Source organism: Taurulus bubalis, assembly GCF_910589615.1.
Source record: "Taurulus bubalis genome assembly, chromosome: 9".
Classification (NCBI taxonomy): domain Eukaryota; kingdom Metazoa; phylum Chordata; class Actinopteri; order Perciformes; family Cottidae; genus Taurulus; species Taurulus bubalis.
Window position 1 is genome coordinate 21,537,510 of NC_136597.1, and position 288,358 is coordinate 21,825,867.

The 288,358-nt window shown below is 41.9% G+C and overlaps 8 protein-coding genes across 8 annotated transcripts in view; 4 read left to right on the forward strand and 4 right to left on the reverse strand.

Moving 5' to 3' along the window:
- Nucleotides 1-53,664: 53,664 nt before the first annotated feature.
- Nucleotides 53,665-82,170, reverse strand: fbln1 (fibulin 1; the record flags this gene model as incomplete). The annotated part of the gene is made up of 17 exons (XM_079224000.1): nt 53,665-54,251; nt 62,890-63,030; nt 64,333-64,478; nt 69,674-69,797; nt 69,896-70,027; nt 70,731-70,850; nt 71,067-71,192; nt 71,314-71,439; nt 71,544-71,687; nt 72,015-72,152; nt 72,255-72,392; nt 72,560-72,646; nt 72,733-72,795; nt 73,326-73,485; nt 75,806-75,935; nt 77,511-77,619; nt 82,116-82,170. The coding sequence occupies 17 exons, from the start codon at nt 82,168-82,170 to the stop codon at nt 54,112-54,114; spliced, it is 2,079 nt and encodes a 692-aa protein (XP_079080126.1). The 3' UTR covers nt 53,665-54,111.
- Nucleotides 82,171-86,274: 4,104 nt separating this feature from the next.
- On the reverse strand, nt 86,275-96,340 carry LOC306741127 (transcription intermediary factor 1-alpha-like; the record flags this gene model as incomplete). The annotated part of the gene is made up of 18 exons (XM_079223380.1): nt 86,275-86,505; nt 86,603-86,758; nt 87,168-87,242; nt 88,073-88,208; nt 88,455-88,792; nt 89,960-90,092; nt 90,190-90,247; nt 90,336-90,441; nt 90,529-90,663; nt 91,638-92,020; nt 92,877-92,991; nt 93,126-93,272; nt 93,378-93,492; nt 93,999-94,115; nt 94,335-94,467; nt 95,395-95,542; nt 95,722-95,840; nt 96,064-96,340. 18 exons carry the CDS (start codon nt 96,338-96,340, stop codon nt 86,275-86,277), a joined length of 2,922 nt encoding a protein of 973 aa, XP_079079506.1.
- Nucleotides 96,341-98,053: 1,713 nt separating this feature from the next.
- On the forward strand, nt 98,054-102,127 carry LOC306741903 (aldo-keto reductase family 1 member D1-like; the record flags this gene model as incomplete). The annotated part of the gene is made up of 9 exons (XM_079224236.1): nt 98,054-98,146; nt 98,300-98,467; nt 98,555-98,671; nt 99,255-99,332; nt 99,882-100,004; nt 100,279-100,388; nt 100,953-101,118; nt 101,728-101,810; nt 101,926-102,127. The coding sequence occupies 9 exons, from the start codon at nt 98,054-98,056 to the stop codon at nt 101,966-101,968; spliced, it is 981 nt and encodes a 326-aa protein (XP_079080362.1). The 3' UTR covers nt 101,969-102,127.
- An 11,167-nt stretch (nt 102,128-113,294) lies between these two features.
- slc6a13 (solute carrier family 6 member 13) lies at nt 113,295-124,722 on the forward strand (the record flags this gene model as incomplete). Its single annotated transcript, XM_079223381.1, has 15 exons — nt 113,295-113,367; nt 114,188-114,388; nt 115,088-115,222; nt 116,170-116,310; nt 117,125-117,206; nt 117,440-117,572; nt 118,197-118,331; nt 120,411-120,514; nt 120,666-120,790; nt 121,340-121,452; nt 121,645-121,782; nt 122,776-122,878; nt 123,260-123,360; nt 123,529-123,699; nt 124,558-124,722. 15 exons carry the CDS (start codon nt 113,295-113,297, stop codon nt 124,720-124,722), a joined length of 1,920 nt encoding a protein of 639 aa, XP_079079507.1.
- A 10,713-nt stretch (nt 124,723-135,435) lies between these two features.
- Nucleotides 135,436-161,160, forward strand: mon2 (MON2 homolog, regulator of endosome-to-Golgi trafficking). Its single transcript, XM_079223291.1, is given in 33 exon segments — nt 135,436-135,537; nt 138,068-138,199; nt 138,458-138,587; nt 138,854-138,951; nt 139,401-139,526; nt 139,717-139,911; nt 140,345-140,469; nt 141,216-141,355; nt 141,773-141,917; nt 142,707-142,920; nt 143,181-143,260; nt 143,400-143,581; nt 144,267-144,379; nt 145,193-145,297; nt 145,583-145,663; nt 145,779-145,852; nt 146,255-146,345; nt 146,566-146,667; nt 148,575-148,685; nt 150,205-150,380; nt 150,514-150,676; nt 151,236-151,529; nt 151,654-151,852; nt 152,849-153,492; nt 154,264-154,407; nt 155,264-155,281; nt 155,875-156,003; nt 157,287-157,477; nt 157,571-157,631; nt 157,722-157,845; nt 158,089-158,296; nt 159,712-159,794; nt 160,250-161,160. Coding segments are annotated over 33 exon segments (4,929 nt in total). The 5' UTR covers nt 135,436-135,450; the 3' UTR covers nt 160,414-161,160.
- Nucleotides 161,161-169,121: 7,961 nt separating this feature from the next.
- ppm1h (protein phosphatase, Mg2+/Mn2+ dependent, 1H) lies at nt 169,122-197,194 on the reverse strand (the record flags this gene model as incomplete). Its single annotated transcript, XM_079223873.1, has 10 exons — nt 169,122-169,669; nt 169,988-170,139; nt 172,032-172,139; nt 173,593-173,656; nt 178,229-178,347; nt 178,543-178,627; nt 178,731-178,843; nt 185,139-185,495; nt 188,369-188,534; nt 196,962-197,194. 10 exons carry the CDS (start codon nt 197,192-197,194, stop codon nt 169,522-169,524), a joined length of 1,545 nt encoding a protein of 514 aa, XP_079079999.1. The 3' UTR covers nt 169,122-169,521.
- Nucleotides 197,195-212,074: 14,880 nt separating this feature from the next.
- Nucleotides 212,075-213,946, reverse strand: avpr1aa (arginine vasopressin receptor 1Aa; the record flags this gene model as incomplete). The annotated part of the gene is made up of 2 exons (XM_079224331.1): nt 212,075-212,358; nt 213,076-213,946. The coding sequence occupies 2 exons, from the start codon at nt 213,944-213,946 to the stop codon at nt 212,075-212,077; spliced, it is 1,155 nt and encodes a 384-aa protein (XP_079080457.1).
- A 68,533-nt stretch (nt 213,947-282,479) lies between these two features.
- ankrd26 (ankyrin repeat domain containing 26) overlaps nt 282,480-288,358 on the forward strand; it is a gene marked incomplete at its 5' end in the record, with an annotated part of 24,086 nt that continues 18,207 nt past the window's right edge. Inside the window, 12 exons of the mRNA XM_079223382.1 lie at nt 282,480-282,679; nt 283,352-283,466; nt 283,610-283,783; nt 284,267-284,373; nt 284,454-284,591; nt 284,740-284,900; nt 285,303-285,339; nt 285,420-285,489; nt 285,564-285,615; nt 285,711-285,907; nt 286,693-286,797; nt 287,659-288,189. Of these exons, the coding sequence (XP_079079508.1) occupies nt 282,480-282,679; nt 283,352-283,466; nt 283,610-283,783; nt 284,267-284,373; nt 284,454-284,591; nt 284,740-284,900; nt 285,303-285,339; nt 285,420-285,489; nt 285,564-285,615; nt 285,711-285,907; nt 286,693-286,797; nt 287,659-288,189 (1,887 nt within the window). The remainder of the gene's footprint in view (nt 282,680-283,351; nt 283,467-283,609; nt 283,784-284,266; nt 284,374-284,453; nt 284,592-284,739; nt 284,901-285,302; nt 285,340-285,419; nt 285,490-285,563; nt 285,616-285,710; nt 285,908-286,692; nt 286,798-287,658; nt 288,190-288,358) is intronic.

A 288,358-nucleotide genomic window follows, 5' to 3' on the forward strand; every position in this document is an offset into this window, starting at 1 on the left:
CAACAGACTAAAACAGACTCTTTGAATAACATTTGAGGGTTTATTGGCACAGAAAACAATATGTTGTACATCATATGTGGTCAACACTCTATTTAGAAGTCTACAGCTATTATCTCTATAAAGCCTCGTACTGTTCACTGCCCTGTGTAATGCACATTTGATTCCCAGTCTTTTGTTTCCTGTCGGACTTTCCGGAATAAGAGCTCTTCCATATAGTTTACAATACAGACGTTAAAGACCCGTGCGGCTTGCGAACTCAAGCATGGAGGACTGTTTTCTGGAGATGTTGACTCACCCTAAATATACTCCCCTCTATTTTGGTTGAAGCGCTTAACATGTCACGGCCGCTCTCCCCTATAGAGGAAAACACGGCTATGCTTCGTTTTTGTCCCGGGGTCAGGATCTCCCCGAGGGAGCGAGCGGACGGCTTTCTCAACCCTCCGTATCAGCAGGGCCATCCCGACATGTATAATCTGAAATGCACAGCTGCCTTTTTACTACATACTACTGTTCTACCACTGAGGCCTGACCGTGCCAAGCGCTGCGGTGGCTCGGGCGGTGCAGGCCTCAGAAGTTTGTTTTTGTCTTGAAGGCTCCAAAATCATATCTCACCACCTGAGAGCCTGGCTCAGTCATTCGCTGGTGTGCGGTGGGAGAGTTGAGGAAAGATGGTGGTTCACTTCACTTTGGATTACATGGATGTTTCTCCATTTATTGTGTCACGGGACGATATGATGGGTTTTGAGCACAATCTCAACTCTGCTGTAATGTATTCCCATCCAATATGATCAAATGCCCTTTTACAGTTTACTGAACAGTCAAAGCCAAAACCAGGCAATCTTATACCTCAAACCGATTGAGAAAAACAAAGAAAGCAAGCAGATGTTCAAGCCATAACAACACACATGAAGTAAAAACATCATTCAAACACAGTTAAGCCTCAGAACTGGCAACAAAAGCACAATATCCAGACTCAGCAATAGAATCTGTCATCCATGTCCAATCTGTTGAGGCATTGGAGCATCCAACACTGTGTTTGTGGATTTATTTGCTCAATTGAAGTCTACTTTGAGCCAGGATTGGACCTTTGTCTTGATAGACTGATTCTTTATTGACACGTAGTGAGAGACAGAGCCTGGAAACCAATCAGGTCTGCTCAGACCAGAACAGGGGAAACTGGGCCGAGGGTAGACCAGGCTGGATCCAATCTAAGATGAAACAACAAACAAACAGTAGTGCAAATTGTTGGCCCAAAGGCGAAGCTTCAACAACTGTATGGTAAAAAAAAACAAAAAAAAACGTTCTGCCCTGTTTCATCAACATGCGCACGCATTCTTTAAGAAACTATAATAATCATATTGAAATGAAGCCATAAAGCGTCACTATGTTGACGGGACAATAAAGCAGTTTTTATTTGCATGAGGAGGAAAGTGCCTCTTTCATCACTCCTTCCACAGTGCCCAAGGCTGCTTCCTTCTCCGTGGTGCGGCCAGCATACATCCAGCCACACAGGAAGCATCTTCCACTACTCCCCGCTCTCCCTCCTCTGCTCCTCCTTTCTCTCTCCAACTCCTCCTTACTCGCCCATGGTGGAAACTATTAACAGGGCAGGGTTCCATGGAGCAGTGTGGCGAGGTTATCGTTCACACAGCTTTCCCTCTCCCTCTGTCTCTCTCTCTCTCTCAGAACAGCAATCCTCAACACAGAGCCCAATATAGCGGGGGAGACTCGCTGCCCACTGTTTCTAAACCTCCACCGCCGCAGGGTAACGATTTTTCCTGATACGCGCGTGGTGAAAATGCGTAAGACTTGACCTTTTTTTCATGGGCTTCAATGTGTCACAGGCAGGGGTGACATGGGAAGGAAAATGTGATGGCCGGCCGACTGCGAAACAGTTTGGTGAAGTGTCAACAGAAGAGTAACGTAAAGATGTGAACAGGCAGCTCAATTTAAAAGGAATAGTTCAACATTTTGGGAAATAGGCTTGTTTCTTTTACTTTTTGACCATTAGTTTTCTTGTGCATGTTGAGTGCATGCAGAAAAATGGCAGAAGAAGAAAATGATGCTGGGGTGAAAATGACAAATCAAGTCATGGGCTTGGTACCTGACATCTCCTTATCCACCATAGCAACTGATAAAAACACCCCACAGGGCACACATGTATCGGTATATAGATTGAGTGTGCGTGTTGTGTTCATGCATACACATGTGTGCATGAGGCTGTATTCATCCGTGTACATGTCCATCCCTCACACACAATTCAGTCTCCCTGACTGTAATGTACCTTTTCACATACTGCGTACTGCAGAGCTATCTGTCCTCTCACTTCTAATCTCTCATCCAGCCTCATCATCCTCCTTTTTTCCTCCTCCTCCTCCTCCTCATCCCAGACTGCTGAAAAGATGTCATTGATGAGAACACTGTGAAGGGGTGAGAGGTGCTTGGGCCCCATGGGCTCGCGTAGCAGCTCCACTGAAAGACTCCCATTTAAACACACACACCTGTTAACAAACAGCAACAATGGGCTGTATGGCTGCCAGCTCAGTGAGTTCCATACCCTGACCTCACTCCCACCCCTCGGCCTCCTGGCGGATATTAAAGAGCCTCTATTTACCCATACTGGCACACAGCTCGCAGGCCCCACAGAGGCTGGCCTGCCCGGGGTGTCCTCAATCCACCATTGTCCAGTGATGGAGAACTAGGCGGATGGATAGCAAGGAATGCTGAGGTGATATAGAGTGCTGGATGTTTTGTTCTAGATCTGTCAGAAATGTTGACGGTCTGAGTCCAACGAGTTCCAACGATTGTGTTAGACTTCCAACGATTTTGAAGGATGCATGTGTGTATTTTGCCGCGATCGTAAAACACCCACAATCTTATGAGCAAGATGCATTTCTCGCCCCCTGATTTGGAATGAGGGGCAATATAGCACTGAGGCCAACAACCACAGAGAGAGACAGTGGAGCAGACAAAGTGTATTATTGCATTTAAATCTGAATTAAGGCTTTATTTATACCAAACCAGAGTTGGTTTAAGAGGTAGCCTTGCGCAATCTCAATGCTGCGGTGTAGCCGCGGTGGCTACGGTTAGCAGAAGGCTATTAGCAACATTTCTCTCCATTTCTAAAAAACATCTGAAATGCCTCTGCTTGTTTGGTGGGAGGGGCTTAGGACAGGTAGGGGAGAGCTGCAGGTGAGGTGGGGTGATGGGCAGGGAAGCCCCGGTGAGGGGAATGAGGGGATTGCAGGACAGGGGGGAGTTAGTGATGGCAGGTAAACACGTAGAAAAAAACATGAAAGATGGTCTATAACAGTTTTGTTGTATTATTTTTGTGCTATTTGCAACAAGTCCTTACTATTGTAATCACAACTTGCTGAAGCTTATTCATAATTCTTCATGGGCTGAAACAAATTATTTCCTTAATTTCCTTATTGAGTAAATCCCACTACGATAATTGAAGAGCGGTTTGTGTGCGTATCTCTGTTGTGTTTTACCCACTACTTCTGCTCACCTATTCCTCCAGCCCCTTCCAAACTTGCCCCAAATAAAGGTTCAGGAGGGCATTTTTGTTGCATACTTTCTTATCTGCGTTTTTATCATTTCATAATTTTTTATGTGAAATACAAATTTAAAGGGGAACTCCTGTAACTCGAAACTGAAGCTTTCCACCATGCTACGTAAAAGCGGCTATTCTCCAGGTATCTACGGAAATAGAGATAGAAATAGAAAAATACAAATATAACAAAATCTCGTTCCCGCAAAGCCTGTGACGCCTTCGTGCTGTCCCAGCGTCAAATCGTCACATGCTTGAGGTCGCTCTCGTAGACATTTTCAGCCCTTCATGCACACTTTCCGTAAGTCTGCATTTCTGCCACACCTACCCACAATTCATAGCTTTGTGAAGTTAAACACAGGGTTGTTCCCCCTTAGGCAAACACTGTTAGTTCTGTCAGCGCTGCTGCCATTCTTTGCACCGTTAGTGCTGTTGGGACTATTAGCGGCTCAGCCTCAATCAGAAGAATGCATGTTGGGAATTGTTTGTTCATTTTAACCCTTTTTTATAGGTTACTGCTGTAATGTGTGAGCATGAGAGTTATCACTCTTTATATGGAGTTTTTAAGTATTTTTCTCTGCGTGAACAGGTGACAGTGTCTCTTATTTCATAAGAAAAAAAGCAACAAAGGCTTAACAGAAATATTTTTCCTCCTTTCTATACCTTTGATTCATTTTGTGGCTCCTTAGATTTACCTTGGGACCCATTGGATGGTCTCAAGCCTCAGGTTGAGAACCACTGGTTTAGTCTGATACAACCTGTTTTGTCCCATTTTACGGAGATCTGAAACAGATAAGGGAGAGTGATAATTTAATTAAACAATTATCTGATTATCTCAATTTGCCAACTATTCCACAATAGTGATAATCAAATCAGTTGATCCCATCCATAAAAACTCAACTGACCTTTTCTAATACGTCTTTTAATATCTATTTGAGGATAAAGAAATATGTCACTATTGAGACCATAAGGGTTTGCGGTGTGAACATCCTTAGACGTAAAGCCAGCAGGGACCAGCCACCATTCTTCAGATGGGGCCGCTCTCCAGTTCGACTGTGACCACTCCTTTTGTGTTCGCTGAGGGGGGCCAGCCATTCAACCCCACGGGACGGATAATAGCCTCGCCGGCCTGCTCCCCCTCCACTCCCCACCGCTGCTCCATCGGCCCATAAAGTTCCCCAATTTAATTGCATCTCTGGAAGCCAGTGGTAGAAGAGGAGGAAGAACTTAGAGGGAGGAGGGAAAAGAAAGAACTCTATAGTGGGGAACCTGTATTCATCCCTGGCCTATGCATTGCAAACAACAAACTGCGAACCACAGTCTCGGAAGAAAGAGGCACAACGGTCAAAAGCAGTGGAGGACTGGCCCACCAGTCTCCAATGGAGCGGGCCCTGGCTTCTTTAATAACTGATCGAGTTCACAATTAAACCCCGCTCGCTGGTAATACAAGTCTCCTTAGAGGCTCAATTGCCATTGGTGGGAGACAGGGCCACTGTTGTGTCCCGGGGATTAAAGCAGGCAGGGGGAATCAAAAGCCATTTTACAATACAGTAATCAGCATGTTTTCCCTCTGAAAGGGCCTCTGCTCCCCCATTTAGAAAACACAGAGCATTACCTCCTTTCTGCTCACTACAAAACCCATTCAGCCACCCGCTTTATTACATGGATTAATCCTATGTGTTGTCGGGGAGCCCTAGGGCTTCGTGAAGCAGGGGGGTGGAGGTGAAGGAGTGTCCACTCCAGGCAGGTTGGTGAGCAAACCCATGACCTGGCCAAGGACACATTTCCCAGCTTTCTCCTTTTTCACCCCACCTGTTTTCCTCCCGAGTGCAGATGAACCATGGGAAGTGAAACACATTTAAGGGAGGCCACTGCGATGTATGATACAGTAAACACGTCGATGCATTGATTTAAATCAACACATTTTACATGAAAGAGAGACATTGTCCCAATAATTCCCAAGCAGAGAGAACATGGGCACACAATGAGCTGCCATAGACTTGCACACAAATACACAAGTACTTCAGAAAGAGACATTTGTGATATTGGTTTGCTGTTGATAACTACCGCTTTGTAAGACCTACCTGTTTACACTGCCGTTTGGTTAAACACATGCTCTATCAATGGCCTGCTTTTTATCTGTTTTTATGCATTTATTTTACTTTTTTCATTGTGTTTTTTACTGCTCCATCTTTTAATGTGTATTGTACTATGCTCTCTTAACTGTTGAAATGTTTTGGCAATCTGGTTTAATCACTTTGTGACCTTTGTCTGTGAAAAGTGTGATATAAATAAACTTTACTTACTTACTTTCGTACTTACGCACTTACTTACTTAATTCATATGCTTTGAGGCACAACGCTAGTGTTGTGTGATAATTGAGTTACTAAGTAAATGCTGCAGGTCACAGGTGATTTTAACTATTGACTGATGAGAAATGGGCATTTAAAAAAATCTGTGGTTTTCCACGTTATCATTGACTGTGAAATTTGATAAAACCTTTTTAATTCTGCAACCAAGTTTTAACGCTCTCTCAATATGTTTTTTTGCCTTTGTCAAAAAATAGTAGATGAGTTCAGTGGGATATGGGAACGCCTTTGTCCAATAAATTCTGACATAGATGGGCGTGGCAACTTGTTTTGTTTCTGGATATGCAGCGGATGAAGTGTAGCCTATAGCGCCAACTTCTGATGAAACTACACTGTGGAAGAATGTATTGGCTGAAACACTCCTATTTAAAAACTTTTCTCTTTTTTTTGTACAAAATTCCAAACTTTTCTTGATATTTGAATATATCGAAACCACAATAAATACTGGAACTCTAGACAAAATTATAATATGGGCGTCAAAATGAACACTGCAGTTGAATGACAAGTCACGATACTCAAGGGACATGTATTTACGAGCCTCGGTCAGGACAATTGATTTAGTGGAGTATGAAATTCATCATCATTGCATGTTGTGAGAACAAAGTCTCAACATCCCAAACAATTATTTGTATGGTCAAAAATATTGACTGATATATTGACTGATGTATAAACTCCATGCAGTCTCAAACAAGTAACATCTGGGGGACAAGGGAAGTAGACAGATGTGTTGCAGCATTGAAACAACAATGCTGTTTTTCCTTGATAATGGTATCAAAGGATGAATTATTTGGCCTGATTCCATTGTGTCTTAGTGCTTTGTATTGTGAAAAGTGAGATCCATGCATTACAATGCGGCCAGGAAGTATTCAACGTCGCAAAACCACATACATCTGATTCAGTTTATCCTGCGTCATCCACAACCATTCACTTCATTGATCCTGCTGCAAGTCAAGAACGTCATATCCTCGACTGAAATGCAAATCAAGAAACACAAGCGCTGATTGTTAGAGATGGGGTATTTGGGGTAAGTGCACATGGAAAAATCTTTAAGTGACATACAAGCTCACGTCTGTCAGCTGAAACGCTGCTCTTCTCAATTACTAATGCAATGTTATGGCCCTGAACTTTTGTCAGCATATTGGTCCTTAACCTAATAGTCAAAATCTGCAAAGTACTGGACAGCTTCCATGTACAGTATGAGTGTAGCGCTGGGATGTGCAAACATTTTCAAGAATCATTATAGTAACTTCATCAAACTCAGTCTCCAACATTACATGCACAACTAGTATGTTGCTTTGCCATGGTCTGATTGGTAATTCAATATTTCAGATTTTTATTGGTTTAGTGGCTCCACAACAAACAAAAAAAGAAGACACAAAACTGGATACTGCCATCATTTTAACCGCTTTGCCACACAATAAAGTCAATATTAGATGATTCAGACATTTCAATTCTTATATTCAATAACAATATTTTTTTCTTTTCTCTTTCTACAATATTGACTTGCGGCAACGACAACATGGTTAAGGTTAGAGAAAAACTTCTTGGTTATGGCAAGTAACTTATGCTTGAGGTTAGGTCACTAAAACACTCAAAAGGGAACGCTTTTGGTTGTGGTTAATTAAAAGGTCAACATTGCAGTATTTGAGGGATACATACAAGTTGGATGTGGTACACATGTCAAATATTGACGTTTCTAACTGTGACACTCGTGGTAGAGTGTCATTTCTTTGGACGCCGTATGAGTTTCTGCTCATTAAACACAAAGTGTCTTTTCAAAAGAAACTTCCATCATTTTTTGGATTACTTCCGCAACAATATATTTGGTTAGGTTTGAAAAATAAATTCATGAATTTCTCCTTTTTCAATCCATCTCCCGAAATCAACGTAAAAGCTATGGAACACATTAAAAAAAGAGCTCTTACGAGTGTTTACATTTTAGCTAACATTAACATCTTAATACATGCATTCAACCGCACAGGTTAATTATGTACAGGTTAACTAAAACAAAGTCACAAAACGTATAATCAAAACACAATAAAACGCGAAGGACCTTGTTCCCGTTCCAGCTAGGTGCTTGGCCGTTCCTTCAGTGACTCTTGTACTTCAGAGAACACCGTTATTCAACCTGCGTCTAATGCAAAGTCATGTTACTAAAATTGCATATACTTCCGGTCTTGCCGCAAAGACTTCAAAATAAAAGGACCCGGAAAATACAAAGACACGTACAAAATAAAAGCTTGCAGGAAATAGTCACTCTATCAACAAAACCTCTTCAGAGTCATATACAAGGTTTAGGAAAAGACAGGGGTTTGGGTTAAAATAACTGTGTTTGTTCCGCAAGGTAAGTATGCTTGTTGCATACATTTTTTTGTTTTTTGTTATGTAAATTATAAAAAAGTAAGAAAAAATAGGTCAACGTTGACTTGATGTCACGCAGGACATGAACATAAATCTCCGAGGTGAATGTCCATTGCTTGTTTGACCCTTCTATCTTTACAGATGACTCTAATAATGATGCAGATGGGTTTGCTTTGGAGTGAACTGAAAGATACAGAGGGCAAAGCCTCTGTTTATGACTCGCTGGGAGTCAGAACAGATTGACCCCTCTGACTTTTAGCGAAAGGCAGATGATCTCTTGACACAACTATTGTGCTGATAATATTACATCAAACTAAGTTTGTTGCATAAATGTTCAATCTTCTGCAATTGCTTCTGGTCGGCATCTATTTTGTCATGTTGTGTTAAAGCACTGACCAAGGACACTGATGGAGTAAAGCTATAGGCACTGATATAACCTAATGCTTTACACACTAATCTGCACCATTGGAGGCCATTACCAGTGTGTTGAAACAGTGCATTAAAGGCATTGCGATGACATCAGTCCCACCCACACACCCACATCTCTGGGTGCTATCGTCTGCATCTTAAAACATCACTTTGCAGAAAATAGATTGTTGCACAGTGAAGTACAAATCCATCTGACATGTAGGCAGACACACTTTTATCAATTTGAAGACGCTCCCCCACATTCCTGACCCCTCCACAGCTTTCTGTGTAGGCCTGTTGCAAGAACCTTAGTCATGACATCTGTTTAAATCAGAAATGAAAAAGTCCATAAATAAGATGGAGGTGCTTTTAGTCAATGGGGAAGATGACATAAGATGGCACTGTGTCTCCAGGGCTGTTCTGCGTTGGCACTCTGTGCGTCATGGGAGATTGTTCTCATGTTTTCTCTTTATTCTATGTCTGGTTGTGTGTTTCATAAGGAAGGTAGTGGTAAACGATTGTGGACGGGAGGTTTCAGAGAATGAGGGATGGAGAGAGACGATCAGAGGAGAGAGGGAAGCAGTCGAGAAAATGGGAGGGATCTCCAGTGAGTTTGGCAGCTTTCCACAGAAACCATTAAACACGATGTGCATGATCATGTTTGTATGTGTGTGTGTGTGTGTGTGTGTGTGCGTGTGTGTGTGTACGCACGCGTCTGCAGGTGTATTTGTTTATGTGTGTGTGCCCTGCTCCTCTCTCTCCCAGGTAACCACTCAGTCCGTCTGGCTGGAGGTGCAACACACTAAAAGTGGAGTCTCGTAAGTCTGAACTCGCTCGGGGCGATTTTGCATCCCCAAAGACGTCAACACTGACGTCAATACCGGATTTTAACGGTGATACAACAGACTTGTCCACCATTGATATTTCTTTCTTTAGTTTTTTTTATGCAACAGCCTTAATGAGAAAGTTGAGGAAATCCTAATATGATGCCGACAGCGTGTACATTTCTGTAAGTAGGCGTTATGACAGGAGAGGACAGTAATACCTGTGAAGATCCATTTAGCTGGCAACTTTTATTGCCTTTCTGAAAATAAACTGAATTTTTAATGGAAAAGAAAATAAGTTTTTAATTTCCCCTTATCCTGTAAATCATATTGTGACCCTCAAATTCATCTCTTGACTCCTTTTGGAGGTCCCATCCTCCTCCGGGTTAGAACGAATGATTCAGAGATTTAGGAAATGCAGACGCTATCAGGACCAGTGTCAGGAAACACAAGCACCTACATCCAAAACCATGAAAACATCCCAGTAACTGGTTAAGAGAAAATTGCCCCAAACTGGTCTCTCTCTTGTATACAGTGGATGAAAACTGCATGGTGTGTAACTGTGTTGGATGCTTGGAAACCAGCAGTCATCTTCTCACGTTCGCTCCTACTTCTCTCCAAAGCTACATTGAAGGCAATAAGCTGCTCCACTTGAAAAGGGCTTATACTTAACCTTTTAGTCCACCTTTCTCAAATCTCTACAACGGTGGAGAGTATGACCAACACACATAATGGACAACCATGAGAATAAGATGCAAATTGATGAAAACTTGAATTTCCCTTATAAGAAAACAAATCTAAGACAAAATACCTTTTAACATTTGTTTGCATACTTTATTGATGAATATGCACAATATGACATACAAGTGTCAGATAACAAATCATGTATTGTTTTGTGTATGTGTTAATCAGTTTACAATAGTAAGGAAGAAAATAACAGGAAAGTAAACACAAACACAAAATAAAGTAAAAAAGAATGAATCAAAAAACACCCACCCACACACATGGCCTTTATGTTCGTTCACATAGAGTTTGTGTAATACAGTATTGCCAAATTACAGTTGGTTTGGTTACAGTTATACAGACAGATAACTGTGGGCAACATTGACATATTTTGAAAATATGAAATGAAAGGCTGCCACTTCTTAGTGAAATTGTCATTACAGCCTCTAAGTGCACATTTAATTTGTTCGAGACTCAAGAAAACCACTACATCCTTAAGCCAGGCAGACTGAGATGGTGCATTTAGAGACTTCCAATCAAGACGGATAGTATTCTCAGCTCGAAAAACATACGGACATACTAATTTCATTATGAATGAGTTAAGGTAGCTGGTTGTGTGTTGCTGTTCAAGTGTAGACATGTCGTGAATGCTGATACTGTCCTCAGCCAAAGAACTGGTGAGACTGAGGACTCTTGCTTGTGCTTAATATTCTGTGGCTTCACTTGTTAGCATGCATCATCTGGTCCTCACACACACACACACACACACACACACACACACACACACACACACACACACACACACACACACACACACACACACACACACACACAGAAACTATCCTCCCACTCTGCTGCATGGCCTCAAGTGCTGAAGGGAGATTAGATGCTGGGAGAGGCAACGCTCCCCATTACTCTCTTGTTCAGCGGCCCAAAGGTGAAATGAAAAATAGCCCTGTGGTCTTAATCCTGAAGACACTCAACACACTCATATTGTCCCTCCAGGGTGCACTTCTTATGGCTTCCAGCGCTGCCATGGTGACTGGCGACTATAAAACCATTAGTGGATTTGTTGTGAAAGCAGCATGGACGCACGCATCAGAAATACAGAACGCGCAATTTATAACCACAACTAGACAACCGTGTGGTCCCCTCTTGAACTCCTCTTGTGTTTTACCCTGATTGCAACGATCACTCCTCTTTTAACATGCACTGTCAAGGTGAAAACATATGAGTTTAGCGCAAGAAAAACAGTGTGAGGTGAAGTGAAAATCCCCTCGATATGGGATCCCAACGATGAGTGTTGCTAGAAACCCGGCTCATTGCCAAGAAACCATTACTAATCCCTCAGGCTGTTAGAGTAAGGTGTGTGTGTGTGTGTGTGTGTGTGTGTGTGTGTGTGTGTGTGTGTGTGTGTGTGTGTGTGTGTATGTTATATGAGTGCGAGCATCATCCGAGCATGCATGTGACTATGTCAATGCGTGTGTGTGTGTGTGCTTCCCAGCTCATGAATTCCCAACCCACTCTCACACACACACACACACACACACACACACACACACACACACACACACACACACACACACACACACACACACACACACACACACTCATGACCACCCTCACATCCAAAAGAGTCACAACATCTAGTTAAACATTACAAAAGGGCTGAAGGAGCTTCAAACACCTGGCAGGGGTGAAGCAAAATGCTATGTCCTTATTTCCACATAGATATCAACGAGTGTGTGTGTGTGTGTGTGTGTGTGTGTGTGTGTGTGTGTGTGTGTGTGTGTGTGTGTGTGTGTGTGTGTGTGTGTGTCTGTGAGGAACTCAGTTGGAGGTTTCAAAACCATATGATTTAAAGGAACAATCTAAAGGATCCAAATCCAAAGGAAAGTCCATTTAAAGTGTGAGTAAACGCTCATTTAGAGCATGAGTAACTAATCAAAATAGTTTTTAATATCATTTATGAGTTCCTCAACAACCGCTGGCACATTTATAGCGAGCGAGTAATGTGCCGTGACAGCTAATGTGCGAATAAATACGTATCTTTCCATCTCTTTTCCCCTCACAGCCATAAAATGTGTTTTTCGAAAAACCCCGATTGTGTTTACCAATTAAACGCTGGCTGCAGGTCCATGAACTCTGTCCTGGGACGAAGCGAACCCAAATAAGAACAGCGCAAGCCTGCGCTGCCAAATGCACAAGGCCACGACAAGCCTTTCCCAGGCATGTCTGCATGACAGCCTCCAATATCCTCACCGAAAACCACAGGAAGATGAATGGACACCCACCAGAGTGCACACACACACACGCGTGCCCACGGCACGGCACAGAGGAAAAGGGAGTGACAACATCAAGCTGGTGGGCAAGTTCAAAGGTCAACACCAAACTGGCTTGTGGTTCAATTTGGCATTCGGGCACTAATTCACAACATGTTTAGTTGTTACAGTTGAAAGGCTTCATTGGTCTCTTAAGAAGTGCACAAGTCCATTTTGAGTTGAAGTTTTTAACAAAATACAGATTGCACATTAAGATCATCTGTCCCTGATTAGCAAACCATGTTTTGATCCTATTCCAGTAAAATTAAGAGCAGGTGGTTTGGTTGTCTTTTGTCTTTTTATTTCCTGAAATGTATCTTCGCCATCGTGTTTTTTCTTTCTTCCCCTGAAATAAATCTGCCTTCTACAGAGAGCTAGATGCTGCTTTGCTGTGTGCCAAGAGCATAACATTTGCTTAATTTGCTAATTACATGTTCAAAACAAAGTACAGAGTGCATGCTGAGCTCACAGGCTTCGCCGCAGGCATGATAGAGACATGAACTCACCCAACATTGTAAAAAGCGCCTCACAAGAAGCAAAGGCAAAAGCAAACACAAATAAAATGGCGTGCAAGTCTCCCCCCCCTCCCCTCCCCTCACTCCCCGTGTTTGGTAGGAAGCACAACCCAATGCTCTGTGAATGAACCCGCTATAAAAACATCCTCATCTGCCAATCGAAGCATTAAAGAGCAAAAATTACAAGGACACCTCTCGCATCCGTCTGGCCCAGCTTAAACTCAGACTTTAACACATGTAGATCGACTTGAACGAGCTGGACTGAAATACTCTCCTGGCATCGGTTCACTTTGCAGCCTAATGTCTCCTAATTGATTACCACAGATCCATGGAGCCAATTTCACACACACACACACACACACACACACACACACACACACACACACACACACACACACACACACACACACACACTCGACCACCTCCAAAGCTACAGAGCGTATCTCATTAAGCATTCCACTAAGTGTACACTTAACTGTCCAAAACCTTTTAGATCTGCCTATTTGTCACAGTGTCCTAATGTTCCAGTCACGGCGCTGAGTGATTAATCAGAGCAGGTAGACACAGGTCGGAGAGGACCGTGTGGTCCAGAGCTGTAGTGTCTGAGACCTTAAACTGAGCCGTACTTTTCTCACAAAATCTGTGCAGTTTTTATCAATCAATCAGATGTATTTTTGAGACAATTGTTATAAAGGCCTGTTTCAAAGAGTTGTTTAAAAGTTAATACAGTACAGAGACAGTCACAGTGGACTGAAAAGTATGATCTCTTTTTCTTTATTTTGGTTATATACATAATATATTCACATTAACAGTAAAGAAAATGGCATTTAATACAGTCACAACGGAGTGTCTCAATTTGGAGCTAGCAGCACAATTAGATCAACAAAACCAAAAGATGAATTCTGAAGCTATAGCAGGTAAGAGTCAACAAACTAAATATTATAAGGAAACAAAAATTAATGACTGAGGCAAATAGTTTCTTTAGGTCACAAAAGGGACAAATCAAACAGACTCATTTTGTAGTCATTTTGTGTTTATGAAACAAACTCACACTTGGAGAACGGCAAACGAGAACCAAATCTTTACTCAACCTGTGGCTACATGTGCATAGATGAGACACACACACACACACACACACACACACACACACACACACACACACAGCATCTGAGTGTGTGAGAAGAGTATGTTTGTCCTTGTGAGTGACACTGTGAAAGTGATGAGAGAGAAATATGGCACGACTGCAGGTGTGTCTCCTTCTCATCCAGTGAGAGTGGATTCGCCCGACTGCCATCCATTCCAACAACACTCCTGCCAGGGACACACACTGGAGCTCTCATCAGTCATGTACACACTCTGTTGATGGATCTATATTGTTGCAATATAGCGTCCTCTTATTGCTTACACTGTGAGTGAGTGAGTTAGTGCTGCAGGTCGAGTGAATTATTGATGTCAGTCGACGTACTGCATTACTAAAATGGACATGATGAGCATTTTGTTTGTTTTATGGTTAAAAAATAATATATTAAAGTATTTTTTATGACGGGTGCAGTGTTTGTATGCATCGTACATTGGCAACATTTAACAGAATATCAAGCAGAGAGCATTTTGTCACATGTTAACAATGAGCATGTATTGGTAAACTGTATTCAACCCTTTATTGTATTGGGCAATGAAAATTGTTTTATTCACACTTTTATTCTACCAAACGTGTCATTCAAAGTGACTGAAGGCTCATTACAGTGGGTTTCTAATCCGTCTTCAGCGGTAACGGGTGGTCCACTATTTGCATAAGCCAACTGGCCTCACAGGGAATTACAAACTGGAGCCGGCAGCCCTTTATTGCTGGATTCATGTCAATACCTCCATCTTGTCAGCTTAGCTTCAGACATGCAGACCATTTAAGTGGAAGAGTGAGCCAGTATTAAGAAAGGATTAGAGAATCTCCGAGGTTAAACATTGCCTGACCCGGACTGCTTTACCGCCAAGGGTTGGACGGATGGGATGTTTTCCTTTCATGGTGAACAGTGTTGATTCCAGAGATCTTTACGTGTAAGTCTTGACGAAGAAATTCTTAAGTAAGCCGCATATCTTTGTAGCCTTAGTTAATTATACAGTGAAACATGTGTCTCACAAGATACTTATGTCACTGAAACAATGCTGACTTAACATAACTTAACACCTTAAACATTTCAACCATAGGGCATCAAATAGCATAATTCTCGCAAGCCAATCAGAGCAGGAGAGGCTTTTTTCGAGCAAGGCTTAAAGAGACAGGCGCTAAAACAGACAGAGAGAGTGTTTCAGACAGAGATTGAGATATGAGAATACTAATGTGTTGTTTTAGCTTTAAATGCATGTACACATGTTTTAGTAGAAACCTGAAAATGAGCACAATAGGTGCCGTTCAACTAGATACTAATACATATTTTGTGGCAGTAAATGCCTGCAGTTTTGCCTGTATTAATGTACCATAAATATGTAAATATTGAAGAGAAAAAGTGAAGACAAAGAAAGATGAGGAGGCACAAAAACACTTTAAACTGATTTGCCTCGTGCCTGCTTTAGTCAATATTGTATACATGTAAAGATCATTTTAAATATTGTTGGCATGCTGTTAGCATAGTATTCATTAACAAATTGAAACCCTTCCAGTTCCCTGCCCCCCTATCTCATTCCCTTTCACATTCAAAGAACAGCTGTACTCTATCTCACCCTAAATTCCACCTTTTCTCTCAAACCACACTCTCCCTTCATTCGTCTCTGTGTCAATCAGTCAGTCAGGCGGGCAGGCCTGTGCACTGTCTCCCAGCATGCATGGAGCCAAGGTCTGGGCCAAGCAGGGGTGAGTCATGCTGCAGGAGCATGCTACTGGATGTAAAACAGAACAGTTGTATCCTGCTGAGTCAAACCCGCAGCTCTCATTAAGTCATTATGCGGTAATTAGACTGCGTGTTAGCGGATAGGTAGCGTAGCAAGAGAGCAGGAGTAGATGTGAAGTTGGGTCACTCAACAAAAGTTCATTGGCTGGTGATTGTTATTTGATCAGGTTACTGATCCAATTCGTGCCGTCTTTGACGGGATGCACCCACACTGGCTGCGCTGCTTGTGCTTTCTTAGCCTGGCAGGTTAGGTTACAGTTACTGCAGGTCATTTTGAGCTTGCATTAGTGCTTGGCTCCGAGTCCAGACCAGGTTCTGGCAGCGCCTCTCGTCCACTCAGAGCGATGAAGAACCACTGTGCGTGTCCGTGTCCTAGCAACAGACAAGCCCATAAATCAGCACCAATGGAAGAGAATCACGGGACAGACTAGAGACACAGAGAGAAGGTCTTTTGAAAGAACGTGCATTTCTCAAACAAAACACTCCCCTCACCTCTCTTGTATTACTCTTGTCCTCTCCTCTCCTTTCCATCACGGGCAAACACTGCAGCCATTCTATTTCCCACGTTGAAATAAACAAGGGCCATGAAGTATATGACATACAACTGGTAATATCAATGAATACAAGTAACACAGTTTTAGGAAAAGCTAACTTTATGCTTAAGGTTTGTCTTAAGCAACAATACAAACATTGGAATAAATTAAAGTAACCATGAGGAGTTGATTTTGGTAGTATTTTGTGTTGATTTTGGTAGCACCTGTGGACAAACGCAGTAGTATTTCTGAATTGGTCACCTTTCATGGCAGCGGAATTCTGTTGAGATCTCAGGATTCCTGAGAAAATAGCCAATCTTCTCGATGATAGTCTTGTTTGCTTGTATACGTTAATCAAATAAAGGCATCGTGTTTCAATTGAGACCGTTTCATAACGAGGTAAAAGTCCCTTCTTGTAACTTAACATTTTCAACCTGCAATCATCTGTTTGAAATCAATATTAATTGTTAAAGCGCATCAGGCTGAGCCTTGTAATCCAGCAGCGATGGGCCTGTTGGTACACGAGACTATTGTTCTTTTGGCCGACACAAAATGGAGAAAACTAGCGACCTGTGCCGAACTAATTATCATGATACCAACCCATCTGAGAAGTTATGTGTGAAATCATTTTGGATTCGACACCATGGAACATTTGCAGATAAAGGCAATGTGCAAACTGCCTCACAGTAACAACTCCAGTGTAATGTCGATTAGGATCGCAGAGTGCTAATCCAGGATGTACTGTATCTGGTCAGTTTAAAGGGTGCTTGAAGGTTTTCAGATCACAGCTTTCTGCAAATTATGTATGCTTTCTATTGAAGTGCATCATAAAAATGACCAAAAAATAATGAACATTTTAGGTGGCGTCTTTTATATAGGCCTTTCGGTGCTTTAATGTGTTTGAATGGGTTGTTATTGACTTAAAGATAAGGGAGGCAATTTATTTTCAAAGCTTCTTTTGTTATATTTCTTGAAATTCTGACAGCAATCAATCAAATGCTCTTGCTGGTTTCTCCAAAGTTACCTATCCAGACACATCTTCGTTGCAACTCAAAATCAGGCAGGTGTCAGACCCCAAAACTATATCCATTCATCCTCTTCCTGTAAATTCTCCATTGTTTTCACCTAATGACTTCACCTGGGAAATCCCTAATTGCAACAGCAGATATATCCAACACTCAGCATCAAAGGCTGGAAACAAGATGTTCTGAGGTGCCGTGAGCTGTCATGCGCTTCTGTGAGGTGTTATGATGAGCCATGACCTCAGGGTTCATTTGTCACCAACCTTAATGCGGTAGCTCTGAGTGAGTGTTGATGGTACAGGGCTTCAGGGCCTGGACCTGAACCAGCGATGGGCCGGCCAAGAAAGCAGCTGCACGCAGCACATGAGGAGCTGATGGCAGGTAGAGCAGGTGCTCTCTTCCAAACGAGGGCTTTTATCAAGCCTTAATGACACAAAGATGATGATTGGCTGGTAAATATAACTTCAGTACTCATTAATCATTTCTGAGAAACTTTAATCCTCTTGTGGAGGAAAGGCGACGAAAGCCAGACAAACTAAGAGCCAAGAAAAACTGAAGAGTAATCAAACGTGTGCCAGTGATCTTATGAGAACAAAGGTAGGACTTTGAAAAAGGGGGTTTTATTGTCCTGCGGCTAAGGATGAACCGCTTGATTTTGTTTTGTATACGTTCGGAGTTACTTGTGTGTGTGTGTAGTTTTATAGCTGACGCCCCATTTCACTTCCAATAGTTGATGGATGATTATCAAAATGTCATTTCTGCAGAGATGTTATTTGTTTTTTAATTAGTAAATCACCGGGTCTTTCACAAGCCTCAAAATAAACTGTATTATAGAGAATCAGCTCGTCCTTTCATTCTGCAACCACAGTAACTCTCTTTTTATCATACCATATTTCAGATAAAAATGATTTTGATCTTAAAGGTGAGGTGTGAAGTGCCTATAATACTCATGGGACTGGCCACAAACCTTTATAGAAGAGTAGACAAATATGTGCAACAATACAATCCCGGCCTCCACACAATCACAGTAATACTCACACACATCACAGACCAACCACAGATTATAGGCCACTTCTTCAGTAATTACTACTGGCCAGGCCTAAGGCATAATCTTGCAATTTCCTCTCTGACGCGCAAAGCATGTAACTCCATATAGGCACCCAACTCCACATGGATCCCCACGTTTTATTTAAACTTGGAACACATACTTGTGATTCTTCAGATAAGAGATTAGCCATTACATGAAGTGTGCGTGTGCGTCAAAAACAAACACTGTTTACGCGGGTTCATTTCCTCGTGGCCATGACTACCGAGCATTAGCCTTCTTCCTCAGCAGATGTCATACACCACCTCGCTGCATCACCATGGAGCGCCTGCTGAACCACATGATCTCACGGTGAGGGATGTACCTACCACAGGTCTCTTCATCTCTCTGACTAACATGGAGATGATTTTTTTTCCTTCCATATTCTCCTCAGACAGGCAACTTCATATGAAGGCTGAACACTCTGCTGCTGACTGGACTCACCAGATTGAACGTGGCATTTCACGATCCTCCAAACACTCGCTTCACCGGGAGGAAGTCTTGCATCATGCGCTCCTTCTGCACCAGCGGCGCACCGGCAGACGGTTCTCTGACCCGTAGAGGTCACAGACGCTCCGATGCCTCCAGCTTTCAGATTTTTCTGTCATTGTTAAATGTCAATGATGGAATATATTTGGAAGCATGGCCTCACCTGAACCCCAATGAGTTTGGCTCTTGCTGGGTGGTAGAGCTGGGCTCACAGTTCAGTGTTGGTATCAGTTCATTGAAGTTAACATACAGCAGAAACACAGACAGAAACTAAACCACAACCCCTTATGATTAAGGGTTATTATGCATTTTCCATCTCAACAAAGAAGTCTTTTGCTATGCTGCAGCATGCTAACTTTTTTTGCGTTCCCATTTTCTCTCCCTTTCCCCCCTCACAAGCCCACATTTGGCAACCAATCCATCAGACAAACACCTACCTGTGAACCAAGACAATTGCAAATGCATTTTAATGGGACGGTTTGAAACACAATGACATTCTTCAAAGTGCATTACGTTGGAGGAGAGAGAAGATATCGCTTTGTCATCTCCACCAAGCATCTGTGCTTTCAGTACGGGGCCAGAGGTGCAGGGAGAGACGCCTTGTTAGTGGACTGCCAACAATGGCATGCTCAAGGCAGCGCAGGATGAAAGGGGTGAACAGTGCCTTTTAACAGGGGCAGCTCCTGTTTGGCTGAATTACACACAGACTATGGAGCAACACACAACAAACCTCCAACAACAACAGAACAGCAGCTCAGCAACTCTTTCATAGACAAATGAAAGTGCTACAAGTCGTAGCTGTGAGGCGGCTGCAAAGCCTTGAGGCGGGTTTGTTTAACATCCAGGAGCATCAATCCTCTTCACTGTTCCAGTAATAACACCTTGTCATCCAAAAAGAACAGATCTGCATAATAACCATAAATGTAGCTATTGGCAGCTGCTGAAACATCTTTTCAGTGATTCAAAACAGAAAAATGATGAAGACAGAGAAGAGAAGAAAGAGATGGCTCTAATCACTGGTTGACTTATAGAACGCGCAAACGTGTCCTACTCTGAGATGTCCTTCCAGTGGAGAAAATATGCTCTCATGGAGGCCCCTATAGTAGACATAGCATAACAAAGTGCCTTCTGGGGGTCAAGAAAACATGATAAAGTGCCTTCTTGGATACCCTCCCAGTAGAAAAAACATGAAGAAATCCCAATAGGGCGCCCTTCCAGTGGAGGAAACATGAAGAAGTGCCCTCTAAGGTGCCCTTCCAGTGGAGAAAACATGAAGAAGTGCCCTCTAAGGTGCCCTTCCAGTGGAGAAAACATGAAGAAGTGCCCTCTTGGATGCCTTCCCAGTGGAGAAAACATGAAGAAGTGCCCTCTTGGATGCCTTCCCAGTGGAGAGAACATGATAAAGTGCCCTTTAGGGTGCCCTTCCTGTGGAGGAGACATGATAAAGTGCCCTATTGGATGCCCTTCTAGAAGTAAAAACATGATAGCGTGCCCCATAGGATGCCCCTAAGTTAGATAAAACATAATAAAGTGCCCACTGGGATGCCCTTCCAGTGGAGAACACGTTATATATTGCCTTTTTTGATATCCCTTCAGTGGAGAAAAAATGTGCCCTCTAGGGTGCCCTTTCAGTGTATAATGTGAGAGGCAGTGCACTAATGAGTGCCCTTAAATATAGAAAATGTGATGCAGTTTCATATAGGCTGCCCTACGTGCTAGAAAACTGTCTGCATGCTGGTGCCCAACCGCATGCATCTGGTGCCCTTTGTATCTTCTTTCCGCTCCTCAGAGTCTACTGGCAGCAATTAGATGAGGGGAAAGAAGACGAGATCAGACAGGAAAGAAAGCAAAAGGTGGGTCAGATATGGAAGGTCAGACATATTATCCCTTGGTGGTGCAGGACCCGGTTGCTCCTGCAGATCACCATTATATTGCTGACATTCTGCAGACTCTGAATCTTCCTCTGCGTTCTGCCCTGCAACGAAGATGTAATGGAGTCTGTTCTCCTCAGTCCTTATCAGCACACAGAGGTCTTTATTAAGAGGCCCTAGAAGAGGTTGAGGTGCTAACTTTGCCCATTCAACAAAACAGTGTTTAAAAATAGCACATTCAACAGGTCATGCACTTGCCTGCTTAATGATTTACTTTTTTTAACGGTACAATACCAAATAGGCCATGATCTGTGGTTCTATTTTATGGACTTTGAAAGGAATGCGAAGCAGTTGTATTAAACACGTTTTAATAGAGGAATTCTGTTTTAAAGACGTGTTTGGCTTTTTTATAGGGTGTTTCATAAAACTTGAGACAGAGAAGAGTACAGGCTTAATTAATAAATTAATCAGAACGAACCAAACTTCAAACGCTTTATTACCAGACACACATATATCCCTTTATTGCATGGTCTTTGTTGTATGAGGGACTTTCAAAATTGTGGAATGAATACCCATAACGCTGCCATGTCACTGCCTATTTTTCCCCTAACAAGATCTGCAAAAGTGAAATTTGAAACGGAGCATCTATAACTATTATCCTGTCTCTGTCATCTGTGGAGTCGTCCCAGTGAGAGAATTTTAAAGTCAGTAATAAAGTTGGATGGAAAGTCTGTTAGCAGCCCAAAGAGACCTAGACTCGACACTGACACCTAGTGTTAGAGCAAGCAACTTAGAGAGCACCTCACAGGCTGCTCACATCAGGTTCATTAGCGGTGTTTTACAGCAACACAAGATAGTGCTTGTCAGTGATACCTCAGAATACAAGAAGATTTATGTCGGTATGAAAAACACAAACAGAGAGGTTTGTGTTTCCCACGCTGAAATGTCAAAACAAACAGAAGGTTGGCCTGAACCAAAATATGAATTAGGGAAGAGGTGAGTGATGCTGCTACAATTGAACGTGACATTGTTTCCAAAACCACACAAAGACAAATACACATGCCATCATATGGGCTCACGCACACACACACAGACACAGAGTGAGCCTCTTAAAGCCACAGTGCAGGGAGTGATAATTATGCGTGTAAATTCCAAGACCCCTCTGAGCAGCTCTGCGTGCTGGTGTTGAGAGCTGCGTCCTACCGGCCCTGCTGGTGATGGTAACCCACATAAAGCTGGCTGTCGCTGCTTTGAGCCCCCCTATCATACACTTTCACTGCAGCGCCGAAGTGTTGGCATAATCCCGTATCGGAAAACTTGAAGAATAACGTGTGCATTTGGGTTGATGTGTGTGTTCTTGTGCTGAACAGATGCAGTACCGATGACACACACTGGCGAGGAAGCACACAGGCATGACAGTCATGTCGATGCCTCTTTTTTTTTTAAACAAAGTAATTAATACAAAATGGAATGTGCAGGAAGAGAAAAAAAAAGGCCCAAAGGGCTTATTCATGATCTCAATTCAAGGACTTTTTTCTGGTGCCGCACAAACAACAACAACACACACACAAAACGTTGTTGTGCCGGTGAGATTTAAAAAACTCAAGAGGGTTTATAAAGACATCTCATCAAGAAATAAAATAGAAAACCCACAGGGCTTTGACCCAGGATAATTAATGTTGGTGTACCGTGTGACCCAAAGGCTTTTGTTGCCTAAAGTAGTAGTTTTGTTGCAGAAATGAACATAACCAAGTAGTTTTATTGCCCTTTTGTTTGTTTCAATTTAGTCAACATTTTAAGCCAAATCATGGTGATTCATATCTAAACCTAACCAGGTGTTGCTTAAACCTACTAAACCTGTAGTTTTTTTTGTTTGTTACGTCAACCACGTGTTTAAACTGCAACCATAATCTAGGAGAAAATAGATTGAGCGCATCTGAGAGTGAGTTTAGTTGCATGGTAATGTATTTTGTAGGAGACAGGGTTGTTCCTTCAGTCTTCTTTGGTGGTAGAGATCTCTCAGAACTCACTTTCCTGCTAAGGACCATGTGGTATGGTTGAAAGCTCGAAAAACTAAGCATATTACGAGGATCTTCAATTTTGAAATAATAAGTTAGTGTGTTAGTTATGACATTGAGTAAACAACTTTATGAAACAGAGTGGTTGTTGGAAGGAATATATTATTTTAAGACATCTGTACGTTAGGACCTCTATCTTACTCAAAATTGACCTGCAGCTTGTAAGACTGTTGAGGGGATGAAAAGGTACTTCAGACTAACAAGGTACCGTACATTTTAAGGATACGAAGACACAATTATTTACTTTTTTGGACCTATAGATTATCTTGCTAAGTAATGTTAGATAAAAAATGTCCACTTGGGGATTTAGTTACTTTGTTGTGTTAGTTGAACACACACCATTATCTTTGTTCTACCCTTGACCAAGTAGTTTTATTACCTAAACCAAAGCAATCATTTCACAATGTGAACATGGAGGCAAAGTGTGGTTCTTACAAACCCTAATGAGAGGCTGATATGAAACATATTCAAACACATCTTTGGCTCAGAAGCGTCGACATTCAACATATCACATGGTCTGCAGAAACGAATGATGCCAAGCTTTTCCTTTATTTCTGATTGGGGTAAAACTGTACAAAAGCACAACAATGACCCAACACAAGCAGCAGGTGTTTGATGTAGGTTTGTGCTTTTCAAAACTTTTGACAAGTTTGCCCACGGTGCAACGACAGATTTGGCAAATATCGGACACGTTTTGGCTGTTTGCCTACTTCGATATATATAACATCTGATTTGCTTATTGAACTATCCTGAAAAAAAATATCTGTGAAACTTGCCAGTCAAGCTTATTGCATTTAGAAGGTAAAGTATTGTCCCATGTAATATAAGTCGGTGTCTTTTCTACTATAGGTTCCCCTCTCATGCCCGACCATTCTAAAGGTTGTGCAGTTAAACACCTCATGAAAAATGAAAATGGATGACTTACACTATATAGCCGGTGGTAAGCAGGCAATGCACATCCGTCCATGCGTTCATTTATATCAATATACACCAACAATAATGAGGTGCCATAAAATGACCAGGCTGACCTCCTCCTTCCTTCAATGATGATCCCATAAAGTCCTCCATGAGGTCAGCACGACCACCACAACCACAGGAGGAGGTTTTCCCCTCCTTCATTTTTATCCCATGGGAATTACAGCAGCGTGTTTCTTTTCCTGCTGGGTGTTTATTCTGGTAGGCATAGTGGTGGTGTGATATCTGAGGTGCAATGAGCCAAGACTGCCGTGAACACATTCCTCCCTGTACCTGACGGGTGAACGTTAAGCATGTAGGAAATCTGAGTGCCGCTGAACCCCACCTCCGGGCTACTGTGCATCTCACTTAGCAGTTTCCTAAATACATGGGGGGGGAAGAAAGAAAAAGAAGAGTGCGTGACAGGCTGGATTCACATCTGCATCTTAAAGCAGGGTGTCTGGGATGTGAAAAGAAGAACGCAATTTATTGAACGCAGCTCATGTCTGGCTGGGCAGATGGCAATCACATAATGCAACTATTTTAGCATCAGAGTGGCAAGCAGGAATCAGCTGGTTTAGTCTGGGAGGTGACTGAGAGGCACGGAGAAGAGGGATTGGAGAGCTCTGTGGCGTCGGGCCTGGTCTAATCTGGCCTGTGCCGAGCTGTCAGCAAAGACGCAGATGACAAACACAGCAGAGTGAAGGGAAGGACGGTGGTGGTGGTGGTGGTGGTGGTGTGGGGAGGGGGCTCTGATTCCTGTTACATCATCTGTGGCTGACAGACAGCGCGGCAGACTTATCTGTCTGTATTCTCGGGTGACATTCGTCTGGGCTAGCAGTGAGTCACACTTTCTGTTTACCTCAAAATGAACCCATCCCTGAAGCTCTTCACTCGCCGTCCAACATCCTCCATCCACCAGCCGCATGAGGGCCGGTAGCAGGGTGGCTTCCACCCGCGGGTTCGCATGGGATGCCAGGAATGTGCTGTGCCCACACCTTGCTTAACCATGACACCTTTCCTGTGGTGTAAGGGCTGGTTCCTTTCAAAAAGCTCTCAACCAGGAGAGTAAATATAGCCCTCCTACTGTAGCCGCTCTTCCTCTGGAGCAGACGCGGGTCAAGCGGTGTTGAAAATACTGTTCTACTGTTTGTTTTTAGGCCTGCTGGGGTGTCAGATTGGTCGGACAATAAATTGAGTCCAAGGATGTTTAGACAAGCGCAGGGAAAGTGCTTGGAAGAAAGTTTATTCAACTTTTCTACAACAACTTAACAGATCTGAACTGACCTGATGTGGCAAACCCCAGCCACCTGGTTCTCTATGATCGTTCAAATAAACAAGTCTAATATCAGGTCTCCTCTGTAGAGCAGTGTTCCAATGTTGGCACTAAGAGACGCAATGGAAGAGGAACGCCTCCGCACATCCACTCATGTATTATTACTAGTGCAGGTTGTTGGAGACCTATCACCTGAGATCTGTGATTTGTCCTTGAGTAGAGACAAGCCACTTGCCCCCACGCAGGTCAATTCTACTATCTAGGAACTGATAATAGGAATGTAAAAGACTGCATGAAATGAAATAAAAGCGATTTAACAAAAATGTAAACGGTACATTATAACTATACCAACTTGAGAGTGACGATCTTCTCATCAAACTCTCGGCAAGAGAGTGAATAAGTATATTTCCCCTCAAAAAAGTTATTGATGCAGCACAAATAGAACTGAATGTATTTAAAGATGAAATTAAGAGTATTCTGTACAACATAAATGGGGCCTGAGAATGGAAAAGGGCAGTGCCCAGACCACACACCTCTGTCCATCGCATCACCAACACATCACCAGTTCTCCCCTCCTCCCTCGCACCGCCTGCAGCCTGACCCCCCCCATGAGCAAGTTCAACATTAACCAATGATGACAACATCCTCAACTGGTCAGGAAGCCCCATCAGTGGCACACAAACTCAGATTAGTGGCTCATCCCCGGTGAAAAGAGCCCCTGGCACTTTGCCCCGGCATCCAAATGTAAACCAGCAGCACTCTCGTGAGAATGACTGCCCACGCCCCCCTCCCTCCCCTTCTCTACCTCTGCCAGGCAACTGCCTCACCCATGTAAATAAAATATCTGAATCATGAAAACTTATGTCGGAGAACAGTATCACATATGTTTTATCAGAGCTGGTGTTTGGAAAAAGTCCAAGAATACTCAACTCTTGTCTTGGTTCACTGGAAGCTCATGTTTTGTCACCAAAATATGTGCAACTATATCCCCTCACCTATCCATACATATCTTCTTCCCCATCTGTCTATCTCGGCCTGGAGAGGCAGAGTAGCAGCCTCCGCATCTCTGTTTCCAAGTCTAAACTGAGCAAATCACCGAGCACCTAACGAGACAATGATAGAGCCAATCAAGAAAGCCAGGATTTGCATTTATTATAAGAAGCCCAACAAAAGGCCCTGGACTCATGCCGTGGGGATGAGGCCACAATTCCAGCAGAGCAAGACTAATCATGAATGCAAATAAGCACGATGAAAGCGAGAGCGAGAGAGGTGCTGCAACGTCCTTTGCTAAACTTCTGGGAAACAGCACTTGGCACGTCTCAGGGGTTCTACTTATCACTCAAAGAGAGACTGAAACACACAAGCTGCTGAGACAATGATGTATTCCCCACCAAGGAGACAGAGAGGGTAAATGAAACCGAGAGAACAAGAGATTAGCAGATAAAAAGTTTGCACGGGAAAAAAAGGCAGCGTAATCATCGGCCGCTAATTTGTCCGCTGCAGTTCGGGGCAACCAGATAGTCTCATTAGCGAAGGAACAGAACGTGCCGTAAAGTTGTATACATCACAAGGAGAGATGTCATTGATCTTTGACAAAATGTTTTGGAGAGATGAGCAGGCTGTTAGGAAGAAATCTTCATGCGCTATGTGACAGCTTTATTGGGATTGATCATGTTTGAGTTGTGTGGTGAAACCTCCAGAGGGGTATCACTAACTCGAGTCTGGCAGCGCAACTGATATTGCTTCATCTCATGCAAAGCTCCGAGCTCTGAGCCTGGCATTCCTCATTATTACTGGAGATTGTTGTACATGCAATCACATGCAATGAGATACATTATTAATAAAAGCCTGCAAATGGCACGCGTCTCCCACAGACACAACAGAACACCATGTAGACACAATAGGCAGTGTAAGCAAACCGCTCAAATACACAGCGAGTTCATCCGGATGCAAAACAGAGCTCACACACACTGAGCAAAAATGTGTAATCTACATCCATAAACCAAACTTTTCTCTGCTATTATGCTTTATTCTGGGATTTAGAATTTGGTTTATGTTCAATGAGACCAGATACAGGTTTAAGAGGCTGTTAAAGTGGCTGTGCTGTACGTAGTTGATATTGTAAATCAATAGCTGGAGGTTTAGAGAAGAACACTATGGCTCCTGGTCCCGAGCTGGACCATTCAGAGCGGAGGCTATCTGAAAGAGTGTGCCAGTTCACACTGGAACATAAGCAAATACTCAATGAGCGAGCGAGCTTCCAGGAAAAGCCAGAGCCCAGAGGAGATAGCTGCTAATCTGAGCATGAAGCAGAAACCCAAACAAAGGGCGACCGCAGGGCAGGCCACCCCGAGCACGGCGGCCAAATGCATCAGACACCTTTGGGCGATACCAAACCACAGGACGCGCAAGAAGCCTGGGAGTCATGGAGAAAGCAGAGCAGCTGTAACCCACTGTTGAAATAACTGACCACACGGAGAACGTAAGTGAAGAACAACGGTCCCACCGCTGACTTTAAGGAGCATGGAACTCTATACATTACACTTTCAACACGCAAGAGAGGATGGAGCGAGGACTCAGCGACTGCCATTGCGGAGCCTTTCACAACTGGTTGACATTCAGGCAGTCCTTCAGCATAAAAAGAATAATTAGTGGTATTAAAATTGTCATGCAAATTGAGGGGAAAACAGACGTTATTAAGTCGGGGGGGTTTTAGCTAAATGAGACAGCGCATTCAGAAAGAAAAACCGCATCGTATTGTGTAAGAATCTGCGGCGCTCCAGTTCACCATTAAGATTTTGTCATTGGGTAAAACATGTGCTGTTGGGGTTTGCTGTTTAAGGCAAATCTGAGCCTGAAAATGTCAATGAAAATGTGCACTCACGTTCGCTACACTTTGGATTGCCACGCAGTCGACCGGTTAAAAAAAAGAAGCTACCGTTAAGACCCACAGACGTGTATCTGGCACTTGCCACTTGTCGTTGTTGTCCTGTCACCTGTAATCTTGGAGATGTGGTTCACACAAAAGAAGAATCACAGAAACCTCCATTGACATTTTTCCACATCCAGGACTGGCGCATGCGCTTCTGCCTCTTTAAGCGGAAAACAACTATGTGGCCCCCTCTATTTGCAATGTGTCATACCAGCAATAACGACGCCAATATTCCATACATATAACGGAAACATAAAAGCTAGTGTGCTCAGTGTCAACAATATTAAAACACTAAACAAACACTTCTGTATATAGTCCGATAATCTGGTTCCAAATTATTTACAGCACAGCATGTAGCATCAGGTATAGCTATCTTCCAAATAATCCAATTTCAGATCCTCAAACAAAATCAGTGCTAATCTTTCCTATTCACCCCTTTCTCAAGTGTGTCAAACACACACACACACACACAAAATGTGCAAAACGTTTTATCAGCAATTTAAACAACGACTTGAGAGAAAATACAGATTACCTTTTCACATCTTACATCTGAGGGTAAGAACCTGCTGCCTCTTTTCTTTCGGAGCAACAACGGTAACGCTAGCTGCGCTAGCTGTGCTAGCGGTCCTTTTGTTTTGTTGGTACTAGACTTGAAGCCCATCATCGGTATGCGCAACCTAGCCAGACTTCAGTTACTGCTATTGGTTAATCATAATGAATAGTTATTGCCAAAGTGCCTCCCTTGGCAATTGCCTAGTTCGCCCAATTGGACGCGCCGGCGCTGTCCACTTCGTGCGAAGACAAAACCTTCCGGCCACCCACTGCATCCCTTTGTTGGCAAATCACTACAGATCTTACAAGATAATTTTCCCTTATTGCATAAAGTTGAATCTTTTATGCGAGCATCTTTTACAGATTTTTTTTACAAGTCTCAAGGTGGCCTCGGCATGGGATGCAATTAACTTTTATGTGACTACAATGTGGTGCAATGAAGAATTTATGAAACATAGCAATATGCATCCCAGAGGAAATTTCCTTGCCTTGTTAGAGAAATTGCAGATAATTAGAAGGTGTCCGAGGTATATTTAATCAAAACACTATTGTATTTCATGTTAGATTGATACTTACAACTATTTGCACTACCCTAGAGTGCCATTTATTATAATGCTGTAATGTTGAATACACAATTAAGAAATGGCTTAAACTGCAAAAAATAGACTGTGCTTTGGAAACCAAAATGATTATGGAAATTAATATATCATGCATTGAACTTTTTCCTCAGCAAAGCCAGACAATATATTCCTTTCACAGAGAAATGAACATTTTTAGAGAAGGGCAAAAAAGTCCTCACACACTACTGTAATTCATATTGACAGGAAAACAATAACAGCCGGGTTGTTTCACAAACAAGTGGAAAACACGAATGCGGGCTTTCCCCATATTTTTGTTTGTGGAAAAGCCTGTTTGTCCTCAATATGTCACATTCTTCCCCATCAGTGGCACAACACACCACATGGCCTCGACCTAATGTTGTGGGTTTCCGCATAGGAGCAGCCAAGCATATTTCACAAACACACATTTCACACCAACATGTGTTGCTCTCATAAGTCTCTGTGAGCAATTTTTATCATAAAATGGTGAACAGAGTTATTGGAAATAGTGTCTATCGAGCGTGAGGAATAATCCTTTAAGATGATGCTTTGTAGCGAGCACACACGCTCACCCAAATGCCCACTGAAATGCATCCAAAGACAGTACCGCCCACCCATAAGGAAGTAAGCACCACATAAGAAAATAATATGGTAAACAGGAAACATGGGCGTAAGAATGCCAAATGCATTCTGCAGTTTCAGCTCGAGTCAGTCCTCAGCACTGCGGCATCTATTTCTGGGAAAGATTGTGAAAACAGCCAGCAGGCTATCACTGCAGGAATAAAAAAAGAAAAGAAAGAATATGTATTGGAGTAAAATAACATTATATCATATAGTCAAATAAATGACAAGTCTAATCAGTGACAGTATATATGTAAATGTGATGTTTATGAGCTCAGTTAAAACCATAAAGGAGACCAGTTTTCCACTTTATTGTGCGCAGCTGTCTGGTTGAGTCACTGGCACTGTATATTGGCAAGCGGGCAGCGTTTTTAGCAGACCTGGCGCTCCGCCAGCTTTTGGTTCCTGTCATTATCTGTGCTTTGTGTCTCAGTGATGGCCACATGCACATAATGAATAGGCCACTCTTTTCCATTAAAATAATACCCTCATCAAGTGGGCTCCTGTCAGCAAAGTTGCATCTGTGCCCGACCGAGCTCCGTGCTTCAAGACAGCTCACGGAGCGAGGACCAAAGGCTGGAATTTTAATTGTTTCACGGGAATCAACTAGTTAGCCATTCAAACAGGCTGGCACAGGACATATTTCCATGACAGATGATGAGCAGATAGAAGGAAGGGATTTAGGAAATGTTGCTGTAAATTAATCCTGGACAAATCGCGGCTTTGGAACGTTTTGTCTTGTTGAAATGGACTACAAAGGGTGGACTACAAAGAGAAGTGGACTTGAAAGAAGAGGTTAGATGTAAAATGAGGAGGGGGGTAGGCGGCTACTTGTTAAGTTTGCCAAAGGAAAGATGCATCCTTTTGAGTCTCAGGGAGATTAGACATTTCTTCAAGTGACAAAACACCTTATTAACCTCCGCCTGACCCTTAAGGATTGACCTTTGACTTGTGACCTGACACCGCTGCGCCTTACTCCTGTTGGGAGTCATCAGCATGAGCCTTTTCATTACAAGCAACGGTTGTGCCAAAATGCCAAAAGAAAGAGAGAATGCGAGGATTGTCTGGGTGCATGTGGGACAGAAGATGGAGGGATAGAAGTAAGGGGGGGTGTGCAACAGAGAGAAGAGTTTAATTAGAGACACAGCACCGCTGGTAATCCACTCTCACCCTATTCACAAAAAGAACAAGGGTGGGAGGGATGGGCAGGGAAAGATGAGAAGTTTTTAACAAGAGGTCAGAGAAACTTTGGCTTAGAACATGGGCCTTTATCAAATCCACTGACAAATCCACAGATTAGTCCATTCCATTGTTTTCAGGAAGTCCACTCCCACCGACCTCGAATGCAGGAGGCGGATTTAGGAACTTTGCAAGAGCTCCAAGCCACTGAGCTGGATGGCAGATATGTGAGTGTGTGGTGTGTGTGCGTGTATTCACGTGTAACTGTGTGTGCAACTGTGCATACACGTGTGCATGTGTCTGTGTCAGTGTGTGCATGGAGTGGGGGTGGGGGGGATGACACAGTGAGGAAGGGGTTGTCAGGAAGGCTTGGGCTCAAACACAAAGCTCTGACCAAAAGATTCCATTGATCGCTCATGACTTTCTGGCCACCGAAAGCAATGCAGACGGATGGCGGGCCGGTTTCCCACTGTGACCTCTCCATAGATAATATGTACTTTGGAAACTGTCATCCCTCTTGGTTTCATTAAACTTTTTTTGATATTTACATGGCCTGCCGAGCTGTTCTCTATACAGAGTCAATTTGGTCAAAATGTGAAATTCTCCACCTTGAATAAACACCATGCTTTCTTCCCTGCGGAGTCACTTTACCACAACCGAAGTCACTGGCATTTGATATAAAGCTATGGTCAAAACACTTGTGGACAGCAACAAAAGTCAACAGAGGACGATGAATCAAATGTTCTGTTACTAGATTTTGACAAAAGCCTATTCTTGTTCTCCTCCTCTTCCTCTGTCTTACCTGTTACTTGTCACAGTGTGTCTGCAGCACTATGCTTCCTGGGCTATTCAGTCTGGGGAAATGGGGCATTGGAGTGATGACAAGGAGAGAGAATCACTTGCACGCCCTGAGTCTGTCTTAGCGCACTCCTGCACCTATTTAAGGTAGGCCTCTTTCAACTCCGAAATCAGGATGGAAGAGAGAAAACACATTAGCAAAATAGCCAGAAAGCTGAGACACAAAAGGCAAATGATTTATTATAGCTTTCAGCAGAAATACCTGCGGAGGAGAGCAGGCCCTCAGGTGCTTTTCTGGCAGAGTGTAGAGAAGAATAAGAGAGTCGGTGCTGAGAGATGCGCTGGAATTAGGAGCCAGGGAGTCTTTGGCAGGAGGGAGGCAGAGGAGATGTTGGTACCTTTCCTCGCTGGTGGAGATTTCAGGGAGAGCTGAGGGAAGGATGATTCAGCCAATGAAAGGTAGCTGCAAGGTATTCTTGCCAAAGGCATCTCAGTTGTTTTCTTAAAAATCGCATATTCATGAGCCACGGGCTAGTTTTTCTTTTGCCTGTCTGCTTCCACTGATTATTGTCTTGGAAATACAAAAATAAAACTTGAAACCTTGATAAAGTGCATGATAATAAAAGAGGGAGTTTCCAATTGGAGACAGCTTTATGGACAAATAAAAAGGAAAAACACAATGTTAGTGAGTAGTTACTAAGAAGTTATTCAAGAAGAATTCAAGAGCTAACTGCAAACAAACTTAAATGGAGTTCAGTTTCATCAAGATGAGCGTTTAAATGCAATAGTTTACCATTACAGAAATGTGTTTGAGTAGATTCAGCTCAGTTTTGAGTTTAGCAATGGCCATTGCCTCTGTATTGAAAATGTTGATTCACTTTTATCCATGTAATTGTAATTGCCAATGCAATAAATGATGCAGTTTGATGTATGGGAACGGAATTTGGCTGGTATTTTAAGCTAATACAAAATATTGTGAATATTCCTGTAAATATACTGTCATTACTTTCAACTAACTGGCATGAGGCTGTAATGTAAGCTGTAGTGGTAAGTTATTGGTCAATTGACATTTAGGGCAGGAATGATTGATTAAGAAAGTGCAGTCTGTTCTCATATCAGGATTTGACATTCTTGTCTCGAAATTTCAATCAAATTCCTGCTCATTGCGTTCCTTTTGTGGTCTCTTTTTAAAATATTATTTAACGCAGCAATCCAACCCGCCACCACTCTTATTGACTGTATGAACCAGTGGTACTGGCTGAACAGCACACATTCCTCACCATGTGACAGCGCCAAGACTGTTGAGCAGCTTGAAACGGGGAATAACTGTGGAAACAAACTGTTGATCAACAATCCTACGTCGTTAGAAACAAACATTTCAAACTCTTTTGCTAAATTCCAAACCGCATCTTTTTGTACAGTTCCTAAAAAATGAACAACTCAGATGCCATATTGAAAAAGTTTTGTTCTAGGATTTATTTTACTGCAAATTACATTATTTTCCTGGCCAAGGGTTTCCGTTTAGAGAGTATTCACAAATTTACTGAGAGTACCTTTCAAAACTAACTAAACTAAGTCTTGGCTGTCCTTGCCCACTGATTGGTTAATGCATTTACAGATTATAGACTCATAAAAATCACATCTGCTGAGGATTCTTGGGCGTCTCATAGTAAAAGCAGCTGTGATTCCTGTTTTCAATGTATTCTTTGCATTTCTACTTCTGACAAAAGCACATTTTTGAGAGAGGACACGTTCTTGTATTTCACACACACCACTGTCAAAGAAACACTGCCGCCACTGTTTGACAAGTCCATATTTGATTCGTAGCACAGGTCTGAGATTTTGAGTAATCTGGATATTAATTAATGTCAAACTGTTTTTTAACCTACATGCATCAGGGTTGTAAGCTAAGCCTACACCAGGCAGCGATAGCCATGAAGATAGTTTCACTTTTTTTGAGCCAGCCAAGTCTAGAGTAAACATTTGTAATCATATTGTTCAGTGGAGCCTACACTCTGAACAATTTCACTGTAAAATAACGGTAAAATATTGGCAGCAGTGACACCAGTAATTTACTGTTATTTTACGAGCAACTACTGAAATGTATTTTAACAGTATTTTACCGTGTATTGGCTTAGAGTATGTGATAGTAGAATAACTGGACTTTACGCTAATTTTACGGTATATACCAGCATGTTACCCTTTATTTACAAAGGGTTATAAAATCGGCTACTTTTGCATTTAATTCCCCACAACAACAAAAGTAGAAAACACAAGAATTCATATACAAACAATATTACTGAAGTGTATTACTTGTCCTGACTTTGTAAGACAGAAACAATTAGGAACATTTGTATAACAAAACTACACATTTTACACATGTAAATGTGAATTGGATGAGCTACAACAGTGTAAAAAAGACAGAAGATAACTCCCTTTTGAACATCATCTTCCTTCTTGTTTGCAGTTCTGCAGTCAACTCTATAATCGCACAAATTAACACAGTTATGCTGCGTTCACACCAAACACGTTACAAATTTGACCCGCGAGTAGTTTACATGCAAAGTCAATGCACAGACGCAAATGACGCAAATTTCCACCAGGCGGCGCGAATAACGCAACGCGAATGTCGCGGCCGTCATTCAGACGCTGTTATTATTGTAATATTATGAACCCAGACACGATGGAGTTTGATGTTCTGACGTATGTGGAATTTACACAACAAGTATAAAGCAGAACTATTTCCATGGTGGATGGCGGAAACGGTAACTGTTTTGAAGGAGATAAGCCACGCCCCCTTTCAGGCGCGAGTAACATTCGTGACACGTTATTGTCGAGCGAGTAAACTGATACGTTTGGTGTGAACGCAGCATTAGGGAACTAACGTTACATTACAATTGGAATGAACTTCACAAAAGTTAACTTTGCTGGCTCTGCTATTAGCTAGCTAGCGTTACTACAGCTACTTGTGCTTGAGCTAGCTAATGTTTCAGATCATCATAGCAGAAGCAAGCAGTACGATGTCGATGGATAGTGACTCACTGCACTGCACTCACAGAAAATACTGTATCATGCTGATAAATTACGGTTATCTGCCCATATGTGAAGGAAGAATATTTAATTGTATGTTACAGTTATTATGAAAAGCTGTAAGATGTTGTTGTGAATCCACTGTTAATTTACAGTAATGCATCACAGTTTTCCCAGTTCTTCAGTGCATTTTCCTGTAGTGGCCAGGTGACAGAGATCTTACATGTTACTCGATTGCCTCTGTAGACATGGGTGCAGACTCTATTCCAATCAAAATGCTGCTGTCACAATGCATGTAAAACGTTCCAATCTGGCCAAGTGAGAAAGTTATAACTGAGGAATATTCATTCATTCATTCATTTCCAGGGTAAGGATGGTTTTCATTCATGCTTTTACACAGCAGCTCTCAAAATGTTTGTTAATTTATCTGACGAGTTGCCCGACTACGTGAGAAGGCAAAAGTGTTTGCTCCATTTGGACACACTCAAAGGAGTCTGAAGAGACAAACTTTATAGACAGGGGAGAGTTGCATTAATCATTTAAATATGGGCATAATGGCGGGCACTTTCAGACAGTCTATCTTGGGAGGCATTCATAGGGCTGCACTCCATTGTAGACACGACAAATGCCAGAACTATTTGTGTAAAGAAGGAAAAACACCTCTTCATGGCTGGCCAATCACAAGGCCCAGCTGAAGTTTTAAAGTGGTGACAGATCACTCCCCTCTTTTACTGCAGAGTTTAGACACATTGTTGCCCTTGTGCCCTACCTAGTCTTGCTCAGTTTGACCAGTTTGTCAACAAGGGTCTTTTTTTTTACCCCAAACCCCTTTTTTTCACAATTTTCTGGCCAATCCATAAGTGAGCATGCTAGTTTTATCGGTGGTTCTGTTTTGGTTCAGGTACATGTTAGTATTCATGCCTTCGGGGCTTTGCCTTGTCAGCGTTTCCCTGGAAAACCTGGAACATTTGACCAATTTTCCAGTCCTTTACAGAATACATAGAAAATGAAAGAAAAAGAAAGAAAGTACAAGCTACAATATATTTGTGTGCAGGTATACAGTTTGACCAGAAGCAGAGCAAATCCAAGCACATTCGAATGCGAGGAGAGGTTTTTCAAGGAAAGCGTGATCAAATCGGAACGTGAAATCAATATTCTCAAATTGAAAGACTATACGCTCTTGAATAAAGGTAAGAAAGAGATTCATACGACTTGCAGAACATGGCAGCACACGCATAACGTTACATTAACGTTGCAAAACGTGTGAAGCAGAGGTACCGCAGGTCCTTCCTGCTGCTGTCAGGCTGCACAACCAGCTCTGCTCCCAGTAGACTTGCAACCTTTGCAGTATAAATACACTGTGCAATAATAGTTATTCTGTCTGCATATACTGTATATATTATTTCAGTTATTGTGGATTCTTTACTGTTTTTATAACTTTTTGGATTGCTTATTTGCTTATTTATCAATTGTTTTGATCTTATTTCTTATGTATAACTTATGCTGCTGTAAATCCTGTAAATATTCCTGCTGCGGGGCTAATAAAGGATTATCTTATCTTGTTTTATCTTTCTTCCCAATTTGTTTTAAACGATTGTTCAATGTGAAATTGGTTAGCACGTTTGGTTCACTTGCTAAAGTTGACATGCTCGCTAGCTGTTTTTCCCTGCAAAGGTTAAGGTCTGTGCTTCAACTCTGGCTTTGAGCAATAGTTTCAAATGTGTGTTGGGCATTTGCTTGAGAGAATCGGATAATAATGAATGGGAACAACAACAAATGGAATCTTACGTGAGTCAAACAGCAGCTAAGTACTCACTAACGTTTTCTTTTTTACTTAAGTTAAGTTAATGCACCTTAGCATGACATGCAATGTTTGACTTCTGTAGCAGTAGCTCACAGTGGGTGTAATGAGCCTAGTAAAAGACTCATTAATTAATATTAAGTAAGGACCTAACGTATTGTGTGATAGAGTCAGTAGCAGTTATTAATAATAGCAATAATAATAATAATAATAGCAAATTTGTCTCTGACTTTGAATTGTACATTAGGTAGCTATAGTTCTGTCTATAGTTGTCCGTATTTTGGGTGTTCAGGCTATTTAGTTATTGGTGTTTAGGCAGCAATCAATGGTTACAATAATTCATGAAAAAGGGATTAATTGGTGTATCACCCGATTGTTGTCGGTCATACCAGCTAGATCATCACTGAAAATGTACTGGAAAAATCCTGGCAAATGATCTCTAGAAATGAGTAGGAACCCTGCTTGTTACACGACTCCAAAGGCTAAATATTTCTGTTGGTCCCTATATTTTTTTAAATAAAAGTCTTGCTTCTTTTTAATTCCTAAAGCCTTTAATCACCCACACAGGTGTTTTCAGTTATTTGGGATGATTACCTCTGCTATGTTAAAGATGGGCCAGAGCTTTGAAGGGAATTAATTAGAGCACAAATCTACCAATACGCTTGACACGCCCACACGGTCCTGAGCGGAGGTCTAATCAGCCAGAGTAATTGAAAACACCTGGGTGGGTGTTCAGAAGCTTAGCGACACCAAAAGACTTGGGCAATATTCACACGAGTAGATTACATGTAAAGTCAATGCACAGACGCTTTTAATGGTTGCGAAAAAGCGTTGCAAAAATGTTCTTTTCCGCTTTTTCGCCTGACGCTGAGTTGCAAAAGCCAATCAGCGTTGAGAAGCTCCGCTCGTCGTCACCGCTGTCCTGCTGTTGCTGAATCAAACTACTGCTCGTCCGCCTAAAGGAGCACTGGAAGCGGCTTCATTCAGACACTCGTCCTGGAGGAGTCGGAGCTGTGTACGACTACGGATAATATTATGAACCCAGACACGGGGGCGTTTGATGCTCCGACGTTTGTGGGACTCCCACAAGAAGTATAACGCAGAACTAGTGGGTATTTCAATGGTGAATGGCGGAAATGATAACTGTTTTCACGGAGTAAAGCCACGGAGATAAGCCGCGCCCCTTTTTTCTGCAGCGAAAAAGCGAATTAACCACATAAAGTCGAGCGACTAAAGTCAGGCGAAATTACGCTTTTGGTGTGAACGCAGCATAAGACATGGTGAACATGAATGATTTGTGGAGGATTTTTAGGTTTTACGGATCTTTATTTTGTACTTTTTACACTTAATGTTTCATAAAGAAAAGCTCCAATGCATTGTGGAATCACCATGACTGATTTCCTACCAGGCTGGAAGACTACCTTCAACCGTCTTCGTATTGTAGTTTAACCCAGCTAAACAGAGTTGCCCACAATCCAAAGTATTGGTCGGGTTGACTAAACAAACCTGGGTTCTTGCTTGGGTTTTGCCATAGTGTCACGGATGCCAAGTAACTCATTTGTAATGTCTGCAGTTGTGTCTGTGTATTTTCTCAATGTAAATCCTAGACAGGGAAAGGTTCAAACACTGAGGGGAAAAAAACACGACTTTAATCGCTTGCAATTTGCTGTCCTCTCGTGTAGTAAATAAGCCTCAGGATGTCCCCTCCTTTTGTGTCATGCCTTTGCTTATTCATCGGATCCCACACTCACATCTACTCTCAGTATACACGTCTCACTAGCGTCAAGTTCTGCTTTCATTCTAAAAACGTCATTGGCAGCTTGAAACAAAAGCAAATATTGAACTACTTCTTAAAAATAATTTTCCACCTCACTAAAAGGACCACACACACATGCACGCAGACACACACTCACACAAACACATATTAATGCAGGCATGTTGAGTGCAGATCTCTCCTCTCTCCCTGGCACTCTCTCTCTAACACACACAGTTCTGCTTTCCTTCGAAGCCACATCCTGAATCTCCTTCCTCAGGGGAGAGGATTTACACTGTGGTTGTCCTTCAGGTACACCATAAGAGTTCTGCACTAAAGCCTCTGCGCTTGCAAACCCTAGATGTCCTGACTTGAAATGGATTGAGTGGAAAGAAAGGAAAGACGGTCGGTATGAAATCATATTAGTAGCATTACAGACATTTCAAAATTGCACCTATTAACCAGTGACTCTCTTCTCACACATGAAAAACATAACGGTTCATACTGGGTCCTATTTTATTTAAAATTTATACCAATAATCTATGCTGCAATGTTGTTAATCGAAAAAACATTATATTTTTTTGCGCAAAACGTCATTATGTTCTTCATCAGAGACGCTGCAAACTGCTTTTTAAGTTCAGAGGAATGTCTGTTTGTCTCAGGGTCAAAGAAGACAGCTGATGGTGTAAACCAGCTTAATCGTCATTACTTTAAAAGGTGTTTGAAAGAGTCTTAATTTATAAATACCTGGATTTGTTCCTAGAAGACAGTGGACCTCATGCAACAGGATTTTGTTATTTTGTTATTTTAACTTTCTCTTACTTTCTTTAAGGTATGGTTGGCTGGTATGAGTGTGCCACGTCAGAAAGAATTATATAAAATGTAAATTTGCTCAATTAACGCCCCACTAATATAACGTTACATCTCCGGCCAAATATCTATTATTGAAGTCCAGCTATCGGAGACCACTAACGGACCTGCTAAAACCAAGGAATGGGTAAAAACAAGGAGTGCTGTTAATCCTGTGTCACCTGAGGGTCCTTCTGTCACTGAAATGAAGTAGAAGCGGTTCAGTATGAAAAACCTCGTCTCTGTACTGTGTGAAACTTTTATGTAGCCATCTTGGCCAGGACTCCCTCGGAAAAGAGATCAAAAATGTCAATGAAACTATCCCCGATACATGACGGTTAAATTAAATACATTACTTATAGGCTGTGATTTACTAGCCACATTGCTACAATGCAGAATATACGAGAATGAAGGGATACAGTTATATTGTGCAAGCAGCAACAGAACTCAACGTGTCTCAGCTTCACAAGGCATCGCATAAAGGAGTAAATGACTGTTGATGCTTTGACCTGCGGTTTGTGGTACAAGCAAATGTCTGCATGTAGGTTCGACCTTAGGGCTACACCAAACTGCCAAACGCTTCATATTTTTGAAACGTTGCAATTTGGAAGGCGGTATTGTTTGACATTTTACCATCTTTTATGCAAAATGCGTCATGGTTTCAAAAAGTATTGTAATCTGAACCCGACCTGTCTTTGTAACATAACAAATCTCATATTGAATCATAAATACATATGATTGAAGAACGCCTTGGAGGAAATAATAATACTGGATTCAGGGGGCAGCTATTTTGAACACTGCACTGTGCATATTTTCAATTCTAAACTGGTCATTATGTTCAATTCATGCCAGCACTGATACCGTTTTACCAATCATTATGTGACAGCCTATGCAGACGATTGGCTAGTATTAAACACCACCCACCTATCACAAGGGCCACCAATCTACAATAAATGATGCGTCAGCTTCCTGCAGCCAGCATAGTGTCAGCTAACACATCATCAGCATTCTTGAAGTTTTGCCCAGTGCAAAGGTCTATTTACACTGCCATAATAACACAATTGTTTAAATGGGCTGTACGAAATGCAAAATGAAACCGGAGACGAGTGGAATCCAGCCGGATATGCTTGGTTTCAGAGAGGAAGGAATTGCCTGTCTCGCCTTGTTTACCGTACTCAGGCAAAATAAATCATAATGCTGACAAACGTACATTTCGTTCCGATCTACGACTATATAATGTCTTTGTGCGGTTTCTTGTCACAGGGAATCCTGTCAGATGCAATTACATACAGCAAACATTCTTCTTAGAAATAAACAATTCGCAATAGAGGTAGCGATACACCCCAGGGTTAATTTAATGCTGTTTACTTTGTGTGTGTACAGTATGTTACAATTATATGTTTGAGATTTGCCAATTTCACTGACCTTGGCTATACACATGGCCTGACCAACCAGATACCAACATGTCTGATGTGTGTGATTGCATAACATGAGAGCACAGAAAAGCCCTTTGCAGTGCATTTCAGTTTTGATTGCCAAGCTCCCCATGGTGGTATCTTGCAGGTCTGCTATGGACTCATTGCTGCATATGCTTTAATACCGATCTTAATAAAACATGACAAGATTAGACTTGCCAGTGGTCTCAAAACATAAACATTTACTATGAAAGCAGTAGACACCAAGGCTTCCAGATGTTGTCTTCCTACAAAGGAGGTTTCCAAGGAACTCGATCCAAAAGCACAAAGCAGACAAAAAAAGAGATTTTAGTCTGTGGCATTTCTGTCAAGCATGAGGGAAAATCAGAACATTGTCTGATGGAGAGGTATGCTTGGCTTTTCTTGAAACAGAATAATGGATAGTTCAACAAAACTGTTGCTAATATAAAAAAAAAAAAAACTATGAAAACAGATATGTGATACCAGTTTGATTCTGAGGAAGTACTTACTTTGACATGATGTTCTCTTTAAAGGTGCAATGTTTAATGCCTGGACATTACCCTAACGGACATATAGGGTCATCATTGCCCTATTTTACAGTTAGTTGTGTACAGTTAGACATGTGCAATAAACCTTGCAATGTCCTCAAAAACATTCAACAAGCATTTAGCAATTTCCAATCTTGCCTCATCTCATAACACTAATGCTGATTCTCTGAGAATCTCTGATTACAATGATTGAAGGAGCTGTATTTAGTATTCAGAGAACTAATATAACAACAAATAACTTTGCAAGTGAAGTTATAGTGGACTCAAGTCTAAAGTCACTCTCCATCTGTGTGTGTTGTTATCCGAGCTTCTCTTTGATTCGTTGACATAGCTGGGCCGAGAGCTAGCTTGCGTTTAGTGCATTTTAGTTGATGTGAGTGCGCTTTGCACCGCTCTAATATGGTGGTTACAGCTAATAATGCGAGAGGCAATCAAAATGCTCCCAAGCTTGGATCTTGCACCATTACCTTAAATCGGTATAACAACACAGCAGCTATGCCACGAGGGATAATAATAATTTTAGATCTATTTTTATTTCAGATGGTGCAGTTCCATGTATTTTCTTGCAATATTATTCCATTGTATTACCCTGAACCACTGAAATAAATGTCACTCCTAATGTAAATCTGTACACCGCCTGCCATTACTCAACATCTCCCCATGACTTTGAATGATTACGGATAGTATTACAATCGGTAATTTTCAAAACTAGACTGTGCGCCAAGCCGTGTTATTGTCCATCTGTGGTCAGAACGTCGGCTTCCCACGAAACAAGGCTCCAGAGGCCAAATGTTGCTGGATTTGTGGCCCGGGCCACACTGCAGTTTGACCATCATATTTGTCATAGATCTGTCCGGTCCCTGGATGGTGGAGCAGTGTGTCCAGAGCTGGACTGAAAAGGGAAGCTTCCTGAGGTCAGGGGAGTACAATGCTCTAGCTGGCTCTCAAATAAAACTGGTTTGTTTTTCCTAAAAGGAGGTTGAGGTTTTGGGGTTTCAATCCGTCACCCCCACACCACCTCCACTCCTCTCCATTTGCTACAATGGAAGCCTTATGGTGTGTGCTTTTTGACCTTTTTGATTTTAACACAAGGTGGTGCTTGGCAGAAAACGTGTTTCATTGTGACTCGAGCTCTGGTTTGGCCCACCTAAATGTCGGCTGTGTATACATTGGTTGGAGAGTGGACTGTGTTCATAGTGCCATTGTTGGAAGGGCTTTTGACATTAAGGATATTACCCAGAATATACAACATATTGTACTTTTCTCTGTTGAAAATGCAATTTGCCAAGATGGACAATTTCTGAACAGCCATTAAAAAAGTTTAACTCCAGAGTCCTGGGGGCCCCCATTTTATATTTCACAAAAATGGTTAATTTAACTTAGACAAACTCAAATGTCTCAACATCCACTGAGACAAAATGAGACAGAAAAGACACTTTTTCATAAACAGTATGGTCAAAAAAAGAAAGAAAATTGAGTCATCTCATTTTATAAGGTCATCCATGAGAAGACGTTTGTTTTGTTTTCCTAGGCTATATTAAAGTCAGTGGCTGGCAAAGCAAGACGTCTATGTGGAAGAAGTTTTAAGTTGCACTAAGTCACATTATGTGTGAATGTACTGTGTTAACCTGGAGATAGCACACATCCAAAATAGTTAAAGCCCTATTGGGTGTAATGGTCAGTAATGGCCGGTGGTTTGGCGTGATCTCCTCCTTGTTAAACAGCTCTTCCTGTCCACACACATACTGTATAATAAAGACTTCCTCAACAGATTGGAAACCACTCCGCTCTCACAAGCACTGTTGAGTTCCTCTTTCTCTCTCTACCCCCTCTCTCATTCTTCCTTTCATCCAGTCTTTCCCATTCTGTATCTCGCTCCTTCCATCTACGTATTGACCTTCCCAGGCTGGCCTGGGTCTTTATATTTCAGGCTTTGAGGCTACATCTGAAACAAAAGCAAAATTATGGGTCTGGTTTGGCTTGAGGAGAGCGCAGTGACCCCGGCATGTGGTTTTCTTAGGCCAGACCAGAGAGAGGTGAGGTGGGGAGAAGTATTTGTGTGGATCTAGCTGTGTATTTGAAGAAAACCCTAACCACAGCTAATTTGAATGTGTCATTAACAGGAGGGGGTGATCTAAACTTGGGCTGGCCAGTGATGGAGTGAAGTTCACATACTACTGAAGACACCACTTTTTGGAGATGCTTGGTGGAAGATAGGGGCCATAGCCTAAGCACATCACCTCATAAATCTTCTCAATTCATCAGAACTTGTCCAAGTCATGAAACTGTTTGTTTGAAGCTTCTATGTCAATCAGTTGTTGCTCTTGGGCATCAAGTCAAAGTGTGAAAGAGTGCAGGTGTTTTTAGGAAAAAGAAAAAATCATGGTCGCAGGTCCATACTCAGAATTGTGTGGTATGATGTCCAATTGTTGGTATACAGGAAACAGAGGTGTAACAGACGACGCGGATATAAATGGAGAACGGTGTATTTTGAGACCTTACGCAGATGGATCTCCCTAAAGTAAAACAATCAGTGAAGAAAGCTCACCGTTTCTTCCTGTGTCTCTTAGACTTTCCAGCAGTGGGCCTGCATCGTACTGTGTGGTCTTGCACCCTATTTAGACCTAGTGGGTGACCACTGTACAATTAGGTATGCCATGTTTCACAGCAGCAGCAGAAAGTGGAATTCCTGTCAATGGAGCAGACCTTCTCATGTTTACTGCTCACATATTCTTCCTACCATTCATGGCACTGCACCCAACCTGGCTTATGGTTGATTGTATCATGCAGTATGAATAACACAATTATAAAACCCCATAAGACACTCCATGTTTATGTAACTGCAGATCCTCCAAAGGGAAGGACTTACTACATGCAAGGATGAAAGTTGATGCCCCAGATGGCAGTTTTAGAGCTAACAGAGATGTATGTTTCTTGGCTTAAAGGTGTTTGACACAGCTAATTTAAATATGACACAGTTTCCTCCAGAGGGAGAAATATGTCAGCTCCAAGTAGAATGCCCTGATATAATAGTCACTTAGATTTAATAATCAATGTTGGGGGTTAGACCTTACAAATTATGTGCTAGAGTACTCTGATTACTTTTTTGTTGGAGCAACTAACAAATGCGTTATTCAAGTACTCAGCTACATAGTTATGTTTACAAAAGATTTTAATAAGAATCTGCATATCCACAGATGTCACTTTGAGGAAAATTAATAAGCCTGTTACGTGCTGAAGGAACTGAATTAATATCAATTTTAGAGTCTCCGTTGGTCCCAAAGTTCATTATTAACATCATCATGATGCGTAACATGAAGGGAACAGTGCCTGACAGAAAAAAAGATTTTTTTACAATCAAAACTTCTGTTTAGGATTTCAAAGGAAGATTTGAATGTCTGTCGTCATATTTTATAATGTAATTAATCTAAAAATGAGAAACTGTATGATGTTGTGTTATTGTGGTTGTGTAGATGTAATTCACTGTAGCAAATAGTTTATAATAGGTGCCTTCTGGATAATATAGGCGTATTAACATGAACAAGGAATCCCACAGAGGATGTTCTTTCTTGGTAACCCAATAGTACACCTACAAGTTACTTTTCTCATGAGGCAAAGCTGTCAAGAAACAAGTTACCTATTAATGCCTTTGCTAAACATTTCATATGAACTACATTAACAACACATCACACAATCTTTAACACATTATTTACATACAAATATATAAAAACTCTTCCTCATCTATCTAGATTTCAAGAAACAACATTAATGGCAGAACGCCTGTTATACATTGGGCCATCCAGGGAGGACTTGAGAGGACAGTGTTAGCACCATTACACAGACTTGAAGTATTCTGGTTTGCGCCTTTGTGGAGGAGTTGATTGCCAAGTATTCAGCGTGTTTATAGATGTCAGTGACTGCTGATAGATGACAGCTGAGGATATCCCCAAAGACAGACTAGACTATCGTGTTTTAAATGGGTGGGTGTGCAATTTGATGAAAAAAGAACAACAATGGTGAGGAATCACATTCTGCTGAACATCTGAGCCAAATGGTGCCATGCTTCATTCATAATGGCGGAAAGGAGAGTTGAAGCATCGAAGTGTAGAGAGGTCGTCTACCCATGACTGTCTTGAGAAACCCCAGCATAAAGCCACAGCTCTGAATCACATGTTATAATCATTACAGTGTAAGACCCTTTACCGCTGCAAATGAGAAATCTATCCGTGCTGCTGCTCGCTGAGTGCTGTTGGTGGGAGGTTTGGTGACAGACCCTTGTGGGAACTACTATTGCTTCATCACCCTGCAGCCCAATTGTACATCCTTGAGATCAAGCTACAGAGGCCTCCATTGTCACTTCGCAAAAGCCAACCAAACGCGATGGCTTCTCAGAAATCCACCATGCGTTCAAACTGGGCGTTCTCGCTTTCCTCTTCGATCATCATATCCCACACACACACAGTCCATTTCAAAACACAGCCGACATCCATAAATCGTAGAAACCATTGACAGATTGGCAATGAGCTCTTTTTCAAATAAAGAGCTCTCTTAAATCTATCTGCTTTTGCTCGATGTGGGAACCTTGACAGTCTGATGAGATCGCAATATATTTTACAGCTGATTCCTCTCTTGAAACATGCACTCTTTAGTCCTTGACCCATTATCAGCAAGCAATTCATTCTCATGGCTATCCTTTTCTTCGTAACAAATGGATGGCTTCCTGGCAGGTCCATCTGTTGGACGGTACTGATCCAAAGAGTGACCGGTGGTCACAGTCGGTACCACCCACTTCCCACACTTGGGTGTCTAGGCAAGTGGGCACTGGCCAGAGTGTGCTCTGGGTAAAGATCTGTGTGTGGTCCGTGGTGCTCCCACAACACTCCAGTGTTGTCCAAAAGACAGCCAATGCCAAATACACAATGTAGGTGAAAATGCAATTAGATTTCATCGAATTCGATAAATCAAATTTTAAAGAATATACAAACGGACATCTACTAGTATTGTGCATGTTTTAGTGTCAAAGTTTGTTGTCGACACTTTTGTGCCACCAAAAGAGAAACAATTTGAAAAATGTAGAAAACATTTGTGACTTTAGTCCTCGTAGATTCACATTCTAAAGTAACTCACAAAGAAAATTCCTTGAACATTATGATGATTATTAACTTAGTAACTGGTATGATAAGACAGAACAATGGAGCAGACTATTATGATGACATTTTCCGGGCAGAAATACTTGTCCCCCTAGTCATGTCTCAGAGGAGAAGGCAAAAGGCTGCTTCTTCATCTTGTGCGTTCCCCAACACACAACGGGTCTGCTCCTAATTGTGGCATGGAGAACATCGGCAAGACTCATTCTATTCTTCATTTCATCCCACAGACACACCAGAAAACAGCTAGTAGTTTCTGCAAGCTACATTTTCCACGGGAGACAGCCACAAGTCCAAAAAAGCAAAGCGCAATGTCATCACCCAGGAATCCGAGAAATACCAGAACGTCTGAGTTTTATTACAAAAATCATCTGTGAGCACAAACAAATGTGAAGCACAAACATGCCTTTTAATTGAGAAGGCAGATGGTCCCATCTCGGGCGGGACAGCAGTGAGAAGCAACTGTGGAAAACAAAGCATCCGCGGCGACCACGACCCTCCATTTCTGCTGCTCTAAACTGGGAGATGGGGTCTGGGGTTGGAACCCACAAGACTCAACAGAAATCCCCATAGTTGCCTCGACGAGACACACAGACAGACCGATTCACAGGAACAAGTTGTATTGGGTTTCCGGGGGAATGTTGTGTTTGTCTTTTGCCGATTTATTTGATAGCTTTGGGAATGAAGCCACTTCCATCCCGACCTGAAATCCCAATTGCAAAGATATGCAATGCATGGATATACTGGGGGACATTGCATTTGCATTGACATAAACAAAGTGATCTACAGAGTGATCATCATGTATGAACTTATTCCTTGGTAGTCGCCGTAATTGGAGGAATTACACTGGTCGAATCGTTTTAGCGATTCAAATCACATGTATGACAATGTTTTTTTGTTGGCCGGGATTATAGTGAAGTATTCTGAGGAACTAAATCTCCCCGAAAGATGCCTTCCCTCCCAGACTGATCATAGTAACTGGATCCTCTGTTTAATAGTTTGCTCTAGCAGGGGACTGACTGAGTGGTTTCCATTCCGCTGGGCTGTAACCGATTGCCCCAGTGACCACAACAAAGGGTAAAAAAGGAAGGAGGGTGAGTGGATAGAGAATAACTCGGGGCTCAGTATGGATTGGAGTACCCTGAGATCAATGACTCAATGGCTTCCAGAGTCTCCTCTGGCTTAACTACATTTTAACCCTAGCCTTATCTGTAGCATCTGCTTTGTCTTTACCACACAACAAGCCAAGGCTGTGTGATACATAGTTTGTATAACATCATCATACACACAGGATATGGTGTCTAACAACCAGTCTGGTTTCTCTGAACTCTACACTAATAGGTCGGAATCAAGAATGCTTGATCTATTTAATTCACCCAGACATGAGAGGAAGCAGAGAAAGACATCATCACAGCGGTCTACCAACAATGTAGGCCATATGTCCATTAAGTAGGCATTTTCCTCTGTTTTGTGAAGTGTATGTGGGTGTTCACAAGGGTGACGGCTGTGTCAACAGACGTATAGAGTACAGACTGTGATGAAGTGGCGTCGCGTTCACAGAGCTGCTCTCCAGGCGTCCATACTGTAGTGGGTAACCATTAACCAAACCTACTTTGTGTGTATGACTTAGTACCGAGGCGAGAAACATTTTTGACGGATCTCTCCAACGCTCTGAAGTTACAAAAGGCAGAAAACACCCTGTTGGAAAACAAAATATGACATATTAATTATCATTGGCAATTGTAAGCTACATTTAGTCATGCAGAGATGCTACATGCCAGCGTGTCAGATTCAAAGGCCTTCCACGCATTAATATCACAGATGACCTTTGTCTCATGGTAGTTCCTGGAAACCTAAACCACTCCATGGTCGTGCAGTCAAATGGAGTCCTGAGCAGGCAGAGATACAAAGATGTTAATGGGAAAGAAGGCAAACGCATTGTGGCTGTCACCAAATAAAAAATGTGCCTTTTGACGCCTTAAGTCCTTTTCCCCATGATGAGGCCTCCGAAACAATTGGATAATTAATTCTCTGAATGTTTTTTCTTACAATCTGAGTGTGCGCAGAGACAGTGGTTTAGGAACAATGACATACAGATGTGCTCTGGAAGATCGAGTTTTACCATTACAATCCCATAAATAGTATTTCTATCAACAAAAAAATTCCCATTGAGCTCAGGCAGAAACAATTATAACTTTTACATTGTCTCATTAATTCCTTTGTTCAGACTGAGTATGTTAGCAGGCTCCTTTTTGTCTTTTTTTCGAATCTGCGTCACACATTTGTGTTATGATTGTGGCAAATCCAAAGCCAGACGTTTTCTTAGATTTTGTATGTATAGTGTTGCCTCAGATCTCTCACTCAGCTTATAGGAACTAAGCAGTCAAAGCGTGGTTTATTACACATTCTGTTGAGTGATTAGGTGATGAATTGCTGGGTGTGATTATGACCACTGCAAGTGATGATTTCAAGTGTCAAACTCAAAGGGCAAGTGCAAAGTAACTTCCCCACTATTACATACTCGTCGCCTCAGATCAAAACATGGAGCGTATAATAGTTTCCCTCGCATCGAAAATGCCAAAATCCACTGACAACTCCCTGTTGTGTTTACAGAGAAAATCTCCTTTCTCCTGATGTGTTGCCTGCCCGGTCAGTGCTCCGAGACCTGGAGACATACGACACGGTGCAAGGTGTCCACCGAGGGGTGACAGTTGGGTGTGTGTAGTCAGTCACAGACAAAACAACACTTTGGCAGACACAGCAAACTCCCAGCTCATTTTCACATACAATGAAAGCTCCAACATTTGAGGTCTGAAGGCCACTTATGTCAGTGGAGCCTTGCGCAAAAAGTCTACTGTGAAATCATGGTCAGTGTCAGCATATGTAGCTGAAGTCCTCAAGGGCCAAGCCTCACCGCTGGACCAGTGTTTCAAAGTGCAGACGACTATGACGTAGGTTCAATATGGGACTAGAACCCCCTTAAATTTTTTCGATTTGATCTCAAACTGACATGGCCGAGCTGGAAAGTGGCATATGAGCCGTATCATAGCAATACAATGCATTTACTTCTCTAAAATATTATGGCTTGAAGCCTTTTTAAACAAGCATTTCAGACGAGCTCTTATAGGACTTTTCTTTTTTTTGAGAAACCACTTTTTAAAGCGAAAAAAAGATATTTAAATCTCACAGCTAGTGTCTCATGGAGTAGCAGTAGTTTCCACAATAAACAATGTGCTTTCTTTTTATTCATAATTAAGAACACATTTGTTTTAACTCTTTCAACAGGCAATAAAAGTTCACCAAATATGAAACAGATAAATGTCACGTTAAAATCAACCATTTCATTTCAGAAAAGATGACTTAACAGTTTAAGGTCAGAGACTTCTTTAGGGGGCCATCACACTATGTTTATATGTGGTTGGATGTGTTTCCTGTCCTTCCCTATGATATGCATCCATTTGAGCACCATGGACGTCACCGTGTGTTCTGAGCGGCTTGTAACAACAGAGACGCTGCACGCTGAATTTTCATGAGGGCAGCCTCGGCCTATATTCCCAAATGTGATTGATCCACTGTGTACTCTGGCAGCAGGTCGAGGTTCGGTAGTGGTTGTAAATGGTTACGTTTAAAATCTGTAAGTTATGGAGGGGCACACTTGTGTGCTTTGTGTTTTTCTTTGGGTCAAGGTGGAGCCCCCGTATAATTGGTGGACTGTCTATCAACTGAAACCTCAAAGGATTTAATCGATTTAAGGGGCGGCAATAATAAGAGTCACATATCACAAAGGCTGTGCAGAACTTGTCATGAAATACAGAGTTGTGGAGCCAATCCTTTATGATCCCATTTTGGGTGAGTGTCCCAGTAGACTTTTCTGTAACATTGACATCAGATTCCCACATTGTTTTTTAAGCAATTCAACACTTTGTCAGGCTTAACTCTGAATCTTATATACTTTTAATGCTGTTCTATTTAGGTCCCAGTGGAACATATTTAAAAAAAAGACGGGCATACATTTCAGTGAGAGTCAGATTTTATTGCAAAATCTGTCCTACTGGATAGAAGGCTAGATTCATGAGGGGATTTTTTTTATATACATTGGTCTTAGGTTGGCTGTTTCTGCCATTGTAATGTAAGGTGGTGACAGTTGTCCAGGGAAATATATTGTTGAAACTCTCCGGCTGTGGAGTGTTGTGTTGTATGTGTCTGCCATCTATTGGACTCCTATGAAACACCACTCTACAAATCCCTTTAAAAGCACAGGAAGTGAGCACTTTCTGATGCAGGTGAAATGTGTTTAATAAGTGCTCATCAGTGGATATAATGATAGTATAGTCATTTTCTTTTACGGTTTATTCAAATTTATAGCATGCCATGAGCCAAGTTTGCAATGAACAGGCATCTAGCAAATCACCTTCTCTCATTTCAAAGATGTAAATCAACCCATTATGTCGGTGCACATGGAACAGAGAGGAGATTCTCACGGAGACAGATGCAAAACCACTGCAAGTTGGTAGTGCCCATCTACAAGAAACATTTTTGTGTTTATGGTAATGAGTAGCAGTGGTTTGTAAAATAGAGGAAAAAAAATAAATACCCCCAAATTTATTAAAAGAACTCACTTATATCCTATAACATGTGTTGCGGTGGGAGCCGGTGAAGTACGCCAGGAAAAAGAGGGAGTGGGTGAGTGCAGGAGTCGGCCGAGCACGTGCCTCCTGAGGTCCTCTGGTCTCTGTCTGGGATCAGACTCCCATCAGCCCCATACCCTTGTCTCCTCTGGGCCAGACACCACCGTGACCACTTGTATTGAGAGGCCTGACCACGATTGTGCCACAGCAGAGTACACAAACAAACAGTGCAGACACACACAGGTCTGCTCCCCTGCCATTACGGAGACTCATCAAGCCCACTGGGCTTAGTCATACCATAGGCTTCCAGTGCGAGCAGTTCCCTCCTGGCTTCGGATGGAGGATCTGGCAGAAGATATTTGCTCATTTGTCCCCACACATGTATGTGGTTTGGTAACGCTGCTAGGGACTGCTGCCCCAGCCTTTCTTACTGTCCAGATTCAGAGCCCGCCAGGCCGTTCCTAGGTAATGTCCTCCCACGCAGTCTGGCTGTATGGCTTTCTGTACTTCACATTCAGCTGTTTATGTCCTTACAATGGGTTGTCTGTGGGTTTGGTGTGCAGCGTGCACATAGGCATTGTTTTCTCCCTGCAAACTTCTCAGAGCCAATTTAAAGTGTTTCTCCTAATACGATTGAAATTGAAAGTTTCTCATCTACCACACTGATGAAATAGACTTGTTTTTTGGAGAGTACAGACAATGTATACATTTTTATTCTTCTTTTAACTTTCGCGAAAAAAAGGCCTTAATGATGCTACAGATATCTCCAGAAATTGTGCTCGTGCTTTCTCCAACTTCAAGAGAAACAAGATGTTCCACCTATTCTCCAAAACACGTCATTTGGAATAGAATCTTTAATTTCACATACATGAGGTTACTCAGTCTTATATTTGTATAGTAGGTAAGACAATTATATTAGCAGTATTAGAAAACATCTATTAAACATTGGATGTGAGTGTGACTTAACATACTGACACACACAGCATTTCTTCCTTCTTTTCATGTCGACCACAAGGCTGACCCGCTGGCCTCTATTTCCTCTGAAGAGGATATCCCCCTTCAGTAGAGTCTTAATACCCATCATGGCAGACGACGAGATCCTGATGTATGTGCCTCCTCCCCTATTGTCTTTGAAGCATTGGGAGGCTTTGGCTGTGCCCGGCCATAGTGATGATTACAGTCTCATAGTTAGGCCGTTACTGACATGTGCTCAGCTCACGCTTTGTCTGATGTCCCCTCATGTTTGATGGGGAGAGGAGTTCTGGTTCACTGATCAATGTAATTAGGAATGTGGTTGCATGGTATCCATGCCCATGGTCTAAAACTAGTGCTGCCACCTTGTTCCCCTCCTCAGCTACTCTCCCAAAGAGGATTTTCTGAAAATCCTACATCCCCCAGCTCCCACAAAGACAAAAAAATACCATAAGTGAAACCCTCAGTCAGCATGTTTAAATGAATGCACAGAGTATATTGAGTAGGAGCTTATGTAGCCTACAAGTAACTCAACTGAGGGCATTTTGAGGACAAGCTGTGAATGTATGTCTTCACTGTCCTTCAGATATCATTGGGCGCAAAGTAAACAGAATATTAATGCCGCCATGGAAACAAACCGCGATGAATAAAAGAAAACTGGCGAAGATAGTTTTATTGGCACGTCTGGGTTTGTTAGCTAATATTGACATGTCAGAATTATCATAATACAGTTTCCAGTCATTGGGTTATGGTTTAATTCAGGGTATTGCACAAAGTCATGAGTTTGGGTTTACCAACTCAAAATGTGCTGAATTATGAAAACACGTTTTACATGTTAAATTTTTTAGCATATTGGCAAAACATTGTTTTAACTTGGTCATTATTTCCCATATAACAGCCACTCTTCAGTATTATATGTAGTGAGCAGTTGAAATTGAAGCACTGTTAATCGTCATTATGTAAGAATTAGGGAATTTAACTACACTGTATATACTGACATTAGGACCTTTTTTGTAAAATACATTCTCAAGCAAAGGCATGTGCAACAATTATAATGACTGATCCCAATGCAGCCAGATGAGATTTAAAATACTAAGTAAGTACATATATAAATGTTTTAACTGCATTCTTCTCATTTTGAGCCTGCCAAAGGACCATCAACAGGCCAGGACAAAGGTAAATAATGGGGCACAACGAGGAACTTGTTGTGGTCGGAGAATAATCTGTGGAAAACCTGACCGCTGTCTTGGTGAGTGAGTAGCGCGAGCTAACGTTACCTTCTCTATGGCGATAGTGGAAGTGATGGGGCCACACCAGTGCAGTTATATAATTGTCCTGATTTCGATGTTCCATCCTGAACTTTTTCATGTTTGGAGAACTATAGATCTCCTTTTTCTCTCCGTCTTTCTGTTCTTATGGCGTGTAAAACATATGCATACAGATGTTCCCGCTGTTTTATTACCTTCCTGAACACAGAAATGTAAATTCCGTAAGAAATGTCACGGCTGCTAAATGTTACTTTGAGGAAATACAATAAACAAATACTGTAACTAAAATAGTGTTTATTCCATAGAAAAAATACCTCATCCTATGCATACAGTAATGGAGGAAAAGTGAATGCTACAAAAACAAAAGACTTATAATGTCATGAAAAGCATATTGTGGAATTTAATCATTGTATCCTTCAATGACCTTTCTAAATGCATGCACTTTCAATTAAGAAAAAAAAAAAACTTTGTTCTTAATAGATTTTCAATAACATAAAGTTTCTCCATATTTCGCTCCACTGTGCCAGTTGCAATGCAGAAGTGAGCTTGTCATCAAAGTGTAGCGCTCTCATCAGAAGCAGCTAGCATAGCCTTTCATCTCAGAAACTGTCACAAGTAATCACACATAACATTACTGCCTCAACACTGATCTATCCATTGATATAGCCAAACCAATGTGTACAGTGTCGACAATGGATGTCTTCATACAATGCGGTAAAACGTGGCATCCGCCTCTCAGAACCAGAACTCTGAGACAAAGACATGAACGTTGATGATGTTCTGGCTGGAGTCACCTTGAGTTGTCAGGTTGCGCATGGACAGTTTCAGTGTTAGCACTTGTGGACCCACCAGAGGCTTCACCTGGCGAACAACACCTGGAGGAAAGAAAGAAGAAGACAATAAGGACACTATGAGGGTTGCCTTTACTGACGGCAATATATCATTGTTGATTTTGTCATTTCTTCAGAAACGCAATTAGTAAATATACAAATGTCTTTGTGCTTGTTCCTTTTGATTTGATTTTAAATGTGTTTATTTCTGTATCGCTATTAGGTTTAAAGGGCCACACTAAAACTGTTTCCTCACTTGCCCTTTGTGGTATCTAGCAAAGCAGATAGTTTTGGTTTTAAGGGCCGCTGCCACCCCGAGACAATTGAGGATAATGGATTGGTGTTTGTGGTGCTCAGCATACTGAACAAATTACATTTGTTTTTCAACAGCAAAGTTTCAGAATTGTTCTTTAGCCTTCCGTCTCATAGATGTCTGACAGCTCTGTCAAATTGATTTATTCTTCAATTTTAATCAATACAGCTAACTACAGTTGTTGCCTAACGGCTTTGCGCTCATAGACCCAAAGCATATGTTCATGTTTAGATTGTATCGGACTGTTAATGCTGCCACACCAAGCTGCTTCAATGATGTGCTTCTTGTGCGAGCTGGTCTCGACAAAATGTTAGGTTTTGCGGAGAATCCACATACATAATTGTCAGCAGTTTTCATGGAGACCATTGCTTTGGTAGAAAATGATTCAAATGAATACTGACCCAAACACCAATCCATCCCCATAAACATATGAAAATCGCACTTTTCCAGTGCTTGTGCACACACATTTGGGTAGCTGGATTCCCGACCAACCCACAAACTGTGAAATAAGACAACCCAGTCAGTAATTTGTGGGCTCCCCAGATCAGAAAACATGTGAGTCAACAAGCCATTCACACTTGGCTCCTCTTTCTATGTCACATGCAGGCTCATATACCACCTTTGCATCTGACTATCCCAGCCACAGCTTGAGAACTATACCTTTGCAGAAGTTCACCATATTTTTCTCACAAGAGCATGAAAGCAGACAGGGCTTTTTTGGGGGGGAGGGGGATTGGGTCTTAAAGAGACAGGCACTTAAACAGAGCGTTTGAAACACAAGTTTAATCAGATAGAGTGTATGAGAGTGTAATCATGTTCTACTAGAAGCCTAAAATACAAGTATGAACCTGACATTAGCAGGATATGTCCCCTTTTTTTGACCACATTCCTGCCTTGAGGTGTGCCGTGGTATCAGCTGGTATTTCTGGTGAGCGTTCATAAGAAGAGGGATGTTAACAAGCCAAACAAAGTCCACCGATGTCCCGGCTTCCCATGACAATCTGAATTGCATTCCTCCCTCCCACCTTCCACCCTCTCCATGCACAAGAGACACCCTCTATCATGGTAAAACAGATGGGAGAATAAACATACTGCAACCGAGCATTACTGAATGCCCATGGAATTCATCGGGTGCTCTTTCTAAGTGAACATGCGATTACACAGGGGAAAAAATGCCAGTGTTTATACAGGCTGTCAGCAGGCCTTTTCTCCGCAGAGGGTTGGTGACATTTCAGCTCTGGGCTGTTTGAACAACAGCCATCACCAGAGTGCAGTCGGGCAGCACAATCACCACACTGTCCTCCTATCGCACCTTCAAAACATCCTCGGCCTTTGTCTCGTTTCCTCTCTCATTCATAAGTGAGTCAGTAACGCTTTTAGTATGATGACTCATCGCATGGATCAAAATGACGACAGATCGCCACCTCAATCGGTCGGATTTATGAGGTTTCTTTCCGTGCTACTTGTAACAAAGCGGTAAAACCCATTGGGTCGTTGATGATGAGGCATTTTTGCGCCATCCGCCGCGTCCTTTTGGACTCTGGCATTGTACGACGGCAGATCCCCCTCCACCCACTCATTCTCCTCCTTCTCTTCCTCCCCTCTCTTCCCTTCCTGAGGGGGCCTGGTGTTTGTGGCACCATCACTGTGGCCCACAAGGGTAAATGAGTCCCATGTGTTTGATGGAGGGGAGCAGTCGCAGTCACGCGATACAGCCATGGAGGCATTCCTCCGGGAATCCATCTTTAACTCTGGAAGGGGCAAGCAATAGGAGCTTGAACTCTCTCTCTCTCGCTCTGTCACTTTATTTTGCTCTCTCGTCCCTCTCTAAGTCGGATCTGTGGGCACACTACAGATTCCAGCAGATTCCGGCGATAAGCACATGGAGGAGTGTGGAATCGACCGGGGTTGCCCTCTTGTTTTGGTGTTTTGGGACTCTGTTGCGTAGTGACATTAGACACTAGGAGAGCGGGACTGGGATTTAATTGTTTCCAAAGCCTCACCGCCACCAGAAAGAGCTAACCTTTGTTTTAACCTAACAGCAGCCACAACATTAAGAGAATCACTGACATGGAAAAATAGATTGAATGAAATTACTTTGAGCCTGAACATTGTTTTAAGACATAAGGCGACGCAAACTCACAGTGAGTTCAGTCGGTTTATGATTCGTCCATGTACTCAATTCAAACAAATTCGGTTCAAAAGCTTCAGTGGTCAGTTGAGCAAGCACACAAGGAAGATGAGTAAGATGTTATGAGCCCGATATGGACCCCCGCAAAGAAAGACGGAATCAAATCCACATTAAGGCTTTCTTTTAATTGCAGTAAGTGTAGCCGCTATCTAACGAGGCCTTAAATCTCTGTATTGAGGGTCAACTGCGGTTGAGTTTTCCTGTGAAAATCCTCAAAATTCCAACAAAAGGAAGTTCAACAATCTTACCGCATGAATAAACAACGAAAACAGAGACACAAACTGAAAATGTATTCAGGATATCTAAATAGTGCAAGATGTGGAATGTGTTTGTTTGTTTTTTTAATTTGTTTGTGGTCTAATTAGTAAATGTTGAGGGCTCAACTGTGAAATTCTGGTCTAAAGTCCAACAGCTACTCCAAATCCCCAAATTCCCACCAAGCGCACTGTTGGTGATTTGAAACGCAACTGAAAACTCACAGTTCAGATTTCCTCACCTCAAATTTTGAAATCATCCTATTGGGCGTGATATCAAAGTAAGGAATGTATGTAAACATGTGAGATGTATCACGGTTACTGCAGCGATTTGTGGAGACCATTCGATTGTCGAAAGATGTTTTACACAAAGTCGAGCCTTTGTTTAACTTTTTGCACAGCCTTGAGGGCGAGAAAAAGGCAATTATGTCCATGATGACTCTTTGTTTCCGTGAGCTTCCCATCAAAAGCACAGTGGTATCCTAAATGAGGGGAAAGCTTCAGCTAACAGCTGGGCCTCAACATACTCACAGTGAACCTGAGGTGAAGCCACAACTGCATACTCGTCTTTAGCATTTCATCCGGCCTGTAAGACAAAAAGCCGGTAGCCGCAAAACAGGTTGACTTTGATTGGCTACCATACCACCTGAGATTCATATAAATAAACACAGCGAGGTTTTCAAAACCCTACAGCTGACAATTTACCCTGTGACTGGGTTGCAAGGTCATGTAATCTGAGGGCTGAAGTTCCCGAGCGGGAGATCCAGTTGTAGTGCCGGAGAGGTTTGTGGTATCTTTCCATCTCGCTGAGGTATCTGCCGCAGGGTGCAAAGGTGACTCGAAAAGCCACCATCAAACAAACAGCTGTACAATCTGTCCGCTCTCCAAAAACATTCCGCCACACCATAAAGTAGCCCCCTCAGTAAAAAATAGCCTTAAAAAAATGCATAATAGTAGCAGAGACACTGCCACAAAACAAAGTGAAGCAAACGCCAAGAGGCATTTGTCATCCTTCACGGCCACGAGCGCTGCGATATTGAAGGGTTACATGTAAACAGTACAATTTCTTGGTTTTCTGGTTTCTACAACTCGGCGAGGACGTGTATGACAAAATCCAAAATGAACGGGTTTAACACCATAGACAAATGAAAAATATGCATTGGCCTCACCACAGTATTGTATAATGACACACTGGTTGTGGCGCTATGCATGCTCACTGCAGTGAAAGCATTGGAGAGTATCCAGGTGGTGTAGAAAGTTCCAGTATGCAAAGAGGGTACTGAAAGGCATTCTTCAGCATCATTATGGCTATAACTGTGATGGGTTTTTTAATCGAACCGTATCGCTGAGGTACAGCGGAGCGCTGTTGGCATACACGTAAACACAGCGGGTTCTTGTTCAATCATTCTTTTTTTTACTGCCCGGAACTTTTTCTCCAAAACGTCCATAAAAGCGAGGAGACGTGCCAAATAAATTGCTAGCTACCTCCTTTTTCTATTAGCAAAACAACCAATTTCAGTGGTGATAACCCGTCAGCATGGCTGAAATATAACCCTTTCAAATTGCAGCGGTCCCTTGGGTGCCTGATCTGCTTACAGCCTGGTCACTGGTCACTGGTGCAAGGACGGCCAGTCAGGTCAGGCTGTCCAAACACAACTCTGACCACTCCAAAGAGGAAAGGCCGGCGCATGTGGCTTGATATTTTAAGGTCAATTAACAGCGAGTCATACTTACAGATCTCTCAAATGGCCCGTGGGTCATTATTGGACCGTGTCGCAAGCTGGTTAGTGACATCATTGAGACGTAGCCGTGAGGAATCGGTTGGTTCTTTTCTTGGACTTTCTGTTTTAAGCAGTTGCGGGTCCAGAGCAGCTGAGACGACATAACATGCGCCATTATCTTTACCACAACCTTTGCACTATATTACAAGTGACCTTTCAAAGCTAAGACCCATAAGTAAGGAGCAGAAAATAGATTTGACATTGTAGGACACGCAAAGTCTGCTTTGTTTGCATTTTAAATCAGGATTTTATATTATGTTCTCCATCTACGTTATAAATGGAAGAAAGTGCTTGATAAGCTGTTTGAGTACTTTGCTGTGGATGAAAACAGTATTCATTACCTAAACAAAGTTACATTTTCCGAAAATCCGAAAATCACAGTGCCAGACCGGCAAAGAGTGATGGCGAGCGTAAATTGAATAGATCACCACCCCAAGGGAGATAAGTGTATCTGGTAAATTTTGAAGACAGTTTTATTGCAAGCAATATGTCCTCTAATGTGTGCATACCGGTATATTTTTGAGCGTGACATATCTGCATTGCTATCTCTTCATCGGCACGCTGGTGGTGGAGGACCACCCGAGGGGAGCGCTGTGTGTTTGACTGTGGGGTTGTTGAGAGGAGAAGACCAGGTTTTGATTAGCTGGACTAATCTCTTGCGGGGCAGAGACGAGGATTCCTCATGGGCTTGGCGCGCTCTAGTGGGCTCGCTGCTGCCGTCTCGTGATTCATCCAAACGACAGCCTAGTCGTCTTGCTTATCTCCAACTGCTGTCCTCAGCTCCTCACACAGCACGGCCACAAAGCCAGAGCCGCGAGCTCCACTGGCTCTGAAGCAGTCGTCGTCTCACACAGTGGGCTCACATTCCACCAGCCACTGTGGGCGGCCGCGCTGACGACCATGGCTATACCTGCGCGGAGACAAACTGTCCACTTCCTCTTCCATTCATCCTCCTGGCTGCCTCTCTGGCGGCCGTTCCGAGGGCCAACGGTAATGCGAAAGGCATTTATTCTCTGCTCAGGGTATGAACCGCAAAGGCACATTTCCACCTGCATTTCAAATATGAAAGGAATTTAGCTGCGACCTCTTAGACGTCCAGCTTCTCAAGAGGGTGGTTGTGATTCATGAAGAGAAGGTACTATATTATCTATTGCCGTCCAAACATAAATATGACATCAGTCGGTTTTTCCTGCTCACAGGAGTTAGACAGCAGTGATTAATGGTAGAGCAGAATCCTTCCATGACAAATGATTACTCATGAAGAAGAGTCATTTGGACACACATGTGCTGACTGCTTGATTCCATGTTTGTCTACTCATTTTACAGTATTTTACATTTGATTTTTACACTTCTTTGCGGGTTGTCACATTGTTTCCCCGTATAAAAGAAGCATAATTAATAAATAATAATTATAGATCATTTCAACAACTATCGGCGAAAGCCAAACAAAAATAATCCATGCATACCCAGCAAGCCGACCTTGATGCATCAAGGGGAAAAAAGCAACACTAGCCTTTGATCCCCTCAATGGGAGTGGTCAAAGACAATATTGATCCCCACGATGATGTATGTCACTGAGAGGTAATACATCAAGGGGACCACCAGCATTTGATCAGAGGTCATAGACTCAGCCCGTGATTCCAGCAGAGACGAAAGCCAGTGTTTTCAAAGGGAGGATCATGCACCTGCTGACTGCCAAAGTCAATCACCCCCTTTATCAACCCTATTCAAACAGCCTGTCCCTCGTCAAAAACGGATGACAGTTATGCATTCCTTGTGTTTCCAAATATGTGCATGAAGCCTCACATATGATGTCTCTTTTATATCACTTCCGCTTCTGCATACCTGCAGGGATTTTGTGTGGTCGGCCTCCGCCACCGCCACCGCCACCGCCGCTGCCGCCGCCAATGTGCTGCTGTGCTCGTCAATCTGTAAGCGTTTGATTGGATCTGATCATATTTTCCGAACGCCGAGGGCCTGTTGTGTTTGCACAGATGCGTAAAGGCTGTCAGGGTTGTCTTCCAGATGTGACAGCGCTGGGAAAGCCTGTGATGGATGACCAGGAGCTCGGAAAGAGTGGTTCAATTCTGACAATATCAGCCTCTAAATATTCATGTGTGTATGCACATATGCAAACTCTACATGCCCGCGTGTGCAGTCGACTGGTTTTAAAAGAACATCACGTAAAAGAGCGTCAGACAATCAAGAATCACGTTTTCAAGCTAGCAACGGATTCTGAGGATTCCAAATTGCCTCTTTTGTCCCTTTTTGTTCATTAGTGGAGCCTCAGTGTCTGCTACTCTTCACATCCCAGCAAGCTGTAACGCCACCGCTGGAGACACTGGAGATACTGGAAACTAAGCTTCTTTAAATGACACGTCAGCGAGCCTCGTACAATGGTTGCGCAACAGCAGCGTATGTGGGCCAAAGCACCAGCAGCACAGCCCACAAAATAAAACCAAGAGGGGCCTTCATCGCACCGTGGATGCCACACTTCACAGCGAGCAGCTAGTGACCAAAAGGCTCCACTGCACAGGGCCGCAATTTGGAAATGTGACGGGGCAACTGGTGCTAACATGCAAGAGCTGCATCCAACGAGCATCCAATGGGTTTGGGAGAGAAGTGGCTCCTCACAAACAGCCCTTTCATGTGGTGGTCGGTTTAAGTGCTCTAATGCTCGGCGAGACACGGAGGCCTAAGCGTGGGGAAATGGAACAATACATTCAACCACATGAAGCAAAGCGCCCGGGATTACTTCAGCACATATTCTCTCTCTCGCTCTCTCTTTCCTCGTTCGTTGAATCACAGTCCCTCACTTTGTCTTTCACTCTCTGCAATTTAATTCTCCCTGCCTCCCTTGCAAACAGACACAGATACGTGGCCTTGCAAATGAGCGCCACCATAAACAGGGAATTTCGCTCTAAAGCCTTTACACACACACACAGACACACACAGTAGACGTTATATTACAAAATAAGGCTTATCACTCATGCGGAGTCACATCATTGCGCATTCCAACGGAGACATACCATTATAAGACAGTACAATTTAATTATAACTGCTCTCACGGTGACTTATGTGAATTATTGCTGGTTATAAACGTTTTGCCCTCATTATGTTTGTGTGCGAATTTGGGTACTTTTGATAAGCACACATCTCGTGTACAAGAGAGGAACACTTGCATACGCCCACAATCCCGCCTTAACAAATGGCGGCCGCTCCCTCTATCCTCCTCCCTGTCTCCCTTGCAGTCTGTTAAGACACTTGTGCATCGGGACGGGCCATCCCTTCGTCCATCAGCGTGCACTACCCCCCCCCCGTCTGCATCTCAGCACCAAACCAAAACACTTACACTGGCCATACATTGTGTCATCACTGGGCTCACAACCCCCTTATCCTCAAAGTGCAGCTCTCCTGCAGGCGTGCAGCAACTTTGGGTAGCAACCAGACGGAAGGATGGGAATGATTTCTCCCAAAAAACATGTTGTTGTTACACCCCACTGGTGATGGTATCTGCTGCTCCTATTTCAGGCTCTTTTGGCATGCTGCCGTTCGCTTAACAGGTAGTTTATAATGAACTGCTTGTCAACTGCAATCACACGTGCATAAAAGATAAGTAAGTATAGATTCAATGCAACTCTATTCCAGTACATTCAGACCACCGTAACTTATTGTGGAAAGTAATGACCTGCTGGGGGTTCAGCGCAGCCGTAGATAAGTGAATTAAATGGTACTTTGTTAAACCACAAGACTGTGGAAATTGATGCCAAATATTTGGTGGGACAGAAACAGGCCTTCGTCTGTCTCAAAGAGCCACTCGGAGGACAACGCTCCAAAGACACAGACACCAAGAGCCCCCATGAAGATGATGACAGCTATGTGATGCCACAACATTGCAGTGACCATAACGGACTGTGTTAGATGTACTTATGTCAAGGCCTCCAGACGGTCCTAATGGGAGATTTCTGTGCTCTGTGTTTTCTCAATGTGCACATGTGAGTTTGATTTGTAAAAGAAAGAAAAGAAAAGAAATCACACTGTTGGGAGAGGCTGAATGTTAAAGCTGCTGTTGTCAGATGTGTGAGCTAGTTCGATGCATTCAGACTTCACGACACGCTAAACAAGGTAAAAGCTCCGTACTCACCCACATACATTCCGTTCTCCACCCGCTTGATGATGTCGAAGGCGTTCTCCACGTCGCCCTCCAGGATGTCAAACTTGACGTCGTAACTGCCTAAGTGATAGGACCCGAAAGCCGGCACTGTGGTTCTCAGGAAAACAATCTCTGTTGGAAGATAACAATTAGACACAAAAAGCTTTTGGAGCCTAAACCCTCGTAATCACACTGGGATTGCACCGCCGAGGCAGCGCCAACTCTTGCTTTTCTTTCTTTCTTTTTTCCTTTCCAAGTGAAAGACAATAAAATTGGAGATGGAAACGTCTGTGTTTATCGTACACTGAGAGGGTCACAGGAAGGTTGAGGCTTTTCAATGCTGTTGGGCTGAAGGGCCTCAAGTCCTTTACACCCCAACTCCCAGCTTATGAGAAATGACAAGAGCTTAACTCCCCGTGACGTTGAGCATGAGTGTGTCTGAAACATGCATTGCATGTCAGCCAATGGATGCTTGTGAACTGTCACTGTCTGCGAGTGATTACCGTGGTTACTCATATCCAACCAGCATGGCACTTACTCTCTGGTGTGGGCCAGCCAAGCCCGGACTGCATGGAGAACATCATGGAATAACTAATTTGGGGGTCAGAGGTAGTGATATGGATTCTGACAGCAGCAGGGAAATGCATTTGATGGGAGCTCAGAGATTATGGGAGATAAAGTGGAGCAAAAGAGAAAAAAAGGCCGTGAACCACATTGACATACAAAAAAAAAAAAAACACACCGACGCTGTCTTCAAATTCATTGCTTCCAACGATTTTAAAAGGACGTTCTGGAACAAAATGAAGCGTCACTTATAGGTCTTTGTGTTTAGGGAAAATGTAGAATACAGTCAGTCATTTTGAAGCGTAGCGTTGAAGCAACAGGTCAACACTTTGGGAAATACATACATTTTCTTTCTTGTAAATACTTTTGAGAGATGATCGATATACTCTTATAGCCCCACAGTTATTATGGACATAGAGCCCTCAGCTGGTTAGCTTAGTTTAGCATAAAGGCTGGAAACAGGGAGAAATAGCTAGCATGTCCAAAAGTGAAAAAGCTCAAATATACACACAGTTCCCACTTTGGGTTTGTATTAACCAATACACATGTTTAGTACTGAACTCTAGAGCTGCTGGCACTGTAGGTTTTATTACCTTTGGACAGAGCATGCTCGCTGTTTCCCTTTTCTAATCTTTACGCGAAGATAAATTCACCCTACAAATATGAAAGTGGTATCATCCAATCTAGCGCTTACCAAAAAAAAGGGGAATAAGCATTTCCCAAAATGTTGAACTATTCTTTTCTTGATTTATTTTCCAACAAACTTAACGTTTTGTCTCTTTTTCACACTTCTGCGGCACGTTCGCCCATCTGGATTACTCCAAAATGTCCATCATAAGCAAACACATCAAAAGGTTGACCTGTACCTACCCTCTGGCCTTGTGAACTCTCTGAAGGTGGGCAAGGAGATGAAGCTGTGGGACACTGAGTGCATGGGGTCCAGGACACAGGCGACGTCATTGGGCTGACAGGACTTTATACAGCGAATGGTGTCAGAGCGTTGAAGCGTCGCCACTCTAAGGGGGGAACAGACATTGAAGAAACACACACACATGGCCTCCGACCTTTAGATAATGTCTATATAAAGACTTCAGAGTCAACCGCCTTTGGTTTCCCAAAGCTCACAATAACAGGGCATCCTTAGGGGTAAGCAAGATCTCAGTGGGACAACTCCAATGGCCGCTACGCAAACAATATCTGAACAAGACAGCAGGGATGCTGAATATAACAGTCAACATCTATGTGGTTTGGAAGAATAATAAACCAACAATGGCGAAAGCTCATGCCGAAGCCAACCTTAGCTTGTGGAGTCTAGCGCTGCCATTGATGCTTTTCTGATACACTATTTCAAGCCGTGTGGGAAATGAATTACTACACCCACAGGGAATGATCCACAACCTGCTCAGGAAAATATTTGGATTTGCTGAGCATCCCCGGCTTCACATCAGATAATCTCTTGAGGAGGATTTATGGGGCAAGGGAGTGTTCTAAAAGACTCCTAAATTGTGAGCAACATGACTCGACAACTCCCCAGCCTCTCCCTAGGGCAGCTCTCATCCTATTATTTAGGGCTTTGTTTATTCCACAGACTAATCAGTGACAGGTCGGAGGGAATGGAGGGCCTCTGCTGGATCCTGAGGCTAACGCCACCTGAAGTATCCCTATTCACTACCTGTCTGCTCCATAAGACTTTGAGAGAGGCTTCTAAGGCACTAACAACCTCATAAATCAAGAGTGTGTCTTTGAAACAATGAGAAACTTGTGATCGCGAGAAAGCTATTGAAATAAAAGCCTTGACTTCGACATCCAAGATGTTAAATTTAAACTCGGTTTTCACAATGGAGACAAGTCAATACACGGTTATATTGAGTTATGAAAACAGCCAAGTTGCTATGTATAAGTCCAGTTAATGTGCATGGCAGCCATATAGCCGCATTGTGAGTCATGGGCCGTGGATCTCTGGCGCTCCTCGGGGGACCTATAGGCTGCAGCTCAAAGCACAGGCCCGGCTTGGGTTGCATGGCTCCTTCCACGGATGGTGAGGAGAGAAGCCCCTGACAAAAAGTCAAGCCACCACTGGGTAGGGGCTTGTAATTAGCAATTAGCGGGTGGGTCCAAGTTTTGCTTTGGCCCGCGCCAAACCCACAAAATGTTCTCCTAGTTTATAATACCGCGGCCTGAGCTGCAGAAAGACCCGAGCGGGGCTCGAGAGGACAAGGTGAACGCTCTGTTGGGGTAGAGAGTAAATTTACGAGAAGATAATGACCCAGATGGAGCTGCCCCCTTCAAAGCAAAGGCAGCAAGTGGAGCTAATTACAGCTTTGTGTGTTAATACATGTATATCTCTGCACCCAAAATACCTTCATGGGTGTGTAATGTTTACTTGTGCATGTGTGCCTTTGGGCATGCAAACGTGTGTGTGTGTGTGTGTGTGTGTGTGTGTGTGTGTGTGTGTGTGTGTGTGTGTGTGTGTGTGTGTGTGCACATGCACAAATGTACGTCTTCTTCATTTCATCTCCCCCATGCGTCACGTGTCCCAGCCCAGGAGAAAAACCCCAATACTTTCAGACCAGAAAGAAAAACAGACTGTTTGGATGAAAGTCCTCTGGTCAAGCGTTGGGCCTTTTATTTTTTTTGGTAATTATTATTTATAGTCGGCACATTGATAACGACCCAACACAAACACTGCAGGGCATCATTCATTCTGTGCGCGGTGATGTTGCTGTACCACAAATTGTTCAGACCACCGGCCAGAGCCCAGAGCCCCATAACTCAATGTCAAAGGGGAGGAAAAAACCTTCTGCGCACCACTATGTTCTTATTTTAAGGATATCCCCACTAGGGACCAAGTGCATCCTTACTGGCCTGACAGCTCAGGACAGGAGGAACCTAGGACATCTGAATTTACAGTTATTATAAGCCACAGCCCTCGGGCAGCAGCCTCACAGCATGTCAAACTATTTATACTCGCTCCTGCCGGTGCACATTTCCCTCTCCTTTGCCACTGTGTCCCATCGCGTGTCACTTACTCAGCCTTCATTTGGATTATCTGTCTGCTTTGGGGTTTACACCCGCAGTATGCAGTGGAAATCTGTGCATTTCACATTAAGCCTGAAATGTAGTGGGAGCTAAAGAGATGTGCATGAAAATAACTGCCACAGAAAGACATATTTGCGGTGCAAGGTAACTGATGTTTGGGAAGTGGGAGTAACAATGCATTAAAAGGGAAAAAGTCTGGCTCGTTTTTGATAGGAATTTGGAGGTGAGGAATTGCATAATGGACTTAATAAATAGTGAAGTTTGACATATATGCTCATATAACTGACGTGTTTGACTTATCGATGAGAAATTTGACTTGTAGTGCGTACTCATGTTGATTTAAAATGCAGGCATTTTGCTTCTGTGTTTACAAGCGTTGCTGATGTGAGAAAGCTTTAAAATCATCCGGAGACAATTATGACTAATAATTGTGTCAATAAAATGTTGCTTCATAGCGTTAGTATTGAAATACCTTGTGCATAGATACATTATGTATGTTTCACTTTAAATACATGCACTAGATATTTGCATGTATCAATGGATTTCCTCTTCACTGAAGATGCTGGAATAATAGTAATATGTAACTATGTGAGGAAGTCACATTGCCTACATCTGTGATTTGGCCTCACATTCCAGCTGCTCCCTTTGCTGCATTTGATTAAACCCCACAATAGACCATTATCAAGAACTGGATTTGACTTGCACATGTGTTATTTCTATTTCAATTTTAATAGAAAAATGTTCATCCAACACATAAACCATAAAATACTGCAAAATGTCAGACTTTATCATGCAACCATCATCAAATTACGAGTTAAAGGCGGACTTGGGTCGTTACCATTTAATGATTTACCCTGACCTAGATCGCCACCTAGAGGCTATCACTATGCCTTACCTCCAAGGAGAAAGATTCAGTTAGACCTATGCATAATGCAGAATAATGCTCCTTAAATCTAGTGTTATAAAGTTGATTGTGTAAAATGCTACATAATATACGATCAAACTTTGCTTCTTTCTTGTCACTGTGTGTTGTCTTGTTTAGTTTTTTCACATCCACCCTTAAAAAAAAGGATGTGCCATTTTAACGCGTGCTCAGTGTCGAGCAGTCATTTTTGTGGTAATGTATTACCAAAAACAGGGAAATAGAAAATGCTGGATGATTGACCGCACAACCAGAAGTGACACGAAAAGGTCGAGCTGCAACCGAACGCTGATATTTGTAGACGACCAAAATGTTACAATTAACTTCCATGGACTTAAAACACAGGTCAAAAGCTCGGACACCAAAAAAAGCCTTGACTGAACATTTCCAGGCCAGACAACGACCTCTGAATCACAAGCTATCCACGCCCTGAAGCATATCCTGCTTATCATCTATTTTAAATGGGACCATAATTTACTAAATCAACATCATGCAGTATTGAAGAATACTTAAAACTAGCGATTGAGACCATAAACTCATGTTAACAAAGTTTACTGAGGTAATAAATCAAGTGAGATTTACTACTGTACAATCAAACGCCCCCGGCTGGCTTTTTTGGAAAGAATGCAATTTTATGACATTTCCACAAAGGCTTCACTTTTCAGAACTGGAGGTTGACGCCTGGGTATCATTCTTCTCATTTAGTCCCCAAAATATCTAACTATTTCTTTAAGAATATTTACTACTTGTCTCAAGTTAAATTGGCTTTTTTGGGGCCAAAGTCCACATTTTAAATACATGTGTATATTTTAAGAAGATGGGATGATGCACAGATACTGTAGGAAGGGCTACATGTCATTAGGGGCCCTCGGCTCATTTTCGGCTCAGGGCCCCAAAACTGGTTCATTTGGCCACAAGTCAATACAGGACAGCAATATTTGTAGACAGGCTTAAACCTATTACATCAATGAAGGACAGAAACATAAATTATCTTTAGTCGTAAATATCAATATTGGATGATCATCAATTGGAAATCATGGTATATATATTTGTATATTCATCCCGATTACATCTATGCAGTATGCCACATAAAGTTGCACTGCATCAAAATGCTGTCTGATCATCTCACATGCATTTTGTGTTGTGGATGAACTTCACGGGGACAACGCATTTAAAATGACACATCGTTATTTTTCAGAGTGCAGTAACTTGTGCCGCCCTGCGTGACCCCCGTGTTTATTCTAGTAGGGGATTATAAAGTACTCTGGGCTCGTCCTGGGTCACGAACACCAGCACTTTAGCCAGGTATGTGCTGAGCGTGCCGTAGCGACGCAGCCTGAGCTCCAGGGACAGCTCAAAGTCCCGCGGCTCGTCGATGAGCTTTGCCACCGACATCACGCCGCCGGTGGGCACCCGCTCCGTCTTGAAGAAAGCGCCCTCGTTGCCAGCGGTGATAACAATCTGGATGTCATCGCCGGCCACGGTGTGGGTGGGGCCCATGCGGAAGATGTTGGTGAAGACGGGGATGTTGGTGGGGAAGGTGAGGTAGTAGTAGGTTATTCTCATGGGCATGGTCAGGCACTCGACAGACTCATTGCAAAGCAAGCGTTCGCATCGACTGCAAAAGAGAGAAAGGGGGAGAGGAAGGGGAGGGGAGCAGGGCAGGGGGCGGGACCAGACAAAATGAACAAGGCACAGAGAGAAGGAGAGAGAGACAGAGAGAGACCAGGTGTAAATAAAATGTGCCGTGCATGGCATGCAGTGGGAGGAACATCAGTCTCTGCGGCATAATACTTCACAGGCCGGTCATGGTGCCCTCTGTGGGGATCATGCAAGAAGTTCTTCACTGGCGCCTGCAGAGAACAGACACAGCCTCTACTGGAACTGAGCCAATGAGAGAGCATCCTGATGCATTTCGTCTCACAAAAACAAGAGAACATGCTGTACAGCCGTATCTTTTTCTGAAGTCATTCCAGCATTGAGCACACTGGACATGCAGAGCCTTGAGTAAAATATGAATAGGGGTCAGTATGAGAGGCTTGACGGTGTTTATTCTTGCACTCGGGAGCTCTTGGTGGGATTATCAATCAAACTTGACCGTGAGGAACATGGACCTCGCTCCGTGAGTGATTATTTGTCTGCGTTTTTTGTGTCTTTTAATTCTCCGAAATTCCATGAGCACAGAGGACGTATTTGAGGTTGTTTGTGTTGACAAATGTGTCCTGTTCGGCAACAGTGTGTGTTACTCACGTCTCTCCAACACGCCGGTAGTTGTTTGGACACTCGAAGGCCAAGCATCTGAATTCTCCCTGCGTATTGAAGCAGCTCTGATTCACTGTGCACGTGTGTGTTCCTGTCACGCATTCATCAATATCTAGGAGCAAAGAGACAAAAATAGTTGAAAATAAAATGTCAAAAGACTCACAAAAATAAAAATAGTAAATTGACATGTGCATGTGTGGGGTAGTTTACCCTGGCAGCTGCGCCCGTTGGGTGACAGGGTGTAGCCAGTGACGGGGCAGGAACAGTGGAAGCTGCCGGGGGTGTTTTGACAGCGGTAGGAGCAAATATGACCTCCAGTGGGCAGGGCACACTCATCGATGTCTAAAAGGGTGGCAGAGACAGATAAACACAAGTCAAACCAAACAGTACATTTAAAATATATATAATGCTTTTTTTATTTTTTTATTCTCACACACAGGCCGACTCTTCATGTTAACACAATGTCGACTCATGCTTAACCCTAGGAAAGCTATTGTCGGGTGATTTTCCCCCGAGCAATTGTGGTTATTTTATTTTCATTGTGTTGCTTTTGTCTGAGTTGCGTGTCCTTGTGTAGCTTCATGCTGCCCAAGGGTCACACGTCCCAGGAACGTGTGGACCAAATAACAAGTTCATAGTTTCATTATTTATATTTTGAATTGACGATTCCCTAATTTTGCACCCGATTTTTTGCCTTTTTTTAGGGTCCTCCCATGATAGCTGTTTTGCGTTTTATGAGAAGTTCTATAGGGTAAAATAAAAGATGAGTACTTCAATTTGCCTTGTATTGCTGTATTTTAAATATAAGTATTCCATCACTAACATATTTTGACGTTAGTGATGGTGTTACTATTTTTAATGTTAGTGTTCTAGGTTTAAAATGACAATTATTAGTATTACCCTATTAGCAAATTAACTTACTGAATAGACATTACCTTCATCTTTTGGAACACAGAGAAGAAACTTTTTTTTTCTTCGTTTTTTTTCAAAATATTCATGTGTTTTCCAAAAGATCTGTTCAAAAGTATCAAAAGTAGTATTTTACCTTCACAAGTCATGCCATCTATATCGCTGAGCTGGTAGCCACGGCGACAGTAACACTGGTAGGAGCCGTACACGTTGGCACACTCTTGACTGCACGGGTTGCTCTCGCACTCGTTCAGATCTATGCAGAGAAAATATTATTACAGAGCATTGTGAACTCTATCCTAATACTACAGCATAGGAGCCATGCACCTGCAGAGAGGTGGATCCTCGCCTGTCCATCTCAATATGTAGCCTGCTACATAAACAGCTGCTTGCATAGTTACATACTTGATTAGCATGGGAACAGAATACGCACAAAGAGTTGCAATTCTCCTGATTTACGTATTTGTCTCACCGTCACAGTTCCTGCCATCAGCGGCGAGCTTGAAGCCGGTGGTGCAGCTACACTTGTAGGATCCCAGATTGTTTTCACACTTGTGAGCACACAGGCGGCCAGGGTAGTGCCTGCATTCATTAATATCTACAACACAAAGTCCAAATAGGCCACATGTGAAAATTCTCTGATACACATTTTGACCAGCACTGACTCGATATGTATGTTTTTTTGTTAGAGCATCAAGCGAGATGGACCAGCTGCTCACCCTCACAAACACGACTGATGCTGTTGAAGATGTAGCCGGCCTCACACTCGCAGCGGTAGGAGCCGATCAGGTTGATGCAACTATGACCTGCACACATCCTTTCAGGGCCCTTACACTCATCGATATCTGTGGATGGGGATGCAAATAAAGGAACACCATGATATGCACCTCGGGCAGGTTAGTGAGATACTTTGTTATCTAGGAATGGGGAGTTTTTCTTCCCGCCGTACCGACACAGCGCGTGCTTTCTTCATTGAGGTGGTATCCTCGACCACAGTTGACGGAGTTCCTCTGGCAGGTGTAGGAGCCGACTGTGTTGAGGCAGAGCTGCCCGCGTTGGCAGGGGCCCGTGTGGCTGACACATTCATTGATATCTGACGACACAAAAGGACATTTTTAAATCTTGAAAACATTGTCGTGGTCCATCGTATATAATATAAATGACTACACAGCTCTTTAAATGCTCTGTGTAACACTCTCTGTCATTACAGATCCAGCCACTTCCCTTCACACCACCTACTCCCCATTTCCCTGATTAGTCCCACAGGATTTACCGGCCCATCGGCTCTCGGTCTTTGCCTGCATATCTAGTGTGCATCCCTCCAGCTTACCGATGTTATTCTGCCTATATTCCTTCACCTAAAATATACATGTAATATATTCTCCTGCAGTTGTTGTTGTTGTAGGTGTGTGGCGCTCACCAATGCAGTGGCCGAGGGCATCCTGGATGAAGCCGGGACCACACTTGACCTTAGGGTGGCAACGGAACGACCCCTGGCTGTTTTGGCACTCAAACTCTGGGCCGCAGTTGTGCATGCTAGTCTCACACTCGTTAATGTCTGGATGAAGAAATCGCAGCAAAATTGCCATTGAACACACTGACAATACCTTTTAAAAGGACAAACATGACACAGTAACGGAGGCCCACTGAGTGCCCGGACCTTTGCAGTTGTTGTCGTCAGTGAGTTCATAGCCCGTCCCGCAGCTGACCTCTCTCTGGCAACGGAACGAGCCCTCTGTGTTGATGCAACGCTCTCCTACGCGACAGTTGCTGGCTCCCAACAAACACTCGTTGATATCTGAGAGTGTTTAAAAGCAGAAGGTTTGTCTTACTGTGTTGACATGTCCAATAGTGATGCACATTATTACAGTTTTTGGAGGAAACAAAGCCGTTCTCTGTGCTCTGATTTCTTTGTCACGCAGATTGGAATATTCAAAATGAAAGAGGGGGAGGAGCGCCGCCTACCCTCACAGCTCTTTCCATCTGGCTTGAGTTTGTAGCCTTTGAAGCAGGTACAAGTGTCATTGCCCACACATTCATGAGCACATTTTCCTAGAAAAGAAACACAAACATGTTGATCAGTGTGATTGAATTAATGAGTTGTAGAAAAGCTTGGTTATCGACGTATTTGACCATACCGTTGCACTGATCACTTAATACGGAATTATCTCCATTATCAGTGGTTTCATCCTTGTTTGGGACTGCATGGGGAAAACAAAAGATGTTTATACGTCTCACATCTTAACAACGTATGCCTCTATCTAAAGAAGCAGCACTAAACCATAAACAAATGCATCGATTTATTGAACTGCAACGATTATTTTAATTATCAATTAAACTGATGTTACTTTTCTCTATAGCTGACTATATTTTTGTAATAGAGAAAAAAAATGCCCATTTCAATTCCCTGTAAGCCAAGGTGACATCTTAAAATGTATTGTTTTGTCTGCCATTCACGGCAAAACAAAAAAACAAAATCCTTCACAACTGATAAATCTCTAATCAGCGTTTACCTCCACATCCAACAGGGGGCAGTGTGGCCTTATGTTTGACAACACCAGTGGCGCCTTAAATATTATGCTCATCCTACAATATTTTGAGATATTTTATGTGTTTGGACACAGGTTTCCCCGTGGAGCTTTCTGTTTTTCAACCCAAATGTAAGTTGCCTGCTTTGCTGCAAAAAATAAATAATATTAGGTCTGCTTTATGCTTGATTTGTATCACCCACATTCAATGTTGGCTGTGGATGTGGTCTGGTTATCTGGGGCTACATCCACGCAGCAGGCCCGGGACACCAGGCCGCACAGGTAGCCCACCGACAGGTTGTGGTCACAGGGTAGATCCTTCGCCTGCGTCGCCTTCCCCAGGACGCAACAGTCGCAGCACATCTACAGAACACGGAGAAGGAGACAATAGTATAAGCTTTGGTGCATAATGCAGACTTAAAAAAAACAAGATTACCCCACCTACTCAGCTCTCTAATGCACCAGGGGAAGTGAAACCAAAACTGCCGGCAAGAAAAAGGAGACTGTAGGATGTTGTAGACAAAACAGGGCTTCGCACTGACGAATGCGGGGGATGTGATTCAGACAGACAGCCAAGCGCTCAATCAACCTGACAGACAGAAAGGAGGCTGATTGAGAAGACATGCCAAGTGACTGGCTTCAGACAGACAGATGGAAAGCCGCAAAGACGGACAGAAAGACAGTGATGAGATGACATCATCCCCTCTGGCTTAAGCACGCTCAATCAATCATTATGGCAGCCCGGTAATGTCGGTCGGGGGAGGGGCATGAAAGGTGCAGAAGGTGGGGGATGGGTGTTTGTGCTTCACTTTGGGCAATAAGAGTAGGCTGTAGTGTAGAGGTGGTGATAGCGCGACTGGACACGTGCCATTTTTCTTTCCGCAGCCCCCAGGAAGCCAAAATCTAATTTAAGTTGTGTCATAACGCGCATTGACCTGGGCTCACCGTTGAGGAAATTCTTAGACACTTTGAGAAATGTACTTTTTTGGCTTCCTTGACAAGGTCAGCAGCTTGATACACTCATACTTAGCATCAAGCTGCAGACAGATAGCTTAGCTTCGTGTTAACCTGCCTCTGTCAAAAAGGAAACAAAAACCAGCACACCAGCAGCTCTAAAGCCAGGTACAGGTTGTGGTTTTATGGTAAAATATGTGCTTTACTATTTCTTGCAGGGACCATTTTATTTGTATTTATTTAATTAAATACCAGACAAAGTGCAGGACAGTGCTCTCTCTTAACTCAGTAGGAAGACTGTTCCAGTAGCGGGTGGCTCTGACTGATAAGACTGTTTTCCCAAACTTGCTACGTCTGTGTTGTACAACAAAGTATTGTGTGAGGTATTTTCCTTTGATACCCTGCTGATAGTGTTCTTTCCACACTAAGAACTGATTCTTTTTGGTAGGTGCAAGCCCATGTAGAACCTTAAAGATGAGGCAAGCATCTGATAAAATGTTTAAAACTATTGAAATGCAACAGAAGATTTTCTCCGCTGGTTCCATGAAGTCAAGATTTCAGGAAGTTAGCCTGTTTTGCCCGGCCAAGAAATAGCCATGCAAACATAAGCAAACTATAAAATCCCAAAGTAACATTTGTACGATTCAGTCTCTCTAGACAAAAGACACATAATGTGACGTATTAGCACACTTTTAAGATGCTGTCCGGCTAGCTGCTTCCCTCTGTTTCCAGTCTTTATGCTAAGCTAAGCATCGCCTAGCTGAGATACTACAAGTTCTACTATGAACCTCTACCTAAACCTATAACCAATCCAATCAACGGAGGCAACAAGTACTATCCAATCAGACGCAGAGTAGGGCGGGTCATGCTTCCGACATAGCAGCATTCATACTTCAGCCCCCTGTTAGCTTCATAGGTATTGCACATATATAACTCTTTTTTATGGTTTAAAATATTCTTTCTCAGCTATTGTCCTAATGTTACAGAAATATAGAGTTTTTTTAGATGGGAACAGATTTTCATTTTGTGTTTCACAATGTAACGAAACCTTGTAGTGACTTGACCATTATTTTACCCTGTTAAGAGAAGGTAAAACTACCTCCAACTAATATATTTTGTCTCATTCAGCTTAGCTGTGCACATTTAAGTATGAGACGCCACCTGCATTTAGCAGTTGATCAAATAAAGACAAGCAGTCCCACTGACAATTATCTCATCATTTTAAGAAAATGCACCAACTTGCATGCCCTCCTTTATCTTTCCAGGGTGTGTTGACCTGAAGTACATCTTGAAAGTATCGGGGGGGGCTCTGAGGGCTTGAAGGACTAAAAATGTAAAAAGGCTGAAAAGTGCTTGGATGCGAGCCTGCAGAAGATTCTAGAGACGTAGTTGAATTTATAATCTATCTGACAGCAACAAGCTCCATTCCTCCCTAGAGTGACATGCCTCATCCTGCTCACAGAAAACACACACAAACACGCACACACACACACACACACACAAACACACACAAATACACGTCATCGCTCTCATCAATCATTTGCCTCCAATCTGGCTGTCCGGCAGATGGAAGTACTGTAAATTGATTGAGTGTAGGAAGATTTTTTTGAGGGGCACACTATGAGTTCATTCCATGTTTTTTATATGTTTTGTCTCTATTCAACAAGAAAGACACACATACACCTAAACGTATGCGTGTGTGTGTGTGCACAAGCAAGTACAAACACACCTTTGTAGTCTTGGTCTCGCAGGTGTTGGTGAATAAGGAATCGCAGACTCCTTGGTCTTTGGCCATGTTGATACCGTTGGTGCACATGGTATCCTCAAGCACTGTTACACAGCACTGCTCCTGCACTATCCTGTCAGCAAGAAAAAAACACAAAACACAGGTGGTGCATTTATAATCTGCTCGGTGCGATGCGACTCTGCCTTAAAGCGTAGCTCATTAAAATCAGCCTGAGGCATGCCTGATGGGGATCTCAGAGTTGTCGAACTAAAAATATGTGGATGAGTGGGTTGAGCAAGTCCTGCGTGGATTCCAAGGAGGGGACTGGACATCACTGGGATTAAACTGGGTTGAACCGTGGAGTTAAACCAACATTTCCGTCCCAAAATGAACATTTGTCCACCTCCACATGTCCGGACTCGGGGTTGGGATTGTGATCTTTGAAAGAACAAATCTTATTATAATATCACTCAAACAAACCACTTCCTTTACGTAAGCAAGCTGTGTCCTGTGAGAATGGAGAAAAGTTTGCCAGTAATTGGGTTACTAACAGTTGCCAGTACGACCAGAATCTACTTTCAAAGAAATCAGAGATGATATGTTACAGATTTAAAACAAGAAGTGAGAAACACGTAGTTACTGGAAGGGCTCCAGGTGACCTTGACCTCTGACGCTGAGGATCATAACATGTTTATCTCTACAAGGGTCAATAAAATGCTACAATTATCAAAATATCAGTTACTTAATGTTTCTGTTTGAATGCATTGTGTTGTCTAACATTAGCTATTTGCGCAGTCCAATCAGTTCAGAGTAGGTGTTTCTGTCTGGTCTGTATTTTACGAGACAGAAAGCATAAAACGCCGCCCCCTCACCTCTCCTCGCTCATTTCCAACCAGCCTTTTTTATCAACTCTTACCAGAAACCTCTTTCCAAATAAACTACTGTCGATCTCAAATTCAGTCCAAGGCGTACACAGCTCTTCTGCAGAACCTTTTAAGGGCACAGTCGCCCTCATGTTTTTATTTTCTCTTGTCTTCTCCTCAGTCCTTTTTCTTTCGTACTTTTATTTTTTCTTTCTTTGGTGTCTGAAGTAATCGTTCAGATTTCCTGTTATTGCCTCTATCCATTCTCCCTCTCTGTCGCGTTTCACCTCTAAGGTATTTCCTGGGTTCTGAAACAGCCCCCTTTTTCTGACTCCCCCTTCACCCCTTTTCCACCCTGCTCCCACACAAACCTCTGCCCTTTCCCTCTCTTCCCCATACACTATAATTTAGACAAATTTGGGATCACTCGGGTGGCTACGGTAAATGTGTTTGCCATCAGCAGCAGATCTCCGTGGCTTATGGGACCCTGAACCTGTGGCAGCACACCCTCTAAGGTTACCAGCAGACCTGTTATTACCCCATCACTATTAGTGTTTCCTGCTTTCACGTGAAGTGAATAATGTGCATGGAGATTTACGGGAGTAAGGTAAAGCGATCTCTTATTAAGGGCCTGCAGACATCCCATACATGGTACAGGCCAAATCCCTTGGTGGCAATAATGCAGGAGCTTCTGTGGCGCAGAAAGAAAATGTAAGATTGTGACACAGTGTGCAGCAGTTAATGACTTGTAATTCCGAATGAGCCCCAGGCATGTCACACTCTTTAACTCATGGTGTATAAATGTGCAATCTTTGACAGGAAAGTAGCAGAAAGCGCCTGCTCACCTGCACGGGATGGACTCAGAGATGAGAGGGAGGGACGTACAATCTTCGTTGTCATTTCCACGCTTCTGGCCATCTTTACAGCAGTCTTCGATGGTGATCTGCCCGGCTCCTACAAAACGTTTAAAACAGCACAAGGTGTGTTTGTGTGAACAGGTGGTTAATTTGTTCTCATTGCATTCATTCACTGCGGAGTCAAGGAGTCGTTTTCATATCTCGTGTTGCCCGGTTTGTCGCAGTGAGAGGAGCCCCACCGACATAATCACAGCAGGAAGATAAGACTCGGCGCTGCTGCATCTGCACTTATCACACCGGCCTGCAAACTCATAAAGTGGTTAACACTCACGCTTTAAGACTAGTTTCGTGCCCTTCAAGATGCTCACGACAAAGAAAGATATATCAAATGGCATAGACATAAGCATCGCTTTATGACACGAAAGGTGTAATGCGTAAGATATGGCCAGAATTTGTGTTTAAAACATTCAATAAAGATTATTAATAGAGGACAAAGAGGCTACAGTGGCAAAGACGTGTATGTATTACAGAGATATGTACTGAAATGTCCTGTAACCACAAGGTAGCAGGTTCGGTCCCTGGCCTCCCCACAGTTCGCTGTCTAGGAGCAGTTCTCAGCAGCTAACGTTAGCCTAACATGGAGAAACAAGTACATTTAGCTAAGTTAACACTGCTGAGCAAGTGCAGCTAACGTTAGCCTAACATGGGGAAACAAGTACATTTAGCTAAGTTAACACTGCTTAGTGAGCGCAGCTAACGTTAGCCTAACATGGAGAAACAAGTACATTTAGCTAAGTTAACACTGCTTAGTGAGCGCAGCTAACGTTAGCCTAACATGGAGAAACAAGTACATTTAGCTAAGTTAACACTGCTGAGCAAGTGCAGCTAACGTTAGCCTAACATGGGGAAACAAGTACATTTAGCTAAGTTAACACTGCTTAGTGAGCGCAGCTAACGTCAGTTACAAACAGAATATGTAGTTGTTCACGTAAAGCCTGACATTTTACTTGGATCAACTTTAAATACCCATCTGTGTTTGGTATCGCCGACAAACATTTCTGTAAGTTATCAGGAGCAATCACGGACGGAATCGGCTAAAAGTCACAAGTTAACACAGTAAGCAGGCCTTGAGTCAGTACAATGTACAATGTGACCTCAGATTGATTAAATTCACGGTGGCAGGGTTGACGAAGTTGTTGTGTACTTTCCGCTTCCGGGAGGCTGATTAACCACGAGTTAGTTCAAATTCAGCAAGTGCAAACCTCAGCAATGGCGGTCTGACCCCGGACCACCCAGACTTTGAACTAAAATTCTATCCATACCTTAGATATTGCCCCTTTAGGCATTATTTATTTGACAAACACATTTTCATTCAAGCATGCTTATTAACTACATGTATATTGATCGAATTTAGAGATGTAACCTAAACAAAAATATATATTACCATTGTCCTATATGGCAAGTAGCGTTCTCCAAGAGATGGAAAAACTAAATTCAAAATCTGTTTGCCAATTTAAATAGCCTTTAGACCTTTTTTTGCCAAAGACAATGAATGATAGATATGTTGTTGCAGATTTTTTTGCTGGAGCCAAATCAACTCTGTGGTGAAGTGGTTGTTTATTCATCTGGATTAGAGAGTGTGGAATGCCTCCACTCTGTAAACAACCAAACGTCCCAATCACATCAAATACATTCATTCGCCTGTGGTTTGTGTGGTATGCCAAACGTGAAATAGCTTTGGCAGATTGCTCCTTGGACTTTTTTTTTGTTGGCTTCGGCTCACACCAGGATAAGTGTGCCAAATTGTTCTGAACAAAACAAAACAAAAGAGACAACAAACTCACCGTGAAATTGATTCATGGACCCATTATAATAGAATACGAGGTGTTGCTGGTTAGTGACTGAATGCTCTGAATTTTTGGAAATAGTGATTGTGAAATGCACTGAACAAATCCATCTGTTTGAGATGCAGCGTCTGACGTTCACAGTCTGGCAAGATTCAACAAATTCAGATAATAAGTTAGATTACGTTGGGAGGACAAGTGTCTGGAATAGTGGCTCTCAGTTTTATAGATTTGCTGCTTTCTCCCAGGGGGACAGGAGGAATTTTATTATAAGCAGTAAATCAAAGACACAGCACAAGCAGGAATAGTCATCATCAAAAACCGTATTCTGCATTGATCAACTTTGTAACAACACAATGTAAGCATTGCAATAAAACCGTCAGTTTCTCTCAATAGTTTGCAGGTTTCTATAAACCCACTTCTGCAGATGAGAACGAAGTAGAGGAAAGATATAGCAATGACGAAGACATTATTAAAAGCAACATGTGGGAAGGGATTTTTTCTAAAGAAGAACGCAAGTCATTTCTCCAGCGCAGGCTAAAGGAAAACAAAGCACAGACTTAAAACATTGTGACCATTGCTGCAACACAAAGGATGATTAATCTGGCAGAAAGGCGTGAATATGGATAGAGGATTTATTACTCGGCAGCCACATTAGCTGACTCACTACTGACTTCTGGAAGTCTGGCAGATCCCAGAATCCTCCGGCCAATAACCCTTGTAGCAGCTGGATGAAATGAGATGGCATTTTAAAAGCTTTTCTCATGGACCTACCAAGTGGGCCCTCTCAAAGTCTCTCTCTCTCTCTCTCTCTCTCTCTCTCTCTCTCTCTCTCTCTCTCTCTCTCTCTCTATCTCTCTCTATCTCTCTCTCTCTCTCTCTCTATCTGTCTCTGAATGTTAAAGGCCTCTGTCTGTTGGCAAAGTCACAGCAGTCTGTCCCAATGAGACTAAAATAAACCATATAGCTTACAAAAGTGTAATAATATGGATATAAATGTCTACTGAGTGACATTCATGCCTCACACAAAGGCATTTATTGAATAGTTTGAATGACAGTTGGTCTCACTGCTCTGTCCTCGAGTGTTTCTCCCCACAGTAGCCCTCTGCTGATAACTAACTGTAACCCACAAGGCATCACAGAGTCATTCCGACGCCACCACTGTCTGCTGCTCTCAAACCTAAATTGAAAGACCAGAAGTGCCTTAAAAACTGTGTGGGGCTGTTTTATCAAAAGAAGCAAACCGGGCACGGCGACCTAGACGCAGTCGGCCACGGTTCCCTGTCTCCGTGATGCATTGTCTGTCTGGAGAGTGCTGATTTCCATCTTGGATGGCGGTGCTGGTTGTGAGGGCCGTTCTGGCAGAGCGGCACATGGCTTGAGTGCGTCTAGACGCCTCATGTAAACAAGGCTTAATGAGCCCACTGAGGCTCCGCCCCGGCAGCATCTCTTTCGCAGGCTGCAATCCAGGTTTCTGTTTACAAGTTTCTGGCAATCTTGGTGCCATAAAAAGGCTCTTACACTCTATCAACCTATCTTTCTATGGCTATGTTAATTTTGTGTGGGGGACTTTTGGTTATGTAACTGGTCGAGCTGATAGCTTGATGGATTCACTCCAAACTGACCCGTGACACGACCCCCTACGAAGAAGACCGCTTTGAGGAAAAGTTGTCTGCTGACTGTGAAAGTTGCCCCATGTGTGACAGGGGAAACGTGAGCTTTTGGATGTGCATAAATCACACTCCTCTGTCCAGACCACCAGGTCCTGGTGAGACTCTTGGTCGTTCTGACATATAACATCACAGCATACCAGGGCACTTGGCCTTTGACTTGCAGGGCAGAAAGTACAGACAACAGGGCAGGCAGACTTGGTTATGTGAAACTGCATTTTTAAGTGCACACTCTTCATGTCATGCGACATCTTCTTTTATCACTTTTTAAATATTCTATAGCATTAGTAATATGAAATGAATATTATTTTTCTTATCACTTTTTGATATGACATTTTCAAATAATATTTATTGTGCAGCATCTGGATTTTGTCCTACACAATGTAAGATATTACTTTATACAACACTCAATATCAATAACGACATTGTAGGTTAGAAGGGGAAACAATGTTTGTGGGTGGGTGTGTTTGGATTCATTATTTAATAAAAAAATAAAAAATAAAGTACTTGTAGCATTTGCATTTCCTCTTATTTTGTTACTGTATTTTTTGTTTGTTTGCGTTACTTTCCCGTTATTTTCTTCCTTACTATTGTAAACTGATTAACACATACACAAAACAAGAAAATACTTGTTCTCTGATCCTTGTATGCCCTATGTTGCATAATATTCATCAATAAAGTATATTCAAAAACTTACAAAAAAGAAGAACAAAAAACTTCTCCAGCAATAATGATGACGTTTGGTAACATTTGATGTGATGAAATAATGGGGTTAATACGAACCCTACTTCCTTTCAATACAACCCTGTAACACTTTGAAGCACCCACCTTTGTGAGCAGTGCTTTCATCACATGCCTCAACTAGTCCTGTGACAAATTCATCACCTCCCCGTGTCTCACTCTTTGTCTATTATCACTTCCATTCTCACTGTGAATACCCTCACAAATACATGTGAAAAAGTTGCCTCACACTACAACACCCACCACACAAATCTGCATACATTCTTTGGCTCACTTTTGGACGATCTTATAATTACAAGTCGCAGTGATGTTTTTTTTCCTCCAGAAAGGTAACTTACCTTGGCCAAGGAGAACTCCGAACAGAGAGCAGAGCAGCGCTGCGCACGGACCCATTGAAGGAAAAGAGATTCAACTGAGAGGAGAAGAAGAAGAAGAAGAAAAAAGGTGTCCGAGAGCTCTGAGCTTGGTTATTCTGCAGGATGTGTAAATAAACAGGAGTGAGAGACGTTGTCCACGGTGGAGGAGTGGATGTGATGGAGCTGAGTGAGTCGCAGTTGCAGCGTGACTGGAGGAATGAGCCTCCAATTATGACCATGCGAGGGGCGGGCAGAAAGGGCTCATTGCTAATCAAATGCGTGTTTGTTTTTTCTTTCTTTCTTTCTTTCTTTCTTTCTTTCTTTCTTTCTTTCTTCCTGAACAAACTCCAAATTAAAGCCATTAAACCGTGAGATCATTGTATTACTATTCAAAGATATTGGGATTCACAGATCGGTAATAAAACTCAGGAGTGAGCTTATATTGTAATTTATAACTATATTCTGACAGGTCTGTTTATCCACAAAAAAAAGGCCTGTCCTTCTGAAATGTTTTATATAACTGACACATTTATACACATTGGAAAGTACAAGACCTGAAATATACTACCTAGGGAGATGTGGGCCGGGGTGACACGTTTTTATTGGCTTCAGGAGGAATTGCAAGTGACTTCAGGCTACTGTGCTGAGAGGGACGCATGCTCACATGGAAATTGTCTTCCCATCAATGGCAAAGTAGACTTTTTCAGCCTGTGACTGATGGTTGTACTGATTACTCAACATCTGGAGCCGGTTTTGGGGTATTTCGAAAATGTATTGTGGCTGTGTCCAGACTGTAAGCCTTGAAACCTTTTGGATATCTCAGTTCGAGGAAATAGGGTGAATGAAAAAATTAATATTGTTACTGCCATTGCTGCACCTTATGGAAAATAATCGATCAACCTGGCTCTGTGCTGTTGCGTATCCGTTGATAGCGCCTCTGCAAAGGGGTTGAAATGTCCCTGCAGGCCTGTACTTCTGTGCCTATTTTTCCCTCCAGTTACTAAAGTTCACAGCTGTACCAAAGAAAATGAGGCAGTTTCCCCTCAAATTTAATGAATTAAAGCTTTTGTAACTGTGCCACAGATGTGGGCACACCATCAGCCAAAGTGATCATGAACTGTGAGGAGTTGGGTATAAACAAGCCACACACACACACACGAGTCTACCGGAATTGGCAAGGAGCGGAGAAATAATTGCTAGACTGCATTATAAACATTTTTGTACCAACTAAAGCCCTCTGCGAATTCAATCAGTCTACTGACTCTGGGCATGGTGACAGAGAGAGGTTAAATGATCTTCTAATCAGAGCCACATGTCTCCAGCACCAGTCTAGCCAGTTTAGAAACATCCCCAAGGACTTGGTATCAGGACACCACAGGCATACAGGAAAGCCCACAAGTATTATGGCAGATATATATATATATATATTAGAAAGTGTGCTGTTTAAGTGTGGTGTGTGACAAGTCGTGTCTCAATCTCTGAGCTCTACAGTCCAACACAGTCCATGTTTTCTGTTGTGCTCTGTTAACAATCTGCATTTTAATAGACAGCACCAGTGTTTTGAATGATGCGTCATAAACATTCATTAATGGTATTTCAGTCCCCAAGTATTGTGGAGCTGCTTTAGATTATTCAAGTGAAGATTTAAGTTCAACTTGTATGTTATTTATTTTCCTTATTTAGAAAATACAACTGCCTTTTTGCAATATTGGTATCCCGGGTTCATTTTTCCCCAATAAAACCTTCATGAAAAACATCCCAACACGGTGTAGAAATGAGCTTGCAGAGAACTTGCTTGAGGAGGTAATCCATCACAGTGAGCAACACGTCTGCTTTTATTGTTGTGTTTAATGTTACAGTTGCACAGTTAAGCAAAGCGTATATATATTTTTAATCAATCTGCACTTACGTTGTCCCACTAACCCCTACAACAACCAAAGCAGACATGGTGTGTATTGTAATGGATGAGCAGGCTTTCTGAAAATCCATGTTGCAGTAATATCCTATAGCAAAATGAAAAAAGGTAGGACAAACACTATTCACAAATCAAACACTACAGCAAAGAAAGTAGGAAATTAAGTTAAATAATGCAGAAACACTCCTGAAAACATCATCAAAGGGTGCAATGGGACCTCGAGGTTAAACATAGACTGTTGCTATAGCAGCACAGATATAGCTCCTGCGGATGTTTATCAGTCGAGGATGTGGCAACCCCCTTCGTGATGCTACAGTTACTACAACAACACAGAGCACCCCTTTACTGCCGTCCTTAATCCTATCTTGGCCTGAGTGTGACGTAGTAAATTGCTCATAGGCCTTTAGAGGCCAAATAACTCAATGAACAATGCCCACAATGGGCTGAAGTCAACATATGAGGGCAACTTCTCAGACTTTGTAATGGTAAAATATGTATAACCATATTATGTATAACTGTGTCCTTATGTTGACCCGAAACTTACGTGTGATTCACTAAGAAATGGCTACTGGGCCTACACTTCCTCCCTTGACCTTATATGGAGTAAAGAAAGTGTAAACTGCAGCTAAGAGACACTTATGGATGGTACTGCCTGTCTCATCCGGGTTGTTATCGAAACTGTCCAAGGCCACTCATGGACGCGAGCAGGTAGAAGTTAACTTGTTGCTGTGTGTATAAAGAGTGAGAAACGATACTTTGAAGTGTTTATCACGGACTGCAGAAGCATGCAGCTGCTGTAACTCTTCCCTTCAAAGAAATGAACAAAGACAACTCTGATTCCAACGGGATTTTATTCATTTTCATTATTTACGTTCAAGTTCGGCTTCCTCTCCGGATGAGAGAAGAGATTTTCCAAAACAACTTCCATCAACAACATTCTGCATTTTGGGTTTTAACAAGAAACAGCAGCGTGAGCTCCCAGGTGGAGGAAGTCGGAGCGGCCGAGGTCGCATTCAAACAGTGTTAATCCTGTTGTGGGCGGGTGGAGTACAGTTCCTTTGAAGCTCAACAAAGGGTGTCCTGCCACGTCTGTGTCAATCAGCAGAGGGCCACTAACACAGCCGGGCAGTCAGAGGCCGGCCCTATGGGGCCCGGAGGACGCGTTCACTGCGGGTCACAGTAATGTTAGTTCTAAGTTGCAACAAGGGAAATAATGCGTTTCTCATTTTCCGATCGGAAGTTAATAGACTGCATTAACGTGCATTTATAGGGTGATATAGATGGTTTATGACATTCATCTTTACCCAGAATCCTTACACAAGAGACGTAGGCGATTGTATTTTATTGTACCCTGTAAACATCTGAAAGTTGACTTGTATGAAAATAGGTTTATGGCTCAACGTTCTGGCTCTTGGATGTTATAGGAAAACAGTTCACAACGGTGAGTGGAAGAGTTATGACATGAATATAAAAATGATCTAAAAAAAAAAGGAAAGTGTAACTTAACATTTGAACTGGTCTTAAGTCTTTACAATAAAATATTATAATAAACTTAAATAGGCAAATAAAATAACACATAACAAGAACCTTTCAGTTAACCAAACATAAATACTGTTTAATGATGTGTGACAATGTAACATCTTAACCTGTTTTGGTTTTTATCAAACGGCTTGGACTCCTTTGATGCTTTCCCTACACGTAACGTAGACCACAACATCATCAAAGCTGACGATTCACATCCTTCCCAATCGCGCTGAAGAGGAGAAAACACGGCAGACCCGACCACAGCATCGATTAGCCGTGTTGCAATGAATGCATCTCCTGTGGGCGGAGCTGTCGTTTGTGAGAGCAAATTAACAACTTGAATTGATGATTTAACAAAAACAGACTGCTGACCATAAAGGCCGGTCAGCTCCACCCTGTTAACATCTAAGTTTGCTGCAGGTGTGCACTTAATCTTCAAGATTTAATCCAAGACAGAAGCTATTTCTTCAGTCAGTAAATGCAACAGTTGTAATGCATGCTCCGTCAAGACAATATCAATAATTTGTCGCCCTGTTTCACAGTTGTTTGCTTGCAATTTATTGGAATCAGTAAACATACAACACATTTTTGGTGACCTGGTGATTGTGTATAATACATTTCTGTCAGAAAAGTGTAACGCACCACATGTTAGCTGGCGCTGGCAGTGTCAAATATCCAAACGATTTAAGAAGATCTGTGCTTTCACGCTACTCCCCCACCTCCCCCGGGACGGCTCGCCGTATCCTGGGAGGCTGAACATGTGCGCTGGCGCTTTGCATGCTGGGATGAATTGTCAAGAGACGAGAGCTGAGAGGCAGGAGGTTTCATCTCCAGTTTGACTTCTGGAAAGGTCTGTTCAGGGAACATGATCCCCAGGTGCTCTTCAAACAGCTCTCGAAGCGCCCGGCATGCCGTGGTGACCTCCGTGTCAACCTGTGAGTGAGGATGAGGAAAAAGATATTTCATGACAAAGTGTCAAAAACTGGGGGGAAAAATGGAAAAAAAAAATGTGCAGTTCTTTCTACAGTACCTCACTGAGGACTGTGTAGCTCGCAAAGAGGAGCCTGATGTCTGATACAAAGTCTGCAGGGCTTTGGTAGCACAGACTCTGCTTAACCTCCAGTCGCTTTTTCACAGCGAAAAGATTCATTGGTCCCTTTATAGCCAGCCTGGTATTAGCACATACCTACAGTATTTAGAAAGGGAGAGATAATAATAAAAGGATAAAATTCCACGGGGGAGGTGAAGTCAAACCGTTATTAATCTCGCGACATGTGTTTTGTTATGTGAGGGTTTTTAACAAAGAGAGATATTTCAAGATAAAATGCACACTGTAGTTAAGCGCTGCACACACATATAGTGTTGTGCGCTCACTGTAATGCACAGCTTATAGTCTAATTGTTCATATTGCCCAAACACTGACAGCAGGACAAATGCCTGTATATTTACAATACCTGATTAAAGTTGCATAACGTCTCTGTATTTACTGATAAATACTGCATATTACGCATCATTAAAACAACAGTTACAGTAACTCCATGTGACGTTAATCCCGTGAACTTTTCGCCTGCAGTCAGCCAAGCTGCCAGACTCACCGAGGGGGACGCGGGCCCCGGGGAGGCTGAACTCAGCGCGCTGCAAAACAAGTGCAGCAACAGCTTCTCGCACTTCTGCAGCGGTAGAAAAAGACAAAAGGACTTCTTAATACATGCCAACTGACAGCCAGATACAGTTCTGCAATCTCTGCGGTATTGCATGTGTTTACTTAATCATTTCAACCTGACACAAGTGACACATTGGTGAGGTTTGCCTCTCACGTCTGACACTGATCTGAATCTGATTCTTAGCGGTTGTTAAAATCACGACGAAACCCTGCATCAAGCTTTTATACTTTTTATACAACTACTATCATTAAATGCTATTCTTGTAGTACATAATATAGATGCAGGACAATAGGTTGATAGGGAAACTATTATTTAGCTTGATTTATTAAATCTGTGGTTAGCCGTATTTCAGTGGCTTCCAATGCTTTCTAACAGTAACAGTGAGCTCAAGGTGAGGAAAAATACAAAATTGTGTATAGCGATGTATAAAATCACTTGTTTGCCGTCTATCCACATGCCACGAGTAGCCTACAATACTCTGTGCTCTCTTTAGCGATCACTTCCTGGTCCTGGTCAGGAGAAGTGAAGGTCTTGTGCCTGGCGTTAAAAATCACGCCAGCAAACGAGGAAGGTGTGAGTTGCTTCATCAGGCTAGCCAATGAGTGAGCTAGGATTCTGAGGGGGTCCGTCCAATGAAGTAGCAGGAGGAGGGCGCTGTGACACGTGCAAACTATCATATGCACCGAGCAAGGTAAGGAAAGAGACACCATATGTAGCCATATTTGTGGAAATATGAGATTCTCATTGTAATTAGTCTAACTCTATTATCTTTATTGTAACCGACATTACTGTCACCATTGTAAAAATGTTTAAAGAGTATGTTTAAGAGTACTGACTCGTTTGTCCACAGGGGAAAATCCTCCCTCCGAATCTGGCTCCTTCTTTACTGTTTTGGCTTCAGCTTTGCTTTCGCAGTCATACTCCATCTCAGGCACTAACGGGTCGCGGCAGAGAGAGCAAAACCATTCGCCACTGAAAAGACACAGTGCAGAACCTCAGTACGAAAGCCAGTAAACAGGAACATGCGAGAGCGTAATGCCACTGCCAGATGAAAACCTCACACCAAAATGTGAAAACCACTCGTCTTTGCCTCTTTATTAACAGCCGAACAGGCTTCATTCCAATAATAAGTATGAACATGAAAATCAAAAAGAAACAGGAGTTGTGGGGTTTTCATCTGAGAGCATGAATTAATAAATGTTCCATGTCACAGCTTGCCTGGGAGGAGATTTGAGGAGAGTTGGAACATGGCACGAGAGGTGAAAAACCTTGGGACACTTATCGCAGCACAGCAGCTCCCCTCCGGTCTGACACGCAGCACACACGCCTAAATCGGGGTCTTCCAGCAGAGCCGGGTGCTGGTCTACCTGCTGGTCTCCTCCCAGTGGGCGGACGGGATCTGGACCGGTAGTCTTGCTCTGGTCCCGTGGGTTGCTTGGAGGCTGGAGATGGCTGTGGGGTTTGTCGTCTGTGCTTTGAAGAGGAGTCCGGGCTTTGCTCCCCTCGCCTTGGTCGCCTGTGCTGTCGGGGAGGCTGGCGCTTTGGTTGGCTTGTACCTGAGATACAGGGAGGAAAACCAGCTCTGAATTAAGAGTGACCAATGTGCAATAAATGGACTCAGCTTTGATCCGCCACAGTTGTGTCTGCAAATGTGCCAGTTTTCTGTTTTGTCCAATAAGAGATTTTTTACTGACATTTCATGTGTCATTTTTGTTTTGTTTTTTTTACCTCCAAATAGAGGTTTAGAAAATCTTGCTCCGTCACTGCGAGCAAAAAGTCACGACTATTAGCTGTCCTGGCTCCTCAATGGTGGAATGAGCTCCTCATTGACATCAGGACAGCAGAAAGTCTCTACACCTTCCGTCGCAAACTAAAAACACATATTTTTCGACTATATCATGAATAAGGAAAGTAGCACAGTAGTACAGGGTTCATACACATTTTGAAAAAAGGATTTCCATGACTTTAAACCAAATTTCCATGACCAAACATTTTGTGAAATCTGGTTGCAAACATGAAAAAGGGAGAAAATGAACTAACAATGAGAATTCCAAAGCATACAGTAAACCTTAAATGACCCAAATGAATGAGAGACAATAGTTTGATTAAAAGAATAAACATTTATATAGATGCCTTGAAAAAAGTAAAATCCCAAATGTTCTGAAAAAGTCATGGAAATGTGTTATATTCATATGTTCATTTACGCTGAGTTTAAATAATTAATATGCTTTTAAAAGAAAGACGCTCAAAATATAAGCAGGCTTTTCCAGGCCTGGAAATAACCATTTTAAAATTCCATGACTTTTCCAGGTTTTCCATGACTGTAAGAATCCTGTTAGTAGCACTTAAATGTCACTTACTGATAGCACTTTGTAGTTTAACTTTATTGAAGAAATTGTACTTTCTTGATTCTTGTTGTTCTGAGTTTGTACTCATGGTTGAATGCACTTATTGTTAAGTCGCTTTGGATAAAAGCGTCAGCTAAATGAAATGTAATGTTATCAATTAGTGTGGTGAGTATAGTGCTATGGTAACCAATTTCTAGTCACGCATAAATGATAGTCTATTGTAATAAACTAAGATTTTTCCTTTAAATTCATACTCTGTGTTTGCCCAGTCTTGGTATAGTAGCACACTTTGGATAAAATAATCTACCAAATATCGAATATACCCTATATATGGAATAGTGATTGGACTATAATAATAATCTATCGTCTCCTTACGTAGCTACTGTCATCATCGGGCTCATCTTTGATGACGATGATGGGCCCTGGTGACAATCTTCGTCTTTTCTTGACAGCCGAGCCCACTGCTCCGCCGGCCGGCTGTGTTTCTGGGGGTTTCCAGGTAACAGTCCTTGGGAGCAGAGCATGGACCAATTAGAGTGATGCAAAACTCACCAGACACACCAGTGGCACAAAAGGAATTAGGGCGCATGCAGCTGGCTCCCTACCCCGGTTTCTCCTCCTGGGACACAGCAGCGTACCCTAGTGAATTCTGCTGTCCTTGCACTTAATAAAAAAAAAAAATCTGTTTTTCTTTATCGAGAATACAGAAATGCATTCGGCCTTCCAAACGACACCGATGGTTCAGACATACCGTTTCTGTGCAGCAGAGCAGGCTGCAGGCCGTGGGGATAGTTGGGTTTCAGGACATAGATCGGACCGCCTGGATCATTCCTCCCTCTCAGATATGTCGGCTCCATCTAAAACCAGCGTAGCGTGTTGTTAACTACATTGTAAATACAACGTGCATCTGCATAGTTTACATTAATGGATTTTGTGTCACTCGCCGTCTGTCGCGATTGAGGTGAACTGACGCCACCGTTGGCGGGCGGCGGTGCTACGTGGGCGTACAGAGGTGAGGAGGAAAACACTTCCACGGCTTTGGGTTGGTGGCTGGAGCTGCCGCCCATCCCCCTCAGCGGCTGCAAGACGGAGAAAGATCAAGATGGATTGAAAAGGCTGCAATCATTTTCATCCCGGCATTCCTGTTGGCGTCTGTAAACATGTGATGATGGAGGTGAACGCCAAAGAGGGCGCTTTCATTACCCGGTCGTTGGCCGACGCCCCATGGCAACAAAGAAGCACAGAAGACTAAACCCATAAATAAAACACAAGTAGAGATGCCAGGCTGATCTGCCCGATTTTGGTTGATTTGAACTTTAAACTTGCAGGTGCAGTTAAGGTTTCTCCAAAAAATATAGATGCATGTGTCAAATTGAGTTTAGTTCTGATACATCCGTGTTTTCGCAAACCTTTCAGGTTTTCCTTTTTTTATTTCGCAACCGTATGAAGATCAAAAGCAGACACATTGTACACTTAAAACTAGAGACTTTTCAATTATCCTCCAATCTCTTGAAGTTGATTTCATCATCGTGACGTATGGAGATAAACAACAGCTGCAGTTCGCGGAAATCAATTTGAAGATGAGTCATTAAGTACCAATGATTTATAGTAAAGCACGCAAAACACTGGTATAAGAGTTACACTGAGAGTTGATGATGCAGCTATAACAGCTTGTTCACATCCATATGACTCAACCTTTGTGTGCACTTCACACACCGAGTGTTGTCCTGTGAATGAGTCTATACTTCAGAACTGGAACCAAAACACCCTGCGGACTGGACTAAACAACTAAGATGAAGAGGTACGATCAACCCGTCCTTATGGAAATCGCGGTTCCGCCCTCCGTCACATTGCGCTGCAGATTTAACCGTGTTTTTTTTATTTATGCTTTTGATTCACAAACTTGTCCAAGATTAAAATCCGTCTTGACAAGGAAAGACATAAATTGCCCGGGATGTGAAGGCTGTCAGCTCTATTTAGGACAATGTCTTCCACTGTCGGAGCTCGTTAAGAGTGCTTGTCTGTCAAACAGGAGACACACGCGCGTGCTAACCTGTGGCGGGAACCCAGGGCTCGGTAAGCTGCTAGTTGGGCTGACGTGGTTGGTGGGAAGAGGCGCCATAAACCTGCGACCAGGTTGGGGAAGCATACTCTGGGAGGGAGAGCCTCCTCCTTGCAGGGACCCCGGGACGGTTCGCTGCAGTCGGACGCTCTGGTACCACGTCCATGGCGGTGGAGGCGGTTGGGGCTGCCAGTTGGCCTGCGGGTTTAGCTTGTCCACCTGCATCTGGAGCTGAGCCAGAGTGTTACGGGGCGCTCCCAGGGCAAAGCCGTGGGGCGAGCCTGAGGAGGCGGGCCCCGGGTGGGAAAGCTGATGTGGGATACCCTGAAAACCACCCAGCTGATGGCCCGGTACACTCTCTACCACCAAAGAGCCTGAGGGGAACATACACGGAGAGACAGGATGAGCATAACAAGTAGCGATGAAAAATATACAATGCAGACACAACTTCTGCTGAGTACTGTGGGAAAGAGAAGGTTTGGCCAGCTACCACATTGGTAGAAAGTTTGCAAATCTTGTGGGGTTATTAAGGGGAAACATGTCAAGTAGGTTTGTTACTAATAATTTGTATCTGTTGGAAGTGTTTTACATTAAGCGTTACAATGAAATATTCCTCACAAGGTCAGAGACAAATGATGTTTTCAAATGGCTTGTTTTGACGTTCCAAAACCCAGTAATATTACACACAAGCAATACCTCACAATAATCAAAAATCTGACTTCAACAATTAATTGCCAGTCGAAATGTTTGCTGTTATTTTTCTGTTGGCTGACTCTTGGGAACATATCTCAGTAAGCTGAGATCTTTACGCACTCTCTCCCTGATTCGGCATCCTTCATGCAAATGACAAAAAGGAGCCAACAAATCTCTGGTAAGTGGTGTGATTTGCATGAAGAGATGACAAGTTCCATACCCTGTATGCAAGCCACAAAATAATAAAAAGGATTTTTGCCAAGCAGGGAAATAATAAAGGGGCTACTTTGTGGTGGAAACTGTTCATTGTTCCATTTTGATATTCTAGAGAGGATAACAATTGAAACATTGAGTTTTTAAAGTGAAACAGGGGTCTTTTGAGAGACAGATAATCCTGAAAACGGCCACTATTGTCAGTAATAAACTTTCATACATTTTGGTATGACTTAAAAAGACATATAAAAACATTGTCCAGACTAAATTAATCTCAGCGTTACTGATTAGTTTCTATAAGAGAAACATTTGTTCATGTCTTACCCAGATCAATATTTGAGGCCCAGTAAGAGGATCGATTCTGAAAACGCACAGTGCTCTGTGGTATAAACGAGGTACTGCATTTTGCCCGCAGGAGGTTTCCAATCTGAAACAGAATCTGCAACAGAAGGGATGCGATTAATAATTTTCAGAGGGGGACACTTGTGTGTTACGAAAGGCATATGTTCCCACAATAAGGACCGGGTGGGAAAAACAAGACAGTGATGAGATAAGTGTTCAGACGAGCCTTACCAGGCGTTTACAGTACAAGAGGGCCGTGCCTCCGTTCCTGGCTGTGGCCCATTTGGTGAAGCTGATGACGTGGTTCAGGTGTCTGGATAGATAGCCGATGTCCTCCTGTTGTTTTCGCAGGACACTCTCATGATCCTTCGTTACAGCCTGGAAGACATGGCATAGTGAGCATCTGCGGTGTGGAAACAGCTTCAGGGTATGTGGGATCATGCCACTGATATACAACATTATATTCAAAAGCCTTTGTCGTACCTCAAGTTGATTAACCAGCATCTTGCCCTTCTTGTTTATCTCGATAATCAAACTGCAGATGGATTTCTTTATTTCACTATGAACAGACGTACGGTTCTGATCCACCTGATGAAGTCTGAAAAGTATTCAAATTTGACACAATATGTCCCAAATCAACAGGCACATGTTTCATTCTTCTCATTATTACTTATTATGCATGCTTTTAGGGTAACTTTGGTATTTTTCAACCCGGACGCTATTTTCCCATGTTTTTCTGTCCACAATTTCTGAAACTGTTCCAGTATTGAGCGGACGTGGACGCAAAATCAAACAGACTGGATCAGGCGAAAAGGTGAAAGAAATGCGTTTTATTTCTCCGCAGGCTCCTTTTCCTCCCGTGATGTTTTTCGGACACTTATAATGACAACCTGGACCCGTCAGTGGCAGAAACATGCATTTGGCGCCGTGCAATTTTAGAAAAAACGATGCGTTGTGTCACTTACACACATCAACACGGGGAAACAGAGTCCAGGTTGACGAATAACGGCGTTATCCTTCAGCAACAGTTGTTCTAAAAATGGCTTTTTGCATATACTTTGCACACTTGACAATTGAAATATTGCGGTTTGTGGAAGTACATACCCTCTGTTTATGGCGTTTGATACCTCGTCAATCTGTTTAATTTTCTCCTGCAGCTGATGGGTCATGTTCTCCATGTGCTGCTTGTGGCTTTTATAAGCATCTTCGAGGAACTGGTAACTGCTCCAAAGAGAACGCTGAGTCAGTGGATGCAATATGAAAAGGAAACGTTGTCATTTGGGTGACATCAATGACAGGATGTGGAGCAACACTCCTAAAACTAATGGGTGCAGGGACATGTTTAAATACATGTCAAGCCAAATTGAAATGTATCCACAGGTGTATAAACCTTCTATGTGACATAATTATATGAAGTAATATTGCAGCTTGTGACTGTACTTGTGGTCCTTGTGCTTTACGAGTTGGCAGTCCCGGCAGGTCAGCAGGTCACAGGTCTCACAGAACAGCTTCAGCGGCTCCTGTTTGTGGATGTCGCAGAACACCGGCCTCTGAGCCGACGCGCCGGGGGCCTCTGGGAAACGACAGAAGGTTCATCAGTATGAGTAATCAGCATGCAAATCTGAATTGGAAAAACTCCAAGTCAAAATGGTTGCATTTGAATTAGGATCCTGCTGAAGTGAGGAGGTTAAACTTGCTCCCAGTATACACAAAATGGCATTAAAACAGGGGCAAGATGAGAGATGTCGACGTATAATTGTGTGTTTATAATTTGGACCATTATTAATACTTTCTTTAACCTGTTGAGCAAAACATGGGGACCCTTTTATATCAGGTCACAAGGTACAAATCAAGTAAAAAACATGTTAGGTATCAAATTAAACATAAAAATCAGGGCTACAATAATATAGACTCCCCATGTACAACCTCTAAACACAACTCAAACAATAAATAGGATTAGGGTTAGGGTTAGGGTGAGGCCTTAACCCTTCAGACTCTGAGGTCATTTTCTCGATTTTACATAATTTCTTAAATTCACCTGTTAAAGGCACTTGCATATAAGATATATACCCATGTTTTACATCAAAAAATGCAGAACAATCTCAGCTCTCTATATAATGAGGCACAATTGTCATAAGGAAAAAGTGTAAAGAGAAAATATGACTGAAGCTGAAAAATAGAATCTCGATTTTTGGAAATTCTTCATATCTCTTGTGAAAACATAACTTTACTCATGTGGATGAACGGTTTTGGTGCTTGGAATTGGTTTACAAAAGCAGTGAAATATATGAATAAAATGGTAGATGCATGTAAATGAATGGAAAGGACCTTTGATTGTGACTATTACGAGCTCGACACTAAACCCCAAAACAAAGTGAGATCTGCAGCCCTGATCCCACAATAGCTCTCTTCCCTTCGTCAAGGAAACACCACCAAGTATATCACAGAAGAGAAAAATGGAATAAATTAAAAAGAGGGATGAGGACATCGGTCAGAATACTTCGCGAGACTTCTGCCTTCTGCCTGATGGTGTGGTCTTTGGTAAATTTGACTCTCTGGTGGGCCTCCACGCAGGCGGCACAGAGGTACTCCACACAGTCCACGCAGAACCCGAACGCTTCCACGTTGTCGTCACAGGTCATACAGAGCTGCAGGCGGATGAGACAAACAAGAAGAGTTTGATCAAGCAAATTAGATCAGACGTCATGTGCAAACACCATGTCGGATCAGAGAAAAGACACATCCAAGTCACGCCTAGATCAAACCCCTCAGGGGGCAAACTGATGCTCATCGAGATCATCGCCCACGGGGGGCAAAGGTCACCGACCTGGACTGTCCTCTCCACCGTGCTGCTGGGAGCCTCCACGGAGTCCTTCACAAAGACGTTCTCCATCACGTCCACCTCCATGCACTCCTGCCTGCACACCGGACAGCGCATCACATTCACTGGAAACCAAACACATGTCACACATGTTAATCTAAAAACCGGTACAGTTGGAAATCCATGATGTGGTTTTTGTTCAAATAAACTGACACGTGAAGGACGATGTTCCACGTGTACTTAGCACACCTGCCTTACATGCCACAATGAGGGCTTTTTTAATGTATTATTGTATTGCATGAGGAGGTGGGATTGGACCCCACATTGTTTGTAAACAAAGGGACTCACGTGGTTTGGTCGCGCTGTCAACCTGGGAGTTTGGAGGCTCTGCCATGGCCAGGTTCCTCGAGGGCGAAGGCAGACATTTCTTGCAAAAGGAGTGCAGGCACGGCAGAAGTTGGGGCTCTCGGCTGTGAAAGTTCAGGTGGCAAACGGGGCACGTGTCCAGGTGACTCGCAGCGCTCGCGCCGGACTTTTCCCGCCGCACCTGCGTGCTCTCAGCCTCGTTCTCGGCGGCGCAGGCTGCGGCGTCGCCGGGCTCCCGTTTGTCCACGCGTCCATCCATTTGCTGCACTTTTAGCCTTCGAGGATAGATAACCCCCCCTCTCTCTCTATGCGTGTGGCCTGTACGAGGTGCACGCGCACGCGGGCAGAGTCAGTTCCCCTCTTTTCCTACATACGAGCGTGTATGCGCAAAGAGCATCTCCTCTCACCTGCATTTCCCCTCCTCACTCTCCTCCTTTTTTTTTCCTCAAACACGGCGCGCGGAGAGAGAGAGAGAGAGAGAGAAAGAGAGAGAGAGAGCGCGCGCGAGAGAGAGATGAACGGTTCCGCTAACACGTCACCTTTTCGTAAAGCGGCAACACGTCGACCGGAGAAAAAGAGACAACAGCAACAGCTCCGCGTTGAGCGTGTCGTGTCGCAGATGTTGTGAGACGGAGATGTTGCTCACATTGCGTACCGCACGCGCTCGTTGCGGCACGAGAGGGGCGGGGTCAAAACAGCGCGCGAGCGCGGCGATGGAGGAGTCACGTTTGTCCCTGCTGAAAGTTACACGTTTGAATTGTCGTCTTTGTGGTTCGTTGGATCGGTGCTACCGGGACTGGGGACGTTACTCTTCTCTTGAAGTTACATTTGACGCCTTACCTGAACACTGGAGGTGGAGCCTTCGTCAGTTTAAAACTGTTCCATTATTTAAAACTGTTCCATTATTTTAGGGCATTAATGATTAGTTTCACCATTTCTTGAAAAAGACCGGATTTTGGGTAATCTCTTTCACTGCAGAAATCTACTTAAATTCCATTTATTTCAAATATATTGGCACAATTCGCCACTTTTTTCACATTTTTTAAAATTATTTTTGGTGTAATGCAATAATGCCTTACTATCACATCCATTGTGGTCATCACTCAGCTTGTTACAATACCTGATTGATCTATTACTCGTAAAACTATTACATTAAATAATGTTGGGATATCTTTAAAGTATATTTAAACTGCTATAATAACAACAATAACGCCATACACTAAAAGGTAATATTATATCCAGATAAGACATTGAGAAGTGGATAAACATGTCAGATCACTGGTGGAATTAACCCTCTGACTTCCTTTAAGTTGATCTGAACTTCAGTGAAACATCAGGGTCCAAGGTCCCCTGCATGTTATTAATAAATTACCTATTATGCATGCTGTAGAGGGCAGGTTAAGACAGTGCACAATAACATGAACGCCTCCAACTTGTCCTGCCTCAATGAGCTTCGTAGCATATTCTTCACAAATGTTAAGGTTGAGAAGCTTCTCTAATATTTGCAAAGTCTATGGATCGCCATATTTTGGGTGATATAAAAAGGCTAATATTTTAATTAAATGTAATATTTTGCTTGGGAATAGGTTGACAACGCTACAACGATATTAATCAAGGCTACAAAGTTAGCCAATGCCTTTCTTTTTCTCAACCTGGCTTTTTCAGCCCCTCCTGCCCTCTTCCCCCGTTCATCCTCCCTGACGCTTATCGCTGCGGTCGGGCTGACCCAGCTATCGGTAGCCTATCTGAGAAAACTTTTTGGAAAAGACCGGCTACGGACCGAACCAACTCTATTTGGGAGGGGTGAACTTCCTCGCATGGTACAACCCATGCGGAGGCTGCGGTGTCAGAATGCGGAAGGTGTGTAGCCCACTTTAAGAGAAGATGGACTAACGTGACAAATATCAACAAATAAAAGTCTCGACCGGCCCAGAAGTGAAGCAGCACACCTGGAAAACTCCCGGTACTCCCTATGGCCAATCCACCGCTGAGCCACAGTATCCCTCTCAGCGACGGGAACCATATTCCGCTGCTGGGATTGGGCACCTATGGGGACCCTCGAACGGTGAGAAGAATACCATATGTGTGCGTGTGCGCGTGTGTGTGTGTGTGCGTGTGTGTGTGTGTGTGTGTGTGTGTGTGTGCGTGTGTGTGTGTGTGTGTGTGTGTGTGTGTGAGTTGGTCTTGTAACATATTTTTCTCCCAATTTATTATCTAGACACCCAAAGGCACAGCACTGGAATGTGTCAAGCTGGCCATAGATGTGGGTTACAGGCACATTGATGGGGCATTGGTGTATTTCAATGAGCACGAAGTGGGTCAAGCCATTCGAGAGAAGATTGCTGATGGAACCGTTCATAGACAGGACATCTTTTACTGCGGAAAGGTGATACCTTATGTCATAAGTCAGGAGTTTAATACGTTTTGATTTCATTTTAATGTTTTCTGATTAGGTCCATGTTGTCTTCCTCAGCTCTGGAATACCTTTCATCCGCCAAAGTTGGTGCGGCCGGCCTTGGAGAAGACACTAAAAACCTTACAACTGGACTATGTGGATCTCTACATTGTCGAGCTTCCCATGGCCTTCAAGGTTTCTTGATAGCGCACAAATAGATTGCAGTTCACTTATCAGTTAGTGTTTGAACATTGCCCTTAGATATGTCACACTGTGGTGTTTGGATTGGATCACGTATGATATATACCCTGTCAAACAGGGTGGTTTGAAGTAAGAAGATGTTTTAAAATAAAAGTGTGCTGATTGAAAACTATTTGTTATAAAAGAAAGAACAGCGTTAAAAAAATACTAACAACACATCTAAATGACCCAATCTAATATTTAGATATAAAATATGCACTAGATAAGATACCAAGACAATTTTTTATTAAAATGCATATATTAATGTAAGGCAGTTGCATAACACGTGTGACATGTGGCTTTAGTTTAAGGTTTCAGAAAAGATTAGACATGTTTGTTTACGATTGGGCAACTGGAACCATTTGGCCGTGTTTACAATTGGCATACATGTCTTGGTCCAAGTCAAATATTTTTACGAGTATTGTGTATTGATTTTTTCAAAATAGTCAAATTGAAGCCAACTTCAAATTTTAGCATTATCTCATGCCAACACCATTGAAGTGTTAATGGAAATGCTTGAATCGTGCTTACATTTTAGCCAGGAGATGGGTTCTATCCAAAAGACCAGGATGGAAACTACATCTACCACGACACAGACCTCTGTGCAACATGGGAGGTGAGTTCTACCGGGTTCATAAAATAAATGGTCCTGCTATTTCACGACTTTACTCTTCTCCTCTTTGTTGTCTCCGGTCTGGATGCGGTATGAGATATTGTTTTCTCACTTTTTCATTTTTCATTTCACTTTTGCTCTCTTACTAAAGTATAATTATAAAGCATGCAAGTTTAACTAAGTGTCTAATAACATGTCAAGTGAGTGTTCTGCAACATAGAATGGGTGACATCTTTTACAACTTGAAGGAAATGCTGTTTTTCTTTCTGTGCATTTTAGAAAATGTCTCATGTGGAAACAGAAACAAAGAATGAATCAAGAGAAACCGCATATATTCCGCATAAGATATTCCTTTTATACTTGAAAGTAGATCCCAGAACAGTTTTCTGCTGCAGCATCAGAAACTATCAATCAGTGTCGTAAACAGCCAAGCTCTATTGAAAGATTAGTTTTTTTCACTTCTTCTTCTATTTCTTTCTCAATGTCTCTCAAAGTCTGTAAAGACTTTCACTGTCAGTCTTTGGGAGGATGTCAATCTTTTCCTCTCAACAGGCTTTAGAGGCTTGCAAAGACGCAGGGCTGGTGAAGTCTCTGGGAGTCTCCAACTTCAACCGCAGACAGCTGGAGCTGCTGCTGAACAAGCCCGGCCTCAAGCACAAACCTGTATCCAACCAGGTGACCCCTCCAACATACATGAATGCTACATTGGAGCAAGTTTCCGTAGATGGTGCCATATTGATTTTATGTGCTTGATACTCAACAGACTTAGATGAAAATCATTGTCATAAAAGCAGTTTTTGTTTAGCTGTAATGGTATTAAAGGAGTGCATCTTTCCTCTCCATTCCAAGCTGGTTAGATTAAGGACTACACAGGGTGCTAATGTAAAGTCAGACCACTTTTGGGCCAGTGTTCTTTGAAATAATTGATTTTCTCCTTGCTTACCTTCAGGTTGAATGCCATCCATATTTCACACAACCCAAGCTTCTGGAGTACTGTCGTCAGAATGACATTGTGATTGTTGGCTACTGCCCAATTGGCTCCTCCAGAGACACATCCTGGTATGTAGATTTTAGGATAGACGCACTTTTTACCGATGGCTGGTATTTTTGAACGTGTCGCTGGTATTGTAGTCATGGAAGGGTGAAAAAGCTCAAGCAATTTTAGACGTCACGTGACAAGCAAGAAGGAAAACCATCCTGGTGAGTCGCTATAGGCTTTGAGATGAAGACCTGAACAACTATATAAGTGAATAGACTCAATTTCCAGTGACGCATTACTTTTTTCATGGAAATAATCTATTCTAGATCCTTGTCATTTGTCAGTAACTCAAATTATATTGATGGCAAGAGCAATAACACTTTCTTGCAGAATGCTTTTTGCTAAGGATACCCAATACAAAAGAAAAAAATAAGAAAAATACACAAAGTGAAGATGAGGTTTCCCCCACTTTTCCTGGATCATTTTGCAGGTTTTGCACTTTGGCCATTGATGTTCAACATGTCAGCCTTGAATTTGATAAAAGAAGATTATTATTGTCACCAAACCCTCAACGCTAAACTTAGAAACTCACAAAAAAGTCTCTATTCTGGCATCATTTGTATTTTCTTCGGTCGCTGGTTTAGGGTGAATGTGAAATGTCCCCCCCTGCTGGAGGACGAGCTGCTTGTATCTATTGGGGAAAAGTACAACAAGAGCACTGCCCAGGTGGCTCTGCGCTTCAATGCCCAGAGAGGAGTCGCCGTGATCCCCAAGAGCTTCAGCCCCGAGAGGATCAAGCACAATTTCCAGGTGGGTTTGCCTTTTATATGTATATATATATACATTTGTGATCTGCTGCTACCTTATGAACCACCCCGACCCCTCAGGTCGTCTGGGACGGGTCTACTTTCTGTTCCAAGAGTCAGAACTAAACACTAAGCTTTCCTGCTCCACATATCTGGAACAAGGTCCCTGAAAGCTGAAGGTCTGCTGAGACCCTCAGCTCCTTTAAATCCAGATTGAAGACTTTTCTGTTTGCTGCTGCCTCTAATTGAACCAGATTCAAGGATATCAATACATTTCTGCATTTCACTACTGCATTTTATTTCTTAAACTGTTCTGCAACTTGTATTCTATTGTTTGCTTCTTGATTGTTTTTAAGGAATGTTCTTGATTGTTTTTAAATCTTATTTTTTTCTGGATTATGTTTTGATGCTTTTAATTGTTTTATGTGAAGCACTTTGAATCGCCTTGTTGTTGAAATGTGCTATACAAATATACTTGCCTTGCCTGGCCTGGCCTTGCCTTGCCTTTATCATGACGTGTATGTTCTTGCTTTGGTGCCGAGATCTGTATTTCATACAGTATTCATGACTCAGTTCAATCGTTTTAATAACAACAAATCATATGTTGTTCCAGATATTTGATTTTTCCCTCACCGAGGAAGAAATGAGAGCCATCGAGGCCCTGAACAAAAACATTCGCTTTGTGGAGCTGCTGATGTGAGTATATGCTTTGATAGGAAAATATATGAGGATATATCTTCATGTAGATTTGTAGGTTGTAGTTTGCGTTATAAGGCTTTGTGTAACATCTGTTTCTGTTGTTTCAACACAGGTGGAGTGACCATCCAGAGTACCCATTCCATGATGAATATTAATGTTTTGACTGATTTCACCAAAAGAAGTTTAAACCGGCACATGTAGTGAACACTAGAGGGCTCTAGCTCACAGTAAATGAAAAGCATGAAGACATAAATGGTTTTAAGGGTCAGGCACAGCTCAGACCAATGATGACAAAGTTGTTGCATGTGAGTTCTTATGTACTACTCAATTAGAGGCAATTGTTCACAACAACAGTTTTGACATGAATTGCTGCCACTGCTGCTATAAATAAAGTTTGGCTTGAAAATACGACTCATTGAATTGAACGTGGCAAAATGCATCATGTAGAGCAGGGGTTCTTAACCTTTTTGACCTCGGGGCCCAACTTTTCAAGAACCCCCGGGGCCCATTCAAATATTAACACTGCATTGGTTTATTAACTAATTGATCTCACTCTTGGTTTAACTTGTATTCAATAACTAACTCAAATCTACCTACTAGTTCAACAAGCAAAAACCTTGTCAAATAAATGACATGATGCAATGTGATCATCAAAAAGACATTTATTGCTCATGTGTATGTAAACCTGCACAGACAACAAGTCATGGAACCAATCAAGCTAATACATGACTCATTTAAAGGCTCAAGTCAGGCGTATTAACACAAAAATAACCAATAACTTGATTTTTCAACAAAAACAAGGGAGACTCAAAAAAACGGATAAAAAAAATTGAAATTTGATAAATAATATAACAATTATTTGATAAATACACTGCACAATTATTAGGAAAGTAGTTTTTTGAGGATTAATTGTATTATTGAACTACTACAGTGCTCTCGGCTAATCCAACATGTTAATAAACCTCAAACCTGAATAGTTAAGACAGTAAAAGTGAGGTTTTTACTTTAAGAGAATGTGTGCAGGCAAGTGTGCACACAATTCAAAATAATAATTTTCAAATTATTGTAATGTTATTTACAGTTTAATTAAAGTGCAAATTAAAATATAGCCTTATGATGTGAATGATATGCTTCAGCAGTCTTCATGTTTGCAGAACCAGAAGTTGCTCTTCATATCTGTGACAGCTGGCTTTACAGCACATTTGGAGTTGCCAGTCAGTGACACGACAGACCTTTTCTGCATCTGTAGTACACTGTCCTTTCTCCTCGCGGCCCACAGGTAAAAACGGAAAGTTTTTGGCGGCCCTCTAGGTGGCGCTCGCGGCCCAATGTGGGGCCGCGGCCCTATGGTTAAGAATCACTGAGAGAAATACATGTGTTATTCAGATACAGATATTCAGGTCCTAATGACCACGTGATTAGCATAAGGGAAATTTAAAAACAACCAAAGTTTACAAAAGTCCTGAACTTTGTTCAAGGTAAGGTTATAAAATGATCAGCTACGTTAGAGCAAACAACAGAGATATAGATCAGGTAGTTATGTAAGTCCAAGAGCCCAACAAATATGAAAAATGTAATTTTAGGGAAGCATAAAGGTTTCAGTTTTGGCGGATTTGTTTGGAGATGAGGTTAAGCATTTTAGCTGTAACTGGAAATGCGTATTGCAACAGTCCAGAGTCCTCAGTCATGTTGTAAACACTGCCTGGCATTGTTATCTTTTTACGGCCTTTATTGGTTTATCATAAAACAGTTATCCAGTGGGTTTTGTTTCCTGGGTTTGGGCTTTTCTGCTTGTTGTGTTTTTCCACGTCTCATTTATGTTTAGTCTGTTTCCAGCAGGCTTGTGGGAGTCCTTATAAAAAATAATCCTACTAGTACCTGTAAAGTCACAAAGCGGCCGGTGCTTTTTTCTCTTTTTCTTTTCTCTTTCCGGACACATTTGCGGACGAGTCATGAAGCCTTTCTGATCCACCCACAATTCTAAAACCGCAACATAGAGCAAGTTCGGAAGCTGATGATCATTTCGGTACCCAGCATGCTCAAATCGGCCACTGTTTTGCCATAAAATAAGTAATTTATCCATTTTTGAACCGAACAACACAGTTGTTTGATCGAGGCAGTCCACAAAAAAACTGATTGTGTTGGTAGACACTCCAGATTCCTTGAATGTATGTGCAAAAGCACTAAAAAAGGGTACTTTTCACAATATTTTCCCTTCAATAGAATTGGTTTGGATTTGGCCTGCACACTGAGGGATATTTACTGCCATAGAACCAAATGTTGAAATCTCTTAAGCTTTTGCTAACCACATAACTTAATAAATAATGATACATTTCAAGTTTCGAAACAAAAACCCATTAGCCGAGGGAACCTAAGGTGAAAAAATGCGAACTCATTTCCAGATTTTAGGGCTCTAGTTTTTGCTTTTCTGGTGGTGCACAATTGAAACTGAAGGTGACGTTCACCTTTAAAAGCATGACATGGATGAGAAAACAGCTGAAAACTGCCCGGTCAGGCTTTGGTTAACTCTGAGCTCTCTCAGTCTTGTTTGTTTAGGGAGGGTATGAGTTTGATCATACTGTTTGATCTTTGTGTACACACCTCTTACCTTTAACCGTCATGGCCACTTTTCTCCTTGGCTGTCTGTCAAAGAGAAGTTTACAGCCACAGAAGCAGCATTTTACAAAGGTGGGTATTTTGTAATTAGTGGCTTAGTGTCTGTTCAGATCTCTTTAAAAGCATCCATATTTCATGAGCGGTGATGTCGGAAACATTTTTGAAGGATACCCCTTGCTGCAAAAGCCCCCCCCCCCCTTGAAAAACGTTTAAGTAAATATTTGTATGTGCACAGTTGATCATTTGATTTCGCAGAAACCTAAAAGTGGGGGAAAGAGAGGCAGTATATTAATCTGGTCATCCATCCAAATGCTGTTTACATCAAAGGAACAGTGTTTAACATTCAAGGGGATTAACTGGCAGCAATGGGATATAATATTCATAACTAGGTTTTTTTAAGTGTATAATCACCTAAAACTAGGAATCATAGTGTTTTCCATTCCATTCTCCGAACCGTTTATCGTATTTAGGGTTGCGGGGCGCCGATCCCAGGTGACAATGCGATGGGCAAAGAAAGGGTTCACCCTGGACAGGTCGCCAGTCCATCTCAGGGCACATATATAGACAGACATTCACGGCCAATTTAGAGCCTTCAATTAACCTAAGCTGCATGTCTTTGGACTGTGGGAAGAGGCCGGGGAGCCCACGCTGACGCGGAGAGAGCATGCAGGCTCCACACAGGGGGACCACCAAGACCGGGAGCCGAACCCCGGGCCCCCCCCCCCCGCCAGCCACCACACCACCGCGCAGCCCCCATAGTGCCCTCGTTAGCTTAAAAAAATATGTTCATATCTACAAAGGGAACGGGTCGTCTACCACGGAGTCCGCCATCTTGCACCGCCATATTTCTACAGCAGCCCAGAATGCACACTGGCTCTAGCCTTTCACGTTTGACATCATCTGAAGGTAGTGATGCGTTATTAAACGGCCCGGTGCTTTATGCCAAAAGTGTTGATTAGCATCTATGTTACTGGTGTTCCATTAGTACTTTTTAATGTTTTGAAGTCATTTCTTTTCACGCTGCAGTGGGCATTTGCGGCCGGGCTGAGCTCCTCAAACGAAACACACAAAAAGCGCGAGCAGATCGCTCGCTGTGGTGAAGTGAAGGATCGTCGAGTTGACTGCAACTACGCTTGTTACTCTATGTGCAAAATAATATTTGCGAGTAAAAAGTGCTTTTTCAATCTGTGCGACAAGAACGGACACGCAAACGAAAGTGAACCCTAATTCAATCAGTCACCACCACTTCATTTACTCAAGCAGAGCAGGCATGATCGACCATAAGACTTTTTTTTTTTTTTTACTTCTTTACTGGGTGATAAAAACAGCCAGGTGGACAGAAGATAGGAGGAGTGACTGATACTGACGGATGTCTGTGTTCTTCATGTTTTATAAACTTAATTCAGAAGTGTTATTTATTTGTTTCTTTACATCTTTGACTTTAAATAGGGACTTTACTGTTGTAAAATAGATATATTTGAAATATATATTATAATCCTGTTCTGAATGTATTTGTTTTAAAAATTCTCTATATGTTGTTAAAAGCAGTTAATTCATCATATAGAAAAGCAGAGTATTGATAAGAGTAGCTTCCAGTTGTGTTAAATTCCTAAAGATAACTTTCCCTACTTGGAGGGTTGCAATCTGCAACCCACCACTAGATGCCGCTACATCTTACACACTGCGCCTTTAAGTGTATTTTTCCCAATAGAAATATCTAGTGCAGTTTTCTTCCACTGATTTCAAGTTAGACAATGTAATGTAATGTACCGGCCGTCTGTTCTAACATTAATCGTTGACAAGCCCTGTGAGTGAGCCCCCAAAATGTCTGCACGGTGGTTGACGGCATTTCAATTTGGAAGTAGACCTCAAACCAGAGGCTTTCACATATTTAAATCCATTCATTGGAGTTTGATCTAAAGAGACAGGATGGACCCTTTGGAGTAACAATCTGAGCAGTGACCTGTAGCCATGCGGTCAGAGAACAGCAGGAAGCTGCAGAGAGAGTGAAGAAATACAGGTCATTAATGAGCCCCATTGTCATAATCTGCCTTGCTCCATGTTTTACCATATTTCATTTATTTATGTCTTGTGTTTCCTATTTTATGTGGTCACTCACTTCTCCGCCCTCTCGTTTCAGATCACTTCACTTCACTGCCTTTGTGGGTTTGCACAGTTCATAGTTGTAGTTTTGTGGTGATCAGTTACCTTTTTGCCTGGAACCTAACAACCCAGTAGTAGTAGTAAGGTATGGCCGGCCCCAGTGCATATATATGATGCACCCTGGTGCACAGTAGTTACTAACTATAAAGAGCAGACACACACACACACACACACACACACACACACACACACACACACACACACACACACACACATCATTACCCGTAGGCCCGAGTATCCATACTCGATACCTTTTAAAGTATCACCCGGAAAAAAACAGTACCAAGTTGTATCAAAACTGCTCCAGTCAAACATTTTTTTAAACGTGTTGTATGGTTTTGCTCTCAGCCAATCAACGCAAATGTTCTTCTATTTAATGCAAAGTGTGATCACACACTTGTGAGGGCGTGAATGTATGCGCCATGCTGAACAGTCCATTGTTGGGGATGGGGATGCCGCCATCTCATTGCAGTGATATTATCCTGCATATGATAATTTTATGATCTTTTTGATTAGCATCAATGAAGTCATGCCATTTACATTTAATTAGTCTATTTGGGGTGTATGGTTGCAGCATCATATATGCGACCAAGAACTTTAAAATTGAACAAGTTACTGTAGATGAGTAAATGGGTCTAAAATGAACAGTTTGAAAAGTTTGTTGACTTTTTTTGAGGTTTTTAAATAATTTTTGAACTGATTAAACAGGTTTTTCACACAACTGCCACAAAAGTCAGACAGACTGCTTCGTTTTCATAGGAAGCTAACGTGTCTGTGTCTTGAATTATAAGTTGACTTGAGGTGGGGGTGGGGAGTTTACAAAAAAAGACCTCACCCTGAAAGATTTCAGACAGGAAAAGCAGAAGCACATCACTCCCCTCCGTCCCCGTCCCCACCTCCATTAAGACCCTCTGGATCGTGACCTTCTAACAAATGCCTTGAACCGGGCCACTCTGGACCCCTGCGGTGGGAAAATGTTCTGAATGGGCTACTGGGTCTGTGGGGGGAATAAAGACTCTTTTCCGGGGGCTGGATTAAGGATGTGTTTTGGAGAAGGGGCTTCGTGAAGCAAGAGAGATGTTTTAATTACACTCAGTCAGAGAAGACCATTGAAATATTGTAAATAAGGTGCACAGATTATTTTAAATAAACAGGGTTTGTGGTTGATGCATTTCTTTTTCTTTAAGAGGAGACATTCAGGTGAATGTAGTAAAACTAATAGATGTCACCATTGAACTTCCTCAGTTGATTTTTCTAGAAAGTAATGTTTAAATATGCAAATGTTGCATTGTCTAATCAAGTATGTGCTCATTTCCATACATTTCCAGATCAGAAATCAAACAGGTTTGAGAGTTTGAGAAAAAAAAAATGTATATATTAAAATAAAATGATTGTCAAGATCTATTCATTTTGCAAGAAATGTTAACTCCTAATAATCTCCAAGAAACTACCCCAGTTGATTACTTACTTTTAGTCTGTTTAGATATGTAAATGAGGCATTATCTAATACTACTTTTGGTGAATTAAGAAGCAATCTGCAGAATCAAAGTGTGGTAAAATAAACATCTAAATGTGTATTTTGGGCTGTTTTCTCTCCCCTAGTCTGAAAGAACACAGCAAAATAACTAAAAAAATGATCAGTGCATGAAAAAGCAATGTTTTTGTCTGCGGTGGTTTCCCCTTACATCTTTTGCAAACCTACCTCAGACATATTTGATCTTTGCACATTATGCACACACACACACACATGTGTGCATAAGATAAGATAAGATATTCCTTTATTATCCATGTCTGTGATATATGCAGTCTGATGGGTTACCTACATACAAGTGTGACCAGCCTCTCCCTCATGCTCCCTGGTTGCTCTCTGGACAGAAAGGCCCTGGGAGAATGTGTGTGTCAAAAGGTTACGCAATCAGCCCACCACACTGAGACAGCACAGACCTCTAGTGTGCTGTGGCGAGTGAGTGTGTGAGTGTGTGTGTTTGTGTGTGGGGTGTCTGAATGGAATTGGATAAAGGGGGGTCTCCAAAGAGGGGCAACTCAGAGGGAAAATCTCATTGCGGGCTGCTCCAAAGATTTCAGTCTGTCAGATCTTTGACCATCCATGAATGTTATATAGTGAAACCTGAACCGGCGGCAGCCCCCTATTTGGTGGCCCTCTCAACATTATGAAAGGTGAGTGCCTTTGGTTGTTGATCATGTGAATAGATTGTCTTTTTCCCTGTTTGGGGTTGCTGTTTATGAGATATAATGTATATATTAATTGACATCTTACATTTGTCTTGTCTAGTTATTTTCAGTAGAGCTCAGTGAAGGCTGTTATTTTAAATTAGTTCCGTCTTTAATAGTTTCTTTGCGAAATAAACCATGCATGGTTTTGTCCAGTGCATGTTTTATGCAGCACACTTCATTCCATGCTGAGATCATGCTGTCATCAGAAAGCAGATCAAACGGGACATAATGTGTTCTGAGACATTGGTTGCTTGTATGGAAAGTAATTCATCCTCTGTACATAACTTAATGAGCAGCTGGTGGGGATGATGATGACAGAGGAACGTGCCTCTTCATGTTCCGGTATCAGTCCCGGGACACCTGTAGCTTGCTACTTTCTCCCACTGGCTGGCTACTTTATCCTTGTAGAAAGCCGTGATCATCACAGTGGAGTACACCATTTGTACCACTTTTGAAAGGTATTCAGCATGTTTCCTCTTTTTATATCTTCCTTGATTCACTCTTACTCGTTACACGGCTTTAGCGAGTGGCACAGTTGCTGTTGCCCACATAGGGGAGCGCAAAGCTGGGCCTGTGGTTGATGTGGTGGGCCATCAGAAAAGGTGTTTTTTTGCCATCAAAAAGATCCGATCATACTATCTACTTGAGACATGTGACACTTAAAATATTATTATTGGAAAAAATAAAAAAGATAAGGCTCATAATCAAACTAATTGTTTTAGTCATAGTTAAAACATATTTGCCGTTTTTATTCAGAGCTTATGTATTGCTTTTGTTTTGTGTTATTTTGCAACAAAAAGATGCATCTCTCCTAACTTCCACTAATCCAGTTATGCATTATGCAATCATGTTTAGAAGAGGAACCAATATTTCATATCCTCTGACTTTTGTGCCCCCCGTATAATGATGTTAAAATGAAAGTTTAGTACCATGCTATTGTCTGACTGATCTATCAGGGCACTCTTTGGTGATTTTCCACTATCACCTCAACAACAGTGTGGACTCTACTTATCTCAGTTGAGGTCACTCACACTGGCTTCTGATTTGTATAAATTCTGTACAAGAAACGATTCATGTAAACAACCACAACAATTACATGACTCCTATGTGAAAGGGGTCGCTCTTAATGACGAACCCACATCACCCGACTTTGCATTTTCCAGCAGCTCTGCATTGTGTTTGAGCGTCTTTCAGCACATTGTTTTGGTTTTGCGGCCCTCAGTTGTCCTGAGATCAATCTCAACGCTGCCATCTACCTTCTATCCAGCCACAGCAAAAAGTTAATATTCAACCATCTTATTTGATGACAGCAAGGAACTGGCTCGGGTCAGGTAAAAACAACCAGATGTCTGATGCATTCATCAGATGTATTTTTTGGCATCTTAATCCCTGAGTGCCACAAGACTTAAAATGCTCAACAGGAAGCCAGTAAAAGCTGGAGGCATAGCTTTTTTGAAGTTGGCAGTTAGGGGGCAAAATAAATATCTTATTGAGTTGCATTATTAGCCAGCTGGAGACTGTGGGTCAGTGGTAGAGCAGGTTGTCCTTCACTCAGAGGATCAGCAGTTCAATCCCAGGCTGTGCCTGTGGTGTGTGAATAGGAATAAATGATTAGTTAGAGTTTTGATGGGCAGGTGGCACCTTGCATGGCCGCCCCTGCCATCTACATCAATGTGTGAATGGGTGAATGCTGACATGAAATACAAGTACAAGTCCATTTACCATTATGCGAAATGTAGGCTCCATTGAGCTTGATAAACTATAGACTAAAGGTCAGGATGTCTTGGTCTCTGCTGCTTTGATCTAGACATTGTAAAACACATTTATCCTTTCTGTTCCCTGGAAGTGTAATGCTAAACCACTGCAGTTACCCTTTAGAGCAATGTCCCAAATGTCCCGTGTTTACACTAGTGTTTAACCTAAAGGCAAGGCAGTAGTGCAACATTAACATCTTTGATGTCATGTTGATGCTTCAAGAGGAAAACTTTACAGGTCTTGGGGAGAACTACGTATATGATTTGTAGTCTATAAAGCTGTGTGTGGCTCCACCAGGTGGCAAAGTGAAGCCAAAGAGGAAGTGCCTTTAACTTGTATTCTTTCTTAGAGCCAGCAGGGGGCTCAAAAATAAGTTTGATTATATAGAAGTCTACGATAAAATGACCTTACTTCTCAGTAAACATTTTACCGATTGTTTAAATATGTGTTAAACAATCGGTTATTTCACGTTTTCTTGAATACAGCATGATGTTGATTTGCATAAATTACGGTCCCATTTCGAGTAAAATAGATGAGAAAGCACTGTATGCTAAAGGGTATGACAAACTTTAACGTTTTCAGTGTGTTTTCAGTTCCTGAAAGTTAACGGTGATCGTTTTGGTCGCCTAAAAATATCTTATTCAACGCTAACGACTAAGTTTGAAAATAAAAAAATAGTTAGTTAGTGGATTACCAGTAGTCTGTGAGGCTCAACGTGGCTTGAGGCTGCTCGCAGGATAACGCATCGAATTTCGTAAAAAAAAAGCCGACTTGCATTGTGGACAATGTGGGCACCCATTTTTTTTAAAAGACAATGTTGCCGTTTTATTCTATATCCATCTTTATACTATATTTAAAACTGTCCATTGTGCGTCCGACAAGTTCAATGCCAAACCGGCGGAGTAGCCTTCTGTTACGAGCACAAAACAGAGGACCCAGTCGCCTGTAAGTGAGCCACGCATTCATCCAGTCATTCAATGGGTCAGTCTGTCAGTCACTTGCTCAGTCAGGCCACAGCTTTTCAGAGAGAGGTGAAGTTGGAGCGGTTTCCTGGGATAAAGCTCCACAGTGGCTCGATCAGGCAATTCACGGTCTTGGCATATTTTCTCACCACAGTGTGCCTCTTCTCTCACGTTTCTATGAGCATGTATGTATGAAACCTATTTCAGCCTCGACTAAGCGACTATAAATAAGGCCCATATTTAGTCTCACCTATTAAAAGAACTGTGTTCAAAGTGAGCTATTTGGCTCGCGCGTTCCGCTTCCCAGCATCCACAAAGAAACTGTGAAAAAGTGAGGTAAACTGTGATCTGGCTGCAAAGCCAGTGAGGATTCTCATTTGCCAGCGCGGAGCTGTGGGGGCTCCTCGGCTTTTGTTGCACCGAGCCTTCATTCCCACCGAGTACCTTCTGAAAACAAGGGGCTCTATTTTTACCTCAGGCCACAATTTGGCACCATTGCTGGAGATTTTGGCTCCTAAAACGGATCCAGCCTCCAACCCCATGCGCACAACACACACAGGAGTCACAGTTGTGCTTCACCTCTGCCCTTTTCTTCTTTCTTTTTTTTGCCAGTGGGAGCACATTCCAAAAGGTGTCTTCACACAGGGCTTCTGGCTAAAAGTGATTTCCATCCCCTGTGTGGTTGTCCGAACTCCCGTGGGACCGGGGGCCACACAGCATGTCACACGTGTTCTCTTTGTGTTTGACATGTGAAAGATAAATGAAAGGAAGGAGGTTTGATGACATGTATTCTTGTCAGTGAATTAGCTTGAGCATGTCTCCTGCAGACTGATGACCATTCTGTCTGAATTTGGACTGCAACAGCGATCGTGATGTGCCTGAGAGAGAGAGAGAGGGGAAAGGGGTAACAGAGGGGCTGGTGAGGGGCCTGTTAATGCAACCTGACAGGAGTGAGCACAGTCAGTGAGTTGTCTGTTTCCTCCACAGAGAGGGATTCTTTCAGCGGCACTGGCCCCTAAACAGGGTCTGGCCAAGGGCTTGACTAACTTCTAGCGTGGTCGCGTAACATCAAGCCATTACTGACCTCCTCCAACACAGGAAGAGTAGTGACATACGTTATGTAGTAGCTCAGGTTAACAAAAACATCACTTGCACGGTGGGAATTCTCCTTGAGAATTCAGCAAGGTTCCTTCTTCTCCCTCCAAGCACACTTAATCTTCCTAAGATCCCCTTTACACTTGGCCCAATTAAAGCAAACTGTGAAGTCCCTGCAGGACTACTGAGAGCAATTTTAAGTTGGTTCTGTTTTTCACTGGGATCCAATGAGGGGGTTTAAGCACTGGAGTAATGTGTTTGGCTTTGAGAGTACACATCAAGACTGTCTGCTGCATTTTGAATTTGCTGGCCCTTTTTTAATGGTTGTACTTATAGGGTTACTGGGCAAATTGTGCTAATTTAAATAATTTTGAATGTTAAAGTCTAGAAACATAAACACCTGTCATCGAAATCTGTTTCCATAACCCATTTTCTTCCAGATTTGTTTAGTTTGACTTTTTTGACTGTGAACAAGGCAAGGGATTCAGTATAATCATGTTGTGATGGTATATTTGTCACAGTGATTCAGATCAAAAGAGATTAGACTTTGACCCTAGTGTGACACTAAATAAAAAAAGGGTATTTTATTGCCACAGGGATGAGAATATGAGACTAATGGCTGCTGAGAATGGGAATCCAGGATCCACAGGGAAGAATGGAGATGACAGAGACGAAGCTGATAGGGAAGCATGGAGAGCAGGCGTATAAAGCGGACAGGCAGGCGAATAGTGAACATGAGGCACATCAAGTTAAAACACCATGAGACAAACACTATACAAACAATACTGAATATGGCCTTTCATGTGCATACGACTGGTGTGGAGACAACAGCCTGGAGATATATATATATATATATATATATATATATATATATATATATATATATATATATATATATATATATATATATATATATATACATATATATATATTTATACTGCATGTCGGAGAGCTGATGAGAAGCAGGTGTGGGGAGTGTGATGAGCACACCAGCACAACGAGAAAGGGAAAACCATAACCATGTATACTTGTAATGCATACTGCAGCTGCTCGTGCAAAGTACAAACTGTTGCATGCATTATGTATTTAATATAGAGATACTACTTTGTCAGAAAATTCTACCTTGAACTTGAGGGAAAAAAGCATGCTGGGAAATGCTACCGAGTAAGACATCCTGGTATCTCTATCATACTGCATTTATCACATTATGAATTGAGACATACTACATATTTTTCTGGGGAACATGGGGGAACTCAAGGAAATACTGTGGAAAATAAATACACCGTATAACAGTTTCCTTACGTTTGCCATATTGTGAAAAAACTCTCCGTGTGACATCATCATCAGTGATTTCATTTGTTTCTTTGCTTTCCAGATAAAGAAGAGTCTGGTTGAAGTTAACTAATTAAAACTGAGCTGTGGAGCATGTACTACGCTTGTGTCTTTAATTCTTTGTCAAAGGACTTGCCTTTGAAACACAATGCAATCAGATCTAGCTTGCTCTTCTTTGAAATGTGTGTTTATTTCTCAACCTCTTTGATCCAACAGAGGATACGGAGAACATGTCCAAAAGGGAGCCCTCCAACGGGCACAGCAGGCCCCTGGACATCGTGCCCAGTACAGAGCAGAAGCTGACAGAGCGGGGTCAGTGGGGCAACAAGATCGAGTTCGTTCTGTCAGTGGCTGGAGAAATTATTGGCCTGGGAAATGTCTGGCGTTTCCCCTACCTGTGTTATAAGAACGGAGGAGGTGAGTGCTGGAGTTACTTATCTCTGGCCTGTATATATAATATTCAGTTATTGTGGATTCTTTACCGTTTTTATTACTGTTTATTATTTACATTACTTTGTTTTTTTAATTTTTTACTATGTCTCTTGCACCTCTACTGCTGTAATGCTGCAAATGTCCCCACTGCAGGACTAATAAAGTAATATCTTATCTTCAGCACACAAGCTTGTGCATTTAGTCATCAAGGTTATTCCACCACAGAAGCACAAGGCCTCTAGAAATTCCATCTTTGTATTTGCCGCTTGTTCAGCAAAATGTAGCTTCAGAGAGCAGACATGGTTGGAATTGGTTCAGCAGGAGATAATACACGGGGTTAATATGTAATCTATTTCAAGGTGATCCATTGATCGAAGAGGGGTCATGGTTCACTGAAAATAGGAAAAGAGCCAGGGTCATTAGCTGCTGTCTGAGAGATCAGTGAAAAAGAAAAATAATGGTAAACAATGCATACTTGAATCTTTAATGTCCCATAGGAAGTCAAATTGTTTGATTCTCTTTGCAACTAGATGGACAATTTCTGAGTTATTCTGCATAATATCTGCATGACTTTGTATCATGACCATAGAATGCTTTAAATTCCAACAATTTGCAGCGACCCGATACGTTGCTTGGGAGCACAGTGGTGGGTTGACTGCTCCTTTTCTCTGTGCGCTTAAACAGGTGCCTTCTTCATACCATACCTCATCTTCCTGTTTGCTTGTGGGATCCCCGTCTTCTTCCTGGAGACGTCTCTGGGTCAATTCACCAGTGAGGGAGGCGTTACCTGCTGGAGGAAAATCTGCCCCTTGTTTGAAGGTAATCCAACTATTTTCTTAAGAAATATAAGTTAATGGATATTTGAAAACACTTTACAGCACCAAGAGTGGATCAAACTCTTCAGCCTAGAACTTTAAGTGTCATGTACGCCCTTATTATGAAACGATGAAAAACAATGAGTTGGTTGTGCTCCACATGGGATACGTACAAAGAGCTATGTGAGCAGTGACATATTCTAAATAGGTGCAACCATGTGTCTCCTTTTCGTTCACATTACGTGCATTTGCACAGTGTGTGTGTGACTTTGTGTGCGTCTGTGTGAACATGTGGGATGGGGATGAATGTAGATTTTAAGGCTGGCAAGCTACCAACACAGGCTAATGTTCCATTATGTTTCTGCTTTCCACTAAGTCTGCAATCAGCCATAATCATAACCCACACAGAACGACAGCCATGTGTTGGAACAAGAGTTTTACCCCAAAAATGGTGCCTGGTACAGTTTAAGCTGCATCTCATTTATCATATTCTGATAGGCCGCAGTGGTGACCTAAATAAAGATGGCTGTAATCAAGTTGTTTCCAAGGTTAAACTGTGCCTCTGTCTCTAGTAAATGGATCGGTCTGGGAGTTCTTATTCTTTGAGATAGACTACAGTCATTGATATACTGAATTGTATGAATATGATTGCCTCAAAGTGTTGGAATTTTTTTTTGCATTGAATCATACTGGGGTATGTTTGCTGAAATTGATTAGATGGCCCTACCAAGAAAAAAAAAATCCACCAGCCGCCACTGGTCATTACGTTCACGTGGAGCGACCAGTACAATTTTAATTAGTGGTGTTCTCTGACTACTGTCGAATGCAACATTGCACTCACAGTGAGTCCAGGTTGGCTCATTTTAAATGGCTTTAAATTCCCCCTTTTTTCTCCCAAAAAAAGCATTTACAGTTCAGTCATAAACTTGATGTTTTTTCTGTTTGTTCCAGGAGTGGGTTATGCCACCCAGGTGATCGCTGGCCTGCTTAACATCTACTACATCGTCGTGTTAGCCTGGGCCCTCTTCTATCTGTCCAACTCCTTCACCTGGGATCTGCCCTGGGCCTCCTGCAACAACACCTGGAACACAGGTGAGCCGCAGGACCATATGCCAGAAAAAACGAAATGTGTGCTTCTGCCAGACACCTATACTCATGTGTGTGTGATGATTAATCAGGTGTAGCCAGGTCTCCATCATGCCATACTTGTGGAGATCTGATGAAAACATTTTAGAGTGGAAGGCAACAGGAGTCGGTCCAACACATCTGGCTCCACTAAAATATCTCAACTCCTCAAATTGGATGAATTGCCATGAGATTGAGGAAAAGAGGATGAAGCATTGTGACTTTGGTGATTTATTGTCTTTTCCTGTTGCGTCATTATGAACTTGATATTTTGGAGTTTGACTGAAATGTTGCTTGCTGGGACGTTTAATTCCTCCTCAGGATGAATTTAAATATACTTGGTGATTGCCTGACTTTTCCTTTATCACTATCAACAGGTTCAAATTTTAATTTGTCCAATAATTTACTGGTTTATGATGAAATACCGTTAAAAAAAAAGACTCCCATTGACTCCAGCTGAACTTTGTGCAGTGCTAATAAGGACACGTCAGACACCCCACACTTAGATGATAAACATTTGCATGTTTGCATTAAACAACTGGCGTGGCTCTAGACTTTTAGTTTTGTTTATGTTAAAACAATTAAAACAATACATTTTTTTTCCCCCTTCAACATTTCTAGTTGCATTTTATCCGAAGGGAGTGAATGTCCCTGCAGCGTTTCACTTCTCCGCCTCAGTGGTGGCATTGTTTCACTGGCCTGTGTGTAACTTGGAAACCTCAGAGAAAGCTTGGATTTCTTCACAGGATTGAATGTCTTTCTGTCTTTTCTTTCATTCAAGATTCTTGTATGGCATTTCAGAGAGGGAATAGCTCCATCAATCACCATGAGAACACCACCTCTCCTGTCATTGAGTTCTGGGAGTAAGTGACTTTTTGTTTGCCCATGTCCTCAAATGGCCTTATAGGTGCCAACAAGCTCACCAAATATTCAACTTGAATCTTGTTTTCCATCCTGTTGTTTGATGATTGTCAGACCGGATGCAACTTTTGTTACTGGTTCTGGAACTTCATAGTTTTGCTACAAGCCCTTTTTTATTTCTTAGACCCATAGCTTCTTATTTCTAAGGTTTGTCTTATTTGTGTGCGTGCTCCAGGCGAAGAGTCCTCAGAATTTCCTCAGGTATTCATCACATCGGCACTCTGAATGGGGACCTGGTTATCTGCCTGGCCGTGGCGTGGGTCATTTGCTACTTCTGCATCTGGAAGGGCATCAAGTCGACTGGCAAGGTGAAACCTCTCTTCCCCCCTCACGACAGACAAATATCCACCAAACAGTAGAAAAAGAGAGTATTGGAGTATTTATTTAAAACACTTTTTTTTGCCTCTGATTTCCTTCGATATGCACTCACTGTGTGGTGAGGCCTTTCCCAACACTCGCAGGAATTGTTCACACATTGTTTACAGTAGCAGAAGGAGTAAAACTTGCAGGAACTGGACAGCAAGTGCAAGATTTGTAAAAAAAAAAATAAAAATTAGCATCCATTCAAAAACCCTTTCAAAAATAATTATTTAATACATATTCGAAAAAATATAAGTGTAAGTTCATAAACTGAATTGTATATATTCTATATTAAGTTAGACACTGGTGGCACTGATGGCCAAAAATGCTTTGCGCTGGTTAGGGGGAAATTGGCTGAAAAAGAAATTCCACAGTGATGAAAATTCCATCACTGAAAAAAGGTTGAGAACCACTGACACCAAACATACATATGTTGTGCAGAATCCTTTCAAGACATTGTCACCGATTTGAACCCAATATAACATTTCACATTTTATCCTCAACACTATTGGAGAAGGAAGAATGTCTCATTGCAATAAGTCTGATGAAGAATTGCTGCTCTTCCCCTGCAGGTGGTTTACTTCACAGCCACCTTCCCTTACGCTATGCTGGTGGTCCTGCTGATCCGAGGGGTCACCTTGCCCGGAGCCTCCACTGGGATCCACTTCTACCTCTACCCCGACCTGGAGCGCCTGTCCGACCCACAGGTACGCTGCGAATGCGCTCGCTTTTCAGACGTGAGACACCGAAAGCTCGTTGTTGTTTGTTAAATTGGGACGTTACTATGAATTTGAATGATGGTGATTGGTTGTGTTTAGGAATTGGAAGTTTTTTATTGATAACATATTTCCCAGCATTTCAGCTGGTATTTATTTGCTTCAAAGTTTATTTACATCTTGTCTGGATGGGATTGCTCAGAAAAGTGACACTGTCAATAAATAGGTTGGAGGCGAATCCTGTCTTCTTTGGTGTTCAGCATCCATCCACCCGGAGGACAGTCTGTGGCAATGATGTCACATTACTTCCTGCTTTTTGTTTCTTCTTCAAACGTGGCTTTAAAGGAGACATTGTGTGCTCATTTCCAGTTTGATATTTGTATTGTAGGTTTCTATTAGAACATGTTTACATGCTTTAGTGTTAAAAAAAAAAGTCTTTATTTTTCTCACACTGTCTGTCTGAATATGCCTGTTTTCACCTTCGGCCTAAAATGCACCGTTTACGAGCATTTCAATGGAATTGTATTGCGACCGCTTGTTTACTTCCTGTCGGCTGCTGTTATTCACATACACTGCAACCCAAAATAAACATTTGCAGTTATACGTTTAAAATAGTTTAAAAACTTGCTGCGTTCAAGGGTCATTTATATATTTATTGTTTTCTTTTTTGCATTGTTTAATTGTGACATCACAACCGTACGGAAATCCTGACGTCTCGTGTATCCCTTTAAGCCATAAACCTAAACCCTAATCCTCTTTATTGTTTGAGTTGTGTTTAGTGCTTGTACATGGGGATTATAATTGTAGCCCTGATTTTTATGTTTAATTTAATACCTAACTTGTTTTTTTCTTGATTTGTACCTTGTGACCTATATCAAAGGGGACTCTAGGACTGTGTATACATTATATATTGTGTGTTTATATATTAGGGGACCCTATGGCTCAAAGAGTTTAAAGGCACAGTTTCTGAATACGGGGAATATAGTATGTATTTCCCCGTGGATTGAACACTTCGATGATTTCACACTATTTATATATCACCAAGAAATGCTTTATAATAAAAAAAAAGACTTGCATCTCACTTTTTACAATATGGGACCTTTTAGCAGTTTGCAATGCTGCCACACATTTGTCTAGAGGGGACAGTGTCATCTAATAATGGTTCTAGCAGAATGGCAAAGACGTATATTCACTGCTGAGGGAAATTGGGATTGGTGCAGGCTGGGACTCTACAAATTGCAACCAGTGTGAAAACCTAAAAAAAAAAAAGGGCCCCCCTCTTAAATCCCTCTCAGGGCTCTGGGGATGAATACGAGCCCAGTGAGTGCAGAGCAAGACAAGCTGGGCTGGTGGGATCGGTGCCTTGGGAACACCTGCCTTTGTGTAATGTTGTGTCCAGAGCTTGTGTTGTTGGTTTGATCCCCAGTCAATCAGATCTTCAGCGCTGGCTGCCAGCTATCTGAAAACATGCCCCAGTGCTCTGGAAGCACTTTACCAGAATGGCGAGCATAAAGACGAACCTCATTTGAATGTTGAAGTGCGAGTGAGTGTACAAAGAGAGGGTGGAAAAGTGCTGCACTTTATGCCTCGGAGAGACAGGGGTGCATAAATAGGCTTCGCTGAGTGGGTGATGTCAGGATGGAGCAGTTGAATGCCGGAGTTTCACGGATTTAATGGATGCATCGGGTGTTATATTGTTGTTAAAAAGAGATCAGATGGCGTAGGCGAAGATTACTATTCATAACATACTCGTTATGATGAGTCCATAGGCTGTGTGAGGGGAGCCGACGCAGACATTTGACGCAGTATTATTTTAGTGCTTAATACCTTTTTTCATATTGCCGATGAAATGCTTTTTGTCAACACGCAGTCTGGTGAGATACATCTTCCGAAGTGACACTTTGTGTTGCTAATCGGATGCAGGCTAGAATGATTATGGAAAATAAACAATGTGGTAACTGGTTATACTTTGTGTTTGTTGATGTGATACAGCCGACGGTTCTGTTTGAACTCCATACTGTGATAATTCTGCATGTATATAGGCATTGATCGGTCCTATTGTGTCCAAAGGTTTGGATGGATGCTGGGACTCAGATCTTCTTCTCCTATGCCATCTGCCTGGGTTGCCTCACCGCCCTGGGAAGCTACAACAAATACAACAACAACTGCTACAAGTGAGGACGGACATGATGATGCACACCACCTTTATGTCTAAAAAATTTCAGTAAATTCACTCTTCCATAATGTTAATATTTTACCATGTTGGGTTTCTCAACACGCACAGTTCCTAATCACTACATTCCCTGTGTTTTCTTCTTCTTCCAGGGATTGCATGTACCTGTGTTTCCTGAACAGTGGTACCAGTTTTATTGCAGGATTTGCCATCTTCTCCATCCTGGGCTTCATGTCCTACGAGCAGAACGTGCCCATCTCAGAAGTGGCGGAATCTGGTTGGTTTTCCTCGTATTACATTTTTAAATGTACTTTTTTGTGTCAATACGTTGCTACGCCCCTTTCTCTTCTGCCATTTAAACATCTAGACACATTTTTTATCTATCCCATTTTTAGGCCCTTTCTTCAAAAATTGCATACCCAAACTACTGTTTCCAGACACTTTCAAGTGCTCCACCCTCTTGTTATGTGCTTAAGTTGTCATTCTATATATCAGTTATAGTGTATCTCTTATGAATATATATTATGTAGTATCTGACCAGTGGGTTTGTATGTTACACATGAAGAAATATGTTCTGTTTTTAACAGTGTTGTTAGGTATGCTATCCTTAGGAAGACTACTGGAGACATGTCCTTCTATTTCTGATGATTTACTCTTTATTATTTTTGAAATTCTTAATATGAATCAGATGTATGCTAAAGTTCCCGTTGGAATGAATTCATTGATTTCTGCCCTATCAATGGCCTCTATGGTTTTAATGATACTGACGTAGACCAAAAAGGGTGACTTTGATGAGAAAATGACATTCAAATTCTGTCTGACTCAGGTCCAGGTTTGGCCTTCATAGCTTATCCTCGTGCTGTGTCCATGATGCCTTTCTCCCCTCTGTGGGCCTGCTGCTTCTTCATCATGATTGTCTTTCTGGGGCTGGACAGTCAAGTGAGACCACACACACACACACACACACACACACACACACACACACACACACACACACACACACAGAGATCCGCTTCAAATGTGTCGTTTGCTTGGTAGTTTATTTGGGATAGCTCAGCAGCACACATGCACTCACATGCAGAAACAAACATGCATGCACTCATGTATACAAATATGTCTTTCTTTGATCAGTTTGTGTGTGTGGAGAGCCTGGTGACGGCCATGGTGGACATGTATCCCGCCACCTTCCGGCGCAAAAACCGCAGGGAGCTCTTCATCCTGGCAGTGGCTGTGGTGTCCTTCCTCTTGGGGCTCATCATGCTGACAGAGGTTGGTCTCAGTGGCCTCACTTCATAATGTTTTTACTGAATAAGAGTGCAGAATAAGCATGTCATCTTGCCCAAAGGAGGGTATCCAAACCCCAGGTGTATGTGCAAAATCTTTTCACTCCTTTTTTTTACATCATTTTGAGCTTGGCTTTGCTGGTGGTTGCTGAACAGCCAATGGGTTGATGTAGCTTCTTTTTGGGGTTTGTCTTCTCTTTGTTGGCAGTTATTTGTGATTAATTATGTTTTTGTTTTATTTCTTTTCTAGTTCATGGGACGCGGCCTTTGTCTTTTGTTTATTTGTTTTTTTACGTTGTTTGTGGTGCCTATCATGGCCTACCGTCTGGGTACTGCCCACAAAAACTGTCACTGGTTAAACCAAATATCTGGTTGCTTCTTGCATGTACTTGCCTTTACGGTGTTTGAGCAACGGGGTGCTACAATACCAAACCCATATTTTAATTGAGACTTTTTTCATTTTTATTGTAAGACAAAAGACAATACATAGACATAGACATGAGAACGGTGTGTGTGTGTGTGTGTGTGTGTGTGTGTGTGTGTGTGTGTGTGTGTGTGTGTGTGTGTGTGTGTGTGTGTGTGTGTTTGCATGAGCCTTTTTGAGATGAAAGAAAGAAAACAAAGTACATAATTGAGGGCAGACGTATATGTACAGGTATGTGCGTATGCGCGTATGCATGTACATGGGTTTCAATTGTTTTCAGACCCAACATTTTTTTATTTTAATATTAATAGGATGGGTGGTGTCATGTTTGTAAAAACATAGTGAAGACCATTAGTCTTTGATTGAGACTTCTACCTACAGCATCCTGTTAACATCCCTCAGTTCACATGAACAGCATTTCCTTGTTCCTGTGCAGTTCTTTCTGTAACGCTCTGCAGAAGTGTCTTCAAGTACAAAATTGATGAATGGCCTCAACAATATGTGGAATCTGAGTTTTTTTCCTCGTAATTAATAATCCCATGTCTGTCTCCACAGGGCGGCATGTACGTCTTCCAGCTCTTTGACTACTACGCGGCCAGCGGGATGTGCCTGCTCTTCGTGGCAGTTTTTGAGACTGTTTGCATCGCTTGGGTTTATGGTGAGTTGTGTTGGGCAGGCTATTTGGGAAGGCATAAATGGGGTATTTAAGAGACAAAAGCTTTATTCTCACAAGGCACTATTCATCCCAGTGCACACTGCCCTCTGCATTCAGCCAATCGCTAAGAATTAACACATTCCAGCCAAAGAGTGTTCTGAGTGTTGTTTAAGTCAGTTGGTTTATTTGGGGAATAAAGTCAATAATAAGAATATTAATTAAAATCCCAATAAACTAGCCTATTGTATGAAAACAAATCTCCTCTTTTTGTTAATCATGGCTGTTATTAATGTTTCTTTTGTCAACAGTCTTGGCACTCAAATGATTGTTCAATATTGATGTAATGTTTCCACTCCATTTTCCCTCTTCTCTCCCCGATGACAGGTGCCGACCGTTTCTATGACAACATAGAGGACATGATTGGTTATCGCCCCAGCCCTGTCATCAAGTACTGCTGGCTGTTCTTCACCCCTGCAACATGCATGGTGGGTCTCACGTTCGTTGTCATTATACTCTCCTGAAACAAGAGCAGCCTCTGCTGGCCAACAGTGGAAATACAAGGAAGTCAATGGAGTTAAGGTTCAGGGGTTTCATCCGCTTTTGACTTCAAGTATCCATCCATACAGAATCATGACATATCTGTCTGTTTTCAGGGAACGTTTGCGTTTGCCTTGATCAAGTACTCGCCTCTGAAGTACAACAATGAATACGTATACCCATGGTGGGCCAATGGGATAGGCTGGATCCTGGCCCTGTCCTCCATGCTGTGTATTCCTCTCTGGATAGCAGTGAAACTGTACTCCACCCCGGGAACATTGAGAGAGGTAAGTTTCACATAAAAAAAATTACTGGGTGAGAGGGAAGCCTGGGTCAGCCTGCTGCCACCGCGACCCGACCCCGGATGAAAATGGATGGATGGAAAAGCACAATATTTTTATAGATGCTGGGTCTGCCGAAAAGATGGCAGTCCACAGGATTACAGAAACTTGGAAAATGAATTGTGTTAAAGCTCATTGACCTTGTTCTCAAAGCTCTGATGAACCCACCGACCTGCCTTCATAAGGCCATACTGTGTCCATATTGTGTTTCGAGCAAACTACTCCAAAGGGTTGAAAAAAATAGTATGCTGACAAGTTGTTAAAGTTATGTATTGTTTTTTATTAACGTCTAAATATAGCAGTTATCTTAGATTGTTTAAAAAACCATAATCGTAAGGGACATTATTGTGATCTAGTCAAGTGGTTCTCGAATGGAGATACTAGTACCCCTTTAATAGCATAAATTCAAAAATCCTTTACAAATAGTTATTTAATAAATATTCAAAAATATAAGTGTAAGTTCTTTAATCAGACACTGATGGCACAGCGCTTTGTATTACATAGTTTTTTCAACCAAAAATACTTTGCGCTGATTAGCGGTAGTACTTGGCTGAAAAGAAAATTCCACAGAGGGTCCATCACTGAAAAAAGGTTGAGAACCACTGATCTAGTAGGTAAGGCGTTATATAACCTCAATGTTTTGTTTTTTCTGATGCCATGTGTTGCATTACTGATCTTGAATAATGTCTTGAAAAATGTCACAGATTACGATCTTGATTAGATGACTGATGTAGCTTTCCTAAAACATCTGGTTTGAAAATAGTCATCGTCACTCCATTGAATACATTATTCTGTTTTCCCCAGCGCCTCGTTCTCCTGACCACTCCTTCCCCCAAGTTGCCGAAGACGAAGCAGGAACAGGAGAAGCTGATGGCCCTCTTCGCGGCCGAAGGCGAAAGCCTCCACCAGGAGTCCGCTCCCACGAAGGACGGCTACTTCCCCGTTGATGACAAGGAGTCTCACTGCTAGAGACTGGAGGGTTGGAATCAGAGCCTTGGGGTCAAAAGGTCACTCCTCAGCTTTCACACTCTGTCCGGCCCCATCCCAACTCTCTCCGCAATACCTCACCAGACAAGTTATCATCTCAGGATGTAAGATTTTCTAATGAAAACAAATCCAACAAAACCATACTAATAACCAATGCTTCACAATTCAATAATTGATTTTAAATGTATATTTAGCTGAACTGACCACAACTCAACTCAATGAAGCTTTGTTCTTCTTGTTTTTGTTTTCAGATTAATGTTATAATGCTCATTTATTCAATGTGTTTATTTATTTTGCTGAACATTGCAGAGTTGCATGAATATGTTTCGTGCTTTTTTTTCTTCTATGTTCTGACTATTGACATGATTTTTAATTTAGTCTCTTTTGTCTTATCTCTAATGTATTGAATTGTATGGAATTAAAATGTAAAGTGCCTGAAGGAGACAGTTGTGTCATTTAGATAATATGAGCAGGGCCGGCTGGTTGATCTCTCTTTCTGCTTTATATTAATGAACTTCAGCATGAATTTCTTTAGATGTTTGAATGTGTTTATGGTCCTGTATTGCTGATAGGGAATACTTTTACAACTTTAACTTTTTTATGCTAAAATTATTTTTTATGGCTGAATAAAAAATACATTTATTTGAAATTTGAATGTGTGTTTATATTGTTTACGGGTTATGTTTATAATTGTGGGACATCAAACACTAATGTAAAATACTATATATATTTATATATATATATATATATATATATATATATATAAATATTTTTGGTAGTCGCTGTGTTATTGATTAACAAATACTAGTCTGTTTCTTCAAGCCTTAAGTGATCTTTGTAAAAATATGTGTAACTGTAATATAGACAATACAATGTAGTAGATGTCTAGACAATAACATGTAGTATATGTCTAGACTCTCCCAATCCAATAACATACTCTATATGTATTGCATTGCTTTTTTATTCCCTTATTATCTAAACATGTTAGTTATGATATACCCTTATTAGTAATCTCTCTCACAAAATGCCACCTATTATGCAGCTTTAATATATTTGCCATGCAGTTCTATGGATATAATCCTTCAAGGTCCAACAAACTAGTTAGGGCCCGAGCACCGACAACATCCGGCCAGCGAGGTACACCCAAACATTTGGGTGTACTTACTGTATGTGAATAATTCTCTTCCCTGTCCCTCACGCCTTCAATAAAGTGACTCCACTTCCTCTTTATGGTATGACAAGTGTTGCTACTCTATTGTCGCTACTCTCAGTGCTGTTGTTTTCCCTTTTATCCCAATTTAAAAGGATTTAAGGAGGCGTGAAAGTCTCTATACAGCAACTTTCTGAAGACGAGGGCTGATTCTTCAGCAAGACAACACATAACAAGAAGCAATGGGTGGAACGCTTCTTGTTAAATGAGCAGCTCCTACAAGACTGTTAACAGACTGAATTGGTTTTAGATTACAAAGAAAAAGAATGATTAACAATTTTTTCGAAAGCTATGCAGTGAAAATAGCACAGAAATCTGAGCCACGACAAAAAGAGAATCAGGAACGTGTTGCCGTCTGTCAACTGATATGAAACGTTAGAGACGTGCCTCTCCACAGAGGCAGCATCGCTGTGCAGCCTCAGGGACTGGATGCTCCTCTTTACCATATTTGCACATACAGTTGTTTTTTTTTTCACATAATATCCACGTTGACTATTGCTCTTAGTTTACTTTAATTCACCTTAACTCTTCAAATGTGTTCTCCTAATGATTAAACTTGAGATTAATACCTACTGGCAACTAAATGCATGTCTAGAAATGGGATTTTTTTCTTACATTTTATACTGCTGGGAAGTTTAACCTTAATGATTAATCATATTTTTTAAAAACCAGTATTGTGTTTTGGATGCCACATTGTAATCTGCACCAAAAACCAGTAACTACAGCAGCTGACAGATAGATGTAGTGGAGGAAAACCCAATATGTCCTCTTAAATATAAAGAGTAAAGAATCAGAAAATGTAAATGCTACAGTAGCAGGCCTACCCACACATACATCAATATGATGCTTATGTAACACAATATTTTTTTTAAAGCAGCTGTGTCTAAAAAGTATGGCCTTTAGGCGGTGCATGCGGACGTGTAACTCGCAGAAGTGCCCAGACGTGGCTCGCCGTCGTCTGTCTGCATCACGCTCTGCCAGCAGGGGTCGCTGTAGTCATTTCTCTGAATCGGTCACTGTTTACGGAAGTCCAAGTGACGTGTCACTGTCCACTGAAGCATTGTGGGAAGGAAAGTGGAGCTGGCGGCCGTTGATGGCAGACTGCTCAATTTGACGAATAGATTCGATAAATGAGCAGCCTTAAGAAACGGAAACAAGCGGGGAGCGAGGCTACTTCACGGAGCTAATGTCTCCGGGCCGCGAAGAAGAGGAACATATGCCGGTGTCATCGCTGCTCTTCTGCGCACGAGCGCTCAAAGCAGAGACGTGGTTATCCTGTGTCAATGGACCGCGGCGTTTTTTTATTTCCTTTTCCAAGACAGCCGAATAAAGTAGCGACGGATCATAATCCCCCTCCCGCTGTGGACGGGTGGGGGGCGACTGCGAGCCCGCATTCCTCAATCGTTTGAAGTTTCGTGAGATTTTCGGTTCGAAGACGCCGTCGAAGATGTCGACCAGCAGTCCCGAGGCAGTGAAGAAGCTGCTGGAGAACATGCAGACGGACCTGCGGTCCCTGTCCATGGAGTGCAAGAAGAAATTCCCCCCAGTCAAAGAGGTTAGCCGGGCTAGCTAGCTCAACTGGGCCGTTACCAATAGTGTGGCGGTTTCTCTCGTTTTGTGTGTCTCGTTTTGTGGTCGTTAAACTGTAGCTTTGGACACATTTTTGTTTGATTGAGCCCGCCCCCTCTCCCTCCCGTCAATCACCGGGCCCCTACTCACATTTGTCGTGGGACGTGGACACTTGGATTGTCCTCTCTCGCTGTCCGGGTTAATTAAAAGTTGTGTCAGCTGCTGGGCCTTCATGCCAATCAGGCGTTCAATTTAAAGCACTGTACAGGTGTTGCATACCTGTTTTGGTTCGTGCGGCTAAAATGTAGTATTCACAGAGGGGATATTGTTGAATGTCGGCCCTTTTTTTTGGAGGTTGTAGTTCATACAGTCAAGTCCCATTATTGTTCCGCCATTAAAACATGTATATATCCCACATATATGATCTAGAAATGCTTATCTCAGAATGTCCACAACTACAACCAAAAACAAGCAGCTTGGCTAGATGAATGCAACTAATGAGGAGCTGTTTTTTGGGGGTGATTTGTGAAAACCAGGCTTTTATTTTGAAAGCAGGGCATTCATAAGTGGACAGTCATCAGGTGAGCTATTTTTAGAGACTTGTTTTTGACATGTGTCATAGACAACTTTTGTTTAATTTGAGTAGGTTGGTCGAGGATCTCACATTGCAAGTTGGTTTCACAACACGCCTGGCAGTGTTGACACAGCAGAGAGCAATTTCATAGAAGTGTTTTTAAATATATATTTCTTTCTGGGAATGAATTACTGTTTGCGGCTGCTGACAAGGCTTCGTTGTGTCTTTGGTTGGCTTAGTTTCAGAACAGAATAGTACAAGGAGGCGTGATGTCAGGGCCTTTTTTTTTTTTTACAGAGTCTGTGCATTGTTGGATTTACATTGAGAAGGACAACAGTCCAACCGGCTTTCATGACTTCATTTTGCCACAAACAACACAGCCCTCTTCATAATGCGATCTGCATTCAGCAGTCCACAGGGCTGGGGTCAGAGTTCATTTACGTCCGGAAAGTATTGCATTTTCTTTTGGACCTTAATTTAGTGGCTTAAAGATAAACACAGAATCATCCGTTCACTCTGTTATGATTTGGACGAGCTGTATTTCCTAACTATGTGGACATATAGATGCTTTTTTTTCCCCTTCTTTTTCTCATTTACTTGGCACTGAAATGTGCACAGAGAGCACCTAGTGTTTGCTTATGTTATGTGGTTTTGCTGACACCCTCCCAGTCAGATCCTCTTTACCTTCATTCCCAGGTATAGCACGCTCACTGTTTGCTTGCATACAGTCACACAAGTCATTAGATGAAGTGCTACACTGTAGGCCATGTGGGGCTTTTGAGGCCATGGAAATATTTGCTATCAGCTCAGCGGGGCAATACATATCAGGCTACACTTACACTGGCTTAGTGTGTTTTCCCTTCAGTCCTCACCTTGGTTATTAGACAACATCACAATGGCAAAGATAACAAGTTGTGCTTCCAGTTCATTTATGTGCTTCTGTCGCCGCCTACACCTGGTCTCACACCTCAAGGCGCTTTTTTAACCTTGCCGAGAGGCCCTCATGAAATATTTCCTTCGGTATTGATTTATCACCGCCCATGTTTCCTGGTCCCTATCAACATCTCCCCCTCAGGGATCACAGCAGCGCAGGGAGCCACTTTGATGTTCCCCCACTACCTGAGCTCACTCGCGCTCCGGGTTGATGGAGTTGTGATTGAAACCACCCCAATTTGAGCCGTCATGGTTCTATTTGATGGGGTGTGTTGTTGTGTGACAAACGAGCCGCGTACCGGTGGCATTTGTTGTGAATTCAAATAATTTGTGTGCCTGTGATCCTCAAACTATCCATTCTCAGAATGGGATTTCTTTTGAAGATTTGTCAGTTTATTTTACAGATGGTGGTCGACACTTTCCACACGTACCGCTTTAAAATGAATTGGCTGCTCTGACATGTTAAATGAATTACTGTCTTGTTTGTGCGTACATTTTCAAAATGTACTACCACAGCATTGTATCAAAGAAGCCCTGTCCTCATTTCCCAGCCCATCTACATTCCAGTTCCTCCCCCATTTCCCAATCCATCTCCCACAGAGACATTGCTCCACAGCCAGTGGTTTTCTGGGTTAAGAGGAGTCAAGACGAGTTTCATTGATTTTATTTTTTCTTTTCTTCCTGCATCATAGCATCACACTCTGAACCTCTTTTTCATTGCGTAGCAGTCGTTGAAAGTAAACCACCAAGGCTTTGCTGTTTGTTGTGTTCTGATTGCTTTCGCCTGTAGGTAAAAAATTAATAAATAAATACAAGCCTCGAGCAGCCAGTACTCTCTCTGTGGATGAGTCAGGTGCTGTCAACTGCATGTGGCTCACAGTGAAGTGTGCCCGCTTATCTTGGGTGGAAACCTGCAATATTAAGGAAAGCATTGTGGGCAATTTTATCTCGCTAATTTGCTCGAGGGTTTCATGTAGAATGCACAGAGACAAAGTAACAGGGGATTTGGCAAACTGACACTGTCCTTTTTCTTTCATATGAGTAGTTGGTTCCAAAAAAACTGCTGAGTTTATAGACTCTCAGCATGTTTCTAAGGAAGTAAATCTGTGATGAGCTTCACTAATGTTGCTTTTCAAAAGGAAGAGCTGGCACTCAAGATGCCAGCCAGTTCCGCTTTGAGGATCTCCACATAAAAAAATGCCCCCCGGAGAAGATCTGAAAGCACTGAGCACTTTCTAAATTGTACAGCAGAAACCAGTAATACTGTACACAAAAATACTATATTGGTTCATTTGCAGTCACAGTATTTTTGCTTGATTGTTTGAATCCATTGAATTCTGTAATATTAACATGGAAGACATACAGGATTAATATACTGTACAGCAACAATGTACTCACGACACCCAGACTAACTAAGCATAAAGATGACAACTCCATGAACCAGGCGTTAGCCGTTCAGAAAGACTGATGAAAGAAAGCATCCATACCATGACCAATTAACTGGTTTTGGGTGGTTTTCTGTTACAATGACAAAATCAGGTCAGTGGCATTTCCCTGTGTTTGAGGTGTGCTGAAACGCAGTGGATAGATGAGATTATTCATGATTGTTTTCCTCCCTGACAGCCACTATTATCATTTAACAACATCATGGGGCCAAATATCTGGATTTAAACCTGCAATACCCCCTTAATTTCATCAGCACCGTCGTCATCAACATCCCATTACTGTGGTCTCTCCTTTTGATCAGGGACTTTACATCCTATTTATAACTTGGCGATTGGAGGAAACATGCTCGTGTCTCTCACTGGCCTCGGGGCCACAGGCTGCAGAATTTCTTGTTGAAGCAGATCAGTTGACTAGATCGATAGCTGTAGCATAATGTGTCGTTCGGTTAATGCTGTGGTTTATTCTGTGGTTTATTGGCGTCGATGGAGGACTGCGAGTTTGCGGGTGTGAATGGTCTGAAAACCAGCGGCTTCTGAAGCACAACTCCTCTTAGACTGCTGCTAACGGTTGTTTTCAATATCAAGGAATCTCACTTTTGTTTATGATTGATTGATTCATTGCTTTGTTTGAGACAAATGCTCATCACAACTTCCCACAGCCCAAAACAATGTATTTAAAGATATTTTTCTATAATACATTCAGTTGACCCAAATATTTAAATATTTTAAAAAAGAATAAAAAAACTCATATTTTGTGATGCTGGCAAAATAGCAGGTAATGTTGAGCACAGCTATTTAGAATTAATTAACAATTACTTTAAAATAGTTGAGTCTAAATTTTCAGTCAATCAACTAATTGTTGCCGCCCTATAATCATCAGATCACAGCTGTAACTTATAGCTTTAAACTAAAATGAAATGACCAATGCAAAGCCAGAGAAAATATCGACGGGCTGTTATTATAAAGCATGAAATATTGTCTGAGCTGTTCATTGCGCTACCACTACCCCAGACGTTGCAGTTCTTGCACCTTTTTTTTTTTTGTAATCCTTCATAGCTCCAGTGTGTTATCTCCTCCTCCTCCGGGAATAGAGTTCTGCAGGGACGACTGGTTTTTGTAGGCGTCAAACTGGTTCCTTCGACTAAATGGGATCTTTTCCATTGCATTTTGGATTTCTTGCAGAAAAAAAGGGTTATGTAAGATAATCTTCACAAATGAACATACCTTGAGTGAGTGGAGGGAACCAGAAGTGCCTCATTGTGACTCATTTCTGCAAAAAAATACAAAAATACCTCTGTGTTCTCCTCACTCTCCTGTAAAGACGTCCGGCTTTGTTTGAGAAACAAAGGACAAGCTGGAGACTAGCAAGATTGAACTTATTAAGGAGCTGTACGCTAACTAGCGGTAGCGTTGGAAACCGACAGCTGTAGATTATGACTTGTTGACTTCCACGGTGGCTCGACCTTGTGGCTGCCTCAAACGACACGTGGAAGTGATACCATTATGTTGTTGGCCAACGACTGTATTTCAGCCATCCTGGCGTAAAGAGCAGTTGCATTATTGTTCCCCATCGATGGTGTCTCATCCAAAGTAGAACGGCTTGCTCAGCATTACATTGTGCTTGAACGTCACAGAGGCAAAGAGACCGTCGGTTTCTCGGTTTGATTCCTCAGTGGTCACTGAGATAAGGTGTCTTGTTTTCTAAATGTATTCCTGTGGCTGCGGAGAGCTTATAGGGTGATGGGGCTCCAATCATTTGTGAAAACATGCACGCTCGGCATGTAGTCGGATCATGATCTTGAAAAATGCATCCCGGTAATGTCGGCCCACTGGCTGTTTGTTCAGTTGAGAGCGCTTGCTGCCACCACTGATATCAGGGATAAGGCAGATGTTGGGATTAAAAGCTGTAACATGCAAGTTTCTCTCCAGAATAAAATAACACGGTGGAAATTGCTCATAGCAATCACAGTTACAGTGATCAAAAGCGTATATGGATCAAAAGACTTGGGACCGAATTATTTGTATATAGATGCTGTTAGATAATTCACTTTAGTAATCAAGTAGACCACTCGTTTCATACATGACAACATGCGTGGGAGAAAAGAACTGGCAATTTTCTTTTATAATGTTTTTCCGTTACTGTATTTCATGAATATATTTGTTTTCAAACTGTCAGTATCAGTTCATAATTGGTATTTTCAGGCCTGTTAAAAAGTTAGAAATGCACTGAAATCCCCGCCAAGCTCTGGGTAACTAGCTTATCTGCACTACTGAGGTGACTGTATTTGTAAACCGCACAATACTGATTTAGGCTATAGCCTTCTAATAATTTGAACCACAGTAAGCTATATTTTACATCATATAATGATGTATTTGAATTATGCACAATGCGGTAATTTAATTTGTACAGTAAGCTGACAAGCTGAAGCTGTCCGGTTCATTACTTTGTATTCATGTAATATATAAATTTAAATTAGATGTAATCTGCATGAGAAATAAGGAAACAATGAATATTTATGATAATTACCTGCTTCAGGTGTTCAATTTGACCCAGACAGACGTGATCACCATTAAAGGTTTCCACCGAAAATGCATTCAATGCTACATTTTCTGTCATACCAAGAGTGATAAAAATAGAAGGGATGGCAGGACAGACTGCCTTTGTTCACCATGTGAGCCTTTCTTGATATATGTGGGCTTTGCAGATGCTCGTTGCCTCAGCATCAGGTTGCCAAATAAAAGAAAAAAAGCTAATCTAAGAGACAGATGAAGGACATAAATAATGTATTTATGGTCTGTCAAACTGCAGACTTGCAGTACTGATGATGTCTCAAGGTTTCACATTTGCAGAGTGTATCCTTCTGACAGTTTGCAGTATGAAAAGTGGCATTTTCTTTTGTTAATGACACAAATGTCACAATAGGAGACCACGATTTGAGTTAAACCGAGAACAGGGTAGAAGAATGCTAGAGAGAGGGAGGGAGGGAGCAGCGATGGGAGAGAATGAGAGATGATCTTGAAAGGCTTGTGGTTGTTTTAAAACGTTAAAAATGACCTCTGTTTTGACCGGTAAATGATTAGCATCTCTGTTTCTGTCACACAGGCCGACTCGCATTTAGTCCGTCTCCATATTATCCTCTCTCTCATTCCCTCACTCACGGCATTCCTCCTTTCTACTCACACACCCCTCTCAGGTTGAAGCTCATTTCAACAGATTGACAAGCCTTTCCCCACAAAGAGCTGTGTCTACCACAGGTAGCACAGCTGCGCTGCACCGTCTGATGCATGTAACGTTGACCTAAATGTCTCCTCTCTTTCTCTTTTACCCTCCAGGCCGCAGAGTCGGGCATTGTGAAGATTAAGACCATTGCTGCCAGGAACACGGGCATACTGGCAGGTGAGTGAGAAACTGTGAAGGCTGGTGGTTAACCACAACTGAGATATCTAGCTAGTTACCGCTGCAAAGTCAGCCTGTGGCAAGTCATTTGCATGTTGATGTAATCACGTTATAAAAAAAGACTAAAAGAAAGTGACATCACCCAGTGCACTATAAGATCACGGAGACCTGCATATTGATTTCTATCAGTGCTCATCCCTCATCTTTTGTTTTGTAAATTGATTCCTGACGAGACATCTGCATGCTCTGAATTCACTACAAAGCAGAGATCGACCGCCCGTAAGACAAACTGTTGTCATCGGTGGAACCGGGCTGCGTTAATGGCCGCGTCGAGGCCCCAGACACATGAGGGCCACCGTGGCTGAGTGTCCGCGTGCATGTGATTAACTCCTGATGATAATCTAAAGACCCCCTGAAATGGCACTTTGTGAGCGGGGAGGGTGGCAGAGCGCTGGCAGCCCAGAGAGTCGTGAATGCGCGGCGGACTTTAAATTACTTTTTAGATATTTATTATTTCGAATTGTTTGAGGGATATTTCCTTTTCATTCGGAAAACCAATTCTCCACTTCATGAGAAAACATTCAGCGCATTATTTTGCCGATACATTTAGGAAATAAGGGCTAAAACTTTGCATGCTGGGAACAGCTGATCGCACAGCAAGCTGATGAGTCATATCTGACTCGTTTTCAGTCCATTTCTCCCAATAATAGGCCAATCAATCGTCTTTTTCCTGCTCCAAAATATCGTTAATAAATCGGCCTTTGAATGCTACTATCCGCCGACCTCTATTTCAAAGCTCTTTCAAATGTGGCTGGTCTCTTGAACGCTCGAATGGGGAACTGTTTCTCCGCTGCCTTGATAAACAAAGTCCAGCTTTGAGTAACATTTGCAGAGTTGACACATAGTCGACATTTTCCGAGTTCCGCTGTCGACGGTCTGACTCCGACTGCAAACTGCACAGCGACTCGCCGCAGAGCAGCTCATTTATCTTTGTATCCAGAATGGATTTGTCAAAGCGGCGTAATGAGGTGTAACACCAAAAGATGGAGCGGTGAAACCGGTTGTGTGGGTATAAATTATGGCCGAAGCTAAATGTGATGAAGGGGAAAATGATCCAGGTGGATGAAAGAGAAACAACCGGCTCACTGTTGTGATTAGACAGCAGGAATGCATGAAGGCCGCTTTTTGTCGTTGTTAAATAACAATTTAACATGAAGACAAAGTTCAAAAACATCCTGTGAGATATGTTTCTGCCGTACTAGTATGTGTTACTGATATTGATAATTAAAAAGGCGAAGCGTTTCAGATTATATTGATGAACTGTATTTTTGATTCATTAAACAATATGCTGTGATTTATGCAGTAAGGTTTTGTACGTGATAATAATTTCAGGGCATTGTGAATCCTTTATGTGATTTTAATGTTGGCACATTTGTACTTTTCCTTTCCTCCCTGAATTTGAAGCATCTGCACAGGTATAAAATAACAAAACAAGCCAACCGCCAGTGACATTTATCTTTATCTCTGTCCGTTGCCTGCAGCTCTGAAGGAGAACAGCTTAGAGGTCGTGCAGCCGTTTCTGATGGGCTGTGGCACCAAAGAGCCAAAGATCACCCAGCTGTGTCTGGCAGCCATCCAGAGACTCATGTCCCATGAGGTGGTATCTGAGGTGAGCACCTTGAGCTTGATATTTGAAATGCTGGCATATGAATACGGTACACTGAGGCTTTTGTTTAAAATTGAGATATGCACTGACACGAAATGCAATATTATAAGCCGAATCAAATGGGAATATGATCTAATACGTTATGCTAATTAATAAGATGCATTAGTGTAATTGGAAATATGAAACAATTTGTTTGCCTTTTTAGACCCTTTATACTCAAAGTGAATACTAGGCCAGGAAAATATCATGAAAATATTTATTTTTTTGTCCGATTAACACCCAGCCTCAAACATTGAGAACATCCAGCTGACATTCGATTGAGCCGGATTTGAGCCAGATTTCTTCCATCTTCCCCTTTTTTGGGGGTTAAAGAAAAAAGGGACCTCAATAAAAGCCCCTCCTTGAGGAGAAAATTATTATATTATATATTCATTAAGAAGACAAATATCCAAAGAATAAGAACGGGTCTTCTCCCATAAAGAGAGGCGGGGGAAAAAACTGTATAATAAGTAAGTAATCATTCATTGAATATATATCCTCAATGTTCTTTTAAGATTGTGTAAATTCAGTGTCCACACTCTTGCAGATTGAAGTTCACCTACCACCTTCGGCACAGCCTTTCTAATATCCTAAGATCAATACAGGAAATAATGCCTCTCATCAAGACCCAATTAGACAATGTAAATATTTGAACAGTTAATCTAAATGTATTCTCACTGGTGAAAGGTGCCACCCCCCTACTCCTTCTGTCCTGCAGAATCTTTCAGGCTTTGTGCGACTCGCCTGTATTCGAGGAAACCGCCGGCCTAGAAAAAGCACGGGTATATAACCGGATTGCGCCAGTAGTTTGATATGATCTATGTGGCCGATGGCAGTTTGAAACAGGGCTGAATGATTAAATGGTATATGGTTTCCAGCGCAGGAAATGGGGGTGCTGGATTCATTTCTTCGACACAAATGTATTTTAACATCAGCTTATGTGATGAGTGACGAGGTTTTGAACCTTTTTAAATAACCCAGCTGGAGTCAGACCTGAGATTAGAGCCGTTTCAAAGCCGTCACCCTGGAGCTGCTGCACAACTGCCTTGTTAATACACCGTAAAAAGGCTGTTATTAAAAGCTTATAAAGCCATCCCGCTTTCCCTACATTTTGATATCAGGCGTTTATTTAATTACGCTGACATTGGTTTCAAAGCTTCTGCCTGTGGAAGGAGGGTCTGAGTGCTCGCCGCTCCCAGAATAATGCCGTAAGATAAATGTGACATGACAGGGGATCCGGTGTAATTTTGACCAACTCTTGAATTACTACTTTTTCATTCCATATTATTCACATTAGTGTTCCAACTAATTCATCTGTTGGGTATTTCAATAAACCATGACGTATCAGAAAATAATATTTAAAAAAATAAATAATAAAAAGGCTTTAATGTCACAACTTCACATTGCTTGCTTTGTCTTAACAACAGTCCAAAACCTTACAATATAACATTTCCAGTTATATAAAACTGAAAAAATAATCATTAAACCCTCACATTTAAGAAGGTGGGACCAGCTGTTGTTTGTCCTTTTTGCTTCACTATAAATAAGCATGTCAACTAATCGTTTCAACACACAACAACATTGACGTCGGCCCATAACTCACCTAAAAGACACTAACGGAAACAAACCCAGTTTTACTGTGGTCTCCTTGGTGGTGGTTGAGTTGCTTGGTGTGTGACGGCAGGCAGGTTTTCTGAGTCAGATAAAAACACACACGCGTCACATATTCTACAACACAACATACATGTTTGGGAGTTGCAATGTAGCGTAGACTCTGAACAGAGTAGTGGATTTAGAGCTGAAACAAATAGTATTAGACAGAAAGTAATAAGACCACAAATTGATAATCGATCATATTGAGTCATTAATCAAGCTAAAATACCAAACAGTCGCTGGTTGCAGCTTCTCATATGTGAAGATTTGTTGATTTTCTTTGTTTGATATCGATGTCTTGGATTTTTGGTATTGACATAAGCAATTCTGTGATATTTCATAGACTAAATGACTCATTTTTTTAAATCTAAAAAGCAGAAACTGTTTTTTTTTGTGTGGATTTTCCATTTTTTTAAGTATTGAGTCCTCCTGTGACTCCAGCTCTGAGTACTTGCGTGAAGACGAGCTGTGATTTTGGATAGTTTGACCTAAGAAAGGACACGCGGTGTCACTTTCTGTGAGCATCAAGTGATATTAACTGGTAACAAGCGTCATTGTCTACTCAATGATGCTGTGACCCCGAAGCAGGCAGCACCAGCTGGTCCCACACGTGTTTGTTTGTGTGCATGTTGTGTGTCCTCAGGCGTTGCTCTCAGTTTACTTTGTTGTTCTGTCACAATCTAGCAGCTCTTGATACTGCCCCGTGAGTTGGCAAGAGCGCGTGTGTGTGTGTGTGTGTGTGTGTGTGTGTGTGTGGGTTGTGTGTGGGCAGACTGGTGGATGATCAAGGTTTTCAAAAAGATCACCTGTAAACAATGTAAGGTGCTTGTGCATGTCACAGGCAGCGGCGGGGAACATCATCAACATGCTGTGGCAGCTGATGGAAAACGGTTTGGAGGAGCTGAAACTTTTACAGACGGTCCTGGTCCTGCTGACGACAAACACGGTCGTACACGATGAAGTACTTTCCAAGGTACACGAGCGACACACTCACATACGCCTTTCAATATCTATATGTGGACCCTACAGGTATCCATTTATCTACTAATTCTGTTAATTATTAACTATTAATTATTTTCTATAAATGTCACAGGGTGCCTTTTAAGTCTTTACCTGTAATTGTTTTGACCCCTTCTGGAGATGGACTACAAATGCAGCAGAAGTTAATTTAGGTTCAGTTTACACCGGATGCATGTGCTGCATAATAATTTTACGTTTCCCCCCCGCCCAGGCCATTGTGCTGTGTTTCCGACTTCACTTCACCAAGGACAACATAACCAACAACACAGCGGCCGCCACCGTCAGACAGGTCGTCACTGTGGTCTTCGAGAGGATGGTGGCTGAGGACGAGCGATTCAAAGGTCAGAGGGCGCTGGTTTCTGTTTCAGGAAACTGGAGATGGGTGCATATAGGGATACAAGTATATAGGGAAGTAGGGGATGCAAAATGTACACAGATTTACAGCAAATTGAAGCAGTTGTGAAACATGGTGCGCTGTTGGAGAGATGTCTCAGTAGAGAGTGCAGTTATATACATGATTCATTAGAAGTCCTTGAATATTAATCTGTAAGATCCCTACTCTGAAGTGCAAAACCATATCTAAAAGAACAATTTTATACCTCCCCAGGCATTGTTGAACACCCTCCTCCTGTCCAGGGAAACACCAACAGGCGGTCTGTCAGTACGCTGAGGCCCAGTGCTAAAGATGCATACATGCTGTTCCAGGTATGTCCACCAGGGGGCGGCAGCCTTCTACAAAGTGTCATGATCTCTTCTCAGGTTGCAAGTAACCTTTTAGAACAGGTTGCTTTTGAAATGATCGGTCATTAATGGACTAGAGACGATTCATCTTAATGGTCCGTACATCTGGGATATACTGGTATTTCCAAACTCACGAGCTAGAGAAGTTAGAGAAATGGCTTTCATCTCTGCGATGACGTGACATTTGCAGGAAGAAGTGACAAGGTCCTTTTTGTCTCGAAGTGATTTCTCAACCAGGCGTCACCTTTTGTGTGATTGTTCTTATGATTCCAGCGAAGCCCTGTGTGTGTGTGTGTGTGTGTGTGTGTGTGTGTGTGTGTGTGTGTGTGTGTGTGTGTGTGTGTGTGTGTGTGTGTGTGTGTGTCACGTATCGCTCCATTGTTTTGAATTGCTGTTGTGGTTCTTCTCTGCAGGACTTGTGCCAGCTTGTGAATGCTGATGCCCCCTACTGGCTGGTGGGAATGACGGAGATGACCCGGACATTTGGTCTTGAGCTGCTGGAGTCTGTTCTTAATGACTTTCCCGGGGTGTTCCTACAGGTACAAGCACAGATGTATACCATGCTCTGACCACTAGTCTTCCTAGATGATTTATGTTTTGTCAGGTATTTCTGTAATTTCGTCCACCTCCAGTATATACTTAATTATCTTAAAGTCAGAGATTGTACAGCTCACTGCAGTAAAACCAATTCTCTTTAACAGCAGCGTGTCTTCTCTGTTTCACACCCAGCACCAAGAGTTCAGCTTCCTGCTGAAGGAACGGGTTTGCCCCCTCGTCATCAAGCTCTTCTCCCCCAACATCAAGTTCCGGCAGGGCAGCAGCTGCTCCGCCTCACCAGCGCCCGTGGAGAAACCGTACTTCCCCATCTGCATGAGGCTGCTGCGCGTGGTCTCGGTCCTCATCAAGCACTTCTACACCTTACTGGTAAGGAGCCGATCTGCAGCGATGCTCGGCCGGCCAGAACTGTTGCCTGATTGCTGCTTTACGAGTCAGGGATTTTCTCCACCGCAGAGCTGATACTCTTAATTGATCTGGTCTGATTAGCATTGGATTAGTTTTGTTTTAGTTCGGCTCCAGGCGCTTTAATGAGCTTAGCTACATCTAAGTAATTAACCATTGCAGCTGTTTTTATATGGTGATATTGCATCAATCTTCGAAAATGTAAATTTGTCTGTTTGCCCATTTGTCAAGAAGTGTGTTAAGCCGCAGAATAACTTCATCAAAGCCCGCAAGGGAATAGGGGATTTAGCCGGAGGCCAGCTTCCAGTTACGGGACAAAGCTGTTATCTGGTCAGAGCTGGTCTGTTCCAATCGGGGTGTGTGTGTGTGTGTGTGTGTGTGTGTGTTTGTCTTACAGGTGACTGAGTGTGAGATCTTCTTGTCCCTGCTGGTGAAGTTTCTGGATGGGGAGAAGCCACAGTGGCTGAGGGCGGTGGCTGTGGAATCAGTCCATAGGCTGTGTGTGCAGCCACATTTATTACGGTAAACAATGTTAAGCTCTACGAAACCAACCGCACATTTTCATTATCGAGTCTCGAAACTTAAAATGTCTTCTAGAAATTTGAGCTTTTATTGTGTGAAAAAAATAGTTTTGTGCATCCCACTTCTTGAGTGTGGGTAATCACTCCTTAATGCCTCTTTAGTTGGCAGCCACACTGTGTACTGTATCTGGTCATTAAAGCTAATTGTTTCTATAATTGCTGATTTATTATAATTATTTATTTTACTGCTCTTGATACAACAACAGAGGTTGAGCAAAGCATCAAAAGAAACCTAAAACGCAACCCTGCCGGATTACCATATAATCAACATAAGCATATGAGTTTGTTAGTCATCTCGTAATTTATGACTTATAGTGTCCGCGTTGTCAACAGGGATACTAAATAGTTCAAGTGGTGTGAAAGATATTTAAACTCGTTCCATCTGTTGATCTCTGTGGCCGTGTTTCGTGGTTCCATAAGTCGAGGATGATATTTGCAGGTTAACGTGCCAACATTCATTTGAGCTGCTATGTACAGCCGAGGCTGACGAAGCACAGCTGAAGCTTTTTCTGAAAGTTGAGCAAAGTTGGACAACATAGAGCTGAGCCAAGCCGAGTCTGAGATGTCCTGACGGGTTATTTTCACAGTATCGTTCTGCACCATGTCGGCTCCCAACTGGACACCGTCTTGCTGTTTCTGTCTCGCTAACCTCTCATCACAAAGTTCTGTGTTCTTTTGCTGTTTCAGTTCGTTCTGCCAGTCATACGACATGAAGCAGCACTCCACCAAGGTCTTCAGAGATATTGTCAACGCCCTGGGCTCCTTCATCCAGTCCCTCTTCATCATCCCAAATGCGGGCAACAGTACTGCTCTCAGTGCACCTGCTGGTCAGTTCACTGATTTATTTTAAAAAAAAAAGAGTGACCAAATCCTCATTTTGAGCTCCATGAGACTGTGGTACTAATACATTTGAAAGTCTTTTCTTTTAATTCAAATTACTTTACCTGGATACGTAGGAAAGTTGATGCATTTCAGTTTGTGTCCATGAAGTTCTTTAGAAGGAAATGTGTTCAAATGCACCTGACAGATGAAAGTTGAGATACATTTGAAAAATAAGATCTCAAACAAATATCCTGATTTGGAAAAGAACAAATTAAAAATTTGAAAATCAAATCATAGGTTGTCATAGAATGAGTTGCATAAAGGCGTGATTTTTTTATTTTTTTTATCTTGTGATTCATGCCACTCTGTCTATCTTCTCAGTTTATCCATCTTCCACCATAACACTCTGACGCTCTGTCCAGGTTCAGGGGCCCAGGGCGCCGCACAGGGCGGCCCAGGGACGGGAGGGATCAGCGGCAACCTGACCGCCCAGGCTGCGTTTGAATACCGCGGTACCTGGATCCCCCTCATGACTGTTAGTGTGCAGGGCAGCGCCAAGGCCACCTAGTAAGTACCGTGACTTACTTCTGTATCCCTAACACGCACATGCACAGAACAAGTGAACAGTTGTAGGGATTACCATCTCTGTGCTGCTAAATGGGATACATATGAGCTCGTAGCATAGCTATTTATGTTAGCTACATCCTGCAAGCAGTAATTAACAATTTAGCATTAAATAACAGGGGATCATAACACAGCAGAGATCAAAGGCTGAACCCTGACGGAGGTGAAAAAATGCTTTGTCATTCCTCTTTGGAGTCTCACAGGAAGGCAATGTTTGAAACATAGAGAATTACATCAGCCAGAGGCCTTCCCGTCACAAAGACAAGCGTGTCTAAATCTCCCTTTCTGATGGTAATTGAATGTATTTGCTGTAATTAGGATTCTTGTTGGTGGTTTGGGAGGCTGATGTTCCTCAGTATGAAGGCGAGTTAGGCACACACCTTTTGATGCTGCGGAGAAGGCTTCTGCTGGTCGCAGGTGTAAACGCACTCCAGAGCCTGCAGTTCAGTGTGCCCGCCCACGGCAAACCCCACCCGCAAGCAAAGATTTCCTCGGGCCTGGCTGGGGAAAGTCCCTGTGGTCGAAAAGGGGCTTTAAATACAATATGAATACTGTACTGCAGTAATTTGGGTCGAGGGAGGCCGTTTTAGATGTTATAATGGAACTTATACAACCAGGAACACACACACACACTTAAATTAATGTACTTTTTATTTATTCATAAACACACAACACAACACACACACTCCCTCACACTTTGTCCTCCAGCTGTCCCTCTCTTTCATCCCCTAGTCTAGAGATGCTGGACAAGGTGGAGCCCCCGTCCATCCCGGAGGGCTATGCCATGTCTGTGGCCTTCAGTGCCCTACTGGACCTGGTGCGGGGCATCACCTCTATGATCGAAAGGGAGTTGGCCGTGGAGGAGGAGGCGGCTGCCGAGTTCAGGGAGACTCATCCTAATCAGTCGTGGCAGCCACAACCTGGTGAGCATGAACAAGATGGGCAGTGTGTGGAGGAAGACAAGCATGTGCTGATAATGCAGGGAAATATTTGATATAAACCAATCAAATTAAATATGAAGGTATTTGTAAGCTTGAGCAACATGTGACGGGGATACCGGTTAGCAATGTGGGTGTTAGCACTTCTACGACCCCTGGTGGCCAATATTGTGCCTGTGTCTCTTCATGTTTTGTTTCTTTTTTCCAATTGATACTGAAGTGAATTAAACCCTGAATGAACTTGTGAATGCATTGTGTTGTCTCAGGAGTGCACCTGGTGTGGGAGGAGATGGTCAGCGCCTGCTGGTGTGGTCTTCTGGCGGCTCTGTCTCTGCTGCTCGACGCCAGGTAAATGGACATTTTTCCGAGTTGCACGTACAAGCCGGAGAGAATGAATTGTCTCATAGGAAATCCCCAAATTACAAGTTAACTGCCACAGACGGACGACACGCTTCACTCTCTTCTGCCTCTCGTCCCTTCACTTCAGTACCGATGAGACGGCCACAGAGAACATCCTAAAGGCGGAGCTGACCATGGCCTCGCTGTGTGGTCGCCTGGGCCTGGTGACGCCTCGTGACGCCTTCATCACGGCCATCTGCAAGGCCTCCCTGCCGCCGCACTATGCCCTGACCGTATTGAGCAGCAACGCCGCCCACTTCTCCAGCAAAGGTGCAGCTCCTCAGTTGAGAACGCCACTTAATACTGCATAGCAAACGCAGTATGAGCACTACCTCAGGGGTCCTGTTGCCTCTCTTTATTTGGACAAGATGTCCCCCAAATTCTTAATTGCCAGTGTACACACACGCATAACTGAAATGCCTACTGCACACCAGCTTTAATATTGGCATTACAAAATCCAATACATAACTGTTCCACGCACAGCTAATAGTCCACCTTTCCTACCCCGAGGATGGCCTCAGGTCATGTGTGTGTATGCTAAACTAACAAGCACCTCATCTCCCATATGGTGAGACGTGAATGCAGCTAAACTCGGCTTAACATGTAAAATGTTGGCACGCTGCCTCTCCCTCTTATTGCATTAATCCATAACTTTTCACCGTGGCTTCTAATTAGGAACACCACGGAGAATGTGTCTGGGGAATTTAAACGCACACACGCGCACACACACACACACAGCTGCTCTCGAACCAACCACTCAGACATCTGTTATTTGCATATTAGCTTTTAGAGATAAAGCCAGCAAATTGGGTCTCAACTCGCGATGGATGTTTTGCCTTTGGAGTTAATTAAGAAAGCTTTTCTTGCATGTCGTAAGCTTTTTTTTTTTTTTTTTTTTTTAACAAAACCTGTGCGGGTGTGTGTTCACACATGTCTTCGTGTGTGTTCTCCACAGCCTACTCCATCCAGGGCCAGACTGTGCAGATTATCAGCCCCTCCAGTGAATCTCATCAGCAGGTGGTGGCTGTGGGGCAGCCGCTCACCTCGCAGCCCCAGGGCACTGTGGTGGTAAGGACACACACACACACACACACACACACACAGTTATGAAGAGGCTGTCACTACACTTGACATTTTGATAATTAATTCATGTTGCAGTTTTCCCCCAAAACAAAGCCTACAAACATGTTGTAATCAAGAGAAATCCTATAACACAATTTAACAGCTGCGAAAAGAAAGCAAAACCGTTGCCGTTCGGGATGATGAGTGCCTTGAATTCTGTAATAGAGCGCCGCGGTACTGGCCACCAAAGTCTAGGGCAAGAAGGAGCACAGTTAAGTGCAACTTGTGACCAGACACCCACATGTGCTCTCCAATAGAATGAAATCCAAAGCAATCTGTTTACCATGTTTTTTTAAATTTGTATTATATGCACTTACAAACACACACACTTTGTCTCTCTAGGCGCCATTTTTGTAGGGGACAACTGTTATGAACATAGGCAGGTCAGGCGAGCTTGTGCATCTAAATTTCCCTTGAGGGCGATAACGTTTCAAAATACACCGGCTGTAACCTTAACCCTAAACCTGGAATCATTATCCTATAATTAGAAATCTCCCCATAGAAATAATAATGTGAACATGATATTTTTTTTACTGGTCTCAGCTCTTACCACTGTGCTTATATTTCCTCACCTTCTTTTTGTTACCATGTCCGCGTGGTTGTGACTGCTGTGCCTCACGGTACTAACATCTTATAATTTGAGTATTTTTTTTTTTGGTCCCCTTTTCACTCATTGTAATTTTTCCCCAGAGAGGCGCAACAGCCAAATCCTTGATGATGCCTATTAAAATGTCCTATAATTCTTTGTTCCTCTGTCAGCTAACTGCCAAGAACATCCAGTGCATGCGGACCCTGTTGAACCTGGCCCACTGCCATGGGGCCGTGCTGGGCACCTCCTGGCAGCTGGTACTGGCTACACTGCAGGTACTACACACACACACCCACACACACACACACGTATGCACACACACTGTTCGATTAAACCATACACATTCTCTCTTACACACAAACATATACATATACACTTCCTTCTCTAATAAGGCAAAATTACTTTTATACATTCATAAATGTATATGTTAAGTCAATGGCTTGCTAAGAATAACTATCAACATGTGTTAATTCACCGGTTTTTAGTGCTGTTTAAAACTCACACAAACTGGTGATTTACAGTACTGTGAAACATTCAGGCGTCTCACTTTTGTCTCCCAGCACTTGGTGTGGATCCTGGGGCTCAAGCCGGGGATGGGTGGCGCCCTGAAGCCTGGCCGAGCCGTGGAGGGACCCAGCACGGTGAGTTCTTTTCTTCTTTTTTTGTTTTAGCTAAGAACTAAGATGGTGCTTTGTCTGTTTCCCACCTCGAGGTTGAAGGCGATGAGCTAACTGGTTGTGTCTTTAACCTAAACAGGTGCTGACCACAGCCGTGATGACGGACCTCCCCGTCATTTCCAACATCCTGTCCAGACTATTTGAGAGTTCCCAGTAAGGACTAATCCTTTTCTGTGAAAATATCGCTCATTTCAAAACTCCAGTTACTTACTCCTTATGCTCTTAAATAGCACAGCAATTTATTTATTTTCTTTCCCAGAAATATACTTCTTCTAAAGGTTAATACATGTCATGCTCAGAACCAGTAAATAACAATAGGGGCATAAATAGCTATTTTTGTGTGTCTCCAAATTCTGTAAACCTTTGTTTTTCGGAGTAGTTTTAGACACACAAATAAAATCTTTCTGCTGTGGTATTGTTCATCCTCATAAATAATTATTGGAATGACCTGAAGAATAACATACTGAATATTCTCTCTTGATACTTGGAAGAATAGTGGGTCCGGTATATGTGCAAAATATGCACATATAATATGCAATGTGTTTTGTGATCCAGGTACCTGGATGATGTGTCCCTGCATCACCTGATCAACGCTCTCTGTTCCCTCTCCCTGGAAGCCATGGAAATGGCTTCTGGAAACAACAAGGTAGAGACTTCCTGTATTTTAGTGCGCGGTGAAACTTGGTCCACAAGCCTTTTGGATGCGTCGTTATTTGGCTTTTGGTTCAAATTATAATATAATTTACAGGATTTGGGTGTTCTATTGCTTGTCTGTCAAAGATAACTATACTGCTATGATCAGAAAGGCCTGGGTGTACAGTAAGGTGTCCCGTTTGTATTCATAGTTTATTTTTTTCTTCTTTCAGGAGCCATCTCTGTTTGCCGTCGCCAAGCTGCTGGAGACTGGCCTTGTCAACATGGATCGTATAGAGATCCTGTGGAGACCCCTCACCGGCCACTTGTTGGAGGTAACCTATATTTAAAGCTACATCCCACAAGGTGCAGTGTCCACTCTCCCAACATTTAATTCAAACTCTGTGAGTGTGATGTTTTTTTTTTTGTCGACCAAGGTCATAGAGTAATATCCTTGCAGTTATTTTCGGATTGCAATTTATTTTACTAGTTACATTTTGATCATAGACTTTATTCCACTCGGTACAATAAGCGTCTAAAGATTTTAACCTGTTGAGCGTTTCTCTTGAGCTCCAGTTGGTCTAAACTTGGTAACGGTAATTGTCATTTTTTTCCAAGGCTGATGAACTCATTGAAGATGTCATTGGCATATTTGGAACCAAACTCTATAATAATAATAATAATAATAATAATGAAACCGAAAAGAATGTCAAAATTGCCCCCTTGTAGTCTTTTGGTTACGTTACTCAGTCCCAAAGCTCTATTAATGACATTTTTCCATGGAGTCTGGAGCACACATGTGGTTTAGTGATGAAGGAGGAAAGTACTTGAACGAGCTATAGCGGGGTCGAACCTTTTCAATTATTATTACAGGCTTTTAGAGTTGAGGTCCAGTAGGTTGTAGTGTATGCGAGATTAGTGAAAGGTTCAAATCTATAACATGTTCAACTGATTTTATTCTAATTAATTTCCACATTTTGGAATTTTAGACAATGTTATATGGAACCCGGACAGTTTTTGTTTCATGGTTTAGCCCACCCTTTCCAAAAATACTTTTATTTATGCTATTTTAAAAGAAAGACGACAGTGTCCAAACATAAGGTAGAGCCCTGGCACATTTATGAGCACTGTTGCAAACTGATATAGGTGTTTGGGTTTAAAGCACTTTGGATCAACTGTGCTGTGTGTAAATGCTATAAACTGTAGTGTGTAGTTGGTACTTCACCCTCTGTAGGTATTGGCTACCATGTTGTCATATCTGTAAAAGGATTCTCCTTTTTCAATGTGTGTAAAGAAGTGTGTTTAGAGGTTTTCTTTACATTTTTTCTCCTCTTTCTTTTTTGCACTCCTGTCTGTTTTGCAGAAGGTAAGCTGAGATTCCCTCCTCTATAATCGTTTGCTTTCCTCTCTTTTCCCCCGATCTGTTCTCTCTCTCTCTCTGTCTGCTTTCAACATGTTGGACTTAAGAGGTCGCTGTGTCAAAATGTGCATTTCTCCGCTACACGTGTTTTACTTTGCATTCTTGTGCGCAATTTGCAATGCGAAGCTCTGATTTGTCACAGAAGCCGAATCTGAAGCTACGCCTGCAAAGTATCCTTCACGCTGAGATACAATGCCGCTTCTCTCTCTTTGCAGACTTCAAATTCGAATTTAACGCTTTTGGAATGTAAAGGAAATGCGACAACGGTGTCACATTCATGATATCTTTATTCGCAGATGTACAATATGATAAACATTAAGATTACACATTATTGATCATGCAGGGCTTTGGAAGCCAAATGATTAAATGGATACACATGGACCATCTGGGCTCTGAAGGGAAGCAGTATCTCCTTAGCAGTTTCTCTTTATGCCTTTAAGCCTCTTAGGACAACAGTGGAAATGTGTTTGGCATATTTCCCTAAAGACCAAAGATGATTTTAATTTGGCACACAAATGCACTCAAGATCTTAAGAGCAGACGACAGGTTTTGCATCACACCAGTGTACTCGTCTCTGTCGAGCTTGGCCTCTTCATGTGTATCGATTCTAGCTTTGATGATTACACCGCAACCGTCACGGCACATCTTGTGATCACAGGGGATCCCGGTCTTTATCCTACAGACCGAGGTGCATTTCACCCACTTGTTTGACACCTACACACTGTGAACACTGCTGGGAAACACTGCTCTGAACAGCCTCTGCATCAGATCCGTCATCGTGTGCATGTGTCTGCATTTGTGCGTCTGTGATGTGTCCTGCAGGTCTGCCAGCACCCAAACTCCAGGATGAGAGAGTGGGGTGCTGAGGCGCTGACGGCACTCATCAAGGCTAGCCTGGCCTACAAACACGACCCTCCGCTGGCGCAAAACCAGGTAGGTAACACGACAGGAAAGCAAACATCTGCATGTATAAAACGACGTGGACCACCATTCTCTATCATATGACCACTGCAGGGAGTATTTAATTAGATGGATGTGTTATTCGTCCTCCCTGGGTTTCGCTCCTTAACATCGTTTTGTTTGTAACGCTGACATTTGAGAAAGCTGCTCCACTGTTGCAGTGTATGCCACGAGAGATAAAAGTGTGTGTGCGCCTAATGCTTAAAATGAGGAAAACAGAAATGTCACAGTCGCTCTCTCTTGCCACTCACAAGCACAGTGTCTGTGACCTTCAACTTAGTGCGACAGATAAAGGGAATGGCACACGGCTTATCTGAAAGAGCCGTGTGGAGGTTTATAGAAACAGCACGAAGCCATACGAATGATGGTTGTCCTGCAGAAATACACAATACGATCGCTTCTTCAAGGCCTTTTTTTTCTTTCTTTTTTTTGCAGCGTGGGCAAGCGTTTACCATTGTATGTTGTCGTATTACAATATTGAAAATACAACATAACGGTGTGAAGGAAAAAAAAAAGTATTCGCGCACGCAAATCTGTGCAAAATTCTTTGTAACAGGCGACCAAGCAAGTGAATGCAGCCGTACGCGGTTCAAGGAACATCACTTGATTAGCTTTAATGCAGAACACTTGTGTCAATCAGTTTAACGTTTGTGACTAAAGATCAAAGGAGTTTTAGTCCTGGGTTTGATGGATGACGAGCTAGAGACACAGAGAGAGGGAGTCACGAAACGCTAAGCAGCACATTGAATAGACAAAATAAACATTATGCACCCCGATAAACGATAGAATACACAATAATTCTGTGTAAACGTCAGGAGTTTTTGCAGAAGCAATGTTTTTTTCTTTATGATATACATAATAGAAAAGGAATAAAAACAGGGACATTTGATTCAAACTCACCGCCTTAAATATACTGAAAGTGTTGTAAAAAAGAAAATAATAAAATTGGGGTTAAATCAGCCATTTAAATGGTTTATTTTCTACCGTATACCCAAATGTTTTAAACAAAATATATGAAAAGACCTTTTTTGAGCTGCGTTCCTCGGGCCCCTAATGGCTACTATATAAAAGACATTTAGTGTGCTACACTTACACATGTTTACAATCATAACAGTGATCCATCAAGTATCTACATTCTGTTTCTCCACGGATTTATTCAGGCATGTCTTTTATTTTGTACATGTCTGTATGTCATCATGCTAATCAGGGAACTTGGGTTTTTGGGAGTAATCCATTGTGTTTGAACGCATAAAAAAGAAAAGGCAATTATGATGACTCACATTTAACAACTCTGTCAGCAGGAGCGCAAACATATATGGCCTGACTGGGAAATGAGCTAACTCTTGCGAAACAAGAGACATCTGTCTATGTAATAAATGAGTTTATTGAAGATGCAACTGTTACAAAGTTTGAATATATTAATTGTGTATGTGTACGATGCGGTGTTGTAGCATATCTTACCAAGTTAATTTAATTAAAATGTGTCCCCAAGCGGCTGCAGCTTCTGTTGCTGAACCCCCTGAAGGAGTTGTCCAACGTGCTGCATGCAGACATCCGGCAGAAACAGCTGGAGAGTGTCCTGCAGATCCTCCAGAGCCAGGGAGACAGCCTGGGGCCCGGGTGGCCGCTCGTCTTAGGGGTCATAGGAGCCATCCGCAATGATCAAGGGTAAGCGCACAAAGGAGACAGGGCAACTTATTTAGCTGTGGCTGAAATAGTTCTTGTTTTTATGCTAAAAGCAAATATTTTATATTCGCGGGAGCCGTCCTAAACCAACCAAATGTGTCTTGTTTCCCTTCAGCGAGTCATTGATCCGAACAGCCTTCCAGTGCCTGCAGTTGGTGGTGACGGACTTCCTACCCACCATGCCTTGCACGTGCCTCCAGATCGTAGTAGATGTAGCCGGCAGCTTCGGCCTGCAGAACCAGGAGCTCAACATCAGCCTCACCTCCATTGGCCTGCTGGTGAGAGAACTTGTTTTGGGGTCTCTGTTTAGCGTTCTGCTTCGACACACAATCCTGCAAGTATTTCCCTCTCTACTCTGGTGTCGTGTTCTGCCGAGAGGCTCGGAGAACCCGTTTGAACAACCGGCCTGCTGAGCTTTTCGAAGCCATCAGTAGAACGATGCGTGTAAATGAGGATAAAAGAAACGTTCTGCTTATTATTGAAATTTGACTCTGACAGGTTGGACATGTTTTCTTTTCCAGTCATTTTAAAGCTTAAACATAGTATGTTTAATATGATTTACATTGACAATGTCACATAATTCCTTGTTTTTGCATCGTTTAATCTAATTTAACAGCCCTTTAGCACTCTGCTGACATTTCATTGATACTTTGCACAGTATTCAGGACATGCAAAACTCGATATTGATCTGTGGTTTTGCGGGATTATTTCTCTTGGAGCGTAGCTGTTCCTGCGAGATTACTTTATGGTAATATGATAACAAAACTGCCACAAGCATTTTACCGACCTTCCCCTTCAATTTGTGCCTGCACCTCCCCCTCCCCTTTTTACCCACAGTGGAACATTTCGGACTACTTCTTCCAAAGGGGCGAAGCTATCATACAGGAATTGGAGAGGGAGGAGGAGGCCCTGCAGAAGCAGGCCCAGGAGAAAGGAGAGACCCTGAACAGGCCATTCCACCCCGCCCCTCCCTTTGATTGCCTGTGGCTGTGCCTGTATGCCAAGCTGGGCGAGATGTGTGTGGACCCACGGCCCGCTGTGCGTAAGAGCGCCGGGCAGACGTTGTTCTCCACCATAGCAGCCCACGGGACGCTGCTGCAGCAGCCAACATGGCACATCGTGGTCTGGAAGGTAACATTGAAGAATTTGTCATTTGATTTAGTTAAACTAGAAAGGGCTGTCACCCATATTTTTGTTTTATCCATTTATTTCTGAGCTTTTTCTGCTGGTTGAACTACCTTGGTGTCACCACTAGGTGCTGTTCCCGCTGCTCAACTGCGTGAGGAAGTCGTCCACCACGGCCGACAAGGAGAAGATTGAGTCCGGCGGCGGGAACATCCTCATCCACCACTCGCGCGACACAGCCGAGAAACAGTGGGCGGAGACGTGGGTGCTGACGCTAGCCGGAGTGGCGCGTATTTTCAACACTAGGAGGTATCTCCTCCAGCAGTTAGGTGAGCCAGGCATGATCTACTCAGATAGTTGATGCTGTTGTACATAAGGTAGTTGTACATAGGTTGGCCGCAGCGCCACATAATTATGTCAATTACATATTGAAATGTGTATATATAAGTCTGAAGTGAGCAAAAGTTCAGTAACAGCCCTGATGTTTTTACTGCTATATTTCGACACATTTAGTCATGCTAAGCCCCATGTGGACAGGATTAACATTTCAGGGAGATATGAATGATAAAACATGAGCTCCTCATTAACTGCACTCATCCCTCTTAACATTTTACCTAGTGCCAAATTACTAAAGAGGTGACTCATAATATACAACACATTCCCAGCTTACTACACATTAGCTCACGAAGAGAACGGCTGCTCTTCCTACAGACAGCCTTGATCAAATAAATAACTGTTTCTGGCAATATAATATTACAGTACAGTCCTCAGAGGGTGAACGTATTTCATGTTAATATTGACAATTTGTGAACAGGAAACAGATAACGCATGCAGCTAATTGACCCTCTGTGAAGTCCCGCCTCTCAAATGTAGACTGGCCATTCACAGCATAGCAGCGTCCAGCTCCGGCCAGGGGTCCAAAAACTAGACTCTCATGCGATCGTTTCAGATTTGTGTTGATTCTGCGCTAGTCCTGGTTAAATGTTGTGTAATAGTGATACTCGGTACACATGCTGCTTTCGCTTTTTATTGATGGGAACAGTGAATAAAGATACCTTAGCTTTACAGGAACGGTGTTGTTCCTTAATATCATTGCCAGGTGATGTGGTGATTCACTTTCACGCTGTGATCTGGAGGCTTTCGCTTCTATCTTTATCTTACCAACCATGTTTTGGCTGCTGACTCAGTTTGACATACCCTTCTGTCTGCTTCTCTCTAAAAATCGCTTTTTTGGTTTTTCAAAAAAATTCAGTTAATGTTTTTTCAGTGAGTTGCAGTTAGTGACAGTGTGGTGCTGATCCCATCATTGCGCTGTGTGTCTGCAGGTGATTTCTTCGAGGCCTGGGAGGTGCTGCTTAACCACATTCAGTCAGCCTCTCTCAGCAAAAACAACGAGGTCTCCCTGGCTGCCCTCAAGAGCTTTCAGGAGATCCTACAGATTGTTACACCCGTTAGAGACTCGGACAGAGCAGTTGACGCGTTCGCTGCTATGGGCGTCCCTCCAGTGCTCATTGACCCCCTCTCGGCGTCCGGCCCTGGCAGACCCCTGGTGCGCTCGGATTCGCTAGTTGAGAGGCTGACTCGGTACAACGGCGCTGAGCTGCAGGCCCCGCCCCCAGGGGAGGAGTCCGCCTTGGAAGATGCCGCGTTATGGTGGTCGGCGTGGAACACGTGGTATCGAACAGGAACGGACAGCACAAGACCCCCTAGTGGCCCGACGGAGAAGTTCTCCTTCATCCCCAGCCAGCCCTTCCTCACCGCATTGATCCAGATTTTCCCCGCACTCTACCAGCACATAAAAGCCAACTTCAGTATGGAGGATCTGAAGAAGCTGGGGGTCATCCTCCATGGGGCCGTGTCCGTGCCCATCAGCAGTGACGCCTCGCCCTTTATCCTCCCCTCCTACACTGAGGCGGTGCTCACCAGCCTGCAGGAAGCTGTGCTCACCGCTCTGGATGTTTTGCAGAAGGTGGGCAAAGCAAAATGTGCTGTCAGAAAACCAAAATGATGGGTACCAAAGAGAACATGTCTTATACATTATGCACCATAGAACATAGCTTAGAGCCAAGTGGGGTGCCATGTTGGGTGATGTCCCCACTTTGAGTCCAGCAGGAAGTCTTCCAAATTCACAGCGTATCTCTTGACTTCACACTCTGAACAAAAAAATGGCAAAAACAATCTTAAAAGAGCCAAATGGATAAATGAAAAGAAGAAAACATAGTTATCCTCTAGAGGAGCCCTAATGCTTTATTCCAGTGTTAAGCCTATACATAGTATAGCATTAATATTTTTGTCATTGATTGTTCTGATAGTCTTCAAATTGCTTGTTTTGTTTCATCAAACAGTCCAACATTGTTTTTACAAATGAAATACAAAAAGTAGCAAATTCTCCCATTTGAGAAAGTGGAACCAGCAAATGTGACAGTCAATCATTTCAGCAATGTTTGCATTGGATTAATATACCTAATTTAATTTGGACAAAACATTTCCATGTACCTTTTTTTTTTTTTTTTAATTATTGAAGCCTTGACTTGATATCGCAACTCCAGACCTCTCTGCTATGAGAACCATGTCTTTGAGAAGAGCAGAGCCTTACTCTCCCTGTCAACTAAAAGTAATTCCTACCCATTTTGTGTCAACTCAGTCCAGGAAACAATGTGTCAGCCTGCTAAATTATGCAATGTGCAGTCCCGTGGTGGATGACAGCAGTGTTTGTTCCTCCCTTCCCTCCCTGCTGCAGGCCATCTGTGTGGGCCCGGAGAACCTGCAGGTCATGTACCCGGCCATCTTTGAACAGCTGCTACTCTTCGTGGAGTTCTCCTGCAAGCCTCCTCAGTACGGCAGGATGGAAACCAAACACGTGGCCAATGCCAAATACAACCAGGTAGGGGGAAATGGAATTGGCCGCGGAACTGCTCGGTTTTCATTTTCAATTTCCGTCTTTTTACAGTTTGTTTCATTAAAGCGTTGAACGGTGTACACTGTTATTCGTCCCTCAGCCATTTCCAACAAGCTCATGAAGCCCCGCCCCCTCGCTCCTTCAGTCTAGTCCTTGTGAAGCCCCGATCGTGGCCCTTCACGAGATTGACAGGTTCTTCTGGACCCCCATTAGTAGCCCCAAGCCAGTTTCACTCCAAATATTCCCTCCCTCACACTTCATCCTGCTGGCAGCTCGCCAGAGAAACTTCACTTCTCTTCAGTTCAAACACAGTTCAGATTCCCAGTGCACATAGTTCCCAGTGACCTTTTTTTTATAACGATTTCTTCAGTTATAAACCCACAAACAGGGGAGTCGTTTCACAACATTGTTCAGTGTCTTTCTTACTCGTACATCTCACGACTTACAGCTTACAAAAGAACAATCCTAGCAGGTGTCTCGAGAGTTTGCCGACAGCGGTCTCGATCTGGCAGGCTGGCAAGAAATGTTAGCTCGGCACGTTTCACGTCTCGAATCCTCGAGTCCTGCATGTGGGGTCCAGACTATCGGAAACTTTAAATTGTTTAAGTGCGAATGTCAAAACAAAATTCACAAATCCAAACAGATCCTAAGGGTGGTCTTTATTTCCCTGTTTGACTTCTGGTGCTAGGAGTGTCACGTTCCACCGCAAAATCAGTCCCGGTTGTAGGAATCTCATTCAGCCAACGAGCCACTGAAAAATCGGATACAACTCAAACACCAGTTTAATTGCGATCTTCTCTCATTCTGTTTCTTGGGACTACTCACTGGATTACCATTTTAGATCCAGCTCTTTGCACCGGTGAGTTCCGTCATCTCCTTCAGCCCCCCCACCCCCCTCTCTAGTTTTACTAAGCTGTGCTGAATGGTGACGGCCTACCCTCTGCGGTAGATCACGCCGCATGGCAGGCTCTCACATCTCATCTGCGTCTCCTCACTCCATGCTCCCCCTTCTTCTCTGCCTGCCACTAACTGGTGGTTATGCCTTCTGTGTGCACAGTCCCTGTGCAGTTCCATTATATCAGTTGATTTTGTGTTTTTGGTGACGTTCATATGCACCGTGTGGTTCTGTGTATATTTCTTAAAGACACACTTTGTAGCATCAAGTCATTTGTTTGGCTATAACATCTCAGCTGTGGTACTCATACAAGCCTAACAAAACTTGAAGCCGACTAATATTCACTGTACTTTTTTTATTTATTTTTTATTTTAATTTTAAATAAGTGTGCGTGTTACTTTTACACGCACACTTATACAAAGTGTGCCTTTTTTAAAAACTGCTTTCAATGTGGCTCTGCCAAAAAGTACAGATAATGCTTCTAAGATTTGTTTGACTAATATCTGCTCCTGTTTCTCTTTTCTCTCGTTAAATCCTGTCTCCCCCCTCCCCCGCAGGCGGAGTGGGTTGCCTTAAACTACGTGCCCTTTGCTGAGCGCTCCTTGGAGGTGGTGGTGGACCTGTACCATAAAACGGCGTGCCACAAAGCTGTCATCAATGAGAAAGTTCTGCAGAACATAATCAAGGTATTTTCACCAGGGCTGGCACTGATTTTCCCAAGACTGTAATTAAAATGTAATAGAGTCAAAAGCAACGGAAATAAATTTATGGATATAGCCAGTCTTCATTTATTACTTTTTTCTTTTTTTTACCAATATGAAATCCCATCTAAAGTTTGGTCCACATGTGCATTCTACTGGCCGCCTGTTGAGCGCCAGTTATTGCTGAACCATATGCGGTCATAAAGTGTGATGTCATGAGAAGGTTTTTAAATTTAAAGAGTGTAAACGCAGAATCGTGCGGGCTAATTGCTGCTGTCTGTGTGAGTTGAACCTCTGTCATACGTACCCGATCAATGATGTCACGCCAGGTGTTTTCCATTAGCGGACGAAGGCTGAGCTCCAACTTTGGCATCACAGTTGATTTTCCTCCTTAAGCTGCGATAATCAATATGTTTATATTAACAGTGGATGAACATCTTTAAAGGGAGAGTATTGCAAGTTCCGACACTCAATAGAGGAGTGTGTGTGTGTGTGTGTGTGTGTGTGTGTGTGTGTGTGTGTGTGTGTGTGTGTGTGTGTGTGTGTGTGTGTGTGTGTGTGTGTGTGTGTGTGTGTGTGAGAGTTACTTTCCAAGAGATGTTTTTATATAAAAAAAGGCCAGGAGATGCTTTGTATATCATAAGTGTGGTATATTCTGTTTGCTGTCTGAAGAGTCTAACATCCTCTAAGCAATTTTCCCTTCACTTGTCACCCTGGTCTGATAGTATTGACTTCAATTTACAGTGCACATTATATCAGCAGCCTTTTCTGAAAGCACAACAATATGTCAGTGCAGCTCCACAGAAAACCTTAACTTCTTAAAGGCCTTAAAGCCACAGAATCTGCCATTTTTTATCTAGTCTCTGCTCTTTTCCGTAGTCTGTTTTAATAAGAAACCACAAACTAAGGAATTATTATGAAGGTTCCCTTTGGAGAAATCTAAATCTGACCCCCAACCTTTTTTTTGTCTCCAAAACAAGAAGGCAGCCCAGCTGTCTTTGTCAAAAAAGACAGTGTTTTACTTTCACTGGTTTTGTAGGATGAATAGGATCTCTGCCTGGTGCAAACACGTCTTGACATTTGATGTTGCTTTGATGATGACTCTCAGATTTAAAGTCTCTCCACATTTTGGTGTAAAAGAGATGAAGGGGATTCAGGCTACTGCAGTTAGTTTAATAGATTTGACCTTGAAGTCTGTCTCTGTATTTCCGCCTCATGATGTATTGTTGTTGCCATCTCCTCCGTTTGTTTTCCCCTTCACCCTCAAGACTTTACGGATGCCCTTGGGTTTGAAGTACTCCTGTCCATCTGAGAGCACCTGGAAGCTGGCGGTTTCGTCTCTGCTCAAGGTGCTGTCCATCGGGCTGCCGGTGGCGCGCCAGCACGCCTCGTCTGGAAAGTTCGACACTATGTGGCCGGAGCTGGCCAATGCCTTTCAAGACTTTCTTTTTACCAAAAGGTACAGATTTTAGACCAGCGTAGAATTCAGTGCGCACAATTTGGAAAGCTCTGAGTACTAAACTCACTTATCTCTGTGGTTCTCCTTTCATAGCACACCTCCAGATAACCTGTCCATCCAAGAATTTCAGAAGAATGAAGCCGTTGATGTTGAGGTAGATACTTGTTTCCAGTCCATCAGTTTGATTGATTTATTCATTTTTATGCGGAATCCCGATATCAGCATTGTGTCCTCTTTATTTTAGGTGGTCCAGCTGATCAGCACAGAGATCTTACCGTTTGCCAATTTCATCCCCAAAGACTTTGTTGGCCAGATCATGACGATGCTCAATAGAGGTTCCATTCACTCACAGTCTCCCTCGTTCACAGGTAAGATGTACTTTTGGCAGGTAAAATGTTTTTTGATGGGACATCAGTGTGGCCAAGTGCTGGAATCCCACTGTAAACCATTCGGTAATTGTTGCCAACGCCCTCCTGTGTCTCGGCACCAACCATGTCTCCTGTCCACCGCTTCAAGACAGTAAATCCCTGTCTGTCCACTCATTTGTAAATCACTCTGCAGAGCGGTCGTCAGCAGAATGTCTAACATGTAAAGGGATTTCCTCTCGACAGAGGCAGAGATCGACGTGCGGATGAGGGAGGAGTTTTCTAAGGTGTGCTTTGAGACGCTGCTGCAGTTTTCCTTCAGCAACAAGGTGTCCACCCCGCAGGAGGGCTACATCTCTCGCATGGCGCTCTCTGTGCTCCTCAAGAGATCCCAGGATGTTCTCCGGCGCTACGTAGAGGATGAGAGGTTGAGCGGACGCTGCCCCCTGCCCAGGTACGCCCTGCTGTACACCTCCTAAAAAAATGGTGCCCTTGCTTTGGCCACAGACAGCTGGTTTTGAATGTTTTTAGGCGTATGGCCCTAATCAGAAATTCAGCGCCAAACCCCTGGTGTTTGTTAGTGCCATCATTTTACCACTCAGATATTTAGCAACGCAAAGCCAAGACCGCTTCAGCTCCAGCTGTGCGTCCATCATTTCTCCTTTTTTATTTATTTGTAATCAACACAAAACCAGTGTACTTACTCAGTTTTACACACTGGCACCACATTTTAGGCTTGGCTGTAACACTTCATTCTGCAGTGCGTTCTTTTCCTCCCCCTAAGACACGGTGGAAGTTAAATGATACCCCGAGGGGATATTGCCCCATTAGCACATAAAATGGCAAAAGGATGGGGGCAAGGGGGAAGTTCAGAGAAAAACGATAATTAGAAAATACATGAAAAGCAAATGCAAGGTGGCTTAATTTCAAACAAAGCCATACACATTAAAAACTAAGGAATAAGAAGATCATGGATTGCATTATAAGAACATGTTAAAAAAAACAGCAGAACTTAAAGAGCTAAATATATATATGAAGATTCAAAAAGTAAGAAATGGTTTCACAGTCATTGTACAAATCTGTGTTGGATGTAAAGAGGAGCTCCACAAATGTCTACAAGCAATGTCCCTCTGCCGTTATTGGCGGCTTTAGACGACATTAGCTGCTACTAGCACACCTGATTCTTTGACCGAAACAGTCCGAGGCAGAGTTGCATTGTGGGTAATGGTTACCGGGAAAATCTATTGTTTAGAATGGAAAAAATACGATACCTCAGATTCTACTGCATCCATTTGATCTTTGACCACTGAGGCAGTGTTATTGGGGTGCAATGTGAAAAATATAGTGTTCTTTTATGAGGATTTGTGAATGTGGGAGAAAACTACAAAATAACAAACAAATAATACTAATTGCATACACTAAATTGATTTGTAAGATGCAAACAATAACAAAGTGGTCTTTCCTGTGGCTGTAATGCAACACCACAACCCCAATTTTTTTTAATCTGACAACATGAACACACTTTAATCAAACTGCTCTCTGTACACCTATTCATATTAATTAAATGCATTTTGAGTATTGCTGTTCTTGCCGGAGATAAATATCTTGCTTCATCATGTACAAAATATAAGAGCTTGCTTCCTCTCTTCTGTATAGAGGAGATCAAATGTCTCTTGGTTGCTCACTTTTTCTGAATAACTGTTGATTTCTGCCGGTTAGCTTTTTTGTTGTTTGAATGTCATTTATTCAGCAAACACCTTTCATTCAAAGCCTCTCATCTCCTTCTTTGTTTTATCTTGTTTTTTTTCTAAAAACCCATCCTTGAACTGTACAAGTCTTTGTAGTCAAATACGGTATTTTTCGTTTCAGGCAACAAGTGACTGAGATCATCTTTGTCTTGAAAGCTATCAGCACTTTGATGGACTCGCTTAAAAAGACGCAGCCAGAAAATGGTGAGTACCAAGCTGTGTCAAGGATTAATTAAATAGATCTTGAAAAGAGGTGGCACGGTGGCAAAACTTGACAAATACAACAATGCCACCGTGCAGCGATCTATTCATTTCAGATAAATGTGTCAGAGTACAGTTGGGACCGTTTTTCAAATGAGTTTAATCTCCAATCAGGGCGGAACTGTTTACGTTTCCAGCAAGGTCAATTACAAGAAAAGTGTTTTTTAACCGCAGTAGATTGAAGTGAGACGTTCTAAAATTATGTTTCGGAAGTGCCCTTCAGGATGTTTGCATTACGTCGTCGGAGCAAAACTCATTTCCATACGCCTGTGGGGATTTTATGGAGGCAGTGATTGCTCTGATGGCGTTCTATCACAATTCACATTCTCCTCTCCCTCTCCCTCCAATCCCCAATCCTCCTCTGTGTTTTATCCTCCTCTTTTGTTTACCGTCTGCAGTGGACGGCAACACCTGGGCTCAAGTGATCGCCCTGTACCCCACGCTGGTGGAGTGCGTCACGTGCTCCTCGTCTGAGGTGAGCTCGGCCCTGAAGGAGGCCCTGGGGCCCTTTAAAGACTTTATGCAGCCGCCCGTCTCCAGAGTCCAGAACGGGGAGTCCTGACCAGGCTCACTCAAATTTGTTTGTTTTTTATAATGAAGAAATCTTGAATGTGTCTTTTCGGACCCACGTGCTTCACAAGTGCACGGACATGAACTCTCCCCTCCCCCATCCCCTCTACGGTGACATGAAGCAACCCGCGACGAACGGAGATCCGAGGGGCCCGCTGGGACACGCCGATGACCCCGCCCCCGACCTTCATACGCATCATCGTATGCTTCTCATGTGAGCTGATTACGCATCTGCCCCCTTTGCATTCTCATACTGACTGACTGCACTCTTGTGTTAAACTTCAAAGATTTAAAAAAAAAAAAAAAAAAAATTGCAGTATTGCCTCTGGGTTTAGTTTGTTTCTCTCTCCTGATGAGGCCGAGTCGATGTACAGTGTGTGGTGATAGTGTTGATGTAATTAACGAAAAGAAGAAGAAAAAAAAACGGCGAAAAAAAAAAAAACGGGGCTTTATTGATCTTAAAAATGAACACTTAGACTTTTGCAACATTTTCCACGGTGAGGATTTTATGCAAGAAAACAAATCTCGCTGTAACATTCCATGTCATCTTTAGCCAGCCATGTGACAAGGGATGTACTTGTCTGTATAAAATAAATGGGACACTTCTATGATCTGTGCTCTGAGTGTTCTCAGTTACAATGCATGGCAATGGGGACAATTGACAACCTTTTTTTTTTGTTTTTATGTGGATGTCCAATCAGTGCTGATGGTAAATGTAGTCCGCTGAAGAAATAAATTCCCCCGGTGCGTGCTTTATTGACTGATCCTTCCTGCTGTGGAGATGTGCAGGCAGTGCCTACAGGTACCAGGATGCATTGCGCCATCAATGAAGGAAATATTCTTACACCTAAACCTAAAAAATACGACCTTACACCTTTTTTATTTATTCAAGTTTCTCTTTTCCAGCAAACTAAGACCGCGTTGATCGCCTTGTTGACTCGTCATTAAAGACGCGGCATTCAAACTGGACCGAAGCAAAACGAAACTCGCCAAAGACAACTTCTTTCCACTTTTCCAACAATCAGCAACTCTGGTTTGGTTGAAATAAATCCTTAGTTCACAGAGTAAGATGAGAAAATATGGATTATTCCCCGCTGTTTTTCTCTGCAGCGGCTCGTTGGAGGCTCTCACTTCTTCTTAGACCATTAAATTAGAAAAGGAAAGTAACAAAAACCGCCTCGTCTTTTCCTGTTTTATCTTTGGGATCCTGAGTGAGGTTTCCAACACACCTCTGTCCAAGTGAGGAGGAAAACTTTCATGCATAGGAACCACAACGATAAGCTCTATCTGGATCGTCGTTGGCAACAGCATCCCACAAAAACTGCCCATGCTTACATTCGCTACAGCGGAACGATTCTGCAGCTGCAGCCTCAAGCAGAAAACAAATGTTGCTACAACCGCTGTTGCTTGCAGGTGGAAATTGCAGCCGCTTTATTGCTTTCCCGTATCTGCTGTACCGAATTGCTGCCTACTTGTCCTATGTGTCGCTTGGCATGTGTAGCACTGGTCTGACGCTAACGAAACAGCTCCCCCTTGTGGAGACTGTGCAACCTGCCAAGTTTGAATTGGTGAGTTTGCGACGAAGGCCTTTACGCACCAGTGTGACGAATAAATTACACGAGAATGCGGAAAATTCGCCACTGAATATTTTATGGCTAGGGCTTTTATTGTGAAAGGTGAGAACAGAAGGAGTGGATCTGGTTTGCTTGGGTTGGAAGGCATAATAAAGTTAGCCTTATTGGTTGGGACTATAAGGCTTCCCTGTTTTAATTAATAAAGGTAATCGTTCCGCACAATGTGATTGGTTGATGACTATTTGCTGCAGCGAAAAGCTCGGAAAAAAATCAATCTCGCTCTGAAAATAATTGTGACGGTTTTTCCCCAAATAATGTGTTGAGTGGAAAAAATGCTACTCGTGACAAAGTACAGTTTAAAAAGATATTGTGACATGCAAATTAATCGCACCACAAAAACAAAAACACATTTTACAATTTGATTACCATATCGTCACCAGGCCCACACTTTGGATTTAAGCCTCAAGTGCGTAACACAAAGCTATTGTCATCCATCGTTATTTAATGAACACACTGATATAATTCCCCAAATTGCCACCACATGATATGAATACTATGTAGTGTTAAGATGTGGTATCACAGAAGGATGCCGTTTATTTGTATTTCCAGGTGTTAAGATTTTATCCAATTTTAAAGTCGAGGGTCATTTTTAAAGAGCCCATTTTGAACAATGAAGGTCATGAGTTCCTTGATACTTTACAGGGAATTCTCAGTAATAGAAAACACCTTTTTTATTAAAGATTTTTGGTGAAATATGAACTGCTGGGGACCCCTCGGCTCCCTCTCAAATGTCCCCTGGAGGTCTCCGAGCCCCGAGTTTTGGATCATCCAGTGGGTCATATGAGGGGAATGGACCGTTTTGTGGTTTTTAGAAAAAAAGAGGAGGACGAGGAAGAGGAAGAGGAGGGAGCAGGTCTGCTTGGGCGGGGTTTCCCTTCTTATTTCAAGTCTGCACAGATCGAGGAGCGGCGCGGAAGAGGACGGACCGTCTCCGGCTGCGTGGGAATGGCGCTGCACGGTCGAGACGGCGCATTTCTTCAGCTTCAAGATATTATCACCATCTTTTTGTGCCTATTTTTTTGTCGTCTCCGCCTGTCTTTTCGACCACGTACTGGCTGAGGTAGTAGTTTGTGCTGTTGGTTGGGTTGTGACACTGCCCGCTATGGAGATGACTGCGCAAGCTACTGCCTTGCTAGTGCTGGTTGCCTCCACTTCGGCCGAGGAGAGAGAGGAGGGAAAGAAAAGAAAAAAGCCCGCTGTTGTTCGGTTTTAACAGGTAATGCACGTCGCTGCTGCTGCACGTAGCCACCGTGTTGTATTTAAAAGCTACAATGTCCTGCTTTTAAACCGGGAAACGGCTCGTCTGGTTTGCATTGTTGCATTTTTTTTTTGCCGTTTGAGATATGTATCGTGTTTCATCCAATAAAATAGTGGTCGTGGAAAAAAGAAAAAAAAGCACTTTTGTATTCATTTTTTTAATTTTTACGACGTGAGATTTGACTCGTTGACATGCATGTGAATTTAATTGGTACCATTATGCCCCCCCGTCTTTTTTTTTTTATCTTTATTTTTTCTTCTCTCAGGATGGAGCAGAAAGCTTGCACGTATTAGCAGGATATCCGACATGCAAGTTTATGTAATCTGTATGCACATTTTAGAAATGCACGAGGAAGTCGACATCTTGTCTGGCTTTGCTTAGTTTTTCACCACCCCGGGGCGGAGTGGGCTGTGGAGAGGGAGAACAGAAAAAAAAGCATGTAGGTCAACAGTACTGTCGCTATGAGGAGTGACGTGGCTCCTGCTGCCCACAGAGGTATCCGACAATACATCTGCTCTGACACACACACACACATCGCTCTTCCCCCGTCGTCCTTTGTTGATAATGGCTGCATACCACCAGACACCGGAGCCGACATCGTGCGCTCCGCCTGCACCTGAACGCCTCATCTGTGCAGGGCAAAGCTCAGACATAAATCTGCGCAGCGCTGTTGGCGCTGTCCTAGTAATAATCTGATTATGCTAAATCTGGATGTGCGTGCGTGTATTTGAACTCGTATGGCGTGCGCAGACAGACGCGCCACATGACCTAACCCCCACGGGCGCCTCAGCAGCGGTCTGGGAGTGCAGCGCCGATGTGGGTCACGCTTTGAGGGTTAACCTTTTGAAATCCTCCCTCTGCGGCCCAGCAGCATCTGGTTGCTCTGAATGGCATGGCCAGCCAGGGGTCTCGTGATGAGGGGAGGGGGGGGTATGAGCTTTAATTGGCTGCAGGAGCCAGGCAACCTGGGTTGATGAAACCTTTGGGGGGGGATGCCTGCAGTCTTGAGTTCAGAGTCAGACCCCCACGGCCCAGAAGAGAGCTCGCTGGTCACCGACTGAAGAGTGAGTCCTGCGTTTGACCTCCCAGAGAAGATGCGCACAAATTATTAAAAGTTAACACTTTATAGTGTGTGTGTTTTAAGGCAGAGTTCTGAATCTTGAGGCCTCAGCTCTGCCCACGAGCATCTGCGCTGATATCAAACAATACATTTGACTCCAGAGATGCACATAGGTTGCCTTTTTCTTTTGCAGAAGAAGCACACAAGCTAAACTCACACACGCACAAACACAGACTTGTGGTTATTGTCAACTCCGTTGAGTAGCAGTCCTGCATGTCCGCATCACGCATATACTCAAATAAGAGCCTGCCTCATTTTTTAAGAAATGCAAGTAATCCAGCCTCCAAAACATCGTTCATCAAAACCCTGACTGTGAAGAGAGCCGAGGCCAGTGAGCAGCTCAGAGGCAGGGCTCCCTTGTCCTCATCCATCTTGTGTCAGAGCTCTCGTTTGAGCCGGGGCCGCAGATAAATCAAACTTCAGGCAGCTGAAAAGCCCCAAAGCAGTTAATTCGAGCCCCCTGTGGAAAATGCCCGCCTGATGGTTATCACAGCTGCACCGCTGAAGCAGCCGCACCCTTCGTCCGTCGACCCTCGCATACCTTCACACGTGCTGCCTCTGTCATCCAACGAGTTCACATGGAACTGCTTCTAAAACATTAAGTTAGTTAATCGGTAATAGTCATGCCATTTACTAAATATTTTCCGGTTTTCAAATGAGTTTGCTGGTTTCCTTTTTGTTTTAATAGGATTTCAAATTGGGTTATATCTAATAACTATTTTAATTATTGTATAATTTGTCAAATTCTTTTTCTTCAATTCATTAATAGTTTGGTCTATAAAACACAAGAAAACTGAAAATTGCTCATTTTAAATATCCTAGACTAGAGAACTTGGTGGGTCAAACATTACATGTCGTCTTTTATCTGAGCAGCGGTCAGAAACCCAAAACATATTTCAAGTAATTATAATATATAAGATCAAGAAAAGCAGTGAAATATTACAAACTGCCAGTTTGATTTAAAACTAATTTACTTTTCAATCAACTGATCTTTGCAGCCTTACTTGTACATTGTGAAAGAGTCTGAAGTCGTCACCTCCGGCTCGGACAAATTGGGATGGTTGTTTTTCACAAGCCCAAGTGATTAATCAAATTGTAAACAATCACCAACAAATCAAACTGAAACAGTTGTCAAAAATACCAAACATTTGAGGTGAGGATTTGCTTTATCTTTTTTTTCTCTACATATCTTTAGTTTCTGAACAGTCAGTCAGACCAATACAAATAAATGTTGAGAGGAAGATTAGCAGAAAAATCCATCAAGAAAAAAAAAAACCTGGTCTAAAGAATAGTATATTTTCTATGAAAGGAGGCTTGAAGACTGTGGCCCACAGCTGCACTTCACCTTTCCAGCACAAGAGATGAGTATCTCTCTGCAAGCCCACTCAGCATCCTCCTCAGATCTATCCACGGGAGGGGTGGGAGTGCTGTAACCTTGGGAGAAAAACAGCCGCCCACAGGAATGACTGTGTCATCATTGCCGTCATGCAATCTGGACCACACACACACGTGTGGCGAGTAGGAGTGGGGTGCCTGATCAGAGCTGGCCCGACTGGAGGAGGATGCGGCGCTGGCCTGTGGGGACCAGATGGCCCTTCGGCTCCTGCGGAGGACCCAGGAGTGGGAGACTCCCACGACGGCACTTTGTGGCCATCTTTAGTGTGTAAATGCTTCCATTAGTGTATCTTTGTGTGATGCACTCATACTCTGTTCCTGTGCGGATATAGGAGATCGAGCACATTATTAAAAGGGATTGTTTGTTGTGATATACATGTGTGGTCCATAAACCTTTCATTGGCTCTCTGCTCTGTTATCCCTCAGAGAATTAACTTCTTCCATCTTTTTTTTGCCAACTAATTTCATTAAAAAGGCAAAATGTGAACAAGGAAAATCAATAAATGGAAGATAAAAACATAATTGATAAACTAAAGGGGTGAAAATATAACAAAGCATTTTGAAATATGAATGGTAAAGGTTTATTATTTAAAAATTCAGTAACACCTGCGCATAATTAGTTGTACTGTGCAGGGTGCCTCTTAATTGGTCTCAGGTGCAAACAGTTTGACTGATTAGGCTCACTGCTGTGTGGACTACTTGAAAGGTAATCTTCCCCAGCATAAAAAAATAATGTTTTTTTTAAATATCTCTGCTCGGAGTAAAACAAACAAAGGGCTCTTCCATACACATCTTTTATAACAGAAGACATGTTGAGGTATCAAAGCAGGGGTGTGAATGTTTAAATGAGTGCCAGCTGAACTCCATGTAGCTGCTTCATTGAGGGGATCCTGGTATTGTGCATGCTGGGTCACCGTCACACCGCCACAGCTCACTGGGACACTCGGCAGTACCGGAGCCATCGTTAATGTGCAACACCTCCGCTTCCCCCACGAGTCAAAATGTCTGCTGTGAAGAAGGCCCACTTCTACCAGCTACTGCCACAATCAGCACATGAATCCTGCTGTCTCACACAAAACCTTTGTTTTCAATCATGAAAATAGTCTGCTGCCCACCCCCCAAAAAAAGAAAAATCTTGTTTCCTTTTACTACTCAAAACCCATAGACATAGTTTTTCATGATACCTCCGCCGTGTCATGAACTCTGAAAGCTTTAGCCAGCAATTTCATTCACTTCTTTGATCTCGGGTATTTGGTATCACGAAAGTATTGCACCTAAAGTTTCACCAACAAATGAGGAAGTTGCCACGCATTTTTACTTATTTAAAAAAGGTGTTAAATTTGATTTTCAGAGCATTCTGTCAGCACTGTTAGCACCGTTAGCTGCCGGCCGCTAGCTCAGCCGTTCGCTAGCTCAGCCGTTCGCTAGCTCAGCCGTGTCTAGACATGCTCTGATATTCTATTCTGTACAGAACCTTCAAGTGAGACGTTGAGGGGAAAGGCCAGTTGAAATAGGGACGCACGCTTGTGCACTTTTCATGTTGTCTTTCACCACAGAGTGTGTGTGTGTGTGTGTGTGTGTGTGTGTGTGTGTGTGTGTGTGTGTGTGTGTACGCGCGCTTCAGTGTCCAATTCCGCCCCTCGCAGCAGCTTCCACAGTGAAATCCTCTGTCGGGCTATTCTGCAAACTGATACCCTTCATCATGTTGCGCTGGGGCTCAGTTTGTCTGTGTGATGGTCTTATTCTATAGTTACTTAAGTGTGTGTGATAGTCTTATTCTATAGTTACTTAAGTCTGAGTGATGGTCTTATTCTTTAGTTACTTAAGTTTAAGTCTAAGCCGAGCACTCGCAAGTCCGGCTTTCTCTTTTAAGCCTTTTGCCGCCTTTTAGAATTGACCGTCAAATCTGATTTATACTGGATTTGAATAAATCTACCGTAAATCGCAGTTTATCACAGTGCTGGCAGGCCTTGACTTTAGGAATTTAGAAAAATTGTATTCATGGAAGCTTTAAAATAGTATTAAGTCCAATTGCTGTTGTTGGGCCAGGACACTGAATTGTTAAATAAAATACATTTCCCCATTTGTCTGTCTTTCTCTGAGTGCATCCTGGAGCCAGAATCAATCATGTATCAGTTTGTTTCTGTCTACTATACAATGAATACACCAAGTATTTATCAATAACACAGCATAGTAATATGACAAAAAAAGGGACTTTTTTTTTTTAATAGAGCAGAAAACATTTAGGCCTTTTTTACACTGTTTCCTGGTTTCCAAAACAGTGCAATTTACATCTTTTGTTTCAGCAAAAGAAAGGAGAGAAGTATCCACTGAAAACATTATTTACATTTTTACATTTAAATTAAGTCACTCGGTTCCATGTGTCACCAGCTTCAGCCACTCGCACAGCAGTTAAGTTAGAATATTTGCCACAATTAGTAGAAGCTGAAATCTAAAACTAAACAAACCTAAAATGTGGAAAACCAATGAATCAGGGAACAATATTGATTGTAGACACATAGCATAAGCGTTGTATATTTAATTCTCTGAAGTGGTCGTGTTATTCATAAGAATGGGCTTATAGTAATAGGGACGACATATCCAACTGTTACTGAAAAAGGTAAGCACGAGTGCATGACAAAGGGGTTTTTGAGCATATGTATACAAATATAAATATATTTCGTACACTATCACCACACAGCCCCTTGTGAGGCTTTTTTATTCTCCCTTCAGTGCTTTTCTGAAAACATGTCGACAAATCGTGCAGGGACAGCAAATCATGACTGAATAATGGCACACTGATGTAGCATAAAAACAGCCACTCAGAGAGTACAACGTGTAATGCGTAGTACATTAAAAAGGAAGTAACTGATGAGGTAGATGGCTGACGGGGAATGAGTGCAACAGCAAGACTTCTTTGTTTCCACCTTTAAAACGGAATGACTGTAGAAGCTACAGGCTACATGTAATGCTATGATGAGAGCAGGGTCTCGTAGCTTTTCTTCATAAATGTGTTTCTTCATTTTCAAAAAAGGAATTTTCTTCAGTAGTGAGTACCGTACTGCAAATACGAGGCGTGCAAATGAATACAGCATCGGGAAAAACAGCTGACACACCATCTATGGGCTTTCACATTTTTTGTTTTTTTTCCTTTCTTTTGGACGACACAACTGCAGACGACTGAACGCGGCTAATTTAAAAGCTCTACATGGAACAGAGGAGGTATGATTCATATATGCAGGGCATCCGTCTTCAGATTAGTGTTTTTGTTTTGTTTACACTGTACAGGTGTTTAAACAAACACACTTATCAAATGTCGTACCTTGGAGTATTTACATTTTCACATTTATAAATAGTGTGCATTACTTAGAAACTGCAATCCTGAGATGCCCATCACCATCTCATCCATGAGAGTCTACGCTCTCAACCTGTAACAAGGTTCATGATGGTTTCCTCTGGATTGGGGGAGGGGAAATCAGACAAAAAGAGATCACACTGATTGAGGATGATCAACGGGAGAACATAAAAAAAAATCCCATTTCTGACCAGAGACATCTAGGATCCGTCAGCAGAGGGAGGAGGAAGTCCACACTAGAGCACTTAAAAAAAAAAAAAGAGCACGAGGGGTGAGGGGAACTGCGGAGGTCGAGGTCGGGGTTACGTTTCGGTGGTGGTCGTGTTTTCGTAGCTCCGCTAGTTCTGCTTGTTGCCGTACGTGAGGGGAATGATGTAGACGGAGATGTCGTCTCCGGAGCCCAGTCTGTCGTTGGATATCCTCCAGCCCCGATCCTTCAGCACCCCCCGCGCTCTCATCACGAGGTCCTGGGCCGCCATTGTGTACCTGCCATAACAAAAGTGATGAACGATTAAGGCGTAGTCACAGCAGGGTGATGAACAATAAGATAAATGGTCAAATCGGATTATAATTAAGCACAATATTTAACTAAGTACATCTGAGATCAGACAGCTAGGGGGAAAAAATAAAACCTAATGGTCAACTTTGGAGTCAGAGCGCCTCCTTAACAGGCTTATAAGCTTTTCCTCGACATTAGAGAAATTGCGTAGGACATTTGCATAATTACAACAAGATAATAGCGTTCGTTCTCTCAGAGTGAGCGCGGGGTGAGAGGAAGTTCAGCTGTGTGATGAGCGAACGTGCCTGTGCTGGTCGTCGGGGTCGCAGTTCGCCAGGAAAGAAGTGACCGCTTCAGCCACTTCCTGGTTAGAGAGCACATCCCACAGACCGTCGGTTCCCAGCACCAGAACGTCATCAGCTCCGTGCTCGCACTCCGCCAGAGGGTAAACTTTGACCTGCGGGTGAAGGGGGGAGGCAAGGGATGCTTGCTTGCTTTCTAGGAATCATTTAGGCCCATTATATGAATTTTCTATGAAGTTGACGCATAGGAGACTATTGTTGGTTCCACTTTGGTTTCACGTGTTAGCATTCTGGCATTTGCTAATTATCACTAAACATCAAGTACAGCTAGAGGGGGTTTAAAGTTTTGCATGGAGTATTCGACGGATTAAAATCACCAAAAGCATAATGATTCATCACCTGGGGAACTTGAACGCTCACATATGTTATATTTCCGTCTGGACCAAGGTCCTTTACCTTGAGTCTCAAAATTAGACCGCAATATCAATCAGGGTTCCTGGTATCTGGGATAATCCAGACTGCACTGTCACTGTTTTATTGGGGATTAATTATTTGAGAAAGTAGTTTGAATAATCCACACATTTTACTGTGGACAGTTTTCATTCAAAATATATATATATATTTTTTTTTTTATAGAAGTGAGCACCATAAATAATACAACAAAAGGGGGGAAAACTGTTTTTTGACACGTCTGTCTCAATTACATTCTCTGGAAGTCATTGATGCCCTCAATCAAAAAACCCAAAAGAGATATGTCACCGTGGTGAATTTTCTTTTCTGGCACAATCTCTCGCTTGTCCATGCTTGAGCAGAAGCATACCCCGAGATAGCAAGCTAAATAATTGACCTTGGCTTTTGAAAAATAAATAAAAAAAGCCTTAGTTTGGTCGCTTCGAGTAATTCCTCGGCCACGGGGCGGGATTACCGTGCGCCTATTCACGGAAAGCCATTGCAAAGGAATCAGAATGACCTCCGCGTGGATCATGAGCCTCCACGTTGTGGAAAACCTAGTGATTTCAGTTGATTTTCAGAGGGAGAAGAACTGATGCAGCTCCCGAGAAACGATTTCAAAAGCAATACATTATCTCCGTCATGACCGCTCCTTCCATTTGATCTCCGACGCTGAATGAGAATATTTGATCCCACGCTCTGACGACCTCGAGTGTCAAGGTCGGCTTGTTTTCTGAGACTTTTCTTTATAACCCGAGAGCAATCAGTAGTTCTAACTTGACATGTTTGCAGGGAGGAGTTTTCCACAATCGCTCTCCCTCAAATCATTTTATATAATAATTGTCTTTTTTTGTCCTCCTGTATTTAACATCCAGCAGGACTGAATGCTCAGGTTTGACTTGTTTTACATATACTCTGAAACTATCTGAAACAATAGTGACTACAAGTATCAAAACAACATAAAAAAAAAGGAGGCTGAACTATGACTGAACTCACAGGGCAATGAATTAAAGATCAAGAGAATTCATGCGCTGCGTGACCGACTCCTGCGATCGTGTGTGTCGGACGCTGTGGAGCAAAGGAGTCATTTGAGAGCGGCGGCTGGTGGGGAATGTTAATGTGCATGTTGCCCACGTCGCTCACAGCGTGGACTGTTAATGGCCAACGGCGTTCTACATCGTAACCTCTGCGCTCTCAAACTATCAGGAGGCCGAGGTAATGAGCTGAAATAAAAAGAACGATCCACCGCACCGCCATTGATGATGTCAATTGTTGTAATTTTCATTTGCTCAAATGTGCGTGTGTTTTTTGCTGTTGTTTAGTAGCATAAATGTTAATATAATAATTATATAATAATTATACATCCTTACTTTACTTTACTTTAAAAAACAACTTTGAAACTTTGCTTTATGGACATATGTTTCTGATATTTGTCCATCCATTTTGTCTCGATAGAAGATCGATACAGTTGATTTCAAACAGTGGAAATGAAGTAAAATCTCTCACTGAAGAACTAAGAATTTGCTAGTTTTGACAAGCGAACACACTCCCCCGTTATGAAGAAAGGATCATGCGAATAAGTGGAGTTCCCTCCTACCTCCGGGCAGCAGGACAGGAAGGGCTTGATGTAGATGTTAGAGTCGTGCACTTTGAGATTGTGATCCCCGAGACCTCTGGTGACCCCGATGGTGGCCAACACACGAGCCTGCAAAAGATCAGAGGCATGTCAACGTTTTTCATGATGTGTCCCTTTTGAAAATCTGCTCATCTGATTGCCCTGCCTGACTTCTTTTGAGTGATATTTTTAACTAAGAGCATATATACTGCACCTGGGATGAAGTCAAGACATGGTTCATTAAAATACAATATGGCTTCAGTGAACCTTCTGTGAGCCCATTGCATTCATCCCTGATAATTGTAAAGAAGAACCTGCGTGACACATCCCTAGCGGCATCACACGGACAGATACCGGCTGCTCCCAGCGGGAACCGTTACCTGGATGGATGAGCAGCATTAAGGCAGATAAACACAAGCTCATCGTCAGCATCTTCCAGTTTTGTGAGCGATTGTTCCCCAGGCGCCATCAAACTCATTTGTAAGCTGTGCGAAACTCCTTTTTCTTTTTTTTGATTCCTACTGCCGGCACAGGTCGCCACCGCCGCCTCTATTAAAGGCTTCTGGCGAAGGGCTAGGGAAGTGGGCTAATTGAATCCACTGTACAGCTCATGAGACAGGGCAGCACATAAGGCCGGGGGATAGGAATTTGAGGGCGAGTCAAGCCTGGTCCTGGATCAGTGGAGAGGGAGAGAGAGAAGGAGACAGAGTGAAGGGAGAGCGTTTCAAAAAAAAAAAGGGAAACATCCTGGGATTAATTGTTGAGCGCTGGGGCCCAGCGGGCTGCACGCCGGGCTTTGAAGTGCTCTGGCGTTCTTCTGCCTCGCACAAAGCCCCCTCACTCCATCTAGCCATCCATCTCCGTGTCTCACTTCAAAAAAAAGGGGAGAGGAGCACGACGTGGGCACGGCCAACCGTGCGGGGGTTAAACCCCAATGCGGTTGCATTGCGGCGCGACATCTGCCCCCGTCATCAGTCAAGCATAAATCTACTGTCGGCCTCTGTTAAATAGAACAACTGCAGAAGGCCACGGCGAGAACACATTCAGATCCATCACGGCTCCTCCCTGACCTTTTCAACGCAACAAGGACATGATGTGCACACCGCATCACCGAGGGAAATGTCACGAGCCGTGTGCCGAGCTCGACCTTTTCCTTTGCGGCATACGAGACTAACGAGATTGTCGTGCAAGTCAGCGCTTCAGCCACGTTATATTTCAATTAACACATGTCACTTTTCATCTTCCTTTCATCCCATCGAACGGGCGGCTCCAGCAGGAGTCCAATCTTTTTTGACTCCTAGCTGCGTTAGTGCTTCGTTTTACCTGCTGTGGCACATGAAAGCCCAAAGTCCATTCGAGTGGAGGTATTTTTTTGTGCCGTATTGGTGCAGGATGAAAAAGAGGCCGGGAAGGCCTTCCACTGGCTGGCTCCTCTACACAGTGAGAGAGGGGTGGGCTGACTAATGGTGCCCCAGTGAGCTTTGATTACAGGCACAAGTCTGTGGGAATAACTGTCAGCAAGCGGCCGCCGAGCACTTCTTACCTTCTTCCCTTCGCCGTAGATCAGGGGAAACTTTAGGTCATCGTCCTCGATGGTTTTATACGCCCTGCGCAGAGAGGAGAGAGGACACTTTAATGGATTTTTGGTTTATGGCAGGCAGCGTACGCATGCCCCGGAGATACACTCCCCCCCCACCCCCCCGTAAGCCCCGCTGCCGAGCCGACTGGCACAGAGAGAAAGAGTATGCTGGGAGGGAGAAGAGAAAAAGAAAAAAAAAATCCACCCAGACATCACACAGAGAACGGCGCGGAGCCGTAGCATAACTTTTTTCGTTCAAACCGATCTTGTAAAAGTCTCCCCAGCGACAAATAGAGACGTCTATGCATGTATGAGACGCTCTTGGTTTACGGTTGGATTTTTTTAAGACCGTGTGTGTGTGTGTGTGTGTGCCTGAAGGTCTGTGTGTGTCTGTGTGTGTGTCTGAAGGTCTGGATGTAAAGCAGCTAAATGATGCAAGAGTATCCACGTTTACATTCCCCTGCTCTCAGAACAGTGTTTAAACTTCCCCAACTGATGAATAATTTACAGTCTTTTACAGATTGGGTCCAGACAGAGCTGCAGTAGAGGGAAAAAGTCTGTATAATGCTGTAAGTATTCATGCCAGGTCTTAATTAAGATACACTTCCACTTCTATGACTGTAGCTCAGAAACCCTGCACTCTCGCTCACACAGCTAGAGTACAGTGTTACTTCAGAGGAGCAGCTGTGTTACTGTAAAGCACCAGAAACTTTACACATTTGAGCCAATTTCCAGAAGAGCTGCCAGCACAACGTTTTCCTCACACTCGAAAAATCTGGCCTCCTTACCTGGATCAAATGACATTTAGAAATGCAGGTTATGCTTTATTTTAGACTGGAGGAAATGAAAGAAGAAATGGCTTGCACGTGTTTTGAAGTATGCTTTTGATGTTAAAAGGAACAACAGCTATCTATTCTCAGAAGCTGATTCAAATAAAGAGTCATTTGCAAATGTCATGTGACCCAGACTCACCCCACACACACACCTTATCCAATGCATTTCAGCTGCTGCAAAGCAGATTAACAGGGACCTGGATGCTTTTTACATTACTGCTGGTTCCACCCAGAGAGACCATATGTTTCCACCTTAGGCGAGCACTATACTGCTGCACTCAGCACTTTTTTTAACAGTGTGCAGAGCGAGGACTAGTGCAGCGAGCGCAGCCCAAACACAGAAATACAGTTTGCAGGCCTGAGACTCTTCAGAGCGCTGAGAGTTTCCTCACTAATGCTTGCAATATTCATGGTGTGGAAAAACCTCTCAAAACAGCAGTTTGATGATCAACACTTGAACTAAGCATTAAAAGGAGGATCTAATTAATCTGGTGCAGGTCTCGCCCTCTATTGAAAAAAAATAAAACACCTTTTCTCCTGCCACATCACTTCAAAACTTCTTTCATTTGAGTATTTCACCTTCAAGAAGTGAAGTCTCCGGGAAAAAAAAAAAAATACAACTAGACACTCTCTTTATGTCATTATTTCAAAGCGGTATTGGATGAAATCCCCAGAGCCTGCTGTCGGAGACAGACTCCCTCTGGAGACTTGTGTTTACAGCCAATCCATCCCATCAGACCTGAGATAACGAGTGTGTGACAGAAAGAGAGGCATACACATTAATCCTGTTATGATACCTGCTTCCCGCTCTAGGACACGGAGTCCAAAAAACAGCAAGGAGAGTTGCTCAAGGGGCCGAACTGTTTGACCACAACACTGAGCGCTTTCACATCCAAGGGATGATACGTTGCAGAGTGTGACCGAGTGAGAGAGAGAGGGGGATGGGAGAGGAGAGGAAGAGGAAGAGAGGGATGCAAGGGAGGGGGAGAGGGATGTATCAGTCTCTCTGCAGGTGACAAGAGACAGACAGACAGGCAGGAGCGAAGAGTGATGTCACCTCCGCTCGGTGCAAAGAGGGGTGCCAGAGAAACATTAGCAGCTTGTGCTCGCCAACCTGATCTGCACACACACACACACACACACACACACACTTTGAGGTGACATTGTGGCGGGCCCGCGTCAGCGACGGATGAGTCGTACAGATCGACGCGATTGACAGCTGGGTTCAGAGGAACTTTTTTGGCTAACCGTGATGGGCTTTTTTTTTTTGCAGATTGAGTGGTGCTTTCAGGAGCAAAGCGAGGCCAGAGTTAATGACAGCGATCCAACGACTCTCCAAATCGCATCGGTCATATCGGTACCAAAGCATAATGGGGGAAGAAGGGAAGAAGAGAGGGAGGAGCAGGAGACCTTCATTGTCCACAGGATCAGGAGGAGAACAGACGCCCAAAGAGAGACAGCTTGAGCGCCGTTCACTGCCGTTTCACTGTCATTTTCCTCTCCTTCTTTATCGCCATCGTTGCAGCTTACACATTTCTCTCCGTCTCTGAAGCAATTTTCCTCTCCAAGCCCACCCCTCTCTATCCCTCTCCTCCTCTTTGGATCACGTCGAACACGGCCGACCGCTCACCATCCATCACTCCCTACAACACCGCCCGCCATCCTGGACGGCGACCACCATTACGGTTCGCAACGCGGAAGCGGCCAAGTGGCCGAGGGAGGATGAGGCAAAGGAAGCGAGGGAGGAAGACAGAGAGAGGTGGGCTGCAGGCCTGTATGCCTTCATTAGAGCGTGGCCTTGATCATCGATGCCTTTGAGGGAATTGGATGTACACCCACACACACACACGCACACACACACGCAGCATGTCGGCTGCACACACACTGACAGGAGAGTGTACCAGAAAGCTGCAGAGACATGAAAAAATAAAAAAAGATCCTTTGTACCTATAGAGCGTCTGAACTGCACCTATAGAAGATGACACAATTATGTCTCACCCACGCACCATCAGAGCAATCCGCCCCGCTGGCTGACAGGGCGCTAATTTAAGACCCAGACTTAGTCCGGGTGATGCGAACAGAGCTGGGTTATGGGTAGAACCTGATTAAAAATACATCACAGGCCGTCTACGCTGCTGCGAGAGCGAGAGAGAGCGAGAGAGAGAGTTCTGGGCCCGATAAGGAGCACCGCCACTGACTGACCTACATCTGCTGAACCGAGCACAGCCTGTTCCTCTCTCCTCAGTGGCCTGCGCCTACCACTCATAAGCATAAGTGTGTGTGTAACACTAGTTCTACATGAGGTAGACGAAAGTAAAACGCATTAAAACGTCTAGACTAAAGAACTTCAATATTTAAATAACTTCATAACCAGAGCAAAAACGTGCAGTAAGTGCAGGTACTAAAGTACTGTGCTTAAAGCTAGGGTCGGTAATGTATTATAGTATCCTCTTTTTTTAGATATTTTTTTAATTCTGCCGACAGCAATCAATAAGTAAAATGCTTCCGACAAAGAAAGAAAAGATGAAAACAAACACAGGACTTACTTACGCTTGTGACATGTTTACATATTTTGCTTTGTGTACAGACCTTTTTTTTTGTTTTTAAGCCTAACCATGATGTTTTTCCTCAACCTAACTCAGCGGTTTTGTTGCTTGAACCTAATGTTTAATAGTTTTTGTGGTGGTTGTGGTCATTTCACATATTTCTGTGAGATCCCGTTGAACAATAGCCATGTGTGTGTGTGTGTGTGTGTTCAAGTTATTATATGTTTACGTACATAATGATCATTTTGGGAGAGTGGCTTTGGAAGAAGGCCTCAAGGATCGGGCTGTCAAATAAATGCAGTGGAGTAAAAAGTACGATATTTCATTGTGATATGTAGTAGAAGTAGCAGGAAATCTACATATCGAGTGTCCGATCTGTCTGCAAACATATTACTTGAATATATACACTTACTTTTTACAACTGTCTCTTAGTATTTCTTATGCGGTAGAGCACCAAGTCGAATGTGTGAATAGACGGAGTGCTGAATGCTAAACATCTTTGCTTGCTGAGAATGCGGCCAATAATCATTTAACCTTGAATGACCTCAGTATAGCAGCATGTCTAACTTACTTTAAAGATTAAAGTCCTTAAAGTCCAATTTTCTACTTGAAAGGGAAACAGTTTACACTTAAAGCTGCATATGCGCTCCTTCCCTTCCTCACTTCAATTCCCTCGTCTCTTTTCCTTTTTTCCCTTCTCTTTTATCTCCCCTCCACATTTCCATTTGTACTTCGGTCCATATGTACACACTCTTTTCTTCCTTCTCACACTATTTTACTCAACCTCTTTGACTAGTTTCCACCTCTCTCTCCCCAGTAAGATAAAGAGCTGTCCTTAATGTGCCCACACATTCCTTCTTACCTCCCTCTCACGCACAGAAGGAGACATGTCAAGGCCACGGCTTGGAGCTCCTTCTGACAGTGAAGCTTTGAATGGCTTTTATACACTGCTGCACACTCAATAGGATGGAGATGGGCTTTTTACATGAAGGGCACATTAATGGAAATCACTCAAACACAGATAATACTAAACAATGTGATCTTTTGAATATAATAACTATGGTTACTTTGAAGTTGAAGGATGTAAAACAAATGCAACCATATTTTTAACAAATGTGTTTTAGTGTGGTATCCTCCCTTGTGCATTGTATTTGACGTTACAAGATGTATTAAAATTGGTAAATCAGCCCAAAAAAAATAATCAACAAATCAGTCACGCACCATCCGGACATGGTGAAGTCCCGGTACAGCATCCTCTTCCCGACCTCCTTTCTCTGGACTCTCCTCGGGAATTCCAGATGTGTAAACTCGTTCCCTAATAAGTGGGGCTGCATGTAGGCCTTAGAAATAGAAGAAAGAAGAAGAAAATTGACATACCCAGGGGATAGGAAAAACAATTCCACAGTCTATTAAGCTGGCGATGGGAGGAGGCAGTGTAAGAGAGACGGAGCGAAGCATCGCTGGTGTATCTCGACGGGAGGGGAGGTCAGCTCCGCTAATATCTGGCAGCTGTGCCGAAAACGGTTCTTTCTTACCAGGAACTGCAGTCGCTGTCTCTCTGACTCTGGCGTGAACTCTGCTGACATGGGGATGACTTCCCCGGCCCGGATAATGATAGCTCTGAGGGACAGGACACATCTCTGTTTATTCAAACTGGGACACTGGGTTCATGCAGGTGCGTCATTGCAAAGGTGCACTTGTTTCGTCCACGCCAGCGTCTCACCTGCTGTCTCCGGCGTTCCCAACGTAGAGCTTCCCGAGCAAGAAGACGACCGCCAGAGCAGTGCAGCCACCTGAGACGTTGTAGACGGCCTTATCCTTCTCTATCTGCACATCCTAAATACAAATACACACACAAATTAATACAGACAGCACATAATTCAAACCCATCCTCTGCACATAAGCATGTTTCTAATCATCACAGCCTTTAAAAACTTTTTCCCTGTCACGCAGCGCCACAAAGCATTTCAGCAAGAACCTGATACCGAGTAAAATATTACTGGTACTTAAAACCCACCGTGATGCTATTATTAATTATAGCAGCATAATTAATTAATTCATCAACGGCGTCATAAGTCAAGGAGCAATAAAGCGGAATGCAAACCAAAAGGGATTGGCGAGAAAGTTTGGAGCGGCCGCTGGTTATTACACCGGTTAATTAGCCCAGATTAATTTGTTGCTAATTAAACCCCCCCAAAAAAAAGATTAGAAAAAAAAGCCATGCTACTGTATCAATTCATTAATTAGATGAATAATCAACCTGTCAGAAAATTAATCAAAAAGGCAAACTTCAATTTTAACCAAGCTGCTCACACGTGGTTTAACCCGTTGATGCTCTGCGTGGCTACTGTTGATGCTAACGGCTCCCGAGGGGCCTATAATGGCAAAACAGAAGCAGGAAGTAGTCCCGGAAAAAATGCACGACCCCGCTGGCGCCTCCTTCGCATCCCTCCGTCACTATCAAGCATCAACAAATTGAGTGGGAAGGAAAATGCTTGCGAACACATTTGCAGCAAGGCCATCCTGCAAACCTGCTTTCCCAAGAGGGACGTCACCCCCAACGAGAGCATGTCGCCTCTGTCAGATTACAACTCTGTGTGTGTGTGTGTGTGTGTGTGTGTGTGTGTGTGTGTGTGTGTGTGTGTGTGTGTACATATATATATATATTTTTGTTTGTGTCTGGGCAGAAAAGACATATGTGTGTGAGTTCAAGTGTGTGTAGACAGTTCTGCATGTGTGTGCATAGAAAGCAATCATTTGTGCGACCTGATGCGTGTGTGTGACTTCATACGCTTGTGTGCATTTTTGTGCAGAGCGTTTTGTACAAGACAGAATTGCCGTGTGTGTTTGGATGCATATGCGTGTTCCTGAATGCCTGCACTCCTTCTTCCTGTCCAGTTCCAGAACAAAACACACACTTGTACATACAAACCACTAGTGCTGCTGCACACATTTCTCAAGAGTGAGGGAGTATGGTATGTGTGTGTGTGTGTGTGTGTGCGTGTGAGAGAATGTGTCCTTCACCACAAATTGAATTATGAATCCATACATATTTATACTAGCTGTGTGCAATACCTGTGCAAAGTCTTTAATAATGAAAATGTCTGCATAAACAGCTCCACCGTTCTGCTCCACACTTCCGCCAAGAGGAGTCGAGTAACGCCTGAGCAAAATAACCCGCAGGTGGAGACAAAAAGGTTTCTGCACAAAAAACGCCATGAGATAGGACTGACAATCTGATCAGGAATGACCAAGTCCCACATGACATCATATGACCAATGATAACTAGTCTTGTAACTAGTCTTGATTTATAACTGAAATAAAAAGTCAGGGACATGTTCAAAAAACACCATAGACACACAAAAAAAAGCAGAGTTACGCACTAAAACAGCACACATCTCATCCAAATATCTTATTAGAGTAATTTTTTACTTTTAAATACCAGTGAAAGACAACCAATAAAAAAATGGAAATAATAAGGTAAGCTCATAGAAGATGTGAGTGAATGCTTAATAGCTTGTATCAACTATTTTATTCAACATATTGTTTTGAAGGCCACCACTTTCCAAAAGGTTTGACTGCAGCTTGAGTCGGCGTACGACCTTTGAGCTACAGGTCAGGCCGAACGCCTCCTCCACGCTGTCTGCTGTGTTATGTGTTAGCAGAATAGAAGCCTAAAGCTATTGGGCCTGAAAACAGAGAAAGAAAAACTGAGAGCAACAGCAGAAAAACAGGTCGAACGTCAGAAAAGATGGAAAACTCTAATTAGCCGACGGTAATTAACCGAATCCATCATTTTAACTGATGACCAAAATCAGTGGCACGTCACCTGTTTTTGAGGGCCAGGAGGACCATGGGGCAAATTTCTTCAGCTAATGCTCCTTTAATACAGAGCGTAATGAACACACATATTTCCTGCAATAGTTCAAAATCCAATGGTAAAAATCCCATTCACTTTTCGTCAAGGGTAACAAGAGCGATGTCAACTTCCGGCAAAAAAAATGCATCATCCCTGCAGCACTCTATATCTTCACACAGCAAATAGTTGTTTGTAATGCTCTGAATATGAAATAAAGCACCTTTAAGATATTGCATAACGCAAATAGGTGAGTAAACAGTTCTAAACAACATTGAAGGTGTGAAGTGTGGTAAACAAAACCTTCAGTATCTGCAAGTATCGGTCAGTGTGATCTGTGTTAATTGGTCAAAAGGTCAGGAAAAGGGGCGGGACAAATGAAAAACACGAGAAACAAGACAGAAAACTCCAGAAAATGGAGGAAAAACGTTAATAGACAATAAGACACCGACACGTAGCATCAGCTCGTAGCCGTTTCTTTAAGTTAACTTGTGTTACTAGTGGACAAACCCAGTGTGAGCCTGGGACCGGCGCTGGATTCAAGGTCCTGTGATGAAGACAGACACCTGTTGGGCTGCTCAGACGCCACGAGGGCTTTCTGGGGCGTCTGGTTTCTCCAGACTGACGCTGAACTGCGAGTTGGACTCGAGTGTTTTCGCTCTATTGAGGTTAGGTCGTCTGTCGGCCGCACCCGAGCAACGCCCTGCGACTTTTCTTATTTTAGTGCGTGCGAGTCGTGAGTTTGGGTTCGGGCCCTCTGGGAGGTTAAGAGTCTCGTTGGGTGTTTAAGCTCAGTTTGCTGAAGGGGAAAAGTGGTGAGAGGGGAGATTACTAGAGAGACACGAGTGGTTAAGTTGTGTGTGTGTGGTTATTATTTAGGGGTAAGCCAATTCAGTTGGCTTTTACAGAAATTCATTGATTTGCTAATTTGAATAGAGGCATATGATTGTTTGAAATTTATTTGTTTGTCATTTAATATTTCAAAGGTGCTTCATCTGTGTTATTTGTGTTTTTGATTTCTTTCAACTGAAAGGGTATCTGTTATGTGTACATAAGGAACTCATTCCAAATAATTATGTGTTTGTTATTAAAAAAATAAGAAGTGCGTAGCCAACTTGCATAGATCAACTGACAGGTTTGACGTTTTCTGTGTTTAGTCGTAGGCAGTTACAATTAGTAGTTAATTAAATAGTAATTACGGACTATAAACGGACGTTAAACAAGTCATAATTCCCTTCAAAATATCAATTTTTACATTGCTGTGAAAGCATATTCTTCAAACTATTGTATTTATTTCAGTTTCTCTCCACAAATTGAATCTGACGAGATTACAACTGGGCTACGACTGTGGCTCACTGGTAGAGCAGGATCGGCGGTTCGATCCTCGGCTCCGCTAGTCCACGTCAACGTGTCCTTGACAAGACGCTAACAGCACCCGCATGCTGTGCATGGCCCTCACCATGAGGATAAGACTTGAGTTTTAGTGCAGATTATTTTAACAAGGCACGGCAAGACACGAGCTGTTTCCCAGTTCCCAGTCTGTGTGCTAAGCTAAGCTAAGCTAACGGTCTGCTGAATACAAGCCAATAAGCACATTTCCCCAAATGTTGAACTAATGCTGATAACCCACATCATAAAGTGAGGCGTAGCATATTTACATGGTGGTAAAATGTCAACAAGTGGCAGTCCACACACACACACACACACACACACACACACACACACACACACACACACACACACACACACACACATAAATGTGTTATACTAAAGACGATCACACAGTGAAGTCCTCTCCCCTCGTCTGAAACGGGCCCACCAACCGCCTTTGTTTCTGAGCTACATGTTGTTTCTGATGTTTACACACCCTCCGAGTGTTTGTCGGGCTTCAGTAGCCGCCTCACACACACACACTCACACACACACACACACACCGGCCACTTCCACAGGAATGCAGCGAGTCGTGTCAGAGGAAGAATTAAAGGCGGATCCTGCTGATAAGATACAGAGAGACTCGGTGAACTCTCAGACAAAGATTCAGAGAGTTCCCTTCCCAGGATTCTCTTGACACTTCCCATTTTCCTAAAGAATGAGCTTCATTAAAAAAATAAGACGAGGGGGCTTTTAGTGGGGGGGGATGCTGCCAAGATCGACTTTTGGGTAGTTACTCAGCAAAAGTGACAGTTTTTTGGGTTTCTAGTGGAGATGTGTATCATGTGCACCAGTTTGCAGTTTTTACAAAAATGACTGAAATAAAAATAAATGGCAGCTGTGGAGGAAAGTAGACGCTGTTTTTCCAGGTGGTTAAAGCATTTTATCTCGCCTGTGGGCTCTAATTACAATTAGTGAGACACTGAGCAATGAACTGGAAAGTGAAGCTCTCTGAAGAACAACTGGAGACCCCCATTAGAGAGCTTCGTAGCCGCGAGGACTGAGGTACACTGTGACTGCAACGTTTGGAATGGTGGACTTCAGTGCAATTCCCCTTTAAGACCGAGAGAGAGAGAGGACACAGAGGGTAAAGAGTGCGAGTGAAGAGACGGGAAGCAGAGCGAGTGAGAGCTTTGCTGATAGCTAGGAGTCGTGGAAGGAGAGGTTTCTGTCGAGAGAAAAACACAGACGCAGCAAAGAAACTATTTACTATTGAAAGTAGATCCTAATTTCAGTAACCTATGAATCCAGATGCTGAATCAGGTTTTACAAAGCCATGCTATTTCTGCAAGTAACAGAAAAGGTAGTTCACAACACATAATCCTCATGGCTCTGAAGCAAAATCCCATCATCATTAACCATAAACTCACAATAGACCTATCAATTAATTAACTGATCCGTATACACTCATTAATTACACCTACACACGCTGTAAGTGCCCCAATACTCTTATTTCCTTTTTTTTTATGGCCATGGAGTTTGGTAAGAATATAATCGCACACTACCATCTAGTGGTGAAGAGGTGGAAACACAGAGATGCACTGTGGAATTGTATTTTCTCTAAATTGAGCTGCACTTCCCTCTATCGAGATCTAACCTCCTCAAGCGATCTCACTCACAACACGGACGCTGTGCGTTGACCTCGGTTACTGGAAGACGACGCCGAGTGTCTGGTGGAGGCCGGGAGGCTCACAGCTGCAGGACATCACAGCTTACATTCTTGTCAAACACAAAAGTATCCATCTAATAGATATTCATTCTTTTAATAGTTTTTAAAATAGTTTTATTTTATGCCGTACCCATGGGGGCCTCTGTATATAGCTTTATTGTATATGTTTGTATTTTAGTTAACTAATCAATTGAAATAAATATATACATTTTTTGTTTTACCGAAACAAAAAGTTCACAGAGGCCACCGTGGCCTCTGTGAACTTGAGATGGGCAAGTTATAGTAAAGGCTTACAAGACATAATCAGTGGATTACTCTACAATAAAAACAATTGTGAGGTGCGGCTGGAATCATAATTATTATCCTTTGTTTAGTTGATTTGTAGGTGGAGCTACACTCTCTGCACTCTTTGTGCAAACTCTCATCTGTTTTATTGACGTTCACTCAGGACTTTGTGAGACTGAAAAAAAGTTGTGTACATTTCTAAAGCTAAATGCATTAATCTGATGCACTTTCAGAGCAAAATTAAGAAGTTAGATCGAGAAAAAACTTTGCACTTTTGTAAACCATATTGTGCATGCTCATATCTTTAAAGATTTGCCACCGTGTGCTTCCAGGCTGAGAGGAACAGTCATACATCATCAGTAGAAAGCAGCATGGTGCGTCAGTGTACACGCGTGTGTCTGTACCATGTGTAATCTCACTGTAATCATATCACAGATCTCACACACTGGTCAGAGCTGATAATGCCGTCCTGGATTTAGTTTGTCGTGTCATTTTACTGAGTCTAAGGGTTAAAGAATTCTGTGCACAATTTGTTGCGACAGTCTATACAATTGTGCAGTTATTACCAAGTTATGTTATAATGTGGGTGTCAAGGAAATGGCAAAAAGATTAATACTCAGTTTTGATTGTAGGCTTGCAGTTAACAGACATTTCTGTGTCTTTCATTTTTCCAGTATACCGTTTGCTTCCAAGCAAGGCAGCCGGAAAAGTTTTTTTTTTATTTTGAGAAAAGGGCATGCCTGGCCTTTTTCTGGGCAATATAACAGCGGGATGTCCAGTGTTATTCTGGGAATTATAGGACATCACTAACTGAAGTAGCACTCGGGAACATTAAGAGGAACATGTTTTCTGTGGTGCGCACGGTATTTCCATGGCAAACGTCCCCTTACCATGTCTTTGAAAGCGTTCTCGATGGCCCCCACCACCAGGCTCTCGTGCGAAACCTTCTTCTCGGTGAAGAAGCGCGTGGGCGGGGTGCTGGGCGAGCCGGGGGCCCCCGCGGCGCCGCGGAGGGACGCGGCCCTGGTGAGGGCGCGCTGGGACGTCGGGGTCAGGTGGTGGTTGATCGGCTCCTCCCCGAAACACGTCGGGGGCGGCAGGTTTGGACTGCAGACGATCTCCATCACCTCCTGGAGGTGCAGGGCGATGTGGTGGTGCAGAAGGCGGGCAGCCACGACCGCCGCCCCGGAGCCGGCGTGGCCATCGAACAACGCCCAGTAGTGGAAGGTCAGGCTCTCAGAGCTCTCCTGGATACAGATAGGAATCAAACACACGTCAGACTACGACACATTTAATCCATTGTGTCAAGATTTGCATCCGCGGGGATGGGTCACGGAAGCAGAGGAGTTTTATCAGACCTTCCATTCTCACTTCTCAACCAACTAGTGACTGAAAATATGTTGATTTTCTACAGAGAAACATCATGTAGTGTGTGAGTGATCAATACATTTGACAGCTGAGAACACTAGCTATGGATTTATTGTCACCTGGATTCCACAAAAAAAGTGAAATAACCAGTGTCTACATGTCTCCATATTGATAATGACTGTGTCTGCAACAGTTTCTCTAACAATCAGACAGAAGCAGATATGAGCCAATCAAATATTTTTAAGATTTAATCAGGATCTCAATCTAAACGGATGCTTGCAACAACAGCTGCATCCAACTCCAAGAGTTCGGTTTCAATCAATCAATGAAACTTTTATTACAGACTCAAGGTCCAGATAATACAAAAGACATAAATAGAATAAAATACATAAAAGCACAATTACAATACATAGACCTGTCAACGCTTTATAAATAGATAGCTGTACCAATGTCTGATAGCGTGTGGTACTATACTTTATGTTTGATAAAACCAAGATGATCTCATTTTCAGAGTCACTAACTCGACAGATACATTTATACATAAAACAGCTTTGAAAGTATTAACTCCTGCAGCCACAAACATTTCACTGGCACTACACCATCTCGGTCTCTTCAGTAGTATTCTCATGGCGTCATTGTTTGTGTGAGTATTTTTCATTATAATAAAAATGAATGCAACATAAGGACTCATCATCCAAAATGTCTGCCGTGGTTCCTTACCTGGAGGGATCCACCAACCTCAAGAAACTGTACATTTCAGAAATAGGAAATAAGAAAAAAGAAAAAAAAAGTGTCAGCTCGTTGTGGCTTTTCTCTTATCCATGTTTTGTGATATACTGGATAGTTTGACTTCTTAAGCACTCTACAAGGTAGGGGAACAACACACGACATTTAGTATGCAACATGTGGCAGCGGGTAATGAATAGATGCTGTGTAGAGGGTCACGAGCAAAAGAAGGTTGGGAACCACTGATGTATATTGTCACGGTGACCAGAAGAATAGAAACCCTTGTTCAATACCCGGTTGGACCAACTTTAGCCCGAGTGCAGGGAGACTGCATGCTCCAGGTGTTGAAGCTGACTCATACAGACATCAGTTATTCACACATCATGGGCAAAAGCTCCATTCTATTGCCACTGCATCTAAATTCATCCCTACTGTAGGTGTTCAGAGGGAACGCTTTCCTTTCAGGCTCTCATTCAATGGCGTCTTCTGATCTGAAAGTGCCCTTCATCCAGCGGAGGCCCAACCTGGTCCACTGTGATGCTAATGTGTGCGCTGGGATCAATGCCTCAGTGTGGAGGTGTGTGTTCCAGAGCTGGATACGGTCTTCTGTGTCCGTCTACAAAGTGCTACCTCCCACATATTGTTTAGACAAAGTGGCCTGTAATCCAGTTCAATCATTGTACATCTTTGAGTTTGCCGCTCCTTCAAAAAGTGCAGCAATTCTGTGATTTTCTATTCTGTTAAAATGTACGTTTTAACTCCCTTCTATGTCAAGTATGGACATTGAGTTGCTATTGTACATTGCATCATGCTGTAAACAAGTATGTAAAGTGAAAAATGGAGGGCTGCTTTGTTCTGCAGGGCTTTTACTGCATTTGTTTTTGTGACTGGGTGTAGATTATTGCTGGCATATATTTCTGCACACACTAAAGCACTAATTTTCTAAATATAGTGCAGGCAGGTTCTACCACATGAGCCTATGAAGCGAGCAGAGAAGCACTACAAAGGCTCTACACTACTCGTATCGCTCTAGTATCACTGCAGCAGTGAGTCACGAGGTACTTGCATGAGCTTGCTGTAGGCTCTGGCTGGGCCTGAGCAAAGTGCTGGTGGGCTGAGGAGAAATGTTTGCAGCAGTATTACTTTATTGTACACAACATACTGTACTTGCAGAAGGACACGTGGTTAACTTTGCGTGTGTGTGTGTGTGTGTGTGTGTGTGTGTGTGTGTTTCTGGGAGTGTTCCCCCGCCCATGTTAGTGGCTGTCGAGAGCTGCTGGAGGCCGAGGCTGTGATGGGTGAAGGACGCTGCGCCGCACGTATCAGTGAACTGCTGATGGGACTGGACGAGGGGACGGAGGGGCCCAACAGCAGGCCCCCAGGGGCATTCAAGGACTACATTTACTCTGACCATTACCTGGACTTCATCTGTGAAGAAATGCTAAAAATGTGGAAGCTTCCAGTCTGTGGCACGTTAGCAAAAAGATGGCTCAGGATTAGCATTTGTTTTGCAATGTGAAATATTTTTTTCTTATGAACTTGTAATCATCAAACATCTTTTAATAACTTATTAGTAGCAGTATTCATCATTCAAATTGGACAACTTCTTTTTTCCTCAAAATATAAATGTATACAGAAAGATATTATGGTGGCGTTTCCTGTTAAATTGCCATTGAATAATACCGGGTTGGTTCTGGTAAGGCCTAAAATCAGTGGATTTCCCCCACGGTAAAATATGATGTTTTACGACATGTTTGCTGAGACTGAATTGTGAGAGAGTGAGGTGCGTGTGCCGTGTGGATTCTGTGTAGTTGGTTAATTAGTTAGCGATTGTGCGAGTGGCCATATTGTGAACGATAATAGCATCGGTGATGTGTGTGTAAAGGTTGGTTTATTGCGTTGACGTGCATCACAGTTCTATCTCATCGCCCTGCCGTGGTCATAACATGTGTCTGCAGAATGACAGAGATGGTGGAAAGGCGGATGGATATTTCCTGATGGAGCCGGACCCATGTGTGTGACTCACCGGGCTCTCCCGGGGTCCCAGGCCCTCTCCGTTGGGAAGGGAAGACCTCCTGCGGGTCGTCGGGGTCCGGTTTGGCGTGGAGTTTCCTGCTGGTCTCCTTTTGACCACCAGCACCTCACAGCAGGCCTGGTCCTCATTTAACGTGCTTTTCCCTGCATTGATCACCCTGAATGTAGAAAAGGACACAAAACAAGGAGTTTTAACATTACTTTAACAGGACGCCTAGGATAAAAGATAGAGCGATAATAACTTATTTTTTTAATTATTAATTATGAAACAATATATGAAGATAATAAAGAAATTGAAGATATGGCATTAACAAGCCTCATATTGTACTGCATACATTACAAAACCTTAGATCAGTGGTTCTCAACCATTTCTCAGTGATGTAACCAGCGCAAAGCATTTTTGGTTGAACGTTTTTTTATACACAGCATTGTGCCATCAGTGTCTAATTTAACATAGAATATATACAATTCAGTTCATGAATTTACACTTATATTTGATCGAATATTGTTACATAATAATTTTCAAAGGGTTTTTGAATGGATGCTAATTTTAAACGTATGTCACGTACCCCCTGGAGTGCCTGTGCGTACCCTCATTTGAGACCCACTGCCTTAGACCATATACATGAACTGTGCTAATATTTGTTTGAAAGAAATCCCTAAATCTAGTAGTGCTTTGTGGAATGATGAGAGCACTACACAGATGTTTGAATAACAAATACAATGCACACTGACGTTCAACGGTTTAGAATTGTCTGCCACAAAAGTCAGATGGCTGAGAAGACTACTCAATACTTCTGAAGGGTCTTCAACGCGTCTAGGTTGTAGAAAGTCGTCTTTACCAAAAGCTAAGAAAGAGACAAAGCCCTCTGAGCAACAGTTAAATAAGAAAAGAAGAAACCACCAGCCACTTAAGACTTCAAAAAGGAAAATAAATATATTTTAGTTTAGAGTTAGCACTATTGGATATGGATCATGGAATATCAGCTGCACATACTGGACTGACAAATCACAGTTTAAACCTATTCAACCGTATAACAAATAAACAGGTCCTCACTATATTTTAGAGTCCAATTGTGGTTCGATAATACTTATGCTTTTCTGGACTTGAAAACAAATTAAAAATCGAAAGGGTATTTAGAGGAAGAAATGGTTATAACAGTATTCTCCCCTGGCATGCAACACTGCATCACATCCCCTAATTGGACGTTTGAATTATTTATTTCTTCCTCTGTTGGGACCAAATCTATTTCAATTTGGTGTCAGAATTATACAGTTTTCTTAAAAAAAAAATCTCTGTTAAAATCGCCATTATCGAAGGAAAGAAGAAAACCATCAATATAACAAGGTGATCCCCAACTTTTGAACAGCAGTGTACATGAAAAAAAGACATTAATAGTATCAGAGAGGACGGTAGATGAAGCCTCAGAGAGGGAGGAGGTCTAATGGATGAACTATTGAAGAGATCTGTTGTCATCTCCACATCATTCCAAGCACTCCCTTCCATCAGAAACAAAAAAACAGTTGTGTGCCAGCTGCCTTAGATTAAACCTTTGCTTTAATAATCACTAAACGAATATATCAAATTCCCTGAATGTTGGCGGTGAAAGGTGATACACATCTGCAGGTAACTCAAGAGCTTGAATAGCCTTCTTAGCTGTGACCTTTAACCCATAATACGTTGAGAATATAAACCCTTTTCCAAACTCAATTTCTGTGGAAGAGTTTCCCCTTCATGGCAGCATATCTTTTTCTTTTTTTTGTAAAATCAAAGTGAGACAAAGTCAGCAAATACACACTCTTTGAATACACATTTCCATTGGAGACCCACGCATGTAGGTGAGAGGACAGAAAGATACAGAAATACTGCGTTACACAACACCTGGCAGATGGTGAACTGCTGCTGCTGCAGTCGTGGACACGCACAATACTCCATTCTTGATTTAGCCACACCGCAGGAGATAAGTCTACTGTGGCTTTATTAAAACTGTGCACATAGTATCTTATCAAAATTAGAGCTCAAGAGGTTAGATGGGGATGTATGTATTTTTGTTTCAACAGACATTCGTCATGAAAATAGTTATTCTGCTTTAAAAAGACTGAGACACTGGTAGCGTGTCTCTTTAAGCGATGTCTCAAGTGAGAGTCGTATCAAATAATTGAGACATTACAGTCGCTACATGTTGATATGAGAGCCAGTCGTGAAGACTTCCCCGTGGAGGATCTTATGTAAGTAATCCTAATTGGTCCCGGGGATGAACATGGCGAGCACAGACCCTCCGTCTCCAGCTAAGAAAACACTGTGGGTTGTAAAAGCGACAGGATATTGACTGGGCAGACCTTCACTCAGTGAGATTGATTTTAATTGGAGTCTTACACAACGGGCTAGTCGCCCCCTTCCCTGTCCTGAAGACTAATAATAGCACACTCCCTGCGGTGAGGCCATCAGACAGGTTGACATGAAAACACCTGATTTTGCCGACTCGGCGGTGGTGTAACGGACCGCAGTGGATCGGTGAGCCGCATGGATCCGCACTCACGGTTTTTACAGTTTAACCGCCATAGTGGGAAACTAAGCTTTACTGACGATCAGCATCGGTAGATTGTCAGTCAAAAAAAATATGTGATTAAGAGCTTTAATGCTTTATAGTCACAGACAGACAAAATTATAACATTAGCATGATGTTTTCTTGTAAAATGTGGTTTTAGGCGAGACACGTGAATACAGTTGTTTGAAGGAAATGTTTTCACGGCATTATGAAATAGATATGAGAGGGAATTATGACTTCTTTAACTTCCTAATAATAGTTCTAGATTGTTTAAAACAGATTTTTTTTAATTCCAAGATCTTATTCTTATAAAAAAAAAATATAATAATAATTTCCATACCATTGTATGATTGTTTGTATGCAAATAACCCCTATAGATGACTAAAGCAAAGTAAAAGGACAACATTTAGGACATCTGATGAAACTATTTTTTGTGATGGTGGTGAAAAATAAATGTATGATGATCTACAATTGGTATCAGAGGCAAAACAAAACTTGACACAGGCATCTCTAAAAGTTATATTTGCTCCCTTTTTTTCTTTTGTCCTAATAATCCGGTAATCCTCTCACATCTATCCGTAATCCGGTTCCTTGTCGTCTTCATGGGGATGAATGGATCAGTAAACCAGACCTCACACCGACGATGGACGCCATCCCATCTGGGAATGACTGCTTTTTAGTTGCACACTAAAAAGCGACCCCCGACGACCTCAAACATGTACAATATGTTCCCCCTTCTTGACGCCTGAGCTGTCGGTAGCTGCTGTTCTTGAACTGGTATTTTGTATTATTTTATAGTTATTTTAATAGCAACTTGACACAGCTCTGTTAGTCCTTGATCCTTTGTCTGTTAGTCCTGGTGACTTTATTAAGGACGTCTTGTTCTTTATTTGTTTTCCCTTTTCTCCTGTTTTGTGGCTAGTAGGGTCTTTTTGATTCATTCAGTAGAATCATTTATTTTCATAATTTATTTTCTAGTTAGTGTGGGTCATTATATTTTCTTATACTATTAATTATGTGTGGAAGGAGGCACTAACAAAGCAAGATTTTCATTGTACGGAGTAACTGTCTGCTAACTGTGACAATAAAAATATCTTTAATTTTGTGTATTTTGTCCTCGGAGACCCTAATGCCTTATTAGTTTCTGTAATATTAGTTATTTCCTCGCTCGTTTTCTTGCTTTGTTGGTCCCATTTTATTTGCAAAGGTCGGGAAAACTGTGTTACTCCTTGTTACGGTTGTAGCACGACCATCGTTAATGTTATTGGTTCCACCTGCTGTCACAAGTCAAGCAGTGAAATCTCTGAGTGCAAAAGGTGATGAAATAACTTTTATACTTAAGCTGTTGCTTACTGTGGCAACTTTAGTCGTAAATATACAAATTCTGGATTCTTACATTGTACAGAGAAACACCTTTATCGGTTTTATTTTTAATTACTAAAAACAGCATACCCAGTCCACTTCCAGACAGCAGTTAGAAGTTGATGCCACAGTTTGAGTTTTCACACAAGCTTTTTAAAATCAATCCATGAAATGATGGTATGGTCCGGGAAAAAAAAAGTCCCGTTATGTTAGTGTACAGTATGCGATGTGTACTTAATGTGTTCAACTCTTTCCCCTGAACTTCATCTGATGAATGGAGGCCACAAACCTCAGACGCCATCATGCGTGTCTGAGACCAAAGCACCGCAGGGAGCGGCGGTCACTTGACCCCGAGCGGTCACGAGACTAAAGGCTCCTGATGTGAGACGAGGCGCCCTCCAGCCCCCGAGGCACGCGCTGTGTACGAGAGCAGGGCTGTCATGTCTGGTTACCCAATGTCACTTCTTCCCATCGGAGACAATGGCGTGACCTTAATTACTCCGTCAGAGCTGTGAACTATACCGTGTGCCTTCTTTTTCATTTTCGGGGAAAACACTTGACCTCACGTTTTGCTCCAAAAAAATACACCATTTTGTATCTATATTAGCCATTTTTAATGTTTAGATAATCCCTGTTTGCTACATTCCTTTGTATCCATTTTGCGACTGTACTTTCTGCCGCAGCATCTCAGTTTTCACGAACATGTCCTTTTAGATAAGGATAACGATGACCTGATGCGTAACAAGTCTTGTTCGAGGGTGACTCATAGCTACAAGTTAAGTAAAGCTGGCACTGAACTGCAGCCGCATTACGTTGTTTCTGCCTCAGAGCGATGTGGCGTGTTGATGCGGCAGAAACAAGAACATGTGATGTAAGCAGTGGCGAGCTTTGTCATGTGCTCCCTCTCCACAGCTGAGTGGGAACCATGACGTAATAGTGAAAAATATCAGAAAAGACTGGGAAAAAGTGCTATTATGGATAAACCTACATACAAATAGAAGGATAAACACATTCATTAAGTTTATTGAACAATGCAAGCTTCACACCGTTTCACGTCTACTTCCTTATCTCTGTTCTTTTATGCTCAATGATGAGGAAGTCAACCTAAGGCTTTCCACACGGAAGCCAAAGCCCAGAATGCCCTCTTGCACACGCTAGTCTGCAGACAAAGACACACGCTGTGCAGCGGCGGTGCTGGTGTTCAGTTTACAGACGCGTATCGATTCAGTATTGAGCCGACCGTGTTGGTCCTGGGTCAGTAGAGTGAGAGGTTTGTCACAACTCGTTCACCCGCTCAGGGCCACCCGCTCTCCCATTACAGCATGCAGGCGGTGATGAGAGGAAACACGTGAAGCGAAAGGCAAAGCGTGTTTTTGCTGCATTCAGTGGCTCTTAACGTTTCTCAATGAAACTCTAAAAGAATTGGCTTTGGCATCATCTTTTCCACCACTGGAGAGTTTTCCGTCGACTATGTTTTTATGCTCATTGCCGGCCTTGATGCATTCTTGTTGAAGCTCACTTTTATCAAAACTAAAAAGCGACACATCAGGTGAAGGTCATCGCTCTCGTCGCATCACTGGTCTCCCTCTTGGAAAGTAACGAAAAAAGGTTGAAGAGGCTGGAACCAAGTTGTCCCAAACAGATGTCAAAGGAAACATGCAGAAATTATGAGCATATACAGGAACTTAGACCAAGTTTACTCAGGCTGGCAGTATAAGGATCATCATCTATTTACCGCTCAGTTACTTCAGTGATTAATCGATCACTTCTTCATTTGAAGGGCCCCGGAGTAAGGTCACGTTTAAAGTGGGAGGGGCTTACTTAGAGTGCACAAAATGCTGTCTGTGTACACGAACTGGAAATATTATTACCTTATTAAAAAGGTATGTTAACCGTGACTTGGCATTTTTGTGAAAGGACATGGTCACAGCGAGGTCGGCCCCTCCCAGGGTGCACAAGGGGGAGCTGATGATGATGATGATGGGTGGAAAACAAGTCGGGAGGAAGGCAGCGGGAAACGCAGCATGCAGAAGTGCGCCGGTGAAGAGAGAGCGGTGAGCAATACTCACTGATCCAGTCAGATGATTATGCTCACTGGACCTGACAGTGCACCCACTCAGAATCTAGAACTTCTCTTCCCGTCGCCACAGGGAGCAGCTCTGTAAGCCAGGAGAACCTCAGCAGTCGGGATGTGGAAATGTCCCGGAGACATCTGACCCGTTAACCCTTTCATCATCTCATATGGACTCAGGTTGTACCCACTGGCAGGAAAATTTCACAACAACAAAACCCACAGGTCAGCCAGCTGCTGACAAAATCGCCAGTAGGGCTCAGCCCTGTGCGCGCACACACACACACACACACACACACACACACACACACACACACACACACACACACACACACACACACACACACACACACACACACACACACGGTCCTGTAGAATTATATATTCTGTTTAAGTATGGCAATTTTACTAAGAAACCAAAACCCCGGTTCAATAATTGAGTTTTAATCATAAATTAGCAATCCGTGTGAATTAATAATGAAATGCACAATTAGCTATATATAGATATGGATTATCATTTTCACTAAAATTATGCAACCTACTTTAGAACATAGAAGTGGGTGATGGGTTTCCTTTCTTTTCCGTCTTGAGATTTAAAATTATTCATGGCAGATTAGCACGAGGAAGCATAGCGGAGGACGCGTCTGAGAATCAAACCATTTCAGCGGCATTCTTCAGCAGAGACCATATAGATCCATCATGCACTGAAACAGTCAATTAGCCAAAAAGGTCAACAACAACAATGTTAAGGACTGAATCTATCAAAATGTATGAATACTTGTTGTGTTCCACTCTATGAAATGTGAGGACTTGCTGCTTTTTTGTGTGTGTTTTACATTCACACAGACTTAATAACTTTGATGTTCCGGACTGTTGATCAGACAAAAACAAGCAATTTGATGACATCACCTTTTGAGCTCGGCGAGAAAACATGTTTCCCTCTATAAACGTAATTGAGAGTGCAGTTTTGTTGAATGGGAACGTCATTTTATATGAGACAGGATTGGCTTCAAGCGATTGTGTCGACCCGTCCAGTTCACTCCTTGTAAACACAGACAGTTGCCCGAGGGAGCGAGACCCACGGGGTCAGTTGTGCCGAAGCCCGATGACCGAGACTTTGCACACAGTCGGGTTCACAGCAGGCCGGCTGAAGTTGAAACATTAGATGCAAAGCGATTCGGGGAGTGTCAGCACGCACTCTCACTTAATGTCTCTCATCATCGATTAAGCTCCAGGAAGCAGGCGCTCTATCACAACAGCGTGACGATGAGGCTTCATGTCCTGGGAATGAAAACAGAGCAATTTCTGTGTGGATGGATCTCACACACACACACACACACACACACACACACACACACACACACAGTGCTAATGGGATCGCCTCAAGGACTGAACTGTGACCCACAGCCTCGCTAACCACCAGGCCACCGAGACACTTCGATGTGGGAATGCATGAGTAGAAGTAATTGTGACTCCGTGCTCTCGGATCGTCAGACGACGATGAGGGCAAGTGTTTGTCCTACTTTTGAAGTGAAAAAAAAGGGTTTTGTTTGTATAGTGCAGGTCTGGTTCAGGCCTGACGAGGTGTACGGCACGCTGCTCTCACCGGCATGCAAACAAAGTCGTTCCTGCTCAGTCTCCTGTTTTTTTTGCCGTTGGGAAAGTCTGCATTTTCTCACGTTCTGCAGCGGCCCTCCCGTGCTGTCGACACAGTTTACAGAAGCAAAAAGAAACAACTTTGCTTTTCATGAGTCAAGCTGAGTGCGCTGGATGCCGTTTATAAGATGTCCTCATTAGAGCCTCAGGCAGAAAGCTGCCATGGAGCCAAATGGATTGTGAAACACCCAAAACATAAGCTGTGATATCAATAATACATCAGATGAACTCAGGTCCGGTTGTGATTCTGGTCTCAGTTGTCAAGAAGAAGGACGAGGATGACTTTTAGTGTCTGACAAGGAAAACCGGATCTCCACAAGTGAGTGTGTGTCTCCTGTAATGCACATCTAAAGTACACAGTCAAGTTTTACCGGCTTTACTGAAACTGTAGCTGTAGGCTATTGATACTATGCACACAATGTAGCAATAAAACAAACGCAGGGACTATTCTCTCTATATTCGTGAGAGCTTTCCTGTCCAGCCTCACACAAGTCAGGTCATTGCTATTCAAAATAAAACCTTGGATCTGAGGGTGCAGTTTGTTGATCTCATTATGTTAATTAAATAAATTTAAAAAAAACACACACACACAATGAGTCTGCAACTATAATAAGCTGACGATATTGTTTGCATCATTACTACTCTATCACAATAATAAAACACTCCCTTGTGACCTACATTGTAGCGACCTTACCTCTTTGAAGGAGGTATGTTTACGTCCCATGTTTATCACTGAAGGAAGACATCAGCTGCTTCACCTTGGCCTATTTATCATTTTGCCTCCATAAGAACCCTCCATAATCCTAATAATCATAACTAAAGCGGCTGGATGCTCATGTTTACGCCTTGATGAGCGCATGATCTCAGGGGTCCGCACTTTAAAAAAAGGATGCTCTTGTCTTGTGTGTTGGTGCCAAGCAAAGATGGACGCGTACAGGTTTACTCACTCTGCGTAGCCGGTGGACCACGGCAGCCGCTTGGTCTCCTTCAGGATGAGGATCGGTCTCGCGATGTGATCCGCCGAGCACTCGATCTCGTCCGGCGACAGTCCCAGGAACTCCGGTCTGCTGTACGGGTACTTCAGCGGCAGATCCGAGCCGCCGGAGTGATCCCCGTTAGAGCCGCCAGCCATCATGCCTCCCATAAAATTGGCCACCGCCGATTTCACCCGCGTGAGCATGGTCCGTGCTGCGGCGTGGCTCCGGGGCGATGCGATTGCGCGAGTCTCTCTCTCTCTCTCTCTCTCTCTTCTCCACGCCCGAGCGACGCAGTTTACGCGGCGTGAAAGGTGGACACAGAGCGGCCGCGAACACGCATTCAGCCCCAGCGCTCCACCTCGGTTGAACGCGGAAATAGAAGACACTATACTCGCTCTGTCTCTCTCTCTCTCTCTTGGGGCAAAAGCGGGGAGCTGCACGCTAGTCACGTGACGAACCGGTTGCTTGCTGGTGGATTTGGTCGCACTGGCATCTCACAGTGAGCAGCTTACTTGTTGACAATGCTGGAGGTCAAAGGTGCGTAATCCCGGAGTGACGAATTACCTCCTTTGGACAAGGTGCAGCAGCGCAGATGGGTGCTGCCGTCGGACCCGCCCACCCCCTTGCTCGTTTCATGAAGGTCACGGAATCATAAAAAAAAAAAATCATGTTGCATATCTCAGTGATATGCAGGAATATTTTCTTTGGTTTGACAAAATGTCATTCACTCAGATATGTAGGCTGCAGGATGGCGATGATACAGGAATCCTGCAGAGAGATGCTACTTATGTTTGAGGTCAGTTATAGAACCGAGGGGTCTAAATCCCCTTTGCAATAGAAAGCGAGGCATCCATCTCGACACACATTACGATCAACACAGACAACAAGACAAACACGATGATAAAAGCACACAAAGCTTTGTTCTACACCGTGGTACCAAATACCTCCATCTAATAATATGTCAATGTATTTAGCCATGTCTTACAGCTGGGGTCCCTGAGCGCCCAAACCAGCAAAGCATTTTTTTTTAAAGCAGATTTCTGAGACATGTTATCAGTTTAAAATCATGTTTGTAGGCAATTTTCAAAATTCAACAATGTTGAGAAGCTATGTTTCTTTTTTTTTGTGGTCTTTTCTTTTAAACATACTTTGAATAGTCATACCTTGTATATAGTCCTATCCTGTTATGTCTTTCCCCATTTATTTTCCTTTTTCCTTTTTTAGTTTTTGACACTAAATGCAGTGAGCAGCTGAGACCGCTGTTCAGTCCCAGGATGTGGCGTCTAGCTTCAACCAGGGGAAATGGAAGGAATAAAGTAAAACTACAGGGCTTCAGTGCAAAAGGGAGATGCTCTTATTATTAACATTATTATTATTATTATTATTATTATTATTATTATAAAGGCTGAACTGCGGTGAGCTTTCCGACCTATGCACACAGGGGATGTGACCCCTCCCCAACCAGTAATACCTGTTTTATTGCGGATATGATTTCTGAAGTGAAGCCATGCAGTTGTCTTTGTATGTTTATATGTTCAGTTCAGTTAACTTTTCCAGTTTCATTTCTATTGATATCGCCAAGCCCAATGAGACACAGTTAACACACGACCACTTCGCAATAGGACACCTTTATTCATGCTTTATAGATGTGTAATAAGTCATTAGTAGCAATGTGTGTGTTGTCCACTTCATTCACATACAAAATAACACACCTCAGAGGACTGTAAAACATCGCCAACTCTTTATAATAATACCTTTATAATAACCACAGGCAGATCGGCGGGTGTCCCATCCAATCATTGCATTTTGCTGGAATGCAATGATTGGATGGGACACCTGCCGATCAGAGCATGTAGTGAGAATTTCAACAGAAATATAAATTTAAAAAATTGAAGAAGATTGCCTACCCTGGCTTTAATTATCATTCTTATTACTCTATGTAATTTATCATTCACTTTTATATTTATATTTTTACACTGTACTTTTTATTGGATGGCCTCTTGATTGCTTTATTTGGCATTTTATGTATTTTAATATTGTTTGTGCTTTGTTTTTAAGTTTACTTTGAGTTTGATCTTAATTATTTAGAGGACTATGAATTTACTTCCATTGTAAATATATGTTCTTCTAAGTGTGGCGACAGCTTTTGAGACTGAGAAGTAGTTCAAAGTGAGAAATAGGTTTTTAAATAAACGGTACGGTTGCATTCTTTGGCTGTAATAAAAGTTGTTATTATTATTTACTGAGAAATGTCCGTCCATATTCCCCAGTATGCCCAGGTAATCAAACTTTAAAACTCAATATTTAATAAATAGTCAGTCTGTTGCTTTACATCTTGAGTTTGTCCAGAGTTGTAACTTTGACTGAGAGACTAGATACTAATCACTGTGTGGTTTTAATGTGTGTCTATGAGGAGTGCCATCATATTGTCTATCACAGCTGTGTCTCTGCAGATCTCTCTGGTGTTTCCTGTGTTTCCAGCACCTGGCTCTCCGTGTGGGGGCCTGGCTGCTGCCTACAAACACAAGCCATCACCGGCTCATTGCCCCTTCCAGTCTGCTTACCTGTCTCTCATCAGCCCATCAGCCAATGCTCTAGTTGTTACATGCAGGAGAGCACAAACATACTCAGATCTAGTCAGGGAAATCATTATAAACATACGACATTATATAATATGCAGTAAAATGCACTCGTATGTTCTGTTGTTTGAGAGCTTTTGAGATTTGGCATGTAAAACATCTCGCGTTTGTCATTATTGTACAAATCTGTCTACATTATGTAGTGTTTTTCTTGATTTACATGTAAGCTGTCTGGTTCTAATTATGTTCAGCACAGGGGGCCGCAGTTGCATAGTTTCTCTGCTCTTTGACCATTAGTTGGCATCACTCCATCAGTTTGTTGTATCTTCCCCTGCAGTGCCGTACAGACCTCCCTCAGTGCAATGAATCTGTCGTCCGTTTGAGTGAATCTGTTTGCTTAGAGAAAGCAGTAGAAATTAGACTCTAAACTCTAAAAATCCCCAGTATGATTTAAAATAATCTTACTCTGACAAATTCATCTGTTTTAGATTAGTTGTAATCCATGCTAAAACCACTGTTTGAAAATGACACATGCTTATATGGGGATCTTGCCGACTACTGGTGGTGACTTCCTATTTACTGTACAGATATGAGAGTGGTGTCAAAGTCTGCTGAAGCAGAAGAGAAGAGATTTGTGACATAATAGCTGTCTCATTTCCTCCCACTGGACCTTCAAACTGACTGACACTAGTAACAAATCAGGTTGCTTAAACTCCTTCAACACATAGAATCCGCTTCCCCCTATTTAAACAGAAAGGTTATACATCCGCCACAATAATTCAGTTTAAACCAGAAATGTGACCTCAGTTATGACACATCTGGCCAGATTTGTGGAATATCACTTTTGGTCGTTCCTTTGGCGTTCTCTTTGTTTCAAATTTGTTTATTTTTTCGGTTTGTTCTGAGTGGGTTTTGGCTGGGCGGTCAGCCAGCCCACCAGGATGCGTGTCTAGACATCTTGAACTCTCAAACGCACTGAGTGAGTGCTGCGTTTTGGGGAGGCAAACCGCATAAAGTTATCTGTTATACAATACCGCAGTCTATATACCGGTCAACCCTCAGATCTGACTCACAGGCTTCTTTGTGTTCATGTGTTTTTTTAAATGCACTACTTTTAGTGATTGAAAGATTGTCACAAATTGGCACTGTTGGACTCATCTGGGAATTTATTCAAAGCCTTTTAGTAGAAAAATGTTGCAATTTGGACAGTCTGCTCCTGTCAACAACCCTGGAGCCAAATGTTGCTCGGGTCGATGGAAAGTTGGCAGACAGACGTCTGATCAGTGTTCACATAGCGTTGTAATCACAAGCATGACTGATTGAAGACACTAATTACGTCTCTTGAGCTTTTTTTTTTTTTTACGATGTTACGTCTATTTTTTATTTTATTCACAATCTCTGTCCATGTGAATTCTAATGCTTTTCCATTCATGTGAGATTTAGTTATTTGCTAGCATGGCCAGATTAATCCGTTTTGTTGCCCGAGAGCGAAACATTGCTGTTAGGCCTCCCAGCTCCTGCTTTAATAACTCTATATAATACTATAATTATACTATACTTCACATGTGAACTGTCTGGAAACCATGCATGCTTATACAGTATAGCAGTTGATCAAGCAATTTATACCCCACATTTATTTTACATGTGAATTTATCTCGAAATCTCGTGTGCCTCTATCGTGTTAATTTTTCAGAAGATAAATGTCCTGAAGCGCATGTTCCAATGTGTGAATTATTCCACGTGAAATATAGTTTGCATGTGATACATTCACATGTGCATTTTCTGAGGGTTTGCACTTGATTGTTTCTAACAGTGAACAGCTTGCGACTCTCTGAAAATTATAAAAAAAAACAAGTTTACATGTCCATTAAAACCGTGAGCTCACTCATTATACAGAATGTCTCCAGTGAAATCCAATGAAAGTAGAGTTGCCAAATTGGCAGACTATATCCAATCAATAATTCATGAGTTTGCCAGCAAAGAGATCTACTGACCCAATTACGCACAACAAGTCAGTCTGAGAGCCGGGGTGTCGTATACTTTCGTTGAACAGAAAGACAGAAACTACTAAAATGAAGAAAAAAATATGAAAAACAATTGTTATTTAAGACACCTCTGTAAGATCAAACCAAACAATTTAACGGTCCCCTTTCTGTATGTAGGACATATCATGTAATACATACCTGAAGGAGTAATCTTGTGCTGAAAAATATCCCCAAAACCTGATAGGCGAACCAACAAAAGTGTATATTGTCACTTAAAGCCCTTTAAAAAAAATATTTAAGTGCAGCATCACCAGAGGCTTCAGTCCGGGAGAGAAACAACTAATGTGAGAGAGTGAGTTGGACGCAGTGATCTGTCAGCAACAAAACTTATGAGGAAGTGATTTGAAAACAATTGGAAGTACCTTGAAAATCACTTAAATAGCTTACAGGCAAGAGCACAACACATCTTTGTTTTTATTGACCATGTCAGTAGAAGGCCGCCTAGAGAAGTTCCAAATCGGATTTGTTTCAGCAATCTTGTTTCAACTTGAACTTGTTTGTGGCTTCGCCGTGTGGCGTGGATCAGTCGGTGTACATGAAGCTCTGAGTGTGGCTCCTGAGCTTCTTTTGTTGTTGTTTTTGTGATGTCATTATGAGTTTTGAGACCTTTTCCTATATGATAGATTACATAATTCTGCTCAATAATGTTGGGCTGGTTGGCTATCCGCTCTAATTCTAGTCCACTGAATGCTGAGGTGTTTCTATTTCGTCTCCACTCCCTGCAGCTCTGCTTTGTTCCTCACAGGATTATGACGGTGATGACGGAGTCAACATGGCTTGAACAATGTCTTTGTCATACGTGCGTGTGTGTGTGTGTGTGTGTGTGTGTGTGTAATCGGTCTGCTCGTCTAACTGGTGACTGGCTCACAGATGGACACAGACGGCTGCCCACACACACTCGGACCAGAGGATAATCTGGTGTGAGCGCGGATGATCACAAAGGTCGGTGACTGTTTGTTTGTCTGTGTGAGACAGATAGTGCAACACATCTTCACGTCAGCGGCGCACACGTTTATCTTTTGACTCATAAACTGCAGGTATCGCACTTAGCACAACGGTTGTGTTCAGGTGAAAGTAAGTGATTGAGTTATTAGAATTCAAGTTATGGGATCTCATATTGCTGTAGTGCAACGTGTTATATTTATGTTGTAATGAAGAATTTGAGTCAAAAATGAAATAAAGAAAATAAGACAAGCAATGAGCTGGCCACGATGCTGCATAACAACAGTACTGCTACTAGCACTGCTGCAGTATTATTATTATTTTACTATAGCCTACTGCACCACTAAATTTACATCTAATTTGCCACTAATCCTGCCCTTAATACACTGTAAAAAATGTAACCTTGACCCAACTTTAAGGAATAAAGATTCAACCTCAATATTGCCAAGTTAAATCCACATCTCACTGAATCTAAATGTGTTATGTCAATGTAAACAGTTGTAACACAGTTGGAGCAAACTCTTCATTTAGACTGTAAACGATCATGGTAGAAGTAATATTCATATCATTAAAAAGAGTAAAAGTAGAAATACCATGGTCTAAAAATACTCCACAAGTTATAGTCCTGAGCTGAAAATGCAGAAGTATTATCAACAAAATAAAGTATCCAAATGAAATGTACTTATTATGCAGAATGGTTCCTTGCACAGTGTTTTGTTATTAGCGAATATTATATTATTCTGTTGGTATCTATATATGTCAGTATGAAGCCAGAAACTTTGTATACTACTGCATCATGTCATATACGCATGATATATATGTTTTTACTTAAAAAAGTAAGTTAATGTCAAATAAATGTAGCAGTCAAACATTCAATGTTTGGAGTAAAAGTATTAAGATGTATAAAGTAGAAATACTCAAGGTAAGTAGAGGTTTGTCAACATTGTACCCAAGTAGTACTCGAGTAAATATACTTTGTTGAATCACCAAAGTCTTGCACCAACCGACCAGCACACTAAGTGGCCCAGATCAAACACACCCAACAGGTGCATGCTGGGTGTGGCTAACATGCTAAAAGCTCAAATGCTCATGGTGCATCCTCCAGGAGGAACTTTCCCCGTTATTGAGGTGTATGCACTTTATTTTGTAGTTTAATTTAAAGATATTGACCAAAGATTTTCAAACATATGAGTTTAACTGATTCTATTTGATCAGGTTTCGTGGCAGCTTGTCGTTTTCATTTCTTACCAGCAGATGTCCCCAACGTACTGAGAACCTTTCAAGGGAAACCCTATCTGACCACTTTTTGTGTGTGTGTGTGTGTGTGTGTGTTGCCTTAAGTCCATGTATGTATAATAATGTACGTTCCTGCATGTATGTAATACTTTGCCAAACTCATCTACAATGTGTTTTTGTGTGATGCAATAAGGGAATAACACACACACCACCAACAGGTCTGCTGCTGGAGTTAAACTGTGAATGTGTGTGTTTTATGGGCGTGCAGGGTCCAGATTCTATTCCCATTTGTCCCATCAGAGGGTTTAGTGGGAGTGGGTGTTAAGATGCTTTGACCAGTTGTCTCTGGTATTGCTTTCCTCACTCCGTAGTTAACAGCACTTTTCTCCTGAGAAGTTACATTTAGTGTCTGCCAGTGGGGGAAAAGGGACACATGAGTTGTTGTCAAGGCCGTTGTTTTTGTAGAGCACTTTCACCAACCACACGTGTCTTGTTTCATTATTAATTACTGAAGAGGGACATTGCTTATCGAAAAGCCTGTTTTTCCTTTTTTTTTTTACTCACTACTGTTTTTGAAACTTAGACAAAAAGGTATTTGTAGAAGTCACAACACTGCCTGCCTCATCCAAAACTGCGTCTATTTGTATCTTAAATTATGAGACGCTCAAACAACGATATAGTGAGTCATCACGAGAACGCACCAAATGAGTGAGTATAGTTTACACCATCAAACTGCTTTCAATATCCCAAAACAGTGAGGGCATTTTTTAAATGAAACAATCTGTGTCGGGAAAGTGGCTGGGAATTTGGGAACTCAATTGGTGCATTTCTATACTGATTTGTATGCCGAATTCATATTCATGTAATTCAATGTTTTCTTTTGTTAGTCATCACTTCAGTACCTGTTCCACTTTGTTCTGTTTTGTGTCTTCATGTGCGTCATTGGCCCTCATAAGGACACAAACAGCCGCTTACAAGAGCAGAGATCAATGCACACAGAGCAGAATTAGCATTTTGGAGTGTTTAGTCAGAACCCTGCTTTTCAATGAGCCTCGGCACCAATATATTCTTTAATAATAATTCCATGCATGCAGTCCACAAAATAATGTTCCTTAAAATGCCCAACTGAAGGCCTATAATGTGTCTGAGATGCAAAAAATGTACGAGCTGAAGATGTTGAGTTTGTCAAGTGTAATGTGTCCCATTTACATGATAACACCTCAAGTTCAGAATGTTCAGACATTAGCATGAAGTAGATCTCCAGAAGAAGAGTATGGCATCACGTACTAATGTGTCACGTTGTTTTTTTCATAGCGCAAAGGGACATTAATTCATGTCTCACAACAGGTGGGTTTGTCCACCGCAAATAATTATAATTGTTGGTCAAAACGCGCACACAGTTCTGGTTAAATACTTCATACTGAAAATACAGGAAAAAAAAACATGCTCAAAACATGCTCATCAAGAGTATATGTGCCAGGTGTGCGTGGATATCGATCCAAATAGGAGCTGGAGGCTGAGGCCTCATTTCCCAGATGAAACGTAGACCAACAGTCCACCGTTATTACAATATTAACTCTGGCAGAGTGAGCAGAATCACCTCAAAGGCTCCACTTTGCCATAATGGCCGGCTGGCTGTCCATTATCCCGCTTATTACACGGCTACTCCCTAAAGAGATGCTTAATTGGACACAAATATTGATTCGGAAATTATTCTATTGATTAAAAATAAAAGGTGTGTTGCTTTTGCAAAAAAAAAGAAAAGTCCTCTTGTTGTGTACAGAGATCAGATCTGCATCCATGGAAACGGTCTGCTTCTGTATGGCAGCGGCCTGCTATACAGAAGCAACAGACAGTAGATTGCCGTAATTGACCAATCAGAATCGAGTACTCAGCAAAGCCGCGTAATTAGGATGGAAAAAATGCTCCATGGAGGCCTGCCGTCAATCCACCGGCATTATTTTAATGATGTCAGGTCAGGAAGTAAATTGACTGAGATCCAGTCATTTATAATTGTTGCGCATTTTGCTGTTTTTTCCCGGATTTTTTTGAAGTAATGCTCTCCTTGGACACAACACGATGTATCTTTGGAGTTGACATTCAGCTACTTCATTGCCTACAGACGAGATATCCTGATAAAGTCCTCAACAGCTCGCCTCTTGTCAGGAAGGCATTAGGAGCGATGCTTCATCGGCCTCGTCTCATCTCTGGTGACATCACTGTTCACAAATAAGGCCTCCATAATTAGAGAAGGTCAAGACCTCCCTGAGCGGTGGGCACGCAGTGAAAGCTATAGCAGTGGCGTTTCATTAATCATTGACCACCGAGCCAATTTAACCGGCTACCGGTTTCCAGGCAACAACTCTCGCTGTGAAGGCATCACATACTATTCATATTTTAGTGGTTATGCTGAGCGTGTGTGTGTGTGTGTGTGTGTGTGTGTGTGTGTGTGTGTGTGTGTGTCAGTCACTTGTATTTCAAATAAATAAGCTTGACATCTTTGTTTGAAATAAAACACATTTAGAATGTAAACATATATATACTTTTAGAATCAGCATCATGTTTGTTGTCACACATCGAGCGTTGTGTATGTTGTGTGTGGTATGATGATGTCATTCGGAGGCTGGATGAAGCAGTAGATAAGATGTCCGGCAGCCTTTGATCTTAACTCTCTGGCTCTGGCGTCTGGTTTGATGTACACAGAAGAGATCTATAATCTGCTGCATCAAAGCACACGTTTGATTAATAAGGTCTCGATGTGACCTTTCGACCTCTTGGAGAAAAGATGTCTAAAAGGCTGTAAATGCCAACAGCTTTGTGAAGCTTTCATGCAGAGCCCGGACATGAACGATGGGACCGGTTTTGCTTTTGGAAATATATGTATTTTTTAATTTAGATCCTTACCAGTAGTGTGTGTGTGTGAGTGTGCTTGTCCGATGGTCGGACGCCATCTGAATCTGTTGTCAACTGTCAACTGAACTGGCCTCAGCTGATTGGGCAGGTGTGTGGCGTTGAGAAAGGAAAGCGTGGGAGTGTTCCACGTTCTCTCCCTCACACTTCATTCTTTACGCGACTGCTTTCATCTCTTCACCCTTCGTCAATCCTTTTGACGAAGGATGGTTCAGAAGTGGTTCCTGCGCTGTTATCCCCATATTTGAACAATCATTGCATCTCGCCGCTCTCTATTTCCACCCCACTGTTCAGAACCAGCCTGGTCTCGGCCTCTCAACACCTCATTGTGTGGTAATGATGCGTAATGTGTTCAAAATCTTGTTTGAGCACCACGGAAACAATGCCAGTGGATGGTCAATTAGGAATCTTTGTTGTGGTGGACGCACAAAGGTATTGCAGTCATGTGAACATGCAACGCTCAGAGAGAGTGAAGGATTTATAAACCGTGGGAGGTGGATGAGTCCAACTAACTAAACTAGTTATTGTAAACTCAAATATGCCACGGGCACCTACTGCTATGCTAAGAGGTCGTGGTCCTTTCACGTATTTCGGCTATACAGAAAACACTTCAGCATTCAGATAAACTGCTTCTTTTTGATCACCCTCTGGCCTTTAAATCCTCTGTGCAGTGGGCATGGTTGAGGACTACTCAGACCCCAACCATGTCTCCTTAAATTACTTTCATATACTCCGGATTTTCAGCAGGCATTTAGAAAGAAACGTACAGTGTCCAAATTAGCATGTTGACTATTGGTCATGTGGACATTAAGCATAAGAAAATCCTCATTATTTGTGATCATAGTTTGGTCTATTTAACATATACATTTCAAAACATCAAAGTTGACTGATTTCTGCAGCAGCCATGGTTCCAGGGTAAGTAGAATATGTATGAATATTGAAACTTCTATTGAATATTGTAAATTCTTGACATTGGGCATAGTAGTTTGACAAACTAATTTTACTGATCAAGGTCCACTTACTGAGATGCAGCATTTAACATGTTTTTACTATTCTAAGACCGTACTGTTGGTAAGGATGGACTTGGAATAATACTCTCAATAAATTACTCTTGTCTTCCCAGTTGTCCGCTACTCTAATTGTGTTCTGGTGTTTCCGATAAAGGAAGGCTTCTTGTTTAATGATATTTATCTACTTGTATCTCACTTTAATTCATAAATACTCCAGTCGTGAGCCATAGTTCCATTAGCAAAGAAGAACAGGAAGTTGTGTGTCCTTACCACCCTGTCAACCCCATTACAGTCCTAATCTATATTTAGATTAAAATTCCCGGCTCCTCCAGATAATGCAAAGGAAACCCGTTTTGATGACGCTGTATTTCACCCAAAAAAAAAAGAGTGTTGTTTATCAGTAAACCACTTATCACTTTTCCTCTGGGCGGCAAGCATTGTGAACATACAATTTTCTTCCAAAAAAACGTTCCATTCTTCACATTGGCCGGACGTGACAAGTCTGGAACAATATATTGTTTAATGGAGTTCCAGATTTTGCGTTCAAGGCTGTTTAGACCTGATTACACCCCCGGGAGTGATTAAACAAACACGACACTAAATAGATGTGTTATTATTATTACATAGAAGGAGAACAATGGAGCAGGAAGAAAGAGTCCAGAGAGGCAGAGAGCCCCCGTCTCATCGGATCAGAGTGCTGGAAGAACTTCCTGTATCGAAGACGAGAGCAAGTCTCATAATAACCAACAAAGAGGCTCGCAGAGTCACCACTGATGAACATCAATATACTGTAACTCAGCCCAAGAAATGTGAAAAAAACAACAAATTCAACATTTCTTTTGGCAGAATAGTGACTTTTGTTCACTTTTTTTTCCTCGTTTACGCTGTCCTTCCATTAAGAACGTCTGTGTTGGGTCAAAGAAAGTCCAGGCTGTTGCGTGTTGGGTGGAGGGAAGCCAGCTGTGGACACAATTGTCCAGATAGACAGAAAACAGGACTTCTTTCCTGTGAGGGAAACTTGGTGGAAGCTGTTTACTCGCTGAGAGGAAGCATAAATCTTGTTGGTATTGGTCCCACGCAATGTGCAATCAGAATGTTTTTCTTGTCTGAAGAATACACAGGAGAGCTCGGCATTAAGCAATCTTGCATCCAACTCTTCGGGGTAGAGATACTTTCTTTGAGCAATGGCATTCCTGGCATTTTAAACCAATTGGAAAGAGGCGGGGTTTGCCGAGGAAGAAGCTTGAAGCGGTGTTTCATTACTGAGTGACCATGGAGGGAAGGTGATGAAGTGATTCATCAGAGGTGTGCGGTAGGGAACAATGACCTGCATGTGCATGTCCAGCTCACATCTGCTTCTTTATTCCCACCTCTCACTTCCCATTATCATCGTATTTCCTGAGGTATTTTCCTGAGGTATTGAAAAACAAAATGCACAGAGGACCTTGTGGCTGATCTCCCATGTCTTTCCTCCTGCATTCATCTCACGAGCAGCTCAGTACGCATTGAATGAACAAGAGACTACAGGTTTTGTCCCCGTTCTCCCTCCATTACAGAAACGTATTAAACAAAAGGAGTGTGTTTATTTTATGTGCAGAACATGCAGTGTTGAACTGGAACAAAAGAGCCTATTTTATGGAAAAGCTACTTGCTTTATGAGCCATTTTACAATTAGATCTGTCTGTTTTCAGGCTCCCTGAATTGGAGTCGGACTCTCTGGAGAAACTCAATCACTGCCTCCTGAAGTATATTGCTCAGTCTAGACTATGACTGATGACCTATAGCCTAGCTCATAATGATTGGCATGTCTAATAAAAAGCAGAGCGAGTGCTGGACATGGAATTTGAACTACGTCCAACAGAGCCACAGCATGCCGCCTGAAGTGGAGATTGTAATAATCCCAGTTGATATCTGCTTGTTATAGTCAGCTTTGTGTTTTGCATACAATGAGCAGCTCCATCCTTTATGGTTGTTCTTACCTTTCTCTACCCTATTTAAAGGGGGTTACATCATTTCCTGTGGGACTCTCCTTCTCCCCATAAGTCTTCCGATAAGACAACCAGACCCTCACGTTATGAGGTCAGATGGTCAGAGATAAACTGAGCCATAGAGGATGATGCTGCGAGGGTTTAATCCCTTTAAGGGAAACCGGTCGATATTTCCAGCGCTTCAGAACGATGTACATTACCGGCATACTGTGCCATACTGGTGTAATTACTCATAACATACATTTATTTTGATTGTTAATTATCCATTGACGCACTCAAGACGATAAGACGTGCTGGATGAAGTAACACTGCATTATTTCATTACACAATTATGATTTCATGAGGCGTAGTGCATCTTTTCAGCAAGAAACAGAATAATGGGATAACTAAATTAGACAATAGTATTATAACATTATCAAATAAAAACTGATGCTGCACTCATAATGTAATCTCAGAGACGTCAGATCACCCACATTATAGGACATATGTTCTTACTAAAGTGCTGTGGAGCCATGGGTTTTATTTGCTATTATTTTGAGATATGTCTTTGTTTGTTTTTAAAGTCACAGTACAGGCATATTTCAATTCAAAAGCTTGACAAGCACTTTTATTAATATTATCTGTTCATATATTATAAGGTCTGCGGGGGGTGGACAGCTCGTTCCATTAAAAGGATTTCTTTTTCACATCAGTTTGGGTTAGGGTGAGTAAGTGGAAGGTCTGAATTATGGCAGAATCCCAGAGCTTGGCAGGTTATTTGTGTTTAGATTGGCTACAGATATTCAAAATTGCTCAATTTTCTGCAAAAATAACACCAGGGATTTTTATGGTTGTGTAGCAACTGATCGAAGCCTAAACAAAGCAAGCGAAATGTTTTTGAGAAAACGGGAGACGAAGCCAGTGGGGTATTCAGTGCATCAATATATATTTAAACATATAGGATATTTAAATTATTTTCAATGTACACAAGTCATTACAGACATATAGAATTCGTGATGAACATATTTACATTACAATGCATTTACAGTATTCCTATTTACAGATATTTAAATGCCTTTTATGTACAAATATTCTTTACAGTCAGATAGAAATGTCTTGATACGTCATAACATGCATTTTCTCTGGATGGCCTGATGCCCATTTCTGTGCTGCACATCGCATGTGAAGGAGATTGTTATTGTCTGCCGTGCAAATGAAGGCAAAAAAGGACCCCCCCCAAAATGGTGCCGGATGTCAGGGGAAAAAAAGAATCAGGAAGTGGAAGTGTGTTGACGTGGAGTGTGTGGAATGTGTGAGCTTCTCCTTACATTTTGTGAAAGCTGTGGGAGGGGCCTATGTAGGTAGACTCCTCCAACTGTGGCCAATCTCACTTCATCCAAACACCCACCAGCCCCTTCCCTGTGAGTGTGTGTGTATGTATGAGTGTGTGTGTGTGTGTGTTTGTGTTGCTATTTTTAAGGAGACCCCTCATGCCTCTGCTGAACAGAAATAATCGTGGTTCTATAGGGACCAACACAAAGGACTTCCAGCTGCAATATGAAATAATTAGAAAGATGTGCATGCACGCAACAACGTGATTAATAGATGTAGCCTGAACCCCACACACTCATTACTTTCCTTTTTTGTTTGTTGGTGATAGGTCAAACAGAAGTTTTTTTTTCTTTCTTTACATAAGCCACTAAAAAGAAGAAGAAGAAGAAAAAAGAAGAAATCTAGACAAAGGATGAGCTGGCTGTCTGGGTTGCTTAGAGCCGTGCGGTCTGGAAGAGTCGTTTTCACCACCACACATCTCCTGGCTGCTATGTACAGTTTGTATCCTTGGGAACTCTCTCACAGGAAAGGGTGTTCGGCGGCACACAGCGGGGGAAACATAACCACCAGTAAAAGCATGCATCAATATTCCTAGAAAAAGGTTTTCTCAAAAAGAAATCACATCTGGAATCTGGACTGTATTTGCGCTGCTGAATTTGCAAGAATTGCAATTGAATTCAACAAAATAATGTCAAAAGAATAGCTGTCAGCACCTCGCGCTTTCATGAACAACTGTGGTGATATACGGACTTGACGAATCTGAAGCAAAGATTTGCAATTTCTATTCCTCTTTCTGTGTTTTTCTAATGTTTTTGCAGAAGTTGGGAAAAACGGAACATGTTTGCACACAGAATCCAGCAAGAAGCCATAAAGTGACGTGTCCATACTCTCTGTCAAAGAATAAACCATATGTCATCTCTCCGTTTCTTGATTTGCTTAATAGTTTTGGAGTTTGGGGGTCATTTCAGTAATGCTCAAAGTTAAGATGAGTTGATATCTTGTGTGTACCTTGATGCTACTCTCAGACAGGCTTTCAGTAGACGGAGTTGCCTTACTGCATGTTTACTCTGCCTGAATGGAGGTTTTTGGAGAATTGTCCAGCTCCCTCCAGTTGCTAGAACTGCCCGTAGGGCTCCGATTGGACATCTTAGTCAGCAATGTCGTTCTGCGGACACTGCTGTCTGAGTCTTCCTTCTTGAAGTTGGTGCTTATTTTGAAGCAACAGGAGAGGCAGTGCACGAAATCCTGGAGGAGGTGGCCGCTGAAGATCATGTATATCCACGGGTTGCAGCAGCTGTTGAGGCTGGCGAGGAGCGCAGACAGAGTCACCGCTGTGTTCTCAGAATCTAGAGAACAGAGAGAGGAAGGAGGGAAGGGATGATTAATCTGCAAAACATCTGTTGCAGAAATGCCTGTCCAAGTCAATTTATCTGGTGTTGAAACGCCCTAATTTGTATTCTTCAGAAGAGCAAATCCACCAAGTGCACATATTCAAAAACTTTGTGTTTGATGAAAATGTTATTAATTTGAAGATTTTTGGGATCAAGTTGGATTTCCTTGTTATAGTGAACGTATCTGTCTGCAGCAAAATAATCAAGCATGAGTAATTATCACCCAATTGCAGTAGTTTGGTTAAAAGATATCTGACAGAATATAAGACTAAACATGGGATGAGGTGATGGGTAGTGGCTGAAATTCTGACAACAAAGAAAAAACTAAGGCACATATATATTAGGGAACTCTAAAATGTATTAACTTCTCCCCTGATTACCTTTTTTCTGCATTACAGTTTTAATTCTGGAGTCTCACAGTGATGCACTTGGTTATTTCATTTCCTTTTGCGGTTATTGTGAATGTTTGACTCTCTTTACGCATGGTTTGGGGTTTGCCTTACAAATGCATCCATGCGTAAAGACTGTGCGCACGTGTTTGCGCACGGTGCATTTTTTTGATCAAGTGCTTTCTCTTGGCAACTATGTTTTTTGGCAGTATGCCGCATCATTCCCAAAGCTTGTAAAAGTTTTATATCCACTTATTAATACACTTAATTGTTCAGCACTCACCAGCCCACTGGAAGTTCTCATCCCAAACAGACCACATCTGCACCGTGAAAAACGGCGCCCAGCAAACAATGTACGCCAAAACTATCACAAAAGTCATTTTAACGGTCCTCAGTTTGGCTCTAGATATCGTTGTAATGCTGCTGACAGAATTCTTCCCAATAAACCCACTCTGGTTCGCAGCGCCAGGTGTCGATTTTCTTTTCTTGTACTTGATATTGTTCCATATGGTGTGGCAGATGAACCCGTAGCACAGCATGAGAATGACCACGGGCACGAGGAAGATGCCCACAGTTATCCAGGTGATGTAGGTCTTGGCGCCCCAGGGCTCGATGAAGTGCGCCCAGCAGTCGGACACGTTGGATCCGTTCGTGATCTCACTCAGGGAGAAGATAAAGTACTGCGGAGTGCTCAGCGCCAGGCTGCACATCCACGTGGAGATGATCATGATGTAGGAGCGCTGCGTGGGCTGCTGCAGGGTCTTCAGCGGGTGGCAGATGGCAATGTAGCGGTCCAAGGTCATCATCACCATCATGTAGGTGGACGCGAACATCCCCATCACCTGGAGGTGCTTGACTATCCTGCAGAGAAAGTCCGTGCCGTAGAAGCGGAAGGTGATCTTCCAGCAGAGCTGCGGCAGCACCTGGAAGAAGGCGACCACCAGGTCAGCCAGGCTGAGGTGTTTGATGAAAAGGTGCATCCGAGACATCTTCTTCTTGGTGTTGTGCATTGCCAGCAGGACGCTCACGTTCCCGATCACAGCCACCACGAAGGTGATGCACAGGACCAGGATCTCGATCTGAGCCACCTCCTCGTTACGCGCAAACGGGTCGGTTCCGTTGGCGTGGACGGAGTTGTTTCCAGGCGCCTCCATCGTTGGCTCATCCGAGGGACTGAAACCCAGATACTGGTTGCCTTCGCTCAGGAGCATCGCATAGTCGGGAGTGTGCATGGCACTGCCCCTCTGTGCGCCCTAGCGGATTCAGTGCCAGAGGGGCTGCGAGGTGCCTCTCCAATCCGTATATGGCGCTACCTAACGCGCACAATGACGAGCCCGCTGCTTTCTGACTTGTGGCTGCTGCCGTGGCTTTTTAAACTCGAATCGAATTTCAGCCAGCGTGTGCGTAATGAGGAACACTGTAAAAAAAAAAAAAAAAAAAAAACACCTATACAAAAACAAGTTTACGTTTTTGGCGTAATGCTAAGTCCTATAACATGTTTTCCAACTGCGTCCTACGATATGGAAAGAATAAGGAACATTTTAAATGAATTATATTTGACTTTCATGTTTCCAGTCCAAATAAAAGAGTTTGAAGATGCATTATCATGGAATTGCACTGCAATTGACACTAGAGCATAACATAAAAAAGACAAGAACAAATAACTCGTATAAACAAAAACATTTGAAAATAATTCAAGTAATAAGCACTGCTTTTTTCTTCTTGCTTTTGAGCATTTGTTTTATTCATTATGATGGCAAAGTATTTTTTGCAGTGCGCAGCCAAGCCCTACCCCATAGTGTGCAACACCTCCCCATCACCCCAAGTCCTCCACTCACAAAGTGGGCCATGTTTTTGGAAAGTAGCTTGCATTAAAGATACCCATGAAGTCAGAAAATATAAGATACGATAAGATAATTCTTTATCTGTCCCGCAGTGGGGAAATTGCAGGATTACAGCAGCAGTGCACACAAAAAGACACATAGTAAATAAAAATCAAGAAATTAAATATTCAGTAAAACAGTAATAGAACAGTAAGAAGAATACAATAGCAATATTAAATATACAGATGGAATAAAAAGTATATAAAACAGTATTTAAATGTATGTATATTACACCAGTTGAGTATAATTAAAGTGACCAAAGTGATTAAAGAACACTTTTCTAATGCAGCTCTTTAATTGTGATGCTGCATTTACTGCACTAGGAATGCATTGACCAACACACTGGAATGTTGTTTGCTTTAAGGTCTTGTGCAATGATAAACTGTTTTAAATGATTTATCTTGAGTGCTTTGCTCAAATAATCCTCAGGTCTGATTTATCCAGGGTGTGTCTTCAAAGTCAAATGTCACTGAATAGACTAGTCAAGCTCCAAGAAGTTGTTTTTTAACAACAGTCATGATAAAATGAAGTGTTTAGTGTTTGTTTGTACAAAGCGGTCCTCCCTTTAAAAAGTTGAGTTTCTTTATGTTTATTTTGTCTGTCCACCAAGTTCACTCTAAGCAGAAATCTCACATCAACAGAATGTTTCTCTGGACTAGATCACTCGGGAAGAAAGTAAGAAAATATTTGCTCATGTATTTGGATGAATTCACTCTCAATCATATCTCCATGAAACCCATAAATATCCCCATCTGTTGTAAAACATACATAACATGCTTGTCTTTTATCATATTTTACTACATCAGCTCTTTTCCCCCCAAAATATTTCAAAAAATCCATATAGTCCTTTCTTGGTGTATGTGTGGGAGAGGTTTCAAGTTTTCACATGTGTGTGAATTGCATTGGACTGCGATTGGCTTCCAAATTAGTTCCGATGTCCCAAAATCATATTAATGTTCACGTCTTAAGATCCTAATTTTCAGGTTCATACTTGTATTTTAGGTTTCAAACATGTTCACCTGCTTTCTACTAGAACATGTATACCTGCTTTATTGCTAAAAAAACACATAACATTTTCTCATTCTGTCCGTCTGAATATACCTGTCAAAGGTATAGTTCTCAAGCCGTGGGTGGAGACCCTCAGATGGGGTTCGGTATATTCTAAAGAGCCTGTATGTGACATAGAGGAGCCCAATCTGAATGGCTTGTTGAATCACATGTTGTCTAGGCGGCCCAAAAAAACTGACTGGTTTGTCTCATTTCACAATTTGTGGGTTGGCAGGAACTCCAGATTCCCAACTGTATGTTAACACTGAAACAGCAATTATTATTATTTTTTTCATGATATATACCATTTAACTCTTTCCCCTTTCAGCCTTACGTGTCAAACTCTGCACATACATCATTCTGCAGAGTGGATGTCAAACATCCGAGTGAATTAACAATAAGCAGAACACATTTGAGTTCAGGATGTCTTTTTAATATTTATTAATTTGACATACCCACCAGCCTTGTGCGCTGCCTGTTTTCTGTCTCTCCTCTAACTTTCCTTTCTTAGAGCATCCTTCCAGTCTCTGCGGTTGCACACATGTCTACCAGTTATTTGCTTCAGCATCTTCAGCGGCGCCTCAGTTTCCAAATGACCTGTAACAATGTGAATTGCTTATTACAGTTTCCATTGCGAAAGCACATGATTGCCAACTAGCTGTGGGTATCCGGCAGCTATGAAGCTCATCTGATCCATGTGCTGATAGTGACGAGTTATCTTTATTGCGTTCACATGGAAGTCACTGTCCAGATCGCCTCTCCTTCATTTCCGATGGCCCTCGTATAGTCAGTAGTGCAAACTGGGGCCTCTTTACTTTTCCGACAGGCCGGTTGAACTGGCTTAGTGACATAATTAAGTTTTCTCAATTATCCTAGCCTCTGTTAATCTTCCCATCAGAACCATAACCAGGGAAGCATCTGATGCCTTGGGCTCCTGTTGACCATGCAGGAACCAGCCTCCCTCCATGAGCCCCCCCCCCCCCCCCCTTCTTTGGCCTTCTTTAGTCCTGGGGCTTGATGGACACAGGACGGAAGTCTCCCTTCACGCTGGACTGAACCACGTTTAATCCTTGCCTCCTGTTTTTGAAGATGTTCACTGGAGACGTCCTGTGCTGTTATTAAAGCTCCAGGCTTAGATTGTCTCATCAGTCTCAGGACATGAAGACTCTGTTCATCATCCTCAACTGCGGACGGTGTGTCTGGGGCCGGGAATCATGGGAATGCATGCTGTGTCTCCAGTAGCCGGGGCAGTCAGTCTGAATCATTTCCGTGATGTTTCCCCTTTACTCACAGACTTAAGGTTCTGTAAGAGGTCCTCAGACTCTCTGGCAGCTTTTTTTTTTTTATTATCCTTGGGGATAAATAATCTTGTGAAGGAGTTTATTCTTTCATTATGTATTTTTCTTTCGTTCTTGTTATTAGAGAGCTTCATGGATATCAAAACATCTTTGTTACACATTTTATTTACAGTAAAAGTCGGGTTACAAGCCACTCCTACCTCCGGGCAGTGTCTAGCTAGCGCTGCTGCTAGCTCCCCGCTGCTGCTGCTAGCTCCCCGCTGCTGCTGCTAGCTCCCCGCTGCTGCGGCTACTGCCCGCGTCCCCTCTGCCCAAGTCGGGTATAGAGCCGGGGCTGGTCCCGCTACCTTCTGTGGTTGTCGGGGAGCTAGCGGAAGTTAGCGGAGAGCTAGCGGAAGTTAGCGGGAAACTAGCGGAGGACTAGCAGGAGCGCTAGCTGGCTACAGTGGGGAGCTAACGGGGACACTAGCCGAAGGTAGTAGCGGCTTGTAACCCGACTTTTACGGTGTATATGTAGCTGAATAGGAACCTCACTATTTTTGGTCATTATCTCAACACTCAATCTCCGTCGGTAATGATCAATGTGTGCTCTGCTACAAGAAAAAAGTTTCTAAAAGTTGATCATCACGTCCCACAGGCTTCTATACATTGTTAATGTCACTGCCTGTAATCTCATGCCTGAGAAGAATGTCCGCTCTTAACAAACTGCATCGTATGCATGCTTCCCTTCTTCAGTCTGCCTAATATCATCAACACCTCATGCATTATAATATATTATATAACAGATTGTTCATCGTGCTCCCTATATGAAATATACTGTGCTTCTGACTGATGTCAAGAAGGAGCACCTGAAAGAAAAACTGTTGAAAGAAAGTCTGAAAGAAAGTCTGAAAGAAACAAAGCTGTAAAGCAACACCTCCTGACTCCGTCTGTCTTAGTCCTCATAAAAGCACATATCAGTTTGTCTCTTGGGCGACTGCAGGCCTACAGAGGTCACGTCAAACAAAACATTTAATTATCTGTTTACTTTATGGATGAAGTTATGACAATCACCAGGAACGCTGCAAAGGCTATACCTATAATACATTCGTTATGTAAGTTTATATGTAGGTTTGAGTGTTCTCCTTTGGCCGTGGGGCTGATAATAAATAAGGGCTTCAGTAAACACGACATGCAGGTTTTCTAATCGTGAAAATCCGTACCAAGTACACAGTGGTTATGCAACCTGAACCTACATAGAGGATATATTGAAAACTTACAGAGCAGCTGCTTTTGTTCGAAGACACTTTCTTTGCCTCTGTGTTTGAATTTGAAAGACCACTGTGGTCTACAAATATATATCTACAAACCAAGCGTAGTGGGTGAGTATTGGTTTTATTTTATAAATATGAATTCATTCTACATCTTTCTTTGGGGGGTGAATAAAATGGAGGAAAGCCAGTTCGCTTTATAGTCCAGGCTCAGAAAGACAATATGGCAATTCTGGCAAATGCCAGATGGGCCGGCCCACCTGGTTAGCCGCAAGGCCACCTGAATGTATGACAATTATTTTTTTCTGTGCGCCGAGGCCAACTCGATGTTGGAACAGCATCTGATTTGGGTCCCAACATTGTAAATTGACTATATTTAAGGCAGTGGTACCGACGATCTGCGTGTTTACATTAGGGTCCCGTTGGGCACCGCCCCACCAGAGGGCGCTGTCGTACAGAAAAAGTTAAGGACTTTTCTCTATTTCAGATACAATAACGGAAAACTCAACTTTACTTCAAAAAAGAAAACTTGGTTAACTGCTAGCATGTATTTATATTAAAAAGCGAAAAATACTAGCGGAAAAGGTCAGAGAGAAGGAAAAAAAGTCTGATGCTGATGCTGCAAAAGGTTTCAAGATAACATATTTATTATTAAAAAAAAATGATGCTGTTACCGTTGATAATGCCATCCTGCTAGTTGCATCAGTGAAAACGTGTGACTAAATGAAGAGGAGGTGAACAGAGCTAGCTAGCTAGCCACCAATGCTGTATGAGTCAGGTGGCTGAAACGTGTCGTCTCTTATTTGGGGTTTAGAGCGGGCACGTTTTTTTTGATGTGCTGTTGGCTTTATTTCAGTGTTTCTGTGCTGTAAATTATGTGTTGCTGTTATTTGTAGTCACTGAGCTGTTTGCTTTGAGTGTTTTCATTTCTGGGGATGGGGTCGGTCCTGGCAAAAATTGCCAAGGCCCAATCACGTTCCACTTAGCTGGTTTCTGCTGTGTAAAAGACATCATACAAAGCAACAGGAGGAGGTAAAAACATGTTGATACCTCTATTTACAACCCTTTGAGTTGAGGCCCCTTAGTTCCACTTTCGGGTTTTGCCCTTTTTCTGTTTCAACTTGCCACCATGCCGAAAACCAATGCTGTCTCCTAGAAATGACTTTCATGATTTACTAATTTGCAACAGCAAATATGTTTTGCACCGTGATTATGATTCGTATCACCAAAATGAGTAAATGTTAATTAAGAAATCTGACAAGTCGCAAAAGCATATCAGCTAAATGTTTGCTGACAGTGCATTTCGGTTGTGTTCCCCTCCAAACTCTTTATCTTTTAACTTCCCGAAGTTTTTGCTTGATATTGAAACATCAACAGGGATTTGAAGCGCGGGACACAATATGTTTACTCTATCAACCCTCCCGTTATGCTCAAGGTGAATTTGATCCCATTCAGTGTTTAGCATGCCTAAATTATTTTTTGTTCACATTGGTGAACAAACATAAAATATTGCACGGCAGCCTTCTAAACCATTTCTCTTGGGGCTCTGTGTGCTCTCTCTTTAAGCTTGCTCAGTTGAAAACAACCTCTAAGCGAAGTCCTTTGACAGTGAAAGTGACATCCAGGAGATTGTGTCTGAGACTAAGAATAGTGTTGAGGAGGACCATGATGATGAGGCTTCCTCCTCTGAGGAGACAGAATGAGACCCCTGGGTTTGACCTTCCTCTCGTCTCCCAACCGACATCCCATTCTGTTCTCAGCCTCCATTGTGGACGTATTACCTTGCAAGAAATGGAGGTAAAAAAGAGACAAGTGACACAAAAAGTTTGGTAACCATTTTAATTACAATCATTTTAAATCAGTAAACTTTTGGATAACAGGAGGCGCAACTGAAACCAAGATCTTTCCCTAACCTTTAGCAGAGTGCCATAGTTGGCAGCGCTTTGTACCCACCATCAATCACCAGAGATAACAAAGACATGCAGAATTGTAACACACAAAAACTAAACCCTTATTAAACAGGCACAGAATTACACAATCTTAATAAAAACTCTAAATTATGACCCTCACAAAGCTGATATTTATGACAGGACTTCCATCCAGTGACTGCTTGTATCTGAGGTCCGTTGTAAATGTTGTTTTAAAAAGCTCAAAAGCCGGACCTCTGACCTCTTCATATAGATTATCCAGACATCGTTGGCTGATCTTGTCCACTCCCCACACAATCTACCAACCACCTCATAGAGTTGTGATGCGTTGTTTCTAACCCAATTTTGGAAAAGTGTTTTTTACGATGATTGTGCTTCAGGTGTTGAAAAGCAACATCATTTTACTCTGCTATTATAAAAATGTGCAGCGTTCCAAAATCTACAAATATGTGATTCTAAACTAACAACATAGCAGACAATATCATTTGAACATTTGAACATGTCTTATCACATGATGGTGAATGGTAATACTTGTAATTTTTTTTTATAACACCGTGCCGTAGATAATTTGTACAGACAAAAATAGCCATGCTGAAGCTAATGGGTCCTACATTCCCAATGAGTCATAGAGATGTTCAAGACCATTTCCTCAGCAGACAGATGTACTTGTTCTCTTCTAATGACCGTCTGTTCTGCTCTCACATAGACGTGGAAGTCTGATCCTGGTTTATGCAAGATCCCCGGGCCAGTAGTATCACTTTCACAGATTTCTATGCATTTTTTACAGTAATACACAGTAATAATGCCATAAATCATGAAAAGCAAGCCCCCGTGGATGCTTTTTTTAATAAATAAGCTCTATTTGAATGCTTTTTTGTATGCACTCTAACTCTAATTTAAGAGTAAATATACTCTTAAATTACATGTCTTAATCATTGGGGAAAAAAATAATGAGTACAGTCCAGATTAATTAGGAATTGGGATATCAAAAATGTTTGCAGTTGTTCGTGATACATATCATACATATTTATTAAATTGTTAACAGTGGTGGAATGTGCAATTTTGAACTAATTATACTCAAGTTATTTTCTACTTTTTCAGGTGTTAATTGAATTTATTTAATAATATTTGCCAGGTCTTAATAGAGGCATAACATTGCGCAATGTGAGGTTTGTAAAGACTAAAATACGAAACAATCATGATAAGGAGACATGTATTCATGTATTATTATTAAGTACAAAAATCAACTTCCTAACCCTCCTTCTCTTTTGGAAAATAGATGGAATTGTTTAGATTTTTTCTTGAAAACATGGAGGCTTAAGCCCCTTCAAAAGAGTAATACATTTTTATTTAACTCCAGCAATTATGGGCTACTCGCCTACTCGTATTTACACTACAGTATGCAACCAACAGCAAAAATATATGTTTTTTCCCCCCTTCAAAGCGGCAGATAAGCCAAACAGGGCAAATAGGCTGTTGCTCGGGCAACTTTAGCCTGGCCTTGTGCACGACCCTGCTCAAGGCTCCATTAAGAAATATATTTCTAGCAGTGTGACTCAATCTGGGCTAATCTGTGAGTCAGTCTATCTGCTGGTCTACCACTTAGGTGCAAACTGAAATAGTTCATATACATCAAGGATGTACATTATGAAGACAACTGGAAAAGTTTCTCAATGACGCATGAAGCAAAACAAAAAGAATATATAGAGAAGTCATATGAAAATACAGGGATCTTTTGTATTATGGGGCACATTGAGCATGTGCACTATAGCGGTTTCTTTATTCTCGCCTTTATTCCCGTTCCCGGATTCACTGCTTTTTATAACTTTTAGGACCTGACGATTAAAAAATGATTTATTCATGTGTTTATTTATATTGGGAAGTTAATTTCCCACAAAAAATATCATTAGATCCTTGAAGTAAAATGCACTAACAGCTGAATCAAGAGTTATTTTCCTCCCTCCGTTCATGTGATTCGACCCGTACACGAGGGTTATTGCAGGGCCTGAACTGACCGGAGGGTCACAGGAACTCAACACTATGAACGCTAACTTCAGTGCACCTGCCGCACATCACAACACTCTGAGGGCCGTCATGAGAACCAATAACCTATAGGAAATATGGGGTACATAAAGAGAGAACAGCATCTCAAATGTGACCGTTAAGTGTATATTTCATAGTTTAATACCACTTGGAAAATATGATTGTGGTCATTGATGCAACTACACAGTGTGTTTACATGACGCATACAGTAAATCCAATGCGGTATATATCATACAGCCATCTCTCTGAAATGTTTATCTTATGTTAGATTTACTGTGGCTCACCAGGGCACCGCCCACATGGCAAACTCAAGTACTAAATCTGATTTACTGCTACAGGAAAACACAACAGTGATCTAGATTGACTGCACTTTCAAGTGAATAACAGTCTGATAAGGCGCTTGACCCACTGTCACATTAGTACAGCAGATGGATAAGAAAATTATATACTCTTCTGTGAAACTAGGAGGTCAAGTCATTTGAACTTTTATCTTTGAGAACATCTGTTTTGAGATCCCATCATGTTGTTCTCTGCATGAATAACACTATTACATTTCCCAGGAAAGGATTTTGAAACCGCTGCCACTGGTAAAAAGCTACGGCTGTTTAATTAAAAGGTTTTGGTTGAACAAAGACATTATTAAACTGGAGGAATAAACATAACTTTGATCTTTGAAGCAAAATGTGAAAGACAATTATTTCTGCAGCATGTGATCCCTCATATTGATTGTAATTATGCTCATTTCATGAGATTGTCCAGTCTTTGCCTCTTGGAACGCCCTTTGCACCCTGCTCAAGATGAGAAGGAGGGCATGGGGCATACGGGGAAGAAGGATTGCCCAAAAGGTTGTTGATGGCTGAATAATCTGCAAGAAGGCAAAAACAAGGAAATACCAACAAGTAATAGGTGACTTGCCGCCGGAACAAACAAAACCTGCTACGCCATTTAAATTCACAACCATAGACCTTTTTGGACCGTACCAAGTCAGAGATGACGTGAAAAAGAGGGTGAAACTAAAAGTCTGGAGGGTGGTCTTCTGCTGCATGGCCAGTAGAGCCATCCACACAGAGTTGGTAAACACACTATCGACAGAAGGGTTCCTGAAGGCCTACCAAAGGTTCACGGCGATCAGGGGACATCCAAGGAAGATCTGGTCAGTTCCAGGCACCAATTCCATTGGAGCAAAACCAGTCTCTGGAGAAGCTTTACCGATTTCTGGATGGCTTGAACAAACCAGCCTGGCAGGAGAACGCGGCCAAAAATGGGACAGAGTGTATGTGGAAAATCCACCCAGCCGACTCTCCACACAGAAATGGTGCTGCAGAAGCTGCAGTACGCATCGTAAAGAGAGCACTCCAGATGCTTGGGAAGGAGTCTGAGCTCACTTACAGCGGGTTCCAGACAACTCTTCACATAGCAGTCAACCTGGCAAATGAGCACCGAATTGACGCCAGAGTGCAGAGCCGACTCTATCCAATATATCACACCCAACACTTTCCTTCTTGGGTGGGCATGTCAACACGTGGATGTCCAAACATTTGACTTTGCTATCTACCCCTACAAAAGACTCAGAGCAATGCAGTCAGGGTCGACCAAATTCTGGAAGCATTGGAGCGTCCGTCTGCGCCGTCTGCGTCCCCAACAGTAAAGAAACGTTACTGTTGGGGACGTTGTCTGGCTAAGTGACCAAAATGCACCAAGGGGGCAATTCAAGCTTGGCAGGGTCATCAGTAGGAATCCTGACAGTAAAGGCATCGTGAGGAACTACAACGTCAACATCTTCCCAAGTTACAATGTTCCTGTGACAAGATCTACAAGGGAAGCAAGGGCAAGTCATCCGGCCTTGAGCGAGCAGAACAGGAAGATCCAGGCATTCACAGAGACGTCAGGCGGTTGGTTGTCTTACTACCTGCTGAATCATCTACAGATGATTAGGAGAACTAAACTGATGGTACAAAGTTTGCCTTTAAATCTGGAGATGGTTCATGCTTTTCTGATGAGAAAGTTTCTTCTAATATAAACAGTTAAATGATGAAGAGTTATTTATAAGAAGATAGATTTCGTTAGTTGACATTTCAAAGGCGCGTGTGGCTTATTCATCTGCGCAGATGTGCGTACATGTGGTGGTTCCTGTGTGCATGCGTGTCCTGCAATCAGAGCTTATGGGAAACTCGGAGGCATCAACATGACTTAACATTTATCAGGAGAGTTAGACAGCAATGTTCTCACTGCACTTTCTGTGAATCCCCACACTGTGACCTAATAGGATCAACTCTCTTGGGAGCATGCAGGCCTCACTCTGATCTCATCCATTCATTTGCAGAGGAGGCAACTTGACTCTTGAGTAGAGTTATCAAAAAAAGAAAATGTCCTCTCTGTCTGCATCCCACTCTATCCTCTTTTTTGTGTGAAATCTTTGCGACTAAGAGTTCATTTTGGCCAATCTTTTATTTGAAAGGATTCATCCATAGATAAATAAAAATGTTGATACTCAAAATAGATTTGGGATGGAGCACCACTAAACCTCCCAGTTTGTGTTTATTTTCTCACAATCATTATCTTTTGGGCAACAGATGGTCCATGCATCCCACACATCTACGGTACCGACACACACACAGACACAGACACACACACACACACCCTGGTTTGTATACAGCGTACGTTGCCACCAATGCAGACACAAGTGAGGGTTTCAATTCACTTATTGTTGAGCAGCTGCAGGAAGTAAAATTGTATAACCTTTGACAATTGAAATTAAATAAGAATACAAGTTCCTATTATCTTATCTTTCTTTTGGCCAGACTCCAAAGGAGTAACAGATGTTGCCACTAAGTGAATTTCAGCCTCAATCTCAATTCTGAGCTGGTGGCGAAACAGAGAGTCCCGTCCGTCTCTCTGGAGACTCACAGCAGCTTCCTGCCGTACGACTGCAGCAGCTCGGAAGAGAACCACGAACACACGGGCACAGGCCCAAACAAAATGTTTTTTCATGATCTTTTTCCTGTTTTCTCATGTCTGAGGGTACTCAGTATCACAAATGTCTTAGCCCAAGAGCTAAAATACCTCTGGGTATTATAACATGCACGTGAATCTATATGATTGCAAAATGGTGGGAAAGTAAGTACCACACCAAAATGTTGCAGCAATATAATTAGGCCTGTCACAACAATTAGGTTAGACTCACTGTGAAATGTTTGGTCAATAGTTTTTGTTTTCAACATTTTGTACGCCTTGATCATATCTACGTTATTGTCTTATTGTGCGACCTTAGTTGTTTTTATGTAATTTAAGAGCCAAGAGAATAGACAACAAAAAATAAACGATAACTTAAATCACTTTAAAAATGTAGAATGAACATCCTTACTGTACATACTTCAAGTTCCTGCTTAATTTTGTTTGCGAAATACACAGAATCAAAAAGGTGTCTGTGAGTTATCCTTCCCTGAAGAGAGAGTTGAAGGGCAAACAGAAATAGACGTGTCTAAGTTTGAGGCCACCTTGCTGATAATGTCACACAAGAGCACTCCAGCTTGGCCTTTTACCCAACTCCAGTCCTCCCTCTCTTTCCTTCTCGCTGTTATTATGTTTGATTGAATCACTGTGTTAGCTACTGCATGCCATCCATGCTAGCTAAGGTAAATACCGGACTGGTGTTGCGTACCAACAGAATGTCTGAGTGTTTATTCCCATCTAGAAGTATTTATATATACACATGATGTTTCACTCATATGGAACCAATCCAGGTTCGGATACAGTGAAATATGTTAAAAGTTGGAGTCCTAAATGGAGTTGAAGACTTTCGGAAACGTTAGCTGGACTGTTGTTAGCTGCAGGATTGTGGCCCGTTTAATGAAAGATGTCATCTCATATAACCGAACAAACAAGATCAATATTGGACGAGTCTGCAAAGCCAGATTAATGCCAATGTCTTGTTTTTTAACATTCCATGCAAATGCTTTATTAAATCATACTTTCTACAATAGCACACATATAGTATGGTTAAGGGCATGGAAAGATTTTGGTTAAATCCTAAAAATCATGGTTTTGGCTCTGCAATTGCAGCGGCATCTCATTACAGCTCAGAATTCAGCTGCTGCAAGGTAAACATTTTGGGAGGGTCTCTGGAAAAAGTAAAATTCAAACTTTTCCAGAAGTTTAAATTATTCAAACTACAAAACATTTGTTCAGAATTAAGAAAATAGAAAAATATTGTTGTGGTGTTTCATCTTATATTGCCCTTGATTGTTTTATTCTGCTACGGCTTGCTTCCATGGTTACTACAATACTACTAATTGTTTTACTGTTTTCACTGACAGCCTTTACATTACCTTCACATACCCATGTGTGTGTTGTAGACACCTTTGTACAATGAGTGCATGCAAAAAAAGAAAATATGAAAATATATCTCCTTAACAAAACAGGTAAGCGTTAAAGCCGACAGTAAAGCAGTTCCTCTAATGATTTCTACAGTTAAAAACAGGAAACCCACAAAATTCTCTCTTGAAGAAGTCTCAGTTGGAGATTTCAATACTTTATATTGTACAATTTGGTGGTTGCTTCCTTATGAAGGAGCCTTGTATGTAAATACAGAGCGGTGTACATCTTCTAAACCTTGCTGCGAGAAAGCAAAACATTTATTTCCAAAGAGGTTGAGCCATTACTTTCATAAGTAAGACACAAATGTAAAGCATGCTTAGATCTGTGGTTCCCCCAGGGGGTACGTGAGATTTGTTTAAAAATATATTTAAAATGAGCATCCATTTAAAAAATCCTTTAAAAATAGCTATTTAATACATATTCAATACAATATAAATGTAAGTTCATAAACTGAATTGTATGTATTATACATTAAATCACAGCGCTGTGTATTACATCTTTTATTCAACCAAAAATGCTTTGCGCTGGTTAGGGGGTACTTACTTTTGTTTTGGGGTCAACTATTTTAACTGAATAAAGCAGTAGTTTCATATTCAGAAACATGGTGTCGACACAGAGGCCGTGTTTGTTTTTCTTGAGTCTGGCCTTTCTCTATTAGCCAAAAGAAAAACAATCTCCTGAGGAAGTTTTTCCCCCCATTGGCTCTTTGTACATCTGTTCAACATATGAGACAGTCGTATCATATCGAGCTCCCACTGGGCCTTTGGTGACTCTAACGCTTTATTCCACTGGCTCAGCTCTTAATCACATTATATATTTAGAATTAGAAGTGTCACAGGTCTGTCCTTTACTGGCCTTTCTTCATCCTGATCCAACAGCGCTTTGAACCCTCTTCGGCCTGTGATGTTCCCAACCAATCATGGCAGCACAGCATCACTTTTCTTCTGCCTATAAACACGAGACTAATCTATGTCTTCTGATTTATGCACGGACATGCTATTCCAATATAGAAAACGAAGCAGAACAAGTGATTTGGTTGAAATTGTAAACACGCCGGTGCGAGGTGTACTGGACCCAGGCTGGACACAGTGAAAGGAAAAGCAGCCGCCGTTCCGCCCGGTGACTCTGTTGGCCATCAAGGATGACCCAGAGATCCGGTTCACAGAGGAAACTGCTCAGCAATCACACCCCACATTATCCTCAGAGGAGAAGAACATCTCATCATTCTCTTGAAGAGGAATACGCTATATCTGTGTGCAATATGATGAATGTGAATTTGAAAGTGTTCATCAATGCACATTGTCCCTCTCGAAAAAAAACGGAAACTGAAAGCTATGGGATAAGAACTCTGTGTACACTCTCCTTAGCAGCTCTGTGAGGCTGAACTGAGGCACCGGCGGGATTATTTGATCAAATATTTTGCCTCCAGTGCCATTTAACAAACTACATTGGGTTGTGTGTGAGTTGCCTTGGAGATATTATCTATAGAGATGTCTGCATTCTCAAATATTATGGTACCGTATAACGAGCTGCTCAAAGCACCAAAAGTGACATCTGAGAAACAACAACAATGTGTCTTTCCAGAAATCATGATGGTCTGTGAATTATCTCCAAAGCTATGCAACTTGCACAAAAACAACAATCAGGATTGTTGAATAGCACTACGGGTGAGAGGAAGAATATGTATTGGGGTGAAATGTCCCTTTTTAAATATGTGGACACTATATAAATGATGAATTTCCGAGAGTTAAAAAAATGTGTTTAAATCTGAAATATGAGTAAAAGAAACACACATACAGACCATTCATTTCTCAACTTCCACATCCTTGTCAGCCAGCTGGAGACACTGACTTGTCAGCTGACAAGCAAGAACAAACTCTTTCTGTTCCTAAATCATTTTTCTCATTCCTCCAGCACCAAGTGGCCAGTCCACCCGAGTGTTTTCTACTATTCTGTTTCCAATGGCGCAGTGTGGAACAGTTTCACAGCAGATTGACAGTAAAATACGAGGCACATTCTAGCTCTCTGAGTCAAGATGAAGAACGATTGTTGATGTTCCTGAAAACCACACAGAAGTCTTCTCAGGCGAGCAGCTTTACTGGTGTCGCGTTGTCTCACGCTACAAGACTCGGCTGTCGCAAATAGAGAAACGTGAGAGTCGCGGATCAAGAAGTTCCTTTGTAGCGTCTGCCATTTAGATCTGCAGCAGCTTAGCTTGCTGCTGGTGGGCTTTTCAGTGAGTGCAAGGGGAGTTTGAAAAGGTCTCTTTCACTCTGTCTAACCACACTGAGTTGGATCTAAGCTTGCCAAGACAATTACTGCAGAATGTAGCTTCCAGAAAACCCCAAAGATTACAATGGAAAGCTGACAAGATGCACCTCCTGCCAAGCAGCAGGCTGTTCTGTGGGACCTTGACTTGAGTCTGTGGGAGAGCTCACAAAGCAAAAAGGTGGCAAAATGCATCCAATGTCCATTTATTGTATTACTATGTTCAGAGGGATTTTTCATGTGGCTGCTTTCCTCCTATTTTTGTTTTTCAGTGGCAGACCTTTTTAAGCGCCTTTTATCTGAGGGAACCTTAAACAGACCTGAGAGTCTGTAGGATTTACTTTATTTTATACTTCCATTAGGAGCTTTTAAATATGTGCGACAGGTAGGCCTACACAGCGAATTGTTAAGATTCTGTGGTTGCTTATTGTGACTGTGTCTGAATCTGCGTACAACTTATATAAAAGCGTCTGCAAGCGGTATGAGCCCCGGCAGCCCCCAAAAATGGGGGCTGAATTCTTCATCAGGAGGTCTTCCTCACTCTCCATGTCCACATACTCCCATTAATCGATACCAGAGCCACTGATGTGACATAGCAAAATAAACTGCACAGCCTGGCCTTAAAAGACCATATTCTTAATAAATTCAACCATAAATATGAACATAAACCATAAATATGATTTGAGAGGACTTGCATGTGATATAAAACTACGGTTTACGAAATGTGCACTAAATTAATTACTAAAAATAATCAACCAATACACCAGTAACACATATACTGCCATATGGACATATTAACTAGTCTCACACATGTTTTCTGTATAGTATACCTTTTGAAAATATTCAAATAGCCCTTGTGGTTGAGGAGATATTCTGTATTTCGTATGGGTATGCAAACCATTCGGAATTTTTGAGAAAAATGCCTGGGGCTCAACTGGGGTTAAAGAGGTTTTAAGGGTCGCAATCGATGGGCTCTTCATCTCAGCGTCTATAAATTCAAATGTAAACCATTTCTTAAGGAATCTGCCAGAGACCTGATAAGATGGCCCTTAAGTGGAAAATGGTCAAATTAAATAAAAGCCAAAGAAGTGATGTTATCATCATGGTTTCATGCATGTTGTTTTTTTTTCTTATTTTTTTTTTTTTAGATCTAATCTCTTTTAAAGTGTCCTACCATCTTCTAAACTCCAACTAATATACAACCAATTCAGTTTTCTCCTTCTTATGCGTTAAATCTCCACATACTTTTCACTTCAAACATACAATATTGTTTTCAGTTTTTTGCCCCAACTGAGCTGGACCGAACGCTTGCTCCTATTCTGGTTTCCCTGTCTGGCACGAGCAATGTTGATAGCTGGCAAGTGCTGAACGGCTCACGCTCTTTCAGATTAAAGTCACAACTAACCGAACATTACAGAGTGAGTGGCTGCATTTGGTCACTGCCAGGTGGAATAGATCTCTAAATGCTTCAGACCTGTAGCCAAGAGTTAACTGAAGGGTCCCGGAGGGTCGGAGTGCTCTTTATCTTTATGGTTTTCTTTCAGGGTCTTGCAGGCGATGTCACAAGGTTGTCTGCTGATAAGAGATTATTATTATTATTTTAAAGGGGGTTGGGTTTGGTTTGCCCGGTCGGCTTCCATTTGCTTAAACCTCTGTTGTTTTAACCTCAGATTATTGACCCAAGTGTCTCACTGCACGTTATACATGACAATAAAAATGTATGTAGCGCAGAGATGCATGGTATGGATACCTTTAAAATGTAAGCACACAACCTGAACTGACAACCTCTACACATGGATGCACACACATTGTCAATACAAGTGGCCTCTTTACACCCAGGCAATATTATGGTCATTGATTCAGCGTGGAAAATGTTCCTTACAACTCAGGCTAATTTATTCAACTTGCGTTGCTATTATTTATTCAGTGGTTCAATGTGAGCATCCCAAATTCAAATGAAACCCAATAATAACCACTGTTGGCACTGATCCCGCTCCCCTTTGCCTATCATGCCGACACAGGCAGCCCGACACAACAGCACTTGGATGGAAAGACTCCTATTCTTGTCTCAGCTGACGGGACATGTTTCCTCAGGAGGCCACTTATCATGTTTGTCCTGACATTCCAGAACCACACAATATGGCGAGGAGGAAATAAGCACGCTGTAGTGAAGTGTGCTGCTTCACCTGTATTTCTAAAGGCAGATACATTTATGTGATTGCTTCCTTCTGCTTATCACAGAACTGTTTCATGTCAGAGGCCCATGAATATTATCACCATACAGTGTTGACGTTATGTCAAAGACGTCTCTGTGCAGGCCCTTTTCACAGCAGCCATTTTGACATGTAATTGCAGGGTAAACACAGGTGTGATTGAAAATATGAATTATGGCCCTGTTCCATAAAGGAGGGCTGGTTTTGTGCATGCTGGCTCAAGTTGTGGTGTCAGAGCAGTGACTTCTTCTTTCAATTTCACACTCAGTCATCCACTAGAAACTTTCTCCTTTCTAAAACTTATGAAGTTCAGTTGCTTTGAACTTCCTTTCAGTCCCATGATCTTGGTGGCTGAGAATTCATAGACACTTTGAAAGTAATTGTTTCTCTTCGCCATTTGAATATGAGTAGCATATTTGATCACCAGTGGCAATTTAATTTCATAAAAACTCTATAATTACTTAGTATTTCAATGCAGAGGTATATTTGAGACCGCATAATGCTTCACTGGATCAGATTGTGGCAACGGCACTATCGCCGGCCAAAGCCGCTCCATAGGAAATGGAATTTAAGTGCCTCCATAAAGATGCGTGCATCCACAACTCTAAAGACAATGGATGAACTGACTTCATGCTGAGAACATCTGGAGATGTCTTTAGGTGCCAACTTTCAGCTTCAGGAGGTGCATGCCATTTCTTTTTCAATGCAATTGAACAATGTATTAGTTTAAGATTAACACAGAGGAATTCTTTAATTAACTCCATTTAAATTCAAAACATGCCATTGTGTAACAGCAGCGTGTAAGAGGTCGTTTTAGTCGCTAACTTAGAAACTATATAATTTTCAGCATCTAGGGCTCATTGAACTTGACTACAGAAGCATTTGCGTTGCAACGGATACAGTAATGCAGTTGTGTTTTTCCAGGAAATAACTTTATGTTGGAATAAGCATAGCTGTACATGCACATGGATGCATTCAAACACTGCCGTGTGGAGAAGAAATTAATCTTGAATAGATGTGACAGGAGTGGAGAGGATTGAGCTAAATCAGTATGAAAGTCATTGCTGAGGATTAGACAGATTGTTCTCGTTATGACTCCCGCTTCTGTGTGCAATTACACCGCCACACTACACTTTCAACATGCGTGCACACAACATGATTACATGGCAGCAGCGAGGTACTTTTTTCTACTCGAGACGAGTACACGTAATCCATCCTAATTCAGTTTTAGTTGTAGTGCAGCAGTGGGAGGACATTTCCATCGCTCCTCGGGCACAGTGGGAATTGAACGTGTCCGGTGTGATCCAAGCATCGCCTCGCTGACATGCAATCTTGGTCTGGTTGATATTCCCAGCCGGTGCAACGGTGTCACGTCTCTGTTTCATATCCTGAATCCCGCCACTGAGTGTTGTAAAGGACAGCAAATATTGATCCTTCTTCTGTGGTACATGGATGCGCTCACATCTCCAACAAGTCTTTGTTTCTGATAAGGTGGGATCAGTGGAAAAGGTCAACAAAATGATGTCAAAACAGCAACAGATAAGATAATCTTGTACCTCAGGCTGTTTTAAGCCCTCGGACATAACTTATATTAAGACATTATATAACCAGTTGTAACTATGAGGCCTCTGCCACGGTGTGAAAAACACATTAAATTAGGACTGCACACCGAACCACTCTTGCGTGCTGAGAGCAAACCCAAAGGAAATCCTGATGGATAAAACAGACACCTCTACCGTAGTCGAGTCTACCGAAAATAAATGCATAGAGTGTTTTCAAATCTTGCTGAGTAAAAGTACTTTAATCTGTCCGCCATCACATCACTGTGGGAGCTTAAACAAAAAAGAGGCTTTCAATACCATTTAAACACATTGTGTTTATATCAAAACTTCCCAAATTTCAATTCTCTGATCGTGTCTCACAATGTTTTGACTCGTAAGGAAAAAGTGAAATGTCTGAGAGTCAATGGGGAACAGTCCACCCTCCGTCCCAGTAGCATGGGGATGCCCCTGGGGTCAGTTCGAAGTCTATTGCTATTTAGCATATCAACAACCTACCTGAGAGTTGGCTCAGGGTAAATGTATGCCAATGATGCTGTCATGTATGTATCTGGCAGATCATACAGCAATGCCGCTGACCAGATGAATAATTACATTCTGAATTGCAATGGCTAGAGTCCTCACACTTAACAAAGGAGGTATTCAGTGAGGTTGACCATGTTTAGTAGTTTGGAGTTATCGGAAACTGACATCTAAGATTTGATAATAAGGTGTCATATGTCTGCAAAAAAGTTAAATCGATACTCAACTACTTCAGACTCACCAGAGACCATCTGCCATTCAGCACAGCCGAGCTCAATATGCATGCCATGATATTCTCACACATATTATAATGCATCACTACTTGGTCATAAGCCTCACAATCAACCATAACACATCATATAACCAGACAATTAAAATTATTTAAAAAAAATAATGAGGTGGCACCATTGTCACATCTTAAAAAACTATTCAGTTTTAAAGGTTCATAAGCTATTCAATTTAAAGCATTTTTTTCCCATTAGCTACAAGGTTGTGCTCTTTCCCTGCTTAATGTATTTGTTATGAGACACGAGCACACATAATTAACACACAGCCCTCAATAAGCGGTAACTGTCATATTACATAAAACCTCATTTGGACAATCTGTCTTCTCTGTTAAAGGAACAAAATCATGAAACTGTCAAACAACTGAATTGAAAATGCCACTCAATTATAATGTATTTAATAGTGGTGTTTAATCCTGTGGACGGATGTTGTAAATTGTTTTCACAATTGTAATGCTACTGAGATGTCCGTATCAAATAAACTAAACTAAACTAAATTATTCCTTGATAAATTGTAACGGCTGACTTTGTAATTGTAAATTATTATTATAATTATTATTATAAATTATTGATTCCATGACAACACCAAGATGTATAGCTACGTCTGTGGTTTTTACATTGCCGATTAAAGTTGATCAAAGACCTTTAATTGTCTCCACAAAAAAAGTCATCTCTTTTGCGTTTTGTTTAATTGATGAAAATTCTGGCATATCCAAATGTTGATTTGTTCAATGCATTTACTTAGTACTTGTATTGGACCATAGTCGCCTTGTGAAATGGATAGATCAATTAGATTGTCATCGGTATAACTAATTTAGTTGTTTTCCATAATTTGACATAGTGGGAGCTTGGAGATTTTAAACAAAAGAGTCACCAGCTTGGAGCCTTGGGAAAATCATTATATTGAAGTACTTAACAATTGAAGCAGCATGATTAACACAAACAAATTAAGCAAGTAAACTATATTGTATAAAATGTTTACATACACATTTATTTTTCATCCTGTATGTGTTTGGTCTCTACTTGATAGATCAAACATGGAAATAAATGTCATAAAAAGGAAATTAAATGCTTGGGACTCGGTATTATATGTAAATATCATTAGATTGTTTTTCTTCTGTGATCTTGAAACACTGCTAGTGCTAGCACTGATTTACTAGCTGTCCCATTCTAGGTCTTTACTGTTACTGCTATTCCCATTGATTTGTTCTCAGCTGCTGTGAGACATACTGACAGAAACACACTCCTCTCTCCAGGTGACCAGTGGACCTGGGCTGAGGAAAGGGGTAGTGCCTTTTAGCAAGGCAGCAGGCGTAACCTGATGAGAAGAAGGTCAGGGCTCTCTGAAACATATCCTCCGCACAATCCTGCTCAGAAAAGGTTTCTGCAAACTCTTGTTTGCAACCGTCCAGAGAAACATACACTAGATAGATTTTTGAATTGGACCGACAACCCATTAACACTTTCTCCCCATAGAGGATTATGTTTGCCTGGCATATAGCGTTCTGCATTTCCCTCACAATGTACTTCACATCACCGTTCATCCAGAGAGCAATCTGAATGAACAATCCCAATGGAACACAGTAGAAACTAAAACTACTTATCACCAATACTCCAATAGGGTATGCATAATTGTCAGGAGGCAAAGGAGGGCCACCCAAAAATGCGAATGTCAAAAGTGTAGAACAAATTGTCAAGAGTGCAACAAATATTATGCCTGTAATGTACATCAGTACTCTAACCCAGAGTGGACGAAACCACACTTTATTTTGAGAGACACTGTTGATCATCCTCACAGCCTTGTTGTACTTCTCGTGGTCCTGAATGATCAGACGCAGTTGGTCCGGCACCTCCACGTCACTGAACTGACCACAATCCCATTTGTTGAGTCCCTCCTCATTGACAGCAATCAAAGGCTGCAGCGCCTTCCCGTTGTAGATAGAAGGAGGCTGGAAGGGCACCACAGTGGACCCTTGAAGCTGCTGGTTGGGGGTGCAGAGCACCTTGAGCAGCTTGTTCTTGAAGTCTGGGTTGTTGGCCTCCAGGTAGGTGAGGTGGCAGAGGTGGAGAGGAACAGAGACTCCTGGCTCCAGCAGCACTGGGACGATGGGTTTCCTCTCCAGGCAGTCTCTGAACAAAGACATGTTGGCCTCCAGGAGACACCAGCGGCTCCTCACAAACTCCTGGCTGAGAACCAGCAGGACCTTCTGGCTCTTGTGGATGCAGTCGGACATGTTTTCCAACACGTTGCGGCCGGGAGTGAAGTCACGTTCATGGTAGCAGACCTGCAAGCCACAGGACTCCAGCTGGTCGATGAGGGAGTGGGTCCACTGGTGGTCTGTGCTGCTGTAGCTAATGAAGACATGGTAACACTCACCATCTCCCAGTCTGGGAACATCATTAATAGAGGGACACAGTGGGACAGCAGGCTGTGACTGAATAACTGCAGTCTGCAGTTCATTGGCTCCATCATCTATGACAAAACTAAAGTGAGAAGAAAATATGATTTAGAAATCCTTTTTAAATATTTCATATACCCATTGTTTTACGTTTGTATATATATATATATATATATATCCTCAAGTCATTGAAAAACACCTTCAGAGGTCATCTTACTGCTCAGTAATCACACTGTTGCTAAGCATAATTCCTTAAAGTTACTGCAAGTTTGGATATGATGTATATTCAAGAATATTTTACTTTGAATAAGGACTTTGAATATGATTTAAAGGTGAAGGTAAAGAAGAATGAAGTCAATAAAATGGCCTTTTCATTTATTAACTGTTTCCAGAGCTTTGTGTTTTCAGTGTGTGATATAAGCAGAATGTACATGCTTCACAAGGAAGATGACCAACAAATGTAGGTTATGCAACACTGCTAGTCTATCAGCATGCTTCTTTGGAAAGAGGATATAACAGGTTTTGAATCACCCTGAAGTGACCTGCTTATAAAATAATGTTATTCTTAACAGAAGCAAATCAGCACGTAAAACACCTTGGACACGCGACATGTTCAATATCAAACTTTTAACTGCGCTCTGCAGAATCATGCATGTTGTCTGCAGCTGGCAGACAGCGGCTGCATCTTTGATCGCAGTTCACTTTGGCTGCTGGTTAAAGCTTACTGAAGCTGGATTGTGGATACCATTATAACTGAACTTTTCTTTACTTCCTTATTCTAAGATCATGAGGGGAAAGCCCACAGGAACTGCGCCACCCTCCCATTGCAACTCAAATAGTTAGTTTTTTCCACTAATTTATAACAATAATAACATTATCAGCACAATGCCATTTTAATGTACTTATCTTCTGTTCAAGGTCAAGCTTTTAATTCCAAAATGATGCTGGGTAGTTTAATGAATAATAATGCATCATATTTAAACATCTCTCAAGTCAAGTAAATGGAGTACTACATTGTTTTCCTGTACTACACTACAGTATGTCTGTCAAGTGAAGCAAAACATTTCAGCTGATTTCAGGTATAACAATATACAAATCCCCAAAAAATGATGTGAACCACTTACTGCAGAATAACCTGTATTGAAGGAACTTCGTGCTACTTAAAATATACCGTAAGCAACTTAATTGTGTATAAAGAAGTAATCCAAACGTTCAAAGTAATTGAGAGTTATAAAGCCATAATGTGTAAAAAACTAAACAAACATCTATAGTGTAATTAACAGACTAAAATCCTTATCTGTGAATTAATTCATGCTAAACAACAACAGAATCGAACTGCTCTTTTTAATCTCTAAACAGATCATCACAAAGGACAACATACAGTGCATAGAAATGTACATTTATACCTGCTCATGATACAGTAAATTCCAGCAAATATAATAAAGAGGGATCGCACAGTGTGGATGATCGAGAACTGAAAGTAAACTCGTGAAGAAATGGGGGTGAAGCATTCTCACTGTTCTGCTTTCAGGTTTGTTAAAGTGACAGCCTACGCACTGATGTCTTATTAGGGGCTTCTAACATGAATTAAGTTACTGTGCCTTTAATGGCCCATCGGTGGCTCATATTAGTCCAGACTAGCTGGGTGAGCTGTAATGTACAGTAAAGACATAAATGTAGACATTTTCATTCCCATTGATTTATTCTCAACTGCTGTGAGACATACTGACAGAAACACACTCCTCCCTCCAGGTGACCAGTGGACCTGGGCTGAGGAAAGGGGAAGTGCCTTTTAGAAAGGCAGCAGGCATAACCTGATGAGAAGAAGGTCAGGGCTCTCTGAAACATATCCACCGCACAACCCTGCTCAGAAAAGGTTTCTGCAAACTCTTGTTTGCAACCGTCCAGAGACACATACACCAGATAGATTTTTAAATTGGACCGACAACCCATTAACACTTTCTCCTCATAGAGGATTATGTTTGCCTGGCATATAGCGTTCTGCATTTCCCTCACAATGTACTTCACATCACCGTTCTTCCAGAGAAGAATCTGAATGAACAATCCCAATGGAACACAGTAGAAACTAGAAATAGTGATCACCCGTACTCCAATAAGGTATGCATAATGGTTTTGGGTCAAAGGTTGGCCAAAACAAAATGCGGCTGTCAAAAATGTAGAATAAACTGTCACGATTACAAAATATATTATGCCTGTAACGTACATTAGTACTCTAACCCAGAGTGGACGAAACCACACTTTAGTTTGAGAGACACTGTTGATCTTCCTCACAGCCTGTCTGTACTTCTCGTGGTCCTGAATGATCAGACGCAGTTGGTCCGGCACCTCCATGTCACTGAACTGACCACAATCCCATTTGTTGAGTCCCTCCTCATTGACAGCAATCAAAGGCTGCAGCGCCTTCCCGTTGTAGATAGAAGGAGGCTGGAAGGGCACCACAGTGGACCCTTGAAGCTGCTGGTTGGGGGTGCAGAGCACCTTGAGCAGCTTGTTCTTGAAGTCTGGGTCGTTGGCCTCCAGGTAGGTGAGGTGGCAGAGGTGGAGAGGAACAGAGACTCCTGGCTCTAGCAGCACTGGGACGATGGGTTTCCTCTCCAGGCAGTCTCTGAACAAAGACATGTTGGCCTCCAGGAGACACCAGCGGCTCCTCACAAACTCCTGGCTGAGAACCAGCAGGACCTTCTGGCTCTTGTGGATGCAGTCGGACATGTTTTCCAACACGTTGCGGCCGGGAGTGAAGTCACGTTCATGGTAGCAGACCTGCAAGCCACAGGACTCCAGCTGGTCGATGAGGGAGTGGGTCCACTGGTGGTCTGTGCTGCTGTAGCTAATGAAGACATGGTAACACTCACCATCTCCCAGTCTGGGAGCATCATTGATGGTGGGACATGGTGGGACAGCAGGCTGTGACTGAATGTCTGCAGTCTGCAGTTCTTTGGATCCATCATCTATGAAAAAACTAAAGTGAGAAGAAAATATGATTTAGAAATCCTTTCTAAATAGTTCATATACACATTGTTTTATGTTTGTATATATCCTCAAGTCATTGAAAAACATCTTCAGAGGTCATCTTACTGCTCAGTAATCACAGTGGGAGCATAATTCCTTAAAGTCACTTAAAGTTTGGATATGATGTATATGCAGGAACATTTTACTTTGAATAATAACTTTTAATATGATTTAAAGGTGAAGGTAAAGAAGAATAAAGTCAATGAAATTGCCTTTTCATGAATTTATTGTTTCCAGAGCGTTTTGTGTTTGGTGTGTGATACAAGCAGAATATATGCTTCACAAGGAGGAGGACAGCGAGTAAAACATAAAAAAAGTGTATTTTTTTTCACAGGTGGTTTAGACACAAAAGTATCCTAAAAAAACAGTGGCACGTTTTAATAACTACACACTATTTAGCATTAGTAAAACATGAGTAAACACTTAATTCATAATTCATAAAGTATTGTTCCAACATGAACACTCATTAGTAACTCATTAGTATGCAATTTATAAACACAGTTATAAATATGTTCTTCTTGATTTAATAAGCTTGACTATTATGTGTTTCATGATTGGGTTTTCATACTGTATAAATGGATTCCCCATTTGAAAATTAAGTAATATATATTGCAAACCAATTAAGTAATATATGTTGCAAACCAACTATTAAGGACTTATAGATGATGCACTAATGGTTAACATGTGCTTCATACACGTTTTTTTAATACTGCAATTCATGATTAATTCATGTAGTTGCTAGTTGTTAGTTTTCTGACCCAGCACCGTGGGACACAGTGGGTCCTAGAGTGAGATTATGAATATCTAGCTATCACCTGGATTGGTCTACTTACAACTGCGGTGGCGCGTGCTGTCTCAGGACCTCTAGTTAGTGATGAGCTTGCTAGCTGGCTAGCTAGCATCACAAGTCACAGCTAGCTAGCTAGATAATCATAATCAATAATATGTATGTGCCGGTAAACTATAAAACATACTCAATACTCATGCCACTGACGGGCATCGCCCCCCCATCACCATCATATGGATGTTCTTTATCACGTTGTGTGATGTGTCTATTTCCCTTTTCTGTTGAGAAGATAATTGAGCCTTTTGTTAACTTTGAGGCATTGCTGGCCTTTCAATGTCATTTATAAATGCGTTGTAAAGCATAAATAGTCCTCACTTTAGACGGGGTCACACAAAATACTTAACTAACGACTAGTAACTATCTTAATTAATCATGAATTGCAGTATTAAAACACAGCAAAGAGTGCCATGTCTAGCTTGCTCGACCCCCGCTGCACGCTCTCCCCCGCTTGTTGAGCTGGAGAGCAAGAGCAAAGTTTGACAGCTGTGTTTACAAACAGCAACCGACAATGAGACTACATATTATACCTTTTAATATGTAAAACCACGTGTTATTAGTTCCTTCCTTCTGACCTTCAGTAGTACATTTATGTCTTGTTCAGTTCCTACATTCAACTTACAAATACAGACAGTTTCAAAACACATAGCATTTCTCAAAGTCATCCTAATACTTCCACATATTAAATAGTACAAATGATTCTCAAAGAAGTTTAGGTTTGTGGCAAACATGAGTTATGTTACTAAAATAATGATTTCAAGTGAATCTTTGTTTGTCTGTGCATCCTTCTGTGTGTTCTTTGCATATCTCGAGAACCGCTCATCCAATCTACTTCACACTTGGCGGGAGTATTGCTGGGGACCCAAGGGAGTGCTTCGTTGAGTTTAGTGCACTTTGGACACGCGACATGTTCAATATCAAACTTTAAACTGTGGGTAAACAAGCTGCTCTTTGCAGCTGCGAGAGCAGAGCTTAAGCGCTCTGCAGAATAATGCATGTTGTCTGCAGCTGGCAGACAGCGGCTGCATCTTTGATCGCAGTTCACTTTGGCTGCTGGATAAAGCTTACTGAAGCTGGATCGTGGATACCATTACAACTGAACTTTTCTTCACTTCCTTTGAATCCTTATCTGTGAAGTAATTCATGCTAAACAACAACAGAATCCAACTGCTCTTTTTAATCTCAAAACATCATCACAAAAGGACAACATACAGTGCACAGAAAAATGTACATTCATACCTGCTCATGATACAGTAAATTCCAGCAAATATAATAAAGAGGGATCGCACAGTGTGGATGATCGAGAACTGAAAGTAAACTCAGGAGGAAATGGGGGTGAAGCATTCTCACTGTTCTGCTTTCAGGCTTGTTAAAGTGACAGCCTCCGCACTGATGTCTTATTAGGGGCTTCTAACATGAATTAAGTTACTGTGCCTTTAATGGCTCTCGGTGGCTCGTATTAGTCCAGACATTACATGTTGACTGGGTGAGCTGTAATCTACAGTAGACATTGCTATTGCCATTGATTTGTTCTCAGCTGCTGTGAGACATACTGACAGAAACACACTCCTCCCTCCAGGTGACCAGTGGACCTGGGCTGAGAAAAGGGGTAGTGTCTTTTAGAAAGGCAGCAGGCGTAACCTGATGAGAAGAAGGTCAGGGCTCTCTGAAACATATCTTCCGCACAACCCTGCTCAGAAAAGGTTTCTGCAAACTCTTGTTTGCAACCATCCAGAGAAACATACACCAGATAGATTTTTGAATTGGAACAACTGCCCATTAACACTTTCTCCTCAGAGAGGATTATGTTTGCCTGGCCGACAGCTCTCTGCATTTCCCTCACAATGTACTTCAATTGATCTGTTTTCCAAAGACTAATCTCAATAAGCAAACCCAATGAAACACAAAAGAGACAAACAATAGTGACCACCAGAAGATTCATGTTCACGTCTTTTTGTGAAATAATTGCCAAAGAACGAAGGGCAAATAAGGATAGAAATGACATCAGTACGAATAATATCATAGTGATCACAAGCATCAGTATTCTAAGCCAGAGTGGGGGCACTTTATTTTGAGAGACACTGTTGATCTTCCTCACAGCCTGTCTGTACTTCTCGTGGTCCTGAATGATCAGACGCAGTTGGTCCGGCACCTCCACGTCACTGAACTGACCACAATCCCATTTGTTGAGTCCCTCCTCATTGACAGCAATCAAAGGCTGCAGCGCCTTCCCGTTGTAGATAGAAGGAGGCTGGAAGGGCACCACAGTGGACCCTTGAAGCTGCTGGTTGGGGGTGCAGAGCACCTTGAGCAGCTTGTTCTTGAAGTCTGGGTCGTTGGCCTCCAGGTAGGTGAGGTGGCAGAGGTGGAGAGGAACAGAGACTCCTGGCTCCAGCAGCACTGGGACGATGGGTTTCCTCTCCAGGCAGTCTCTGAACAAAGACATGTTGGCCTCCAGGAGACACCAGCGGCTCCTCACAAACTCCTGGCTGAGAACCAGCAGGACCTTCTGGCTCTTGTGGATGCAGTCGGACATGTTTTCCAACACGTTGCGGCCGGGAGTGAAGTCACGTTCATGGAAGCAGACCTGCAAGCCACAGGACTCCAGCTGGTCGATGAGGGAGTGGGTCCACTGGTGGTCTATGCTGCTGTAGCTAATGAAGACATGGTAACACTCACCATGTCCCAGTCTGGGAGCATCATTCATGGTGGGACACGGTGGGACAGACTGTAACCAACTGTCTGCAGTCTCAAGTGAATACATTGGCTACATCATCTAAAGAGAAGACAATGATAAGAATGTCACAAGAAGTATTAATGTCCTACAAGGATACTCTTTACAACTATGGTAAGTGTGTTTAATAGTAAAACCTGCAGTGCCTTAGTAGGTGTGGTTATCAATGGGATATTCGCGAGCCAAGAGTATAGACGAGAATTTGGGCTGTAAAATATATTTCTATATTGTATAGCATTATAGTGTCAGAGAGGTGTTTATCCAACGTAAAGGTGAAGTGAATGAACTTACTTGTTACAGTATTTGGATTGAATTGTATTTTGTATTGGCTCTACGGCCCCCTAATTAGGGGACCCTAGGTGTTCTACAGCTCATATGATCTTCATATGAATATCAGACCCTATTATCCTTGATCTCTAACGAATCCGCAAATCCTTGCCTTTAATAATAAAAAATATATAAACGTATATTATTTTACTTATTTCAAGAGTCTGATGACTCCTCGATTGCTGAGTTTTTTAATTGTATTGTTCGGTGCCTTCCCATCATCCCCCAGAGTAATACTAAACCTCTTTAGAAAGATTACGACCTAAATCATCTCAATCTGCAATACTAATCACAAAAAACATAAGCCTTGATATGGTTTGAAGCATTTTCAGTCCAAAAACCATGTTTTTCAGTTCAGACATAGAAAAATTACCTATTTTGAGCTGAATGTGTAAATATTAATGGGACAGCACTTTGCTGCAACATATCACGTGACTATATAAAAAAATATTGTGTACAATTGTCTATTTATTTTATACTTTTTATTCACTGATTTGAACGTTTTCCTCACGAGATGAGAAGTCCTTTTAAATGATCTATTTACTCGTTTTGTGAAAACGAAATGTTTGATGAATGTAAAAAAAATATTATATATATTTTCTGCTTGCATTCCTCTGATTTCATGTGTTTTTATGTTCCATCTTTAATCCGTAATGTTGTAGTGTAAACGTATTTTATCGGGCTGAACACCCACGTGCCTCTTTGTTTTTTACGTCTCCATGCTTCCATTGGGAACTGCATGTTTAACGTCACATTGCTATGAACTTTGCCAATTCCCTTAGGCAAAGTCAGCATCTGCTGACTTACGGAAAGGGTTCATAAAGGGCTCAACATTTCTGCCATAGATCCCTCAAGCACTCTACGATGTGACATTGGGACAGCCCTAAACCCTCAAGGACTTTGCGGGAGCGCGTCTCAAAGTCTGTGAGTCCGTATGGGTGGAGTTTGGGATTGGGCCAGAGACTTCAATACTGATCACACAGTGCTCTCACTACTACTGTTAGACTCACACAGCTTTTACGGTTACATTTAAGGTACTTTGAGTGAAATCCGCAGTTGTTAGGAGCGTTTCAGTGAAACGTTATAATCGCCAAGTCATGTTGAGGAGCTTCCTAAATTATTAAAATGTAACTTTAATAATCTTTAAAAAATAAGTTAAATGGACACGTATCTTCTCACAAGGGTTACAGTACTTTAGCACTTGAAATTAATTAGATCGGAACTGTGGATGAGAAGTTAGTAGAGTTTTAGTTTTGAAAAAACACACTTCCTCATTTCCGTGAGATCAGAAAAATGGGGCGTGGGCTAATGAGGTTACAGACACTAGACTGATCCTGTCGGCCACAATACACCCAAGGTGAATATTCAAATTCAGATATTGTTCAAATTCATTTTCTCAATCTTTCCCCTTCAGTTGAATTCAGACATATCAATATAGATTTCATTATAAAAAAAAGATGTATTCTCATACCTGCAGTTAATAAACTCGTAAAGCAGTGCAGCGCTGGGTCACCAACAGTAGTATCAGGAAGTTGAATGGAAAACCCAGTGATCTGATGAGAGTTTTATTAAAGGTATATAACCTACTTTTATTGCCTTGTATCAATGGCTTAATAATGGCACAGTAACTGTACCTTTAAAATCTCTTAAAGTTCCGAAGTCCCGTATGCGGGGCGTGTACGTACAGTGACGATCGCTATTTATAGTTCGATACTACGAGTGCGGTAGTGCGTTAGAAAGCTACGGTTCTTTGGATTCCAACCATCATAACCATTTCGGACTACCACAGCAGCTAACAGTTACCGTTAACGTCAGACAACAACAAACAAACTAACGATATCAAAATCTAGGCAACTCTCCGATGATGCCTCATACTGATCCATAAATCGATAACATTCCAACAACAACTGTGTTGTTTCGTCGTAAAAAGGTCCAGAGTCCAGTCCCATAAAAGATGTAGTCCAAAACACGTGATTACACCCATTAATATCCACGAACTGGTGTTGCAGCATTTCATATCAGCTGGAAGATATGAAACATTAGGCTCGTTCGAGATGAGCCAGTTCTGCATGCCGGTTTATTTTTATTTTGGTGATATCATTAAATTAAACTATTGTTTCTCACATGGAGTTATTTATAACTCTAACATGCTACATTTGTGCATGCATTCTGGCTTGTATGTTTTCTCCCCCTTCAAATTACAATCCAATAGCCTATCATCATACTTAATCATAGGACACTAGGACCTTGGGGAGGCTGCTTCGCTGGCTTTCTCACTCTGCCAAGTAAAGTCTCTCATCAACAACAGCAGAATTACACCAAGGAGTTTATCTCCAAGTAAACTATACCAAGGAGTTTAGTTTAAAGTAAATGATGCACGGGGGGAATGTAAGTACAGGTAGTTACAGAATGTGGCTATAACGATTGTAACCTGCTTACATTTAGGTTTACTTGAGGCAAATGAAAGGGAATACGGTAGTGGGCTACACTAAGCTATTTTGTGTATCTTTTTTTTTTATGAGCTCAGTACCATACGTTCACAGCTGCTCCCGCTGTGTCCTCCAGACTTGATCTCCCAGCTGCTGGACCCGGTGGTGGACCCCTGGTTAGACAGAGAGACCTGGTACAAACTGTTCCAGAGTCGTACACGGGACCCCGGCTCTCGTTCCCTCTCTCCGTCTCCGGTACGAACACTCTCCTCAGTGCATTTAAGGAGCAACAGGTACAGTAATGAGGCTCTTTTCTCACCCTCCTGCTTTGCATATGTTTTGCACCATCATCTTTATTTTAGGGACTTCCTTGCATTTCTTCCGTGAAGACTCTACATGCCAGATATGTTCTGCAGCTGCTGTACGAGACCAAAAAGCTCCTCAAACAGATGCCCAACATCATCCATCAGTCGACATCCTACACCAATGAGATCACTATTTGTGGTGGGTAACGGTGACCTCAGTTTCATGTTAATGGAAGATTCCAAGTTATTTGTCAAAAATGTGATCCTGTGATGCCGCTGCGTGTGCACCTGCCACATAGCACGGCACAGTGGAACAACCTGCCGACCAGTTAAACAATTGCTGATGTCTGTAAATGTGTTATAAATACAGTTTACTGTATCTTGAATGGAGGTCTTGTTTATTTCACTGATCATGCACTCGACTCCTCTTCCTGTGGACGACTGTGGCTCAGTGGTGAGCAGGGTCGTCATTCAATCAGAGGATCAGCGCTTCGATCCCTGGCTCCACTAGCCCATGTCAATGTGTCCTTGGGCAATGGGTATGAATGGGGAATGATGACAAGTATGTGATATGCACTTTGAGTGGTCGGAAGACTAGAAAAGCGCTATACAAAGGTGTACAATCCATTTTCTTAGGATTACTCTTTATTTTACACGTTTTTCATGCAGATGCATCGAATATATATATATATATATATATATATATATATATATATATATATATAGCGAGAGAGAGAGAGATTTAAACGTGCAAGATAGTTGAAGCCACATCAAACATAGTTGAAAGCATGCACTAAAGATTTCTCTTAGATCTGATTTTAACTTTATCGTTTTCACGACTCGCTGCCCTTCAGAATGACCTTTCCTCTGCGGAGACACCATGTGTGTTCAACGGGGACTTTGTGGACCGTGGGGAAAAAGTCAATCGAAGTGGTCAGCCTCCTCTTCGCCTACCTGATGCTTTACACAGACTACATGCACCTGAACCGAGGAAACAGTGAAGACCACATAATGAACCTCAGGTTGATGGGACGAACAGTTGAATTTGAAGAAAACATGCATCTGTTTAGGTTTGCCACAAACACAAGGGTAGTAAAAGTAGGATGTATGTTTTTACATTGTCGTTTCAGATGGGTTTACAAAAGGAAGTCATGCAGAAATACATCTACGGCAGATGAGGGTCATGCTGAATACTTGAGTGGTTTTAAACAACATTCACTGACCTTTGTATTATTATTTATGTGGTTGTCCTACTTTTAAATGATTTGTCCACAGGAATAATAATTTATCAGTCACAAACAAAAAATCATCTTGGATTTCTTCATTACCGGCTGTCTATTTGGATCGTGATTGAAAGCATATATTCTCATAATTATGAAAAGTAATTCTGGGAACGAAAGTAAATTACCTGAGGACATAGGTGCAACAAAATGTACGATAATTGTAGTGTCTTTATGTTGAATTCTTACCTTCTTAAGGTACTTGCTGTGTCAGGATTGAGGCCCCAAAAGGCCGACAACTGTTAAAGTAAATGTATCTCTCCCGAATAACACAGAATAGGCCGAGGAACAAACAAAAACAGAGATGAAAAACAGACAGGAACGTACAGAAAACAAACGGGCATTCAAACAGGGATTCAACAGGAAAATTACAGGACATCAAACAGGACAAAACCAGTCTTTAAACAGGACAATCCGACAAGGACAGGAGACAAACAGGGTTTAAATACAAGGGGGAGGTGATTGGACACAGCAGGAAACGATCAGGGACCAGGGGCAGACAATCAGACAGACAACCACAGGGGCAGGAAGTGCAGGGAACACAGAGGACACACAAGACAAGGACTTCAAAATAAAACAGGAAACAAGACAAAACCACATCATGAGTTTGGAGCGGCATCGGTCATTCCTACGAAAGAATAAGATTGGTGGCCGGCTCTCGTCCCAACAGCCACAGCAGGAACCAAAGAACGCCCAACCAGAGGTCTAACAGCAGCCCCCAGCCGATTACAGGTGGTTTTTTTTTTAACAACAATAAGACGGCTTGCCTAATCCTCCTGTTATGTTTCTCATGGACAGCAATGATGTTCCCGGGTCAATGTTTAATAATCCAAAAGTTGTCAGAAACTAAAAAATCCTAAAAAATATAGTTTGTACCTCGTCCCCAACACCATTATTAACAACTAAATCAGTATTTAGTGGAATGGAGCTATTCACCCCTCCATAGATCATAGTTCAAATAGGATAACTAACTTTTTTTATTTGCATTTTTAAACTCTTTCTTTCATGGGATTGATGTTGATAAAAATAGGGTCAATATGACCCCATTTTTTTTATCTACATCAAATATAGGGTCAATATAACCCAATCCAAAAAACATTTCAACACAAAATCGGGTCAATATGACCCTGAATAGCAGAGGTAGACACCTCTGCTATTCAGGGTCATATTGACCCGATCACTCAAAATCAAGCCAAATGAGTCATTTATTTATTTTTCAATTCAGTTTATTTTGTATACCCCAAAAACACAAATTTGCCTCGGAGGGCTCAATCTGTATTACAAATCACTTGTAAAGGAGAATCTTTCCCTGGTGGCACTGGTACTTTTAGGATTTTAGTAGTATGTTCAATTAAATTTTTTTTTTTTTGTACAGGCCAGATTTGCATCAGAGGGCTGTACAATCTGTACACATACGACATCCCGGGAAAAACTCCCCCCCAAAAACCTTTCACAGGGTAAAAAAGGGAAGAAACCTCCGGGAGAGCAACAGAGGAGGATCACCCTCCCCGGATGGACAGAAGTGCAATAGATATCATGTGTACATAATGAACAACGTAACAATATTGTTCTCATACTTGTTCGACCACTGCTGCTCACTCAGCTAGCGGTCGTCTGCAGTCTTTTCTCATTCTAGGTGAATCCAAACTTGGCTGACACTCTTTTGCCATAGTAGTGTCAGGCCTTCCAGTTTGAATATTTGAGATTTTTCTATCAAATATTGAGGCAGAGTCACTCTCTCAATATTGTATAGATACATTAGAAGCACTGAGGGACTCCTGCATCGTCTTTCTCTTCTTTCTCACGGCCTAAATGTGGTAAGCTCACCCGCACTCGTTTGTACCGTATGACATGGGTAGAATGCTCTGAATGAGGACGTGTGTTGTCTGCCTGATTGAAATTTGAGGAAATCTCGTTCTACTGGGCTTTTCAGGTGATATGAATCTTTCGTTCCACTTCTTCCTCTTTTCACCTGGACAACTTGATCGTCATGTGCATATATTTTATGAAGTGTTTCATCCTGGCAAGTTCCTGGTATTTTCTTTAAGTTATCAATGGGTCCTTTACCCTTTTGATGACTAGGAACGGTCAGTTTTGGCAATCTAAGGGGTGGTGGATGTGGCGCATGTTTCTCTTCTCCCGCAACCCCAAGAAAAGTTGGTGGCCTTTTCTTTGCCGCAATTGGAGGAAGAACACAACTCCGTGCTGGGACAGTTGGACACTTCAAAGGCCTAACAGGGGTTGGTGACTTTTTCTTTGCTGCGATAGAAGGAAGAACACAAGTGTGCGTCACTGTCGGTGCTGGGACAGTCGGATGTCTCTGGGGCTTAATGGGGGCATAAGACGTCAAAGCTGGAGTCTTTCCAGTTCCTGCTGCATCTCAAACACTCTCTGCTCTCTTCGGGGTCTTCGGGGCCTCATCAGTCTCGATGTGAGATGGATCTTGTGGCGATGTGTCAATGGTGCTTTTCAGGAACTTATTCTCTGGGAAAGACAATTAAAAAAAAAAACATAGCGTTAGTACAAGGGATTCAGCAATAGCATTATTTGTTAGTTTGATAACATCGCAAATTATTACATAAAATATCATATTTTAAACCTCGAACACCTGTTGCCGACCAAAAAACACCAGACTTGGCTGTGTGGGCGATACAGGGACAACAAGGTGGTCGGCTGGCTTGCCTCGGTGATCGGGCTGCCTTCGTGTTTTCGTTGTAAATGAGGTAAGCGGCGGTGATAAATACTCGCTGCGTGGAAACGCCACAGTGACATGTCGTGGTGGCTAACATTAAGCTAGCTAGCTTAACGTAGGCGTTAAGCTGTGTTGCTTCAACACAACTTTAGTTAATGTTATAATAGTTTTGCAAAAATGTTATCTTAAAACACCCACATTGGTACACTCTAATAAAAAAAAAGTTGAGTGAACTTAAAAAAAAGTGAGGCAACCAGCTGCAAAGCCTTTTTGAGTTCACTCAACTAAGGGCTAATGTGTTGTGTCAACTTATAAGTTCACTCAAAGTGATATCTTAAGTTTGTCAAACATAACATTACTATTCAGACCTACTTATGTATTTAAGTTAACACTACTTAAAATATTGCATTTGATAGTTACATCTACTCATGTACTTAAGTTCAGAACACTTAAAATATTAAATTGGAGAAACTTGAAATTGTGTTCTTGTAGATTGAAAACATACATCAACAGCACTTAAAATGTTTTGTTGAGAGAACTTCACTGCCCATTAGTTGAGTACACTCAATTCTTTGCAACTTTGCCTTCATTTAAATTAATTAAAAATGTACATAGTTTTCTTTGGAAAAGTCAACAGTTAAAGAAAACAAACTTCTTCAAACACGAAATGTTTATTAACAATAAGTAAACATTTGTTTGCATAACTATATGAATTCCAGGTGTCAACAATTGAACATAGACAGCAGAGGGTCAACATCCTTAAAAATCCAAATGGCTGCTTAAAGAAAAAAAGAGAAAAACTTCAGTTTTGAGACTCCAAAATCAAGGCCTTGAAACAAGCTTTGGAACATGGTATATGATGGAAAATATATACAACACAGAAGGACAATGGCATTCCCTTGAAACTGGGCTGCTTGAGGATGGTTTTGGTGCAGGTTGCAGTTTTATTCAGGAACAATTTTTGTATTTTGTTATTACACTAGACTGTCTAGTCAGGCCGGCTTGACCCCACCATAAAGATTGGTGGGAGGTATAAAATTTTATCCAAGCATCTATCTACTGTTTAAAACTGCAATATCTTAACAAGAACTGTTAAGATGCAAAAAACAACAATTTAGTACAAGTTATGCTTTCTTGAGCATACACAGTAACAATGCTGATTCCAATATCAGTTTATCATTATGGGCACTAGACACTATCAACAGTGGGACAATTTGTCATAAATTGCTTTTACAATGAATGGACATCATCAAAAACGTATCGTCTGTAACAAGACAACTGCAACCTGTACATTGGCCTTCAGAAACCTTTTGGAACTCTTACCCCCCTCAAAATCCAGCCAAGACCATAGGCGGGGTTTAAATATGGCAGGCTACTTGAGGCTACTTGAGCAAACTGTTTTTAAGGCCTGAACCCGGGCAGAGCACTGGGTACCAAGGTTCATGAACAACTTATGAATTACTTCGAAAGTGTACCTCAAGTCCTTCAGATACTCCAGGTTGAGAGCATAGATGAGTCCAAACAAAAGGGCAAATGCAGTTGGGATGTCGCATATATCATCCAGGACAATCCGTTCCTCAATAATCAGGGCGATGCTTAGTGTTGTTGGACTCCCAGTGCAACTCCTTTCACATAAGATTCCTTCGGGTCTGTATTCTACACAAAAACAAGCATACAGAGACTATAATAAATATTCACCGCCTCTTTTGAGTTTTCTTGTTTTTTTCCTTCCCATTCTGTAACAATACAATTTAAAAAAGTCAAAATACATTTTAAAAACTAAAATATACCACGTTCATACAAGAGTCACCTCCTACACATTAGTATTATAGTATTTAAATCTTCATAGTCTGTTAAATTAAATAAATAAATTGAGCAAAATACAGGGAAACATTTGCTCCCACGGTACAGGCTCCATTTAATTCAGTAAGTGACAAAAACAAATCTGCCATTAAACAATATCATTCCAAATCTGCCAAATTCTTACCCTAAAGACTTTTAGCAGCAAAGGGTGCTAATGGTGTGTAGGGTTTTTTTAAGTTTTATTTTCTCAAAAAGATTAGCTCAACAAAAATGTATTTTGACTTTGAAAATGTACTGACAGAATAACTTTATAATTAAAATACTGACAAAATATGTATATGCATCATTCTCAAAACCCATGACCAATTTGGGCTTGGAATTATAAATGTTACCAGTAAATTTGAAGGAGAATTGCTGTTACAAAATGCATGTGATGCAGGCATTACACTAACTTGCAACCTTGATGCTACAGTAATATTGCCAGTATTGGCGATATCAAAATTAAAAACTATAAAGTTACACTTATTAAAATATTTAGATGGATTAACACGTAACAGTGAAGTAGAAATGAGGGTTTGATGAAAGTTTGCATTAGTGGGTTCTTGCTGAATGTGCAACCTTAATGACAAATTAGTCTTACCAGACATGTCTTCAGCAAGCCGCCCGGCTTCTCCTTCACAACGAAAGGTAGACCTCGCAGAGCTGTACACTTTCTGTGGGCAAGAACATCAGTCGTCTGAAAAATACAAATTGAAGATTAAAAATTTGACATAATAAAAAAAAAAAAAAAACTATTAAAAGACAAAGGCATTACTCAAATAAATTTGGCAAAATGCTTCCAGCATGGTAGCATGCATTTCAGGTCGGCTATATTCACTAACTAAATGAACCCATATGTTCCTACTGTACATATGGGTACCATGTTCTTGGACATCGCTTAAGCGTGAAAACAATAACGCTCTCTTGCTTTTCATCTCTGAAGTCCCCAATTTGAAATGACGGTTAAGCCCAACAATACAATACACCCGTTTAAATTAACGTGTATTTATATATAATGTAAGACAAACTCTGAAATATTAAAAAGGGTCATCTGATGGTAAATGCTCTGCTCCACTGCTAAGGTTTGCATAGTTGAGACGAAAGCCATTCAGAGTGCAAAAATATAATTGATTTTAATATATTTCCCAGCTCCAAAAGCATAGTGTAGAACAGGGATCGTGAAACATTAGCACAACAACTGGGATGGTGTTTTCTTGCCCCAATACAATGTGATAAAACACCATATAGGCCTTTAATATTTAGTTATACGGTGCAACTCTGAAATTTCAATGGCCTTACTACTATTTAATTAAATCTTCTTAAAAAGCATTACACACTATAGTTTGACATGTTGTGCCTCTTGCTCCTAGGTTGGCGTAAACATGGACCCGTTTACTCAAGTGCCAAACTGACTCCAGCATTTGTCCTGTAGAAAAGGGGTAGAACACCACATTGGTGACAGACACATTTCATGTATTTTGGTAGTTCTTAAAAAAAGTGGAACGTAGCAACCAGATCATATTTGTCAGCAAATATCCAAACCTACACATAATACGATGCTAATATTAGTGTCACCATAACAGCACAAGATGCATCCATTCATTCAGTCCACTTTATAATTGATGTATTGTGTCAGACTACATAGTCGTCTGTACCCCAGTTTTTGGTCCAAGTTCAAATCTAATTGAGAACCCTGTTATTCCACAGTCACTTCCTACTTATTGATTACCTGTTCATCAAAGTTGTCTAGAAGGATCCTCATGTCAGCGATGTGCTGCGTAATCTGTACAGCTTCATAAAGTTGCGATGCATGTGCATCCAATGATGACAGGAAGGTCTTCTTCAGGTCCACTTGTGTAAGTCTGAAGAATTCTGCATAAGAAAGGTGACAGTTTTCATGTTATGTACAATTGATTCAAACCTTTGTTGTTAGTTCTTTCAAAAGAAGGGAGAACATTTGGCAAAATATGTTGTTAACACAAAAAAAAAAATACCAACCTGTTCTTGCAAAAACAACTCAAGCCACCTCTCCATGACAAGGTCGGTTGAAGCTCAAAACGTGTTCTATTTTTAGAACATGCCTCGCGGGTGACTCACGTGGTCCCTGCTGGCGACCAGGTGCCCGCGGCACTAGATACCGTCCAGGTCCTGGACGGTATCTAGTGCACCTGAATGCTACGCGCGGGTAACTTATGAGTGAACTAGAGGCAGTTTCGACGCCACCAACGCTAAAGAACGGAGAAGCACTGCAGCAACATGCTAGCTAACCTAGCTAACACGAGCGGGTCGTTATCGTGAAATTACACATGACGTTATGAACACGTGAAAAGTAGGCTGGGGTCTGTCACGTTGTAAACTTCTTAATGTTAACTTTTGCATTAAAAAAACAACAGGTTATCTGACTAGCCAGTTAGCTAACGCACTGAACATACATAGTCTTACCTGGTTAAGTTGTGCTGGACGTAGACGGCATTCTGCAGAAACACTTAAGATGGCGTGGACCGGCGCGAAATTGCTATTTTATGCAGAAGTGCACATGCGCAGTGGTAAACGGATTTTTCTCTCTTCTTCTTCTGCTGCTGCTTTTACGGCGGTTGGCGTTTTTTTTTTTCAATCGTTCTCTCTTTATTGAACATTTATTGTGAACACAGACATTCAGCAGGTTAAGATTAAGGTTGAAAGAATCAAATGAAATCTAAAAAACTAAGGTATCTAAATATAATAAACAAACAATGGTATCAAAAATCAATGTATCTTAAAAAGGAACTAAAGAAAATATTTTTATATTTATTTTATTATTTAAAATATAAGATTAAAGTAGTGTGTGTATATATATATATATATATATATATATATATATATATATGTGTGTGTGTGTGTGTGTGTGTGTGTGTGTGTGTGTGTGTGTTTACTGACATACACAGTGGCCTTAGTTACCTCAGCAGATGCCCGAACCACTATACTAAGTTTTCTCAACTTAACATTTTCAGTGGATTCCACTCCTTATTAATAAAATTGACATTTTGAGTTAGTTCAACTTTTTTCAAAGGTATTTGTTGACTCAACTTAAAAAAAATTGTTAAGCCAACAAATTTGAAGTTGGGCTTTTTAGAGTGTAACCCATGCCAGCTTGAACTGCAGGGGACAACATGTATGTATGTATGTATGTATGTTTATATATATATATATATATATATATATATATATATATATATATATATATATATATATATATATATATATATAATGATGAGGTATAGGTATTATGTCAGTCTTTTTATGTAGGCCGCTAGAATCTAGTCCGCAAATGCTGTCTGAAGGATAACGCGCTTGTAAGATTATAAATTAATGTTGTGAATAGTAAGGAATTATTGTTTTTCCGACAGTTACTTAACCCTATCTTATCATTTATTATCTACACTCCATTGCCATTATTTGCTCCACCTCACTAAAACTAATGCATTCTAATACAACAACTTACCTACAACAAATTCTCCCTTTTTATATTATTCTACTTCAGGGAGGTAGACATCCCAATCAGAAAGTGAAACTCCTCGGGGGGATTTGCCTCACATGCTGAACCTTACTAATTGCTTGTGATCTCTTTGCAGACTGCCATGGCTGGTTCGACACCTGCAAGACTCGAGGGGATTTTGGGGAAGAGCAACGTTGAAAAACGGACACTTCCAAATGGCATTCCAGAGTCACTAGATGACCTTCACAGCAAGTGAAAGACTACCTGTGGGTTAAAGGACAACCTCAAACTGCAATACATGGACCAAGATTTGGCCAATGACTTCTTCAATCTGAATTCTACCACTGAACTTCAGGATTTGGGAACAACCAAGGTAGTACACCAGCAAATAAATCCACATTTGATTTGTGCCACGGGGAGCACATCATCTAATTATTTTTCACTTGAGTCCGATGACTGTTTCCTTGGCATCAAATGACACAATAATACTCCTCTTCCAAGTCTGTCATCTCAAACAAAACAGTGGCCACAAGACTTTCCAATTCCCCAATTTTCATATGACATGTGAGCCCCAAAATGTTGACAGTCAGCTCCCGAATGAAGTCTGATATATTTGGAATAGACTAGCACAGGGGTCAGCAACCTTTCATTTCCAAAGAGCTCTACATAGAGTTTTTAGTGACAATCAACTCATCGATTTGGTTTTATAGACTAAGACTTAATTTCATCAACCTCATATCCCGGAGTTGCAAGCAGCTGTTTTCAAGCCCAAATCTGCCGAGAACAAAATGGTAGACCGGCAAAGTTTGGCAACGAGCGTTTAGCAGCTAAAGTGCCAAATATTTCCCTCTGGAGTTGGTGGAGAGGAAAGCAGAGCTAAAAGGAGAGCGAGCATGGCATTTACATTTGTCAGGGTTGCCTGAAACAAGACTCCAGATGAAGACTAATGTTGCTCTATGCTTTTTGGGTGTGTGAGCTCAACTGTTTGCAAATGTCAAACTTGTGTTTGACGCATGTTTCCAAGTGGCCAAAAATAATTTTATGCCGCTTTTTAAAGGCTTAATTTGTTCTGAAAATAATATTCCCTGAGACATGCAGTGGCTTTGGTGTAAGCCTTCAAATACAGGGAGTGAGGGAAAGCCATAGAGAGTAACCCAATAAAGATCGGTAAGCAAGGCCCGCCTGTTTCAATGACCTAGGGCCCTTTTAATATCTTTGAGATATTGAAAACCGAGGGGAATTTCATTCATCAAAACCACCTACCTATCCTAGGGGACATTAAAGTACAATTTAGAGCACAGAACATCCAACTGTGCCATATCTCCGCTGACATTTGTTCACAAATTAAGTTTGCCAGATCATTACACAAACAGAAAAAATTAAAGTGCTTGGCCTCGGGGAAGTTTTTCTTTTTTTCCTACTTCCTCTATAGCAAGTGTTTTTCTGGTGACCACTTCTAATCTTTTGGTGTAAGAACTAAAGAAGGGCCTCGAGGCAAAAAGGGAAAGCTGCTCTAACAATGTAATGTAGCCGTAATCGGGACCAACATCTGGTGCTCTCCTGATGCACCCAGGCTGGAGGAGCACTGAGCGGACATGAGGCTGAACACTTTAACACCCTTCACTCAACCCAACTCCAGTAGGGAGATCAAGCTTATAAAAGGTCACAAAATAATAGTCACTTCATTTATTGGGTTCTTCCCACACGACTGTTCATAGAGGCCTGTTCCATCTGTAGTGGATCAGGTATCAAGATTCTACATTTTAATGTAGAAAAACATTTCCGCAGAAACAATATTTTCACTTGCATAAATAAATCCCATGTCCCACAGTGCAAACACCAATATTCATGCAGTTATTTTTTACTGTGACTGTAACAAAGACATTACGGCTTTTTATTAGTTTTGCCAGATTTAGGATATTTATAGGTAATGACAAGATTGAATAGGCAGTGGAACATCATGCGTGTCTGTGTTTTTGTCTGCGTCTCCAGGTTTAAGCTACAGTGTCTGAGCTGGGAGGATGACAAATGTAGTTTGTCTCGGCTTCTTTTGTCACCTGCTGAACATACATTTGCAGTCATGAGACTTAATTAATAATCTTATCATGCCTTGGCAGACATTTGTGACCTGGCCAGCATGTCGTCATGATTAATAGAATAATCTCATGATCATTTGGGTGTGTCTGTTTGTACAGGCACGGTCCATGTGGATTTCTGCTATATGCATATCCACACGCACGCATGACTGAGCATGGAAAAATCTGTTTACAAATGAAACGACAATCTGTTCACACATTATTAATACTTGTGTCGGTAATGTCAAGCCATCGGTCAGTCTGTCCATTTTGGTCCATGGTGAAATATCTCAAAAACGAACAATTGCCGTGACATTTTTGTTCGCATGACCATCGTGAGCATTTGCATTCAGCTAAAAGCATTGCTGTGCCTCAGAACAGCCTTAAAGAGCCACATGACCATAGCCTCTGAGTCCCTCTTTTTTTTTTTAGACTAACATACTTAAGCCTTTATTAGTTACATGGCATGACTTGCATGACTTGTTTTTCCAGTGTTAAATGTAGTTGAAGTGATAGCACTTTCTTTCAATGTGCAGCTAAACGGATTACAAAGAGGTTTGACCCACTTGCGTCACCAGAAATGCGCTTTGTGTGTACAAATGATGATAAGACTGCATTATCATATCAAATCCCTTGACAAACACAATATATAATCACAGCTAATATTTAGCTGACTCAATGCATAAACACTTGGCCAAGATCATAGTTTATGATATTATTATTATTGATTTAATAGAAGAAGAAAAACGCTCAGTAAGTCAGAGGAGCACTGTGTTCTATCTAAACAATGATCTGATATAGATGGAGGAAAGTGGCATGCTGTTTTTTTTCAGTGGATGAAGTCAAAAATCTGAGAGCAGCAAAGGGAAAAAAAGTAACCTCATAGATTACCTCGCTAAAACGGTAGGGAAAGGCTTTTTGCTCGACAGTCTGATAATTACCTTTTTACAGCATGTCAGGATCTCGTTGCAATTGTCATTGTTGTTTTTGCAGCCCTGAAGTTTATATTTTTATTTATTTATTTACTGATGCAGATTACCTGATTAACTCTACACCTTTAATTTAAACTGCAAAGCTCATACAAGGACAATATTTACATTTCTATTTGATTTCATTCTGACTTGAAGGAAAGAAAACTTTATTTTTAATCACATCTGTCTGTGTGAACAGCCCCTAAACCAAATAACACGGTTCTTACGGTCATGGAAAACCTGGAAAAGTCATGGAATTTTAAAATGGTTATTTCCAGGCCTGGAAAAGTCTGTACGCTGAGTTTGAAATAATGAATATGCTTTTAAAAGAAAGACGTTCAAAATATAAGCAGGCATACGCTCTCATTCTTATTGTTAGTTTAAATACTACATTTTATCACTTCTTCATGTATACACCGAGATTTCACCAAATGTTTGGTCATGGAAATTTGATTTAAAGTCATGGAAATCCATTGGTCAAAATGTGTATGAACCCTAAAATAAAGACAATAATGCACTCGCATTCATTGTCTAAAATCAGTAAACTTTCAGCACATCATGTAATTGACTGGTGTTTCATATTGATAAGTATACCAAGTTTGATCTGTGACGTACTAGTGGTAGCCAGACATGACACTATGAAAGCTAATGAACACGTCTGCTTGTTTATTCAGTGTTCCCATTTTGTTCATTGCCGTATATCCTGTGCAAATGCATTTGGGCAATCTGTGTTGACACTGGGAATACACAAACCGGCGAGGGCATTATTTACCCAGTTTTAAAAATAAGTCTTCTGAAGGTGCCACAGACGAGTCTCCATAGAATTCAGGAAATTATGTCTTACGGCATAAATACTCTATCTTCTCCGTACCATCACAGTAAAGGGTTATGATACACATGTTAGTGAAATACCATAGAGAACATGATGTATGAGGTGAATGATTTTTGCTTTGCTTTTGAGTAATGTGACTAATATTAAGAAACAATAACCCTTAACACCGTTTCCACTGCCTCTACCATCCTTGTAGTTCCAACCTTGACCAACATTCTGATCATTTTATGGTGAATTTCATATTAAATGCCAAATCCAGTTCATACAATTGTCTCACAGCCACATTTCATGGTTGGGAAAATATTGTGTTCACATGCAGAGTAAAAAAGTTCCCTTAGTGTTTTAATTGACAACGGTATTAATGTCAATGACGGATTCTCAAAGAGATTAGTTCTTCACCGATTCTGTGATTTGTAACAATTAACTGCAATGAAAAATAAGTACTCTCCATAAAGTGCACGTCGGACCCTGCCTACACCTACCCACCTGTAATCTTATGTATCCTTACATCTTTAATACATTGTTGAACTTCCTGGATCGTCTGCATTTGGGTCTTTTCCCTGCCTGACAAGTGGCTAACGTTGCCTTTTCTTCTACAGCAGAAGAATATCCATCAGACGAGCATCACTCCAGACTGAACAGTAGGAATCTGCACAGCTTTATTTCTTTTCTCTGTTGCTGCAACCATTAAGCTCCCAACATCTTCACATTTCAAGTTTAATAAAAAGTAACGCAGCCAAACTATACCGCCAGATATTCAGAAATGCATCCGGCAGCATCATTTGATTGCGTCATGTGCCTTTTTTTTCTTTTCAGTCGTGTAATCACAGAGGATTGCACATCCTGAGGAACCGATGATACAAGGATATGTATTCCGACTGTTTAATCCTCTGTATTTGTTTCTCTCTCAATAGTATATTTTCAAGTCCAATTTATTATAAACAGATTTGAAATTGTATCATTAAGTGAGAAATTGATTTATTGAACACATTCATCTCAACTCATTTCATCTGCTTTCTGTCAAGGAGCTCACCTCTTTAACACAAATAAAAGAAAAGCCATACTCAAACGTGCTCTGAAGAATTATGACTGTAAGAATAACAACTCATCTGTCCAGAATACAAAAATAAAACGCATGACGACGTCCGTCTGGTCTTGTGTTTAAATGTATTAGCATGTCATGAGCGGTGCTCAATTGTAGTGTTTGTTTTTAGAAGTATTAATCTACCTGTGCTTACACTTTGTCATCATGTGTAGAGACACACCAGTCTCTAAAATGTCAGATATGTAAACTTAAACCGGGTGAACTCAATGTTTACAGGATGCATCGTCGGTGTGTTTAAATGTTTTTATGAGTTGAAAGGCAACATGGTGCGAGTATGTGAGTTATATGGAATGTGGAGGTTGTGCAGATCTCTATGGTAGAATGCTGGGATTTGAATTGCGAAGGAAATGTGACCCTATAACATCTAGTCACGAAATACCCTGACTGTCCCACGCACATTCATCTATCTATTCTAGGCTCTTAGCTCTTGTGGTCAAAAATATAAAAGACACCATTAAGTCATATGGATACATTTTTGCAACCGAGACTTGAGGAACAATAGCCAAGCTGGATACAATCCTCTCAAGGGATTTGCAACCAGACACTTGCTTTCTGTGTACAAAGATACAGTATGCAACCATGTTTTCAATTAAATTCCTAGAAATCATAATCTTATAGACTAACGCACATATATTTTCCGCTTTGGGATTGCTTGACATAAAAGATTACCGTGAAGCCAGTTCTGCCGGGCCAACTCGCATGGAACTAATTACTGTATGAATGTAGAAAATGTACAGCACTCGTGTTTAGGCGGTGACCTTGTCACTCCCTACAAGGAAAAAGCACAGCAGGGAGAGCGGGGAGGGTGATAAACTTCCCTCTGAGGAGGAGATTGATTCAGGGCCTGCAGGTGGCTGCAGCACCGCCGTACCAGGAAGTGACTGCATCGCTTTCAGGTGAGCAACGTGGCAGCAGGCATTCAGCAAAAATACTGACAGGTTAAGTACACTGACATGTTCAAAGGCTGTGTTGGAGATACTCTATTCGTCTCCATCGTCCGGAGCAGGCACTCGAACAACAAACGAAGAAATGTTGTTTGGCTTACGAAGACAAATATGTTCCGTCAAGTAAAGGTGTTGTATTGTTGTTAGCCTAATCCCACTTGTTTAGTTAAATAATGTGTACCACAAATCTTGCTGTGTGTGGCTTTCAGTTACAATCATTATTCATCAAACGGGTAGTTTAGCATTTTGCAGCCCTTATTCATGTTTCTTTTATATAGAAACTTAACAAGTGTTTTCAGTTAGCATGTCCCAGCGTTAAACATATAATTAGTGCTGCGTTATCTCGGGACAAAAGACTGTTTGGAGCATAGGTGAGGATAAGTGTCAGCGTTATAGTAATTAACAATTTTGACTACCATTTTTTTTTGGCATTACACTGACATATTACCTAATTATTCTCAGGTTATTACCCCTTTAATGCCACCATATTACCAATTTTGTTCCCAAATATTGCACCGATACAACCATCTAATTGTTAGAAGGTTGCAATATTGTTACCAAATTAGTACACTACTACTCAACAGTTTTGCCCAGTTTCTATCGTTATCTTTCTCAATTATTACCTGTTATATCAGATTAATTTTAGTCTAACATTACTCAGATACACGCATTGTTATTAACAATTTATTCCCTGGTTATTACTTTGGTAATTACATATTATCAAACCATCACTCTACTTTTACCATGTTATTACTGAGCTGTAATGATAAATGCCACCCAAAACAATACACTGCAACACAAGAAGCCATGAATTCAATAGTGCCACACATTACATGGCAGAGACATTTCATACATATTGTGAAATGCTGCAATTTCATCTATAAAAATAAATAATAAAAAGCTCCCAGATGGCCTTGTGTAGGCTGGAACAGACGGGGGACGAGAGACAAACTGAAGATCAATAATGAAATCACTGAAACCTCTCCTTTTGATTTATCCATTTACTGCACTTACCTGACTTGGGTTACGTAAATACTCAACAGTCATCCGAGGAAGATGTTGACGCTCATGGGGGAAAAGAACATATATTAATTTAGTTGACATCCTTTAACGGTGTAAAAATCAGGGAACATCAGAGCTGCCTTTCATCTCGAGGAAACTTGACGTTTTGTTTTTGACAAGCCTTCCTGATGTGAAGCCAAAGAAATATCACGCATCACTGACATGCATCTCTAACATGTCTCAGTAAAGCACATGCAGCTGGAGAAATGTGCAGCTGTACACTTCCCACTATAAATTCCTTGAATATATTCCTTGAATATATTCTTATTATAGAGTGTTTCAGCTTACCGGCCTTGACTGCCATCATTCATGTCTCCCACAACTAAGAAGAAAAAAGCAGCATGAGACCTTATCAAGACATTGTTTTTGTTTTACAGTTTCCTTCTCATATTCAGTGAGCATGTAATGATCAAGGCAAAACAACAAACGTGAGCTGCTCTGAAACCCCATGAGAATGATCAACCTTTTCCCAAAATCCAATAGGCTTGTAAAGTATTCATATTCCGATGTTCATTTGGTCTATTCTGCATACATCAATCAGCGAGCTATTGACGGGACAGTCAGGTTTTTGACAGTATCTCATTAAAGCGTGATCATTACGGCCTTCATCCGGTCCCTGCTACATCTCTATTTTCATTAAAAATGTATGCCTTGTGATAAAAGCTATGAACAAAGACCCAGAGGAGACGAGACACCGGCGGTCCCTCGTCTGAGTTGGTGCTGATGCTGTAGTTGATCCAATCCGTTTTCATTAAACTTCCAATATGAGGACTGTGGAGGGCAAAGCCTTCATCTTGTGTTTTAAGAGTCGTGGCTGAGCATTGCTATACACTATTTTTGTTATTGTCATATTTTAGGGAAGTTAAAGATGGCAGCGTACCGGGCCTGCAGTTTTGCATGTTGAAAAGTAAAAACTTGGCATTAGTTGTAAAGTCAAATGGCTTACTCAAAGAACTTAAGATTTTTTAACTTTTTTTCTCATCATTCATAGTCAATGAAAAGGTAGGAAAGTGATCTGGACAAGTGATTCCCTTTCTTTATTTTTTACCCCAGACCTCTTTAAAATTGTTTAAAACAGTGATTTAGCCTTCATAGATTGTTCCATTAAGACCAGATTTTGTGGCTCGAAACATACCTAATAATAATAATAATATTTTAGAACAGAGTAAAGAAAGTAGAAAAGTCTACAAAATGGCCTACAAAATTCCAATGACTTTTAGGGCCCGATGAGTCATTGGTTGAACACGGGTCTCCACGCAACCAGAGTCAGTGACTTGTAAATGAACCGCTCAGTACACAGTGTCAGCAGCACAAAATATAGACATGGTGACCTATTATAGAAGAATTTAAAAACAACAAAATTCCAAAACTGTGAAGAGTTCTCTTTATCGCAGTGCAATATGCCGGGATTAGAACTGAAGAGGCATAACTCAACGTCTTGCAGCAGAACAAAAAGGATTTTGACAGCTGAAGTGATGACTGACACGGGCAGATTTTAAAGTTGTAGCGTGCTAGCTAGAAAACACTTGCCTCAAGCTGACTCATTTTTAAACAAAAGCTTGAGTGAATAAATATTCACTTGATATTATGCCAAAAGACAACAGCGTTGTTCTTTTGTATTACAGAGTATAGCAAAGTAGTCCAATACGTATTGTGAGTAAAAATGTTGGATCTGACTTTTCAAACAAATGTTGCCTGTTACATAACTGTCTCCATCTAGAATACCTTTCAGTGCACTTAAACCCTAAATCTGTCTTATCAAGAAGCACTTTGACTTATTGGTTCTTCGTGAGTACTACCATGTGACGCACCCAAAGAAAAATCCATTTGAAAAGTCGTCAAGTAGTCCATTATTTTTATTGACGTCTCAAGTCACATTTTCACAAAACGGATGAGTAGATACTTCAGAGATCCATTAGGGAATCAGAAATATCTGCAAAGGGCATAATTTGCATAATACAAATTTCTTTCTCATGAAAATATATTTAGAACACATGCACGAGCGTGCTTCTTCCAAACAAAGAATACGAGGTACCAAGAGAGTCCAGACACACACGAGTCTCAGCATCTGGCAAAACTATCATTACGTCACTGTTGGTGATCAATGACAAACCTTAGCAATCAAACTCTCACCAGTGTGTTTTAGTCTGCTCTTATGAGGAAAGGGTAATTTATTGCAGCCTTCAACTTAAACAGTCCGAAACAGTCAATGCAGAGCCCATGTTGAATCTTACCCCTGACAGAAATCAGCACCGCGATATTTCTGGCAAACCTCTGTAAAAACAGAATAAATCTGTTTGGCGGATATTATCTTGGAGCATTGGACAGGCGAAGTTGGAGTATCAGCTACCAAACTGAGAGAGAGGCTTCATCAAAAGCGTATTTTTTTCATTTAGTTTTGTCATCAATCTTCCCATAAATTTGGTTACTATTCCAGAACAAATGCACAAAGAAACATTATGTATATTATCAATGATCGTTATATCGGCAAACTTCACATCTAATTCTTTAACAACTTTAAGCATTGAGATAATAATAATTGGTAGGCTTTCCAGATACCCAAATGTATTAACACAAGCCCTGCAAAAAGTTGTTCATTTCATTTTTATTAAATAAATCACAAAATTGTTATTTTCTGAAGTGATGAATGGTGCTTGAATATCACAACATTTTTCATTTCACGACAGTAAAATTGTAAGATTATATATTCTTTCTGCATCAATCCTTTGATTTTGATGGAGAGTCAGACGTGGTTTTGAAAAGATCTTTTTTGGATGAGTTTTTGCCACAGTATTGTTTATCGATATACATATAAATCACTTGACTGTGGTCTGGAAGAAGTGTATGCAACGCAGTAGATTTGTAAATTATTTTTTAAAGTTAACTGTTTTATAGTTGGCTTTACAATGACAGCATGCCGGTCTGTCAACTTGTGAGGTTGCATGTTTCAACATCTGTCCTTATGTGGATAGACAAACCATTAGCAGTGCATTCCAGTTATTTTACTGTTCGATAAAGGGGCCAAGTTAAGTGGAAACATGTCTGCACATGACATCAACCTGGCATGCCATCCTCTTCGCCCATAATCCCCCTTAATCCCAGCCCGCTGGGGTCAAGCATCCCTCCAGATGAGCTGTCAGGAGGCGACGGCAGCAGTCTTCAGAGTAATAGGGCTGCAACAAGCAAACACAGAAAGCAGTTTGGCTTTCAAGGTCTTCCCATTGGGAGGATGTCATGCCCATCACCTTCCTCTGTCTACCACACAGTGTCAATTTACCCTCATTCAAATAAATTGAGCGCTGGTTCTTCCACAGGCATTAGTGGAAAGAGCAATGGAGACATCTGATACGGTTATAGTGGGATTTGAACCAGGTTTTTCGTACGGCTTTTCTTCCCCTCCCCTGAATGTTGGAGCCCGTTGTAAATTCATAATATTGTGAGTTTGTTGAGTGGATCCTGGACCCTGTCTTGGTATTGCTCAACTTCAGTTTGAAACTTGAAACACGCTCAGGCCATACAGAGAGGCCAAGAAAAGAGGTCGACACAGGGTTGGTATTAATCATACACTTGGTTCAGAAGGAGGTAATGACAAATGATGTGACTCACCTTACCTGCTGCTTTCAGTATAGGTTGGAATCAGGAGTGACCTAAGAAGGAAGCATGTGCATCATACAGTATTTGACTACTTTCAACTTCATATTTCTTTTTTTCTCTCCTTTCTGTAAGTGGAGAAGCGATACCAGAAAAGAGGAGGCTTTCTCATTCACAGCTGCAATAAACAACATATTTGCCAAGTTCCTGGTATCATTCTTCGATCTACGATGTTTCGCAAGAAGTGGCTTTATCGTCTATTATTTTTGTGTGCCTGCCAAATTTTGACCTATTTGCATAGTCATGACCTACTTTGTAAAATAATTACTTTGGGGCAAAGTGTGCTCACTTAATTATGTATACAGGTACCGTATTTTAAGTACATTGTACTTTTTAAAATACATCACAGAAAATTATTTTAAAGCATGGTTTGTGATTAAACTACTCTATACGTATGATAGTGCAAGCTTCACCCAGACCAACTACAATATGACATTTGGATATTTATGAATCCATAAGAGTCATAACCATGTATACACATTGTCTCCCATTTTCTTCTGACATGGAACTGGACATTGATCCTAAACATACAAGAGAAGGACAGGAAAAAATAAAGAGAAAACTGTGAGATGTTCTTGACTGAGTAAGCCAAGTTAGTCCCTTTAAAGCTATCAAATTGACGATGTGTTTAACGAGCTGAAGACCAGACTGAGGGATAATACCCCTCCGGAGAAGCGGCACAGGCCTTGTAAAGCATCAGCGTGGAGATCGGATGACATGTTTCTGCTGATATGGGCTGCAGTGACTGCATTGACTGTGTGGTTGAGTCTCACTGTTTTTTTTCACCAGCCTGGTCATACAAAACCACTTTAAAGGTTGAACAGAGGCGTGGCTCTTATCCAGCAGTGTCTTAGCAGATTTAGCCCATCTTGGTTCAAAGACTAAAGGAAGGATTTGTCATGAATTTGTTTTAGTTTTGGGGATATTGTTTAGAAAAAAATAAAACGTGTGGTAATAGTCGGTTGATATACACCATGTGGAAATATATTTGACCCTCGCCATTTAGTTGCAACTGAAGACTGAATAAAACCTTTTTAAGGGACTGAAATGCGACAATTAACTTTCCTGAACTGAAAACATGATGAAAGGGTTAAATATGTAACACGAAAACACTGCTAGACCGGACAATGGCAGCAACCTGTCAATCACAAGCTAGCCACGCCCTAAAGCATATCCTGCTATAATGTCTATTTTACTCTAAAAGACTTGAAACTATACATTGAGACCATAAACTCATATTTACAATGTTTACTGAGATAATAAATCAAATGAGAAGTGGAGTTATTTTTCTCACAGACTTCTATACGATCCATTGAGGAAACATTACTTTTTTTTCTTTCATTGTAAATGTGATCATATTGGCTAAATCATATGTATGCTTCTGATTATGGGTCAAATATGGGACTACACAACTAATCAATGAAACTCCACACCATCCATCACAATACAAATATATTATTCAATTGATAATATAAAGCAGTCTAATTGAAAGAGCATTGATTTGAGCTTTAACTACAGAATATACATAGCTGCATTCTGAAGCATACAGTTTTGAGATGCTCTCTTAAATCCATTGTGTCGTCTCAGTGTTTTCCGTAAATATTTGGCATAAATGGATTACATAAACATGTTGGGAATTGACATTTCACCAGCTGTTAAAGCAGCTGAGGGGCTGAGAGGAGGATCAGTATCAAGAAAAAGGCTCAATGGGGTCTACAAACCTGAAGCCAATGTGATCCATCAACATCCTGCTGAAGTGTTCAAGGGTGGAAGGATTAATTACTTCAATATTGATTTCATATATTCATGTGGTCCTGCAGAGAAACCGGGTCAATCAATACCTTTCGTCTCAGATCTCTGCTCCGCTGTTGACGTCACTTCATAGGTGATTGCGCAGATGACACATTTTTACAAGGATTACTCACTTGTTTGCCAACTACACTGTCCCAAAACAGCAACAAAAGCAATGAGTTCACAGCAGACTTCCTATGGGAGCTGCTCCTCTGTGAATACCAGACTCTTGAGTTTTTATATAAACAAATTGTATCTTGTCATTACTGAGCCACCATATCCTTTCATCTGCTCGAGAGCTGGTGTGGACACTGACACACACTGTTTGATATTGACTCAATGGCTCATTCTACACTTTCGTCTTGGCTTGAAGCGAAACTCGCAAATATTTCACAAAGCGAGATCATTTTGTTGATGCGAACGCCATTTGACTGTCAGTAATTACAAACAGGCAATAATACTATTTGAACTCAACCGTGAAAACAAAAGGTGAAGAGTTTGCAACCATTCAGAACATCTGAAACTCCAGTTTTCTAAATAAAAGTAGATTACTGACAGGGATGAACTTATAAATAGACATATCGCCAAAAATATGTGCACATCTCTCTCCATGTAATTTCATATATTTTTGGGTTTGTGTGTCATTGTTTCTAGTTTTATGATTAACAGAAATCCCAATTCTACTTGAAACGATACCATGCTTCCAACTTTAAGACAAAAGTCTCTCCGTCTCATTTGAGGGTTTAAACGTTTCTTCTGGGTGCACCGGTTTCCTCCCACAGTCAGAAGACATGCAGGTTTGGGTAATTGGTGACTCTAAATTGCGGTTGTGAATGTAAGTGTCGACCAATATGTGTTCGCTCTGTGACAACTCTCCACTCTTTCCACAGTTCCTCATTCAGTGTTCTGTGGTTTATTCCCATGAATCACATGTGCATGTTTAAGGCTCTGGAAAAATCCCCAGATGCTGATGCCCATCTGGGTCTTAATGTGCCTCCCAGCTGTAGGTGCATCGCTGATTAAGCTGTCAGTGTTAGTAGTAGAGGGAAAAAAGATCCACAGAGGAAGTCCAAGGGTCAAGTCAATTGTATTTAAATAACCCAATATCACAAATGTACCTAAGGGGCTTTACAATCTGTACAGCATACATCACTCGCTACCTTTAGACCCTCTATTTGGAGGATGAAAATGACTGGACAAAAAAAAAAAACTTCAACAGGGAATAAATGGAAGCCTTACATGCATGCATAAGCTCTTAAATATTGAAACGCTCCATATTGGTTTCCTCCAGTTTGAAACCAGACGTCTGGGCAAATAGCATGGAGTCTTATGCAATGTAAGCCTAAACATTGTCCAATTACGTCTATCGAATCCTGATAATTAATTTCCATTTTTACAAGGAAATTAGTATCAGGCGTCAAGCCAAAGATATTAGTCTTCTACAAAACTGCAGGACTTAAGTGAGTGATGCATATGATTTGGGTGAAAGCTACTCCAAGTACAACATGCTATTACTTCAGTTTGCTTGAGAATGTTGTTTCAAGTACGAATCAAGATACCAAACTGTCTTTGTTAGTTATAAAATGCATTGATATTCTTTTTTTAAAGTCAAGAGTGCTTTCAAACTATATACAGTACATATATTGTGAAAGAGAGATTAAGAGAATTGCCTCCAAAAGAATCCCACTTTGTGGTCTAATAAGGTTTAACCTTGCAGTATTATTCTGGCCACACAAATACAATTAGGTTTGAGCAATAAAACAAATAAACAAAACAATATATATATATAATTGTATTTTTTCAATAGAGATCCAATTTTTCATTCTTTTACTAAATTATCCCTTCAGTGCTAACAATCTCAGCCTAGGAGAAATCAGATGACAGAATTTATCTCTCCGATCTACGCTGTCACTTCAGATCTTCATTGACATAAACCACATCTCCCAGTCCCATTTCCCAGCACTGTGTCTTTAGCCAGCTTCTGAACATGCAGTTTGGCCTAATTCTCAAGTGTTTATTTTTCCAGAGGCTTTATATTCCAGAGATTACGTTGTGGTCTTCTTCGTGCCGATTAAAGCGGCATGGAGATCATAAATCAACATGGGAAGTTTCATCTCCAGTAAAGAGGAAAAAGAAAATAGAAAGATTGCAGTAATAATATGACTTTTCCAGGTCAGGAAGCACGTTTGGAATACCTCCGAGGAAACCTTTGATGATAATGAAGTTTAGCAGGCTGAAAATCAGAAAAAGGAATTTGCATTATGACCTCAGATGCAATTAATTAATTAATGATTGAAAGGCAGTATTTAATGGCTACAGTGCATTCGCTTGACAAGACACAAAGCTGCACTCATCAAAAACTGAACATGAATGTATTCTTACTTTCTCTACATTCGCTTTATAAATGCGTAATATTAAAACAAGTTTCAAAAATCAAAGTTTTATATGAATGTTGTATGTTTTATGTTTTCATGTCCGTCACACTTGATTATGTAAGAACGGTCTTTGCCTCTCAGTGACTGTCTGGCTCATTGATTTGTTCTAATGAGTCCTTTTCCACACACACACACACACACACACACACACACACACACACACACACACACACACACACACACACACACACACACACACACAGACACACACACAGACACACACACTGAGCTGTGACATTCTCACCTCAAGAAAAAGAAGAAGAAAAGGAAGGAAAGTTATGTTCTCCAAGTTTGTGGACCCGATATTAAATTCTGATGATTTATTCCTGGCACTGTGTTAACCATAAAAGCAGCCCCTCCGACATGACATGATGGTAAGTCATTTTAAATGGTGAAATCAAATTGTGGTCAGATATATAGAAGGTGAAGCTGACCACAGGCAATCATACATGAGGCTCAGACTTTCCTAATTGCCGAGCAATTTTTCGTATGATCTCAGGCAAATATAACAGTTCTTTTAAACAGGGTACATGAGACTTATACTGCTTTAATTTATGCCTTCGAAAATGTCTCCTCTAATATTACACCAAAAAATGCAGAAATGTAGCTGCTATATCATAAAAATAATAGCTTGGTGAACATTGGCCATTCCTATTTCATAGGACCTACACACATATGCAGTTAATTTGCAGTTAAAGATGTATTATTTGCTGGAAACATTTAGTTCCACAGCAAGAAGTAATGTGGCACTCATACAGCAAAAGGGAGGTGTGTTTGGAACTGATGGCTTGGTTTGTATCCCATTGCATCCTTAAACTTGGCGACAGTGTTGTCAGTGTTGTCGACTTGGCGATGTCCTTGATGTCCTTGATAGATTTAGCACATTTTGGCGCTCGTGCTGCTAGCTACCTTCAGTGGAAAAGAATTGGCCACACTGGGCTAGGTTCTTAATTAAATTGGACATGTGTTCAAATCCAGCCTGCTCTTGCTAAAGGAATTACCAAATATGTATTCTTTGGGTATTATATACTCACTGCCTTAAGGCTTGAAAAGTTGGTCCAAAAGGTTTGTAAATTGCCCAACTGTGAGGGACAACAACTTGGATTGACTGCAGTTACAATGGATAGTAAATGGCAACGCACTGCACAATAATAATAATAATACACTTTCCCGCTGTTGATCTGTACATTCTACACAAAATAAACCTTCAGTTACTTCTACAATGTTTCTCTAAATATATGACTTTGTGTTGGAGTAACTGATTGTTTAAAACGTCCTGAACATATGGATCATTTATCCGCAACAAACTGATTACATATAAATATAGAGAAGTAGACAATATTCTCGCTGAGGATCTTGCTTGCTTATGTAGGTCATATCGAGACTGTTTCATAAGCAGATAAAATATACTATTTAAAACATGTAAAACATAGTACAACACAGCATCAGATCTTATCTCTGAAGTACTGTATCACTTACCTATAAGTGGTCAAATAGAAATTTGTAAAATAACTCATCCCCCATTGGGATACCGCTACAGGCTCTCTTTTGTAATGAATGCAAGGCCACATTTGTCAAAAAGGATATTCTGTCAAAACAAATGTGAAGTGTTTTCCTGGAGTTTATTTTTTTAAATGAACTCTGAATCTGAGCGTGATAGTGTATTATATCCCTTCTCTCCATTCTCCACTGTGCATCATAAAATTCCATGGGAATTCATTTGGTTCCCATTTGTTAATAGAGTTGTCTTCTTCCATATGTTCTGATGTTAGCCCATTGATGGAAGACACGCAAACTGTCCTGCAGTGAGAAAATGTGAGGATGAACAGCTCCTTCACTGAGCCAGGATTCTCACTCTGAATGAACAATCTGCACGGCAGGTGGAAACATCCAATGTGTTTATGTTATGAGGCTACTACGTAGGTTTTGGTTGCCTTTTTCTTTTTTTACTGCGTTTGTTTCTATAGTTCAGTGAGTAAGTTATGTGAACTAAATTGCAAGGTTTTTCATGTGTTTACATTTTTGTCCATTTAATTTTGGATCACAAACAAGAACAACAACGACTGTTTCTTATATTATGTGACCCCTCCGGGTGGACAAAATGTAAACAATAAAATAAAAAACCTCAGTATAATTCAACACCACTGAGATTTACAGCTTTCAAAATAACAATAAAATGGAATCAACACTTCCTTAAAACAATTTAAACAAAAACGGACCCTTATATCCTTCCTTAATTTAGGTTTTATTGCATTTATGTTGTATAGATGACATTTATAGTTATACTGTGTACCTAAATTGTCATAAACTGACAACTGAGAATACAGTACTGTATCATTAGACAACATGTCTGACCCTCCAACTCTGTTGTTCGCAGAGTTAATGCGTTTCTCATGGTTAGTGTCGACTCATTAAACATTAACCGTTCCATTGGGTAATTGCGTGCACATTCACTCCCTCCCAACTTCTCAGCTGATGTGACTTGGGCTATTGCTATGCTTTCCTGACAGCACGCCAAGGTTCCCAGCCGAGCAGATGATGAGAAACAAAATCCTTTCCAGATGTTCCTTCTATTGGCCCTAATTTATCGGCTGCGGAGTCTCCAAAAACAAGGCTGATTTCCTTTCATTCTACAGCAGCAGCACTTGTCCCTGGCGTCCGCGATTAGGAGTGAACACATATCTATATATGTATGAGTATGTGCGTGTTTGTGACCTCCCTCGCTGACCCCTCCTCGTGAATTGAAACAGCACTACCCCTAAGACAATGTTTACATGTTAAAGAAGAGATGGAAGAAAGAACATCCGACCATCAGATCGAATTGAACCTTTTCACTTCATGAAAGGAGTATTGTCTTAGTCAAGAAGCCTAAGTCATCGAATAGAAAAGTAAACCTTAGACTCTGCGGCTTCAGACATCTGTACCGATGTAACTGCCTTTGCTTGTGTTGCTATATTTCCTGCCTTTCTCTACCTCACGCCTGCTGGCCACCATGCCTCTGGCGGGAAACTCTGCAAACTGTTTTCTTATAATGGAAAAGATCATGTTGCTGCTTTTCTTGTGATTAAAACTCTATACTCAAATCACTGGATGGGGAATCCAGTTGATCAGAGAAACAAAAATAGGTTCCATTGAAGACATGACTTGTTGCCCCAAAACACAGTATGCTATTGTGAAAGAGTATTGGCAAAGATGACTGAAATGCTAAGCACAAGCCACATTGGTCTGCTACACTCCCGTGTAAAATCAACATTCCACTCACGATTCACATTTCGGTCGAAAAGTGTGAATTGTAAGCGGCTTTTCACACTTCTGTTGGACAGAACATGTGCAGAGATTCAGGCGGTCACTTTCGGGAGTTATGGTGAAGTTGAGTATGTGTGGTAGTGATGTTGTTGGCTCTCCCACCCACGACCCGACTACTACCTTCAACTACTCAGTGTTGGCCCCGACACCGACTGCCAGGAACCTCGGAGTGACACTCGACAGTCAACTCTCCCTGACTGCTGACATTACCGCAACAACTCGTTCCTGTAGGTTCATGCTGTGCAACATCAGGAGAATACGTCCCCTTCTCTCTCACGCAGAAGGCGGTACAGGACTGTCACATAAAAACAATAAAACAAAAATACGTGTATAATCAACATACGTGTTTAATCAACCTATACGTGTATAATCAACGTATGTGTAATGCGTCAAAAAACAAACATAATCGAGGAGGAGATACGTTTCTGATCAAACGTAATTGGGAATGCGTATTAGTTCTGGGGGAAAGTAATTTTTAGGAGACAGGGTTGTTACAAACTTACTTGGCCTCAGACATGAAAATGGGCCTGTCTTATGGAAAGCTCTGTCTCAAGATCTAGTTTTAAAACTCCTATAGTTCACACCAAAAGTCCATTTAGTAGCTGTTTTGGAGCTTTCTATTATGTCACGTCCTCTTCATATACACATCTAGCATGCCAGTCAAGGAATTGTCAGTCAGTGGATTGACGTTCATCTTGTCCATGTTGACTTAAAAGTTTCAGCTGGGAAAGCTGCATCTGCAGATGAAGATGATGTGAAACTATAGAAAGCTCCAGAACAGCTGCTCAATCAACCTTATGGTGAGATTCTTATGCAAAGGTGTTTAAAAAAAAGACTGATCTTTAGATATATGACCTTTCTTATTTTACTGTATATGGTGCTCACTTGGTGCATATTGCAAAATAGAGCCATGTTTAATCAAATAACCACAAACTATCAGACATACAGAAATCTTCTTACCGGGTACAGTATAGTATTCCAGCGTACGAGTCCTGTAGGAAATTGGGTCTTTGGTTTAGGTCTTTGGTTTGGGTCTTTGGTTCAGACTTGGAAGCAAAGGGCACTTTCACACTGCACAATGGACAAGTCAAGTCAATATTATTCATAAAGCACAGCACAATATAAAAAAACACCAATTTGCCTCAAGAGGCTTACAATCTATACAGCATACGTCTCTCAGCCGGTTTGACCCTTGAAAAAACGGAGAAGAATGAAAGAAACCCCGATGGATGTAGTGTGTACAAAATAACCAATTATATTCTCATGGGCAGAACTAATTGAACAATAGCTTGAGGTTGCATGAGCGGAGCGAAAAGGGACCCAAAGCAAATGTCTGCCCCGGTGCCTCCCAGCTGGCTAACCTGGCAATGTCTGCAATGTGACATATTCTCACGACTGATTGTACAAATGTTTAAAATTGTATGTGCCATAAAACAGACTCCTGTTCAGATCGAAATGTTCCAGAGAGGAATTGTGTGGAAGCTAATGGAAGCTGCCAGTGTCAGAATAGACTGCAACTGGTGTGTCTTCAAACAAAGCCTGTTAACCATGTTTACATTGAGTATTTATGATTACATATCATGCAAAGATGAAAGATGAAACTAAATACAGAATGACAAACGTTCTCTTGGCTCTTACCTCAGGTCCACTCTCCTGAACTTTACTATCTTACTTCTGTATTTAAGCAACAGTGACCAGAACATATTTTACACTAAATGACTTGGAGGATTCCCTGGTGAATCCGAGGATTTTTCCAGATTTGTACTGGTTATTGCTGCTATAAATTTAGGCTCCTGTGGGTTGTTAAAGCCTCAAACATAATTTGAGTCTGTTAGTCTTCGAACCTATTTAACGGCTCGACATCTCAAACATCACATATCCAGGTTACGGCTTTTAGGTTTTGGAACATAGCTTTCCAAATATTTAATTAAATGTGTTTAAAATAATATGAGGAAAACCTAAATTCATACATTCCTCAGTAACCCCCTTATGTCACACTTGCAGTTTAGTTTACACATAATAACCTGGAAAGTTGGGGCCACATTTCATTCATTCATTATTCGACATTTGCATACACAGGGGCTTGTTTTTGTCGCAGAAATGTTTTTTGCATTGATAACAATTGGTAAGGTTGCAGCGATAATTAATTTGTTCAGAAAATGAACCGTGCAGTGTTGACGTATCTTGGGAAGGCAGTTAGCTTGCTCGAATGAAATAAATACACCTCTGCATGAAGAGATAACTCTGCCCTCACCCGCTTTAATGATCAAAGCGTGTTTTTACATGAATGACATCAAACCCAGCTTCTTTTAAATTACCAACTATAGAGGGGAAACATTAGTGAGGGGAAACATTAGTGAACACACTGTGATGAGGGAGTATGGCCAGTGTACAAACATTTAGGCGTTATTCTTATTCCATATTTGCTTTAGTCATGTAGAAAATAAGACTTCCCCTAATTGCCTGCTATGCTCCATTTCTTCATGTCCTAATTGTATCAAGCAATGTGATTTGTTTTCTGTTTTTCCGTTTCTCAATTTTCCAAGAAACCTGAGTGAACTTGGGAGTTGCTCGTCAAAAAATAGCCCGTTTGCCAGAAATAATGAAGATGCATGAATGTGTTTTGGATCATGAATAATAAGAGCATTCGTATTAAAATGTCCCTGAAGTGAAGCGATGAAACAAAAAAGACCAAGTAAAACCAGTTGAAGTGACATATTTTAATTATCTTTATATGTGTTTATTCTATGGTTAGATGTTTTGGATGAGAGGTATTATCAAATAAGACCTTGTTTTATTCAGCTTACCTAATGCCTGTGTTGGGCTGCACACACAGGAGCTGATTGCATGAATCCATCAAGCTTCTTCTGGTGCCAAAGAACACAAAAAAAAGTTTTACATTTTTCCCTGACAACTATTGATGAAGCTATTTTTTCCGCAGCAGCCCTGCCCGAATTTCATAAACACAGTGTGACTCGCAGGTGAATCTTTGCCCTGTAGTTCATCAGATGCTGTATACACAAGTATTCATTGTATATCCTTCCATGTATTCTCGGGGTCAGAGGGAAGCAATAAGAGACAATTTGTGGAAGGGGGTATTTCTAGATGCACTTCCTCAAAACTTGTCCCATCCTGGGCTAAAAATGTAGCGGCCTTCACTCAGTTGTTTTAATTAAAAATGCCTTTGAACATGAATGACATCAGCTAACAGATGAAGAACAGCAAATGGTCCAGATAATGACATTGACTCCCTGCTTTAAATCCAACTACTTACACTCATATACCATCAAGTAAAATGTGAGGCGTTGGCTGCACAAAACGATCATGTGACATGTGAAAAAATGGAAAACTTGAGAATCAGTGTCTCTTTGAAGTAGAGAAATCCGACTACATTTCAAGCAAGATGATGTTTAAGTATATTGAATATGTTTTTTGTAAAATCCAAGTTTTTTTTTTTTTAGATGCATTTATTGATAAGCAGGCAAGCCGGCCAAAACAATCTCCAAGCCTCCATTTCCTGTTTTGCTTCACTGTGAACACTGAATCCTTCTGAAAAGGTTACTAATCCTGAATTCATGTGTGAATGTTGTTTTTCTGCTCCCTTAAGCCTCATATCCACCATTAACACTGACGCCTTTCACAGCTCTGGCAGAGGGACCATTTGAGGACTGTCAGTCAAATGGAAGAGGTGTTGATCAGCTCTGTGTGAGAGAGAGCTGAGTGCTGCGAGGCAGCGCTCGGGTCCATTAGTGTGCCAGTGTCTTGACAGGAAAACATGTGCGTGTTCACATGAGGTGAACTGCATTGAATTAACGTTCAAGCTGTTTCTGTATAAATGAAATAGCTCAAGTTGTTTACGTTTTTTTAATTTATTTTGCCACTTTGAACAAGCCAATGTCAATTATAGATCTTCACATGCAAATGTGAAGATCTATAATTGACAACTCCTTAAATTTGTATCTTTTTATGGGGATTTTTTAAGGTATCCATGAAGGAGGATGAATCCTACTGACTTTGGGGATGGCCTGTCCTCAAGCCCCACCACAAAGTTTTATTTATTTATTAAATGTCTCAACAACAAGCAGACAGATTGCTGTGAAATGTGGTACAGATGACCATGGTGATTGTGACCCCCCCTTACCTTTAATCTTATAGTGCCATCGGTGAGATATCTCTCAAAATGCACGGTTCAGAGGATGACTACCAATCACTCTTCATCATCAACACTTTAGTTAGGAACAAATACCTGTAAATATGACTATATATCCTTTATATGTACTTTTCAAAGTCAAAAAGTTAAAGTCAATTCTTCCACATGTGCAAAAATACAGAAGATTTGAAAGTACGTTCCTCTCCTGTCCAACATATAGTGAATACAGATAATAATAATAAAGTACAAATAGGTAAAATACAACATATATATTAAGAAAACTATCGGTCTGTATTATAGCAGCAGTCAGACATGGAGTGTTTAGCAGCATTCAGACATAGGAGTCTAAAAGAGGAGGGAGAGGGATGGAGTTCAGCTTCCTGACCGCCTGGTGGACGAAGCTGTTTGACAGTCTGGTGGTGAGAGCATGGAGGCTCCGGTTTTAGGGTTTTGTGCTAATTATCAAATGTTAGCATGCTCACATGCTAAATTAAGGTGGTGTACAAGGTAAACATACTGGCTAACATGTCCTTTTATAGATTTGAGCGTGTTGGCATTCGGCTCAAAGCCCCACTTGGCCAACAGCATGGAGCCTCACAGAGAAGCACATATGGTTGGAGACTCCAAGTCTTGTTCCTCCGTATCCTGTACATTACGGAGCCTTAAAAGGGTACGGCCAATGACGATCAAAGTTGGCCCTGAGATGGAGGAGGAGATCAGTCTGTTAAGGTTATTAGTTTGGGTAAATCTTGTTATGTGATGATGATGAAAATGATAAGATGACCACATAAGTCATAATGCAGATAAGCTGTAACCATTCTTATGCTACAGCACATAAAGAACGCTGCATGACCTAATATGACTGCACTGATTATGGTGTTTTATGTCTGTTATGCACAGGATGGGAATGTTCATAAAACTAAAGCGTTCAAAGAGTCAAGAGACATGCAAGGAAGGTCTGCAAGATATCCTCACGCTTATGGAGCCATATCTTCTGCGCAAACTCATATTGTGTATAACATATTGAACACTCACTATATTCCTCATCTCATCCCATTACAATATGTTTATATGGATGGCGTGAAGCTTTCTTTTGTGTGTGTTTTTCATAATTCACATGTGATACTTGTCTTTTTAATAGTGGGTCATGATGGTATCACCATCATTTTCTTTTTTTAAGCTTGAATTTAACCAGCCCTTAGACTTGAAGCAAATCTTTAAAGATCAGACCAATTGGATTTTAGATGTGCAACTTCAAATCACACACCTTCAGCGAAAGTAGACCCAAACACAAGAGGACTTGTGAAGGACATGGCCGGCTGAATGGCTTTGAAACAAGTCCTCTTCGATTGGAGAACACAGCTAGTGATTAAAGCCGAGGAGCGAAAGTATGGTTAATCATTCGGTTTGAGGAAGGCGCAGGCAAGAGACCCAGAGAGATGTGACAATGATGTGCGTCTGTGTATGTGTGAGTGTGTGTGTGTCCCATCAACCATGATGACACAGAGCACAACACCACAGAAGATTAAGTAGAGTCTTCGTTCTCATCACAAATCCACCTGCCATGATGCGGGGCATGTAATTGGTCCGAGCAGAGCGAGTGACAACCTGAGCAAGAGTGTGACAATAACAAAGCCGATGCTCTCCGCACTCTGTCCACTATAGCAACAAATCATGGGGTCTGAGAAACTCCAGCTCAGTATTGCTCATCATTCATGATCTGCAAAAGACATGCAAAGACATGAATGTGTCAAACTCTAGTTAGTCAAATACAAACAGCAGAGATTAGTTTGATTGGTTTGTTGCTTGGAATTTTCCGTCAGTACCTCCTGCAACAAAATCTTTAAAAAAAGTATTTTATAATAATATGAAAGTAATTGGCTTTTGACAAAACCACTATAATTTTCAGAGCATAGCATTTCACTGTAGCAATGCATAGTGCACGTTATACACTGAGCAATACTATTATCATATGTTTGTGCAATACTGTTATATCTTTTATATTTTGTGCCTTTTTTTTATTTATTTTTTTACCTTAAGTTTATTCTTATTCTGTGTGTTAGGAGGACCCACCAAAATAAGCTTTTCATTGTATAGAATAACTCTCTGTTATCTGTGCATATGACAGTAAAGAAACCTTGAATCTTGAATTTCTGGGGGTTTACGATAGCATGTCTTTGATGTCACAAATAACGTGCATGACACTTGATGTCGAAACCATGAAAGACCTTAATGAATTCCAGTGCTCACCACGTTGCATAGATTGGAGGATAATGACAGTCGGAGCCGGCACATCTGTTCAACAGAACTGTGGACTCGAAAGTATGGAGCGAAAATATGTGCAGCAAATCTATTTGGGTCATTTGAGACAACTTAAATATACAAAAGATTGTTTTTCCTTTATTCAAGTTGTTAATGTGAGAAAAAAATAAATACATTGTAATACTTTTATTATTATTTTTACATTCAATTATTGTTGTATTCATTCCAATATATATTTATTACATAGGGATACTTTACTATAATATTTCAACCTGAAAGTTCATTCTTGAGTTGGATTTAGTAGTTTGGCTACAATTAAATCTTAAGTCAAGGTCCACTTGCTCACTTTTTCTAGAGCTTGTTTTTACCTCATCAAAAGTATTAATTTATTTCATACTATTTTTCTCTGAAAGTGACAAATACATTTTTCATAATTGTTCAATGATAAATGTCTTACCGTCTCCAACGGTGGGTGGTAAATTTAAAGAATCTAAAACTCTCTAAATCCCTTGGAAATGTGACCCACAATATCAACTCCCCCCTTGAGACAACATAATATTGCTTTACAAACCAATGAAAACATTTAATTTCCAACTATTCTGCAGCACAAAGCAATTTTGAACAGCTGTGCTCCAGTGGCGGTGAAAGAACGTTGTGCCAATTTAATTATCTGTATCATTGCTCTGTAACATTTTGTTCAATTCTAATTCTAATTAAGGTATATGACACCTTAACTAAGCCAGTCAGGGGTGGGTTTTATTTTCCAGTCTGCTATAGTTAGACTCTTGGATGCAATCATCAACCTGAACATGTATAGAAGTCACATCACTATCTCGCTGTGTATTCATCCTGTCAGGGCTGTAATTGTGTTCAATGCTGCACTCAGACTTTTAAATATCTCACTTACTATGCAGGGGCATAATTCTTACATAAGTTGGTATTCAAAGTGTTTGCATACTCAAATCAGAATTATTTCCCTGCACAATATAAATACCATGACGGAAAATGTGTAATGAAGATCCAATAATATTGCAGCTCTTAGAGGATTGTTTTTGATTCATCAAATTCAAGTGGCTTTTTGGGCAAGATGCAGCAATTGTTATTGATGGTAAAGCCTAAAGTTCATGGCAATATCTTTTTAGATGCCTCAGTGCTTCCAAACGTAAGATTCTCACTCACTTTCCCCATGGTGGCTAAAACAGAAGCAGATAAGAATAAGGCAGACCATGTTTTGTGAGGGATAATACACACCTTCTGTGTCAAAGAGGTATTCATTTAGTTTAATAACAAGTGTTTAGGACATAGACTGATGTGTTGGATTGCATTACATAAGGTATTTCTGTTCATCTGTCATCAGAAAGATCTCACGATACAACAGCAGAACATTTTGATACTTGGAAATATGGCTATTATTGTGCATTTGATTTTGTGTTGATGATGAATACTTACTGTTGGACCAAAGCATTTCATTACATCCAAAAAGGTGTCTGTCTGTCTGTCTGTTTTAATGAGCACATAACCTTTATTCCTATTTTTAACATAAAAAATGTTCCACTAAATGTCAAAATAAATAAAAACTCCAATCATCCACTAGTTTTCTTCTGTGTTCTCTTTTTGTATTCATATTCTAAATGGCTTATTGGGTTGACCAAGATAAATGTATGGGACTAGAACTAGGGCCTTTTGAAACTGTAAGGTCCAAAAACATTTTAATTTCAAGACAAATGTCACCATCAAGTGGTCAACTTTTGCCATTACATAACAAGCCTTCTTCGTTTAACCCTCCGTGACTTGTAAACCCACCTTCTTCATGCACCGAAGCCGCCTATTGGTCAGCAAAACGACTCATCATTTCTGATTGGATCCTTGAAACACAGCAACCAGCATGCCTTTCGTTAGTTTTAGCCATCTCGAGCTTTAGCGCTCTGATAAAAAGTGACTCCGACAATCAACAGGTTGGTGTTTAAGTTAATATACTGTAAGTTAAATTGCATTAATTAATGAATCACGTGCTTGCGTTGATTATTATTAAAGGCCCACGCGCTACCTTAGTATTTGTCTCTCGTTCTGAGTGACCAGTTCTGATTTATAGAGTTCGCTAATTAGCATTGAGTTAGCAGGGTTACGTTTGTTTCCACAAGGTTAGCATTAGCCAACCACTCATGTGTGCTGGACGAACGGCACAAGTGTCTCGCGTGAAAAAGAGCCGTACGGCACCCCGCTGTGCTCGTGTCTGCTACAAATCCGGTTTAAATGTGGCGGCTGTCGTAAAGTGACGACGTGGGAGGCGCAGCTCGGAGCCAACTGAAGCTAGGTTGCTAGGCAACAAATAATCCAGATATTAATTAAGCGTAGTTTTTACACTGACTATAAAACTTAAGCTTTTTAATGTTATATGATGAAAGAAAAACGAAGCGGCGTGTATTGCGTACGTTAATAGATATTATAAAAACTGCGTTTACAGAATTTAACGTCAACGGGATTAGATAACCGGTACGGTCAGTTACCATGGTAACAAGCCACAATATATAACGCTAACGCTCACCGCCCGCATGTAAACAACTGTAGCTTTAGCTACTCGTACATGTTCGGCTCGGTGCATCAAAATCAACGTATGAAGCGCTAACATGCTTTGGTGCTCAATAACGCAGACGACGTCCTGGCGTAAGGTGCTGGTCAAGAACATGAAGGTACGCGTTGCTAAGGTAACGTTAGCCTTTTTTACGTTGCTGAATCGCTGCCGTTAGCATGACAGCTGTGTTTCTACCGTCCCGTTGAAGTAATTAGATACTAAGCATTATGCTTATTATCTTCCCTGCATTTGTGGTAGATCTCTGTGCGTTTAACCTAGGTTATCTCACTTCATGTTGCCATTTTTTGTGGTGACATTACTTAGTTGAAGCTGTATCTCCTCTGAAGAAACATTGCAGTGTTCTCAGCATGGTTTTACAGGCTTCTAATCCGCTTTGCACGTCTTAATTCTAGGGATGGGAGAGGCGCCTGTGGTGATCCTCCAACACCTGATGAGTGTCAGGTCGTGACAGTGCAAAAGCAATGGTGTTCTCTCCGATACAATGAAGAAGATATTCAGCTTCACCAAGAGGAAGAAACACTCGTCCGGTACTCCCGACAATGGGAGTGTGCTTTCTGTTGGCTATGAACTCAAAGAAAAGGACCTCGGGAAGGTTCACAAGGCTGCCTCAGTGGGTGATTTGGCAAAGCTCAAGCAACTTGTTAAAAAGAATGATATCAATCAACTTGACAAGGAGAACCGGTAAGTGGGATTAAAGCACTTGTTCTCACATCCTTGACAGTGTCTGACCTGATCTGTCTATATCTCCCTTAACACATTATTTTGAAACCTTTCACACCCCACTGTTTTATCACTGTGTATGCTATCTTTCCACAATTAACCCTTGAATAATAGCTGTAGGATATAGTTACAGGATTGTATTGTTTAACACAAAAAAAGGCCCTCTCGTGACTGCAGCCATGCAGATGGACCTCTATCTTGGGCTTTTGACATGAAGCACTGAAGCACTAATGATAATGTAGCGGCTTTAGGGTATATTGTTGAGTATAGTATTGCATATTTTCTATATAGTTGAGCTGGGTTGTGGTAGAACAATGTTTAGTATTTTTACTTTTAACAGCAAACTGACAACTGTTTTAAACACCAAGTAAAATGTACTTGACACCTCATTGTTTCTTTTCTACTTATGTTTCAAGGTAGGATCTAATTACCATTCACAATTAGTGTGTGTCGGAAGTAACTGAGTAGTGTACGTATAGAGGCAAATTACTGAATAGAAACAATAAGTTCACTGTATTCAAGAACAAGTAAAGTAAGACCTAGGATAAAAATACTTCTAAGGATCAATTGTAGTGTTTTTTTTATTAAGAATAAGAATGCTTGCATTTGAAAAACTCTCCTCTCCTGTTACAGAACTGCACTTCATATTGCCTGCGCCAGTGGACATGTTGAGGTGGTGCAATTCCTTGTCGAGAGCAAAGCTAAGCTTAACCTATGCGACAATCAAAATAGATCTGCCTTAATGAAGGTAATCCTGGATGATGAGACTCCTCCACAGAGTGATTCTTCATTTCATTTAAAATATAATTGTGATGAGTTGACTACTTTCCTTACATATTGTTTAAAGCTTTGTTCAGTCCTCTGCAATCACGTCATTCTCCTCTATATCAGGCAGTGCAGTGCCAGCATGAGCGCTGCGTGAGCATCCTGCTGGGGAATCATGCCGAGCCTAACCTCGTGGACATCAATGGCAATACAGCCCTGCATTTGGCAGCGAACATCCCATCCATTTCCACTACTGTCCTGCTGCTGCAGCACGAGGCTGACATCAATGCACAAAATAAGGTGATTCTGTCCACCACCAGTATAATTTCTTAGCCTGAGGCTGAACTTCAGTCTATACAGATGTAGTGCCATGTTAATAGATGTGTTTGCATTGTGATAGATACAGCGAAGACACTAGACAATAGTTGGCATACTTGTGTCTTCTTTTTAAAAAAAGGAGGGAAAAAAAGGTATTAACACATATGCCATCATAGCTCCTAATAACAGTATTTATTGCAACAACCAAATGTGGCCAATAGGGGGAGTAGGAGGAGGACCTCTTAGTGTGTGAAGGTTTTCAAGTCAGTATGTTTGCTGTGAGAAAGATGTATTGTGCTTATGCGTTGTCTGGATGCATCTTATGAAGTCAGTGACATGTGTCTGTGGGTTTCAGTAAAAATCTTGGAAATAAAGACCAATATTAAATCAAAACTGTTTTTGTCACCTATGATATTTGAGGACACCTGTCCAATGAATACGGTTGTTGACTGATTTAATTTTCAGGATGGATTCACACCTTTGACTGTGTCAGTGCGTGAGGACCAAATCGAGATGGCTGAGTTTCTCCTCAAGGAGGGTGCTGGTGTAAATGTTATAGACCAAGCCAAAAGGTCAGTAATAAACAAGGACACATCTGTGATTCATGTCCAATAATTTGAATGTTGCTGAATTAATTGTTTTTTACCTGCAGGTCCCCATTAATGCATGCTGCCTGTAATGGACAAATTGGCATGTTGCGGCTGCTCTTGCGGTTTGATGCCGATATCACACTAAAGGATACCAACGGATGGTCAGCTGATGACTACGCAGTGATGAATGGGCATCATCCGTAAGCTGTGCTTCTTTTCTTTATACAGATGTTCCTACAGTTGTATGTCTTTGGTGATTTATGCATTTATGGTGTTTTTTACGGTATAATTCTTCCTCTCTTACTTGTTCAGACTCATGGCATTGTCCCTTTCTTGACTCTCGTGTAGTTGTTCCCTCCTGATCATTGAGCACAGCACTCAGAGGAATGATGGGCCTTCCCTCTCCAATCAAGATCCGAGCAAAAAGAAGAAAAAAACACTGTTGGGCAGTCCTTCCCAAGACGTTGAAGCAGGCTTTTCTTTGGGAGGACCAGCCACTGACAAAGATGGTAGGGATATAGGTTTTGAGTGGATTAAAGTGGTGGGAGGATATTATTATGTCTACTCATTATTGACTGTGATTATTTTATTTATTCCTCATGCATTACCTCTTGACTGGATAGAGCATGGAACAAATGAAGCAGGGGGAGGTATTACTTTGCTTAGATGTGCTTTGTGAGCAAAATCAGTCAAAGGCTGAATTGATAATTAACCTACTCCTCTCTTCAGGAAATGCACCTCTTTATGCTGCTTAGATTGTAGCGCTTTGTGCATTGTACTTTTTCTGCTTCTTAAGATTTAGATGCTCTCAAGAACTCACTATTTGAAAGTTTTGATATTAAAATATGACTTTTACCTTTCTAAAATTGATTCAAGTGAGGCTGAAAATAAGCTTTGCCGCTTTGTTGCAGATTTTGAAGACAATTCTCAGTCGGAGTCACTAAGTCGGTGAGTATAATTTTCTTGTGATGTGTAACTCACAATTACAATTGGCTACCCGGCTCAACACATTCCTTCTTCCTCCTCAGCGTTTCAAAAAGTGCTGCAGAAGAATGGCCTTCATCAGAAAATGAGGATGAATCTGTTTTAATCCAAAAGGTTGGTGCTACTTTTTTGCAACTGTGTTTTTCCTCAATTTGGCTCTGACATTCATCTCATATGCTGTCTTTCAGAAACCACAGAAGGTAAACCTAAGGAAAATGATTGCATCTAAAAGAGGAGAAGGTACTGAGACATTTTGTTTTTCCCTTATTCACTTGTTTGTGTCCCTCCAGTTTGTGGTTTCTAGAAGTGATCTTTTATCCCTGCCTGCCCTGTAGCTACCACACTGTCTGACAGATCTTCGAGCGGTACAGAATCTGAGCCAGAGAGTGAGAATAGAGTCCAGAGAATTCCATCCCTCCCGAAGGCTTTACCATCAAGCAAAGCTCTGCAGCACCCAGTAGATCCCTCTCCCAGTTCCTTCCTTTCCAAAGCACACCAGACGACCTCTACCCCTCTTCCAAGCTACAGAAAGGTAAAATACTTGTGTTGAAGTTTTGCCACTTTCATTTCTATGACACCTTTCTCTCCTTCTATTTTTCTCCCAAATGCCTTTAACAAGCAGACGAGCAGGAGAAAGGCAAACACATGGAGCAGCCTTCAAGTAGTAAAGCGAAGTCAGACTCTCAAGAGGGAAGCCCAGAAGCAGAGGACTCTGAGGAGGAAGTTGGAGAAGAGGACTCTGAGGAAGAAGAAGAAGAGGAGGAAGATGATGACGATGAAGACGAAGAGGAGGAAGATGACGAAGAGGAGGAGGATGACGAAGAAGAAGAAGAAGAAGAAGAAGAGGAGGACGATGATGATGATGAGGAAAGTGAAGAGGAGGATGGGGACGAGGATGAAGAAGAAAACGAATGTGATGAAGAAGACGATGACAAATGTGTTGCATCTGTCGAGGCCAACACTAATGAATTTAAAGATTTACAAAAACCTTCTGTTACCGGCGCCCTTAAGATTATTGACGGTGCTGATGCTCAAAACACAGCTGGAACTGAAACTAGTCCTGGTACTGTGGGTGAGAGTGTAGATGCCAAGAAGAATGACACTGTCTGCCCAGCTGGAACAGCAAGTTATGCAATGCCAGCAACATTAGATGTAGAGCAGGATTGCGTCGTGTCAGCCATTAGGGTAGAATCAAAGTTTTCTGATGAAGATGACAGCCATGGAAAGGAATGCGCATGGTCAACGGACCTGGGTTCAGCAGGAGGCCCCACAACATCCAGACATCACACGCAAACTTGTTCCCCAACTGCGGTTAAGGAGGAAGAGTTTGAAACGGAGATGGAAATTGATGCTGACGACTCCAAGGGCAAGGGCAGTGCTGATGAAGATGATCATCAAACAGGGGGACTTGGTCGCAGCACAGTACTAGCTAATCGGAGAAATGTGCCTGAGGATGAAGTTGAAAATACAGAAGGCTCCTCTGATGCTGGATCAAAGAAAGAAGCTTTCAAAGAGGACAGACGCAGATCCTCATGGGGCTCCTCATTAGAGGGCAGCGACACAGACCTACCCAAGGAAGAAGAGGGAAACGGGGAGACGCTTGATCAGAAAAGTGATGTTCGATCATCACATTTAAAACCAGAAGCAGCAACACTGCACTCAAAATGCTCATTACCTCAACCAAACAAAGACCACCTGGATAGCTCATGGGATTCTTCATCCCCAGTGGCACCATCACCACCTCAGCCAGTGAGAGATAAACCTTTGCCCTCTTTGGGATTATGCTCAACAAGCACTCCTCAGTCCAAAAACAGAGCAGCCAAAGCAACAGTAGATGAATCCGAGTGGGATTCTTCTATTGAAGATAATGACCAGAACGATAATGGCTCCTTCCCTAAAGGTGATGTGCAGTCACCAGTTTCTAAAACAAATATGGTTTCCGCAAACCAGACCGGAGAGCAGCAGCGTTCTGATGGCCCCTGGGAAGCAGAAGATAAAGAAAGTGTTGTGAACGAGTCGAATGATCCCTCCCCTGCAGTGTCACCAGGAGCTGAGGATGGAAAAACAACCAGAGGCCAAACACAAGATAACAGTGACGTTGAATCAGTTGGACGGTCATCACAAATGGGGGGGAAATTTGAGAATGAGAAAGGCGATGATAGTAGTTGGGATGACAAAGATGAAAGTGATGAGTCAGAGAAGCAAAAAATCACAGGGAGAAAAGAAGATAAAGTTGCATCCTGCGGTAACGTCTTGAAAACATCTCTTTCCTCCCCAACTAAGTCAAAGCCCACAAGTGAGATAGACAGGAAGTCAGAGGGAGATGAAGACAATGAAAAGGTTCCTCAATCTATAATTGATGGAGCGGATGAGTATCCAGAGGGTGACAGGCTGGAGGAGGAAATGCTGGTGGGTGATCAGAAAGACAATCCCAGCACAGATGATGAGAGAAGTGAGGACTCTGACAGCCTGGACCAAAAGCTGCAGTACGATTTCGCCAGCGCCACAGTCAAGGGGTCTGACAATGACGAGGAGCACAAAGCTAGATTAACTGCATACGTTCCTTTAGAAAACGGAAGCTCTGTCGTTTCCCGGCCAAGAGCGTCATCAGAGGACCTCGATGAAGAACCAATAAGGGAAACCAAAGACGCCGTCACTGCTGGTCAGCTCCATGATTCGGACGGGAGCACATCCTCCGGTGAAGCGTTACCTCAGACTGACATTGATGACGTTGATCTCGACTCTCCTGATGAGGCAGAGAGCTTAGCCATGAGAAGTCAAGAGCTCAGAAACAGTGACGAGCCTGTCGTTCAGGTAAAACAGGAATGCAACAGGTAGTCTTTAGATGTCGTGTAGCAGTTTGTGAAATGTAATTTGGCCTCTTCAAGCCCTCTGCCAATGCCTCACACGCATTTGTTTTCATAAGCGTGTTCCCAGTTTGCTTCTCTCTTTCATTAGAGACGCCTCTCATGGAGGCATAGGA